General features: G+C 41.4%; 6 protein-coding genes and 1 long non-coding RNA gene across 10 annotated transcripts; 3 read left to right on the top strand and 4 right to left on the bottom strand.

Annotated features, from left to right (window-relative positions):
• Window positions 1–16,609: 16,609 nt before the first annotated feature.
• On the top strand, window positions 16,610–115,308 carry fermt1 (FERM domain containing kindlin 1). The gene is made up of 15 exons (XM_043696578.2): window positions 16,610–16,943; window positions 32,482–32,655; window positions 42,884–43,117; window positions 66,009–66,149; window positions 78,668–78,881; window positions 84,224–84,326; window positions 85,764–85,871; window positions 87,557–87,688; window positions 99,840–99,889; window positions 102,090–102,214; window positions 104,247–104,353; window positions 107,192–107,413; window positions 109,988–110,112; window positions 113,108–113,249; window positions 114,587–115,308. Exons 2-15 carry the CDS (start codon window positions 32,505–32,507, stop codon window positions 114,758–114,760), a joined length of 2,028 nt encoding a protein of 675 aa, XP_043552513.2. The 5' UTR covers window positions 16,610–16,943; window positions 32,482–32,504; the 3' UTR covers window positions 114,761–115,308.
• LOC148149056 (uncharacterized) lies at window positions 102,713–113,097 on the bottom strand. Its single transcript, XR_015758539.1, has 4 exons — window positions 112,440–113,097; window positions 107,547–107,661; window positions 105,976–106,033; window positions 102,713–103,811 (listed from the first exon to the last, which is right to left on the bottom strand). It is a non-coding gene; the product is annotated as an uncharacterized LOC148149056 (long non-coding RNA).
• A 7,148-nt stretch (window positions 115,309–122,456) lies between the features above and the next one.
• On the bottom strand, window positions 122,457–182,542 carry crls1 (cardiolipin synthase 1). Its single transcript, XM_043696577.2, has 7 exons — window positions 182,104–182,542; window positions 175,630–175,767; window positions 143,123–143,252; window positions 129,777–129,862; window positions 128,811–128,879; window positions 125,792–125,883; window positions 122,457–122,716 (listed from the first exon to the last, which is right to left on the bottom strand). Exons 1-7 carry the CDS (start codon window positions 182,422–182,424, stop codon window positions 122,626–122,628), a joined length of 927 nt encoding a protein of 308 aa, XP_043552512.2. The 5' UTR covers window positions 182,425–182,542; the 3' UTR covers window positions 122,457–122,625.
• Window positions 152,568–165,967, top strand: LOC148149055 (uncharacterized). Its single transcript, XM_087990984.1, has 3 exons — window positions 152,568–152,763; window positions 154,065–154,269; window positions 164,881–165,967. The coding sequence occupies exons 1-3, from the start codon at window positions 152,568–152,570 to the stop codon at window positions 165,965–165,967; spliced, it is 1,488 nt and encodes a 495-aa protein (XP_087847110.1).
• A 3,944-nt stretch (window positions 182,543–186,486) lies between the features above and the next one.
• On the bottom strand, window positions 186,487–222,432 carry mcm8 (minichromosome maintenance 8 homologous recombination repair factor). Of its 2 annotated transcripts, XM_087991641.1 has the most exons (18): window positions 222,124–222,432; window positions 215,629–215,721; window positions 211,873–211,955; window positions 211,014–211,163; window positions 210,638–210,735; window positions 208,429–208,627; window positions 208,255–208,340; window positions 204,370–204,521; window positions 203,402–203,600; window positions 203,291–203,321; window positions 203,012–203,156; window positions 201,416–201,553; window positions 198,880–199,075; window positions 198,157–198,376; window positions 195,133–195,342; window positions 193,728–193,804; window positions 189,724–189,913; window positions 186,487–188,895 (listed from the first exon to the last, which is right to left on the bottom strand). In XM_087991641.1, exons 1-18 carry the CDS (start codon window positions 222,245–222,247, stop codon window positions 188,803–188,805), a joined length of 2,484 nt encoding a protein of 827 aa, XP_087847767.1. In that variant the 5' UTR covers window positions 222,248–222,432; the 3' UTR covers window positions 186,487–188,802. The 2 variants fall into 2 exon arrangements, with proteins under 2 accessions (XP_087847767.1, XP_087847768.1); XM_087991642.1 differs by lacking the exon at window positions 211,014–211,163.
• Window positions 222,433–222,989: 557 nt separating this feature from the next.
• trmt6 (tRNA methyltransferase 6 non-catalytic subunit) lies at window positions 222,990–250,186 on the top strand. The gene is made up of 11 exons (XM_043696573.2): window positions 222,990–223,364; window positions 237,842–237,972; window positions 239,053–239,162; window positions 239,400–239,491; window positions 239,887–239,970; window positions 241,739–241,863; window positions 243,888–244,234; window positions 245,872–245,957; window positions 247,651–247,753; window positions 247,846–247,932; window positions 249,367–250,186. Exons 1-11 carry the CDS (start codon window positions 223,237–223,239, stop codon window positions 249,523–249,525), a joined length of 1,452 nt encoding a protein of 483 aa, XP_043552508.2. The 5' UTR covers window positions 222,990–223,236; the 3' UTR covers window positions 249,526–250,186.
• Window positions 250,187–255,357: 5,171 nt separating this feature from the next.
• Window positions 255,358–274,534, bottom strand: chgb (chromogranin B). 3 transcript variants are annotated; one of them, XM_043696570.2, is made up of 5 exons: window positions 274,427–274,534; window positions 273,500–273,546; window positions 273,292–273,382; window positions 269,585–271,242; window positions 255,358–255,778 (listed from the first exon to the last, which is right to left on the bottom strand). In XM_043696570.2, the coding sequence occupies exons 1-5, from the start codon at window positions 274,473–274,475 to the stop codon at window positions 255,695–255,697; spliced, it is 1,929 nt and encodes a 642-aa protein (XP_043552505.2). In that variant the 5' UTR covers window positions 274,476–274,534; the 3' UTR covers window positions 255,358–255,694. The 3 variants fall into 3 exon arrangements, with proteins under 3 accessions (XP_043552505.2, XP_043552504.2, XP_087847765.1); XM_043696569.2 differs by having other exon boundaries at window positions 273,500–273,549; window positions 274,427–274,533; XM_087991639.1 differs by lacking the exon at window positions 255,358–255,778 and adding an exon at window positions 267,969–267,992 and having other exon boundaries at window positions 273,500–273,549; window positions 274,427–274,533.
• Between the last annotated feature and the right edge of the window lie 13,824 nt (window positions 274,535–288,358).

Genomic DNA, 288,358 nt, shown 5'->3' with positions numbered 1-288,358 from the left:
CAGAAACATGCTTCCTGCCTCCAGAGTGTCCAATCTTTTAATAAACGTATACGTCTCAATCAGATCCCCTCTCATCCTTCTAAACTCAAGTGTATACAAGCCCAATCGCTCCAATCTTTCAACATATGATAGTCCCGCCATTCCGGGAATTGACCTTGTGAACCTATGGTGCACTCCCTCAATAGCTAGAAAGTCCTTCCTCAAATTTGGAGACCAAAACAGCACACAATACTCCAGGTGTGGTCTCACCAGGGCCCTGTACAGCTGTAGAAGGACCTCTCTGCTCCTATACTCAATTCCTCTTGTTATGAAGGCCAGCATACCATTAGCTTTCTTCACTGCCTGCTGTACCTGCATGCTTGCTTTCATTGACTGATGTACAAGAATGAGCTGAAAATGTGTTGCTGGAAAAGCGCAGCAGGTCAGGCAGCATTCAGGGAACAGGAGAATCGACGTTTCGGGCATAAGCCCTTCTTCAGGAAGAATACCTAGATCTTGTACTTCCCCTTTACCTAACCTGACTCCATTTAGATAGTAATCTGCCTTCCTGTTCTTGCCACCAAAGTCGATAAACACACATTTATCCACATTAAACTGCATCTGCCATGCATCTGTCCACTCACCTAGCCTGTCCATATCACCCTGTATTCTCATAACATCCTCCTCACATTTCACCCTGCCACCCAGCTTTGTGTCATCAGCAAATTTGCTAATATTACTTTTAATACTTTCATCTCTATCATTAAAGTATATTGCAAACAGCTGCGGTCCCAGCACCGAACCTTGTGGTACCCCACTGGTACCTGCCATTCCGAAAGGGACCCGTTTATCACTATCTTTGCTTCCTGTCAGCCAGCCAATTTTCAATCCAAGTCAGTATTTTGCCCCCTGTACCATGTGCCGTAAATTTGCTCACTAATCTCCTAAGTGGGACTTCATCAAAAGCTTTCTGAAAGTCCAGGTACACGACATCCACTGGATCTCCCTTGTCTATCTTCATAGTTACATCCTCAAAAAAATTAGTCAAGCACGATTTCCCCTTTGTAAATCCATGCTGACTCTGATCTATCCTGTTACTGCTATCCAAACGAGTCATAATTTCATCTTTTATAATTGACTCCAACATCTTTCCCAGCACTGATGTCAGGCTAACTGGTCTATAATTCTCTGTTTTCTCTCTCCCTCCTTTCTTGAAAAGTGGGACATTAGCCACCCTCCAATCTACGGGAACTGATCCTGAATCTTTTGAACATTGGTAAATGATTACCAATGCGTCTATTAGAGTTTTGCTTGCTGAAGAAATGAAACTGTATCTAAGTGTATATAGTAAGTGATTAAAAATGTTTCAGAGAAAACAACGTACCTCAGTGAAATGACTACGTAGCAGCTCAACTGCTCCTGGATATGACATAAGCCAAATAAGGAAGAGCATTTATTTTATTTTAGCATTGGTAAAAGCCCAGGGTTGAATAACACCCGAAGCCAACGTGATTAGCAAAATAATCATCTTTTGTGTATGAATTGATAATAATTCATATCATGAATACAAAATGTTATAAAAGCTCGTGTTTGAAATATGCGGTGACCTTTTTCTCTTGGGAAATAAAGGTGAATCATTATAAGCTGAGAGCTGTGGCAGAGTGGGTCAGCGGATGGCAGTGGTTAACACTGCTGCCTCACATTGTTAGGGTCCCATGTTCAATCTCAGCCTCAGGTGACTGTCTGTATTGAGTTTGCATGTTCTCTCCATTTCTGCTGGCTGCTCTGGTTTCCTCCCACAGTCCAAAGATGTGCAGGCTGGGTGGGTTGGCCATGCTAAATTGCCCATAGCGCCCGGGATGTGCAGGCTATGTGGAGAAGCCAGGGGAAATGCCGGGTTACAGGGAAAGTGGGTGGGTCTGGGTGGGATGCTGCTCGGAGGGGTGGTGTGGACTTGATGGGTTGAATGGCCTGTTTCCACACAGTAGGAATTCTATAATTAAGATTATATGACCTTTGAGCTAAGCAAAATTTCATGGGATATTTTAACTTCTACCTTTCAGCTTATCAGGAGATTTAAGAGATCTTCAAAATTCTGAAAGATTAATATAGTGGATAGGTGGAATGTTCCTCTTGTGGAGAAGAGCTTACCTAGATGTCATCAATATAGGATAGCTTCCAAGAAATCTAGTGGAGAATTCAAAAGAAACTTCTTTTACCTGAACAGTGGAAGGAATTTAGGACTCACCATCACAGATAGTTGTTAAAGCAAATAATATAAAAGTAATTAAAGGGAATCCAGACAAGCTTAAGAGGGCTTGAGTGGAGCACAGGCACCAGCATCTGATGCACATTTTGTCCTCCAACAAGCTATCTTTAGTTGAAGGGATCATGTTTATGTTACTACTCATAACACAAGATGTGGGTAAGATCCAACAGAGATTTACTGCAGCTCACTAATATATAATATTATTATCCGATGCACTTCAGTACCTGAGTTTACATTAGGCTATTGGATTATAAAGAGCAGTATGTTTCCGTCAGCATGTCATGCTTCAAGTGGCTCAAGTTAAGATGCAGTATGTGATCTTTTTATATCATCAGATCACAAGCTATGACACAGAGATAATATAGTGAACATGACTCTTAAAGGTATACTGACACTTATGTCTGTGAGATACACACTAATATACTGATCGTACAGCACAACACATCATCACCATTTTTCCAAACAAAATTATCCCAAACAAATGTACACTGTTGCACACAGCAACTGTTTTCATTTGGACAATTATATAAACAGGAGAAACAGAGATTATAAGACTGGCATTTCAAACATCAATGTAATGTTTTGGAAGTTTGCCAAAAATTCCCAGGATTCAGAAGACTCTGTCCTTCCACATCGAGGGGAGACAGGTAGAGTTGATGGTTTCATATATCAGAAGTTGGAAAATGGCAAGACTTTTATTTCTTGAGTCCAACGTGAAAATCTAGACAGAGTCTTGAATTAATCATGTTTGTATCCAGATAAATGTGGGAAGATTAAATTCCTCATCTTTATCCCTTTGCTGTCTTAACCATGCCTGTAGGCATCTGGCTTAGTGACAATCGCTGATCAAGGAGCAGTTCAGAGAAAGTTCTAACTCCTAATATTTTGTTGTGGCTAGACTTTTGCCAAATCCTTTGGATGCAGTTCACAATTCAAAACATGTTTTGTTTTTCCCACCCCAGCACCATAAAACAATCTGTCTTCGAACCTAATTTTTGAGCCTTCACCCATTGATTATTCTGGCCAAAAAATAATACAACGATGGATTGAAAAGCCAAGTATTTAACCCTAACCTTTTTTTTTACTTTTAATTCCAAAATTTTTTTTTAGAAAGGACTGCTACAGAAAAGGTAAACTATACACTTAAATTCAATGATTATCCAACAATGTTCTGTATTAAGCCTGTGGAATGTCACATCTGTAAAGAGTGAGGGAAACTTCAAATATAGAGAAATTTAAGAAGAGATAATGAAAGGGTTGCACATCCCCCCTTTCAGCAGAAAACCATCTCTTGCAGACATGACTATATCTCATCCAGAAATTTATTTAAAAAGTTAGAAATTCACCACAATATTAGTCTGTTGTTAGCCACATGCCTTATTGTGCGTGGTCAAGAGTGATGTGAGGACCACAGCTCTGAGAACAGCCATTTAAACACACCTGCATTGCAGGTAAAACAAATGGTGCAAACTCTCTCTTTCAGTGAGAGTGCTGGCAAATAGTTCAAAAGGTATCAGTATGAAGAAATTTCAATCAACTTACAAATCTAAGAGCCTTAAGATCGACTGAATAATAGCTGTCACTGAAAAAGCTCCTCAGAGGCTGGCATCCCGTCACCCTTTATTTACAATCATTATTTATGCCTGGAAGGTCCTTGACATTGATCCATCTCCCTCACAGCCAACCCTCAGAGTGAACAGAGCCCCTGAGACTCCTGTTTATATTTAGGCCGAAGTGGGTACTGCAGATGCTGGAGATTAGAGTCCAGATTAGAGTGGTGCTGGAAAAGCACAGCAGATCAGGCAGCATCCAAGCAGATCGACGTTTCGGCCAAAAGCCCTTCATCAGGAACATCAATTTTCCTGCTCCTCGGATACTGCCTCACCTGCTGTGCTTTTCCAGCACTACTCTAATCCTGTTTATATCTGTCAGCCAGGATTCCCTGATTGAGGCTGTTAGTCTAGTCCAATTAGGGAACTCATTCTATGAGTTCCAGCTGTCTGACCTTGTTACAATCACTAAAGTCAGCACTACTGGTGTCATTCTCTAATGACTGCAACATCTTTGTATCTTCCCTTCACCAACAATTAAGAGACTGATATGTATTTTACTGTTACCTTTTTTGGATTGACTTCTTATTTCTAATCTGTGTGCATTTGTGTTCTATTACTGTTTCTTCTTGATGTGGAGGAGCCGGTGTTGGACTGGGGTGGACAAAGTTAAAAATCACACACCACCAGGTTATAGTCCAACAGGGTTAATTGGAAGCACTAGCTTTCGGAGTGCTGCTCCTTCATCAGGTGGTTGTGAAGCAGGACCATAAGACACAGAACTTATAGCCAAAGGTTACAGCATCATGCAGCTGAAATCTAGGTTTATCATTTTATGACACTGTAATATTTTGCTAAAATTTCTGTGTCTTTTGATCCTGCTTCACAACCACTTGATGAAGAAGCAGTGCTTTGAAATCTAGTGCTTCCAAATAAACTTGTTGGACTATAACCTGGTGTTGTGTGATCTTTAACTGTTTCTTTTTGCATCTAGTAACTAATAAACTCACTCCTTTTGCGTATTTAAGGAGACCTGGCTAAATTGACTCCTTTTAAAACTCCAGTTCATTTGTACTTGGGAGGAAGATATTCACAAGGGAAGGGATTCTTTCTAAATTAACCTTGTTGCAAACAAACCAAGGATAGTGAGTTAATCTCTCCTCACCCATGAGCTTAACAAATTAGAGGCTTTCTGTCTGAAACTATAACAAACTGGGGTACATTGCCCGTGGTCTAGTTGTAATACCAAGTGATGGAAGTACTCCCAGGTATACAGCTCTGCAAGCTCAGATGGTTTGTACCTTGCTCCTCAGATAGAGCCACAGGGTATATTTGTTGATGGATTGGAATTTGTTCCACTATAGAGGAGTCATGAGAGTTGTACTAAACCACAAGTGTTTAATATCAAGGTCTTAAACAATTCACAGCTAACCTAAATCATATTGATTTTCCACATACCAAAAGGCTGCACATATTACACAATTTCTCATTTCCCTCTTCTCTTTCTGTTTACCTAATTAACAGGGAAGTAAATTAGCATGAGCTGCCTGCTTAACCACACCACTTGAGGGCATCAGAGGCTCATTTGCAATGACCTTACATTACATTTCACAAACAAGTTCAGCACCCTTCATAAAAAAGCACTTGCAGACTGAAGGCAGTGTGTTTAAAATATGTTTATAGCGATTTGCTCGAAAGTTCATTACACGTTCTAATGCATTTACATTTATTTAGTTGTCAAACTGAATAGGATTTACTGTGGCTGGCTATCTGTTAGATAACAACATAGCAAAAACTTGCTCTTAAAAAAAACTTGTTATTTTTTTCAAATAACATGCTGACACGCAATATGATACTGACTGGGTATGCCAGGTAGAGACAGAAGAATGTGAGGGGGCTGGGACAAAATGCAGATGGGCATCACATCAGGAATTTGGCAAATATTTAGTCTATTGTGTACCTGATCTGTCAATATTCCAGAGTCGATACATTTTAAAATGGGGGGGGGATCTTTGCTAGGGGGAATTGTTTGAGAGTTTCCTATGTTTGCCTATGTATTTGGATTTTGGATATCTGCAGACATGATCTAACTGCTGCTTGCGAGTGTAACTTGGGCTTTACAAATGACTTTCTTTAGTACAAGCTAATCTTATTTTTTTTAACCAAACCTCCAAGATAAACAGAAGACACTGTTTACTGTTGTCACTGACTGCCAATTTTCTAATGCACTAAAAAATGTAGATAAGGTGGAGCAACAACTTGCTCTGGAGCAAGTACTGACGCACTCTTGATTGGAGATACATCAACTTTTGAGCAGGTTCTCTGCATTTCATTTGGGAAGTTACTATAGGCATGGTTCAGAACAAAGAATATGATGCAAGATTTGGTTTTCTTAAAGACCACATGCAAGAAAGGGCAGTCCTATAAAATGATTCCTTAGATTTTCAATTAAAATTGAATTAAAGCATGGGATACGCTAGTATAGTAATTGTATTGATTTCAATCCAGAAGCATGAGTTCAAATCACACTACTACAGCTGGGAAATTTAACTTTAATTAACTACATCTGGAATACAAAGCTAGTGGCAATAAGGGTGACCATGGCATGGTGGCACAGTGGCTTAGTGGTTAGTACTGCTGTCTCACAGCACCAGAGATCTGGGTTCAATTCCACTCACAGGTGTCTGTCTGTTTGGAATTTGCATATTCCTCCTGTGTCTGCATGGGTTTCCTCCCACTGTCAAAAATGTGCAGGTTAGGCGGATTGGCTGTGCTAAGTTGCTCAGAGTGTCCAGGGACGTGCAGTTTAGGCGAACTATCCATGGGAGATGTAGGGTTACGGTGATAGGGCTGTGGGGCAAGTCTTGGTGGGATGGTCTTTGGAGGGTCAGTGTTGATTCGATGTGTCGAATGGCCTGCTCCCACACTATAGGGATTCTAAGAAACAATTACTGATTGCTGTAAAAGTCTAACTGGTTCACTCATATCCTTTAGGGAAGGAAACCTGTCAGCCATACCTGGTCGGGCCTAGATATGGGATTCCAGACTCACAGCAAGATGGTTGTCTCTCAATCGCCTGCTGAAATAGCTGAGCTGGTCACTCAGTCATATCACGAAGTGAGCTCACCTGCACTTCCTCATGGCCAATTAAAGCTGACCAATAAGTGCTGTCCTTGACAAAAAGTCAAGTCCACATCCCAAAAGTAAAAATCATGGTCACTACCCAATGGTGTATAAGGAAAACACGTCATTACATATGATTCAAGAAAACACTGGCTTCTCCCAACTTGGCTCGAGCAGAGTAACAATTCCAAACTTACTAAATGATGTTCTTTTATTAGAGTGTACAAGGGCTTTGAGAGTTCAGAAGCCACGGCTCTGGAAGCTATGTTTGGATAATTCCAGCCAGCGCTTCCAGCAGCAACTATTTGTGGTATTATGAGGAAGTCACAACATACAAATGTGTACAAGAAACAAGATAAGGCCGCTCAGCTGTTATCAGCTTGCTCTGCCATTCAATAGATCATGGTCAATTTGATTTTAACCTCAAGTCTACATTTCTGCATATCCCTGATAATCCTTCATCTTCTTGGGTAGTCAAGAGCATTTTAGAGAACATCTCTGGGATACCCACACCAACCAACCCCATCACCCCGTGGGTGAACATATTAACTCCCCTCCCACTCTACCGAGGACATGCAGGTCCTGGGCCGCCTCCATCCCCACTCCCTCACCACCCGACGCCTGGAGGAAGAATGCCTTATCTTCCACCTCAGGACCCTTCAACCCCAGGGCATCAATGTGGGCTTCACCAGTTTCCTCATTTCCCTTCCTCCCACCTTATCCCAGTTCCAAACTTCCAGTTCAGCACTGCCCTCATGACCTGTCCCACCTGCCAATCTTCCTTCCCACTTATCTCTCCAACCTATCACCTTTACCCCCCACCTCCATCCACCTATTGCACTCTCAGCTACCTTCTCCCCAGCCCCACCCCCCTCCCATTTATCTCTCCACCTCTCAGGCTCCCAGCCTCATTCCTTATGAAGTGCTCTGGCCTGAAATGTTGATTTTCCTGCTCCTCGGATGCTGCCTGACCTGCTGTGCTTTTCCAGCAATACACTCTTGACTCTGATCTCCAGCATCTACAGACCTGACTGTCTCCTAAAGAATCTATCTACCTCCGCCTTTAAACTATTAAAAAAGATTCTGCATTGTATGCCTTTTGAGGAAGGAAATTCCAAAGCATCACAACCCAATAACACAGTCAGGAAGTATCTCAGGACTGACATATCCCTCCACAAGACCCTTCCAGCTACCTACAGCTGCCTCCACAAGAAAACCATTTTCTTCAAAAAAGAAAATGCACTAAACTTTCTTCAGGCATCCAGCTGGATCCTCTGACAAGACATTCTCATGTCTGACTGTGAGGCCAACATGATAATGATGTCTTGTTGGTCCCCAGTATTACACTCAATAGATTAGAAATGCTAATGACCCTGTCGATTCCTCCAATAGCACCTCTCCAGTCTTATAAGTGAAAACCTACATATTCCACCCACTGTGAAGCTAACAAAGAACTCTTGACATTGGAAGAGAATTAATGGAACTTTCACAGAAATTCGGCAGCTTTGTGTTTTAAAAGTGCATGCCTATTTACTGGATTTAAAAACTCATTTGGATTACAGATTGCTTACTCACTGTTCAATGTAACTTTCAGATAAGATAGACTACTTCAAACACAACTGGGAGTAATGTAATGAAATTAACTAATTTGATTTTCCAACACTAATATTTGCCTAACTTGTGCACAATTCCCTAATCACACAGACTGTTATAGCCCATAATTCCAATTCATGCTCAATTTACCTAACTCAGAGCTACATAATAAGATGTTAGATAATGACACTGCTGCAGTTATACGAATATGTGTTTGTTAGAGTAGCTACTGTTTGTGTCATAGACATCTACACAGAGGAGGCGGCCATTTGGCTCATTATGTCCGTTCCGGCTGACAAAGGTCTGACTATACTAGAGTCATAGAGATGTACAGCACGGGAACAGACCTTTGCATCCAACCCGTCCATGTCGACCAGATATCCCAACTCAATCCAGTCCCATTTGTCTGCACCCGCCCCATATCCCTCCAAACCCTTCCTATTCATATACCCACCTTTTAAGTTTTGCAATTGAACTAGCTGCCACCACTTTTTCTGGCACCTCATTCCACACACGTACCATCCTCTGTATGAAAACGTTGCCCCGTAGGTCTCTTTTATATCTTTCCTCTCTTACCCTAAACCTCTAGTTCTGTACTTCGCCACCCCAGGGAAAAGACTTTGTCTATTTATCCTATCCATGCCCTTCATGGTTTTATAAATTTCTATAAGGTCACCCCTTAGCCTCTGACACTCCAGGGAAAATAGCCACAGCTTATTCAAGCTGGGGATCTTGTAAGTCTTTTCCGTAAATCCTTGTAAATCTTTTCTGAACCCTTTCAAGTTTCACAACATCTTTCCAATAGGAAGGAGACCAGAACTGCATGCATTGTTCCAAAAGTGGCCTAACCAATGCCCTGTACAGCTACAACATGACCTCCCATCTCCTGTACTCAATACTCTGACTGATAAAGGAAAGCATACCAAACGCCTTCTTCACTATCCAATCTACCTACGACTCCACTTTCAAGGAGCTATGAACCTGCACTCCAAGGTCTCTTTGTGCAGCAACATTCCCTAGGACCTTACCTTTAAGTGTATAAGTCCTGCTAAGATTTGCTTTCCCAAAATGCAGCACCTTGCATTTATCTAAAATAAACTCCATCTGCCACTCCTCAGCCCAATGGCCCATCAATTCAATTTTCCAGTTTTTGGCCCACAGCGTTGGAGACTATGGCAACACAAGTCAATATCTAAATGTTGTCTCCATGTTACAAGAGTCTCTGATTTCACCACCCTTTCAGGCAGTGAGTTCCAGACTCCCACCTCTCACCGTGTTGGTGATAAAAACATTCCCATCAGTTCTCCACTTAGCCTTCTATCTCTTAATCTGAAAACTACGCACCCTGGTTATTGACCCCTCTAATAATGGAAAGTGCACCTTCCCACCTGCCCTATCTATGTCCTTCAATCTAACACACCTCTATCAAGTCCCCTATCAATTTTCACTGCTCAACAACCCCAGCCTATCCAATCTTTCCTCATAGCTTAGATTGAAAACGATTGCACGGCTGGAGGTTAACGGCTTAACCGATGCAAAATAATTTCCTCCTCTGTCTATCAACAATGAACCACAGCAATACAGGTGTATGGTACAAAGGGACCCCATTGGACCCATTGTGTCTGCACCAGCTATCCAATGAGCATTATACCTTAGTGGCACTCTCCTGCCCTTGCCCAAGTTTTGGTTAAATTCAGCCAAAATGTTCAATTTTGCTGAGTTTCCTGGAGGTCTTCTCTCCATTAGGCCCAGTATGATTTCTCACACCATTTTCACACACTCTTCTCATTGCCTACTGTCATGATTCATTGAAGTAGCATACTTCAATGCCCCATGATTCCCATAGTCATCACAAAATATTAAAGTTTTCAAATGAAATACGCAAAAACCTCAAACTACCTGATTTTCAGACCCTGGGGGTAGGACAAACAGATCACTTGCCTATACTCAACAAGGGTCATTACTTATGGCAGTTTTAGCTACGGGTAAACAAACTAAGTAAACTTTACAGATTAAAACTGTAAAACCTAATAAACTCATTCTTTTATACACTGACAATCATAAAGCAGATAAAAAAACATGTGGTGGACAGAAAACTGGAAAAACAGTTTGATGGTCTTTGTTCCACAGATCCATTTGGGTTAGTTCTCCCTTTTTCTGAAAGCTTCCACTGGTTTGCAAGAGACAGGGGTGGGGAGGAGTGGGGGGAGGGGAGGGGGGAGCTGGCTTACCTGTGAAAGGTCTCTACTTATCCAATTCAAAATCACAACTTGTATCATCTGCTAAAGGAAAGATAGGTTGGTTTTCTCTTGAGTTTAAAGTGGTTTACTGGACAGAACTGAGAGAGAGTGTTTTTGGCTGATACATACCTCTTACTTTCCCTTCTGGTCTGAACTAGCTTCTCTCTGTCTTGCTTTGCAGCCCGAGCTGTTCAGCTAGTTGATGACCAATCATACAGTTGTTGGCTGGCAAAGGACCTCGGTCATTGATAACTGCCCATTAGTCCACACCAATCAGCTTCACTTATAAATGACCTCTTGGTTTCAGTTCACCTGGGAACACCGCAACCTGCAAGTTCCTCTCCAAGCCACCAATGATCCTGACTTGGAAACCTGGTCGCTGGGTCAAATTCTGGAACTCCCTCCTTAACAGTATTGTGGGTTCACCTGCACTACATGGATACAAACTGCAAACTACAAACTGCAGACGGCAGAATTGGACTGGTTGGTGTAGTGGAGACCTCGACATGGAGGTCCTGGGAGGGGAGTTGAAATGTTGGGCCACAGGGCGGTGTGGTTGATTGGTGCGGGTGTCCCAGAGATGTTTCCTAAAGTGCTCTGCTATGAGACGTCCAGTCTCCCCAATGTAGAGGAGACCGCATCTTCCGCCTCGGAACACTTCAACCCCAGGGCATCAACATGTACTTCAACAGTTTCCTCACTTCCCCTTCCCCCCCCCCCCACCTCACTCCAGTTCCAAACTTCTAGCTCAGCACTGTCCCCTTGACTTGCCCTACCTGCCTATCTTCATTTCCACCTATCCACTCCACCCTCCCCCCTAACCTATTACCTTCATCCCCTCCCCCACTCACCTATTGTACCCTATGCTATTTTATGCCCACCCCCACCCTCCTCTCACTTATCTCTCCACCCTTCAGGCTCTCTGCCTGTGTTCCTGATGAAGGGCATTTGCCCGAAACGTCGATTTTACTGCTCCTCGGATGCTGCCTGAACTGCTGTGCTTTTCCAGCACCACTCTAATCTAGACTCTGGTTTCCAGCTTCTGCATTGTTTCTACATAAGGGGAGATCAAGGCAAGTCATGGCCACCCTGGCCTTGAATTGGTGAGGGATGCAGGGCCAGCAAGGTCTTAGGATCCTCAAAAGCATTCAGGGGTAGGGGAAAACCGGACACATTAATAGCAGTGCAAAGGGACTCAACCGAAACAGGGCAAGGGAAGGGTTATTGGAGTCATAGAGATAGTAATGGAAAGAGGAAGATGCTGAACGAGTGTAACATGGGTCACAGGCAGAGCCAATAGGGCACACACGCACCCCCAAAGTTGGAGCCTCAGCATATTGTTCCAGAAATCAACTGCATAGTAAGGTCTGAAATTCAAACAAACCACTTGCAAAGTAGGAAATGTAAGCATTGTGTTTTTCAAAAGGGGTGGGCTGCAATCTGAGCTCTTCTAAGGGACCAATGCATTCATAATTATATAAGTGATTAAACATAGCTACTTGCCTTTCAAATTAGACATCAACATTCTTCAAACAATTTAATGCAGACCTCCAGTCATGAAGAAGTCTTTAATGGAAGTGTGTTGTGCCCCTGACTGACACTTTGTGATCTATCAGTTCAATAGTTCTAAATGTATCAAATCACTTGGCAATACGGCAGCATATTCTCAAAAGGCCAAAGCCACAGAATCCTAAGGATTTGAAGCCTCTACATTACAGCTGCCATTCCCTGACTAATACAGTAAGCCTGCAATGTTTTTACGAGTGAGGTGAACTGCTGGGTGTGGGGCATTTTCAAGAGGGGTGGAGATGGCTCCTGGCAGCTGCATCACATAAAGAGGTAATATATGCAGGGGCTAAACAATGTTATACAGCACTCCACATCCTTTATTAATGCATAACAGTCATTCAGAAGCACTCCCCTCTGTGAGCATAACATTAAACTTTACTGCAAAGGATGTCAGGATCTCAGGGCTCAGGCATGCCTTCAATAACACATTATATACAAAATGTGTCTGACCTTTCTCACAGATCTGCATCTATCTCCCACGAAGTGGCTGAGGCTGACTCTTCTTCTGTGGCACTGCTGCCCAACTGAGACAGTCACCTGAATGCCAGACTCACTTGCCACCCTCTTCACATGCAATTTTTCACTTGGATGGATAACTCATCCATGACCACGGCAGGTACAATGGCATCTAACATGCTTGCTTCCCTTCTTTAACTTCAAATGGGAACATTCCACCTAATGTCATGTGGCCGTGGAACCACGAGCTGTAATGGCCTAGTCGTATTATCACTGGACTGTTAATCCAGAGACTCAGATAATTCTCTGGGGACATGGGTTCAAAACTCACCATGGTAGATGGTGGAATTTGAACTCAATACAAAGAAAATCTGAAATAAGAGTCTAATGATGAATATGAATCCATTGTTGACAGAAAACCTATCATTAATGCCCTTCAGGTAAGGAAATGTGCAATCCTTACCTGTTATGGCCTACTTGTGACTCCAGACCCATAGCAATGTGGTTGACTCTCAACTGCCCCTGTGGGCAATAAATGCTGTGTAGCCAGCGATGTCCTCATCCCGAGAATGAATAAAGAAGATACAAAAATGCAATTTGCTTTGTTTGGGGAGTGAGGCACTCGACAGGAGTGATCATCAAACCGGTCAGCAGCACAGGGTCTACCTATTACTTGGTGACCTGGATCACCAAGGTCACAATGGTCAACAGGAAGCAAGTGAGCAGCAGCTCAAGGTGTGCTCCCATCTCACCACGCACTTGTACATTCCCATTCTCACAGGAATAAGAGTGTTTCATTCAGACCCTCAAGCTCATTCCAGCACTCAACAGCTTGTGGCCTAAATCTATATACTGTAACCCCCTTTAGCTCATTTCCCTGAACCTCTTTGCCAAACAAAGATATTGATATACAGTGATTGGAATGAGGTTGGTCAGGTGGATCTTGCTGAGTATTAGATCCCTGACTGGGACTGTTAACCTGGGCCAATCAGGGAGCCCTGGCTAACAGATATGAACATGTGTTTCATCTTGTGTTTCACTGTGTCTCACATCTGCACACACACAACATGGGTGCTGTGGAAAAAATAAGCACTACCGCAGTTAGGCGGTAGTGTGGGGGTAAAAAAAAGAGAAGGAAAAAAAGAAAAAGGAGAGAGAAAAAAAAATAACCAGGAGTGTCAGGGGAATAAGAACAAAAAGAACATGTGTCTCACCTTTTGTCTTTCACTGTGTCTCACACCTGCACACACACAACACGAGTGCTGGAGAAAAAAAAGAAGAAAAAGAAAAAACAAAACAGGAGTGTGAGAGATCCTGTTCATCCTGAGAGCAGACTCTGAGGAAAAAAAAATGAACATGCATCTCCAGGTCCAGGCAGGGGGCCGTAGAGGGGGTCATTAGGGCCAATTGCCTGCCCCTCCTCCGTGGTTATGTTAGAGCCCAGGTGTCCCTGAAGAAGGAGCACGCGGTGTCCACCAACACCCTTGAGCTGTTCAGGGAGAGGTGGGCACTGTAGGGAGTGAAGAGCATTATTTCCCCCTCCAACTCTATTTTGATTTAATCCCTGCCCTCCCCTTCACTGTTTGATCACACAGCATTGCCCTTTGAGAAGGGCATTGTTTGTAACTGGTTGTTCTTCACTGTGTTCGACACCTGCACACACATGACATGGGAGCTGGGGAAAAATAAGCACTACCTCTGTTAGATGGTAGTGTGGGGAAAGGGGAAAAAAAACGAATTTAAAAAACAGAAACGTCAGAGGTTCTGTCCACTCTGATAGCTGGCTCTGAGGGAGCTGGATCAGTGGTGAGGGACTCTCCATTTTGTGTGTTAGGGAGGGGACTGACCTCTGAACTGCCTGGACCACACAGTCAGTGTATCTTATTACTGCTGTTGGCGTTTCCTACTGAGGAGGAGAGTTTGCTTTGTTCTCTTGCCCTTGTTTCAGGTAGACATTTTTGATTTTTGATTTCCTTTATCGTTTGTTGTGATTATTTTGAAACAAAAAGGAAAAGAAAGAATAAGAAAAGATGAGGAGTCTCGAAGTCCAGGCAGGGGGCCGTGGAGGGGGTCATTATGGCTGATTGCCTGCCCCTCCTCTGAGGTTACATTCAAGCCCAGAATGTCCCTGGAGAAGGAGCACGCAGTGTCCACCAACACACTCAAGATTTTCAGGGAGAGGTGGGCACTTCAGGGAGTGGAGTGTCTTATTTCCTACTCCCACTCTATTTTGATTTAATCCCTGCCCTCCCCTTCACTTTTTTGATCATGCAGCATTGCCCTCTGATGAGAAGGGCTTTGCTTGTCACTCTGGTGTTCCCTTTCTTCCTGCTGGTGGAATATAAATAAAGATTTGCTCCCTTATTCTTCACTGTGTCCTACACCTGCACATACATAACATGGGTGCTGGAAAAAAAATTGAACAGGAGTCTCACCCCTCCAGTTCTATTTTGATTTAATCCCTACCGCCCCGTGCCCCCCTTCACTTTCTCCATGAAAGCATTGCCCTTAACAGGCTTTGCTTGTTGTTGGTTCACTGGCCACATGGGTGTTTGGAAATATTGAAATAAAATTATTTGCACATTGTGTCGTTACTGAATCACTGGACATATACACTTACAACACGGGTGTTGTGGGGAAACATAGGCACTCCTGCTGTACAGTAGCAGTGTGGGAGAAAGGAAAAGAAATGAACAGGTGTATCAGAGAGTCTCCTCAATCCAGGGACTGGCTCTCAGCTGGCTGGTCAGAATACATGTACTGTGCATGTGTAAATACAGGGTGACTTGGTGACAGGATACCAGCCCCAGTGCAGTTGTTTTAATTACCTATCTCAGATTTAAAATTGACAACTGATCTGGCAGTGACTGATCTCTCACCATGGTGTGTTTCCCAACCACCCCCTGTTCTCTATGTTCACCTCTGCTACTAATTATCAGCTCCCCTGCCAAAAATAGGCTCATCTACCTGATATCGTCAGTAAATACTTTAATAAAGCATCTATTTACATGCAACAGTTTCATATGGAGATTGACAATTACTAATCCATTTGGAAAGGTATCCTTCAAACAAAAAAAGTTCTCCCAGAGGGAAAACACAGTAAAACTGGTTAATGAGACATGTTGGTGCAATTCATCACAGGGCAGCCCTGTGGATCAGTGGTTAGCACTGCTGTCTCACAGCACAAGACACCTGGGTTTGATTCCACCCTCAGGGGACTGTGTGGAGTTTGCTCATTGTCTTCAAGGATTTCCTCCAGGTGCTCTGGTTTCCTCCCATCATCCATAGATGTGGAGGTTGGGTGCATTAGTCATGGTAAATAATCCATAGCATCCAGGGATGTGTAGGTTAGGTGGATTAGCCATGTTAAATTGCTCAAAGTGTCCAGGGATGTGTAGGTTAGGTGCATTAGCCATGCTAAATTGCTCAAAGTGTCCAGGGATGTATAGGTTAGGTGCATTAGCCATGCTAAATTGCTCAAAGTGTCCAGGGATGTGTAGGTTAGGTGCATTAGCCATGGGGACTACAGGGTTACAGGGATGGGGTGGATCTGGGTAGAATGCTCTTTAGAGGTTCAGTGTGGACTGGATGGGCCGAATTGCCTGCTTCCACCCTGTAGAGATCTTGTGTGTTCAATCCTATGTCCTGCTGTGTTCTTCTTTCTAAAATAGGGGTTTGAACCGTACCCCGTACAGTTGCATTTACCCTATCGATCTGTGAACTCACTTGATATGTCACACTTGACTTGTAACCGCAGTACTCCCAACTTAACCATCAAGAACACATTGCGGGCGGGTGGGGAAAGATGAAGATTCACTCAACACCACTCCACATTTTGGAGAAGCTGTGTCGTGCAGCTGAGAGGTTCCGGGATTTACAGAAAGCATACCTTTGCTGACAGGAAGTTATTGAAAATCTTCATGCCTTCAGGGGATGGTTTGGAATCTCTCTCACCTTCCACCTCCTCCCAGACTCTCAGCGCCGCGTTTCAGTGACAGGATTGGCTCAGAATGCAAAACGGACTGAGAGAGTTTTAAAACAAGAACTGGACAGCTTTTGATGTTTTGTTTTTTTTTGCACAAGCAGCAGGGATTTATATCGAAGTTGAATGTCGAGTGGGTTTGGTTTTATGACCTCTCTCTTTCCCTGAGTCTCCTGTTCAAGGTGAGTTCACCTTTTCTTTGTTGTTGTGTTTTTGTGACTTGCGAAAAAAAACCCCGTCTCTTGACGACATTTGACAGGGGCGCGGGCGAAAGAGGTTCACGAGGGGACAACACGAGAGAGGGCGGCTGGTGTTGGAAATGTCTTCTAGTTCATCGTTTTCCCCAGAGTTTTATCATCCCTCAAAGACCCCACACCCTTTTGTCAGTTCTTGCTACATTTTGGTCACTCTGTCCACTTCTCAAACTCAACTTGAATTGCAATTTTGAAGGGAACTCCTTTAGTGCAAGCCCTTGTATTTCTCTCAGCCTCTTGACTCGGCTATTTGACCTCTCTCTTTATACATATATTTTTAAGAAAACGATCCTTTGTGTCTTTGATTCCTACCTTCGATTGCCTCCACACCCCCCCTCCCCGACTGCATTGTTCATAAACGTACGCCTTTAATTTTTCTTCCATTTCAATAGAGCCTTTGTTATGCACTTCACTAGTTTCCAAAGGGTTGATAATATTTTCAACAATCTTGTATTTATAGCCCCGAGAATACTTTACACAAGTAACCACTTGCTGAACAGCCGGTGCTATCAAAGTTCAGTTTACATTACATTTTTTTCTCTGTCTGCAAAATTGTCATAAGGAATGTGGGATAACCAGATTTTGAATTTGAACTTTGCCGCTTTCAGTCTCGACAAATTGTTTGAAATCTTTGCTCGGTGTGGCACCATTCTTACATTCTAATTTATTTGTCAATAGAGAGTTAATAATCATTGATTTATCCTCCCTTTGTCTTTACGTACAACAAATAGAATCCCTACAGTGTGGAAGCACGCCATTCAGCCCATCGAGTCCACACCGACCCTCCAAAGCATCCATCCAGACCCACCCCCAGGGCTTGCAAATACCATGGCTAATCCACCTAGATGCAATGGGGTAATTTAGCCTGGCCAATCCACCTAACCTGCACATCTTTGGACTGTGGGAGGAAACCAGAGCACCCGGAGGAAACCTACACAGACATGCAAACTCTATACGTATATCTTTCAAGGTTGGAATTGAACCCTAGTCCCTAGCGCTGTGGGGAAGCAGTGCTAACCACTAAGCCAATGTGCCACCCCAAATGTATTTTACTTTCTCTTTTGACAGATTTATGTGCTGATAATGCCAACTTGCATTTGAATATCACCAAAAAGACCCCAGCAAGATTTAGTCGGATGTAGTCATTTTTTAAAAAGTGAATACTGAGTCAAATAATACAGTATTGGGACAGCTCGCAAAAAGCTGACTGAGGTGTATGTTAAGTAGAGTCTCAAGCAAGATATGTACGAAGGAACACAGTGATTTTAGGAAAACATTTCAGAGCAAAGACCCTGGTAAGATGGCTACCAGTGTCAGAAACAAAGGAGAAGGGTCTGAGATTCCTCAAAAGGCCTAATTACTGGAGCTGGACAGGGAAAGGATGCCAACACAAAGATTCCAATTTTTAATACAATGTTATTGTGGAGAAGAGTGTGTCAGTGAAGATTTGAATATTGGGACTTGGTGTGGAATATGATGTACTTTGAAAGCTAGGTAGAAGTGAGCTGTACTTACAGTATTGGCACCCACACTCTGCCATTGATGAAGGAACAGAGCAAAGAAAAGCAGTTAATCACCAGAGAGAGACAGTCTATTGGTTTTGCTTTCTTGAACCCTGCTACAAAAGAGGACGTTGTTTACTAAATTTGATTCTTGACAATTACTTGGTAAATCCTTGAAACTTAACGATCAGCAGCTTTATTATATCTGATAGGTTTTTAAAAAATATATATCTTTCGGAATGTGCTTTATTGTTTTTGTTATTAATATCAAAAAGGGAGAGAAAATCTAAGTGTGAGAAACCTTGCTAGGTTTTGGTGTAAAATCAATAAATATCAACATTAGTTCCAATGCTATTTTTTTTTGTCAGGGAGTGCTGAATGCGTTTGAACTGACCTGGCTGGTAGGATTGAGTTTCGGCTGTAATTAGCACTAAGTTAAGATTTACCTGGAGATTGATATTTGGATAAATAATAATGGGTGATGGCAGCAGATATTTGGGGAGAACCATTTGAGGGTTCACTACACACCAAAACATTTGCAGTCCTTAAGATTGTTAAGCCTCCCATTCTCGTGCTGCTGCATATTAGGTCCACGTATGTCAATTCAATAACTGATGGTGTGCACATGTCAATGTCTGTTAAATTCTTTCTTTTGTGTCTTCCACCTTGCCTACAGCATCAAACCCAAGACTGAATGAGATCATTGGTGTTGTTATCTGACAAGGTGCATTAAGGTTCCTCATTGCCCTCAGCATTTCATTAAGCCTTTGATGTTGTTCAGAGCGAACTAGACAGTAAATGGAAAAGTCCTGGGGAAAATTGATATACAGAGAGATCTGGGTGTTCAGGTCCATTTTTCCCTGAAGGTGGCAACACAGGTCAGTAAAGTGGTGAAGAAGGGGTATTGAGTACAAGAGTTAGAGTCATAGAGATGTACAGCATGGAAACAGACCCTTCGGTCCAACCCGTCCATGCCGACCAGGTATCCCAACCCAATCTAGCCCCACCTGCCAGCACCCGGCCCATATCCCTCCAAACCCTTCCTATTCATATACCCATCCAAATGCCTCTTAAATGTTGCAATTGTACCAGCCTCCATCACATCCTCTGGCAGCTCATTCCATACACGTATCACCCTCTGCGTGAAAAAGTTGCCCCTTAAGTCTCTTTATATCTTTCCCCTCTCACCCTAAACCTATGCCCTCCAGTTCTGGACTCCCCGACCCCAGGGAAAAGACTTTGCCTATTTATCCTATCCATGCCCCTCATAATTTTGTAAACCTCTATAAGGTCACCCCTCAGCCTCCGACGCTCCAGGGAAAACAGCCCCAGCCTGTTCAGCCTCTCCCTGTAGCTCAGGTCCTCCAACCCTGGCAACATCCTTGTAAATCTTTTCTGAACCCTTTCAAGTTTCACAACATCTTTCCAATAGGAAGGAGACCAGAATGGCACACAATATTCCAACAGTGGCCTAGCCAATGTCCTGTACAGCCGCAACATGACTTCCCAACTCCTGTACTCAATACTCTGACCAATAAAGGAAAGCATACCAAACGCCTTCTTCACTATCCTATCTACCTGCGACTCCACTTTCAAGGAGCTATGAACCTGCACTCCAAGGTCTCTTTGTTCAGCAACACTCCCTAGGAACTTACCATTAAGTGTATAAGTCATGCTAAGTTTTTCTTTCCCAAAATGCAGCACCTCGCATTTATCTGAATTAAACTCCATCTGCCACTTCTCAGCCCATTGGCCCATCTGGTCCAGATCCTGTTGTAATCTGAGGTAACCCTCTTCGCTGTCCACTACACCTCCAATTTTGGTGTCATCTGCAAACTTACTAACTGTACCTCTTATGCTTGCATCCAAATCATTTATGTAAATGACAAAAGTAGAGGGCCCAGCACCGATCCTTGTGGCACTCCACTGGTCACAGTCCTCCAGTCTGAAAAACAACTGTCCACCACCACCCTCTGTCTTCTACCAGGTGAGTTGGCAGGTCATGTTACAGTTGGAAAGGACTTTGGTTTGGCCGCATTTGGAATACTGCATACAGTTCTGGTTGCCACATTACCAAAAGGATGTGGATGCTTTGGAGAGGGTGCAGAGGAGTTTCACCAGGATGTTGCCTGGTATGGAGGGCGCTAACTATGAAGAGAGGTTGAATAGATTAGGATTATTTTCATTAGAAAGGATGACCTGATTGAGATCTCCAAAATCATGACAGGTATAGACAGGGTGGATAGCAAGAAGCTTTTCCCAGAATGGGGGATTCAATTACTAGGGGTCACAAGTTCAAAGTGAGATGGGAAAGGTTTAGGGGAGATATGCGTGGAAAGTTCTTTACACAGAGGATGGTGGGTGACTGGAATGCTTTGCCAGCAAAGGTGATAGAGATGGGCACGATAGCGTCACTTAAGATGTATCTAGACAGATACATGAATGGGCAGGGAGCAAAAGGATACAGATCTTTAGAAAATAGGCGACAGGTTTAGATAGAGGATCTAGATCGGCGCAGGCTTGGAGGGCCGAAGGGCCTATTCTTGTGCAGTAATTTTCTTTGTTCTTTGTTCTTCAATTGTTCATCTTGAAAGAAACCTGAGAGGTGACCTAACAGAAATGTTCATTATTATGAATCGTGTTGATAAATTGGATACAAAAGCAAAAAAAGTTAGATTTTCATTGGAGACAAGTGTCTTTGCTGGTGTTTAAAGATGGCGGGCATGACCCAATTGACACTTCAGTTCAGGGTTTCGACAATTTTCACTGGCCCAGGTTAAAGCCACATGTGGGAAGGGCGCTTTCGTCCTGAATTCCTGACTTGGGGATTGTCCCACTGTGGGGATAGGTACTGCATTTCCCCTTGTCCCCTCCCCTAACCCCAAACCCTTCACATTTTATGGGGAATGACCAGCTTCTCAAGGATTCATGGTTCACAGTCCCTCAGAGAAGCTGTGGGCCATACTCAGGAATTATTTGAAATTACACGTAAACAATCTTACCTATGTATTCTCGGCCAGTACGCAGTATGTTCAGAGCCAACGCGACGTACAAATCTGATGGAAAGACCTTGAAATGCTCATGAAAAATAATTACATGCAGGTAAAATTAAAAATCACACCACACCAGGTTATAGTCCAACAGGTTTATTTGGAAGTACTAGCTTTCAGAGCACTGCACCTTCAGGTAACTAGATGAAGGAGCAGCATTCTGAAAACTAGTCCTTCCATATAAATCTGATGGACTATAACCTGGTGTTGTGTGATTTTTAACTTTTTCCTCCCCAGTTCAACACTTTCACACTAAAATCACTGACAACAGCACTGTACCTTTCACAAAACTCTTCACCAGAAAGCACACAAGCCGACTGATCACATGATGCAGACATCCTATCCTCCTCAAGATTCTCCCCGTGTTTGAAATAAAGTTCATTCTAAATGTAGACTAGATTTCCCAGTTACAAGCTAAGTTTCAAGGCATGCAGAGCTGATTGCTTTCCTGTTTTAGCCGAACACACTGAATTTGCATTTTTCAGACAGAGGTTACTGAGGCTGGGTTTTGCTGTTCAGGTAAGTGCCGGGGATGGAATCACATAACAGTGAGCGGGAGTTCACTTTATTATAAAAAGAAGTCCACACGTCACAAATCACTTTACAGCCAATATGCGTTTTAGGAGAACCATCTGTATTAAGAAATCTGCTTTGATGAAGACTGCTGCTCGTAAGTGTTGATGTTGAAAGCATCAATTAGACAATGCCACAAGTAGTGTCTTTACCTCACTTGGCAACTCTTAATCTTGCCCAAATAAATGTACAAGATATTGAAAAAAAAATTTTTTAAGTTGTAACTTTTTAAGATTTCTATCAATCAAAACCTGGACTCTATTGCAGTCTATGTAAACATATAAACCATTAGTGAGTTCTTGGAACTCAGCCAAGCATTTATATTGAGGCCATCCAGATAACCAGATGTACAGTTTTTGTGGGTGTAATTGCCAGAATTGAGATGCCTCTGCTCCTATTTGTGTTCTGTTAGAGTACAGAAGTAGGCTGATGTCTACTTGGGAGGCATGAGGAAGTGATGTCAGAGTTAGAAAAAAAAATCTTCGATACCATGAGACTGACAGCTCTGTAATAATGCACAAGGCAGCTCTGACTGAGAGGAAGTCAAAACATATTGCAAGATTGTTGCAAACAAGCTGCAGAAAAGCTCAGAGACTCCCCAAATCATTCATCAGAACTCAAATTATTGTGGTGTACTGAGTCTTTCATCTGTTTATAAATTTCCAATAATGCATTGGGTGTAGAAAGAGGTAACTTTATACCCTGTTGATCTGTTGAACAAGGATAAAGCTGCAAAAGTCATAGTTTTCAATAGGTGGAGTTAAAGAGAATTTGCATTTACCTTTTTTTAGCATACAAGTGATGAAGTTCCACTTGCACATTCCGCACTGGAAGCACGTGCTACACCTTTCCATAATTATGGAGAGGAAGATGAGGTTAGCTTGGTTATTATTTTTTCCTAATGTCTTTGTAGCCAGCTCTGCCACAGTGAGCGTTCATTCATTCTCAGAGCTATGGATGACTCTACCTCTGCTTTTTTTAGTGTTTAGATCAGAGTGGTGCTGGAAAAGCACCGCAGGTCAGGCAGCATCTGAGGAGCAGGAAAATCGACGTTTCGGGCAAAAGCCCTTCGTCAGGAATGATGAAGGTCCTGATGAAGGGCTTTTGCCCGAAACGTCGATTCTCCTGCTCCTCGGATGCTGCCTGACCTGCTGTGCTTTTCCAGCACCACTCTGATCTAAACTCTGGTTTCCAGCATCTGTAGTCCTCACTTTTGTCCTCTGCTTTTTGTAGCCTGGTCTGCCAATGCAATGTGATTGCAATGTGATTTCAGAGAATGTTTCACTTTATGTACAATGTAAACAAATGATTGAAGAAAATTTACAGTTACTGCCACTCAATGCCAGTACATTGAATGATACTTTAGCTCATTGCATTCACAGCTTTGCAATTTGTGACTATTTAAAATTGCATTTTCTCTGTGTACCCTCTATAACAACTATTCTTGTCGTGTACTTCAAGATTGGAAGTTTTACCTTTCACTGCAGTGAAAGGTGAGAGTGGAGAAATGTTTTACGCTTGAAGCCATTAAAACTCACCTTCATATTTGTAGACTCCAGCGGCAGCTCAATCTGTGTTCCGGAGTTCTCACTGCATAAGGTTTGAGTTATAAAGGAAGGCTGGGACTTTTTTCACTGGAGCATAGAAGGTTGAGAGGTGTCTTGAAAGAAGTTTGTAAAATGATGAGAGGTATGGATAGACTTGATGGTAGTTGTCTTCTCTAAGTTGGGGAATTTCAAGTCTAAGGGGCACATTTTTAAGGCGAGACGCCAGAGATTTAAAGCGAAGAGTAGAGTGGATTTTATTTGTCATTTCTACCATATACAACTGACGCAATAAAAAAGACAGACATAAGAGGCAAATGTTTTAACAGAGGGTGATTCGCATGTGGAATGAACTTCCTGAGGAAGTGGTGGATGTACACACAGTTACAATGTTTATAAGACATTTGGATAAGTACATGAATAGGAAAGGTGTGGAGGGATATGGGCCAGGAGCAGGCAGGTGGGACTAATTTAGTTTGGGATTATGTTCGGCATGGACTGGTTGGACTGAAGGGTCTGTTTCAGTGCTGTATGACTCTATGAATAATTAGAGTATAGGAAAATCCAGACAGGTTCGCTGGTGATAGGGATTTCTGTTCTTTTGATTATGTTGACCATTCAGAGGTGGCTAACATTTGTCGGACATAAACATTGTGACAATGGAAGTCATCCAAAAATATACCAGAGGATAGCCTTTGTTGTTTTGTGCAGAAGATATCCTCTAGGTCCTCTAGGAGGTGGTGACGGCCTCATGGTGTGATTGCTGGACTATTAAATCAGAGATCCAAGTGATGTTCTGTGAACTCAGGTTCGAATCCTGCAGTAGTGGAATCTGAATTCAATAAAAATCTGGAATTAAGGGTCTGATGATGAACGTGAAATGATTGTCAGGAAAACTCCATCTGGTTCATTAATGCCTCTTAGGGAATGAGTTTGCTATCCTTAACTGATCTGGCCTACATGTAACTCTATTCCACTTCCTGGGTAATTAAGAAATGGCAATAAATGCTGATCTAGCCATATCCTATGAATGAATAAACAAGTCTTCTGCAATCATAAGGGTCCTCAGTGAAGTGAGGTTCAGTAAGACGAAACTCACAAAGGTCAAACTACTTGTGATACAGCATTAGTTGGCAGATTCACCTAGAGGAGATGAGACTGGGTACATGCAGATATGGATGTATGACAATGTTAAAAGAGTAACTGTTCATTTGAAGAGTATTAGTTTGAGCTACAATGGAGGAAAGCTTAGAAGGGATATATGCTGTACTGCGCATGTGTTCATTACACGTAAGTCTTGCTGCTGATGCAGAAAACAGAAACCTTTCTGTGACTGAGTTCTGCATCTTTATCCACCAATTCATCTGCTTAAAATGATATGCGAGAAAGTTAGATGGATCTGCAAATGTAAAGAACTTACATTGATCAATAGTACCAAGGGACAATTAAGTGGGAGTGAATTGATTACCTGCATCATTTTATATCACCGAAAATGTCGTTTTTGTTTGTAGAGATCAGTGCTGGTAAATGGAAAATGAAACTTTGCATCATCTGCCAGCCTTTTCAAAGCAGGGCTAATATAGGAAAAGTTCAGTGTAAAATTAGAACATAGAACATAGAACAATACAGCACAGAACAGGCCCTTCGGCCCACGATGTTGTGCCGAACATTTGTCCTAGCTTAAGCACCCATCCATGTACCTATCCAATTGCTGCTTAAAGGTTGCCAATGATTCTGACTCTGCCACTCCCACAGGCAGCGCATTCCATACCCCACCAGTCTCTGGGTAAAGAACCTAGCCCTGACATCTCCCCTATACCTTCCACCCTTCACCTTAAATTTATGTCCCCTTGTAACACTCTGTTGTACCCGGGGAAAAAGTTTCTGACTGTCTACTCTATCTATTCCTCTGATCATCTTATAAACCACTATCAAGTCACCCCTCATCCTTTGCCGTTCCAATGAGAAAAGGCCTAGCACACTCAACCTATCCTCGTATGACCTATTCTCCATTCCAGGCAACATCCTGGTAAATCTTCTCTGTACCCTCTCCAAAGCTTCCACATCTTTCCTAAAGTGAGGCGACCAGAACTGCACACAGTACTCCAAATGTGGCCTAACCAAAGTCCTGTACAGCTGCAACATCACTTCACGACTCTTGAATTCAATCTGCTAACGAACGCTAATACACCATAGGCCTTCTTACAAGCTCTATCCACCTGAGTGGCAACCCTCAAAGATCTATGAACATAGACCCCAAGATCCCTCTGCTCCTCCACCTTACTAAGAACCCTACCGTTAACCCTGTATTCCGCATTCTTATTTGTCCTTCCAAAATGGACAACCTCACACTTGACAGGGTTGAAATCCATCTGCCACTCCTCAGCCCAGCTCTGCATCATATCTAAGTCTCTTTGCAGCTGACAACAGCCCTCCTCACTATCCACAACTCCACCAATCTTCGTATCATCTGCAAATTTACTGACCCACCCTTCGACTCCCTCTTCCAAGTCATTAATAAAAATTACAAACAGCAGAGGACCAGAACTGATCCCTGCGGAACTCCACTTGTAACTGGGCTCCAGGCTGAATATTTACCATCTACCACCACTCTCTGACTTCGACCGGTTAGCCAGTTTTCTATCCAACTGGCCATATTTCCCTCTATCCCATGCCTCCTGACTTTCCGCATAAGCCTACCATGGGGAACCTTATCAAATGCCTTACTAAAATCCATCTATACTACATCCACTGCTCTACCCTCATCCACATGCTTGGTTACCTCCTCAAAGAATTCAATAAGACTTGTAAGGCAAGACCTACCCTTCACAAATCCGTGCTGGCTGTCCCTAATCAAGCAGTGTCTTTCCAGATACTCATAAATCCTATCCCTCAGTACCCTTTCCATTACTTTGCCTACCACCAAAGTAAGACTAACTGGCCTGTAATTCCCGGGGTTATCCCTATTCCCTTTTTTAAACAGGGGCACAACATTCGCCACTCTCCAGTTCCCTGGTACCACCCCCGTTGACAGCGAAGACGAAAAGATCATTGCCAACGGTTCTGCAATTTCCTCTCTTGCTTCCCACATAATCGTAGGATATATCCCGTCAGGCTGGGGGACTTGTCTATCCTCAAGTTGTCCAAAATGTCCAACACATCTTCCTTCCTAACAAGTATCTCTTCTAGCTTACCAGTCCGTTTCACACTCTCCTCTTCAACAATACGGTCCCTCTCGTTTGTAAATACTGAAGAAAAGTACTCATTCAAGACCTCTCCTATCTCTTCCGACTCAATACACAGTCTCCCACTACTGTCCTTGATTGGACCTACCCTCATTCTCATCATTCTCATGTTTCTCACATACGCATAAAATGCCTTGGGGTTATCCTTGATCCTATCCACCAAAGATTTTTCATGCCCTCTCTTAGCTCTCCTAATCCCTTTCTTCAGCTCCCTTCTGGCTATCCTGTATCCCTCCAATGCTCTGTCTGAACCTTGTTTCCTCAACCTTATGTAAGCCTCGTTCTTCCTCTTTACAAGACAGTCAACCTCCCTCGTCAACCAAGGTTCCCTCACACGACCATCTCTTTCCTGCCTGACAGGTACATACATATCAAGGACACGTCGTATCTGTTCCTTGAAAAAGTTCCACATTTCCACGACATCCTTCCCTGACAGCCTATGCTCCCAACTTATGCTCCTCAGGTCCTGTCTTACAGCATTGTATTTACCCTTCCCCCAATTGTAAAACCTACCCTGTTGCACGCACCTATCTCTCTCCATAACCAAGGTGAAAGTCACAGAATTGTGATCACCATCACCATCACCCACTAACAAGCCCATCACTTGTCCCGGTTCGTTACCAAGTACCAAATCCAATATGGCCTCCCCTCTGGTCGGACAATCTACATACTGAGTTAGAAAAGCTTCCTGGACACACTGCACAAATACCGCCCCATCCAATCTACTTGATCTAAAGAGCTTCCAATCAATATTTGGGAAGTTGAAATCGCCCATGACTACTACCTTGTGGCTTCTGCACCTTTCCAAAATCTGTTTCCCAATCTGTTTCTCCACATCTCTGCTGCTATTGGGGGGCCTATAGTAAACACCCAACAAGGTGACTGCTCCTTTCCTATTTCTGACTTCAGCCCATACTACCTCCAAAGACAGATCCCCCTCGAACTGCCTTTCTGCAGCCGTTATACCATTTCTAATTAGCAACGCCACCCCCCCCCCCTCCTTTTTTACCACCCTCCCTAATCTTGCTGAAACATCTGTAACCAGGAACCTCCAACAACCATTCCTGTCCCTCTTCTATCCACGTTTCCATGATGGCCACAACATCGTAGTCCCAGGTACCGATCCACGCCTTAAGTTCACCCACCTTATTTCTGATACTCCTTGCGTTGAAGTATACACACTTGAGCCCATCTCTGTGTCCGCAAGTATTCCCTGTTAGTGCTACCTTCTCCACAGCCTCCCTACATTCTTGGACATCCTGACAAACAGCTAACCTACTTGCTGGACTACAAGTCCGGATCCCATCCCCCTGCCAAATTAGTTTAAATCCCCCCGAAGAGTGCTAGCAAACCTACCTCCCAGGATATTGGTGCCCTTCTGGTTCAGGTGCAACCCGTCCTGCTTGTACAGGTCCCACCTTCCCCAGACTGCAGTCCAATTGTCCAAAAACCTGAAGCCCTCCCTCCTACACCATCCTTGCAGCCAAGTGTTCAACTGCACTCTCTCCCTATTCCTTGCCTCACTGTCACGTGGCACCGGCAACAACCCAGAGATGACGGCTCTGTCTGTCCTAGCTTTTAGCTTCCAGCCTAACTCTCTGAGCTCCTGAATGACCTCCCCACCCCTCTTCCTACCTATGTCGTTGGTGCCAACGTGCACCACGACTTCTGGCTGCACACTCTCCCCCTTAAGGATTCTGAAGACACGGTCCGAGACATCTCAGACCCTGGCACCCGGGAGGCAACAAACCATCCGAGAGTCTCGCCCATGTCCACAGAACCGCCTGTCCGTCCCTCTAACTATAGAGTCTCCTATAACTAGCGCTCTCCTCCTCTCCCCCTTTCCCTTCTGAGCCTCAGAGCCGGACCTCGTGCCAGAGACCCGGTCACTGCAGTTTATCCCTGCTAGGCCGTCTCCCCCCCCTCCCCCCCCCCCAACAGTATCCAAAGCGGTATACTTATTGTTGAGGGGAACGACCAGAGAGGATCCCTGCACTGCCTGCTTCCTCCCCTTCCCACCTCTAACTGTTACCCAGCTACCTCTGTTCTCTGGCGTAACTATGTCCCTGTAGCTTCTATCTATCACCCTCTCAGCCTCTCAAATAATCCTCAGTTCATCCAACTCCAGTTCCAGTTCCCTAACGCGTTCTGTGAAGAGCAGGAGCTGACTGCATTTCCTGCAGATGAAGTCGGCAGGAGCATCGGTGGTCACCCCTACCTCGAACATCCTGCAGGAGGAACATTCCACAAAATATTATTGTAATATTTTATCAAAACCTGTCAGATTACAGAATTTCCCTTACTTCTGCTGTTAAAAACCATAAACCATGGGAGCAGAAGTAGGCCATTCAGCCCATCAAGTCTGCTCCATTATTCACTGAGCCCGTGATTGATTGGATCATCCTCAACCTCATTTCCATGCCTTTTCCATCATGACCCTTGTTTCCCTTACCTATTAAAGTGCCGGGGTGGCACTGTGGCTCAGTGGTAAGCGCTGCTACCTCACAGCACCAGGGACCCGGGTTTGATTCCCGCCTCAGGCGACTGTCTATGTGGAGTTTGCACATTCTCCCCGTGTCTGTGTGGGTTTCCTCCGGGTGCTCCGGTTTCCTCCCACAATCCAAAGATGTGCAGTTAGGTGAATTGGCCATGCTAAATTGCCCATAGTGTTGAGTACATCAGTCAGGGGTAAAATCTAGGGTAGGGGAATGGGTCTGGGTGGGTTATTCTTTGGAGGGTCGGTGTGAACTTGTTGGGCCGAAGAGCCTGTTTCCATACTGTAGAGAATCGAATCTAATCCAAAAAATCTCTGTCTCAGCCTTGAGCATGTCAAAAGCCCTCTGCAGTAAAGAATTCCACAGATTCATCATAAATTCCTTCTTATCTCTATCTCATGAAGGTGACCCCTTACTCTGAGATTCTGTCCTCTGGTCCTCGATGTTCTCACAAGGGGAAACAACCTTTCAGCATCTACCCTGTCAACTCCCTGAAGAATCCTGTGTGTTTCAATAAGTCTTTGAACCATAACACGGTCCCTGGGGGATTTGAGAGGGTAGATGCAAAGAAATGGTTTCCTCTTGAGGGAGCGTCTTGGACCTATGGCGTAATTTCCGAATAATGGGTCGCACATTTAATCCAGACATGAGGTGGAATTTCTTCGCACAGAACGGAGTGAATTTGTGAAATTCTTTACCGCAAAGGGCTATTGAGCAGATTCACGACTTGAGATGGATTTTTAATCAAGAAGGGAATCAAGGTTATGGGGGGAAAAGGCAGAAGAGTTGAGGATTTGGAGTTGGAATGGAGTCCAAAGATGTGCAGTTTAAGTAGATTGGCGATGCTAAATTGCCCATAGTGTCGAGGAATGTGCAGGCTGGCCATGGAAAATGAAGGGTTACAGGGACAGGGTAGAGAGGTGGGTTTGGGTAGGATGCTCCTCAGAGGGGGGGGGGGGGGCAGCATGGACTCAGTGGGCCGAATGGCCTGCTTCCACACTATAGGGGTTCTATGATTCTACATGTCGCCTCTCATTCTTCTAAATTCCAATGAGTACAAGCCCAATCTACTCAACCTCTTCTCATAAGATAATAGCTCCATTCCTGTTGTCAGCCTGGTGGACCTTGGCTGGACTTGCTCTACTACCAGGATATCTTTCATTAGACAAGAAACTGAAACTGTTCACGGTATTCCTACAATGGCTTGACCAGTGCCGTATATAGTTTTAGCAAAACCTCTCTACTTTTATCTTCCATTTGTTTTCAAATAAAGGCCAACGTTTCATTTGCCTTCCCGATTATGCATTGGACTGGGATGCTGGCTTAGGTGATTCATGGATGAGGGTTCCAAAACCACTCTGTTTTGTAGTTTTCTTCAGTCTTCCTCTATTTTTAAATAATATTTAGCTCCTCTATTCTTCTTTTGTTTGTGTGTGTGTGCATGCTTGTGGAGAAAAGTTCATTCCAATCATGTCCTCTGTTAATTTAATGCCCAATAGTTCACAAGAATTTAATGGATTTTGCTGATGCTTGAAACTTTTGGAAGATCATTATTCCTTTGCTGTCCAGCCTCATTGCGTTCCTCCAGTTGCTGACTAGTTGTTGTTAACTGATTTGATACAGGTGGGAAGCTAACCTGGCTTTGGATGATCCAGCACTACATTGTACCCTGTATTTGCCTCGTGATAATTTGCCTTCTTAATCTGCAATCTTGAGCTACAATTGTATTACACTATGAATTTGATGGATCTATATTTCCACGGTACACTATGAATTTAATCAGATGCTATTTCAAAATTCCTGACTCTGTCTCCTGGAAAATAACATTGGTTAAAATTTGAATTACATGAAAGACAGTGCACCCTTTATCCGGTGTCAGGCTATGTTAGCTCTGATATTTTCCGATGTGGATCTGAGTCGCGGGATGGTTTCAGGTAACCTTTCTTTATTGCAGCTTTATGTTCAGTACAGCTTCATTTCTCCAGAAGGCACACAAGAAGGCGCATACAAATTTCAGAATGTCTTAACTTATACAGTTCAAGAATAGAGTGCGCACGGTGCCTCCTCACCCCTGCTTTGTCTATGATTGGTCAGCAGTGGTGGTTATCCCTTTGTAATTGGCTGTCTGGTACAGTATCTTATACAGTTCAAGCTTGCCTCAGCAATGATTTCCAACTAAGCTAATCATATCACTGAACAACAAGGAGATGGCCAGGCTTGCGGTCCATTAGCAGTCCTTCATGATGTTTCCTGCATACTCTCTTATCTCTGTTCTTGAGGTTTTTCACAATGGATATTGTACTCAAGTAACAGTTGCCAGCTACACAGTGTTAACTGCAAATTAATTGGATACTTGCCTATCACTTCAGGACTTTAAACATTCCTCATAACAGGAAATACAAAAGAATATTTTTTTTGATCAGTTCCAACAAAGTTATATGGTTACACCTAATGTTAGAATTCTTTAGCTAAAAGGTTTCTCTTAATGTGTTCTTTCAGTCCACATTCCAATATTTGTTCATTTCTGTACCTGCTCATTTCTCCCTGTAATGATATGGGTCTGCTTTTACTGTCTGAAACTGGTTTGAATCTTTTCCTCTAATGCTTTTAGTGATTCTTGTGTGCATACGTGGACCTATAACTACTTCAGAATCTATATCTATCATTCGGTGAAGAATCATATCTAAAACTTACTCTTAATATTGTAACAGGTTGATTAAATACTTCAAAAGAAACAGTTAATTAGTGTGAAGTGTTCTTATCTATCTCTTGTGTCTGAGCAACTGCAGCTGCACATTCTATCTCAGTCCAGTAACCTGGAGTCTACAGAGCTACTATTGTTCTACTTGTGAAGACTACATGAAGAAAATATTTTCCGTAGGTCTCTAACTACTGTCAACCATGTTCTGCTGCATTAGTCGTGGGCAGCCGTCGGCCATTTTGTGCTGCTCAATCAAGGGCATCCCTAACAGGCTACACAAAATCTGTTGCTGTGCAAATGATCACGAAGAATTTAAATGTTAATTTTTGTAAATTTTGTACGTTTTTCATTGATAGAGCTGGAATTAGATCCTAATAAGATGTCATCCTCTAATGATTGTGGAGCCTCTTCATGGGAACTGAATGTTCAAGTGGATCAGCCAAATGAAGATTTGCCATTGGAGTTTAATTTGAGAGTAACAGGGGACTTTCATGTTGGAGGAGTCATGCTAAAATTAGTGGAACAAATTCGTAAGTGGAAATTTTTATTTGTCTCCAAATGTGAGTGATATTATGCTTAACAAATCAACTTTCAGAAAATTCTTAATTGTCCGTGGGACTTTATTTGAAATGTTTTTTTTCACTTGTGATGTTATTTTAGCATGATGTTTGAAAGACAGGATGTGAAGGGGTTAGAGCAATGGATCAGACATTTTTGGAACCTGTTGAGATCAACTCCGCTCAATGAGATTTGTTTTACCAAACTTATATGATGTATGAAAATGACTACCAGGTGAACAACAGCTGATCCCTGATTTGATGCAGTAATCACCCTGAGCTCCATTCTCGACACTTGTCTTAACTCTCACATGTTTGGGAAGTCTCAACCCAGCTCCTGTTGAGATACAACCTCTAGGCAGAGAGCCCTTAAGAATTTGAAGCGTTTTGGCTCCATGCTAACAATGTTACTTCCAGAGGTTGTGAGGATAGTGTGAAAAATGGAAAGATCATAGCAGTGCGGTCAGTTCTATTCTTCTCTTAAAATACGAGAATTGAAATGTCTCCAGGATATCTCCCATTCTGCTGCTGTAGCTCTGACCTAGGTTCAATGGGAATCTTGTTTATAGACGTAAAATGTACAGCTATCCTCAAGCAGAATAACATATGAAGTATTTCACCAGCTGCAGAGAATGTATGGAATTCAACAATGCAAAACAACGATATTGTGTTCATTTTGGTCCAAAATTGTAGACGGTGTGAGGCTTGGAAATGGACGAGGTTCTACAGTAGGGATTAGATTCCCTACAGTGCAGAAACAGGCCCTTTGGCCCAACAAGTCCACACCGACCCTTTGAAGAATAACCCACCCAGACCCATTTCTCTCTGACTAATGCACCTAACACTGTGAGCAATTTAGCATGGACAATTCACCTGAACTGCACATCTTTGGATTGTGGGAGGAAACCAGAGCACCCGGAAGAAACCCATGCAGACACGGGGAGAATGTGCAAACTCCAAACAGTCAGTCGCCCGAGGCTGGAATCGATCCTGGGACCCTGGTACTGTGAGGCAGCAGTGCTAACCACTGAGCCACCGTGCTGCTCCCTGCATATTATTATTTATTAAGGAGTCAGTAGCGTGAAATGTCCCGTTTTAGGTTGTAAAGGCTGCAACAGCTCCAGGAGATGACATTCAGCAACTTTGCCAGAAGACCAGGGATAAACAATAAATTAGATTTTTCCTACATCACCGACATAGCAATAACAGTTGTTAAAAATGTTGTAGCTATCTAGATATTAAAGGTGCGGATGTGGGGATAATACAGGAAAGTCGTGTTGGGATTGAAGATCAGCCATGGTCTAGTTGAATGGCAGAGCAAGCATGAGGCGCGGAAAAGCATATTCCTGCTCCTATTTCCTACATTTCTCCAAATTTAAAAGAGAAATATTTAAGAATTCAATTCCACCATTAGCATTTATCTTAGTGAATACAACAGTTAAATCTTGAAAATGTCAAGTAAATGCAAAGAACTGCACCTTTTCCCTCCCCTTTAATGTCACAAACCTACATTATCAGGTTAAATATGTATCTGCAGAACATTGTTACCTGATCAGTTTTCACTTTACCTCTCTGAAGGCTGTGATGGGGAGGGCTGAAGTCATGGAGAAAAAAAGAGTAAGGGAAACTGTTCTATTGGTAATGGAGGGCTGGGAAGAAATAGGAAACAGCAAAACCACGGATGGGTTAAATGCAAGATGTTCAATGTACAGGGATGATGGGTTGATTGGGGTTTGTTGCAAGATAGTATGCAGGCAATAGAGCTAAACTTAAAGAGGATGAAGGATGAGAGGCTGACCGAGAGCATTTAAGAATAGTCGAGTCTGGAGTTGACGAAAGCAAACAGGCCATTGCAAGGACAAGGCTAGCTGATGTTAGAATTCCTACAGTGTGGAAACAGGCCTTTCGGCCCAACAAGTCCACACTAACCCTCCGAAGAGTAACCCACTCGGACCCATTCCACCTCCAAACGGACCCCACCACCAAGGATATATTTCCCTCCCCTCCCCAATCAGCATTCCGTAAAGACTAATCCCTCCGTGACTCCCTCGTCAGATCCACACCCCCCCCCACCAACCCAACCTCCACTCCCGGCACCTTCCCCTGCAACCGCAGGAGGTGCAAGACTTGCGCCCACACCTCCCCCCTCACCTCCCTCCAAGGCCCAAAAGGAAACTTCCATATCCGCCACAGATTCACCTGCATCTCCATACACATCATCTATTGCATCCTCTGCACCCGATGTGGCCTCCTCTATATTGGGGAGACAGGCCGCCTACTTGCGGAGCGTTTCAGAGAACACCTCTGGGACACCCGGACCAACCAACCCAACCACCCTGTGGCTCAACACTTCAACTCCCCCTCCCACTCCACCAAGGATATGCAGGTCTTTGGACTCCTCCATCGCCAGACCACAACAACACGACGGTTGGAGGAAGAGCGCCTCATCTTTCGCCTAGGAACCCTCCAACCACAAGGGATGAACTCGGATTTCACCAGTTTCCTCATTTCCCCGCCCCCCACCTTGTCTCAGTCAAATCCATCAAATTCAGCACCGCCTTCCTAACCTGCAATCTTCTTCCTGACCTCTCCGCCCCCACCCCAGTCTGACCTATCACCCTCACCTTGACCTCTTTCCACCTATCACATTTCCGACGCTCCTCCCCCAAGTCCCTCCTCCCTACCTTTTATCTTAGCCTGCTGGACAAACTTTCCTCATTCCTGAAGAAGGGCTTATGCCCGAAACGTCGATTCTCCTGTTCCCTGGATGCTGCCTGACCTGCTGCGCTTTTCCAGCAACACATTTTCAGCTCTGATCTCCACCATCTGCAGTCCTCACTTTCTCCCCATTCCCCTACTACTCTACTGACTAATGCACCTAATCTATACACCCCTGAACCCTGAGCATGGCCAAATTCACCTGACATGTATATCTTTGGATTGTGGGAGGAAATTGGAGGAAATCCACGCAGACAAGGGGAGAATGTGCAAATTCCATGCAGATAGTCGCCTGAGGCTGGAATCGAATCTGGGTCCCTGGCGCTGTGAGGCAGCAGTGCTAATGAGCCACCATGAAACTCAAAATAGGAGTGTTGGCAACCAAATGTGTGGAGTCAGATGCATAGCTTAGGGTGAAGCTGTAGAGTAAAATTATCCTAAATTCCTCTTGCTTTGATTTTATTTTAACTACTATACTTAAATAAATTGTGTTTTGCTTAACACTGAGTAATTTGACTAGTCACATTGCATCTGGAACAGACACTTTGAAATAAGAAAAAAATTAGGATCTAGGCTACTAAAATATTTTGAGGATGTATGATCTGGTCCATGACAATGTGACATTGAGTCTGTGAATCAATTTGCAGTAATGGCTGGGAGGGAATGAAATTAGTGGTGAGGATGCAAGTCTAAGTAGCAGAGACCAAAGAAGATAGTTTTGGCCATTCCAACATTTAAATCGAACAGTTGGTGGCTTATTCACGACTAAAAACCAGGCAAGCAATTTAACAACACAGGGTTATGTTATAAAGGGAAAATAGAGCTGAGTGCTGTCAGCATGTATTTTTGAAATAATGTCTACACATGATGTCTCTAAGGGGAAATATTTAGATCAGGAACAGTAGAGGGCTGCTTTTGAATTCTTAGTTGAGTGCAACCATGAAATGCAAAAGCGCTTGACAGCATGGAATTCAGACCGCAACTCACTTTGCATTGTAGAGGCTACTATCATTGGAAGGAACAATTTCAACTATCTAAAATCAAGGTGACGGATAATGGTCAGGTTGAACTTGTAAATTTCAATACTACTAAATTAGAGTCATAGAGCTGTACAGCATGGAAATAGACACTTTGGTCCAACTCGTTCATACTGACCATCGAGTCATAATCATAGAGTCATACAGCACAGAAACAGACCCTTCGGTCCAACCAGTCCACGCTGAACATAATCCCAAACTGAACTAGTCCTACTTGCTTGCTCCTGGCCCATATCCCTCCAAACCTTTCCTCTTCATGTACCTATCCTAAATTAACCTAGTCCCAGTTGCCAACACCTGGCCCATATCCCTTTAAACCCTTCCTATTCATGTACCCATCCAGATGCCTTTTAAATGTTGTCATCGTACCAGTCTCTACTACTTCCTCTGGCAGCTCATTACATACACACACTACCCTCTGTGTGAAAAAGTTGCCCCTTATGTTCCTTTTAAATCTCGCCCCTCTCACCTTTAAACCTATGCCCTCTAGTTTTGGACTCCCTCACCCCAGGGAAAAGACCTTGCCTGTTCACCTAATCCATGCCCCCTCATTGACATCCTAAATGAATCTAGTCCTATTTGCCTGCATTTGGCCCATATCCATCTTAACCTTTTCTGTTCATGTACCCATCCAGATGCTTTTTAAATGTTGTCATTGTACCAGCTCCACCACTGAGCTCCTCTGGCAGCTCAATGCTGTTGGAATTTTCAATTGCGTATTGATTATAAATCTGTTCAAACAGCTCTTGCACAAGATCTTATCAATTATGTTGATTGGTACAATAAATCAACAGAAAGTATAAAATGCACATAAGATTCATGGCCAGTGCTGTCAAACCAATGGTGGAGCCACCACTACAGAATCCTAAGGAAACCTTTTGATCTGAAAGAGTCAGGCATTACACAGAATGATTATTGAACTTCTTTTATAAAGCTTGTTTTGAAAATTTGATTTGTTCCTTGAAACTAAAGGGTGCTGCTGCTTAATGTAGCATTGATGAAAAGCTATTTTCTGACACAACATCATCTTTGTCGTGGTTCTGTTTATGTCGACATGATTGCTGGTTTTTCAGTGAAATAAGCAAAATGTCCAGCAATGTTCTTTGAAAAGCAGCAATAAAATAACAATTTCAATGGCCGTTGTAATCATCGTGTTCAGAGAATGTTAGAGGCTGAATAAGGTTTCCTTAAACAATCACAACGCTAGTCTAAAAATGAGAGACCCTTTTATTTGGATAAGTAATCGTCAACAGTTTGAACTGGAAGAGTCCTTATTATGATTCCTGGTTAATTATCAGATTACTTTAGCCTGACTGGGTGTGTTCCCAAGTTTGTTTGTTCACCTAGAGGCAATGAATGCAGAACATTTGAGCAGATCGGAGGGGGACTTGTGCCAAATTGGTAGTGTTCCTGCTTCTGGACCAGGAGGCCTGGGTTCAAGTTCCACCTCCCTCTGAGGTGTGCAGTAGCATCTCTGAACAGGTTGATTCGAAAAAAAAAATATATGGACAGGCTGGCAGACCTCTCATGGAACAGTGGTAGTGTCCATGCATGTGAGCATGTACTTGACCTGGGTTCAAGTCTCACCTTCTCCAGAGGTGTGTTATAACATCTCCGAACCTGTTGATTAGAAAAAAATATCTGGTCAGGTTGGACCGATTGTACTTTGATCCAGATGCAGGAAAAAAAAATGCAAAGGCCACCCATTACTTTTTTTTTAGAAATTTAATCAAAGAATGAGCAACTTTCTATGGCCATGTCAACTTGGTAGCATTTTTGCATCCAACAGAAACTGCCTGACAATCTTAGAACATCTACTCTGATGCAATACCAACATATTGCTGCTTTGTCTAAAGTATTATCTATTGACTGAGATGCTAAACTGAATCTTTCACTGTTTCAGATGGATATTAAAGAAACACTGTGCCTTTTAAATTAAGCAAAGTTATTCTGATATCCTGGTTAACATTTCTGTTTCTACCAGTACCACTCAAGTGAAATGAAAATGCAGAGCGGTTATTCATTTTATGATCATATGTGAGAAATGTTTGTCTTGTTTGTCAATGGAACAACGGCCACTGAATTTCCAAAATTAATTTGCTGTATGAAACATTTTGAAACATTTTGAAACATTCTAGTATCCTCAAGCTCTGTTTAAATGAAATATGGTAATGTTCAATGAGGTTGTATAAATAGTTCATATATCCCTTTAGCCTTAAATGTTTGGTAGATGCAGCTGCTAAAGTGAATTTTCTGAGCTCATGTGTACAGAAATGTTTGGACAAGCGAATATCAAAAAATTGAACATAGAAAGCAAGAGTAGGTTTTTCAGCCTTTTCCACCAATCTAAGGGTTCAAAGCTAAACTTGTATCTTAACTCCATTCACCCACCTTGGATCCATATGCTTTTTTTTATTGTGGGATGTGGGCATCACTGGCTGGGCTCAGCATTTGTTGCCCGTCCCTCGTTGCCCCTTGAGAAGGTGGGGGTGAGCTGTCTTGTTGAACTGTTGCATCCCACCTGCTGTGGGTTGACCCACAATACTATTAGAGAGGGAATTCCAGGATTTTGATCCAGCAACAGTGAAGTTACAGTGATATATTTCCAAACCAGGATGGTGAGTGACTCAGAGGGGAACTTGAAGGTGGTGATGTTCCCATACATCTGCTGCCTTTGTCTGTCTAGATGTAAGTGGTTGTGGTTTTGGAAGCTGGAGTATGAGGATCTTTGGTGAATTTCTGCATTGCATCTTGTAGATATATTGGGCCAGCTCAGTGTGTCAAAGATCTGACAAAGTAAATAACCACTGCTTTTTCATCTGTGTTCCACAGATGCAATGCACTTTGAAAATCTAGCAGATTTGTTTTTTTAACCATCGTCTGGAAATCATATGAAGCTATTTAAGTTAATGACTCTTAAATTTGCAGGTCATTCCACATTAAAGGAGGAATAGAAATATGAAATTCCTATGGACATCCCTTTTTACAATTTGAAATCCAAGCAGATCCAGGGATTCTTTTAGCTAGTTCTTGTAGAATTTGTATTGCATTTTGCAAAACATACAAATCCAGTAGCCTATGTTGATTGTAAAGAGTGGTGTGATACACATTCTAGTTCTTGGCAAGAGCCTGTAGTGCTAATGGATAAGATATTCATACTGATAGGTTCTTCTTAATGATATCCAGGATTATAAATTGAGGTGGATGTAGGTATTAAGTGTTCAATCAGCCATGATCATATTGAATGGGTGGCACTTTTCATCCTCACCAGAATACTTAGAGTAACAGTTCAGCAAAACCTTTAATGAAAATAATTGTTAAAGGACAAACCTCATTGTCTGTTGAAAAATTATATTTAGGTTAGTATAGCTTCGAGCAAACTCATGCAGTTTGTAATTAAAATAGACTTGATTTGAGAAGTTAACATTAGCACTCGTGTGATGAGCTGACTGGGCTTTTCCTCCTCTGCTACTTCTAAGATTCTATACTGCCAATATAAGTCACTGAACCCCATTTATTATTGCTATTTTGTAGGTAGCAAACTTTCAAAACAGTATTCTGAAGTCTAGTTGTAGTTTGATACTCAGGAATTTGTCATGAAGATGCATATATCCCTGGTGAAACCTGGGAAGCTCTTTATGGCTCCAAGGTAGGAGGGTGTTGCAATTTAAATTCTGAGACCCATGTAGCCAGACAGCATGGGAACAGACCTTTCCGTTCCAACTCGTCCATGCCGACCAGATATCCTAAATTAATCTAATCCCATATTCCAGTATTTGGCCATATCCCTCTAATCCCTTCTTATTCATATACCTATCCAAATGTGTTTTAAATGTTATAATTGTACCAGCCTCCACCACATCCTCTGGCAGTTTGTTCCGTACATACACCACCCTCTGTGTGAAAAAGTTGCCCCTTAGGTCCCTTTTAAATCTTGCCCCTCTCACCTTAAACCTATGCCATCTAGTTTTGGACTTCCCTGTCCGAGGTAAATCACCCTATCCATGCCCCTCATGATTCTATGAACCTCTGTAAGGTCACCCCTCAGCAACCAACGCTCCAGGGAAAACAGCCACAGCCTATTCAGCCTCTCTCTATACCTCAAACGCTCCAACCCTGGCAACAACCTTGTAAATCCTTTCTGCACCCTTTCAAGTTTCACAACATCTTTCTTATTGCAGAAAATCCAGAAAAAATAAGAATTGAAAAAGAAAAAAAGTCTAGCATTTTTAATATCTCTGAAAATAACTCACAACCCAAAAGAATGAGACTCCACATAATTTGTAGACACGGAAGTTTACAAGGTAGGAGGTGGCATGTGTCAATGCATAAATAGTTGCAGCAACTGCTTGTTTATAGGCATCAAAATAATGTGAAAAATGCTTAATTCTTTTCCTGATTCAGATAACTCTTGGATTTGACAGTTTAAAAGCAGAACAATTTCTGGCCTGATTATCGCACACAACATGCATTCCCTCTCGATAATATATTATGTTCAGCATTAATTTGTGTGTTTGTAACTTAGGATTTAGCCATCAGCTGCTATTAGCATCATGCAACATGGAACCTCCTGCAATGACTTCTCTTTCCAGCTCTACAGCATTACCATAATGTTATGCATATCTGGACATGAGTGTGCAGGCAATACAATTCTAGAAAATAGCATCAGATGAGGGAGCTTTACAGGTGATATTTAGTGGTGTCTGAACCTGGTGTCTGAACCTTTGACATTAGTATCTTAAAGCAGGTATTTTCAATGATACCAAATATTGAAAGGTAGTTGAAATATTTCTTGGAGTCCCAATTTAAACAGGCTATGTGAGTCTTACAGATCAACAGTGGCTTTTGCTTTACGGATGAATTGCAATACAAGGGGGGTCCCTGATTCTCATACTTACTAATGCAATCCCACGCAGAAGTGTACTAATAACAATTTTAAAGATCCGAACATTTTCTTCTACTTATGAACTACAATTTTACATTGTCCAGAATTGTGTTCCAGCTTGCATATATATCGATTTGCAATTGGACTGAAGAAAGGAACCCATTTTCAACCCATAGACTGCTAATACTGAACGGTATTGCTCTGCCCTTGTAACAGATAAATGTGCTGTTTGTAGCGTAGTTATATCATTTGTGTCTTTTATAAGCAACGCATCATCCAACTTAATGTGATGACTATCAATGAAGGTCCACTTGCAAAGGTTAACTTTTATATTCAATGTATTGCCTGTGTTAGGATTCTGCCTGACAGCAGTACTGGGCAAGTCAGATCCCAGAATGAAACTGGCTTGATAGCTCATATATTTAACTTCTGCAGTTGTTTAATGTGGTGGTTTATCACAAACATGTTCAGACAAGGCTGCAGGTGTTCTTCAAAAACAGATCATTAATTCATCATATAAAACAAACACACGCTTGTAGTTATAAAGGTCATTAAAACAAAGTATCAGCTTATTTCACAATTTACAGAGACTTAGTGCCAGAAAAATACTCCAATTTTAGCTTTTTAAATCTTTAATTAACTGATGCTTTCCAGTTCTTTTATCGCCCTTGGAATGTAGGTAACTTTACTATTCCTTTCAGACTCAGCTGGTGTGAACCTCTCATGGTTCTGATGGCCTGAACATTTGCGGTCTAACAACTTGATTTATATCCAAACATTCTCTGTTCAGGAGCTCTGCACAGTAGAACACATTTTGCTAAGATGACTGGCTCCCATGATTTGAACTTAGTTTCCATGCTACCTTCTGAATTGGGCTTCTGATTCTTCTGAAGTAAAAGTTTGACGCTTCTCTTCTGGTCGAAACTAAACTTAATGCATTAATGTAGGCAGAAGTGGGTACTGCAGATGCTGGAGATTAGAGTCCAGATTAGAGTGGTGCTGGAAAAGCACAGCAGGTCAGGCAGCATCCGAGGAGCAGGAAAATCGAGGTTTCGGGCAAAAGCCCTTCATCAGGAATGGGTGCCATTGCTAAAGGTGACTTGGTGTAGTTGTGAATGTAGTCATTTTGGAATGTTGAAAGGGAAGGTTGCTAGCCATAGAGTTTTAGCAGATAATGAGTCTTTCAAGTTAAAGATTGTGGCCAAAATAGAAATAGAATTATTCAACATTATATCTCCTCAGTGGTTGCTATGCAACTCCTAATTCTGTGCCATTCTGAAGTACAGCTAAACAATGGCTCTGGGTTTCTATGGGTCTGCTCTCAATTTCTGCATGGAGGAAATCAGTGTGCATGGCCATCTTGTATTCATTTGCTATCATCTATTTAACAGTCTCACAAAATCCAGATCTGCCCCCTTCTGCGTTACAATCTAGGATGGCAGTTATGCCTGATTATAGAGATCTTGACGTGTGAAATACTCAACTGTCTGTTCATATTTTTGAGAAGGCTGGAGTTTGACGTCACTTCGTATGTTGACAGGATATTTTATTTCTGTTACAGCAGTACCTCAGGACTGGTCAGACCATGCTCTTTGGTGGGCGAAGAAAAAATGCTGGCTTCTGAAGACACATTGGACTCTGGACAAATATGGAATCCAGGCTGACGCTAAATTGTTGTACACTCCACAACATAAATCATTAAAATTGCAGCTACCCAATATGAAGACAGTGAGGTTAAAAGTTAGTTTCTCATCTGTGGTCTTCAGGGCAGTTATTGATATCTGCAAAACTCTGAGTAAGTCGATAATTTTACCTACTACTGTAAATCCCATAACTAAAGTTTAATGGTGTAGGAACTATTAAAGTGTGGTATCTTGCGTCGAGCACCATGAATTGCATTTTTCTTTTGCCTCCCCCTTCGGGCCATTTTAGGTTTTTTTTCACTTCAAGTTACAGCTCACGCAGAGAGGGCTGTGGATAGTCTGAGAGTATGTGAAGTTTAGGTCCGATGTCTCCTTAAACAATGAGACTTAAAGATGGATGAAGACATAGATGGGGTGACTGAGAAGGAAATAGTTTAATTACAGTTGCGTTCAATAACAAATGTGAAATTGTGAAAAGAGTGATTGTGTTCAGAATGAAAGAAATGAAAAGTAACAAAAAATTGTTCACCCATTTATTCTGTGGGATGATCTCTATACCTCCAGTCGTTTCCTTTCTCCGTATCTTCAAGTTACTTCAAGAGTTGCTGCAGCCACATATCATATCAACAAAATGGTCACCAGTGGCCCTAAATATCTGTGGAGGGATTTGCTCATATTTACAGCGTAAGTCCTATATTTTGGTGATGTCCATGGACAGTTTGACACAAGCTCGTGTTTTTGCGAAGCTGAGGGTGGAGTGATGTAAAACATCCAGAGGATCGGGGCCACATCTTTGGGTCGTGATTCTCTGGAAGGGTTGGGGAGTGAGTTACGTTTGTGCAAACTCAACTGCAGTGGCCAGTGAGAAACATTGGGAGGGAATGCAACAAGGAGAATGCAGTCAAAACCAAAGGGACATTGGATGGAAATAATGGTGACGACAATACAATACATGCAATCTGCAAAACAGAACAAAGTCCAAACCCTAACAGCTAGCACATTCAAATGCAATATCCATCCTAAATGGTTCCGGAATTACTTCACCACATTCCCTGGAATTGAACTTGGGAAATGGACCACCAGATAATTATCAAAACTTCCGAAGTATGAGTCAGGCTATTGCAAGAAAGGTCCACTTGCATTTTTCTGCTGAAAATATGATCTGCCCACAGAAGACAGCCCCGCAGAGGACGGGAAGTATGAGTCATTGAGAACAACAAACACATTGTGCTCAATAAGGTTTTCCTAAGTCATTTTTCTATGAACTTTGAACAGGTTTTCTGTAGAAGAAATCACTTGTGCAGCAGGTTGCTCGTAAATGCATTTCCTTTTGATGCTGATATTCTGTAATCTATGAAGAGTAAAGCATTTACTGGATGGAAGGGCATTGAAAATTTGCAGAACTGAAGACTGATTTATTGAATAATCCATGCAAAGCACAGATTTTTGGAAGAGCATCAATCTTCTATTGGTATGTAAATTAATCACAGCGTAGATGCAATCAGCCAATGATTCGTCTAAAGAACAACAATTTCCTATATACAAAATAAAGATTATTGCTGTCAATTCAGTTTCAGAACCAAGGAGTTGAAACGTATGTCATTTCCAGTGTAACAGATCACAAACTTGAATATATTCGCTAAATACATGCATGAAAGCAGTTTGTTGAAAATGACAGTCAGCACATCTGCAACAGTTGACAAAAGGTCTGCGAAGAGAAAGTGAGGACAACAGATTCTGGAGAGTCTGAGTCGAAACGTGTAGTGCTGGAAAAGCACAGTCGGTCAGGTAGCATCCGAGGAGCAGGAGAATCATCATTTCGGGCATAAGTCCTTCATCAGAATTGGTGTGGTGGAAGGATGTTGGGTTATTCTGCAAGGTGCTCTGAACTTGCAGTCTTTTGTTTAGCTATTTCTGGAACTTATAGCTTTTCACCAAGTTTAAAGAAAAGTCTTACCAGACCTAGCCACCTGATGCAAGGAGGAAGAACACCTCATCTTCCATCTTGATTAGAATACTTAGTGTGGGAACAGGCACTTCAGCCCAACAAGTCCACACCGGCCCTCTGAAGAGCAACCCACCCAGACCCGTTCCCCTACATTTACCCCTTCACCTAACACTACGGGCAATTTAGCATGGCCAATTCACCAATTAACCTGCACATTTTTGGACTGTGGGAGGAAACCGGAGCACCCGGAGGAAACCCACACAGATACTGGGAGAATGTGCAAACTCCACACAGACAGTTGCCTGAGGCGGGAATTGAACCCGGCTCTGTGGCGCTGTGAGACAGCAGTGCTAACCACTGTGCCACCGTGTCGTTTTTTACCGACATAAATAGATTTATTAGTATCTTCTAAAATAGCATCATACTTACAGCAGGAATATTGGGACCTTCCAACCACACAGCATCAATGTCAATTTCACCAGTTTCCTTATCTCCCCTCCAAGTTGGCACCACCCTCTTGAACTATCCTCCCTGTCTATCTTCCTTTCCACCTATCCGCTCCACCCTCCACTCTGACCTATCACCATCACCGCACCCCTGCATCTGCTTATCGCCTTCCTAGCTACCTTCCCCCCAGCCCCACTCCCCCAATTATCTCTCAGCCCCTTCCCATCCTTGTCCCCCACCCCACACACATTTCTGATGAAGGCTTATAACCGAAATGACGACTCTCCTGCTCCTCGGATGCTGCCTGACGTGCTGTGCTTTTCCAGCACCACATTCTCGACTCTGATCTCTAGAATCTGTCGTCCTCACTTTCTCTTCACAGACCTTTTGTCAACTGCTGTAGATGTGCTGACTGTTATTTTCAACAAGCTGTTTTCATGAATGTATTTAGCGAATATACTCAAGTTTGTGATCTGTTACACTGGAAATGACATACATTTGAACTCCTTTGTTCTGTAATTGTATTGGCAGCAATAATCTTTATTTTGTATATAGGAAATTGTTGTTCTTTAGATGAATCATTGGCTGATTGCATCTACGCTGTGATTAATTTACATACAAATAGAAGATTGATGCTCTTCCAAAAATCTGTGCTTTGCATGGATTATTCAATAAATCAATCTTCAGTTCTGCTAATTTTCAATGCCCTCCAGTCCAGTAAATGCTTTACTCTTCATAGATTACAGAATATCAGCACCAAAAGGAAATACATTTATGAGTAATCTGCTGCACAAGTGATTTCTTCTACAGAAAATCTGTTCAAAGTTCATAGAAAAATGGCTTAGCAAAACCTTATTGAGCACAGCGTGACCATCGTTCCTAATGACTTGTACTTCCTGTCCTCTCAAGGATTGTCTTCTGTGGGCAGATCATATTTTCAGCAGAAAAATGCAATTGGACCTTTCTTGAAATAACCTGATTAGTACTTCAGAATGTCTGACAAATATCTGGTGGTCCATTTCCCAAGTTCAATTCCAGGGAATGCAGTGAAGTAATTCCGGAACCATTTAGGATGCATATTGCATTTGAATGTGCAAGCTGTCAGGGTTCATACTTTTGTTCTGTTTTGCAGCGTGCATGTGTTGTATTGTCGCCACCATTATTTCCATCCAATGTCCCTTTGGTTTTGACTGCACTCTCCTTGTTGCATTCTCTCCCAATGTTTCTCACTGGCCACTGCAGTTGAGTTTGCACAAACTTAACTCACTTCCCAAACAAAAACAAAGCTTTTTCCCATCTAAGATGTGTTCACGACCCTCCATTACGTTTTCTCAGGGAACTTCCTCTGTTTCAGGGGAAATAAGTTAAATTTATTCCTCCCATTCTTGTTAGATACATGTCACGGTCAGTGCCTGTCCATGCCGCTTCCAGTTTGAAAAGTGGAGTGCTGGTCTTCTGTTATCTAGCTCTCTTCTTGATGCTGCACACATACTGCGAGTCTGTCAATTCAAGATGGCAGAGTGGTCGGCAATGCTTGACTCCCGATTGTGGGGCTTGGCCACTCGAGGGCCCATGTAGCAGGCCCTGCCGTGTCCACACGGCTTCATCGTTGTCTTTCCAGCTCCGCAGCTCCGTTAATGTTTTTTAATGGTTTTGCGGGTCCTGGGGGCCTCCTCCTGTTGGAGGCCGGGACTCCTTGTATCTCCAACCCCACTCCATCTCGGGTCACGACATCTGAAAACGAGCCAGGACTCCATCGGTCAACTTGGAGCCAGGATCCATTGGTCAGTGTCCAGTGTTGGAGGAGGCTGTGGGTCCCGCGCAGCATTGACTGTCTCCAGTTCAGGGGTGGCAGACGTGGAAGTGACAGCACCGGTGGCAGAAAGGAAAGGGGCAAATCACCAGGACCCCGGGGTGGGGATGCCCGATGATGGTGGCTGGAGGAACAGAGAGGGTTAAGTCTACAGAGAGAGAAAGATGAACATTTGAAGCTGTTTTTGTTTTAGCATCATCAATTTAATATAGTTTATTCAGTATTTTACCATTTATACAATGTATTCTGTCATCCAAGCTGGCGCCGGAACGTGGTGACATTATCCAATTTTCACTGTACCTAGGTACAAGTGACGATATTAAATAAATTAATAAATCTAATTCTGTAGGAGTGGTTGAGAAATGTCACTGAGGGATGTCTAAAGCTGTGACAGGATATATGTTTTTTCCTCTCATGAAGATAATGGGACATTCTGAGAGAATATACACCATAATGGTGTGTACTCTCTCTGAATGCCCTATTATTTTCATGAGGGAAGAAATGCAGAGTTGCTTGAGCTGTGATACAATTTCTCAGCCTGTTCCCGCTGTAGTTTGAAAGTGAGCAAGGGAAACTGCTGTGTGCGTTTTTTAAAATGTTATTAATTTTGTGAGATGTGGGTGTCACTGGCTCGGCCAGCATTTATTCCCCATCCCGACTTGCCCTTGAGAAGATGGTGGTGAGCTGCCTTCTTGAACTGCTGCAGTCCATGTGCTGCAGGTTGGCCCACAATGCTCTTAGGGAGAGATTTTCAGGATTTTGACCCAGCGACAGTGAAGGAATGGCAATATATTTCCAAGTGAGTGGCTTGGAGGGGAAGTTGAAGCTGTTGGTATTCCCATATGTCTGCTGCCCTTGTCCTTCTGGATTGAAGTGGTCATGGGTTTGTAAGATGCTGTCTTAGGATCTTTGGATTTCTGCAATGCACCTTGTAGATAGCACACACTGCTAATGAGCATCAGTGGTGCAGGGTGTGGGTGCTTGTGGATGTGATGCCAGTTTAGAGAATTCATTTTGGAAACTTATCCCAGGCTTCAGACAAATATCATTGGGGTTTCACCCAGATCCACTCTAAAATATTCCACCTTCCATGTATGTTAAAGAGACCCTAAAACCTATTCAGCATTTCGTATACCTTTGCTATAAAAGGATCCAATGCCAGACCTTGTACAAGCTACAGCGGCAATCGTTTGACAACAAAGAAATCCTTAAGTCAACAAAAGTCCAAGTACATGGTGATTACACCCTTGTACTGCTGTGATACCTGGACTGTATACTAGCAATACACAGGAACACTGGAGAAATTTCACTAGCAGCGCCTTCATTTCAATGGGAGGACTGTTGAACAAATGGTAATCCCTTTCTTGAAGCTAGCTGCACAACCATTCAAGAAAACCTCTTGCAAAACTGTCTGTGAAAAACATGACATTGCGACCAATGGCTGAAAAGCATCCACTCGTTAAGTCCTATTTGCTCAATTCTTAGAGTCATAGAGATGTACAGCATGGAAACAGACTCTTCGGCCCAACCCATCCATGCCAACAAGGTATCCCAACCCAATCTAGTCCCACCTGTCAGCACCTGCATTCGGAAGCTCTTGAAGCACTGGCATTAATGACTGGAAGAGGTTTGTTGTCAATCATTTAAAATGCATTGAATCCAAAGGCATAAAAGAAAGGAAAAGGAAGAAAATGCTACAGTCAAGATTCCATGGCCTCTTGGGATATCTTGGCCATGCACCCAAAGAATTGAGGTTTGAGAATTGGCCTAATCATCCTGCAAAGACCCATGGCAGAAACCTATGACTCTGGGTAGATATCAACATTAAAATCAGTGTCATTGGGTTGAAATCCTGGAATTCCTTCCCTAAGGGCATTGTGGGTAAACCTACAGCACATGGACTGCAGCGGTCCGAGAAAGCAGCTCACCCCCACCTTCTCCAGGGGCAACTAGGGATGGGCAGTAAATGCTGGGTTAGCCAGGGACACTCACGTGCTGCAAATTAATTTTTAAAAATTCAGCCTAGGTCATTTGAACCTACTACCATTTATGGAGCTACGTTGTGAAGGAACAGAAACTAACTCAGACCAGCCCCAATGTATGACATGTCAATCATGTACAGAGAGTGACAGAAAAGATTCTGATGATTGGGAAATTATGCTGAGTGACAGCAGCCAGCAGTTTTCAGCTTAGAGCCAATGAGTTGAAGACTTACTTCAATAGAAGGTGTAAACAATTGCAAGATGAGAACGTTATCTTTTTTTTTGAAGAATTCATTCATGTGGATAACTCTGACAGGCCAAACAATTTTATTGCCCATCTGAATACTGTCTCTTTTTCAGAAGGCAGTGAAGAGTTAACCACTTTATCAGTGGGTCTGGAGACAGATACATTTGAGGATATTTAGATTAGATTAGATTAGATTACTTACAGTGTGGAAACAGGCCCTTCGGCCCAACAAGTCCACACCGACCCGCCGAAGCGCAACCCACCCATACCCCTACATTTACCCCTTTTTTTTAACCTAACACTACGGGCAATTTAGCATGGCCAATTCACCTGACCCGCACATCTTTGGACTGTGGGAGGAAACCGGAGCACCCGGAGGAAACCCACGCTGACACGGGGAGAATGTGCAAACTCCACACAGTCGGTCGCCTGAGGCGGGAATTGAATCCGGGTCTCCGGCGCTGTGAGGCAGCAGTGCTAACCACTGTGCCACCGTGCCGCCCTGAGCTCTAAGGTTTCTTTGTTCAGTAACACTCCCTAGGACTTTACCATTAAGTGTATAAGTCCTGCTAAGATTTGCTTTCCGAAAATGCAACACCTTGCATTTATCTGAATTAAACTCCATTTTCCACTTCTCAGCCCATTGGCCCATCTGATCAAGATCCTGTTGGATTCCGAGGTAACCTTCTTCACTGTCCACCCCATCTCTAATTTTGGTGTCATCTGCAAACTTACTAACTGTACCTCTTATGCTCGCATCCAAATCATTACCTCTAATTATGACAAAAGTAGAGGACCCAGCACCTATCTTTGTGGCACTCCACTGGTCATAGACATAGACATAGACATAGAAGAATACAGCGCAGTACAGGCCCTTCGGCCCTCGATGTTGCGCCGATCCAAGCCCACCTAACCTACACTAGCCCACTATCCTCCATATGCCTATCCAATGCCCGCTTAAATGCCCATAATGAGGGAGAGTCCACCACTGCTACTGGCAGGGCATTCCATGAACTCACGACTCGCTGAGTAAAGAACCTACCCCTAACATCTGTCCTATACCTACCCCCCCTTAATTTAAAGCTATGCCCCCTTGTAATAGCTGACTCCATACGAGGAAAAAGATTCTCACTGTCGACCCTATCTAAACCCCTAATCATCTTATACACCTCTATCAAGTCACCCCTAAACCTTCTTTTCTCCAATGAAAACAACCCCAAGTGCCTCAGCCTTTCCTCATACGATCTTTCTACCATACCAGGCAACATCCTGGTAAACCTCCTCTGCACCCGTTCCAGTGCCTCCACATCCTTCCTATAGTATGGCGACCAAAACTGCACACAATACTCCAGATGTGGCCGCACCAGAGTCTTATACAACTGCAACATGACCTCAGTACTCCGGAACTCAATTCCTCTACCAATAAAAGCCAGTACGCCATATGCCTTCTTCACCGCACTATTTACCTGGGTGGCAACTTTCAAAGATTTGTGTACATGGACAACAAGATCCCTCTGCTCATCCACACTACCAAGTATCCGACCATTAGCCCAGTACCCCATCTTTTTATTACTCTTACCAAAGTGAATCACCTCACACTTAGCTACATTGAACTCCATTTGCCACCTTTCTGCCCAGTTCTGCAGCTTATCTATATCCCGCTGTAACCTGCCACATCCTTCCTCACTGTCTACAACTCCTCTGACTTTCGTATCATCCGCAAACTTGCTCACCCAACCTTCTAACCCCTCCTCCAGGTCATTTATAAAAATGACAAACAGCAATGATCCCAAAACAGATCCTTGCGGAACACCACTAGTGACGGCACTCCAAGATGAACCTTTGCCATCAACTACTACCCTCTGTCTTCTTCCAGCCAGCCAACTCCTAATCCAAACCGCCAACTCACCCTCAATGCCATACCTCCGTATTTTTTGCAGTAGTCTACCATGGGGAACCTTATCAAACGCCTTACTAAAATCCATATACACCACATCTACTGCTTTCCCCTCGTCCACCTCCTTAGTCACCTTCTCAAAGAATTCAATAAGGTTTGTGAGGCACGACCTGCCCTTCACAAAACCATGCTGACTATCCTTGATCACATTATCCCTATCCAGATGTTCATAAATCCTATCCCTTACAATTCTCTCTAAGATTTTGCCCACAACAGAAGTGAGACTCACCGGCCTATAGTTACTAGGGTTATCCCTACTCCCCTTCTTGAACAAGGGAACCACATTTGCTAGCCTCCAATCTTCTGGCACTACTCCTGTAGACAACGAGGACATAAAAATCAAGGCCAATGGCTCTGCAATCTCCTCCCTTGCTTCCCAGAGAATCCTAGGATAAATGCCATCAGGCCCAGGGGACTTATCTATTTTCACCCTTTCCAGAATTTCCAACACCTCTTCTCTACATACCTCAAAGCCATCCATTCTACTTAATTGTGACTCAGTACTCACATTGACAACAATGTCCTGTTCCTGATTGAATACTGACGAAAAGTATTCATTCAGTGTCTCCCCAATCTCTTCAGCCTCCACAAGCAACTTCCCACTACTATCCTTGACTGGACCTATTCCTACCCTAGTAATTCTTTTATTCCTGACATACCTATAGAAAGCCTTAGGGTTTTCCCTAATCCTACCAACTAAGGACCTTTCATGTCCCCTCCTTGCTGCTCTTAGCTCTCTCTTCAGGTCCTTCCTGGCTACCTTATAACTCTCAATCGCCCCAATTGAACCTTCACGCCTCATCTTTACATAGGCCGCCCTCTTCCATTTAACAAGGGATTCCAATTCCTTATTAAACCATGGCTCCCTCACACGACCCTTTCCTCCTTGCCTGACGGGCACATACTTATCAAGGACACTCAATAGTTGCTCCTTGAACAAGCTCCACATATCAATTACACCCTTGCCTTGAAGCTTACTTTTCCAGGCCACACATCCTAAGTCATGCCTCACAGCATCATAATTTCCCTGCCCCCATCTATAACTCTTGCCCTGTAGTGCACACTTATCCCTCTCCATCACTAGAGTAAAGGTCACCGAATTGTGGTCACTGTCCCCAAAGTGCTCACCTACCTCTAATTCTAACACCTGACCTGGTTCATTACCCAGAACCAAATCCAGTATGGCCCCACCTCTTGTTGGCCTATCTACATATTGTGTCAGGAAACCCTCCTGCACACATTGGACAAACACTGACCCATCTAACGAACTTGAGCTATAGCTTTCCCAATTAATATCAGGAAAGTTAAAGTCCCCCATAACAACCACCCTATTACTTTCACTCTTCTCTTGAATCATCCTCGCAATCCTTTCTTCTACATTTCTAGGACTATTAGGAGGCCTGTAAAAAACTCCTAACAGGGTGAGCTCACCTTTCCTATTCCTAACCTCAGCCCAAACTACCTCAGATGGCGAGTCTTCATCCATCGTCCTTTTCACAGCTGTAATACTATCTTTTACAAGCAATGCCACACCTCCCCCTCTTTTACCCCCACCTCTGACCCTACTAAAACATTTAAACCCTGGAACCTGCAATAGCCAATCCTGTCCCTGTTCTACCCATGTCTCCATAATAGCCACAACATCGAAGTCCCAGGTACCAACCCACGCTGCAAGTTCACCTACCTTATTTCGTATACTTCTTGCATTGAAGTATACACACTTCAAACCACTTTCCTGTTTACAGGCACCCTCCTTTGAAATTGATGCCATGTTCCTAACCTCCCTACACTCCAGGTCCTGCACCCTAAAGCTACAGTCTGGGTTCCCATGCCCCTGCAGAGTTAGTTTAAACCCCCCCCCCAAGAGCACTAGCAAACCTCCCACCAAGGATACTGGTGCCCCTCAGGTTCAGGTGTAGACCATTCTGTTTATAGAGGTCCCACCTTCCCCAGAAAGAACCCCAGTTATCCAAATACCGGAATCCCTCCCTCCTGCACCATCCCTGTAGCCACGCATTTAACTGTTCTCTCTCCCTATTCCTCGACTTTCTATCACGTGGCACGGGTAACAAACCAGAGACAACAACTCTGTTCGTTCTAACTCTGAGCTTCCAACCTAGCTCCCTGAAAGCCTGCCTAACATCCTCAGCGCTCCTCCTACCTATGTCATTGGTGCCAATGTGGACCACGACTTCGGGCTGCTCCCCCTCCCCCTTAAGGACCCGGAAAACACGATCAGAGACATCACGTACCTTTGCACCTGGGAGGCAACATACCAAACGTGAGTCTCTCTCGTTCCCACAAAACCTCCTATCTGTGCCCCGAACTATCGAGTCCCCAATTAGTATTGCTCTGCTCTTCTCCACCCTTCCCTTCTGAGTAACAGGGACAGGCTCCGTGCCAGAGACCTGAGCCCCGTTACTTGCCCCTGGTAAGTCGTCCCCCCCACAAGTATCCAAAACGGTATACTTGTTCTTGAGGGGAATGGCCGCAGGGGGTCCCTGCACTGGCTGCTTCCTCCCAGTCCCCCTCACTGTCACCCATCTATCTGCCATCTTTGGAGTTACTACTTCCCTAAAGCTCCGATCTATGACCCCCTCTGCCTCCCGAATGATCCTAAGTTCATCCAACTCCAGCTCCAGTTCCCTAACACGGTCTTGGAGGAGCTGGAGATGGGTGCACTTCCTGCAAGTGTTTTCAGCAGGGACGTCCATGGCATCCCTCACCTCAAACATGTTGCAAGAGGAACATTGCACTGCCTTCACTGCCATCCCTCTGAAAGTAACCTTTTGTAAAAAAAAACTGGGTCTAAAGAATACAACAAGCAAAATGCAGCACTTACCTACTTACCACAACGGGTCTTATTATTTAGGTTAGAGGAGGAGGGCGGGTGGGAGACACTACCTCTGTAGTGCCACGGGTTCTTCTCCTGCGCGCTTTTAAAGGGAAAAAAACCTACCCGGCTGCCCCTCCGGTCTTCGTCACTTCCCCCTGCTGCTCCCGCTCTTTCTGTAAAGAGAGAAAAAAACACCGCTGCCCGCTACCGGTAAGTAATTTTAAAACTGGTCACAGGCCTCCAGTGTGAAAAACAACCCTCCACCACTACCATTGAGCCAGTTCTGTATCCAAATGGTCAGTTCTCCCTGTATTCCGTGAGATCTAACCTTGCTAACAAGTCTCCCATGGGGAACCTTGTCGAACACCTTACTGAAGTCCATATAGATCACATCTACTGCTCTGCCCTCTTCAATCCTCTTTGTTACTTCTTCAAAAAACTCAATCAAGTTTGTGAGACATGATTTCCCACGCACAAAGCCATGTTGACTATCCCTAATTAGTCCTTGCCTTTCCAAATACATGTACATCCTGTCCCTCAGGATTCCCTCCAACAACTTACCCACCATCAGGCTCATTGGTCTATAGTTCCCTGGCTTGTCCTTACCACCCTTCTTAAACAGTGGCACCACGTTAGTCAACCTCCAGTCTTCCGGCACCTAACCTGAGACTATCGATGATACAAATATCTCAGCAAGAGGCCCAGCAATCACTTCTGTAGCTTCCCACAGAGGTCCTGGAGATTTATCCACCGTTATGCATTTCAAGACATCCAGCACTTCCTCCTCTGTAATATGGACATTTTTCAAGGTGTCACCATCTATTTCCCCATTCTAGATTTTATTGAATTCTTATTTCTCCTAGGATGGGCTTTGAACCTGTGAATGTGGGGAGTTCTGGATTGTTAGCCTGCTGACATTGCCACTAAACCACCACCTGCCACACGTTGTCAAACAACCAAAATATTAAATCAACATTTGAATCATTCATCTTGTTAACTCTGTATTTTCATGTCTGTACAACTATTGAATTGATAATGTACCTATGTACTGTGGGACTATCTTATAGAAGCATATAAAATTATGAAAGGAATAAATACGATAGAAGCAGGGAGGTTGTTTTCACCTGGGGGGAGGGGTGAAACTAGAACTGGGGGGCATAGCTTCAAACTAAAGGGGTGCAGACTTAGGACTGAGTTGAGGAGGACCCCTGCCCAGTGAAGCAGTTGAGATTACCTTGTTGAAAGTTTTTAAGTTAAAGCTAGATATTTCAATAATGAAGGAACTAAGGGTGATGGTGAGAGGGTGGGTAAGTGGAGCTGAGTCCATGAAAAGATCAGTCGTAACCTTAATAAATGGCGGAGCAGGCTCGAGGGGCCAGATGGCCTACTCCTGCTCCTATTTCTTATGTTCTTATATCTGTTTGAGATTTATTTTCTTTGGAAAAAGATATATGATTTAACTTTAGGGGTCTGGCAGCATAGTGGTTAGCACTGCTGCCTCCCGGTGCTAGGGACCTGGGTTCAATTCCAGCCCTTGGTTGACTTTCTGTGTGAAGCTTTCACATTCATCTTGGATTTTGGAATCCTAATAATGTCATAATCTGAAAGCCAATTTCAAAATGCTCCCTGGTTCACTTGATCCTTAAAGGTACATTGTACAGAAGAAAACACAGGCTTTTCCCAGCACTAGGTCACCACATAGTCAGCGAGCCTTCCTAAATGTCAATTCTGAAACCATTAACTGAGAGAAGAAATGAAAGATAGCTACTTAAATATGCTGCAGTCTGCAAACTCCAGGCAACAGTACATTTTTCTAGATAAAGTCATGTAGCACAGACCATTATTGACTGATAAAAATAATTATAGTTACAGAGCTGAAATAGCAAGTAACAAGTAATAATCTGAACCTAAAATCAGAATTAGCTTAGAAAAAAAGTAACAGTATGGCAATTTGCCTTGTGTCCTTTGGCTAGCCTTCCAATTATGGTTCAGATAATTTGCAGCCACCTCTATCATCATTGCTTGGTGGCATCTAAAATATCCTTATTTATCAACTAAAGAATGTAAAATGGAATTGATTGTATCACTTAGTAATTGCCATCTGTGGATGTCTTATGAGGAAATGCTGGACAGGCTAAGCTAGGTCCATTGGAATTTAGAGTAAGACGGGACTTGAGTGAAGCAGATAAAATCCTGAGGCATCTTGACAAGGTGGATGAGTTGATATTTCTTCTTATGGGAGAATCTAGAATCAGGAAGTCTCTGTTTTAAAGATCATAAGTCATGTTTTTTTTAAATCCAAGATGAGGCATCTGTTTTTCTCAGAGCCTGAGAGTCTTTGGAACTCTTCCTCAAAATGTGATAGAAGCAGAGTTCTTGAATATTGTTCATTCAGAGGGCGGTAGTTAGTATTAAAGAGGTGACAGGTTATGATAGAGGTGAAATGTTATCAGGGTAGGCGGGATTGTAGGATTTGGAGTTACAATGAGATCAACCATGATCTTGCAGGATGGTGGAACAGGCAAATGGGGCTAAATGGCCTGTTCCTCCATGTATGTTAGGGAGGATTAAAGTCAACAAAATGAAAAATGAAGCACTCTATTTCATACTGAATTAATTTTAATTGTTATCCTGTTAAACATATTTTGGTTTTCGAATCTTTTTCTCCCTCTGCTTTGTGCAATATCTAAAGGGGTGGAGCAAATTATCTGCTACTGAAACCCAACTGTTTTGTTGTTGCTTAGCTAAATTCTGAGAAGTGTACTAACCTGGGTCAGTTCTTTAGTTGAGCATCCCTTCACTCATATCAGGAGGCACCTAGCTTTCATCTGACATATTCCCTGATCAAATGATGAGATAGGCAACTCTACATGTGAGGAGCTTGCAAGCATGAATTCTTGTTCAACAGTTTTGGTTTGTGAGTTGTAATCTCAGAACTGATTCTAGCATGTAAGCTGGTATCTTTTATTGCACACTGCTGTTCAGTCGCAATGTTATTACGTGATCACATTTTTCCTGTAGAGTATCTTGCAGTTTCACACATTCGCTTTTACCAGTTATGAATTTACTTAAAATTGCAGTCACATTCCTGTTGATAATGCTCATCAGCACAAAGACATGTAATGACCTGTCCTGTAGCTAGAATCAGGCAGCTTTGTTGGATAAAATGAACAGTTTGGTATTCCATCATTAAATTGTGCAGTCAAATATGATTTAATGCATATTCAGTGACTCTTTCAATATTTCATATGATATTTACAGAATTGTTAATAGTATTTAAAAAGAAATTATGAGCTGTTGTAAATTATCCTAGCTTGGCGGCTAATTTTGTTGATAAGTCTGAAATTAATATGTTTGACTGTTTTAAAGCAAAGTGACATTTCCCCCATGCCAATTTCTCCCAAATTATTTGATTTGATTTTGATTTTATTGTCACTTGTACTCAAGTATAGGAGTGCAGTGAAAAGTGCATTATGTCACCACACAAGGTGCCATCTTAGATACAAGTACCTAGGTACAGAATCTTAACAAGGTAGAAAGAAAGAATGGTTAAAAGTTAAACATTGCAGTAATCATGGTAGAGTGTAAAAGTTACACATTTGCAGACCTTGGATTTAAGTAGGACATAAAGAAATAAAGTTTGTGAGAAGATTTGTAGCTCGGGTGCTCGTTGCTGTGGTTCTGTTCGCCGAGCTGGAAGTTTTTGTTGCAAACGTTTCGTCCCCTGTCTAGGTGACATCATCAGTGCTTGGGAGCCTCCTGTGAAGCGCTTCTGTAGTGTTTCCTCCGGCATTTATAGTGGCCTGTCCCTGCCGCTTCCGGTTGTCAGTTTCAGCTGTCCGCTGTAGTGGCCGGTATATTGGGTCCAGGTCTATGTGTTTGTTGATGGAGTTTGTGGATGAGTGCCATGCTTCTAGGAATTCCCTGGCTGTTCTTTGTTTCGCTTGCCCTATAATGGTAGTGTTGTCCCAGTCAAATTCATGTTGCTTGTCGTCTCTGTGTGTGGCTACTAGGGATAGCTGGTCGTGTCGTTTCGTGGCTAGTTGATGTTCGTGGATGCGGATCGTTAGCTGTCTTCCTGTTTGTCCTATATAATGTTTTGTGCAGTCTTTGCATGGGATTTTGTACACTACATTAGTTTTGCTCATGCTGGGTATTGGGTCCTTCGTTCTGGTGAGTTGTTGTCTGAGAGTGGCTGTTGGTTTGTGTGCTGTTATAAGTCCTAGTGGTCGCAGTAGTCTGGCTGTCATTTCAGAGATGTTCTTGATGTATGGTAGTGTGGCTAGTCCTTTGGGTTGCGGCATGTCCTCGTTCTGTTGTCTTTCCCTTAGGCATCTGTTGATGAAATTGCGAGGATATCCGTTTTTTGCGAATACCTTGTATAGGTGTTCCTCTTCCTCTTTTTGCAGTTCTGGTGTGCTGCAGTGTGTTGTGGCCCTTTTGAATAGTGTCTTGATGCAACTTCGTTTGTGTGTATTGGGGTGGTTGCTTTCATAGTTCAGGACTTGGTCTGTGTGTGTGGCTTTCCTGTATACCTTTGTGGTGAATTCTCCGTTCAGTGTTCTCTGTACCATCACGTCTCGGGATGGGAGTTGGTTGTCCTTTTCTTCCTCTCTAGTGAATCGGATTCCTGTGAGTGTGGCGTTGATGATCCGGTGTGTATTCTCTATTTCTGTGTTTTTAATGATTACAAAGGTGTCATCAACGTATCTGACCCAGAGTTTGGGTTGAATTTGTGGTAAGACTGTTTGTTCTAACCTTTGCATTACTGCTTCTGCTATGAGTCCCGAGATCGGTGAGCCCATGGGTGTTCCTTTGATTTGTTCGTATATCTGGTTGTTGAAACAATAGCCAACCTGCTGAACAGACATAACAGACAACAGGACGTTGAACCCATCAACAAAGACGGCATACTTAAACTACTGGACTTGTGCCTCACAACACACTTCACGTTCAACAACCAGATATACGAACAAATCAACGGAACACCCATGGGCTCACCAATCTCGGGACTCATAGCAGAAGCAGTAATGCAAAGGTTAGAACAAACAGTCTTACCACAAATTCAACCCAAACTCTGGATCAGATATGTGGACGACACCTTTGTAATCATTAAAAACACAGAAATAGAGAATACACACCGGATCATCAACGCCACACTCACAGGAATCCGATTCACTAGAGAGGAAGAAAAGGACAACCAACGCCCATTCCTAGACGTGATGGTACAGAGAACACCAAATGGAGAATTCACCACTAAAGTACACAGGAAAGCCACACACACAGACCAAGTCCTGAACTATGAAAGCAACCACCCCAATACACACAAACGAAGTTGCATCAAGACACTATTCAAAAGGGCCACAACACACTGCAGCACACCAGAACTGCAAAAAGAGGAAGAGGAACACCTATACAAGGTATTCGCAAAAAACGGATATCCTCGCAATTTCATCAACAGATGCCTAAGGGAAAGACAACAGAACGAGGACATGCCGCAACCCAAAGGACTAGCCACACTACCATACATCAAGAACATATCTGAAATGACAGCCAGACTACTGCGACCACTAGGACTTATAACAGCACACAAACCAACAGCCACTCTCAGACAACAACTCACCAGAACGAAGGACCCAATACCCAGCATGAGCAAAACTAATGTAGTGTACAAAATCCCATGCAAGGACTGCACAAAATACTATATAGGACAAACAGGAAGACAGCTAACAATCCGCATCCACGAACATCAACTAGCCACGAAACGACACGACCAGCTATCCCTAGTAGCCACACACGGAGACGACAAGCAACATGAATTTGACTGGGACAACACTACCATTATAGGGCAAGCGAAACAAAGAACAGCCAGGGAATTCCTAGAAGCATGGCACTCATCCACAAACTCCATCAACAAACACATAGACCTGGACCCAATATACCGGCCACTACAGCGGACAGCTGAAACTGACAACCGGAAGCGGCAGGGACAGGCCACTATAAATGCCGGAGGAAACATCACAGAAGCGCTTCACAGGAGGCTTCCAAGCACTGAGGATGTCACCTAGACAGGGGACGAAACGTTTGCAACAAAAACTTCCAGCTCAGCGAACAGAACCACAATAAAGAAATAAAGCTGAAAGTCAAACATTATAGTCTTAAGAGCTTATGTCAAAAGGATCCAAAAACTCTGCTGGGTGTTATTTCAAATTCACTTCTATTGGCGACTTGCTTAAGTCTTTGCTGCTCCTATACTATTTGTTCATGTATGTGTACACTCATTCCTATTAATCATTTATTTTGATCCTTACTGTGTGTTTTCACGGCCTTGTGATGGTGTAATCTGCATAGAACTTGAAATACTGAAAAGTGATGTTACTGCTGTAGAAAGCACTTTCGTTTATATGACCCTTTTTTTATTGATGGCAGAGTTTGAAAGAATTATTTTTATTCTACAAATTAATGAGTGGGTGGGGAAACGGGCTTCTATTGAATGGTTAATGCTGCCTGTCTCTCTCTCGGAAGGTGGTTTGAATCAGACATGGATAGATATTCATACAGATGCCTGCAAGATTCTTTGTGAATTTTCTGGCATTGATATTATTCTCTCCTGTTTCAGCTCTTTCACTGGCTGTCCCTGTAGTTAGATGTCTTTGCAACAACCAAATGCTGGCAACAATATCACAGACAACGACAATACAGGAAACCTTGGCTGGAGAGTAGAGCAAAGTACTCCAAAACGATCGAGACGATGGAAATGTTGCTTTAAGATTCTTATTACGTGGTCCTAATTGTAGTACGGTTGCAGTCTGTTTCCCCGATCCTTCTCGATCCAGATTTTCATAACAGAAAGATCCTGAAGGTTATGAAGAAATGGAGAATGCAAGATGGTAGTAAAATTGTGCACAAATCCAAGATGTGTCACATTGAATTAATGATGTTGGCTGCATATTGTCTCATTATCACCAACAAAATCTTCACCGATCTCTCTGAAACAAGCATGAGTGTTGTCTGCCAAACTTAGGGACATTTCTTGTCCTCTGGTAACTTAGCAGGCCAGTCCTGGAGCTACAGGTCTTTGAGCAGAGTTAATGGGAAGACTATCCATATTCCCATATGTCGGCAGCTACCTTTTCTCTGAAGGCAACCATCAAAGAGGAGATACAGCATAGACATCCAAAAATCAGACAACTGGGTTTTTGACAACACAAAGTTTCATAAGCGGATAAAGGAATATGAGCAACAAGGAGGTAAATTAGAAAACAGATCTTCAAAGTTTATAATCTATGGATTATTAGTTGAGCCGTCATCACATTAGCATGGGTAGATAAGATTAGAGGGATGAATGTGTTGCACAAAGGATGTAATGGGAGAAATGGGTTTTCATTTTTGGGGCTGAGGAAGGGTCAAACCTGAAACGTTAACTCTGATTTCTCTCCACAGATGCTGTCAGACCTGCTGAGTTTTCCCAGTGATTTCTGCTTTTGTGTTTGATTTTTAGGGTACTGGGAAAGTGGGTGTTCTGCTGTTGGGATCAACCTCCACCTGAATTATGCTAAGAACATGTTCTGGTGAGAGATATAACTATGGTGGTAGGGAGTGCTTTAAATTAAAGAGTAGAGGTGAGGAATTGAGTTGGGATGATTTGATGAACTAAAAGGCCAAGAGAACAAGGGTGCGATAGGGGAATGGTGGTCACAGTGTGCACACCTAATTGAGCAGTAATAGTTAGGTTATAGATTACAAAAATACTGTACTAAAGACTACATACTTGAATACATGTAGCATTCATAAAATAACGTGAGTTGAAAAGAGAAATAGAGAGATATATTTGATCTGATGGTGATTAAAAGGACAGCCAGGAGATGACAATGCCTGGGACCTGAATATTTAAGGGTCCATTATATTTAGAAAGGGTTGGAAGTTAATAAATGGTGAAAGGGTAGCTCATTCAATTACGGACAATGTCAGTACAATGGAGGAAGATTACTTTAATTCTGGTGATTGGGAAATAGAATTAGTTTAGGTAGAGATGAGAAATAGTAAAGGTAAGTTGAACTAAATTTAATTTAGGATATCTGGTTGCCGTGGATGAGTTGGACTGAAGGGTCTGCTTCTGTTTTGTGCAACTCTATGACTCTAAGTCACTTGTACAATGGTTTATAGGCCTCCTAAAAGCAGCTGTGAGAGATACAAGAAGAAATAGTGGGAGTCTCCGAGATAAGTGTAGTTATCATTGCAAGTGATTTTAATCCGTATGAACCAGACTGCCCAGGTTTGCCAAATGATGAATTCGTAGTGTCTTCAGGACAGTTTCTTAAGCAGCAAGTTTTAAAGCCAGTCAGAGAGCAGACGAGACTTGGTTTAGTGTTGTGCAGTGAGTCAGGATTAGTTACTGACTTCATAGTAAAGGTGTGCTTAGGTAACAGTGATCATATAATGATTGAATTTTGCTTTCAGTTTGAGGGAGAAAAGAGTGGATTTTAAACTTAAATATGAGCAATCATGAAGATAGAGTAGACTAAAGTGAACTGCAAAACATAGCTAAGTGATAAGTCAGCAGAGGTATACTAACAGGTGATATTTCAGAATATCTCAGAAAAGATGCATTCCAGTATGCAAGAAATACTCTGAAGGAAGAATGCACCATGCATGACTGACTAAGGAAGTTAAAGATAGTATAAGACTTAATGAAAAAGTACAAAATTTCACAAAATTGAGTGGCACGCCAGATTGAATAGAATATAATGAACAGCAAAGAATGACTGAGATGAATAAAGAAGGGGAAATTAGAGTAAAAGAGAACGCAATTAGGAAATATAATCATAATTTGCTTGCAGTAAAGATTGAAGGGGAGAAATCTGGGAATATCTGTTCTATGAACATCCTGCCCCAAATGGGATGATTACCCAGTGCATAAATAGTTGAGGTTTGAGGAGCTGTGGATATGCGTCTCAAGCTTTATTAAACCTGAAGGGTGATCAGCAGTGGGTTCCGTGCAGCTGAGTGCTACGAGTCACCAACTGCTGCTCGTCATTTTGGACCTTTAGGAGGCAGATTAATAACTGTAAAATGAGCATTCTGTGACCCAAAACATTGTAAATGTGTTGACATGACTATGCAACCATTTCTTGTGAAGCAAATTGAACACACAAACATGTGAAATAGGAGAAGAACTTGACCATTTAGCCACTCCAACCTGCTCCACCATTCATCAAGATCATGGCTGATCTGTTTGAGTTTCAAATTCCATATTCCCTGTTAACCCTTGATTCCCTGATCAACAGGATTCTATCCACCTCTGACTAACAAATACTCACTGACCCATCTGCTACCACCCTTCTGTGGTAGAGAATTTCCAAGACATGGAGCCTCCTGAGAGAGAGAAAATCCTGTGGGGTTAAGTATTTCATCTCCTTAATGTTCCTGTAATGAGTTTTGAGTACACTTAACAGTGACATTCTCGTGGTGATTTATTTGTTTCGTGTTCGATTTTTATCTTGCATGCTGTTCACATTCACCTCCAAAATGCAACATCAAATTCAGATAAACTCTCTTACATGCCTACTTTCTCTCCCACTGTCAAAAATTCCAATTGAGAACTAGCACAGCTTCAATAAATCTGTTGCATGTTGGATATCAACTGCACATTCTTGGTAAATGTGCCAACAGACACTGCTCAGCTATTAACCTCAGCTGGATAATGAAGTCTTTGGGTAACTAGACCACATCGATGAATATGTAGATGGGGAGTTTCCGTGAGGGTTCTCCAAGTTGATCCCATACCTTCAGAAGATGATTGATGGAAACTCCAAAAAGACGTGTTAATCAGATACTAGCCAGAGGTACAAAGCCAGCAGCCTGGCCTGAAAACATGGGCAATGGCATTCCTTCTGTGGAGAACTTTACCAAAACGTTGGCAGGTGCACAAAGAAACTTGAGCTTTGCATTTTTACCAACTAAATGTGTTTCACCGGCTTGATTATTTGTCCTTTGCTATGAATTGCGAGAAGAAAATTGTCCCTCTCTGCAGAAATTTGAATAACATTCGTAGTGTGCAACTATGTGGTTGTTTCATGTTATTGCACAGCACAATTTGCGATGGTTTAATATTCTGTTTTTGTTTAAGCAGGTATTATCGGTGCTGCATAACTACATGCGGAATACATAGGGTTTATAATATGAAAATAGATCCATACTGGTGTTAATGCATCACACAAACCTCCTTCACACTTTTACATCTAACCTATTGATTCATATATCTATTTCTTTCTCCCTCGTGTGTTTATCTACTTTTTCGTCGAGTGATAGCATGGAAACAGACCCTTTTGTCCAACCAGTCCATGCTGACCATGTTCCCAAACTAAACTAGTCCCACCTGCCTCAGCTCAGCCCATATTCCTCCGAACATTTCTTATTCATGTACTTATCCAAATGTCCAGCATTTCCTCTGGAAGTTCATTCCACACACGAACCACTCTGTGAAAAAAGTTACGCTTAGACTCCATTTAAAATTTTTCTCTTCTTACCTGAAAAATATGTCCCCCAACAATCTTGAAATCCCCACCCTAGGGAAGAAGACACCTGCCATTCACCTTATGTATACTTCTGATGATTTTGTAAACCTCGATAAGTTCATCCCTCAACCTCCTGTGCTCCAATGAAAAAAGATCCAGCCTCTCCTTATAACTCAAACACTGCATTCCTGGCAACATCCTAGAAACTCTCTTTTGAACCCTCTCCAGCCTAATAATATCCTTCCTATAACAAGGCAATCAGAACTGAACACAGTACTCCACTCAATTGTATATTTTCAAAACGCTGGCCCCCAGGAGAGGATTTACGTACAGTCAGTTCTACTTTCATTAGCCTGAATTAGCTGTAACGCGACTGAGTGAATAGGGAACACTGTTTCTAAAGTGTGAACTTTTAAAGTGTGTGTTGGCTATAACGTGATTAGATCGTCAACACTTTTAAGTGTTAGTTGTACTGCGCAATTTTCGTAGAATCGCACAGGAATGCAACTGTCACCTTCTGGAAGAACTGACTGTACTTGATCATTGAAAACAAACATCTTGTTTTGACATAAGTTATCAAAGTTGTGTTCAAATTTACTTTTACTCATTGACTTTGGAAATTTACTACTGAAGAAGTATGAGAACCATACCTGTCCCCAGAGTTCAACTTGCCACCCTAGAATATCAGAGGGAGGCTGACACAGATATTGAGGTTGAGAGTGTGTTGCTGGAAAAGCATAGCAGGTCAGGCAGCATTCGAAGAGCAGGAAAATCGATGTTTTGGGGCGGAGCCCTTCATCAGGAAGTCTAAAATATAGATGTCCTTCTAAAATATAGCCCTACCGAATGAGGGACTCTGGCCCGAAACATCGATTTTCCTGCTCCTCGGATGCTGCCTGACCTGCTGTGCTTTTCCAGCAACACACTCTCAACTCTGATCTCCAGCATCTGCAGGCTTCACTGTCTCCTGACACAGATATTAGCCAAGGTGTCAGCTGAGGTGAGCAGAGTGCAGGAAGGAAGGGGAGACATTACCGAGAGGGGTTCTGGCAGTTGCCTGTGAATTTTGAGCGGGGCTGGGGGAGTAGCCTTCCAAATCCCTGAGAGTACTGAGCAAACTTGACAAGATTTTGCAGAGGGAAACCTCAAACAGTTGGTAGACCTCATGTTTCTATGAAATACGTCTGGAGACGATGCTTCGTGTTCAAGTTTTAGAAAATGCGTTGTGTTGATATTTTGTAGGAGCTAGTTTTAACTGTCTACACTAAGGTTAATTGTACTTCCAAATGTTTTTAGATATTCGTAGGCCGGAGGAACTTTCCCTGTTGAAACCACGAGGGAACGTTTCAAAAAAGAGGAAAGAGAAGAACAGTAAGCATGCTGTTGATGAAGACATTTTAGACTTGGACCAGGGGCCAGTTTCTCCAGGATCAGTAGGTAATACTTTTGTAAGCGAAGCTAAACCGTCTAAAATGTTGTAAACAATTTGGTTTATTTTCCAAAGATGTGTATGCGCGGGAGTGCCTTCTTTTATGTTGAAATTGTACTCTCAATGTTTGTGCGTCTTCTGTTCACAATACACCTCTCAAAACATGCACTGAACTTTTTAAGTTTCCCTTTGTGCAACCTCTTTCTGATTTTAAAAGTACTGCAGAACTAGAATTAGAGACATACACTGTAAATATTGTCAGGAATAATATTTATTTCTTTATTTATGCAGTTGCCATGTTTGCAAATGATATCTGCAAAGAGCATTTCTAACTTGCCAAATAAATAAAAGACATGGATCTCAAATCAATTTTAAACTAAAATAGCACTTCTGCTTGACCAGTGTATATATAACATGTTTTACAACTAAGAAAATCATCTCTTTTTTTTTACTCCCAACTCACCTTGGTCAGTCACAAATATATTTTTATTTCATTGCAGCATGGAGCTGTTATACTTCATTGAAATGTAATTTTAATTAAATGGAGATGAAGGAGTCAATTGGCAGGGTCATCAGTGGGCGGCACGGTGGCTCAGTGGTTAGCACTGCTGCCTCACAGCGCCAGGGACCCGGGTTCAATTCCCGCCTCGGGCAACTGTCTGTGTGGAGTTTGCACATTCTCCCCGCGTCTGCGTGGGTTTCCTCTGGGTGCTCCCGTTTCCTCCCACAGACACAAACATGTGCGGTTAGGTGAATAGGCCATGCTAAATTGCCCGTAGTATTAGGTGCATTAGTCAGGGGTGAATGTAGGGGAATGAGTCTGGGTGGGTGGCTCTTTGGAGGGTCGGTGTGGACTTGTTGGGCTAAAGGGCCTGTTCCACACTAGGGAATCTGATCTAATTTTGGATGAAAGAAAGAGGAACTTTATCACCTCTAACACAAAGGGAAAAATAATAAAACTGCAACACCACATAAACACTGGCAATAATTTTAAAAGTGTGTGTGTGCCTGATACAGGCAAGGGGAATAAATGGTGCACAGTTAAGAGGTCTTAGAGTCCTTGAGGTGTCAGTTTGTCAACCCTGTGACCACAGTAGTTTAATAGTTGACTCAGCAGTTCTGAAACATATCGTTAAATCCTTGGGTGAATGGTTGTTTTTCCAATGTGCTTTTTCACCGTGTGCTGTACTCCAAGATGATGAGAGGAAGAAGCAGGGAGAGAGAGGATTCCAGCTCTTGTTGTCACAAATTAAACTTTATTCTCTCTCTTCTGCTCAAAACCATCTGTTGGTATGTAGCTCAATTGTCCATTCGAGTTGGCTAACTGGTGGGTGAGCATTCCACCTCCTAATTATATACATGTGAATCAAGATTTAAATTTCTTGGTTTTGATTGTAATTAGATAAAATGATAATTTCAGCACAGGCCGTTTGTTCCACAGGTCTGTGCTGGAGTTTGCCTTGATCTGTGGTCAGGTCTGTACTTCTTCCTCTTTAAAAACCATGAAAGACCTTGGGTATAACTATGAGATGCTGGACATTAAAATTTGATAGTCCATGTATACTATTATCACAGAACTTGATGCATCTGTAAACTGAAGCCATCTCTTAGTGACCAATGATATAAAGATGTACACCATCTCATTTTGCCTCTCCATAAAGGAATATTAGGAGAATTGGGATCAAACAGTTTGGATTGTGAGTGAGACGTTTGATTATTTCTCTTTTTTTGCTCAAGATTAATATTATTTTTGCAAAGATACTTCTGCAGTTTTCTTTTTTTCTCCTTTCGCTGTTTTGAAACCTCTGTGCACTGTAGACATTCCCACTTCAATTAAATCTATTCCTGACCATGCCATGATAGAAAGGGATCAAGAGACAGGGTTATATGACTAGGTGTCTAGTATTCTGTTTCCAGGAGATGAATATATGGCTCTGTAAGATGTCTTTCAGATTTTGTGGTGGTTTGATGATGAGAATTGTCAGCACCTCTGTCATTAGGAGAAAGTGAGGACTGCAGAAGATCAGAGTCAAAATGTGTGGAGCTGGAAAAGCACAGCAGGTCAGGCAGCATCCGAGGCACTGGAGAGTTGACATTTTGAGCATAACGGCTCACACCCGAAATGTCAATTCTCCTGCTTCTCAGATGCTGCCTGACCTGCTGTGCTTTTCCAGCGCCGCCCTTTCTGACCTGCTGCCATTAATCCATTAAAACCGATTGCAACTTATGGAGCCTGTGTATCCAGAATAATACAGAAACCAGAATATTGCTGAGCATGATTCTGCACTTTACCAGAGAATATGCTGTTGAAATCTGCACAGAGTGTGAGCCAACAAAAGTTCCACTTAAATGCTATTAATCTTGCTGTTAAAAAAAACTTTAAGAAGTTCCAGCTGATTGAATGAAATGTTTCTGGATTTATAATGATGAATGTACAAAGTTTTCACGTTCTAATTACTGTTGCACACTTCCACTAGCCCCGAAACCTAATTTTATATTAGAGCCCTTTCCTATTTCTCTTATATGATAAAAGATATTCCACATATTTTCATTTAAGTGTTTTTTTTGATAGTTTAGCTTCTGTCTTAGCTGAATCATCATTTATTTTGCTCTCTGAATGTGTTAAGTGCATTTTGTGACAAGATGAGCCTTTAAGAGTGGCGTTGTAATGCAGAGGTGGCTGCTCCATGGAAAGCAGAGTAAATAGTTTTTTTTAAAATTAGATAAAAGAAGCATGAGTGGGTAGAGTCAAGCTCAAATAGACCGAGGGTTTTAATTTTGTTTTCAATTGTTGAAGTTGGGAGTTTTGAAGTTGAAGCTGCTAGATGCAGCACGCTCTCTGCTGCTGCAAAAGCTGGAGTTTTGATAGAGTCAAATTTATGCCAACTCTTTTTTTTTTGTATTTTAACTGTGGTGTAAGAATGTGGAGATAGAAATAAGAGTTAACGTTTGAATCTGATATGACGCCTCTTCAGTCTTATCATATGCAGGCAGGGAGTTATGGATTGATAGGCAGAGATATGGGAAGCAAGAAATTTGTCTCATGAACTTTAGAGAAGGAATTTTGGGAAGTTAAAGATGGAGTGGTAGTTTGTACGAGGGAAAGAGGGAATGAGGGTGGGCTACTTTGGGACTGTCAAGGTTGAATGGAGGGGAAGGGAGGCCTGAATCTCATGAAGGAGAAAGTGGGGAACACCTATTACATCCCCTCTTCACTGTTTGATCTCCTCAGACTGAGAGATTCAGCCAAGGTGTAATACTAACTTTCTCAGATGGCCGATGGCTGGGCACTTGCTCCTGATCTGAAGAGGAAGGAAACACAGGAGGACAGGTCATGGACCCTTCCCTCCTCACCTCCATGGTTACACCTTATCTGAGTCTATTTGGAGACTCGCAAATGAGAAGGCAATGTTGAGAGCAGAACATGACATAATGGTTTCTCTTTTTTTCTCTCTTTGGTGGGACCTGGAACACTAGTGCTACAGAGAGTAGCATGGGGACTGTCACATTTAATAGCAGTGGCTATCTGTCAGTTTAAAAACTTGGTAATGTGGTAGGTCATGTGTTTATGCCCAGCCCATACGTGCATAATGGCTAGATATACAGCCAGTGATAATGTAACCTGAAAAAAGCAGCCTGCAGAAATTTGGCAATCACTATGAGGTGGATTTTCCCCTCTCCTGAATAGGATCTATTTAGAACAGAATCTCTACAGTGTGGAAGAGCATCCCACCCAGACCCACCCTACTCCTGTAACCCTGCATTTCCCCCATCACTACCTCCCCTAGCCTGCACACTATGGGTAATTTCCCAAGACCAATCCACCTAACCTGCACATCTTTGGACTGTGTGAAGAAACCGAAGCACCTGGAGAAAACTCATGCAGGCACGAGAATGTGGAAACTCTAGACAGACGTTTGCCCAAGGCTGGAATCGAACCTGTGTCCCTGACACTGAGACAACAGTGCTAACCACTGAGCCACTGGCAGCCCACACTGAGCAATGGTGCTGGCAGTTTAATCTAGAATCAAGGCAAGGTTGGTGCTGGAAGCCTGGAAATTATGATGGCAACAAGCATGATCAGCAGCTGATTGCACTGAAGTATTCCCACAGACTCAAGACACTGAATGAGTTATGGACCAGTTCCTTCAAAACATATCAAGGATGTAACCTAGACCCTGGAGAAAGTGAAGTCGCGTGGGGTCCAGGATGTACTAGCTAGATGGATAGAGAACTAGCTGGGCAGAAGGAGACAAGAGTGTAGTAGTGGAAGGGAGCTTCTCAAAATGGAGAACTGTGACCAGTGATGTTCTACAGGGATCTGTGTTGGGACCACTGTTATTTGTGATATACAGGTACATAAATTATCTGAAGGAAGTTTAGGTGGTCTGATTAGCAAGTTTGCGGATGACACTAAGATTGGTGGAGTAGCAGATAGGGAAGGGGACTGTCAAGGGGAATGCAGCAGAATATAGACAGATTGGAGAATTGGGCAGAGAAATGGCAGATGGAGTTCAATCCAAGCAAATGTGAGGTGTTGCATTTTGGAAGATCCACTTCGAGAGCCAACTATACAGTAAACAGAAAAGCCTTGGGGAAAATTGATGTACAGAGAGATCTGAGTGTTCAGGTCCATTGTTCCCTGAGGAGGGCAATGCAGGTCAAGAAGGCATACAGCATACTTTCCTTTATTAGACAGCAGGTCATGTTACAGTTGTATGGAACTTTGGTTCAGCCACGTTTGGAATACTGCGTACAGTTCTGGTTGCCACATTACCAAAAGGATGTGAATGCTTTGGAGGTTCACCAGGATGTTGTCTGGTATGGAGGGCGCTAGCTATGAAGAGAGCTTGAGTAGATTAGGATTATTTTCATGAGAAAGATGGAGGTTAAGGGGCACCCTGATTGAAGTCGAAAAAATCATGAGATGTCTAGACAGGGTGGATAGCAAGAAGCTTTTTTCCCCCAGATTGGGGGATTCAATTACTAGGGATCATGAGTTCAAGATGAGAGGGGAAAGGTTTAAGGGAGAAAGAGTCATAGAGATGTACAGCATGGAAATAGACCCTTCGGTCCAACCGTCCATGCCAACCAGATATCCCAACCCAATCTAGTCCCACCTGCCAGCACCCGGCCCATATCCCTCCAAACCCTTCCTATTCATATACCTATCCAAATGCCTCTTAAATGTTGCAATTGTACCAGCCTCCACCACTTCCTTTGGCAGCTCGTTCCATACACGTACCTCCCTCTGCGTGAAAAGGTTGCCCCTTAGGTCTCTTTTATATCTTTCTCCTCTCACCCTAAACCTATGCCCTCTAGTTCTGGACTCCCCAATCCCAGAGAAAAGAGTTTGTGTATTTATCCTATCCATGCCCCTCATGATTTTATAAACCTCTATAAGGTCACCCCTCAGCCTCCGACGCTTCAGGGAAAACAGCCCCAGCCTGTTCAGCCTCTCCCTGTAGCTCAGATCCTCCAACCCTGGCAACATCCTTGTAAATCTTTTCTGAGCCCTTTCAAGTTTCATAACATCTTTCCGATACGAAGGAGACCAGAATTGCATGCAATATTCCAACAGTGGCCTAACCAATGTCCTGTACAGCCGCAACATGACCTCCCAAATCCTGTACTCAATACTCTGACCAATAAAGGAAAGCATACCAAATGCCTTCTTCACCATCCTATCTAGCTGCGACTCCACTTTCAAGGAGCTATGAACCTGCACTCCAAGGTCTCTTTGTTCAGCAACACTCCCTAGGACCTTACCATTAAGTGTATAAGTCCTGCTAAGATTTGCTTTCCCAAAATGCAGCACCTCACATTTATCTGAATTAAACTCCATCTGCCACTTCTCAGCCCATTGGCCCATCTGGTCAAGATCCTATTGTAATCTGAGGTAACCCTCTTTGCTGTCCACTACACCTCCAATTTTGGTGTCATCTGCAAACTTACTAACTGTACCTCTTATGCTCACATCCAAATCATTTATGTAAATGACAAAAAGAAGAGGGCCCAGCACCGATCCTTGTGGCACTCCACTGGTCAGAGGCCTCCAGTCTGAAAAACAACCCTCTACCCTCACCCTCTGTCTTCTACCTTTGAGCCAGTTTTGTATCCAAATAGCTAGTTCTCCCTGTATTCCATGAGATCTAACCTTGCTAATCAGTCTCCCATGGGGAACCTTGTTGAACGCCTTACTGAAGTCCATATAGATCACATCTACTGTTCTGCCCTCATCAATCTTCTTTGTTATTTCATCAAAAAACTCAATCAAGTTTGTAAGACATGATTTCCCACGCACAAAGCCATGTTGACTACTTCCTCCAGACCAAAGGGGTAGCCATCGGCACACGTATGGGCCCCAGCTATGCCTGTCTCTTTGTTGGCTACGTAGAGCAGTTGATCTTCCGTAATTACACCGGCACCACTCCCCACCTCTTCCTCCACTACATTGATGACTGCATTGGCGTCACCTCGTGCTCCCGCGAGGAGGTTGAGCATTTCATCAACTTCACCAACACATTCCACCCTGACCTTAAATTTACCTGGACCATCTCTGACACCTCCCTCCCCTTCCTGGACCTCTCCATCTCCATCAGTGACGACCGACTTGACACTGACATTTTCTACAAACCCACCGACTCCCACAGCTACCTGGATTACACCTCTTCCCACCCTACCTCTTGCAAAAATGCCATCCCGTATTCCCAATTCCTCCGCCTCTGCCGTATCTGCTCCCAGGAGGACCAGTTCCACCATAGAACACACCAGATGGCCTCCTTCTTTAGAGACCGCAATTTCCCTTCCCGTGTGGTTAAAGATGTCCTCCAACGCATCTCGTCCGCATCCCGCACCTCCGCCCTCAGACCCAAACCCTCCAACTGCAACAAGGACAGAACGCCCCTGGTGCTCACCATCCACCCCACCAACCTTCGCATAAACCAAATCATCCGCCGACATTTCCGCCACCTCCAAACAGACCCCACCACCAGGGATATATTTCCCTCCCCACCCCTCTCCGCCTTCCGCAAAGACCGTTCCCTCCGTGACTACCTGGTCAGGTCCACGCCCCCCCTACGACCACCCTCCCATCCTGGCACTTTCCCCTGCCACCGCAGGAACTGTAAAACCTGTGCCCACACCTCCTCCCTCACCTCCATCTAAGGCCCTAAAGGAGCCTTCCACATCCATCAAAGCTTTACCTGCACATCCACTAATATCATTTATTGTATCCGTTGCTCCCGATACGGTCTCCTCTACATTGGGGAGACTGGGCACCTCCTAGCAGAGCGCTTTAGGGAACATCTCCGAGACACCCGCACCAATCAACCAAACTGCCCCGTGGCTCAACATTTTAACTCCCCCTCCCACTCTGCCGAGGATATGGAGGTGCTGGGCCTCCTCCACCGCTGCTCCCTCACCACCAGACGCATGGAAGAAGAACTCCTCATCTTCCGCCTCGGAACACTTCAACCCCAGGGCATCAATGTGGACTTCAACAGTTTCCTCATTTCCCCTTCCCCCACCTCATCCTAGTTTCTAACCTCCAGCAACACGATCCCCTTGACTTGTCCGGACTTGTCCGACCTGCCCAGCTCCTTTTCCACCTATCGACTCCACCCTCTCCTCCCTGACCTATCACCTTCATCTCCTCCCCCACTGACCTATTGTACTCTATGCTACTCTATCCCCACTCCCACCCTCCTCTAGCTTATCTCTCCACGCTTCAGGCTCTCTGCCTTTATTCCTGATGAAGGGCTTTTGCCCGAAACGTCGATTTTGCCTGTCCTCGGATGCTGCCTGAATTGCTGTGCTCTTCCAGCACCACTGATCCAGAATCTGGTTTCCAGCATCTGCAGTCATTGTTTTTATCCCGAATCGGTCCTTGCCTTTCCAAATACATGTATGTCCTGTCCCTCAGGATTCCCTTCAACAACTTGCCCACCACCGAGGTCAGGCTCACCGGTCTATAGTTCCCTGGCTTGTCTTTACCGCCCTTCTTAAACAGTGGCACCCCGTTTGCCAACCTCCAGTCTTCCAGCACCTCACCTGTAACTATCGATGATACAAATATCTCAGCAAGAGGCCTTGCAATCACTTCTCTAGCTTCTCACAGAGTTCTCAGGTACACCTGATCAGGTCCTGAGGGTTTATCCACTTTTAACCGTTTCAAGACATCCAGCACTTCCTCCTCTGAAATCTGGACATTTTGCAAGGTGTCACCATGTATTTCCCTACAGTCTATATCTTCCATATCCTTTTCCACAGTAAATACTGATGCAAAATATTCATTTAGTATCTCCCCCATTTTCTGTGGCTCCACACAAAGGCCACCTTGATGATCTTTGAGGGGCCCTATTCTCTCCCTAGTTACTCTTTTTTCCTTAATATATTTGTAAAAACCCTTTGGATTCTCCTTAATTCTATTTGCCAAAGCTATCTCATGTCCCCGTTTTGCCCTCCTGATTTCCCTCTTAAGTACACTCCTACTTTCTTTATACTCTTCTAAGGATTCACTCGATCTATCCTGACTATACCTGACATATGCTCCCTTCTTTTTCTTAACCAAACCCTCAATTTCTTTAGTCATCCAGCATTCCCTATACCTACCAGCCTTCCCTTTCACCCTGACAGGAATATACTTTCTCTGGATTCTTGTTATCTCATTTCTGAAGGCTTCCCATTTTCCAGCCGTCCCTTTACCTGCAAACATCTGCATCCAATCAGTTTTCAAAAGCTCTTGCCTAATACCGTCAAAATTGACCTTTCTCCAATTTAGAACTTCAACTTTTAGATCTGGTCTATCCTTTTCCATCACTATTTAAAAACGAATAGAATTATGGTCACTGGCCCCAAAGTGCTCCTCCACTGACACTTCAGTCACCTGCCATGCCTTATTTCCCAAGAGTAGGTCAAGTTTTGCACCTTCCTTAGAAGGTACATCCACATACTGAATCAGAAAATATGCATGTAAATTTCTTTACACAGAGGATGGTGGGTGACTGGAACGCTTTGTCAGCAGAGGTGGTAGAGGCGGGTATGATAGCATCATTTAAGATGTATCTAGACAGATATATGAATGAGCAGGGAGCAAGGGATACAGATCCTTAGAAAATAGGTGACAGGTTTAGACAGAGGATCAGATCGTTGCAGGGAGGGCCGAAGGGCCTGTTCTGTGCTGTAATTTCCTTTGTTCTTTATCTTATTTAGAGGCAAGTATAAGATCTTATGATGTGATTCAATTCCTAGACTTTAAGCAAAAATCACTTATTCATACACCAGAGTTAAAATATAAATTAAAATAAAAATTGGCATAACTTTAACTCTATCAACATATTTAAAATAATATATATCTTAACTACTACTCATCAATGTAGCAGCATCCTAGAAACACACCCTGAGCAAAGGCAAATTCAGCAAAATTCCTTGCTATTTCCCCCCATCCAGGAGAAGGAACACCAATAGAATAAATCTAGCAGCAGCAAGCTGTTGTGTTTTTAAGACTTGTCTTCGGATTTCTTTTATTGTATGTTACATGGGAAAAGCTATGAATTTTATCGAGTTTTACATGCTGCAAGTATTGGAACTATGGGTGGAAATCCGCCCCCCACTGCCAACCACCATTGACGGATAATTTTTTCTGTTCACTATTTGCAGTAAAATTGGACTGAAGATCTAAAATGAATTTTTATCAACTTTACAAGAAATAGCATTTAGAGGACATCTTGCCAATGGCTTTCTGACACCAGTAACACAATGACAGAGTGAAATGTTTTCATGTTATGTTGTTTCTACTTTGTACTTAGATGTGCATTATGGCTACACCATAATGATTAGATTAGATTCCCTACAGTGTGGAGACAGGACCTTTGGCCCAACAAGTCCACACTGACCCAACATTTACCCTTGACAAATGCACCTAACATTAGGGGCAATTTAGCATGGCCAATCCACCTAACCTGCACATCTTTGGATTGTGGGAGGAAACTGGAGCACCCAGAGGAAACCCATACAGACAAGGGGAGAATGTGAAAACTCCACACAGACAGTCGTCCGAGATCGGAATCGAACCTGGGTCCCTGGCACTGTGAGGCAGCAGTGCTAACCATTGAGCCACCGTGCTGCCCTAACTGTCATCAGTCCAAATTAAAGTAATGAACCAGTTTCACCAGTGTAGATATTTTTGAATCAGATTTCCAGACTCTGCAGAATTTTGTCTTTATTTCAACCTCTTTAATGCACTTTCCTCTTACCTCTGCATTGTTGGCTTAGGTCTCTACAAGAGTCAAGTCTAAGTATTGCCCTGGACCTCATTATTCTTTCTTTGACTTCCAAACTGACAATAAGTACCATAATAGAATCATTTAAAGTTTATTGGTTACCTGATGATCAATGTTTTTTTTTCTATCAGTTGGAGATTTTGCTTTTCCCTTAAGTAATCTGCAGAAACAGGTCAAACAAGTCACTGAGATATTGATTGGCAACTGCTGTAGAAAACCATTCTTGAAAGATAAGTTGGGTGCAATTAATTTAAAAATATTTAAAATGGGGATTCTTAAGAGTAGGAATTCAACAGATTTCTGCCTTTTCACATCACAGTCTGATAGATCTACACTCCAGGGCTGAAAATGTGTTGCTGGAAAAGCGCAGCAGGTCAGGCAGCATCCAAGGAGCAGGAGAATCGACGTTTCGGGCATAAGCCCTTCTTCAGGAATGTTCCTTGGTGTCACACATTTACATTCTTGGCTAGTTTGTAGGTGCTATTTCAAAGTGACTTGTTTGACCTGTTTCTGCAGATTACTTAAGGGAAAAGCAAAATCTCCAACTGATAGAAAAAAAAATTGATCATCAGGTCACCAATAAACTTTAAATGATTCTATTATGTTACTTATTGTCAGTTTGGAAGTCAAACTGACTTCCAAGTCCTGTTCCTTGGATGCTGCCTGACCTGCTGCGTTTTTCCAGCAACACATTTTCAGCTCTGATCTCCAGCATCTGCAGTCCTCACTTTCTCCTCAAAGATCTACACTCCAGTCAGATAACTCAATGCGATATACTTGAAAACCTCAAATTGGAGGTGTTTGATTAAGTACAATTCCTTCTCACCCTGGACCATGCTTTATTCGCCCTGCTGTCAGAATGAAGAGCTCTGTCAGATATTTACTGAAATCACTCTTCTTTAGCCACTGGAAGCACACAGGAACAGCATGATAACTTGGTAAGGGGAGGTGTCAATTTAGTTGTAATATCATGGGAGTAGTAATCCAGAGCCTACTAGGGACATGGATTTGAATCCCACTACAACAAATGGTGAAATTTGAGTCAATGAAATCCGAAATTAAAACATATCTCATGGTGACAAAGGAACCATTGTCTATTGTTGTAAATATCCATCTGGTTCACTCATTTTTAGAGAAGGAAATCCTTAAAACTAATGAGGACACTGGTGGAATTTAAAGTCAATTAATAAATCTGGGATCCGTTTCATGGCGGAACTATCATTGGCTTGTCTTGAAAAGCATTTGATTCCGTAATGCCCTTCAGAGAAGGGAATCCACCACCCTTACCTGATGTGACTCCAGGTCCTCGGGAATGTTTCTGACTTTTTTAAAAATTGTTCTCTGGAATGGCCGAGAGACAGCTCAAGAGCAACTGGAGATGGGCAAACAATGCCAACCTTGCCCAGCAATGCCAATATCTCTCACAATGATAAAGGAAAAGTCAAACTAATAATTCAGAGGCACAGGCCAGTGCTCAAGGGGCATGGGTTCAAATCTGACCACAGCAGCTGGTGGCATTTAAATTCAATGACTAAGTCTAGAATTTCCATAAAACCTAGTTTCTACTTTGCCAGAGCATGATTGAGGCGTGACTGCAAAAGTAAATGTTGTGTACATGCGCTTGGTATTGCCATGGTTACTGACTAATTATATTAAGAACACGATGGTAATGTTTGTTTTAATGATCATAACAATTGTTAATGTGGAACAGCACCAATACTGTTTGTTTGTTGTAATCTATTGTGTTCTTAAGATTTGTCTTCAGATTTCTTGCATTTTATTGTATGTTATAATAGGAAGAGCAAGGCAATTTCTCAAGTTTTGCTGCACATATATTGGGACTGTGGGTGGAAATCCCCTCCACCAATATTGAAGGGTGTTTACTATTTATAGTGAAATTCTAAAATGGATGTTTACCAACTTTACAAGAAAAAGCATTCAGAGGACATCTTGCCTTTATGATACCATTAACACAATAACCGAGTGAAATATTTACATATTATGTCGTTTCTGCTTTGTAGTTAGTTAATTATGGTGTAGCCAGTCTTTATAACTTCCTGCAATGCACATCTGTCATCGGTCCAAATTAAAGTAACGAACCAGATTTAGACCTCTATCCTGTGAAGACACCAAACATCAGCACAAAGGTTATTGCTTCATTTTGTATTTGCTCACTTCTAATAAATATCAGAGTGCTTCAGTGTCAATGATATAAACATTTTGTCACTTGTCTCGTTGCACAGCAAGTCCTGGTCTATACAGCAAGACGATGACTCCCATATACGACCCTGTCAATGGAACACCTGTCTCTTCTACAATTACATGGTTCAGTGATAGTCCTCTCGCCGAACGGAACTGTAACATTCTGGCTGTCAGCCAGCCAATCCTTACACCAGAGGCACTGGCCAAAATGTACAGGCCACAGAATCAAGTGGACAAAGCAGAGCTGAATGCTGGGTAGGACTGCTTGACATGATTTATTTACTAATTACCTACTATTTAAATTGCAGTGATGCAAAGGAACAAGTTTATTATATATAACCCTCTTGCCATGATAATGGTGTCAAATTATGAGGTCAGCTTGCAAAGGCTTATAGTCCCTTGAGTTAGAAGCTTAACAGGTGATACACCATTTAACCACAGAAAAGTTCTGGCACATAAAGCAGCCATTCAACCCATCAATCAGATGTTTAAGTAGTTTAAAAGATTCATATCTTCATTCGCTCCACATGATGTATAGGGCAGCATGGTGACACAGCGGTTCACTTTACCGCCTCACAGTGCCAAGGATCCAAGTTCAATTCCAGCCTTGGGCTACTGTCTGCGTGGAGTTTGCATGTTCTCCAAGGGTCTGTGTGGAGTTTGCACCAGGTACTTCAGTTTCAAAATCCAAAGATGTGCAGGTTAGGTGGATCAGTGGATTTACAGTGGGACTGAGTGGGATGCTTTTCAAAGGGTTGATGCTGACTCAATGGACTGAAAGGCTTCTACCTGCACTGGTAGGGATTCTGTGATATGAAGAAACAGCTGAAGGCACTGCACAGTTGTGGGTCCTGGTAATACCTCAGCAGCCCCACCGAACTCATGTGCTCAAGTACAAGCTCCACCCTGAGTCAGCCTATTCCTTTACAGCTCCAATACTGACAAATAGCCAGCCATGGGAAAAATTGCCCAGTACCCCCTGTCCCTGAAAAGCAAGCCAAATCCAACCTGGCTGATTATCACCGCATTAATCTACTGACTGATGGGAAGGTGCCACTGGCTGTGCAATCATGGAACAAATACTTAGCAATAGCCTGCTCACCGATGCTCATTTTGGGTTCCACACGAGCCACGCGGCTCCAGACTTCTTCACAGTCTTGTTCTAAACATAGACAAAAGATCTGAATTCCAGAGAAAGGAGTGAGTGATTGACCCCGATAATAATAATATTATCCCTATCTAATATTGCTTTTTTGAGATTCATCTAAGAGTAAGTGAGCTTTGCTGGCTGGGCTTATACTGATTTTTTATACAGTAAACATTCCTGTATGTAGGGGTCTGTGAAAGTTTTATATCTTGGGAGGAGGGTCTCAGAAGCAAAAGGTTGTTCCAAACCATACCAAATTTCATGCATGCCTTTACGTATGTCTGAATACATACAAATAGCACTTCTTCAGCATTCTGAGGTGCACTGAAGATTCTCAAGTAAGTTCATAAACTGCTTGTTAATTTTGTCAATGCAACTCTGTTTGTATTTTGTCTAACATACGTACATGTGAGCCCTGCCACTGCGCTTGTGACCCTTACCCCCTCCTTCCGTCTATTGCTCCTCATTTGGTATCACCTCTGCTTTCAATGTGGTGCTTAGTAATCTCTTCACAGTGTGATTGAGGTGAATACAGTGATGCATTCAAAACAAGGGTAGATATATGTATCAGGGAAAAAGGAATAGAAGTTAATGTCACTGAAGTTGAACTGGTCAGAATGGGGTGGTGTGGAATTCAAGTGGAGCATTAATGCTAGCGTGGACTGATTGTTTCAGTACTGCATATTCTATATAATATTCCTGCACCCAGCAAACAGCTTCCACTCAAATCTAATCAATAGTCCTTCCAGGAGAAGCCACACTTTCCTACGCTCAATGTTCCCAGCGCACATTAAAATGTATGTTTCCTGGAATCTATCTGGTCAGGGCATATCGGCAAGTGCCAGGAATATGGGTAACTCTTGGTCCAATTTTTCTCTAAAGCAGCCCTCCAGAACACAGCTAACAATGCTCGGTCATTATATATGGACATATTGTAATAAATTTCGTCTCAATTAGTCACAGGAATACTGATGTGTGATGATGCTGCTCCTTTAACACGATTATGTTGCCCTTGATTTCTTTTTCAGGAGGTTATAACAACACTGGTTCTGAATGTTGGGTTTCAAGGGTTTTAGGGCCAGTTTGATTTTAGTTAACAGATACTGTCTCAGGAAAAAGGCTTTCAACTTATTTAAAAAAAAAACTTCTACAAAGAAAGGGGAGTGACTAATACTCCCAGCTCATCTTTTCTCTGGTTTGGTTTGATTTGACAGTCTGACTATTCACTGAGAGCAGTCAGGCAGTTTGAGGCTGCTGATCCAAGAAACAGCTAACATGGAACAAGGTTAAGTTATTTGGTATTCTGTTAGAACATTACAGCGCAGTACAGGCCCTTCAGTCCTCTATGTTGCACCAACCTGTGGAACCAATCTGTGAAGCCCATCAATTCTACACTATTCAGGCAACATCCTGGTAAATCACTTCTGACCCCTTATCAAAGCTTCCACGTCCTTTGTATAATGCGGTGACCAGAACTGTACACAATACTCCAAGTGTAGCCTTACCAGAGTTTTGTACTGCTGCAGCATGATCGCATGACTCTGAAAATCAATCTCTCTACCAATAAAAGCTAACACACTGTATGCCTTCTTAACAACCCTATCAACCTGGGAGGTAACTTTCAAGGATCTATGTACCTGGACACCTAGATCTCTCTGCTCAGCTACACAACCAAGAATCTAACCATTAGCCCAGTACTCTTTATTCTTGTTGCTCCTACCAAAGTGAATGACTTCACACTTTTCTGCATTAAACCCCATTTGCCACCTCTCAGCCTAGCCCTGCAGCTTATCTATGTCCCTCTGTAACCTACAACATGCTTCAGCACTATCCACAAATCCATCGACCTTCGTGTCTTCTGCAAATTTACAAACCCATCCTTCTATGCCCTCATCCAGGTCATTTATAAAAATGACAAACAGCAGTGGCTCCAAAACAGATACTTGCAGTACACCACTAGTAGCTGAACACCAGGATGAACGTTTCCCATCAACCATCACCATCTGTCTTCTTTCAGCTAGCCAATTTCTGATCTAAACCCCGAAATCACCCTCAATCCCGTGCCTTCGTGTTTTGTGCAGTAGCCTACTGTGTGGAACCTTATCAAACACCTTACTGAAATCCATGTACAACACATAAACTGCTTTACCCTCATCCACCTGTTTGGTCACCTTCTCAAAGAACTCAATAAGGTTTGTGAGCCATGACCTACCCTTCGCAAAACAGTGTTGACTATTCCAACTTATTCCTTTGCAGTTGATTATAAATCCTATCTCTTATAACCTTTTTCAACACTTTACCCACAACCGAAGAAAGACTCACTGGTCTATAATTACCAGGGTTGTCTCTACTCCCCTTCTTGAACAAGGGAACAACATTTGCTATCCTCCAGTCTTCTGGCACTATTTTTGTAGACAATAATGACATAAAGATTAAAGCCAAAGGCTCTGCAATCTCCTCCCTGGCTTCCCAGAGAATCCTAAGATAAATACCATCTGGCTAAAGGGGATTTATCTATTTCACACTTTCCAGAATTGCTAACACCTCCTCCTCGTGAACCTCGATCCCATCTAGTCTAATAGCCTGTATATCAGTATTCTCCTCGACCACATTGTCTTTTTCCAGTGTGAATACTGACGAAAAATATTCATTTAGTGTTTCTCCTATTACGTCAGATTCCATGCACAACTTCCCACTACAGTCCTTGACTCGCCCTAATCTTACTCTTGTCATTCTTTTCTTCCTGATATACCTAAAGCAAGCCTTTGTGTTTTCCTTGATTCTATCCACCAACGACTTCTCACATCCCCTCCTGGCTCTTCTTAGCTTTCTCTTTAGGTTTTTCCTGGCTAACTTGTAACTCTCAAGTACCCTGAGACCTTCACGTCTCATCCTTACATAAGCCGCCTCCTTGCTCTTGACAAGAGATTTGACTTCTTTTGCAAACCATGGCTCCCCCGCTCGACCACTTGCTCCCTGCCTGACAGGTACATACTTATCAAGGACACGCAGCAGCTGTTCCTTGAATAAGCTCCACATTTCAATTGTGCCCATCCCCTGCAGTTTCTTTCCCCATCCTATGCACCCTGAATCTTGTCTAATTGCATCGTAATTGCCTTTCCCTCCCCCCCAGCTGTAGCTCTTGCCCATTGGTAAAGTAAACATAACCAAATTGTGGTCACCATCACAAATCTAACACCTGGCCGGGTTCATTACCCAGTACCAAATCCAACAGGCCCTTGCCCCTTGTTGGCCTCTCAACATAGTGTGTTAGGAAACCCTCCTGCACGCATTCAACAAAAACTGATCCATCTAAAGTACTCTAACTATAGTATTTCCAGTCAATATTTGGAAAGTTAAAGTTCCCTATAACTACCTGGTCACACTCGCTCCTATCCAGGATTATCTCTGCAATCCTTTCCTCTGTATCTCTGGAACTATTCCGAGACCTGTCGAAAACTCCCAACAAGGTGACCTCTCCTTTCCTGTTTCTAACCTCAGCCCATATTACCTCAGTAGATGAGTTCTCAAATGTTGTTCCTGCCACTGTAATACTGTCCTTGACTAACAATGCCACACCTCCCCCGCTTTTACCACCTTCTCTGTTCTTACGGAAACATCTAAATCCCAGAAACTGCAACAACCATTCCTGTCTCTGCTCTATCCATGTCTCTGAAATGGCCACAACATCAAAGTCTCAGATACCAACCCATGGTGCAAGCTCACCCACCTTATTCCAGATGCTCCTGGCGTTGAAGTAGACTCACTTCAAACCACTTTTCTGCTTGCCAGTGCGCTCTTGTGACCTTTGAAGCCTTATTTCTGACTTCACTACTCTCAACTTCCTGGACACTGGAACTACAGTTTAGGTTCCCATCCTCCTGCTGAATTAATTTGAGCCGTCTTGTTTGTGTTTCATTTGGTAATCTTGTAAATAAATTCTGTTTTGTTTAAAACTATGTGGTTTGACCAACTGCATCACTCCTGGAATATCCGCAGTATACCTTAAAACAACCAGCAAAGAAAGGGTCTGGGCTACTTTCCTGAAATGTTTTGAGGGTGTCTGGCCTGGTCCCTAACAGATGTGAAAGATGACACTCACTTTTAATTCAAAAATACCCTTAGAATTATAACTAGAATTGAATTGAAGACAATATGTGACAGAAATAATAAACTGTTAAAATGTAAGGTGGAATTCCATGAAATATTGTGGTTAATGTGCCTTGTTGCAACTTTTCGAATGTAGCTTAATAGTTTATGGTATGTTTATTGTAAGGTACAATGGTTGATTTTTAGTAGATAATCGGTTAAGCCAAACAGAGCAAAGGTTGACTATGTGGGTTGCTTTAATGCAGTAAATGTGAAATAATACAAAGGCAAACAGCAAAGATTCCACCTCTGGATCTTTCATCATTTATTTACAGTTTCTTTCATTGCACAATTTCTGCAGATGGCTAGATTCATCACGTTCACTGATGGAACAAGGCATCCAGAAGGAAGATAAGCTGCTGTTACGTTACAAGTACTACAGCTTCTTTGATCTGAACCCAAAAGTAAGACACACAAGTCATAATAATCTTTTGAGCATCCCACCACAGTACTGGGAAGAGACACAGTAGTTGAGGCAAATGGGGGCATACTATTCGAACAGAATAGATTGTCATGTGTATTTTTAAAAAATAAAAGTGAAAAGTTTTCTAAGTTGTCATACTACAGCGCCTGTATTAATGACATAGATAAGGAGAAAAAAGTAAGGCAGAGTTCACCTGAAATTAATTTCATTTCGGAGAAAGTCGATTAAGACAACAAGCGCTGAAATACCTGGAAGCCGCAGCTGAAGATGACGTCCACACCTACAAGACCTCCACGCTTGGACAAAACAATCAAATCTGGAGACTGCCCCTCCAGGTCAAGGCTGTCACCAATGAGATACTGCTGCTCCAGACTGGAATACAGGACCTCCGCAACAGGACGAGACCTCCATGCTACACACCAGGATGATACCTCCGCACTGGGACTGGACGGGATCACTATGCTGGGCCACTGGGACACCTGGAAAGTGCTGCTGAAGAAGGCGTTGATGCTGGGACAAGACTGTCAAACCTGGAGACCACCATGTCAAGCCAAGACCACCCACCCAGGATGAGGCTGCCACAGCAAGAGACTGCTGTATGCAGTCTGTAGTACAAGGGGAAAACATTTATATATATTCAGGATTTGGAGATTTCGGTGTTGGACTGGGGTGTACAAAGTTAAAAATCACACAACACCAGGTTATAGTCCAACAGGTTTAATTGGAAGCACTAGCTTTCGGAGCGCTGCTCCTTCATCAGGTGGTTGTGGAGGACACAATTGTAAGGCACAGAATTTATAGCAAAAGTTGATTACAGCATAACCTGGTGTTGTGTGATATATATTCAGGTGATTCTCCTAACTAAGGTATTTTTGTATTACAACAAAAACACCAAACTTGCTGCAAAACTACAAGCACAAATTTATGAAGAGGTTCACAAACTTCCATGGATAAAGACCATAATGCCATTACCTTAAAATATTCCATGCAGCACTGTTATGCAAAAATTTAATTAATTTGTCTGAAATTTCCATATTTTAGTTGAGCTAGTAATTATTTTAAATGGATTTATAACACCATTGTAATAATGGAGAAAAGAATTTCAGAAGCATGTGTGAAGTATTTGTATGGTAGTAACCCATGGCCTAATTGCAGAGCCTAGCCTTATTGCTTTGGGAAGAGAAGTGGGTGTTGTACATTTTATTCTCCATTCTCTATCCCATTACTGCCTTTTCAGAATAAGGCAGATAGTCCATGCAGATAGTCTATGCTGGAGTTGACGTGATTAATACAGTAGTGGCACATAGCTTTACCTAACCCTGTAGTACTTCTCTTTCCTCTGTAACAGAATATCATTGTGCACTAAAAGTGGTGTCTGTATTACACCCTTAGTGACGTCTCTCTCTCTTACACGCAGTATGATGCAGTCCGGATAAACCAGCTGTATGAGCAAGCACGGTGGGCAATTCTGCTGGAGGAAATTGATTGCACTGAGGAAGAAATGTTAATATTTGCAGCACTGCAGGTAAATGTAATTGTTTAAAGCCAACTGTTGCTACAAAAACCTGTTTCAACAAGGGGGGAAGAACATGTCCCGACAGACGTCTAGATAACAGACAGGTCTCCGGCAGAACATACTTCGATCACATCTGGCATTCTCAGCTCATATTCTAAATTAGAAAAAAAATCTTCAATTGTCTTGGATTTTCAATCCTTATGCATTCATTGCTGATGCAATTCATTAAAAAATGAAGAGCAATAATCAGAAAATGCTGAAAGGACATGGTGGCTGAATTTTGATATGACGCTGCCAGTGAAAACAGAAATAACCATGAAGAATTAAAGAAATACAAGAGGATTCTGGAAATACTCAATGGCTCAGGCAGTGTCTATGGAGCTAATGGGCTAGATTTGCACCACAGGGTGAGGGGGAATCTCAAGTTGATCGAGCAAAACCGTCTCCTTGGCAGTAACCCCACCTCTGCATTATTTTCATTCTGGGGAGGGGTGTGGGTTGGTCATGCTTGGAGTTGGCATGGTTCAATTTTGTCCAGATTAGAGTGGTGTTGGAAAAGCACAACAGATCAGGCAGCATCTGAGGAGCAAGAAAATCGACATTTCGGGCAAAAGCCCATCAACAGTAATGAAGGCTGGGAGCCTCTGGGGTAGAGAGATAAGTGGGAGGGCATGGGGCTGGGGAGAAGGTAGGTGGATGGGGTTGGGGCTGAAGGTGATAGGTCAGAGAGGAGGGTGGAGTGGATAGGTGGAAAGAAAGATAGGCAGATAGGACAGGTCATGAGGATGGTGCTGAGCTGGAAGGAGCCTGCTACCTGCAGAGGTAGTGCAGTAGTTCAGAGATGGCCATGAAGGTGAGAATGCTGAGAAAGGTTCTTGAGATTTTGACCCAGTTTTGTTAAAAGCTATTAGGCACTCTCTCACCCAAACTCACGCCACTCCATAGCCCTCGTTCGTTCCCTACCTCCTCTCATCCCTCATGCCATCTCCGTTGTTATACACTCAATATTGTCTGGTGGGGCTGATGTCAGGAGCCAAACGGAGGTGACAAAAATAAGCTTATAAAACGAGCCTTCATTTATACACACTTGGTACAGAAAGAAACTTTTATTCATTGTGAGATATTGTGTTCTAGGTTATCTTTACCAGCTTGCTATATTCATTGATACAGGTTCCTGTTCATTCATTCATACAATTTCACATGAGCACTGTTTTGACAGTTTTTTTAAAAAGGGATAACGGCCTTGGATTAATGCAACAACACATCTTCGACAGCCCTCTGTTGTGAATTCCACAGATTCACTATCCTCACAGAAGCAAGTCCTCCTCACCTCTCTCTTAAATGTGCAGTCCCTTATTCTGAGATTATGCCCCTCGATCCTAAAATGTCTCTCAATGCGAAACAACCTTTCCACATCTATCCTATCAAGTCCCCTGAGAGTTCTGCATTTTTCAACAAGTTTGTCTGTCATTCTTCTAAATTCCAACGAGTACATATCCATCCTACTCAACCTTTCCTCATAAAGCAGTCTCTCCTTATGTGGTACCACCCTTGTGAACCTTCTCTGAATTGTGTGCAATGCTAGTGTGTCTTTCTTTAGATACCTTAGTGGAGTCCTTTCCAAAAAAAAAACACACTTAATTATGATCAGTTTGGTAAACATCACATCTTAAATGTTTAAAAAATTGTTTCAGTATCATATAAGCAAGCTATCACAATTGTCGGAACCACAAGACTTCACTAATGAGCAAGATGAAGATGAGGTGGAAGCTGCCCTTGCCAGTCTAGAGGTGACACTTGAAGGTGGAAAAATTGACAAAATTTTGGTAAGAAGTCTCATTATTTTGTATAATTTTAATAACCTGTTCAACTGTTTTTGTTTTAAATGGAGGTGTCTTCTCACAATCACTTGCATAACATCTAAATATTTTTGATGGATAGGTACAAACCTTGCTCAGTTGTAGTTTATTTTTTTTAGATTAGATTCTCTACAGTGTGGAAACAGATCCTTCAGCCCAACCAGTCCACACCAACCCTCTGAAGAGTAACCCACCCAGACCCATTTTCCTCTGACTAATGTACCTAACACGACGGGGAATTTAGCATGGCCAATTCACCTGATCTGCACATCTTTGGACCGGAGCACCCAGAGGAAACCCACGCAGACACGGGCAGAATGTGCAAACTCCACACAGACAGTCGCCCAAGGCTGGAATCGAACCCGGGTCCCTAATGCTGTGAGGCAGCAGTGCTAACCACTGAACCACCATGCCGCCCTTATTATGATATTTTATTCAAAATAGACACGATCTGATATCTTGGGGTCAAAATGCACTCTCTGAAAACTGGGAGTATCGAATGAATTAAGGTAACTGAAAATATAATGCTTCTATAAATTTTCTAGATCACTAAAGTTGCCATGCTGCTCTCTGTTTGGTTCATGTGTGTTTGCTTAACTTGACAATGAAGTCCAGACAGTATTATCCTACCTCATAGAAACTGGAGTACTTCGAAAAAGCAGAACCTGCGATTATGTAGGAAAACACAATGAAGAGGAACAAAAACCTGAATGAGATAGATGGTCAGCAACAATGGCTAGGAGGTCAATCCTTACTTCTAGGAGAGATACGGTGGCTCGGTGGTCAGCACTGCTGCCTCACAGCGCCAGGGACCCAAGTTCAATTCCCACCTCAGGCAACTGTCTGTGTGGAGTTTGCACATTCTCCCTGTGTCTGCGTGGGTTTCCTCCAGGTGCTTCGGTTTCCACCCATAATCCAAAGACATGTAGGTTAGGTGAATTGGCCATGCTAAATTGCCTGTAGTGTTAGGTGCATTAGTCAGGGGTAAATGCAGGGGAATGGGTCTGGGTGGGTTGCTCTTCGGAGGGTCGGTGTGGATTTGTTGGGCCAAAGGGCCTGTTTCCACACTGTAGGGAATCTAATCTAAACGTTGATGTTGATAGAATACCAGCTCCATGTCCACCATTTTAAGGTCATCTTTTGCACAATGATAGAAAGGTGACTGAGTAAAATAGATACATTCATCTCAGAAATCTCCGAATCAAAGTTAAAAATGGTCCCTTTACCTCTAATATTCTGTTTCTAGGCCAACAAGTGACCGAAGTGGGGTCTGAATGACATAGGAGTATGTTTTAAAAATCGAATATAAGGCCTACTCTGTAAGAGGTCTGCTGATTAGGGCCAGAATGCAGGTTCTTAATAATTTATAAACAGTCTTTATATCCAGAGATAAATCTCTGACCGGCATGATGATGCTCATCACCAGTGGCCCAAGTAGGGAGGGCAGTGTCACCTATTCATTAAACCTTGCTTTGATATAGTGCAGTCTTGGTATCCTGCTGGAAAGTAGGGACCTCTATGTGGTGACTGTCCAACAATCTGAGTGTGTTAAGATATTTTCTAACCAACCTGTTTAGAGATGTAATTACATGCCTCTTGAGAAGGTGGAACCTGAACAAAGGTCTCCAGCCTCAAAAGTAGGGGCACCACCACTGCACCACAAGAGCCTTTCTGAGTGTGTGGAAATTGTTTAATTAATAACGATCACCCCCGCCCCTAATTAGTGGATATGTGGATGTTTTTTCTTCAAGTTAAAGGAACCGGTTTCCCCTCGGGCTGCCATGAAAAGGGATCCTATCAATAAAAGGGCAGTGTTAATGCCACGGGACTGATAATCCACACCTCAGGTTTGTGTTCTGGGGATGTGGATTCAAATCTCAACATGCAGACGGTGACATTCAAATGCAACAGTTATCTGGAATAAAAAGCTTGCCATTGGCAATTGTTCATTGTCGTTAAAAGCCCGTCTGATTCACTAATACTGGAACCTGCTGTCCTTACCCGGTCTGCTTTACACATGACTCCAGACTCTTAAAACTGCCCTCTGGCCATCAGGACTAGGCACTAAATAGTGGCCTTGCCCCCAGCCATACCCACATCATGTAAACAAATGTAAAAAAAAAACTTTAGTTTGTTAAGTTGCTGTAAATGTCACATACTGGGAATTCCATGTACCATGCTTGGCTCCTATTAAGATGATTAGTGGACACTGGCATGTAGAATGCAGATAGGCTGTCTGGTTTTTGAAACTGACAAGGTACCAGTTGGGTAACCTCAAAGAATAATAATTTGGGATAAAATTAAGTCAAATGGAAAAGTGAAAATTATTAAGGGAGAGCCAACGTGGATTTCTTCAGGGAAAATCAGGTTTCTGGAGTTTGTTTAAAGAGAAACAGTATGGGCTGATCAGGCCAATGCTGTTGTCTGCATGGATAGCTAGAAGGCACTGGGTCCAGTGAAACACAACAGACCTGTGAGCAAAGTTAGAGCTCGCGGAATAAAAGAGATAGTGGCAATAGTGTGATACAAAATTGTCTGAGTGGCAGGGAAGAGAGATTAAAGGTTAATAGGTAGGGGGAGGTTTGTAGCAGAGCTCCCCAGAGGTCAATGCTAGGGAGTCTTGCTTTTTCTGTCATCTACTAATGATCCACAGCTTTGTAATATATTTGCAAAAGCTAGCATAGACACGTCGGTGGGGTGGCAGATAGAGTAATAAAGTCAAGAGTCTGACAGCACAGAAACAAGTCCTTCAGTCCACCATGTCTATGCTGACTAACAAACACTAAACTACATTAATCCCACTGACCCGTCCACAGCCTACGACATGAAGAGAAATGTGATACATTTTGGTGGGAAGATGAAGACAGAATATCAGCTACAACATAGAATTCCGACAGTGTAGAAACAGGCCCTTTGGCCCAACAAGTCCAAACTAACTCTCCGAATAGTTACCCAGCCAGACCCATTCCCCCACCCTATTACTTTACATTTATCCCTGACTAATGCACCTAACCTACACATCCCTGAACACTATGGGCAATTTAGCCTGGCCAATCCACCTAACCTGCACATCTTTGGATTGTGGGAGGAAACCCACGCAGACACAGGGAGAATGTGTAAACTCCATACAGACAGTCGCCCAAGGTTGGAATTGAACCCCAGGTCCCTGGCACTGTGAGGCAGCAGTGCTAACTACTGTAACACCAGAAGTTAGAGGGTACAATTTTAAATGGTGTGCAGGAGTACAGGGCTGATAATGTGTTGCTGGAAAAGCACAGCAGGTCAGGCAGCATCCAAGGAGCAGGAGAATCGACGTTTCGGGCATGAGCCCTTCTTCAGGGAACTGAAGCATGAGACGTTCTTCAGGGAACTGAAGAAGGGCTCATGCCCGAAATGTCGATTCTCCTGCTCCTTGGATGCTGCCTGACCTGCTGCGCTTTTCCAGCAACACATTTTCAGCTCTGATCTACAGCATCTGCAGTCCTCACTTTCTCCTGCAGGAGTACAGGAACTTGGGACCATACATGATGCATTAAAGGTGGCAGACCGGGTGTGAGAGAGCAACTAAAGTATACAGTGCCCTCGTTTTTATTAATAGAGGCATGGAATACAAGCGCAAGGAAGTTATGTTGAAATTGTATCAGACACAAGTTTGGCCTTAGCAAGAGTATAGTGTCCAGTTCTGATACCACATTTCAGGAAGGACATAAAGACATTGGAGAGAGTGCAGAAGAGGTTTATGAGAATTATTCCAGGGATGAGGTGATAACATCACTGGACTAGTAATTCATAAACACAGGCTGATAGCTGACAACATGGGTTCAAATCTTAACATGGCAAATTATGAAATTTGAATTCAGCAAGCATCTGGAATAAAACACATAGTAACCACCAAGAGTTGTTGTGAGAACCCAGGTTACCAATGCCCTTTAGGGGAGAAAATCTGCCTTAATTATCTGGTCTGGCCTACAAGTGACTCCAGACCAACAGCAATGAGATTGACTTTTTACTGCCATCTGGACAACTGGGGATTGGCAGTAAGCATTGACCTAACCTGCAATGTCCCACATCCCATGAACAAATAAAGAAAAAGTTATGTATTCAAAATCAAGAGAGGTCTGCACAGAATAAATAGGGAGCACATTTTCCTAATTGCAAAAGGATCAAGGACTAGAGGCACAAATTAGTAACATTGGGAATTGGTAAAAATAGGAAAAAGTGCTTTGAGGAGAAACAACTTCAAGTGGTTACGAATGCACTGTTAGAGGGTGGGGCAGTGGGAGACTCAATCAAAAAATCCAAAAGGATTTAGACAGTGTGCAGGTTTACAGGCTAACAGCAGGAAATGTGTAGCTCCGGCACAATGATCCAAATCACCTCCTTCTGCACCGTAACAATTGTGTGATTCCATTTACATCATGGAGCATTGTCTCTTCAGTTGAACTGTTAACATATTCTGCGTTGTTATACTGTGTATTTGATTAAAACAGATTTTGCAGATTGGGTGGAACTATGTTTCCATGAATTGCGGAAACAAAGAGTGCACTTTAGACCCATATATTTGACTCATTGTAAGAAAAGATTTCAGCTATTTCTGCAGATAGTTCAGGCAATAATGTCCGAATGCCAGTTTATAAATGTTTCACTGGAATATAACCTAAACTTAAAAGCTGCACCGTGGTAAGTAATTATGTTGTGTCTGTGGAGTTGCAATCATCTTCTGAATTTTTGAAAGAAGTGACAAGTTTGAAAATATGTTTGGTTCAAAACCACATTCTTCTTTGGAATTATAGATAATGCATTTTATGAGTCTTTTCAATGTTATAAACCGCATGAAATAAAATATGAACCTCAGTAAATGTTTGAGTAATTAAATGCTATGCTTGTGGAAGTGAAAACAGTATTTAGGTGGTTTTTCTGATAGAAAACGGAGTGATGAGACTCCAACTTAAATTTCTGGCCAAAGTTCGCAGCTTTTCTGTTTATCACCTGCAGACAGGATTGAAAGAAACTTATAATTAAACTAAGCTTTTTATTCTTGGAAAATATTTCCACACCCCAGTGTTTGAAAGTCATGTCTTGCTTGCTTTGAAACCCAAGTCCATCAATCCCAAATACTGCAGTTGTCTACAATAGTTTCTGCTGCTGTTACATTGTCTTTCCAGAAAGGATAATTTAACCCAATTAATTTTTCTTACTTCAAGTGGCTGTTTCACAGTCTCCCCTTACCCACACTGCAAGTTGAAGTGTAGCAATTATGATTACAAGTCTATTTCCTATTATTTAATTGTGCAATAGATGGAAACTGCAGATTTTCCATTAATTACTGTGTAAGTTTGAAGAGAAATATTACATTAGTAGAAGCGTTTTGCTTTAGAAAGTATACCCATACACCTAGACATGTTTCACGTCTTTGATTCTGGGGTACCTTAAATCTTGCCCCAGGCTAAAGGTCACGCATGCTCTGCTTCACCTTTATGAAGGTTCTTCATAGAGTCACAGAGATGTACAGCATGGAAACAGACCCTTCGGTCCACTTGTCCATGCTGACCAGATATCCCAACCCAATCTAGTCCCACCTCCCAGCACCTGGCCCATATCCCTCCAAACCCTTCCTATTCATATAACCAACCAGATGCCTCTTAAATGTTGCAATTGTACCAGGCTCCACCACATCCTCTGGCAGCTCATTCCATACACATACCACCCTCTGCTTGAAAATGTTGCCCCTTAGGTCTCTTTTATATCTTTCCCCACTCACCCTAAACCTATGCCCTCCAGTTCTAGACTCTCCCACCCGGGGAAGAGACTTTGTCTACTTAACCTATCTGTGCCCCTCCTGATCTTATAAACCTCTATAACATTCAGCCTGCGACCTTCCAGGGAAAACAGCCCCAGCCTGTTCAGCCTCTCCCTATAGCTCAAATCCTTTAACCCTGGCAACATCCTTGTAAATCTTTTCTGAACCCTTTCAACTTTCACAACATCCTTGCAATAGAAAGACCAGAATTGCATGCAATATTCCAACAGTGGCCTAACCAATGTTCTGTACAGCCGCAACATGACCACCCAACTCCTGTACTCAATACTCTGACCAATAAAGGAAGGTATACCAAATGCCTTCTTCACTATCCTATCTACCTGCGACTCCACTTTCAAGGAGCTATGAACCTGTACTCCAAGGTCTCTTTGTTCAGCAACATTCACTGGGACCTTACCATTAAGTGTCCTGCTAAGATTTGCTTTCCCAAATGCAGCACCTCACATTTATTTAAATTAAACTCCATCTGCCACTTCTCAGCCCATTGGCCCATCTGGTCCAGATCCTGTTGTAATCTGAGGTAACCCTCTTCACTGTCCACTACACCTCCAATTTTGGTGTCATCTGCAAACTTACTAACGATACCTCTTATGCTCACATCCAAATCATTCATATAAATGACGAAAAGTAGAGGACCCAGCACCAATCCTTCTGACACTCCACTGGTCAGAGGCCTCCAGTCTGAAAAACAACCCTCCACCACTACTCTCTGTCTTCTACCTTTGAGCCAGTTCTGTATCAAAATGGCTAGTTCTCCCTGCATTCAATGAGATCTAACCTTGCTAATCAGTCTCCCATGGGGAACCTTGTCGAATGCCTTACTACAGTCCATACAGATCACGTCTACCGCTCTGCCCTCATCAATCCTCTTTGTTACTTCTTCAAAAAACTCAGTCAAGTTTGAGATATGATTTCCCATGCACAAAGCCTTGTTGACTATCCTGAATCAGTCTTTGCCTTTCCAAATACATGTACATCCTGTTCCTCAGGATTCCCTCCAACAACTTGCCCACCACCGAGGTCAGGCTCACTGGTCTATAGTTCCCTGGCTTGTCCTTACCACATTTTTAAAACAGTGGCACCACGTTAGCCAACCTCCAGTCTTCTGGCACCCACCTGTAACTAACGATGATACAAATATCTCAGCAAGAAGCCCAGTAATCACTTCTCTAGCTTCCCACAGAGTTCTCGGGTGACCTGATCAGGTCCTGGGGATTTATCCACTTTTTTGCGTTTCAAGACATCCAGCACTTCCTCCTCTGTAATATGGACACTGTTCAAGATGTCACCATCTATTTCCCTCCATTCTATATCTTCCATGACCTTTTCCACTAGAAACACGGATGCAAAATACTCATTTAGTATCTCCCCCCTCTCCTGCAGCTCCACACAAAGGCCACCTTGCTGATCTTTGAGGGGCCCTATTTGCTCCCTAGTTACCCTTTTGTCCTTAATAAAAACCCTTTGGATTCTCCTTAACCCTATTTCCTGAAGCTATCTCATGTCCCTTTTTTGTCCTCCTGATTCCTCTCTTCAGTGTACTCCTACTGCCTTTATACTCTTCTAAGGATTCACTTGATCTATCTATATCTGACATTTGTTTTCTTCTTTTTCTTCACCAAACCTTCAATTGCTTTAGTCATCCAGCATTCCCTACACCTACCAGTCTTTCCTTTCTCACTAACTGGAATGCATTTTCTCTGGACTCTCATTATCTCATTTCTGAAGGCTTCCCATTTTCCAGCCGTCCCTTTACCTGAAAACATCTATCCCCAATCAGCTTTTGAAAGTTCTTGCCTAATACTGTCAAAATTGGCCTTTCTCCAATTTAGAACTTCAACTTTTAAATCTGGTCTATCCTTTTTCCATCACTATTTTAAAACTAATAGAATTATGGTCGCTGGCCCGAAAGTGCTCCCCGACAGATACCTCAGTCACCTGCCCTGCCTTATTTCCCAAGAGTAGGTCACGTTTTGCACCTTCTCGAGTAGGTACATCCACATGCTGAATCAGAAAATTTTCTTGTACACACTTTACAAATTCCTCTCCATCTAAACCTTAACACTATGGCAATACTAGTCTATGTTTGGAAAGTTAAAATCCCCTATCATAATCACCCTATTATTCTGACAGATAACTGAAATCTCCATGCAAATTTGTGTCTCAATTTCCCTCTATTAGGGGGTCTACAATACAATCCCAATAAGGTGATCATCACTTTCATATTTCTCAGTTCCACCCAAATAACTTCCCTGGATGTATTTCCAGGAATATCCTCCCTCAGCACAGCTGTAATGCTGTCCCCCATCAAAAACGCCATTCCCCCTCCTCTCTTGCCTCCTTTTCTGTCCTTCCTGTAGTATTTGTATCCTGGAACATTAAGCTGCCAATCCTGTCTATCCCTGAGCCATGTTTCTATAATTGCTATGATATCCCAGTCCCATGCTCCTAACCATGCCCTGAGTTCATCTGCCTTCCCTGTTAGGCCCCTTGCATTGAAATAAATGCAGTTTAATTTATCAGTCCTACCTTGTTCTCTGCCTGCCCTGACTGTTTGACTCGCTTCTGTTCTCAACTGTATCAGTCTCAGATTGATTTCTTTCCTCACTATCTCCCGGGTCCTACCCTCCACCTTACTAGTTTAAATCCTCCCGAGCAGCTCTAGCAAATTTCCCTGCCAGTATATTAGTCCCCTTCCAATTTAGGTACAATCCGTCCTTCTTGTACAGGTCACTTCTACCCCAAAAGAGATTCCAATGGTCCAAAAATGTGAATCCTTCTCCCATACACCAGCTCCTCAGCCATTCATCTGTTCTATCCTCCTATTCCTGCCCTCACTAGCTAATAGCACCAGGAGTAATCCAGATATTACTACTCTCAAGGACCTCCTTTTTAAATTCCTGCTTAAGTCTCTGTAACCTCCCTTCAGAATTTCAACCTTTTCCCTTCCTATATCGTTGGTTCCAATGTGGACAATGACATCCTGCTGGCCCCTCTCTGAGACATCCTTGATCCTGGCACCAGGGAAGCAACACACCATTCCGTTTTTTTTGCTGCTGGCCACAGAAACATCTGTCTGTACCCCAGACTAGGGAGTCCCCTAACACAATCGACCTCTTGGAACCCGATGTACCCCTCATTGCATTAGAGCCAGTCTCAATACCAGAAACTTGGCTGTTTGTACTACGTTCCCCTGAGAATCCATCTTATCTAAACAATTCTAAATGATGCTTTACCAATTAATAGATTGCTATTGTCTTTTTACCATTATTCCCAATTCTAATCATGTTAATATGCTTTGAACATTGCTTCACAGTAATTCGAGTAATGGTTCAAGGTCAATTCTAGCAAAGCCATGACCATTCAACATAGTTCAGCTTATCTGATAATGATTGTTAGGTTTGAATCTGGGCACCTGAATCAGTTTTGTATTTCGGAGCAAATGACTGCAGATGCTGGAATCTGTACTGAAAACAAGAAGTGCCGGAAAACACAGCGGGTCAGGCAGAATTCTTGGAGAGAAGGAACAAGGTAAAGTTTTGAGTCTAGATGACTCTTCGGAGCAGATGTGAAATGTGGTGGGGGGCAGCATTTATACAACAGGTGGGGTGTGGAGTGCTGAGGAGAAAGGGTATAGATAGTGCCTGTTAAGTGATCGGAATGTGAGAATGGCAGAACAACAGTGTGTCTAACTGCCAGACCGGAAAGAACACCATTCCTGTTGAAGGGCTTATGCCCGGAAGGTCGACTCTCCTGCTCCTCGGATGCTGCCTTCCCTGCTGTGCTTTTCCAGCACCACACTCTTGACTCTGATCTGCAGTCCTCACTTTCTCCTGGAAAGAACAGTCAGTCCCACTGGAGTGGGGAGAGAGGACATGGGGTGACAGAGAATATAACAAATAAACCTCAAAGAAAGGGAAGGAATGGGAGTGAGATCACAATCTGAAGGTGTTGAACTTAATATTTGGTCCAGGTGTATTTCCTCTCAAAGATTTCTCACTCATTTGCAGGTCAGTTTAAATACTCTTATTCTATCAGACTTCTGCTACTCTTGAACCTAACGTCTGATAGCATCGGTGGAGAGAAAGCAGAATTAACGTTTTGAGTTCAGTGACCCTTCTTCAGAACTAGTCTAATGTTGCCCTTGGTATCAAGGCTGCGTTGTGACTCTCAGGGCCTTGCTGCTATTCAGTGTGTTACAGTGGTCTTCAACTGTGACTTTTTCTTACATTTGCTCTTACCCAAGATGAGTAATTGGGGCAGCACGGTGGCTCAGTGGTTAGTACCGCTGCCTCACAGTGCCAGGGAACTGGGTTCGATTCCAGCCTCGGGTGACTGTCCGTGTGGAGTTAGCACATTCTCCCCGTGTCTGCGTGGGTTTCCTCCGGGTGCTCTGGTATCCTCCCACAGTCCAAAGATGTGCAGGTCAGGTCAGGTCGATTGGCAATGCAAAAATTGCCCATACTGTTCAGGAATGTGTACGTTAAGAAAGAGACACTCTCATTTACATAGCACTTTTCACAAGCTTAGAACGTCCCAAAGATGTTTACAATCAATGAGGCAGCTTTTTGAAGTGCGGTCACTTAATGAATGTGTGGTGTTTCCAACAACAGAGCCCACGGCCACGCCCCGCTAAATTCCCTGGAAAATTGCAGCTGTTATTTTACTGAACAATTAAAGAAATTAATCTATCTATATTTGTGGGGCAGCATGGTGGCTCAGTGGTTAGCACATGCTACCCCTCAGTGCCAGGGACCAGGGTTTGATTTCATTCTCAGGCGATGGTCTGCCTGCGTTTGTGTGGATTTCCTCCCGGTGCCCCAGTTTCCTGCCACAATCCAAAGATGCGTAAGGTTAGATGGATTGGCCATGCTAAATTGCCCATTGTCTCCAGGGATGTGCAGAAAAGGTGGAATTGCCATATGGGTTTACAGGAATAGACTGGGGGTCTGAGTCTGAGTGGGATGCTGAGGAGAGCTGATGCAGACTTGTACAGCACTGAAACAGACTCTTCAGTTCAACTTGCTCATGCTGACCAGATATCCTAAATCAATCCAGTCCCATTTGACCAATATCCCTCTAAACCCTTCCTATTTATTTATGCATCCAAATGCCTGTTAAAAACTGTAACTGTACCTGCATCTACCACTTCCTCTGGCAACTCATTCCACACACACACCAACCTCTGCATAAAAACATTAGGCCTTAGGCCTCTTTTAAATCTTTCTCCTCTTACTTTAAACTTACTCCCTCTAGTTTTAGACCCACCTACCCTGGGAAAAGTGCAATTCTGGTCTCCTATTGGAAGGATGTTATGAAACTCGAAAGGGTTCAGAAAAGACGTACAAGGATGGTGCCAGGGTTGGAGGATTTGAGCTATAGAGAGAGGCTGAATAGGTTGGAGCTGTTTACCCTGGAGCATCGGAAGCTGAGGGGCAACCTTATAGAGTTTATAAAATCATAAGGGGCATGGATAGAATAAACAGACAAGGTATTTTTCCTGGGGTGGGGAGACCAGAACTAAATGGCATAGGTTTAGGGTAAGAGGGGAAAGACTTAAAAGGGACAACATTTTCTCACAGGGTGGTGTGTGTCTGAAATGAGTTGTCAGAGGAAGTGGTGGAGGCTGGTATAATTACAGCATTTAAAAGGCATCTGGATGGGTATATGAATAGGAAGGGTTTAGAGGGATATAGGCCAAGTGCTGGTAAATGGAACTAGAATAGGTTAAGATAGCTGGTCGGCGTGGACAAGTTGGACTGAAAGGTCTGTATCCATGCTGTACATCTCTATGACTGTATTCACTATTCCCCCTCATGATTTTATAAACTTCAAGGATAGTCCCAGCCTGTTCAGCCTCTCCCTTTGGCTCAAACCCTCCAGCGCCGGCAACTTCCTTGTAAAGCTTTCACATTTCCCAACATCTTTCCTATAGCTGGGAGACCAGAATTGAATGCATGTTCCAAATAACTCTGTGTTGAATCAAATACAGCCATTGTTAAGGGTTGAACAAGAGATAATGTTTCAGGTCAGTGACCTTTCAACTCTTATGATTGGAAAGACCATCAACCTGAAATGTTTAACTGAGTCTCTCTCTCTCTCTCTCTTTTGAGGTATTAGCTGACCTGCTAGATATTTCCAGCAGCTTCTCTTTTTCGTTCAGACTTCCAGCGTCCATGCTCCTCAGCTTTTTGACAGAACCACTGTTTCTGTTTTTAGCATTTTCTCTTTCTCCAAAAATGTAAAAGCTATTGAGATTAATATTATGATAGATTACTTGCTCTTTTTTTCCTCTAGGAGGACATCACGGACATCCCAAAATTAGCAGATTACCTAAACATCTTCAGGTTAGTAAAGGAATTCTTGAATTATAGTGTCACTGTATTTCTGTAATGTTAGTTCAGCTGTATATTATCTCCAATAAAAATCAGTGTTTTGTATGAATTCCAAATAATTTTAAGGAGTGGTTTAAGACACTTATAGAGGGTTGTTTTCAGGATATAAACATTTAAACTAAGCATTATTAGGTCTTATATTAATATGTAGTTTTCATACATTAAAATAAAACAGAACTGAACGGTGGACATCTAAACCAAAAATAAATTGCTGAAGAAATTCAGCAGGTCCGGCAGTATCCATACAGAGAAAGCAGAGATTACATTTTGAATCTAGTGACCCTTCCTAAGGACTGATAATAGCTAGCAAAAGGTGAAGACATGGGCTGGGTGGTTGGGAAGGAGTGAGCGGATAGACAGGAAGAGAGAGAGAGAGAACGACAGGGAGACAAAGGGATGGTTGAAAGAATGATAGTGCCTTTCATACGTGACTAATGTTGGAAGAACGATGTATGTTTTTAATTTTCCCGGCCCCTGTCTTCCTGCCAGCAATAGAAAGCTTACTGGCATGGCCATTCGGTTGGGGCACCCACCAGTATTTAGATGTGCACATGGGATGCCAAGGCAAACAAGGCTATGGACAAAGTGCTGGAAAATGGGATTGGAATGGCTAGGTGCTCATTCTTCAATGTGCAGACTTAATGGGCTGAAGGGCCTTTTCCTGTGCTGGGAGCTTCTATGTCTGAACCGCTCAAGAACTGAATTCAAGGCCACTGCCCGTTGATATTTTGCTTGCGACATTACAAGGTAAACCCTAGTGGCCATTCCAGGATGGAGCTCACCTTGACAGGCATTCCACGTCCTGTGATACCACTGCCAATGGGTCTGCCTGGCCTCAACCTCAGCATTGAGGTTCTGTTTCTCTCTTGCACTACAGCCTGAGTAGACGTGGTGCAGGCCCACCAAAAATAGAGGGCTGGAAGTTCCTTCATGTGGCAGTATGACCATTTGGCTTTTATTTTCAGAAGCTGATCCCATCTGACAGTACCATCAATTGGAACCGGTCTTGCATACAAGGCTTTCTCTTGTTGTGGACTTTGTTTCCGGTAAACTCAACCTGATGGTTTTCTTGGCAGGGTTTGTTTTCCAGAAGTAAAATTATTTTGGGAAGATAGCAGAGTTAACATTTCTAATCCAGTCACTCTTCATCAGAACAGATAGAGGCATTGAGCTTGAAACCTTAACTCTGCTTTCTTCCCACAGATGCTGCCAGACCTGCTGAGTTTCTTCAGCAATTTCTGTTCTTGGTTCAGATCTCCAGCATCTGCAGTTCTTTGTCTTTCTTAAATTATTTGTATTTACTACCATATAAGAATAGAGATATTTTGAATATCTAAGGAGAAAATGTATCCATGACTATGAGGTCCTACATGCAAGAGGTAGACCCATTTGAATAGATATATTGCAATATTTAACTTGAAATGAATCGATTTCTGAGTTTTGTTTCACAGATGCTGGAGTGGCTATATACCACTCCATCATGTGAAAGCTTGTTTCAGAATTAAACTCACCAAATATGGAGATACAATACAAAAACAGAAATTGCAAGAGAAACTCAGCAGGTCCAGCAGCATCTGTGGAGAGAAATAGAGTTAATGTTTCAAGTTCTTCAGAATGCTCCTAAAGAAGGGTCACTGGACCCTAAAAGTTAAGTCTACTTTCTCTTCATTGCCGGACCTGCTGAGTTTCTCCACAAATTTCTGTTTTTGTTTCAGATCTTCATCATCCACAAATACCACATTATTGTATTAAAGAGGATTAATTGCAAGTAAACTTCCCTCGGGTGGGGAGAGTTCAAAACTAGGTGGCATAGATTTAAGGTGAGTGGAGAAAGATTGAAAATCTGAGGGGCAACTTTTTCACACAGAAAGGGAGTTTTGTATGTGGAATGAATTGCCAGAGGAAGTGGTAGATACAGGTACAGTTACAGCTTTAAAAAAAAACATTTGGATAGCTACATGAATAGGAAAGGTTTAAGAGAGATAGGGGCCAAACAGGCAAATGGGAATAGTTGGGAAACTTGGTCTGCATGGACGAGTTGGACTGAAGGATCGGTTTCCCTGCTATCTGACTGCTTTCAAACTGAACGAAAGACTCTGAGCAATTTAAACTTTTTTTGAATGTAGACCTCAAAATATGTTTCGCATTTCAGACCCAAAAAACTGACGCTGAAAGCCTACAAGCAATACTACTTTATTTTTAAAGATACCTGCTTATCATACTTCAAGAATAAGGAAGCATCTCAAGGAGAACCAATTGAAAAATTAAACCTGAGAGGTAAGAAACAGAGTTTAAGTTTCTGCAGATTAAACATCGCTTAAAAAGCCAGGTAACGTGTTCTAAATTCCAAAACTTAAGTTACAAATCTAATATTTTAACAAGATGATAGTGGCATTGTGGTAGTTGGAATCCCATCATTACAGGTAGTGAAATTTGAAATTTATAAAATTCTGGAGTGAAAAGCTAGCCTAATGGAGACCTTGTAAGTAGTATTAATTATCATTAAAAACCCATCTCGTTCACTAATGCCTTTCAGGGAAGGAAAGATGCTGTCCTTGCCTTGGTCTGGCTGTGACTCCAGACCCACAGCAATGTGATTGACACTGAACCCCCTCAGATGGATAATAAATGATCGCCCTGCCAGTGGCACCAACATCCCATGAACGAATAAAAATAAAATTTACTCTGATTCAATATCAAATTGACGAGGTAATTTATTTTCCATAATAAAAGCTACAATGAAACACAATTAGACCAAATTAAACATTGAACTGAAACAATTGGAGGTTTTCCATCCATTTGGCAATATTTCCACTTTCCATATATAAATTCCTTTAACCCCTCCATCTCCCACTCCGATTTAGACGCCCCCCCCCAGCTTAGAGGGCTGGCATAGATGTAAAAGCAACCTTCCCTTAGGTCTGTATACCATTTCCCACATTTTTTGCATTCAAATTCAAACATAACCGTGACTTTCTACAAAATAATAAATTCCATTATGTAAGAAACAGTCCGCAGTTCTACAAAGTGCATATCTGTATTAGGATCCCTCTGCAAATTGTCACAAGTGCAGGTGTCACTGATTTGCCAGACACTAATAGGTGTCTTCCACCATATTACCCTGTTCTGCTATATGTCATAGGTTACACAACAGTGACGTTATTATGATGCCTCATTTATTAGGTACCTAGAAATTTGACAAAAATATTTAAAACACATACCTCAATATGATCACATTTGTTCGTGGAACTCTCAAATAATATGTTGTTTATCAACAATTTTAATTAAACTTTAGATCGCAGAAGGAAATAACTTTTTGCATAAATGTGAATATTAAATATAATGTCTCTCTGCATATCAACTAAGATTCTGATTTATTAAATAATTGAATTTTAAAGTTGGATGCAAGTAATTCTAAATCGGAAGATGAGAATAGGAATCTATTGGAAAAGTTACAGAAAATTGTGACTTGTATAATATACACTTTGTCTTCCTCTACATTAGCAAATAACATTTGGATGAAACTGAGCTTCTGAGAAGAAAGAAAAAAATTCTAATATTCAACATTGAAAATTATCTTATAAATTTGCCTTAAGATGGCTTCAAAAATGGAGGGAGAGATCCAGAAAACTATGTATTGTGGGGTGGAGGGTCGTGATTTGGCAGAGCACCAAGAGAATTGTTGCATGGTTTATAAGGCTAACTTAGTCTGCTAATCAGGTTTCACTGAAGTAAAGAATATTGCATTTGTATAGCAGTATTCTGGACCTCAGCATTTCCAAAGATGCTTTACATCGTCATTGCTGCTCCCCCACGATCCACCATCTTCTCAGATCTCTTTGGAAGCCTCGTCACCGTGGTTCCCACACAGAATCTTAAAAAAAAAACATTTAGAGCGTGCCAAAAACTAAATTAATTTCCTCTGGAGAAATTGGGGTTAATTTTCTGCTGCAGGCAATACGTGTTGCCCATTGGGAGTTACTGGGATACCCAAAACCGACAATTTTTCATCTGTGGTGGACCAATTTCACACAAAAAAAAACCTCCCTAATAAGAAAGCTGCTTTGTTACCTATATCAGTACCAGTTTGTCTTTAATAAGAGCGGTAATTTACAAAATGTGTAACGCCGCAGTATCTCAGAATGTAAGGGATTAGTCTGGGGTTAAGAGTGAATCCAAGAAACACCACAGGCTTTAATACACATGCTCCCAAAACACACACAAGCATACTTGAAAACCCTTTATTCAATTTATCTGTCACATTTCAAGTCTCACTTAACTATTTTCCTTGAAACTTTGCCTAATACAGGATGTGAAGTTATGCCAGATGTGAACGTAGCAGGACAGAAATTTGGGATCAAGTTGCTAATTCCTGTGGCTGATGGCATGAATGAAGTATACATAAAATGTCACAATGTAAGTCTTCTACTGTAAGTTTTATACATTCACAGGAATTAACATGAGCGAGGTTTTGCTTTGGTGCATGTGAAAACATTTCTCAGCATTCGATGGCAACGACAGGGAATTATCACTCAGATTTTGAGAGGGATTAGGGAATTAGCTGGCCTTGGTTAAGCAAGATTCTAATTTGGAGTGATTAAATGACTTGGCTTATTAGCATACTTCACTGAATATATAACTCTTTGTTTTAATAAGAACCTCACCAAGGGGCAACACGGTGCCTCAGTGGTTAGCACTGATGCCTCACAGCGCCAGGGACCCAGGTTCAATTCCATCCTCGGGCGACAGTCTGTGTGGAGTTTGTACGTTCTCCGCGTGTCTGCGTGGGTTTCCTCCGGGTGCTCCGGTTTCCTCCCACAGTCCAGAGATGTGCAGGTTAGGTGAATTGGCAATACTAAATTGCTCAGAGTATCCAGGGATGTGTAGGTTTGGTGGGTTAGCCATGGGAAATGTCAGGATTACAGGGATAGGGTCAGGAGTGGGTCTGGGTGGGATGCTCTTTAGAAAGTCGGTGTGGACTTGAGGAGCCTGTTTCCACACCTATAGGGATTCTAATGATTTGGGATGACACAAATCTAGAAAGATACTGTTCAGAGATAGGGACATTGCCACTGCACCACAACAACTCTGACCACGTATCCACATACTGTGCATGATAGAATTGAAGTTTCATAAATAGCAAAGGGGCCTCAGAATTACACAAAATACAACTCAGATCAAAACTAATCAAGCCACTTTGTCCTTGTATAAGATTTTAGTTAGGACTGCATTCAGTTTTGTGGGTGGTGACGTAGATGATCTGTGGAAGATTTACGTAAGGTCACTAGATTTAACCCTAGTTTAATAGCCCTTAGCCATCTGACAGTCAGCAAAGTGGGTCTTTGGGAAGACAGGATTGAAGTGATTAATGTTTTGAAGTGATCAAATTAATTCTGCTTGAGCAATTTATATCAGCTAGGGAAAAGGCATTACATAATCTATCCCAGCAGAAAACAAAACTATGTCAGGAAATTTCTCATAAGATGGTTGTGGATAATTGGAGCAATATCCCGAATTGTGTGGCCTGTACAGTTGTTTTAGTCTAATTTAATCCAGAAATGTGTAATAACATTACTGAACAGGGTAATTAGAAAATATCTATGCATGCATAATGTTAGCCCTGTCTAATGTTACATTTATCCATGTCAAGGGACTTTTGCAGGATGCAGACCCATTCTCCTATTATATTTTATTAGATTTAATCTTTACTTCATATTTAGGGTTCCATCCCCAGCATAGGTCTCCCCATTACAAATTTGTTTTGGTCACTAATGCAATTAATGATGAGCAGCATTCCCAACATAGACCCACCAAAGAGCACCATTACTGTTACTGATCTCCCCACACATATCCACTTACTTGCTCAAGGGAACACGACTAATTTGCTGTCCAATTCAGGTTAGCAACAACTTATCAAAACTTTCCTAAAGTCCAAGTAAATACTGTTAGTATTTTACCTCCTTAGCTACTTTCCCAATAATCTCAAGCAAGTTGGTTAGGCACAACTTTCTTTTTCAGAAATGTCTGATGATACTCACTGTATCACAATGTTCATAGCTCAAGTTGTCCTTTTGCGGGGTTCACAATCACAGTTACCTAATATAAGCAGATGACCATTAGTAAGGAATTTTCAGAGGGTTTATCAAAATATGTTCCGAAGCAGTAGTTCAGGTGCAATGCTTTATTTAATTAGACAAAGGATATATGACCTGAGACAGATGCATGTGTCATAACAATCCCGAAGCCATCTGTAGAATGGAGAATCAAAGGTAGTGGACCTTAGGATTTGGAGTAGCAGGATGTTCATTTCAGATTTCACTTAGCCTTTGATGGTACTGGTTTTCTCTCAAGATGACGATGGCTCATTCTCTTGAACTCCATCTCCTTCTGTTCCTCCCTCCCTCACTCCTCTCCTCCTTTCTCTCTCCCTCCCTCCAGTGCTCTGGGCCCAATAAATCTCCAATGACAGTTCAACAGTGGTGATTCGTGTAACCTTTGCTTTGTTTTCATATGCTAGGGATTTGTTTGGAGAAGGCTACTTATTACTGCAACAGCTAAATGAGGTTTCATGCTACCAGGAAACACTTAATATGGAACACTAAAAGAATTCAGCTTCAGAAAACTCCAATTTCCAATAGTCCTTTCTAACAACTTCCAATAACAAACTAACTCGTAGACCTATAGTTTCCTATTTCCAAATCGCTGCCCTGTTAAATAATGGTACTACTTTAACCACTTCGAGTTCACTGGAACAATCCCAATTCCCTATGAGCTATTAAAAAAATGTAAATAAGAGGGTTATTTAACATAGCCCAAATTTAGACAGCATTGGAAGGAATGATATTGTATCATCCATAAAGGAACATTACTTGGGTACTTATTTTTTTTTTAATTATAAAAATCAACAATATCATTGACCTTTCCTTGCTATTTTACTTCGTGTTAGCATGCATTAGGTATGGTACTAATTAGTGCCTTGAATCCAGCTGAAGTCTTGCTAAAAATATTGTAAAAATCAACAGGAGCAGATTCTTCATTTATCAAGGAGCATCTACATATCAGCTTGAGGGACATCAAAATGGATTGAGATACTAATGGACATAGCCCCAAAACAGGGGTCAGATGGATAAACTGAATGGTCTTTTTCAAGTGGTTCCCTGGCTCCGTATTAGATTTGTTAGCCAAGCTGACTTTATGTTTCTAGCTATTTTAAATGGTTTTATATTAACACCAAGCATTGATGGTTGACTGCAGGAAACACAATATGCTAAATGGATGGCTGCTTGCAAACTGGCTTCAAAAGGGAAGACTATGGCTGACAGCTCATACCCCACAGAGGTGCATGACATTCAATCTTTCTTGAAGATGAAGAACGTGAATTCTGTGCCTCAGGTGATACAGGACTCAAATGCCCTGGACGTGAATCCAGAATCATTGGTGTCACGAAAATACTTGAAAAAGTTAAAAACTAAACAGGTATGGGTTTTTGACTGATACAATTATACATTTCACTTTTTCTTCCCCCATGCAAATCAGATTACTAGGGATGAAATGAAAATACTTTGGTCCATAATGTATAAAATTCTACATGAAAAGATTGAATGCTCACATTAGTTTTTATTTCAGAATCAGCCTGCAAATGGGGCGGCACGGTGGGTCAGTGGTTAGCACTGCTGCCTCACAGCACCAGGTTCCTAGGTTCAGTTCCAGCGTCAGGTGACCGTCTGTGTGGAGTATATCATTGTTAGACTTTAACCAATCAGGACATCAATTTCATAATAACAAAAATCTGTCTTGAAAGCTCCAACAGACTACTTGAAGGAGAATCCCATATTTCTGCGACACCTTATGTGAGGAATAAGTATTTATTGATTCTGTTCCTGACTGGCCTAGCTCTCATTTTAAGATTACGTCTCCTTGTTCTGCCCCTATCATATTTTAACATTCCAAACAACGCGATCATTCATTTCCCCCACTCCTCCCCCAAACCCTTGCCAATCTTCTATAGCCAAGAAATGATAAGCTAAGATTTTTTTAACATTGTGCTGTCTTTGTCCTGCACCTCTTCAAGATTATTAATTATATTCTTCCCAAAAAGTGGGTCCGCGTTTGATCAAGAATCCAGATGAGATAATGACTAAGGCTAGACTCCGTTACAATGCAACTCCTCCCTTATTGTTTCTCAGCCCCTTAAGATTAAATGTCAAGTTTCACTTAGTCTTTTTGATTACGTTTGGTTCCCGTCCACTAGTGTTTAATGATTTATGTACTTGTGTGCACCCAAATCCTGTTTCTACTTTGCATTTTGAAATAGTCCATTCAGCCTGGGTTCAAAGTATGCACACACATGCCCACTGTGAATTCTAATTACATAGTTCTTTCAACTCATTTAATCTGACCACGTCTCTTTATAACTTTGCTACACTGATCCACAGTACTTAATGCGCTTCCTACCTTAACAGTCACCTGCAAACTTGGATATGCAATGCTCTGTTCTCTCATCAAAGTCATTAATAAATATACCTGACCAGATTGTTGCAAAACACTACCCATCACCCTCGGCACCTTCAACAGACAGAAGAGGAATAGGCAAGGGGAGAAAAAGATGCAGAAAAAGGATCGAAAGAAGGCATATCTGTAACCTAGCCATGGGAATTTTATTAGTGTCCAGTATATTCCATTATAATGTATAGAATACATTAGATCATTCCTGCTTCTTCTGTGCCAACTAATATTTCCTGTTACCATGGCTGCACTCAGTACTTCCACTAGTGCACTACAGAATTTTTAACTCAGTCAGAATGAATGCTCAGATTTAAAAAGGAAATGTTGTAAAGTCATGGAGGAACAGCATGAAGAGGCTATAGGTGTTACATAGGTCTAACCATTTAGAATGGGTATCAGCCTCTCTGTAGCCTGACACTAATTTCTGATAGTATTGGTTTAAAAAAAAAGGGTACAGAAGTGTGTGCACCTGTCTCTTTTCTCACTCTTGCATTGTTGAATAGATTACCAGGAGCAAAGTTGGCAATGGATCAATAAGAGAACAATCAAAAGATCAAATTGCTGTAACTTATTTTGCTAAATAATTTTATTACCTATGCTCAGATTTATGATCAACTCCTTGCCCATGGTAAATTGTTAAATTATTGCGGGTGGTGAAGTAGGCACTGAAGTGGGAGATGGCATAGAACTGGGTGACACTAGGCACTCGGACACACAAGGTGGGCGCCGGAGCAAACACAGACACTGCCTGGGGCCACCAGAATGCTAGCACAATGCACTCACAACCTAGTTGATTAGTTTAAGGCGGGTGGGGGATGGAATATACATGAGTAGAGTATACTGCCCAAAGTGTCTGGATCCAGCCAACACCTTTGATAGAAATGCTACCTGTTTGATACTGGCTCAATACAAAGTGCAAATAGCCAGGGCTGCAATATTCGTCCTTCTCAGGAAGAACGATTACTGCCCATTACTAGAGCAATGGATTTCCGCACAGACATTGAAACTGACAACGACGGTGCTGAAATTAACAAAGGCTGCGCTGGAACTGATAATGATTGCATCAAAACTATCAACGATTCTATAATGTTTACAACAAACAAAGTATGTTCAGAGACAATAACCTCATCAGTGACTTCTTATATCACTAAATGTATAAAAGTATCTTGACTTGTGCTCCAGGTTGAGAGAAGAATCGTAGCTGACTATTGAGCTGTTGGTGTCTTTCTCTCCCTGGAGCTCCGGTATTTCCTTGTACAATAAACTCTGTGGTTGAACCCCGACTCTGACTCCGAAGCTGGTGATTTTCCCCACAACAGCGCTAACGAGTGACAAAGTGATGACTTGCTCTTCAGTCTGCCCACTGTTCTTCCAAGGTTGTACTCAAGTCTGTACTTCTATACACAAGTGGATTGAGCATCTGTACATATACACACATAATATATATGTGATGCGTCAAAGAAAAAGCTTGGGCACATTGAAGTAATTGTACTTGTCGCAATAGCTGTACTACATTAAATTCTCTCTTGGATATTTGGTTTACAGTTGACAACACGCATCCTGGAAGCGCACCAAAATGTTGCCCAGATGACCCTGGTAGAAGCCAAGATGCGGTTCATCCAAGCCTGGCAGTTACTGCCAGACTTTGGAGTTTCTTATTTTTTGGTCAGGTTAGTGACATCTAAGAATATTGTATTGGTTTGTATTGGCAAGGCAAACTGACATTCACATTAAAACTCAAATATAAATGACTCAAAGGCAAGCTTTCTTATTTTTATACACATACTTTAATCACTAAAATTGTTTTTAAGTTGTATTCCTAGAAATACAATTACCACCGACAGAACTGGTGACTAATCAGTCTGAATTATTCAGGCCCTTCCCAGTGATTCAGTGACTTTTGTTTATTAGTGAAGATATCACTTTTATTAAAGTTTGCATATTTGTACAAAACTACACGTAGGTGAGGCAAAAACATTTTTAAAAAGTTACAAAACCCAAATATAGTTGAAATAAAGTTTGATTTAAATGTTCACAAATTAAATTACTTTCATGCAGGAAAAATGTTAAATCAAACGTAGTTTTCCTACTTCACAATAATTGTTCAATTTAAGAATAAGAAGGTAAATGAATTAAAGATGCAAGCTTTTCAATGAATTAAGCAAAATAATTTCTAAAACAATGGAGATGGATTTAAACATATTTATCAAAATTTCTAGTACGCTGTGGACAATTCACCTCAATCATATATTTTACTCCACATTGTCAAATACTTTAATTGTTCCCCTTCATATACTGCTTATGAATTGTTTGTCTGTCAATAGTCCATCTTCTACGAATGCAGAGATACACAACACAGTCTTAGAGTCAGAGATGCACAGCATGGAAACAGACCATTCGGTCCAACTTGTCCATGCTGACCAGATATCCCAACCTAATCTAGTCCCACCTGCCAGCACCCTGCCCATATCCCTCAAACCCTTCCTATTCATATACCCATCCAGATACCTTTTAGATATTGCAAATATACTAGCCTCCACCACTTCCACTGGCAGCTCATTCCATACACATATCACCCTCAGGCCTCTTTTACATCTTTCTCCTCTCACCCCAAACCTCTGCCCTCTAGTTCTGGACTTCCCCCACCCCAGGGAAGAGACTTTTTCTATTTACCCTATCCATGCCCGTCATGATTTTGTAAACCTCTATAAGGTCACCCCTCAGCCTCTGACGCTCCAGGGAAAACAGCCCCAGCCTATTGAACCTCTCCCTATAGCTCAAATCTTCCAACCATGGCAGCATCCTTGTAAATCTTTTCTGAACCCTTTCATGTTTCACAACATCCTTCCGATCAGAAGGAGACCAGAATTGCACGCAGTATTGCAAAAGTGGCCGAACCAATACCCTGTACAGCCGCAACATGACCTCCCAACTTGTAGACTCAATACTGTGACCAATAACGTATACCAAATCCCAACTCCTATACTCAATGTATCTGTCCGCCGCTATCTTTAGTGACCTTTAAAAGACCCACAAGATTGGAAGAAAGTCTATGGATTCTGCTTATTGCCTCACTATAACAGAGGTGACTGGAAACCCACTACTAGAACAGCTGTAGTCAGAAGTCACATGACATACAAGCTTTCAGAGTACTGCTCCTTCGTCAGGTGAGTGAAGGTGAACTTCATCTGACGAAGGAACAGCACGGCTAAAGCTTGGTGATTTTAAATAAACCTGTTGGACTATAACTGGGCATCTCCACATCGGGAAGAACTGTGGGCACCAACTAATTATGGAGTCCTAACCTCCCTAGAATGAGATACTGGAACTCTACTGTATTACTATATGGGTGTTCAAACATGAAAGTGTACAAAAATCTCTACATAGTTATATTAATATTTCCAAAACCATCTGTGATAAATCTCTATGGTGAAAACATTTGAGTGGTTTTTGTTTTAAAACTTAATTCTCGCAACTGATCTCAAAAATAATCAACAACTCGTGATATACCTGGACCCCTCGAAGCGCTTGAAATGGAAAAATGAGGACACAGTGCGAGGACATCAATTGTAGGATGTTGGACAGTGGAGAGGCAGGAAGAGAAAATAACCATAAGCGGAAAGAACAGGAAGATGATACAAAGAACAAACCTCGGGAGAAACTAAAAGATACAGTCAGAAGTAATTGTTGGGGAACAGAGCAGAAGATTGGTGTGAAACAGGAGGATGAACTGACATGAAGCTTCAAAAACAAAGTCATTGTACTTTTTAAAAATAATGACAAGATAGGTCAGATGAGGAAAATCATTCATCTCTTCATTTCTCATTGATTCAGAAAGACTCTTTTATCACCTTGTTAAAAACTTAGGACCTCCCAATTCCTTATGTGTTGACACAAGCACAGTTTACAAAGCCAGACTTAGACCTAATTTGATAAGAAATTTGAACTGTTAGGTCTGCAGTGAATAGAAGTAGTAATCCAAAGTATTTGCAATTACCTTTTTACTGTCACACTTTGCACCAGACGTTATGTAGACTCTCCAGCAAGCATTCTTTTAGAAGAGAAAAAGCTGGAAAACACAATGCTGTGTGAGCACATAATCAAATTTGTTTGCACGAAACTGTACTTTGTACAGATTATACAGAATACAAAATGTGATTTTTGAATCCACATTTAATTTAGAAGTAGGCAACAAACGTCGAGGATGCACATCTGCTTCAGCCCAATCAGCTTCTGACAAGCTGATGACGTCAAAGTCCAGCAGCAAGCATGCACTTGCCAAAACTGGCAAGAATTCCTTCAGATTTTCCAATGTTGTGCGAAAGGAAATTTCAGCTCATGCGAGACGGATGTTAATCAGAATTCCTTGCGATTCTTTCCATACACAAACAATAATCCCTATCTAAATCTACTCATTTTGGCCTCATTAAATGTTGAACTCCTTCCAGAGTACTATTGTAATGTATCCTCGGTCCACAAATAACAGGGTTATGCCTTAAAACAAAACATCTAGACAGTCTGTTGCCAAGAAAGAGGTTTACTGCGGTGTCTTTATGTTTGTTATTATCTTCCTGCTATTAAAAATGTCACTTATTTTAGAGTTTTAAAACAAAAACTGTGGCCCTTATTTAAATTCAACTGTTTCCCATCATCACCTTTTTACAGATTCAGAGGAACCAAGAAAGATGAACTGTTAGGTGTTTCCTACAACCGATTAATAAGAATAGATATGGCCACGAGAGATCCTATCATAACATGGAGATACAGCAACATTAAACAATGGAAGGTCAACTGGGAAATCAGACAGGCAAGTTACAAGTTACCCTATAATCTCTCAGTTTCAAAAATAAAAGGACACCATTTATTACAGAACAAACCAGTGCAAAGACTACCTATCAATAAGTTATTGATATTCTACTGCTTGGAGACAGAATAGTATGTACAAGAGCTTTGGGAGAACAGGAACTCTTTTTTTCTATTGTTCACTCTATACAAAAACATCTTGAGTTTACAGTCCTCCTCCTCTGTCATCTTTTTGAGCGATCTTTTACAGAGATGTATTTTAAAAGTACATGTTTTCCATATAAATCCAACATACTTTACTGCCTGCCTCTTCATGAATTACATTTTTAAATCTGTCAATGGAAAGAAAAAGTAATGGAGGCAAGGGCAGATTGGATTGGGCAACAAACATTGATCGAGCCATCCTGAAAAAAGATAGTTTTAGGAAGTACTTGAAGCTCAGGGAACGAGAGCATCACACAAGTTGCTATCTCTGCAAATCTGTTTAATTTACATTTGAAAATATAACTCTCACTGCAGCATGACATTTAGGGATAAATCACACTCCCAGATTGTAATTTTTTTTTTTGTAGACATTAAGAAACAGAATTCAGAACTTTTAAGCACTACAGATATTTCTGAAGTTCTACAAAACATGGATGATTTTGAAACAGCATTGGCTCAGTCTGATAATACAGCTGAATAGTTCAAGAAGCCACCAAGATCCTTAAGCAGCAGCATGGTGGCTCAGTGGTTAGCACTGCTGCCTCACAGCACCAGCATCCCAGGTTCGATTCCAACCTCAGGTGACCGTGTAGAGTTTGCACTTTGTCTGCGTGGGTTTCCTCTGGGTGTTTCGGTTTCCTCCCACAGTCCAAAGGTGTGCAGGCAGGTGAATTGGCCATGCTAAATTGCCCATTGTGTTAGATGCATTAGTCAGAGGGAAATGGGTCCGGGTGGGTTACTCTTCGAAGAGTAGGTTTTTGTGTCCTTTCACTTAATGACTATGAGATTCCTAGTTATACAATCTTTACATAACTCAGTTTCCATTCATGTTTTTTGCAGAATATGCTAAATTGCTCATAGTATCTAGGTGGATAGGCCGGGGAAATGCAGGGTTACACGGATAAGGCAGGGAAGAGGTCAGTGTGGGCGGACTAGCCTACTTTCACACCATAGGGAATCTATGATTCTATAACTAGGAGCAGCCACATTTCCTCAGTGATGGCAATTATTGCAAAATTCTTAACGCTAGGAGACAGTGCCATCTGCTGGAGAGCTACAGAACCTACTTATATTCTTAAAATGCATCATTGCAGGGTGATCTCAAGTATGCAAATAATCCGTCATTTTTATTTTCAGGTTGAAATTGAATTTGATCAAAGTGTGGCAATAGCACTCACCTGTCTAAATGCAGACTGCAAGATTGTTCATGAATACATTGGCGGCTATATTTTTCTGTCCACACGTTCCAAGGATCAAAATGAGACCCTGGATGAAGAACTATTCCATAGACTTACAGGTGGTCAAGAGTAACGTAACAACAACAACAGAGAATCTGAACCGTGGAGCATCATTATCTTAGATAGTTATTGCTAACAGCCCAAAAGTAACTATAAAACCAAGCTATTTGCAGCAAGCAGCATTAACTATCTACAATGAAAATTAAATTCTATTCATGCATTATTGTATATTTTTTTAATGTATACACATGTTCCAATTTGTTTTAAGACACCCAACCAGTAACAGTACTCAAGCATACTGCATATTAACATATAGCACTGGCTGGGTAATTTCATTGAACTTATTGAGCTCTGAATATTTGATTTATCTTTAACAAGGAAACAGTCACGATTTAATCATTTCTATGTTAACCTTAGAATGTACTTATCTGCATGGGAAAAGCTACTGAAAAGGTGAAAAATAAATGACCACAGAGAAACCACAGTGTACTCATTCCCATTGATCATCTTTAATAACTGGAAAATATTAACTAAGAAATACATTTTGGATTTTGCAACCTTATAGACCACATTCAATTGTTGACAGATCTACAAGAAAATAAAATTTCCACCTGGTAATTCCCTGCTGGTCCAAACTGTATTTTTGGAAGTATTTGTTTTTGTTAGTCTGGCAGCAAAATGAGAGGGCTGTCTGCTCATTGGTGTTAGCATTGTAGCCATTCTCAAGATCAATGTTCCTTTATCCACCAGATACACTCCTGCCAATCTCTGAAGGCAGGAATCTGGCAATACAGCCTGAGTCCCAAAAGCGTGAATGACAGAAACATTTATTTACCAATCACCCATTCTCACACAGGCTGATACTGTTTGCTCCAAAGGATGATTCCTCACATGCCAGTTTCCTCTGACCTTCCAAGACCTGGAGAGGAGTAGAAGCCTTGGAAAGTATTTTAGGTGGCCCATAAGCTCTGGCAGGAAGCAGGCCGAATGCCAAAATTCTTAACGCAGCAAGTTTGAAATCTTGGAAAAACTCATCCAGAATTCACACCAGAACTGCCCACATTTATCGAGGGAGAAACAAAAGTATTTAAACATTGAGCCATATGGTGTGTGCTATTTTCAGAACTGAAAGATCAATTTGGCTGTCTTGGGTCAGAGAATGTATTGTGATGCAGTGGCAGCTGATCAAGTAGAGGGAGAGAAGTGTAAATATAAAAGTATTAATTACAGCTTTAACCTTTTCCAAGATGAATATAAAAGCAGAAGTCATCTGAGACAGATTCTTGTTCAATAGGGGAATGGAGGGTGATGGGAAAAACACAGGAAAAGTGGGTGTGAATGCTGTGTCAGGCTTGAGGGGCCAAATGACCTACTCCTATTCCTATTTCTATTTCTTCCAATCTTATTGTAGTCTGAGCAATCTCATGGAACTAAAAACCCAATCAGGATTAGCAGAGACCTGAGAGCATTTGGTCTGTTTTGAGACATAACTAGGAATTGGACAGGAGACAGAAAATAGATCATGGGCCAAAACTCACCTCAAATTTCAGAGTCCAATATTTGTTTCAATGTTTTAGACTATGGCCAATTAATACCATCAAGTCACCATACTTTGGTGGGAATATGTATAAATCTTATTAAACCTCCATTCCATATGTTGCTCTCTAGCATTCTTCGGCATTATATTGAAACCAGAGTTGGACACCAAAACCACTTTGTTACAAGTAACTGACATAAACAGAATATTGGAAATACAGCACATTTATCAGATCTGTGGGGAAAGGACTGGTTAATGGAATTAATTATATGTTTCTTTCAAAGAGGTGCTATGTTCTGAACCATATCCTCTAAGATTGGACTTCCTGATTCCCTCCTTAACTAACAGTAGGCAGAGTAGCATCTATAATGACTACTTCTTCCAAGGATCTGTCCTTTGCTTCCTATTTCTCATCATCCTGCAGCCTGTTGGTGAAATTGTCTACTTCAGCACTAAATTTTGATTCCTTCACTGCTAAATTATCAGTCAGCTTATCCACAATGTCATCAGCATAAATTACGTGTAATATTGAGGAGATTGAAGCAATTGCTTTTGGTTCCTGCTCCAACTCCATCCCTCTCTGGCAACAGTCCAAGAGTAAACCAGTCTGCTTGCAACCTCAAGCTTATATTATATCCTGAGAAGAGCCATGAACCTTTTATAGTCCTGCCACAGCTGAGGCTGCCCACTTCGAATTCTGTGACATCACCTGCCTTTGTTCATTGGCTGCCAAGACCCTCAATAATGAACTGGTTATCCCTAGGCTTGAATAGTTCAATGTATTCCAGGCTGGTCTCCTACGTTGCTCCCTCTATAAACCTGGAAGCATTCAAAGCATCACAATCCAGCTCTTACACAAAGGTATTAAAGGAAATGGGCCAACAGCATGTGTGTGGGGTTTGACCACAGATCAGCCACAATCTCATTACATGGTAGCCAGGCTCGAGGGGCTGAATGGCCTGCTCCTGTTCGTATGTTAATTTGCACCATGTCCCTGTCACCTGTGAACCATGTTCGCTCCTGTGTTTGAGTGAGGCAACACCTGGACTTTAAAGCTCCCACCCATCCACAGCCCCACCACTTCCTGTCTCCTTAATCCCCTCTACGCCCACAATCCTCCATGTCTGAAAGACTGTCAAGCAATATATAATTTAAAAAAAGGCAAGGGGTAACCCTCTCAGTTTTGCAGCCAAGTATGGTACTGACCCACAGTTAACACTGGAATTACCTATATTTGTTGCAACTGTTGTTGATTTTCCTATTATATAAAGGGCCCAATTGTACAAGTTATATTTAATGAGTTTGAGGTGCATCAGGAATTAGGAGACAGCCAAATCATGATTTCTCATCCATAATTTAAAATTTACATTATTAGACCCCTCACTGAGACACGAACACAATTAAATCCAACAGGTTATCCTCAACTATAAAAGTGAGCGGCAATCTTTAAAAAAAAAGCTTTTTATACAACAAAGAAAAAAAATTCACGAAGGACACAGCAAAATCTAAATCAATTCTTCATGTCCCTTCCCTTATAAACTGTGTGTGTGTGTGTGTGTATAGAGCAGTGGGGTCAGCTGTAGTGTGACATGAACCCAAGGTCCCGGTTGAGGCCATTCCCATAGGTACCGAACTTGGCTATCAGCCTCCGCTTGACCACTTTGTGTTGTTGCCTGTCCCGAAGTCCGGCTTGGTGGATGGTCACCCAAAGGTCCCAGAGGTCAAATGTCCCGGACCGCTGAAGTGTTCTCCAACTGGGAGGGAACACTCCTGTCTGTTGATTGTTGTGCGGTGTTCATTCATCCATTGCTATAGCCTCTACTCTGTCTCACCAATGTACAATGCCTCTGGGCATCCTTGCCTATACAGTATGAGATAGACAGCATTGGCCAAGTCACGTGAATACCTGCCACGTACATGGTGGGAGGTGTCCCCACGTGTAGTATTAGTATCCTTGTGGACACTCTGACACATCTTGCAGCATCTGCTGTGACAGGGTTATATGGCTTTCCAGGCAGTTTGCTGCAAACATTTGGTCGTTCTGATCACGTTACCAGCTTGCTCTTTTTGTCTGCCCTGCTTTCTCTCCATTTTTGACTTATTTTATGATGCACTCCTTTTCTGCTTTCCTTGCGTCTCACAAGACACAAAGGTTGGAAGAAATCAGGTTTCCTCAAGAAAGGTCCTCAGACACAAAGAGGAAACATTAAGAATACACCCACTCAGCTAACCTACTCAAAAGTTGGAAAGGGTACTGCAGGCGGAAACTGGAAAGGAATCAACTATGCAGTGAGGAAAGGCTTGTGGTGGTTGAGTGAAATTGGAAAGAAGCCAGTCGGGTCTCATCCTTCCTGTACTAGGATCATTCCAACTTCGCTGAGTTTTATTTCAGAAAAAGAATATTCAGCATAGTCTCAAATTTTTAAAAATTGCAAATTCAAAAACAATGTAAAATGATGTCAGGATGCACAGACTGGATAAGGCTCTCTTGAAACAGTAATTCCTCCACCTTGCCCTCTCATTGGTGTTTGGAGGTTAGCAAGGAGCTGCTGGAGAGATGGTGGAAAATCTCCATGCCTTTTGCAAGCAGCTTGTGCTCTGCCACTATCGTATATACGTAACGTTTCACAACTTTGACTCACAAATTATATTTTATTTTATGAAGAAATTCTCTATGTGGTTCTCTTGAGCACTAATGCAAAACACAAGCTGTTCACAGTTCAAGTTACCTTACCCACAATGTACTGGACAAAGAGGAGTCAAAACAGACTTGGTGGAAAGTTTTTTTTTAAAAAAAAAGTACAGGATAAAATAAATAATGACTTTTTAACAACTGTTGACCAGCACTAAAAGAAAAAGGAGCGTAGTCCAAATTTTCCTTTCAGAATGACAAGAGACCACAAATGATCACTCTGGCAGGAAGCCAAACAAAGAAACAACCAGAGGTAAAGGGAGCAGTACACTGGTATTGCTTGTCGTCTGGCAAGTTGTTATTCAACTTGTGAAAAGTTAGAAAGTAACAGGTCCAATTTTCCACCCCAACTACTGACCCATTTTATAATTTCCTTCAAAAATTAGAGCTCTGGTTTAACTAGAGGGGTGATGGTCGAATGATATTATTGCTGAACTGTTAATCCAGAGATTCAGCTAATTTTCCGGGGACCCAGGTTCAAATCCTGCCAGGGAAGATGGGAGAATTTGAATTTAGTGTATATCTAGAATTAAGTGTTGAATGATAACCGTGAATCCAATGCTGAAATTGTTGGAAAAACCAATCTAGTTCACTAATGTCATTTAGGGAAGGAAACTAACATCCTTACCTGGCCTACATTGTGACTCCAGACCCATAGCAATGTGGGTTCACTCTTAACTGCCCTCCGGGTAATTAGGGTTGGGGTACAAATGCTGGCCTGGCCAGTGACACCCAAATAAAAAATTTCTTTTAAAAACTAAGAGCTTGAACAACAAAGACCGGCACGTGGGTTTCAGTGTTCCCAGCTAGTAACACTTCAAAGCTCGCTAATTTAATCAAGATCACTTGATCTCACACAACTTTCGAATCCACCTTTGTAACATATAAATACTACTTAACATCAATTTTGCAGCAAGGGGTTGCTGAGACATCAGAAAACAGCCACAACTGGCCAATACAGTCCTGTCGAAGGGTCATCTGTGAGCGGAACTGTCACTTCTTATTTCTCTCCACAGATGCTGCCTGTCCCATTTCTGGCATTTTCTGATTTTGTTCATTTCTAAGGCTTAAACAATTTATATATCATTGACTCTCATATTTCAAATTGCAATGACACATAAGTAATGTCTATTAACAGGGAGTCGCGTGCCATCTAAAAAATTAAGTGAAAGTGATGACAAGAAAATATCATATGTTCAAATGACAAATGACCTTTGTGAACAAAGATTGAAACCACAGGATACTTACATTTGTCACAAATGCTTAGCAGATATTATAACCAAACTTCGTTATTGCATCGAAAGCTTTCTTTCACTATCAATAGTATAGACAGCCTAGATGCTCCATTTAATTTGCAGTGAATAACGTTATCACCATTTTGATCTTATACATTCTCCAAAAGATCGAAAGAGAAGAAACCAGGTTTTCAAAATTATAATTGCATCAACTAAAAATTCTGGCATGTCAAATTCTCAAAGTGGATTAGTTATGAGCGAGTGGTGAACAAAACACTGGAGTGCCTTCTGTAGCAAATTAGCTTCTCCTCAGATAGCAGGAAGATCATGCCAGTTTTTGACAATAATCATTACTCCTCTAAGGAGAGACACAAAAGAAACACAGACATATAGGGATGCAGCTACTGTCCCAGTTGATACACTAAAAGAATACAGTAGCTACTGGAAACTATGCCGACCAGCTATTACATACCTGCTTTCTTTCACTTACAAAGTACAGCTTTACATTTATGGGGAATAAAAAGTGAAGCTGGAAAAAGCACAGCAGGTCAAGCAGCATCAGAGGAGAAGGGGTGTCAACATTTCAGGTCAGAACCTTTCATCAGGACAGGGGGAAGGGAAGAGGGCTGCAAAGTAAATGGGGGGGGGGGGGGAAAGAGATGGGGCTGGGGGAAAGATGGGTGGGATGGGGACTGATGGATGCAGGCAGGTGGTGGCTGTGATTGGTCAGTGAAGCAGATAGATGGGAAGGGGGTGGGGGATGGAGAGGGAGGGCTGAGCCTGGGATGTGGTGGGGAGGTTTGGAAGCTGATGAGTTCGGTGTTAGGACCACATATTTATCAAACCTGAACCCCTTGTATTTCATTCAAAAAGGTCCCTTTGCTGCAAAGAAAGTCACTCAGTTCTATAGGAGGTTCTTAAGAAGTCATATCGGACACGAAACGTTAATTCACAGATGCTACCAGAGCTGCTGAGTTTATCCAGCATTCTATGCTTATTATAAATATTATTTTTTTTTTAAAAACAAGTAGAGTTTGTAACAAACTAGCCTCAAGTTCCTTTAACATGGGACTGAAAAATTTACAGCTTAACTCCACAATTTGATCTCATCTCCTCTGGCTGTACTCTGTAAAGCTGATGAGTTGTTCTTGATTGTAGCCATCCTGTTCGCCTAACCTCCAACCATATTTCCACTGGCCCTCTGGATCACTCACAAAACTTCCATCTTCTTTGTCCCTGAACATGAGTTGCCACTCAACCCCTTTGTTCTCTACTCACTCCTGTCTATTTAGCACTGCAGCCATCTAACGTAGAGAATGAGCGAGAAGGGGTCATCCTGCCCAGTTTGCCAGTTTGAAAGCACTGTCCAACTGCTGACCTGTCACTTACCCCAAAGAACTGGTATTTTTTCTTCTCCAGTATTTTTTAAAGGACCTTTGGGAAGCTATTAAATCCCTTTTTCAAGTTGTGCAAAACAACTTACTGCATTAAAAAAAAACTTACAGGCTTCTGCTTTTAGGAATGTTTCTTTGCAAATCACAAAAACGAGGACATTTACCAAATCAATGCACCAACAAGTCTGAAAACTTGCCATAGTTCTCAGAGCAAGTTGGAAGCAACAGTACAAAAAGCACCACAGATACAAAACTATCCAAATAACTAAGACATAAAGTGCACCCAGAATAGAGGGAACAGTACTAAGGACAAAATGAAACAAAGTAACTACAACAAACTAAATATGGCATTTATATAAAAGGAAGCAAGCAACAGATAGGAAAAAAAATCTACAGTATACTGAGAAATTCAAGTGCAAGTCCACTCAAACACTCCAACCTCTTTCAATGACAGTGGAGCTTATGACTTAATGTGCAGTATTTAGGCTCTTTCTGGACTTCCAGCATGCTAGGCAAGGATTTTCTAGACTATTAAAACAAATGGGGAAAGCCAGTCTCGTGAATACATAACCAGAAAACCCTGGCCTGCAGCCTTAAAGGTAAAGACCACACGAACAGTACAAAAATCCCTTTGTGCAAAGCGGACTGGAAAGCTCCCATTCATAAAAGAATTCCTGACCTTTGACAAATATGCCATAAGCATCTACTCATTACATTAGCTGTCCCAACCCGTAACTGTTACATTATTTACAAGTATACTGCATAATATAATTAAAAGGAAACAAATGGATCTCAGCATTTAAGTGCTAGACTACATCATTTGGGTGCCATTCAATTGATTATCGCACAGTATGTGGCTGAAACTCAATTATCTAAAGTGCAAATAAAATATTAAAACTAAATGTAAGAAATCTATAATTTTTCACTTTTATTATTAAATTGACAATGTTGTCAGAAAAAAGTCCATGTATCTACATTATTTTAATCAATGTCCTTTTCAGCAGAGAAATCAAGGTCCAGTCCTTCCTTAGCTCATTGCACGGTTTCAAAAAACACTGGACAATTATGAACAGATTTATCTCACTTCATCCGGTTTAAAACTTGCACTGTGCTTTTGCCGTGGAGGTAATAGCTGTACGCAGATGCCATTGTTGTCAATGCAGTAATGTACCTGAAATAACAAAGGTAATACGATAGTCAGATTATCAATAGTCACTAAACGTTGCAGCAGAGTCAAAATTATTAACCTAGAACTCATGCAAGATCTCTTCAATTGTTTAGGAAGAGTCAACGACATGCTACATTTCTATACCACCTTCAATGGTTTGAAAATGCCCCAAGGCACATAAAAAGTGATAACAAGTCGATAGAGGAGACACTAGAACATTAAGCTTGGTCAAACACATGGATCTTAAGGTGTATCCTAAAGCAGGAAAGAGAGAAATAAACAATTGAAGAATGGTGGGGATTAGGGAGGGATACTGAAGGGAAGTAAAAGTGTGAAATAATGTGATGGACACAAGAGAAGTTATATTAGAAGGAATACAGATCCCCGGAAAGCTGTAGGTGGTCACAATGCTTGAGAGAAGAGAGCTGTGGAGGGATTTGATTAGGAGGATATGAATTTTAAAACTGAAACATTATTGCACCAGGAGCTAGTACAGGTCAGTGAAAACAAGGGAATATGGCATAAAAAGGAATGAACCACACTACTTACAGAGTAATAATTCTATAGCAAAGCATCTGTAAACTTGCACATGTATGGACACATGCAGAAGTCACCCTTGAAGTGATGGTTAAATAATGTTTGTATTGAATAAAGACAAGGTCAGCATTTGAGTGAAAGAGAAAACTGTACTCCAAACTTTCTGGCAACTGGATTCTTTTCCTTTAAAAGGTCACTTTCAGCTTTCAGAAAATGCATTATTTAAAAAAAAACATTTAATAATGTAAGCACACTGACAGCTTGATTGTATTTTTGAAGCTGATCTGAAGGTTGCGCAGGTCAGTTTTAGTGACAGGCTGGGCTTTAACTGCAGGAATGTTACTGTGATGGTATGCTGTGCTGGAGACAGACTGCCCTATTGGTCTCCCTCTACCTGCAAAAACAGAGCAGCACTTGGACTTACTTCCAGAGCAATGCAACTCCTTGTTAAAAGGCATTTTGGATTAACCAGCACTACCTGTTCTCCAAGCATTACGGTACTGAGGCAGAGGTCCATGTTCAGAATTACCATCTTTTCAGGTAGAAAGCTAACCTGCAGTCTCATTTACCCTCTTACATGGACATAACAGAATAAAACATCACTGCCTGGTTTTTCATTCTATTTCTCTAGAAATTAATTCCAGTGCTTCATGCACATGTTTTAGAGTCTTATTATCTTATATTCATACTTTCAACAACCGATTTCCCCATGTCCTTTTCCTTCTCAAGCTCATTTAATAAAAACCTACAGGGTAACTTTTTCATGCAGAGGGTGGTATGTGTATGGAATGAGCTGCCAGAGGAAGTGGTGGAGGCTGGTACAATTACAATATTTAAAAGGCAGCTTGAAGGGAACATGATTATGATTAGATTAGATTAGATTCCCTACAGTGTGGAAACAGGCCCTTCAGCCCAACAAATCCACACCGACCCTCCGAAGAGTAACCCACCCAGACCCGTTTCCCTCTGACTAATGCAGCTAACACTATGGGCAATTTAACATGACCAATTCACCTGATCTACACGTCTTTAGACTGTGGGAGGAAACCAGAGCACCCGGAGGAAACCCACACAGACAGTCGTCCAAGGCTGGAATCGAACCAGGGTCCCTGGCACTTTGAGGCAACGATGCTAACCACTGAGCCACTGTGCCGCCCAAACCGTCATCAGTCCAAATTAAAATAATGAACCAGTTTCACCAGTATAGATATTTGTGATTCAGATTTCCAGACTTTACCTTGCACTTATCTGGGCTAAATTCCATCTACCATTGTTCTGCTCAATTTACCAGCTGATCGATATCAGACTGCAGTCTGAAATCATCCTCTTCATTATCAACACCACCACCACCACTAATTCTCATGAAGTCTGCAAACTTACTCGTTATACCTTCTACATTTACATCCAAGTCATTAATGTACACAAAAAACAACAAGAATCCCAGCTCCATTCCCTGTGGTACTCCTGTTTGCACGCCAATTCTGGATCCAGTTTACTAACTCACCTTAGATCCCTTGTCAAAGACTTTAGCAAAGTCATGTAAATCACCTGGACAACCAATCTTGGCTTCGTCAATAATGTCACATCCGTCCACTAAAATCACCATTTTTGCACCTATTATTTACATCATTCTGTATTAATACAGAGCATATGCAGAAGGATCTGCATTGAGTAATCCAGAAATTGGCAGTGGAGACTCGACATCAAGATGATCTGACACCAGCCTATAGTAGGATTTAACTACATTTACTTCGGTTATAAGCTTGGAAGTCTCCTGTGGCAGTGACCAATGTTGCTTGGACGAATCACCAGAAAGATAAATAGCCTATTCAAGATCAACAATTCCAAAGGGACATTTGGTATTTAGAAAAAAGGCATGAAAATACTCATAGGCAAGGGTAGAAGGGGTGGAATGTTTAACTAATAAACACGGCACCACATGCAAGATAGATAATATCTACCTAGATAGAAATCAGTACCTCATCCTGAAAGAGTTCCTCATGGACTAAATATCAAAGCAGAAATCCTAAAAACAAAATTGTCTGATTAAGTGGATGACTAATTGTAATTTATGGAGCAGGCCAATTTTCAAGAGTAATTGTGGTATCAGAATGGATTAATTGCTTGAATCCTATCCAGTAGTAAGTTCTATTCACCAAATTGTTTTGCTACTCTCTAATTATATCAAGATGCTTCTATTTGTTTATAGATCTATCCACATTATCACCACACTTCAACGTGGATCTTGCAGCCTTTGCTGTGTTTTGCCTCCTTTGCTCCTGAGTATGGGCAAGCAAATCCCTAACCTGGCGCTGTTGGCACAGCCTACACCATATTCCCAATCCTGGGCATTTCTGCACCTCCAAATACTCTCCTCATAGATTACTCGGTGTCTAGAACCACAACCACTCCAATCTTCCCCAACTCCTACATGCTATGCAAACAGTTCCTTTTAGTTGAAGTTAAGGGACATTTTACTGCAATGAAAGGTCTATAAATACACATATTCCTTATTTACATAATGTTTCAGGCAAATCTCACCATAAACAGTGAAGGAACACACTGTCCACGTACTGAAAAACTGGGGCTGCCAGTGATGCAGCCACGAGTACAAGTTGAACTGCTGTGTTAACCTGCAACATAAATGAAAGTCAATGGATTAAATTACTGCCAAATAAAATGTTATATTTAATATAGCAACAGTCTGGGGTTCTTTGTTTCAGTTTCACTATATTACGAGTTATGTCGTACAATCAGACCATGGTGCTGACATGCTGGTCAGTACTGGACATTATTCAGTAAAAGCCACACTGAAGGACTCAAATGTGCTGTGTGCAAAAAAAAACTAAAATTGTCTCTCTCAGCACCAGGGTCCCAGGTTCAATTCCAGCCTTGGGCGACTGTCTGTGTGGAGTTTGCACATTCTCGTGTCTGCGTGGGTTTCCTCCCACAGTCCAAAGATGTGCAGGTCAGGTGAATTGGCCATGCTAAAATATCCATAGTGTTAGGTGCGTTAGTCAGAGGGAAATGAGTCTGGTGGGTTACTCTTCGGAGGGTCAGTGTGGACTTGTTGGGCCACACTGTAGGGAATCTAATCTAATCTAAAAACAACACAAAGTGCTGGAGAAATTCTACAGGTCTAGCAGCATCTGTCGAGAGAGAAACAGATTTAACACTAAGTCTGATATGACTCCTCTTCAGATGTGAGAGGGTTGGAAAACTGTTTTATGTTGTGGACAGAGAAGAAACAAGTGGAACAATTGCGATGTGGTTCAAAGCCAAAAACAGAGAGACTGCTAATGGTGATGAAGGGGGAGATAGTGCATAAACAAAGGTGTGAAAAGGAGAAAATGGGTCAATTCTGCTGAAAGCAAAGTTACAGCTGCAAGTGTGCACACGCATTTTTGTGCATGTGCACAGGGCGTAACAAAAATCAAGCACATAGAGGTCATTCTCTAAAATTATGGAATTCAACAATAATACCTAAAGGCTGTAAGATGCCTAAACGAGGTGCTGTTCCTCTAGCTTGCACTGAGTTTTGTTGGACCATTGTTGCAGGTCCAATACAGAAATGTTAGCCTAGGAGCACAGTGGTTTATTGAAATGGCTAGCAAATGGAAGGTCAAGGTCATTCCCACAGACAAAAGCACAGGTGTTCCCAAAAGCAGTCAGCCAATCTCTGTTTGGACTCATCAATTTGAAACAGACTACATTTTGAGCAATGAATACCAAAGATTACATTAAAAGGAGTATAGGCAATACATTGTTTCACCTGGAAGGTACGTTTGAGGCCTTGGACAGTGAGGGAGGGAGGGATGAATGGGCAAATGTTACACCTTCTGCGGTTGCGTGGGAAGGTGCCATTGAAGGGTGAGGGAGTGTTAGGAGTGAAGGAGAAAATGACTCAATGTCACAGAAGGAACAGTCCTTGGTGGAATGCTGACTAAGCATAGGTGGGGAGGATGTGTTTTATGGTGGCATCCTGCTGGAGGTGTCAGAAATGGCAATGGATGATTTTTGAATGCCGGGATGGAGCATGAATTTGAGCAACGTGGTTTGAGAAATTTTTAAGCGGTAAGGTAAATCTGGATTTGTAAAATCAAAACATTCACCTTCCACAAGCAAACACTTAATCTATATTAGTCAATCTAACTAACTGATTGTTTGTCACGATTTAATGATCGTCTAAATATGTCAAGATGTTTGAATGGATTTAATGTTTCTCACATTTTGATGTCCTTCATATAACTACATATCTTATAGAATGAGCTGTAAATGTGATCAGTTTAAATCTTCAAAGAAATATTGTCACACCAGAACTGGAGGATACTAAACAAGAAAGTTAAAATAATCTCTACCTACTAACCTATCTGGGAATGAATGCAAACACTGTTGAGTATTATTTGCTGTTATGATACATAGAGAAATTACTTATGACTAACATCATTAAATCCTCTCTGCGGTAAGATGTCTAAGCTCCCAAGAAAACAGTATACTAGCAATAAATTGTGAAAACTCTAGCTTTCTTCCCCACGCAGTGTTACTGTTTTATTACATCTTGTGCACAGTACTAGCTACACTTGACTTTATACTGCACCATCATTAACAAGCAAAAATACTGGCAGTCCGATAGAGTCTGATAGTTCTGATAGAGTTAAAGGTCTGTTACAACATTTCAACAATTCCATGAAGATCTTATTTTCCCTTACAAGTAACTGTCCAGACACACAACATCAGGAAAGGAACACTGGTCACTCCAAAGAATTGGGAGGATGGTAAATGGGTCAAATTTTGCTGTCAATCCAAGATAAATAATTCATTCCTAAGCTCCACCAAATGCTCAACTCAGAATCAGCAACTGAAAAGACCTGTCTCAAATACTAATAAGATTCCACTTGGATATAAAACAAATAACACTCAGATCACTAGATTCCTTCATTCACCAAAATTCAGGTCAGAATATTAGCCATAATTGCTAAGCAGGAATAAGGCACAAGAAGTTTTTATAATAACTAATCTTCTTTTCACTAGAACCCTGCCAGCCACCATTTTGACTGCTCACTGTAGTTACATTGCTGAGGTTTCAGACAGAAGCTCACAATTATTGCAATTCAATAACCTAGGGCATCAATGGAATTTGATTTGCATGTTATCTTTAAGCATCATTGGATGAGCTGCTGCAGATTACCTACTCTGAAAACTGTTGTCTAATTTCCATCCTCACAACCTGCAACACCTTACTGATAAGCCAGCCCTACAATTCACCTGCTTGCTAGGAAACACTTCCTTTGGTGCCAGCAGGCAGCCTGCACTCTCACTATCAACTTGTAGGTGATAGCAAGCTGTTAGAAGAACAAATCTGTTTTTCAAATATTCCATCTGCTCCAAAACATGCAGGAGTTTAAAAGATACCCCTTAAAGCAAGTAAGTTGGAATAGCGCTTCACAAGCTACATCCACGAGTGACAATAAGACCTGCACGCAGTACATAGAAAACCGCAAGGATCAAACTTCCCTCATTACATGGAAAGGGGATCCAATAATTGAGAAATGCATCTTACCTTGCTGATAAATGTTGGTTTTAATCGTGCTGTGGCATAGCACGGGTTGAAGTATTTGCTGAGAGTCCTCTATGAGAGATGAAAGCAGTTATTTAGTTGTATACAACCGATTTTACAAACTGAAACTAAGTCAAAAGGTTTCACAATGCAATATGGGTAAAGGAAGGGAGAAACAAGGAGAAAGTTTTCTCATTTTTGTCTGCATACAAGTCACAAAGTATGTAACTTTATGGGAGCATGACAGACCAAAGCAAAGTGATTTCATATTGATATCAATGCTAACTTGCTAAAATATACTTTGGGGCAGAGGTTTAGAATCAACTCAGTACAATTATCCCATTCTCCTGCAGTGTAGGGAAAAATCCTAGAAATGCTCCCAGCTGAAACACGCCACAGAGTGATCATGCTCACCTGGGACATCATTTGTAAGGTAGAGTTCAGATCATTCACAGTCACAAAGATTTCTCATTTATCTTTCCCTCTTTGCCACTCTCTCATAATAAGGTATGAAAGACATAATTTCATTTATTAGCTGCCTCCAAAGAATAAACCTAATAAACAACAATAAATTCATCCAAAAGGATGTATCAAATAGGATGAAAAAAAAAGAGGAAAAAAAAGTAAAAGAAAAGACTCAATCAGCACATGACAAAACAGAGCCTTTCAGACACACCTCTGATTTGATGAAAAACCTCAGCACTGAAAATGCAAGCCACCATGAAAGGGGGGGGGGGGGGGGGCAAAAGGGAGGGTGGGTGTGGGTCGGGCAAGTGAATAAGGGCAGCTGGGGAAAGGACAGGCGAGCGCAAGCAGGCAAGTGCGGCACACAAGGGTGCAGGCTTGGGTAGGTGCCAGACAAAGCATGTGCTAGGCAGGCACCAAGCACATGACAGAGATGGTAGACCATCAGAGAGAAAGGGGAGAATAAGAGGGAGAAGTTAAAATGAGATAAACTTTGGTACTTACTGGCGGTGGAACCGTTCGGTATCTAATATAAAACCCAGCTGCAATCAAGGTGATATCTCGCATAAGGACCATAGCAGTTAGAGAAGCTGAAAAACAGAACAAATAAAATGGCTATTAGCTGGGGTTTGGGTCACAGAGGGGAATGCGGACATATTCAACAGTAAGAAGAGAAAATCTTATATACACACATCCTGGAAGGAGCAAACAAACATATTCTATTCTTAGTCCAAATGCTGTTCTGTCCTTAGAAGGAAGATGGTCAGTGTAGTTAATGCCTCAGGCTTCTCCAATTTTAATGGAGAGAGTTTTAAACCGCATATTGTACACTTTAACTTATTTTTTTCCCCTACCAACCAGAAAATAGTTTGCAATAAATGGAGAAAAAGCAAGAGGTGAACTTTGAAATAAACTTTAGAAATTATAAATATACGCAAGAGAGAAACTGAAAGGAACTCAGGTAAAAATGGAAATGTGTGAATAAATGGCATCACAAACTACTGCACATTTGAAGCTATACTGCAGTCACAAAGTTAGTCATTAAAATTGGTCTTGTCAGGAAGCTTTAAGGTGTGACAATTCAAATATTACTCTTTACTGTAAATTCATAAAGAACTTTCAATATGCCTAATACTATACATTTACCATAAATGGGATGCAGACATTTTAATGAACAACAGCTTCTGTGTTACCAGTGAAAAACCTCACCAATACAGCCACAAAGGGTGTAAATTTGCCAAGACATTTGGAAGTATTAATTGATCAGAAGGATAATAAATAGCATCTTCGCATGAGAAATAGAAAGTAAAGCATGCATGGTGCAAGTTAGAATATTAGGTGTTTAAAATGAACAAATGCAAATCCACACAGAACCTTCAAATGGATGCAAAAAGTGCAACTTGATTGTTGTCATGAACAGTAAATAACATATTCTAACCACAGAGAATATGTTAAGAGATATAAAGAGATATTAGGGGAGATGATATTAGGTATTATACATTAGGCTGGCATGGTGGCTCAGTGGTTAGCACTGCTGCCTCACAGTGCCAGGGTCCCAGGTTCAATTCCAGCCTTGGGTGATTTCACCACAAATAACAGAATCACAAAAATGAACCAAAAACATGAGCTAGTGCCCACTATTTTAGTCCCAATTCAATAAAGCCAGAAGCTAAGTGTTAGAAACCATAGAACTGAAGAAAATTCTATTATATTTCCACAAGTATTGAAAGCATTGCTTAAGAAAGAAAAATGCCAATAGAACTGTAATGAAACAAAGGACTGAAAGAACTGCTGATGCTGTAAATCAGAAGCAAAAACAGAAATTACTGGAAAAGCTCAGTTGGTCTGGCAGCATGTGTGGCAAGAAATCAGAGTTAACATTGCAGGTCCAGCAACCTTTCCTCAGAACAGCTTCTGAGGAAGGGCCACTAGATCCAAACCGTTAACTGAGAGTTCTCTCCACAGATGATGAGAGAATGGACAATTCAATCCGTTCAACATGCAGTCTCATCCACTGAAAACGAACAGTCACTTGTATTACTGATCCAAAATGGAGGCCTTTAGTATTTAGAGACTTTATCAGCATCCCACACAACATTTTTAATGGTGCTCTGCGCTGTGATCTCACCCTTGTGGCTTCAATTAAAATAAACTGTTAGAAAAGTAGCAGCATTGACTTAATTTTAGTTTTACACTGCAGGACCAGCAAGTACAATTTCTTGATGAACGTTTGTCTGACCATCAACCAAATCAAAGCAAGTTCTAAATGTGGAAGGAACTTCACAAATAAGGATATGTCTGGTGTTTCCTGGAATTCTTCAACGTAAATGCTCATGGAATAGTTCTTAAAGTGATTGACATTTTTACAAGTTTACATGGAAGCCTGGAAGGATATTAGCAATGGACTGTTCGGGTTTAGTTGTCTTTCTATGGTGAACTTATCATCTTATGATCTTTGTTATCTTTATGCCAAGGCCAAGTTGCAAACAATGATGGTAATCCTGTCCAGAAAATGTCAAGATGTGGTTGTTAAATAATGTGATTAAAGCAAGTGCGGTGGTTAAATAATGTGGTTAAACAAGCTGTGATAAGGACAAAAGCAGTTAGGCATCTGACAAACTTAATCATGGTCTGCCTCACACCTAATGCTGAAACAGCAATTACAGCACATTGTGGTTTATAACATGTGTTAAAGTTTAAGAATCAGATCATTATGTTTTGAGGTTAGTTAATGGTCTAACTATATGCATCAAGCCTTGGGGGGAAAAAAATGTGGTTACAAACCTTATAACATGTTTAGAATTTGTTGAACTAGGAAATGCTAGTCAGAATTATGACCTTTGGACTCTTTTTGCAAGAACTGTTCACTTGAACAGACAAAATCTGCAGAGTTCCACAGGTTGAAATATAGAGAGATTATAATATGAGACTAAACCAATCAGGTGAGAGAGTTTGGAATATGCCATCAATCTCATCCACTGGAAAAGAGAGGAGGATAAATGGTGAGGTGTTTTGAGACATTGAAAGAAAAATCAAAGGTCATCAATCAACAGAACATGGAGAGACAATGCCACAGCTATTGAGGAGGCAAGGGCTGAGTCGTGGAAAACAAAGCTGTATACTACTGATTAGAATCAAAGGTACACAGCACAGAAACTGATCCTTCAGTCCAACTCACCCATATCGACCAGATATCCTAAATTAATCTTGTCCCATGGGCCAAATGCTGACCAATATCCCTCTAAATCTTTCCTGTTCACGTACCCATCCAAAAACCTTTGAAATGTTGTAATTGTACCAACCTCCAACACTTCCTCTGGCAGATCATTCCATACATGCACCACCCTCTGCATGAAAACGTTGCTTCTAAGGTCATTTTTATATCTCCATTATGTACACCATAGTTGATTTAACTTGTGAATAAATTAGTTATTGTTTGTTATGGACCAGACCAGACCAGACCCCCCCTCAAAATATATTAAGAAGTAGCCTAGACCCAATCTTTTTCTTATTGTAAAGGGAAATATCAGATATCTCACAGACTACTCAGCACCTGTCTCCCAATCTCTTTTTAAAAGAAACTAGAAAAACAACACACCTCTTAAAGCCACAGCATCGTCACACGTCACTCACGAACATAGTTTGTGGATGTAGGTTTGCTCGCTGAACTGGAAGGTTCATTTTCAGATGTTTCATCACCATACTAGGTAACATCAGTGAGCTTCTGGATGAAGCACTGGTGTTATGGCCCACTTTCTATTTATGTGCTTAGGTTTCCTTGGGTTGGTGACGTCATTTCCTGTTTTTTTCTCAGAGGGTAGTACAGAGGAACCTCGATTTACCCGAATTTTGGACTATCCAAAGAAGATCTCCAGGTCCCGATAGAAACATTACATCAAAGAGATGTTACCAATACTGATCGCGTCTTTTGTTTACAATGATTTCAAGTAAATTCAGCTTACTGAAATGTTGCTGAGATCAGTCCTGGACATCGATGGGAGCCCAGGCACCGAATCCAAATTACAGACCTCCCACCCTCTCTCTCTCTCCCCACACTTTCCCTGGAGTTCTACACAGGGATGTACCCTAAAGCCCCCTTCCCCAGGTAATCTCTCCAACATTGTCCTGTACAGGGCAAAGGTGGAACCTGTCAAAAAATTGCAGTAAGAAGTTGTGTGTGTGGCTGTGTATATGTGCTATTTTGAGACTCACTCCCCCAAAGGCACCAGCAATCTTGTTGGTGTCTAGTCCAGCTGCCCCAGAAGGAAGGGGGGGCGGGCAGAGGGCACGGTGGCAGGAGCACGCAGAGCGGATGGGTAGGAGTGCAGGTGGACAGGGGTCTGGGGTGCAGATGGTGGGTGGGGATGGACAAGGTGGCAGGGGTGGGGCTCATGCGGGGTGTGCTGCTGCCTAGTCTCCTGAATGGGGAGCGGATGTTGCAAGTGCTCGCTGTGTCAATCCCATTGAATTGATTGCGGGGGGGGGGGGGGGGGGGGAGCTTCAGCAATGCAGCAGGACCCTTACACACAAGTGTGTGTGTCTGCTCAGAAACAAACCCTGAGAGAGAGGGAGGGAGCAAGGCAGGCAGAGCAAGGAAAAAGGAAACTTCAGAAAACTCAGAGCCCATAGAAGAGGTATTGAATCAATGAACCAAATAATCAATTATCCGAACAAAATACTACCCACTCATCCTGTTCAGATAACCGAGGTTCCTCTGTAGTTGTTGTTTTCTCCTTTTTTGTGAACAGGACATGCTTCTAACATGCCACACTTCAATGGATTACCCAAAATTCACATACCAGCAGTCCCCTCAGACCCATACTCTCACTACCTGGAACACCAACGTACAGATTAGCCAAGGAACTACACCAAAGACGAAAACACTTAATACAAGACTCACATCACTCCATCCAAGAATTCCTGAAGACCAAAGCCACCAAGATAGAAGAGGATGAATAATGGTCTCCTTTGACATAACAGCCCTGTTCACATTCATCAACATCAACCTGGCCGAAGAAACACTGACGACACTATTAGAAGAACCAAAGACACATACATCAAACACCACCAACTTCATCAGCATCAACATCGTCAAGGTAGTGGACCTATACCTTACCACCCACTTCACTTTCAATAACAAAACCTACAGACAAACCAGTGGAACACCTATGAATCTCTGACATCAGGGTTCTTAGCAGAGGCAGGAATGCAGAGACTTGAACAAACAACTCTGCCAACCATCCAATCCAAACTTTGGGTCCACTACGTGGATGACACCTTTGTCATCACTAGATTAGATTAGATTACATTACAGTGTGGAACAGGCCCTTCGGCCCAACAAGTCCACACCGACCCGCTGAAGCGTAACCCACCCACCTACATTTACCCCTTACCTAACACTACGGGCAATTTAGCAAGGCCAATTCACCTGATCTGCACATCTTTGGACTGTGGGAGGAAACCGGAGCACCCGGAGGAAGCCCACGCAGACTCCACACAATCAGTTGCCTGAGGTGGGAATTGAACCCGGGTCTCTGGCACTGTGAGGCAGCAGTGCTAACCACTGTGCCACCGTGCCGCCCACCAAACGAAACTAATTAGAGAAAACCTTCAAGACCATCAATAATATCCTTACTGGCATAAAATTCAAAACAGGAGGAAAACAACAACAAATTGCCATTCCTAGATGTCACAGTAGAGCTAACAGCCAGTGGAGAACTTCAAACCAGCGTCTACAGGAAAACAACACACACGGACCAAATACTGAACTACAGAAGCTATCATCCCAACACCCACAAACGAAGCTGCATTGGAACATTATTTCAACGAGCCACCAGACACTGCAGCACAGAACAATTATGAAGAGCAGAGCAAAATCACTTATACAGTGTATTCAAAAAGAACAGGCACCCAATGAACACAGTTTGCTGATTTCTCAGCAACAAACCCAAACAAGCAGACAAAACACGTCCAGAAACCCTAACCACTTTCCTCCTAGATAGATTAGATTAGATTAGATTAGATTACTTACAGTGTGGAAACAGGCCCTTCGGCCCAACAAGTCCTCACCGCCCCGCCGAAGCGCAACCCACCCATACCCCTACATTTACCCCTTACCTAACACTACGGGCAATTTAGCATGGCCAATTCACCTAACCTGCACATCTTTGGATTGTGGGAGGAAACCGGAGCACCCGGAGGAAACCCACGCAGACACGGGGAGAACGTGCAAACTCCACACAGTCAGTCGCCTGAGGCGGGAATTGAACCCGGGTCTCTGGCGCTGTGAGGCAGCAGTGCTAACCACTGTGCCACCGTGTCCTACATTGAAGACATCTCGGAAATGACTGCCAAACTACTCAGACCTTTTGGCATCATGGTAGCCCACAAACTCACCAAAATTCTAAACACAGCAGCTAATTAACTTAATAGACCCTATACAGACAACAAGCAAAATTAATGTAATTTACAAAATGCCTTGCAAGAACTGTAGCAAACACCACATTGGACAAACAGGCAGTAAACTAGCCACCAGGATACATGAACATCAAATAGCCACAAAAAGACATGACCCACTATCGCTAGTATCATTACATACAGATGAGGAAGGACAGCACTTTGACTGGAAACATCCATCCTAGGACAAGCCAAACAGAGACACGCACAAGAAATCCTAGAGGCATGGCATTCCAACCGGAACTCGATCAATAAAACACCGACTTGGACCCCATCTACTACCCGCTGAGAAAAAGAACAGGAAATCTCATCATCAACCCAAGGAAACCTAAACACATAAATAGAAAGTGGGACATAACACGAGCGCTTCACCAGAAGCTCATTGATGATGTTAACTAGTAGGGCGACAAAATGTCTGAACATGAACCTCCCAGCTCAGCAAGCAAACTTACACTCAGAACCTCAACCCGAGCTACAAAACTTGTCAAAACTCGCTATCATAGTCTCTGTCTGTTAAGGTTTCTTGTGCCACAGAGGTGATGTCCCTACGTCTGTGCCAGGAGCCCAGGTTCAAGTCCCACCTAAGAGAGGTGGTGAGCAATATGATCTCTGATTGATTAGAAAATATCTAATCTGTATCTGTGTACTCCTTAAAATAAGTCACGGATGACTCAAATCTAAACCTGTTGAAGCAATTATACTGAAGTGCTTAGTATTAAGGTAGCTGAAGAAGCAGAGACTTCGACTTTTTAAAACAGCAGTATAAATTGGTGGCTCACCAGCTTGTCAAGGGCAATCAAAGATGGGTAACACTGGATTTGCCTTTAATGCTCATGTGCTCAGACTTCTTTCAGAAGTTTTTTTTAGATTACATTACAGTGTGGAAATAGGCCCTTCGGCCCAACAAGTCCACACCGACCCACCGAAGCGCAACCCACCCATGCCTCTACATTTACCCCTTACCTAACACTACGGGCAATTTAGCATGGCCAATTCAACTGACCTGCACATCTTTGGACTGTGGGAGGAAACCGGAGCACCCGGAGGAAACCCACGCAGACACGGGGAGAACATGCAAACTCCACACAGTCAGTCGCCTGAGGCGGGAATTGAACCCGGGTCTCAGGCGCTGTGCCACCGTGCCGCCCATAAATTGTACAGTCAGAGATGTACAGCACAGAAACAGACTTGTCTAACTTGTCCATGCTGACCAGATACCCTAACCTAATCTAGTCCCATTTGCCAGAACCTGGCCCATATCCCTCTAAGCGCAAGTGAGTACTGCTGATGCTGGAGATTAGAGTCAAACGCGTGGTGCTGGAAAAGCATAGCAGGTCAGGCAGCATCCAAGCTGCAGGAAAAATCAATGTTTCGGGCAAAAGCCCTTCATCAGGAATGAGACTGGGAGCCCGGGGGGGTGGTGGAGAGATAAATGGGAGGGACTGGGGCTGGTAAGGTAGCTGAGAGTGCAATAGGTGGACAGAGGTGGGGGTAAAAGTGATAGGTTGGCGGGGTGGCTGGTGCAGACAGGTGGGAAGGAAGATGGACAGATGGTGCAGATCATGAGGGCGGTGCTGAGCTGGAAAGTTGGAATTGGGATAAGGTGGGGGGGGGGGAAATAAAGAAACTGGTTAAATCCACATTGATGCCCTGGGGTTGGAGGGTACCGAGACGGAAGATGAGGAGTTCTTCCTCCAGGCGTCGGGTGGTAAGGGAGTGGCGATAGAGGCGGCCCAGGATCTGCATGCCCGCAGCAGAGTAGGAGGGGGAGTTGAAGTGTTCAGCCATGGGGTGTTGGGGTTGGTTGGTGCAGGTGTCCCAAAGATGTTCTCTGAAGCGCTCTGTGAGTAGGCATCCTGTTTTCTCAATATAGAGATCGCATTGGGAATTGAAGGATCTCAGGGAAAGTACCGGGGAAGGTTGAGTAGACTCCAGTAGGGAGTCCTCCCTTACCCACTGAAGCTCTCTGGGAAACTTCAACACAACTGCAACAAGGACAGACGCTCCCTGCTCCTTACCTTCCTTGAGGATGGGTTACTAAATTTGCGAATGATACTAAGGTAGGCAAGGATGTGGATAGTGCCAAAGGATGTTGTGGGTTACAGAGAGACATATATAAGATGCAGAGCCGGGCTGACAAGTGGCAAATGGAGTTTAATGCGGTCAAGTGTGAGGTAGTTCACTTCGGAAGTAGTAACAGGAATGCAGAGTACTGGGCTAATGGTAAAATTCTTGGCAGTATAGAGAGATAGCGTTGTCCTGGTACATAAATCCATGATAGTTGCCCACCCAGGTTGATAGGGTTGTTAAGGCGGCATATGGTGTTGGTGTTTATTGGTAGGGGGACTGAGTTTTGGAACCACGAGGTCATGCTTCAGCTGGACAAGATACTAAGGCCGCACCTGGTCTATTGCGTGCAGTTCTAGTTACCGCATTACAGGAAGGATGTGGAAACTTTGGAAAGGGTTCAGAGGAGATTTACTAGGATGTTGCCTGGTATTGAAGGAATGTCTTATAAGGAAAGGCTGTTTTTGTTGGAGAGGAGAAGGTCAAGAGGTGACTTAATGGAGACGTATAAGATAATCAGGTGGTTAGACAGGGGGGACAGTGAGAGCCGTTTCCCTCGGATGGTGAAGGCTAACACGAGCGGACATTGCTTTAAATTGAGGGGTGATAGATTTAGGACAGATAGAGTCATAGAGATGTACAGCACAGAAACAGACCCTTCTGTCCAACTCGTCCATGCCGATCAGATATCCCAAACCAATCTAGTCCCACCTGCCAATACTTGTCCCATATCCCTCCAAACCCTTCCTATTCATATACCCATCCAGATGCCTTTTAAATGTTGCAATTATACTAGCCTCCACTACTTCCTCTGGCAGCTCAGTCCATACACGTACCACCCTCTGCGTGAAAAAGTTGCCCCTTAGGTCCCTTTTATATCTTTCCCCTCTCACTCTAAACCTATGCCCTCTAGTTATGGACTCTCCCACCCCAGGGAAAAGACTTTGTCTACTTATCCTATCCATTCCCCCCCATGATTTTATAAGACTATATAAGGTCACCCCTCCCTAGCTCTACCTCGCCACTGTTTCTCTAGATCCTTGATTGTCTTTGTAAAGTTAGGTAGGAAAGTAAGGAGTGAGATGGATGCAAGACGAATATAATAAAGGATGTTTACTGAATGAGCAAGAATATACAAAATAGAATACAATATGATGCCATATAAAAATATTTTCTTAGTAGTAAATATGTTAAAAAAGCAAAACTTTTTTTAATGGTGAGAAACTGAGAAATGCATGCATTCAGATGAACCTGAGTGTCCAATTACATGAATCCTAGATATTCAGGGTAGTTTCTTTCCTCAGTAGTAGGGGCACAGAATGGCCTGCCTTCAACAGTAGTCAACTTGCTAACGCTAGGGGCATTGGACGTACATATGGATAATAATGGAGCGGTGGAGATTAGATGGGCATCAATATTTTCACATCTCGGCGCAACATCGAGGGCTGAAGGGCCTGTACTGCGCTGTAATGTTCTGTGTTCTAAATCCTCCAAAACTGGCAACACCCTTGTAAATCCTTTTCTGAACCCTTTCAAGTTTCACATCATCTTTCCGATAGGAAGAAAACTAGAACTGCACACAATATTCCAACAGTGGCCTAACCAATGTCCTGCACAGCTGCAACATGACCTCGCAACTTCTATACTCAATGCCCTGACCAATAAAGGAAAGCATACCAAATGCCTTTTTCACTATCCTATCTACCTGCGACTCTACTTTCAAGGAACTATGAACATGCACTCCAAGGTCTTTGTTCAGCAACACTCCATAGGACCTTACCATTAAGGTATATTAGTCCTGCTAAGATTTGCTTTAAAAAATGTAGCACCTCGCATTTATTTAAATTAAACTCCATTTGCCACCCCTCAGCCCATTGGCCCATCTGATCAAGATCTTATTGTAGTCTGAGGTAACCTTCTTCGCTGTCCACTACACCTCCAATTTTGGTGCCACCTGCAAACTAACTATACCTATGTTTACATCCAAACCATTTATATAAATGACGAAAAGCAGTGAATCCAGCATCGATCCCCATGGCACACTACTGGTCACAGGCCTCCAGTCTGGAAAAAACAACCCGCCACCATCACCCTCTGTCTTCTACCTTTGAGCCAGTTCTGTATCCAAATGGCTAGTTCTCCCTGTACTCCATGAGATTTAACCTTGCTAACCAGTCTACCATGAGGAACCTTGTCGAATGCCTCACTGAAGTCCATATGGATCACGTCTACTGCTATGCCCTCATCAATCCTCTTTGTTACTCCTTCAAAAAACACAATCAAGTTCGTGAGACATGATTTCCCATGCACAAAGCTATGTTGACTATCCCTAATCAGTCCTTGCCTTTCCAAATACATGTACATCCTGTCCCTCAGGATTCCATTCAACAACTTGCCAACCACCGATGTCAGGTTCACTGGTCTACATATTCCCTGACTTTTCCTGACCACCTTTCTTAAATAGTGACACCACGGTAGCCAACGTTCAGTCTTCTGGCACCTCACCTGTTACTATCAATTACATAACTCTCTCAGCAAGGGACCCAACAATCACTTCCCGAGCATCCCAGAGTTCTAGGGTACACCACACCTGATCAGGTCCTGGAGATTTATCCACTTATATGCATTTCAAGACATCCAGCACTTCCTCCTATGTAATTTTTTAGATGTCACCATCTATTTCCTTACATTCTAGATCTTACATGTCCTTCTCCACAGTAAACATTGATGTAAAATACACGTTTAGTATCTTCCTCATCCCCTGCGGCTCCACACAAAGGCCTCTGCTGATCTTTGAGGGGCCCTATTCTCTCCCTAGTTACCCTTTTGTCCTTAATGTATTTGTAAAATCCCTTTGGATTCTTCTTAACCCTATTTGCTAAAGCTATCTCATGTCCCCTTTTTGCCCTCCTGATTTCCCTCTTAATTATACTCCTACTGCCTTTATATTCTTCTAAGGATTCATTCGATCTCTCCTGCCTATACCTGACATATGCTTCCTTCTTTTTCTTAACCAAAACCTCAATTTCTCCAGTCATCCAGCTTTCCCTACACTTACCAGACTTCCCTTTCACCCTAACAGGAATATACTTGCTCTGGACTCTCATTATCTCATTTCTGAAGGCTTCCCATTTCCCATCCGCCCCTTCACCTGTGAACACCTGCCCCCAATCAGCTTTTGAAAGTTCTTGCCTAATACTGTCAAAATTAGCTTCCCTCCAATTTAGAACTTCAACTTTTAGATCCAGTCTATCTTTTTCTATCACTATTTTAAAACTAAGTTAAAAATCCCACAACACCAGGTTATAGTCCAACAGGTTTATTTGGAGGCACGAGCTTTCAAAGCACTGCTCCTTCATCAGGTGATTCGAAGCAGGGCTTCAAAAGCTCTTGCCTCCAAATAAACCTATTGGACTATAACCTGGTGTTGTGGGATTTTTAACTTTGTCCACCCCAGTCTAACACCACTCCCTCCAAATCATATTTTAAAAATAATAGAATTATGGTCGCTGGCCCCCAAGGTACATCCCACTGACAACTCAGAGTAGGTCAAGTTTTGCACCTCCTCTAGTAGGTACATCCACATAGTGAATAACAAAACTTTCTTGTACACACTTAACTACCTCTCTATCTAAACCCTTAACACTATGGCAGTCCCAGTCTATGTTTGGAAAGTTAAAATCCCCTACCATAATCACCCTATTATTCTTACAGATAACTGAAACTTCCATACAAGTTGGTTTCTCAATTTCCTGCTGACCATTAAAGGGGTCTATAATACCATCCCAAAAAGGTGATCATCCCTTTCTTATTTCTCAGTTCCACCTCAATAATGTCCTTGGACGTATTCCCAGGAATATCCTCCCTATGGATAGGATAAATAGACAAGGTCTTTTCCCTGGGATGTGGGAGACCAGCCCTCAAGGCTATTGGTTTACGATGAGAGGGGAAAGATATAAAAGGGACCTAAGGGACAACTTTTTCATATAGAGGGTGGTGCATATGTGCAGTGGGCTGCCAGAGGAAGTGGTGGAGGCTAGTACAATTGCAACATTTAAAAGGCATCTGGTTTGGGATATGAATAGGAAGATTTGAGGGATATGGGCCAGGTGCTGGCAAATGGGACTAGATTGGGTTAGGATATTTGGTCGGCATGGACAAGTTTGTATATTAGTCCCCTTCCAATTTGGTTCCAATCCATCCTTCTTGCATAGGTTACTTCTACCCAGAAGAGATTCCAATGATCCAAAAATATGAACCCTTCTCCCCTGCACCAACTCCTCTGCTCTATCCTCCTATTCCTTCTTCTCAAGGATCTCCTTTTTTTAATTCCTGCCTAATTTTCTATGTTCTCCCTTCAGAATCTCACCCTTTTGCTGTTGGTTCCAATGTGTACAATGGCCTCCTGCTGGTCCCACTCGCCTTTGAGGACATTCTGTACACTGAGATATCCTTGATCCTGGAACCAGGGAGGCAACACACTATCCTGATTTTTCATTGCTGGCCGCAGAAACGTCTGTCTGTTCCTCTGACTAGACAGTCCCCTATCACAATCGATCGCTTGGTTCAAGGCATCCCCTCATTACATTAAAGCCAGTCTCAATAACAGAAACTTGACTCTCAGTGCTACATTCTCAAGAGTCCATCACCCTCTACATTTTCCAAAACAGCATACTTGTTTGAAATGGGGACATCCACAGAAGGCTCCTGCACTACCTGCCTACCTCTCCTACCTTTCCTGGAGTTAACCCATCTACCTGGCTGTACATCTGTGGCTTTTCTCTCTTCCTATAACTGCCATTCATCACACACCCTGGCTCTTATAAATTCCTTATTGCCTCTAACTACCGCTCCAACCAATCTGATAGGATTCTCAACCAAAGACACTTCCTGCAGACATAATCATCAGCAACATGGAAACTCTCCCTAAACTCCTAGGGCGGTGCTATAAGAATAGCAATTATTTTTCTTATTCATCTACTCCAGGGCCTCCTAAGTGGGGCCATAAGCTCAAGTCAGCAATGAGGGATAACAGTTTTGCTCCCACTGTAATGGATAGAACAGGACCCTCAATGCCTCCACATGTCCCACTGATTGACAAAATGCAGTCACACTGGGAAAAGTGTTTGGCTAAACACTTATCATGTCCTGCAATCTCAAAGCTCATAATGCAAAGGTACACAAGGCATCTACACTGATAGCTATTTTAAGCAAAATAAATTTAAGGCTTTTCATATAGTTGCTCACATTCAGAAACTAAACATGCTATTTCCTTTTCTGAACACTATCCAAGAAAAGTGAGCAAAATGATAACAAAGAGAGAGTACCTGGAATGAGTTCAACACAAGTCAGACTGACATATAGGACACTGATCAGAATCTTATCTGCCAGTGGGTCCAGGGCACTCCCCAAAGCTGATTTCTGATTAGCCCAGTTTCGTGCAATGTACCCATCCAACTGCAAAATGCAAAGAGAAAAAAATGTTAAACAGTCAATCAACAACACTGAATGAAAGCAACAGTTATCAAAAATACCTGTTTAAAAAAAAACTTCATTCACAGCTTGCTTATAACACACAGGATGCTTCCATATCGGTGCAACTCTTCTTTAGCCAACAATTTATTTCTGGTAAATCAAAGTAAATTGTAAAAACATATTGGAAACAATCGCTGCAAGATTGCTTTCAATTTCTACAGGAATGTGTTACTTTTTGAAGATGTACAGATTATGCCATCTAAAATGGAACCTAAGTATGCCTCTTGAAGCCAAGGTGTACCTGCTTCAGAACCTTGAAATGAACTAGGAGCTCACTTCAAGTCAAGTTGCAGTTCGGATCCCTAACTTTGTTAAGGGTGGGGGGAAAGAAGATGTTTTTCACCAACTGATCAATTTGGAATTATAATAAAGGAGAACTGAAAAAGACAGTATTCACAGGTTGATTTGTAATTTTGAGAATTTTGAGAAGTGGAGGAGGTAAAAAAGAAGTTATTCTAATTGTAGCAACTGTCACTTCAACTTTTAAAAAAACTGACATCAGCATAGAGTAATTTAATTCCTTTTAGTCTATTTTTAACTGTCAAACAATTATTTGTGATTTGTTACAAATCTAGAGGTAGTGAAGGTCAGGACTGGGAGTTGATTTGGTTCACTAAATAGCACTCTTATCTCTATATCACTGGATTCAAATGCCACTGCAGGAATTTGTATACAAGATCTAGGCTGACGTTCAACATTACAGAGTGCTGCACTATCCAAGGTGACATCTTTCAGATGAGACATTAAACAGAGCCCAACTACCTTCACAAGATAATGTGAAAAAAAACTATTTTGAAGAGCATGAGAATTCTCCCCAGTCAACGTTTCTCCTCTGAATGAAACCAATAAGTCTCCTTCACAGGTTATCACATTACTATTTACTGTATCTTTGCTGCGTTCACAACAATGACTGTGTTTGCTAAATTAGTCATGACAGTTCAAAGTTAAAAATTACACAACACTACAGTATAGTTCAACAGGTTTATGTGGAAGCATTAGCTTTCAAAGCGCTGTTTCTTCATCAGGTGGCTGTTGATGATAAAGAAGCCTGATGAAGAAGCAGCGCTTCAAAAGCTAATGCTTCCAAATAAACCTGCTGGACTATAGCATGGTGTTGTGCAATTTTTAACTTTGTCCACACCAGTCCAATACTGGCTCCTCCAAATCATGACAGTTCAAATATTCTTCCATGAGGTGTAAAGCGTTGGGACCTCCTGATGTTAAAGATGCTATATAAAGGAAGCAAGTTCTTCTTCAGAGGTCACTAACTCAAATTAGGCGTGACCAATCAAATTCGTCTAGTAAAGGCTTGCAAAGAATAAAATATATGTTTCAAGAGTATAAAAAAGCAAGAAGCATTACTGAATGTGACACAAAGTTAAGGGAATATGTAATGGAAACAGGATTTGCCACCCAGTACCAGTGAATGAATATCTAATATCTTGAAGCAGTGAAAAATCAAGGCTTTTGTTTGAGATATTTTAAAATGCAAGAATTATAAAAAGGGAACCTCGAAGCATTTTTGAAAATTACTTAATTATTTTTGTTTGTATATTTTTAAAACTTTGTTCTTCCAGAAGACCATGAAGTGACAAAGAAACAAGTTTTAGTTAACTTTCCTTTTAAAGTAGTCAACAATCAGATTCAGATTTAATTAAACTTGTAAATGAAGAGAAGTGGAACGGGTTAGAAGAAAATTAAATGCAACATTAAACTTTAGTGTTCCACCCCCATCTCACCTACAAACTGTGAAAACACAATCACAATCCTATGTTGCTATTAAAATGGCGCTACTCCAACACAGCTTTAGTTCAGGCAATATTAATAACCAAAATGCCCATTTTCATTTTTGATCAATCATCCCTCATGAGAAGTTCCAACTATTTAAAACAAAAAACGGTTGGTCAGTTTCTGTCATCACAAACAGCTTGGATACATCTCTCCTTTGTATATTCTATTTTCTGGTGGAATGTGCTTTCTTAGAGCCATCTGTAGTTGGTACAAACTATCACTGCTGCTGTTTCTTTCTTAATGGCAGAAGAATTTCAGATACCCTCCTCCTCCCCCAAAAGCCACACTTACACTGCTATGACAGCAACCTTAACTCCAAACATGTCTGGTTATCATCTCTGCACTGGCTCAAGGAAAGCTACTCCTTTTACTGAGCAGTTTTCCCATTGCCTTTAAGTTACAAGCTCTGCTCAGCATTCCACCCAGCTAAAATGAACAAATAAAATTTCCTCTGTTTCTTTCCACATAAAACATCCAAAACTTGTTTAAGAAAGGGTCACTTGGGTGAGATACTGTTGTGGAAATGTGTTGCTGGAAAAGCGCAGCAGGTCAGGCAGCATCTAGGGAACAGGAGAATCGACGTTTCGGGCATTAGCCCTTCTTCAGGCTAATGCCCGAAACGTCGATTCTCCTGTTCCCTAGATGCTGCCTGACCTGCTGCGCTTTTCCAGCAACACATTTCCATCTCTGATCTCCAGCATCTGCAGACCTCACTTTCTCCCCTGAGATACTGTTGTAGCATGACTCAGTACGTTCAGAGTGGGGAAGGGAAGAAAATTTTTAAAAATCACAAGCTAACCACTTTTCCCACTAGGTTGTATTACTCCAAGCAACTGGCAGGCCACAGCAAGTGGAGGCTCATTTGTAGAGCATGGAACATTAGAGCATTACAGGCCCTTCGGCCCTCGATGTTGCGCTGACCTGTGAAACCAATCTGAAACCCATCTAACCTACACTATTCCATTTTCGTCCTGTCTTTAGTCTAAGAAAAATAACTTTCATGATTTGGAGATGCCGGTGTTGGACTAGGGTGTACAAAGTTACAAATCACACAGCACCAGGTTATAGTCCAACAGGTTTAATTGGAAGCACTAGCTTTCGGAGCGCACCAGCTTCATCAGCTGCGCTCCGAAAGCTAGTGCTTCCAATTAAACCTGTTGGACTATAACCTGGTGTTGTGTAAAAAGTAACTTTGCCTCCTCCAGGACCGAGAAACCTATTCCAAGCAAAACAGGGAAGTTGTATACTTTATTTACTTTATAATACCATTCATGATGCAGTTCTCTACAAGTAGGCCAAACATAAAGTGAACACCTCCTTTCACTACTTGGATGTGACCCTGATCTTCTGGCTGCTTGCTAATTTACTTCTCCATTGAACTCTTATTCTGCCCTCAGCCACCTTGGCTTCAGAATCAGCACAGGTAGGTCAAATTGAAATGGAGATCAGCCATGACTTAAATGGTTGATGGAATTCGTTCAAGGCATTGACTGACCCAGAACTATGCCTATGTACAACGTAAATATGAGGATTTTTATACTATAAGTATACTGTCTGTCAACAATAGACTAAACTTTAGACTGCATGCGAGCTCTACATTGAGATGTTTGACCAGTTAACGCAGGTTTGGGGAACTGGGTTTCAGCCATTTAGGTTTGAGCTGTAGAGAGGAGGCTGTATAGGCTGGAGCTTATTTCCGTGGAGCATCAGTGGCTGAGGGTGACCTTATAGAAGCTTGTAAAATCACTAGGAGCATAGATATGGTGAAGAGCCAAGATCTTTTTTCCAGGACAGGGGAATCCAAAACTAGAGCGCATAGGTTTAAAGTGAGAGGGGAAAGATATAAAAGGGAGCTAAGGAGCAACTTTTTCATACAGAGGGTGATGGGTGTATGGAATGAGCTGTCAGAGGAAATGATGGAGGCTGGTATAATAACAACATTTAAAAGGCATCTGGATGGGTCCATGAATAGGAAGGGTTTACAGGGATATGGGTCAAATGCTGGCAAATGGGACTAGATCAGTTTAAGATAACTGGTCAGCATAGACAAATTGGATTGAAGAAGGGTCTGTTTCCAAGTTGTACAACTCTATTCAGGACTGAGAAAAGAAGTTTCTTCACTCAGGAAGTTGTAACTTAATTCCAGAGAACTGTGGATTCTCAGTTGACAAGCTTGTTGAAGAATGAAACTGATTAAATTTTGTGGAAGAGGAAGATCAAGAACACAACAGCAGGGCAGAAAAGTGAAGTGAAGGTTAAAGATTAGCCATGATCTTACCGAATGTTCTCTCCTTCCAATTTTGCCCTTCACTCCTAAACTTATCACCACTCTTCTCAAAAATCACCCTTGACTGGTCTGTCCTTGGAAACTACCGTTCAATCATCAACTTCCCTTTCCTTTCCTTTCCAAAACCCTTTTCCATCTTCTCAAGAACATGATGATTGTATCTCTCTAGTATCAAAGCAGCTCTTATCAAATTACAATCTGTGTGACAGTGACAAAGGTAAACTTCCTTACCCATGACGCTCGCAAACTTTTTGTGGCCTTTGATCCAGATGACCACATCAACCTTCTTCAATACCTCTCTAATGTTATCCAGCTGATCTCATTTGGTTCCAAAAACTTTTCTATATATTCATAGCCAGAGAATTACTTGCAGTGGCATCCCTTTCTGCTACTGAATTGTGACTTCCAGTTGATTTCTGGTATCACTCAAGAACAAAACCTGGTCCCTTGTTTCTTTATTATCTACATGTTGAGTCAGTACTTAGGCTGATGGCAACCTCATTGACCTCTCCATTGTTGGTAAGTTATCAGATTGTAGTCCAACATACATTACTGGATGAGCCACAATTTCCTCTATTAAATATTGGAAGATTGAAACCACTATTTTTGCAAATCTAAACCCCAGCTACTGATTCCAGCTTTTTTCTGACAACAATCTGAGATCAAATTGAATTGTTAACAATGTTGGGATCATATTGAACTCTGCAACATGTTTCTAATCTTATATTCATACTTTCACTGAAAGTGCTTTTTTCCCCCCAATCTATAATATTCCCACCACACCCTTCTTCTCTCAGCTCACGCACAGCTAAAACCCTCAACTTTATTACCTCTACAGTAAACTATTCCAACATTGGCTGGTCTCCTACATTTATATGCATCATAAACTTGAGGCCATCCAAGACTCTGCTGCCCATGTCTGAACTCTCACATAAAAACCTTTCCCCTATAACACCATGCTCACACTAGCTCCAAGCAATGTCACAATTTTATAAACTTTCATACGGAATTACAAACCACGCCCCCACCCCCACCCCACTGCACGCCCCCCCACCCAGCCCCTAAATCTACTTCAATCCTGAGCTATCTTTACTCCTTGAATTTCTAGCCTTTTATACAACTCCAATTTCAATTGCACTAGTGTAGCAACCAAAGGTAAGGCTTCTGCCCCAGTCTATGGAGTTTCATCACTAGATCACTATCTCAACTTAAAATGCCACTGAAAACCTCTCTCTCTGACTAAGGTTTTGGTTATCTGACCTAACATTTCCGTAGGTGCCTTGGCGTCATACATTAGTTTACAATGCTCATGTGAAGTGCTGTAGGATGTTTCATTGTGTTAAATCCACTCTAAGTTGTTTCGTTGAGTGGTGAAAGAGGCTTGATGGGGCTGCATACCCTTCTTCTATTAAATATTCTTAACTGAAAGTTGGAGGCACTAACTACGATCATCTGCCCTATTTAGTTGATAGCTGAAAATGTGTTGCTGGAAAAGAGCAGCAGGTCAGGCAGCATCCAAGGAACAGGAGAATAGACGTTTCGGGCATAAGCCCTTCCAGATAGTGGCTGAATTATTTAAGGTCGATATCAAACAACCTCCTTCATAAATGTGAAAAGAAATCTGATTTATTAATCTGGATACCATAAATATTTCACTGTGGGTTGACTTAATTGCGTGTCATACATCTGTATTCCTTTTCATAGTATGAAAAGATCAAAGTTGTATGTAATTCACAGTAGTACAGTTCTTGTTAAAAAATGTGGAAAATTCAGCAATGACAAATATCAGAGGAGTACAATGTGTCTTGTCCTATTTCTTATTTGCTCTTTTATAGCAACAGACATATATTAGATATGCTGCACAGAAAGTTAAACTTCTGCTCATGGGACTCCAGTTATAGTCATAAGAGTCACACAGTATGGAAAGAGACCTTTTGCTCCAACTAGTCCACACCAGCAATAATTCCAAAATAAACAGTGTGTGCCACCTGTGTGCACTTGGCCCATATCCCTCCAAACCTTTCCTGTTCACGAACTTATCCAAAAGCTTTTTAAACATTATAAGCAATTTTAGTGCCAAGGGAATGAGAATTGAGAAACCGACTAACAAGAAAAGGGGGTTGGGTGCAGAGAATCACCTCACAGACACTAACCATGTTCATCATTGAAATACACAATTTTCATGTCACGTTTTATCGGCAATAAATTATATGAGGTAATAATAGGGCACTGAGCAGAGGTTATAAACAAAAGCTGGATTGGTAATGAACTGCAAAACAACCCACAAAATAACAGGCGGGATGGATAGAAAATACCAGAGCAGTTACAAGATTCTCTTCAAGAAAGTTATATTTGCAGCATTTTTTGAAGATTTAGATCTTCCCATGGACAGTTCAGATTCAAACCATAAAACCTCAAGATCTATTTGTTGAATACAAAGACAAAAATCAGTAATAACAACACTGGTTTGCAAAGCACACATGAAATGTTTACTCATTATCAATTACTTCGTCAAAACCACTCACCAAGGCTTGTTTGGAATGCAGATTCAAAAACCCTCTGTCTTCACAAATCATAACTAATCACAATGCTGATATCAAAATGTCCTCTCTCCGAAGCAGTCACGTTGTCTTATGAAAAGGGTTCTAGTCTTCTCTATCTTCTTAAAAAAGCAGCTTTACTGATCTGCTAGTAATCTACTAACAAACAATTTCACAGCCATTTGCTTAACTTTTATTTCTTTTTTGTTAAATTCAAAGAGTTATTATTACTCCTGAAAGTACCCATCAAACGTTCCAGCCAGTTACAGTCTGCTAGCCCTCACTTACCCCAACTTTCAACTATCAAAAGCAGGTTACATTCCAAGAGCTCTGCTGAAGGAATGCATATCTTCAACAAAAGAAACAAAGCAGACAGATGAAAGACACAAAGTACATGCCCAAAGTCCACATCAACTTACTAATAGGCGCACTTCTTGCACACATCCACCAGTTTCTCCTTTACATCACATGGAAGTGCTTTTAGAGCGAACAGTAGGGGTTAAAAATCATTTAACTCAGATAATCTGTAAAAGTGGGACAACTATTGTATATAGCAGTCTGAAGGCAACGCACTGAAAATACCCAGATAATGCTCCAATCAGTTCTGGTAAGTGCAACAGTTAGTTATGTTTAAAATGTTTAGTAGACATTTAGTAGAAACTAAAGACAATTCTAATGACTAAATGCATGATTTTGATGATACAGAGGCTTTTTCTATAAAGATTTAAATCACAAATCAAGAAAAGAAATTTAAGCTATTACTCATGATTGTGAATGGTTTCAGGTTTGTGGGAATCATACTTAATCTCCAGTGCATGTGCACAATTTAGTTTAATCCAGATGCACTATAATAACTAAACATACATTAAGTTAAATGTGTACTATTCAACCTGAATTTATGGGAAATATTAAAACTTAGTTTTTCTGTGGTTATTGAGTTACTTATCTGGGAAAAGAATTCAATTCATATTCTGGGAATCATAACAAAATAATGATGCGTGGTAAACTGTTTTTGATATATGCATTTTACTTTTACGAGACTCTTGAAATTAAGGAAAGTAAGTACTAATGGCTACAGACAACTGGCTGACATTGGTGCAGCACAGCAATTCACTGCTCTGCAAATCAATATCAGACCTAAATGCAGCTTGCACCACTTTTAAGGTTAGAAACATGCCTAAACAAATAAACCAACTATAACAATGTTTTAAAAGATATGCAAACTCTAGGTGCCTAGAGTGAAAGTCAACCAATGAACCAATTGCATGCGTATATTCTTAACTAGAAGTTTATTAAAACCTAGCATAACAAAAGTCCAAAATCCAATCTTGACTATTTAAGAGATTAGGCTGTACTAGTGTTGAGAGCATGGTGCTCAATTCTCTAATGCACTGTAAACATCATGAAATTTTTGGCTAGTCCTTTGACAAAAGTTCTTTTCAACTTCAGAAGTAAAATATTTAAGTCAGTGTGCAGTGTTCAGAGTTCTAATTTTAGCCTCTCTCACATTGATACATAGACTGCAACATGTCGCAGATTTGATTTTCAAGTAGACAATTTTATTTGAAGGAAAAGGCAGCAAGGATGGGATAACTTAACAGTGGTTAGGGACATATGTATAATTGCAGTTAAACTGTTGCAGTCTCACAGAATTTCATAACACTTGAGTCTTAAGAATCTGGATCTGATTTCTGGATAAGCGAACCATGTCCTGAAGATGACAATATCGGCTTCAGAACAAGTTAGCATAAGGCAATAGTACAAAATATTTAACAGACATTCTGACAAATAATAATAAATATCAATCAGGCTGGTATTACAGACCACAGATATGGCCCGCAACACAAACTGTCAAATGTTTATTTGGGATGTGCAAATCGTTTTGGAGATTGCATGCTAAATTTGCAGAAACTGCAAATGTACATCAGTTACTAAAACAGAAATTTGGACAGAACAGTGCACTGAAGCTAAGAATGAAGCAAGTTCAAAATATGTTTGGATTTAAAGATAAAATTGCAAGGACGGTCACCCCACCTCAACGTTTAATTGTGATCTGTTTCAGGAACTGTACTTTTTGTAAGAAAAATGAAAATGGTGGTTCTTTCCTTCCTACTGCTGGAGGTGGTGTTATTACTCCCGAGACTTAATGGTATACCGGTTGATCAGCCACATCATTTTCTAATTTACCAAATGAAAATGTACTCTCAAAATGACAGCGAGCTCAACCTGTCCAATCAGAACATCAGCGATATACCGATCAACGCCTTCCAAAATTTCAGTGCCCTGGAAATACTCAACCTGTCAGACAACAATCTGACATATGATGGTCTGCCCTGTGGATCCCTCAGCATAGCAACATTAAGGCATCTAATCATAGCCAGCAATCAACTTATAAATGTCCCATCCTGTCTACCTGCAGCTCTTGAATTTCTGGATTTGAGCAAGAATTTGATCCAGCAGATTAAGTTTTCAGAGTTTACAAGAATTCACAGCTTAAAGCTTCTTACTTTAAGCCACAACAAAATCTCAGAAATTGTTCCTTCAGAGTCAGTGCTCGCACAACTTGCGTCTTTGGACCTAAGCTACAATAACTTCACAAAGTTACAATGGAAATTTCAAATGCCCAATCTCATCATGTTAAAGCTTGAAGGGAACCCTTTGAAGCAGCTCAACCCATATGAATTCTCTCAGTTCCCGAAGCTTCATAGCTTAAACTTGTCCATGACTTCTTTGGAAGTGTGCAAAAACAAAGTATTTGCCTCTGGAATGGAAAATCTCAAAGTACTTGACCTGAGTGCAAACATATTCAAAACCAGTAAGTACCGCTGTGAGCCATTTAGAATTTTTTCAAATTACGAAAAATGTACAAGTTTCTTGCTTCTCCTAAAAAGAAGGCATTCATGTGAAGGTCCTGAACTTCAAGAAACGTAATTAAAATAATACAAACATGTTGATTACCGTAGTTGAGATTTAGGATTTTGTGGTATACTTGCATTGTCCAAACAGTTTCATTAAAAAAAAATGTCAAAGGTTACCAAATAAAGTTGCCAGAAGTTTGAACTACCTAATATTTCTGTAGACACTGACAAATGTTAGAAATGACATAGTTTATTGTGTAGGTATAGGCTTAACCTTATGTTTATTGAAACCACCTGGCTTATACATAAACCAGATTTTAATAGGAAATTAAGTACCAAATTAGTTAAGTACAGAAACACGTGAATTGAAAAATGACTAAATTACACTGAAGTTGTTAAGACGGCAGTCAATGATGATAGAAGTAGACTGAAATAGGAAAACAAAGTGCCTATACTATTGTTAAAATCTTTTCAAATAACAACAGAGATATAATTGGTGAGACTAGTGTGTTAATATCAAAATTCCACGCAAAAAGATTTTTAAATTATATCTTTTAAAAATCATTACACTGGACACATGCCAAATATATTTTTCTATTGTCTCGGAAGCTTGGGAAAAAAAAATCAAAAACAGAGACTTCATAATCTCCCAATTTTTGTATAAATCAAAACCAAAAGGTAATTGCAGATTGAAAACTGAGCTTTTTTGCATCTAAAATGACCATAGATATTTCTATATATTAATGTTTTAAGTACAAGTTTAGCATTTTTCTACTACAACTTCTCCAAATGGTAAAACTCACTTCCACACCTTTTAAAATAATTTTCTCCTGGTCAAAACCAAAGGGTTGCTTGAACCAATTTTGTTATGACAAAATAGGACAGCCAGCAACAATTGCATCTGGACAAGCTTTGTAAAGTCAGAGAAGTGAAAGATCAGCAATTAAGCATTTTAAAGTGTATTACTGTATCTACTATAAATAGCCTTAAAATCTACACTTGCAATGGTTAGCTATTGTGAATGGTAATAAATGAGCCCACAAGAACAACAGTACCGTTCTCTTCAGTTCACATTTAGCGGTCTTCAAATCACTTCACAGAAATATTACAATTTTAAAATATGATTTTCATTACTGATGGCGTTATAATTACTGGTATAATTTATGTATATCATGAACTACAGTTCTGAATATCAGTAGTTCACATACAAAAGAAATCTTCAGAATATATTATCTAACTATTTATTTACAATCTGCAGTTGATCCACAGTGGTTTGAGGGATTAAACAACCTCCAGTTCCTTTGGATGAGGCAAATGCCCTTTCTTCAGTCTCTGCCTGCAGACCTATTTGTCCAAACACCAAACCTTGTTTATGTAAATTTGGAAGGAAATTCCCGGCTACATTTTATGACAAGTAGTATGTTTGAATTCCTCATTCATCTAGAATTTCTTTCCTTGAAAAGGTAATCAATCATTTAACATTACTATTTTACAGAATATTTCATGGTATACTATAGAAGGTCTGAGTTATCGAGAAAGGCTGGATAGGTTGGGACTTTTTCCACTGGACCATAGGAGGATGAGGGGCAACCCTCACAGGTTTATAAAATAATGAGGGGTATAGTTGAGCTAATGGTAGGTATCTTTTCTCTTGCATGAGGGATTTCAAGACTAGGGGGAACATTTTTAAGGTGAAAGGAGAGAGATTTAAGAAAGACATGAGGGGCAAATTTGTTTTTCAGAAGGTGGTTCATGTGTGGATTGAACTTCCTGAGCAAGTGATAGATGCAGGTACAATTACAACATTTAAAATACACAAGGTTTGTAGCTCAGGTTGAGGTTTAGGGTGTAGGTTTGCTCACTGAGCTGTAGGTTTGATATCCAAACATTTCATTACCTGGCTAGGAAACATCATCAGTGGCAACCTCCAAGTGAAGCGAAGCTGTTGTCTCCTGCTTTCTATTTATATCTTTCTCCTGGATGGGGGTTCCTGGGGTTTGTGGTGATGTCACTTCCTGTTCGTTTTCTGAGGGGTTGATAGATGGCATCTAGATCTATGTGCTTGTTTATGGCGTTGTGGTTGGAGTGCCAGGCCTCTAGGAATTCCCTGGCATGTCTTTGCTTAGCCTGTCCCAGGATAGGTGTGTTGTCCCAGTCGAAATGGTGGTTTTTTTCATCCGTGTGTAGGGCTATGAGGGAGAGGGGGTCGTGTTTTTTTTTGTGGCTAGCTGGTGTTCATGTATCCTGGTGGCTAATTTTCTTCCTGTTTGTCCTACGTAGTGTTTGTGGCAGTCCTTGCATGGAATTTTATAGATGACGTTGGTTTTGTCCATGGGTTGTACTGGGTCTTTTAAGTTTGTTAGTTTTTGTTTGAGAGAGTGTTGGTGGGTTTGTGTGCTACTAGGATTCCGAGGGGTCTCAGTAGTCCAGGTGTCATTTCTGAAACTTCTTTGATGTATGGTAAGGTGGTTAGGGTTTCTGGCTGTGTTTGGTCTGCTTGTCGTGGTTTGTTCTTGAGGAATCTGCGGACTGTATTTTTTGAGTATCCGTTCTTCTTGAATACGTCGTATAGGTGGTTCTCCTCTTTTTTTGAAGTTCATCTGTGCTGCAGTGTGTGGTGGCTCTTTGGAATAGTGTTCTGATACAGCTTTGATTGTGTGTGTTGGGATGGTTGCTGGTGTAGTTGAGTATTTGGTCAGTGTTTGTCGGTTTTCTGTATACGCAAGTTTGTAATTCTCCCTTGTCCTTTCTTTCTACTGTGACATCCAGAAATGCGAGTTTGTTGTCAGTTTCTTCCTCCTTGGTGAACTTTATGCCTGTGAGGGTGTTGTTGATGATGTTAAATGTCTCTTCTATCTTGTTTCATTTTGTGATGACAAAGGTGTCATCGACATAGCGAACCCAGATTTTTGGTTTGATGATTGGTAGGGCTGTTTATTCTAGCCCTTTGCATTACCGCTTCTGCTATGAATCCTGATAGCGGAGATCCCACGGGTGTGCCTTTGGTTTGTTTGTAGACTATGGTGTTGAAAGTGAAGTGGGTGGTGAGGCACAGGTCCACTAGCTTCATGATGTTTTCGCTGGTAATGTGATTGATGGTGGTTGGTGTGTGTGTGTGTGTGAGATGGTCTCTTCTAAAAGTGTGGCGAGTGTTTCCTTTGCGAGGTCGATGTTGATGGAGGTGAACAGTGCTGTTACGTCGAATGAGATCATTGCTTCGTCTTCCTCTATTTTGGTGTTTTTGATGATTTTTAGGAATGCCTGGGTGGAGTGGATGGAGTGCTGTGACCCTTCTACTAGGTATTTCAGTCTTGCGTGTAGTTCTTTGGCCAGTCTGTAAGTTGGTGTTCTGGGTCTGAGCGGGGGCTCCTGGTTTATTGATTTTTGGTAGTCCGTAGAATCGTGGGGTGTTGGTCCCGTCGGGTTTCATTTTCTGGAATTCAGTCTTGTTTAATTGTCCGGAATTGTGTAATTTTCTTAGGAGATATGTAATTTTGTTTCCTAGTTGTGGGTCGGGTCTAGCGCCACCTGTTGGTAGATGTTGGTGTCTGCGAGTAGTGCATTGGCTTTCTCTATGTCGTCCCTTCTGTTCAGGATGACTGTGAGCCAACCTTTGTCTGCAGGTAATATAACGATGTTTTTGTCTTTTTTGCGGTTTTCTAGGGCTTTCTTTTCTCGTGTGTTCAGTTTGTTTCCTTCCCTCTTTCGGCTCAGAGTAGGTTTGTCTGATCGTTTGTTGTGTTTCTTCCGTGAGATTGTTGTTCTTCAATGTGGTTTCTAATGCCGCTAGGAAATCCTTCTTGTCAGCGTCTCGGTAAATGAAATTTAATCCTTTGACTTGTACCGCTTCTTCTTTGTCTGATAGGGTCCGGTCTGATAAGTTCTTTATCCATGCCCCTGTGTTATCGGTTTTGTCTTTTTGTGCGAGTTTGTCAAGTTTTTTTCTTCAGGTCCCAATTTTTCTTTATCTGTGTTTGTCGTTGTTTGGTGTTTATGGCTCGTTTTACCACATCCGTCCATTCTTGATTTGTTGCTTGTTTGAATAACGGTTTTTGGTGTGCAAATTCCCGGTTGTATTTTCGGAGTCTGTGGTGGGCGTCATTAATTAGTTCTCGGAGCATTCTGCGGCCGTTTTGTTCTGTTAAAAACACCTCAAGCCAGAAATTTATCAGTGGTTTATATTGGAGACATTAGGCAGTACCTGTTTTCTTAAAAATTCATGCAGGAAGTACAGTTGCTCACGGGTGGGATCTCCGCTATCAGGATTCATAGCAGAAGCGGTAATGCAAAGGGCTAGAACAAACAGCCCTACCAATCATCAAACAAACAATCTGGGTTCGCTACGTAGATGACACCTTTGTCATCACAAAATGAAACAAGATAGAAGAGACATTTAACATCATCAACAATACCCTCACAGGCATAAAAGTTCACCAAGGAGGAAGAAACCGACAACAAACTCGCATTTCTGGACGTCACAGTAGAAAGAAATGACAAGGGAGAATTACAAACTTGCGTATACAGAAAACCGACAAACACTGACCAAATACTTGAGGAGAAAGTGAGGTCTGCAGATGCTGGAGATCAGAGCTGAAAATGTGTTGCTGGAAAAGCACAGCAGGCCAGGCAGCATCCAGGGAACAGGAGAATCGACGTTTCGGGCATAAGCCCTTCTTCCTGAAGAAGGGCTTATGCCCGAAACGTCGATTCTCCTGTTCCCTGGATGCTGCCTGACCTGCTGCACTTTTCCAGCAACACATTTTCAGCACTGACCAAATATTCAACTACACCAGCAACCATCCTAACACACACAAACAAAGCTGTATCAGAATACTATTCCAGAGAGCCACCACACACTGCAGCACACACGAACTTCAAAAAACAGAGGAGAACCACCTATACGACGTATTCAAGAAGAACGGATACTCAAAAAATACAGTCCGCAGATTCTTCAAGAACAAACCATGACAAGCAGACCAAACACAGCCAGAAACCCTAACCACCTTACCATATATCAAAGAAGATTCAGAAATTACAGCCAGACTACTGAGACCCCTCAGAATCCTAGTAGCACACAAACCCACCAACACTCTCTAAAACAAAAACTAACAAACTTAAAAGACCCAGTACAACCCATGGACAAATCCAACGTCATCTATAAAATTCCATGCAAGGACTGCCACAAACACTACGTAGGACAAACAGGAAGAAAGTTAGCCACCAGGATACATGAACACCAGCTAGCCACACAAAAAAAAACAACCCCCTCTCCCTCATAGCCCTATACACGGATGAAAAAAACCACCATTTCGACTGGGACAACACACCTATCCTGGGACAGGCTAAGCAAAGACATGCCAGGGAATTCCTAGAGGCCTGGCACTCCAACCACAACGCCATAAACAAGCACATAGATCTAGATGCCATCTATCAACCCCTCAGAAAACGAACAGGAAATGACATCACCACAAACCCCAGGAACCCCCAAGCAGGAGAAAGATATAAATAGAAAGCAGGAGACAACAGCTTCGCTTCACTTGGAGGTTGCCACTGATGATATTACCAAGCCAGGTAATGAAATGTCTGGATATCAAACCTACAGCTCAGCGAGCAAACCTACACCCTAAATTTAAAATACATTTGGATTAGTACATGAATAGGAAAGGTTTGGAGGGATATGGGCCAGGAACAGGCAGGTAGGACTAGTTTAGTTTGGGATTATGGTCAGCATAGACTGGTTAGACATGCTTCCATGCTGTATGACTCTAAGATAGCAAATGGATGGATTTTTGTCATAGCGATGTCTTACTTTTTTGACATTTCCTTATAATATATTAAATACACTCAATGTTATTTGATATCTTTACTATATTGACATAAATATATGATTTCAAAATTGCATACTTAGGTCCAAATGTTTCTTGCATGCTATCTTAAATCACGTCTTTAACCTGGTCACGTCAGCAGTGGGAAACCTATAGTCATCATTCTCGGCAATCACAATGTATGGAAGAATCAAATCTAAGCTGCATTGATAGACATTTTTACCAATCTTAATTGAGCATAATGCAGAAGTTTTACAGGGTCACCATTCGTCTTTACTAATGAAAATGACCAAATGCATTCTATTTGAAATCTATGCAACACTAAATACACACATATTACCCTCTTAGTTAATAGCACTTAAGTTAGGCCAACAGTCCTGCACTGCAGGAGTGCTAAACAGTCAGGTATATGCAGTTGTGGTATTAACAGAGGCCATCTTCTCTCAAGTGGGCATAAAAGATTTTCATGGTACTGATTTTGGAGAATGAAATAATTATTCCTCAAATAATATCAACAAATCACTGAACTGTTTATATGAGATTTCTATATTCAAATTAAGCTGCCAGGTTTTTACTTTTCAATAGTGACTATACTCAAAAACACGTAATTGGCTGTAAAGTATTTTTAACAGCACTAAGCCTGTGAGAGATGTTACAGAAATGCAACATTTCCTTCCTCAAATTCATTTGTCTTTTGTTGGTAACAGCGCACAAGAAAAAAAAACAAAATCCTATCATTCAGATACTTTAAATGGAATTAAACTTTTCTTTAAAATTATTTATTGAAATTATCTAGTAACTGAAAACAAGCTGTTAGCAGGTTGTGCTGGTTAAAACAGGCAACTCCACAATACTATAGCACCTTACAAACTACATGAAGGACACAATAACAGAGCCATTCCAAACAGGATACATTTAGCCAGCATTGTGACACACAAACAGAATAATCTGTATCACAAATTTAGAAACAACTGTAGAAAGAAACAAGCACATTTCAGCTAGTACAATATATAATGTTCATATGTGAAGAGTCTACTGATGGTAGGAGACCGTAAATAGCAAATAAGTACTTACACACATGCTTCCTTACTAAATGGACAGCAAGGTATTACAGCATCCAGGAAACATTGCAACACAAAACAAAAATATCATTCACAGAACTATAAGTCTTACAACTTTTTTTATTTCAAAAATATGCTTTATTCATAAAAATATCTTTATATGCATCCGTTTAGTGGCCACAAGTTTTCACCGTTGGATCTGCAGGACAAGAAAGCACCTTTTTAGCAAGAACTGTTCACACTAGGTAGCTATTTCTGTCATATTTGGAGTAACCTTCATAAATATTTCCATGGATTTTGCTTGCAGGTTCATGATACTCTGGCAGCTATTCATCAATTCAATACTTAATGCTGTTGTCAAGAAAAGACACCTTTCTCAAAGCTAAATATAACAGTTAAATGTTTTCAATGATTTATACTCACTGATACAAGACTTACGTACGACCTTAGGACCAGGAGTAAATCATTCAGCCCCTCAAGCCTGCTCTACCTATCAGAAAGATCATGGCTGATCTGATTATGACCTCAAATCCGCTTCACCATCTACTCTGATAACCTTTCATCACTTGCTTCTCAAGAATCTCTCTACCTTTGCCTAAAAAATATTTAAGGACTGTGCTTCTATCAACTTTTCAGGAAAATAAATCACACCTCCTGCTTTTAAAATTGGCAACTCCTGGCTTTTAGAACAATGACTCTGAGTTCCAGTGGAAGCATCTTTTCCACATCTACCCTAACAAGATCCCTCAAAGTCTTTCATGCTTCAGTCAAGTCACCACTTAAGTTTGTAAGCACCAAGAGATACAAGCCTAACTGGACCAATTTTTCTTCAGAAGACAACCTCCCCCTTTTGTATTTTCCCCACATCACACTCCATTGGGCACATCTCCACCCATTAGCTTAACTCATATTTTTGTAGCCTCTTTACAAGTTAGATTCCTACCTATGTTAGTGTCATAAGCAAATTTGGCCACCGTACCTTCTATTGCTTCATCCCTCTTTCAATTTATATAAATTTAAAACAGTCGAGGTTGGTCTCAGCCTTCATCTCTGTGGCACACCATACTTTCCATGTCACTAACCTAAAAATCACCCATTAATACAAATTCTCTGTTCCCTTGTAGCCAATTTTCTATCCATACCAAAATGTGACCCTCTAAAGCCCCTAGCTTTTCTCTTTCACAAAGGCTTTGATATGGCACTTTACCAAATATCTTCTGGACATCTAAATACAGTAGATATACCAGCTCCCTTTTATCCATAGCACGTTACCTCCTTAAAGAACTGCAACAGTTTGATCCAACATGATTTCTCTTTCACAAAATGATGGTGACACTGCAGATTGCTTTGAACTTATCCAAGTGCCCAGCTGTAACTTATTTTTAAAAGCTACTAGCATCTTCCTAATGATAAATGGTAAGGTAAATGGCCTGGAGTTTCCTACTTTCTGTATCCCTCCCTTTTTGAGCAAAGGAGTTAAATTTGTTACCTTAAATCTAACTGGATTACCCTCAAACCAAAGAGGTTCTAAAAGATTAAAAGTAAAGCATCAATTATCCCATTAGCCATTTCTTTGAAGAGTCTGGTATCACGTGCATTAAGACCCAGAAACCTGTCAGACCACATCTTCAAAATTCACCTCATTCTGCTTTTTTGGTGATTGACATTTTCCTCGAATTCCTCCATTATCTGATCAAGGCTCTGTCTCTGTGATATTATTGTGTCCTCGTTAGCGGAGACTGATGCAAAATATCTGTCCAATTCAATTGCCACTTCCTTATTTTCTATTTTTAATCCTCCAGTCTTGACTTTCTATGTGACCAACTGTTTTTATATTCCTGGCTAACACTTTAAAATGGTGATCCAAAGCAAAAACAATTATATAATGATTTCTTCGCAACATGTTTAATTTTGAAATAGCACCATGGAAATGTCCTTTCTATCCATGTTATTAATTCAGAATTTCCTACGGAGCGTCATGTTTTCAAGTAATGGGGCACATTTTCTCAATTAAGACACTACTTCCTTCACTCATGTTAGCAAAACAGACTTTATACACACTATAGCCTTGCTGCTTTTACTACTGTCTGAAGAATACATTCAGAAAATATTTATAGTTAAGCCGGACTACTTTAAATTGAGTTGTGAACAAATGACAAGTTGTAGTGGAATTTGTACATAAAATTAACTCCTACCCTCTTGCTCGCGTGAAAATGCATTCACTTATTCCAGAAGAAAGTTTTCAAGGGTCTGGAAGTGACAGTCTATAAAACGGTCTGTTCATAAGAGTCAGTTAGTTTCTTTTTGGTGAACTGAATTCTACCTGCTGCTGTGGTGAGACTCATGCCCACATCCCCACAGCATTAGCCTGGACTTATGAGTTAATGTCACTGGATTGGTAAGCAGGAAAGTGCCTCTGAAATGGCTCCGACAAGCCACATCAGTTCAAGAGGAATTTAGAGATAGGCAATAAATGTCACTGATCCCTATATCCTTTGAAAGACCTTTTGTTTTAAAAGAATTGTCCTGCATTCCTAAATTTGAATTAAACCTGTTCCAATAGGTTGACAACACATTGAATGATTTGCACATTCAGAACTTTTGACTCTCAGGTAAAACATGCAATTTATCTAATAGGATGAATAAAGATTGAACCAGTCAACAAAAACATGTGAAAACGTGTTACTTTCTTCCATTTCAGTTGTAACCTGACAGAATTCAGACCATGGAATTTCTTCACCAATTCAACTGTCAGAGTAATCCTCTCTGAAAATCCCCTAGTTTGTAGCTGTGAGCTCACCTGGCTGTTGACTCAACCAGACAAAGTACTACTAAAAAGGTAAGAATCTTTTTTAGATTCACCAGAAATAGCAGCAACGTTATTTCCAAAACTCAAAGCAAGTCAGTTCACCTGGGTACAAGGCGAAAGTAAGGAAAACCACACACAAAACATTTTTACAAGTAAAATTCAGGCTTTTGACAAAGACGAGTTTAAGGGAGGTAGTGAAAGCAGTCTGCTAGTCATGCTGTTTGAATAACAACAACTGCACCAGCTTAACATTTAATTGTTTAACAAATAGTAATAATCATAAAGGTAGCCATATATAGTGAATATAATAGATTGTTAAAAGCACTATCTATAAATGGAAAATATGTATCTGGTCTGAACAATGACCAACAGAAACCATTGTGCTTTTACTCTACAATTTTGAATATAATTCTACAGTGTTAAAGCATGAGCAACAACACATCTGCATGATTATGTTTTGTTTCAGGTAATTACTTTTAACATAGCTGACTTGCCTTTAACAAATGTGTGCTAGCTGTTTAGCCCACAATTTCAATTAAGGAAAACAGCAGGACCAGAGTGAATAATTCTACCAAGCAATATCAAATCCATGAAAGACATCTGTACTGACTAATGTAACTTTGCTTCAGGCTTTTTAAAAAAAAACACTTAACTATGGAAAAAGATTCCTCAAATGGACTAATTCCCATAGCGGAAGACTGAAGCAATACAAACATTCTACTATGCAACCCAAAAGATATTTTCCATTAGTATATATCAACCAACAATCTATAAATGGTTTTAAACATTGCGGCTACAGTTTAATGCTGTTTCCATTCAAAGTTTTGCCATGTATAAACATATGAAATGACAGAAGATTTTTTTTTAAATTGACAAGGTAAACAACAAGCAAATGTAACAGCTATGAAGAGCACTCTTTATAATAATCACCTTTAGCATAGGTATTACTGTGCTATACAGCACTGACTTAGAACATTTTTAAAACAATAAAGTTGTTCAAATTTCTGTAAAGCACAATATTCAGTTTATAAAATGATCATGCAATCATATCCCATGCTTTTGCTTGTGGCCTTAATACAACATACAAATGGTATAGAGTGTGAGCACTGCACAACTTTCAGGGTTATGAGGAAAAGACAGGAGATTGGCACAAAGCCAAAATGCCTAGAGCAGGCACAGTCAAGATGGGCTGAATGATCTAATTCTGCAATTCTGTGAGCAGAGCATTCTGAGCAACACAAGGTCAAGACAAAGTATTAATAGTTAAAGCTCCAGTGCTAATTACAAAATTGCCAACAGAAAATTTGGGTAGTGAATGACTCTTATAGCTCCTATAGTAAGAGTCATAGAGGCTATACAGCATGGAAATAAACCCTCCGGCCCAACTCATCCATGGTGACCAGATATCCAAATTTAATCTTATCTCATTTGGCCCATATCCCTCCAAATCCTTCCTCTTCATACACCTATCCAGATAACTTGTAAATTGTGTAATTGTATCAGCCTCTGTCACTTTCTCAGGCAGCTCATTCCACATACACACATACAACCTCCTGCGTGAAAATGTTCCCCCTTAGGTCCTTTTTAAATCTTTCCCCTCTCACCTTAAACTTATGTCTGCTAGTTTTGGACTCCCCCACCCTGGGGAAAAGATCACGGCTATTCACCCTATCTACACCTCTCATGATTTTATAAACCTCCAAGAGATCTCCCCTCAGCCTCCAACGCTCCAGGGAAAATAGCCCAAGCCTATTCAGCCTCTCCCTACTGCTCAAAGCCTCCTAACTCTTGGTAACATCCTTGGATTTTTTTTTGCAAGAGTAGTGGGCATTGACTGCTTTTCTATTTCCTGTTGGCATCGACATTCTTCACAAACTCAATAATCTTGACAAGAGTGCTGTGTCCAAGAGTGGCACAACATCAACTCTCCTGCTCCTCGGATGCTGTCTAATCTGCTGTGCTTTTCCAGCACACCACTCTCTACTGTTCTCCAGCATCTGCAGTCCTCACTTTCCCCGGCACAAATTACTGTTCAGTAAATCAATTGCATCATATTTCTGCACAAGTTCAATTGTTGTAAAAAAAGCTGAAACCTAATGTTTTGTACTGTTAATCAATGATCAAATCATTAAGCTTAAGCTTCATTTTTTTGATATTTTAACTTTCTCTCTCCACCCATAACAGGACAAGTGACACCAGATGTCTCAAGAATGGTGCACAGGGAGAAATTTTATTGACAGCTCTCATAAACGAGTGCAATATTAATGGAAATCAAACACAGGAACTGCAGCTTGAAGCAAGTACTGTACAAACTCAACTCCCAAAACTAACAATAGCAGGATTCCACTATTCTTTAGGTGACATAGACACAACAACGAGCGGCAAGTTACCAGACCAATTTAGTATCAGCCCACCATCTCCAAATAGTACTGACCTCTTGAATACATTTGCTTCCCATGGCTTGTATTCCAATTCGAATCCAGGTACATTACAAACTGAAGCACGCAGCAGACAAAATGATCAAAGCTCGGCTAAAAGTAAATCAAGGGTGAAAGCTTCAAAAACAAGGTCAACTACTGCCAAAGATCAAACTGGGATCAAACATGACACAACTTCGAACAAGCATTATCCATACACAACCAAGCATTACCCAACCAGCACAACACACCCATCAGGGGCAAAACATCACGCAACAATAGCATCATTGGCATTCCCAAAATTCCCCTCGATCGCTCCTGTCATTAAAAAGGGACCCATATTTATAATAACTGAAGATGACAATTTGGAGTCTCTAAAAGAAGTGGAGACGACAAGGCTCATGCAGGTTGGTGATTGCAATTATGACCCATGCAGACACTGGCAGGTACCATGCCATGACTTGCAACATTTGACAGGCTGCAGCTGTCCTGGCATATCTGGGCCAGATATCCCACCAGACCCAGTGAAAATACAGAAGGTGATTAAGATTTCAGACAACTCAGCAGAAATCTACTGGTGTGCCCCCAGTTCTACAGTCCTCCATTACTATATTATCTATCAATCAGATGACAACAGACAATTGTACAAGACAGACAACATCAATCCTACATATCGAAGATATACATTACATGATCTTACCTCAGACAGCACATACCACACTTGTGTGGTGGCTGTGAATAAAGCAGGATCCAGTGCTGCAAGCAGTATCTGGCCTTCAAAAGGCCCTTGCTATATTTTCAAGACTAAGCCAAACTACAACAACATATTTTATATAGTTTCCACTGTAATTATCGTCATTCTCTTCATATTGGTGATTATATTATCAGTTTGCCTGTGCAGAATTCGTCAAAAGGGACGATTAACGGACTTTTCTCGTATAAGCTTGGATCCTCTAACTTTGCAAAATCCAGCATTTGACAATCACTTGGAAATGGAAGATCCAAGAACAATTGATACAATAAGTGCAGATTCTGAAGAGATTCCTTGATGCCACAATTTAAAACAAAACACAATTCTATTTAAAATTGATGCCTAAATGTAGCAAAACAACTCTTCAGAGCAATATTTTAGTATTGCTTACATCTCATCAATTTCAATGGTCATTCAAGTCATGTAATTTATAAAAAGACATTTCAAAACGTGTATAAGATACATTGATTTCAAATGAACCATTTAAATAAATTTAAATACTGAAAACTTTTTTTAAAACTCTCGTATTTCCCAAGATAATGGAAACTTTTACTAGTAGAAGCTTTCCTTCTAACTTCTTCAAACAATAGCACTGTTCTGCTCCATATTTACTTCCTAATGTATGAAAGTGCTGTAAATGGTTCGAAAAACTAACTAATGTAGAGGCTAACATAAAAATTTCTGCACAGTAGTAGCTGAGTTGGCAAGTTCAAAGCTTGGTTTTTCACTTGCTGTTGTAACACATCATCTATTACAATTTGAGTTTTGAGATGCCTCTTATTGGAAGCAGAAAATGAAATAATCAGGAGTATTCAAGAAGAGAGATGCCCTTCAGACACTTAAGTGACCAATATTGGTCCTTCGCCAGGACCCCCCCCCCCGCCATATCTCAGAGAGCTGCTGCTCCATCAGAACCCAGAATAGATTCACCAAAAGGGAGTTTACAGGCACTGGTTTCCCTCCTTCCTGATGCCAGTACCCTCGAGTAGAAAGGGTCATATTGATGCAACTGCAATTGGGTCTTAGATTAAGACTGCAGAATGCTGTTTTGGGCAGCTGGAATAAACCTTTATTTTTAACATGGTATCAGACTTGGGATTCACGATGTCTCAGCAGTTGCCTAGAAAACAATCCTACTTCAAATTCTAACAGACTTGGACAGTGGTTGAAAGAGGCGTATTCTTTCACTTGTATAATGAAGTTGTAAGCGTATTCTTCCTTAGTGCATTCATAGATGTTGATGCAAGGTGTAAATAAGACATGGTTTACATAAATTAGCACAAATACATATCAAATTTAAACAAAGGCAAACTTTCCATGGATGATGTCACATCTTAGGGTGAGGTATTCTTTTCGAAAAGGATTGCAAATTCATTGCATCGAAATATCCTGCTTTAAAGAGTGCTTTAAACAAACCTTACAGCCATGTATTAAAATACTGGAGAGGTTATATGTTTCAGCCACTCAGCACATGTTTATGGTATGCTCAGGGTCAATAATAAGAGATAAATAATTTTGCGAGCTCTGTTTAACATGCCTAACAACACACATTATCACTGGGATGATTATTTTTCCTTTTGATCCCAGTATTGACTTTCATCATATTGTGGTGGCATCAATAATAACAAATTAAAAACTATTAGTTTTTGCAAACTATTAATTTAGTAACAAGAAAACTAATCACTTGAGAAACTAAGCAGGTCTGGCATAATCTGAGGGGAGAAAACAGAGTTAACAGTGACCCTTCAGGTACTTATAATGTGTTTCAGCTTTCTGAAGTTCTTTGCATTAATTTAATTATCTGTTCCATGGAATGCCAAAATAACTGTTTACTGAAACTAGGGATTCATTGCAGCATTTGATGCAGAGAAAAGTTCAAGTATTCCAAAGGTCAAACAGAAAACAAGATGGAAAGGACACAAAAATCAGCCAATGGAAAAATAAAGGCTGTTATGGACCAGACCAGACACCCTCAAAACGTTTCAAGAAAGTAGCCCAGACTCTAACTTTGCTGGTTGTTTTAAGCAGGTGTAAAATGGGTATTCCAGTAGTGATGCAGCTGGTCAACCTTCTAAACAAAACAGAATTTATTTTCAAGACTACCTAATGAAACACAGCCAAAACAGAAAAGAATACAGAATAACAGAAATTGCAACTGATTATCCCAGCTTAATGCTGTTCCAAATATTTGTAACAATTTCCATAAACATCCCTTTGTTAAAGAAAGAAAATCTGACAGGGGAGACGTCAGAGAGAGAGAGAGAGAGAGAGAAAAAGAGAGAGAGAGATTAGCACTGCAGCCTCACAGCACCAGGGACCTGGGTTCAAATCCAGCCTCGGGCAACTGTGTGTGTGTGGAGTTTGCATATTCTCCCTCTGTCTGTGTGGGTTTCCTCTGGGTGCTCTGGTTTCCTCCCACAATCCAAAGATGTGTAGGTTAGGTAGATTGGCCATGCTAAATTGCCAATAGCGTTAGGTGCATTAGTCAGGGGAAATGTACAGAAATAAGGAACTTGATCTGGGCGGGTTACTCTTCAGAGGGTCAGTGTGAACTTGTTGGACCAAAGGGCCTGTTCCCACACTGTAGGTATTCTAAGTTTAAGCATGGACCTGCTTCTTTGAATCTAGCAGCTTCACAACAACTATCTGCTTTCGGTGAACAGCCAGATTGCTAAAACCAAACCAGAGTAAAACTGAGCTGGGAGAACTGGCCCCTCCCCTTTAATTGTACAAGTTTTTTTTTAAATTGAAAGCATTCTGAATTAGTTAAACCCATTTTTCGGAATCACTGCTTTTACGATCTCTCTGAAAAAGGAAGCCAAGGACAGCATAACCATGTTAAAAGAACAGCAGCGTCACAAGGCCTAGAGCTCACACTTAAAAGCATGAAACTGCATGATAGCACATACTTTTATTTTTAAATAGATACTCAAATGTTTCATTCCAGATTCATAAGAAAAAACAATGAACAAATAGCATTTGGTGCCTGGGAAACTACATTCATAATCACATGAATTATATTATGCATAATTTATAAGTTGAGGTCTCTGGAAACATCATCAGTTCTTTACAGGGATTGATTGTTATGTATAAACACAAAACAAAGCATGCAGGTTTCAACCTGAAAGCACATTCCACCCTTTATATGAGAGATAAAAGTTGTTACATTTTAAAACAATGTTTTACCATATTAACTCGGCATCCTTGCACTACATCTGTGATTTACAGTAACATTAATAATATCAAGTGGTGATCACTGCAGAGCTTCACTGACTACACTATCGAGGTATGAAGTAGTTAAATACCTGGATCATTTTACAAAATTAAGGAGGCAATTTGATTACAAGTTGTTTGATAGACCAACGTCTATGCTTTAACTTCAGCACATACATCAAGCCTGAAGATGTAATTCAATCACTGATCATTGGACAATGAGACAAAGGATGTCTGGAAAGCAATACTTTTCCAAAGATATTAATTGGAAACCTTGTGTACAAAGATCTAACATTTGTTTATTTAGATTGAACAATATAATCTGCTACTTCAGCTGTTGCTGAGATTACCAATTTTAAACCATTGCCTTGCCAAACTGCTGTCTTTTGGATGATGTGTTAAAAGGTCCTAACTGACCTCTCAGCTGGAGATACGATATCCTTATTTTGAAGAAGAGTAGGTAAGAGTCCTCCAATGACCTGACCATTAAGTAACCCCCAAACAGGGTAAATGAAAACAGATTTACCCTTCCTAAAATACGATACTACCACGTCCTGAGGTTATGAAAGGCACTATATTCATGTACTTTTAAGAAAATATTTACATGCATCTGCCAGTTATGAAGAACAGTTTAAACATTCCAATCAAAATGGTATTTAATAGAACATCATGGTGTATCCAGCCTTACAAGCAAAGTTACAAATCATGCTACTCAATTCTCTGACATTCGTCAAGAATAGAATATACCCACTGATTCAATGGTGAAATATGCATTTTGGGTGAAAAAAGGGCCTGTGAATTTAATATATACTTGAACTGCTTGAATTCCAAAATGCCCCTTTTACAGGCAATAGGTAATTACTGATTTTAAAGTTTTGAAGCACCATCATACATAACGATCTATGAGAATAGAGTGGAAAGTAGCAAATTATCCCAGCTTGTTCCAAGGACCTGAAAACTCACTTCCAGAATAAACTGAGGAATCCATTACTTCCTACTATGCCTGATCCATTGAAATTGAAAACTGATCTATTACTGTTTGTGTACTCCCATTTTGGCTATATACAGGAATGAGAATTTTCATTTTAATCTGAGTTTTTTCAGTTTGCATATCACTGTTAATCAACAAATTACAAGCTCATACTTTATATATAGAAATAGTTCATCTAATGCTATTTTTAAAAACAAAAAACTTAGTAATTAATGGAAGTGCTTTTATAAAGTTTCCATATCATAATAACTAAACTTCTAATGAAATGTAATATAAACAGGTGAAAATTTGATATATATCATCACATTACATAGTAATGTAAACAGTGGAAAAACTGAATTTGTTATTTTAAACTTGGGATGTATATGAAGAAACATTCCACACAGTGAAATACTAGCTACTTAGTGATCATCACTTGTGGCAGAAGCAATTTGATCAGAATTAAACATAAGAAATCAATTTGTGACATCAAATAATTTATTTTTATTTTTGTATGTTTTTTCCGACAGGATATTAGGCAAAAGTGAGGATGGAAGATGCTGGAAATCAGAGTCTAGATTAGAGTGGTGCTGGAAAAGCACAGCAGGTCAGGCAGCATCCGAGGAGCAGGAAAGTCGATGTTTTGGGCAAAAGCCATTCATCAGGACTGAAGGCAGGGAGCCTCCAGGGTGGAGAGATAAATGGGAGGGGTTTGGAGGTGGGGAGAAGGTAGCAAAGAGTACAATGGGTGGATGAGGGTGGGGATGAAGATGATAGGTCAGAGAGGAGGGTGGGAAGGAAGATTGGCATGTAGGACTGGTCATGAGGATGGTGTTGAGCTGGGAGATTGGAACTGGGGTAAGGTGGGAGGACGGGAAATGAGGAAACTGGTGAAGTCCACATTGATGCCCTGGGGTTGAAGTTTCCCGAAGCGGAAGATGAGGTGTTCTTCCTCCAGGCGTCGAGTGGTGAGGGAGCGGCAGTGGAGGAGGCCCAGGACCTGCATGTCCTCCGCAGAGTTGGTGAGGGGGAAGCATAGTTGAAATGTTGGGCCACAGGGCAGTGGGGTTGATTGGTGCGGGTGTCCCGGAGATGTTCCCTAAAGCGCTCTGCAAGAAGGCGTCCAATCTCCCCAATGTAGAGGAGACCACATCAGAAGCAACGAATACAATAAATGACATTGGTGGATGCGCAGGTGAAACTTTGATGGATATGGAAGGCTCCTTTGGGGCCTTAGATGGAGGTGAGGGGGGAGGTGTGGGCGCAGGTTTTGCAATTCCTGCGGTGGTAGGGGAAGGTGCCAGGAAGGGAGGGTGGGTTGTTCAGGGCGTGGACCTGACCAGGTAGTCACAGAGGGAACGGTCTTTGCGGAAAGCGGATGGGGTGGGGAGGGAAATATATCCCTGGTGGTGGGGTCTGCTTGGAGGTGGCGGAAATGTCGGCAGATGATGCGGTTTATGCGAAGGTTGGTAGGGTGGAAGGTGAGGACCGGGGGATTCTGTCCTTGTTACAGTTGGAGGTGTAGTACATTCATGTTGAACAAGCTTGGTGATTAAATAAAAATTACAGAATTACAAAATATGAATGCAAATGTGAATAATTAAAACTTCTACGGGGATGCAAATGGAAAGAAATTACAAAGACAAATGTGGGTTCATTACAGGCTATGAACAGGTTATTAATAATAAAGAAAAAGGAAATAATTAACATGTGTTGGTCTTCACAAAGGAAGACACATCAAATCTGTAATCTCACTTGACATTCTATGCCATTGCTGAATCCCCACTATCAACACCATTGACCAGAAACTAAACTGGAGCAACTATACAAATGCACAAATAAGTGGCCGGTCATCTCTTCCCAAAGCCTGTCCCACCTTTACAAGACACAAGTCAAAAGCCCCATGGCATTCTCTCCAATTGCCTGGACAAGAGAAGCTCCAAAGATTCTCAAGAGGATTGACACCACTGAGGAAAAGCAACCAATTTGATGGGCACCCTCACGACCAATGCATAGTGGCAGCAGTATGCACCATCTACAAGATGCACCAGGGCTCTACCAGCAGCACATTCCAAAATCATTAATCCTATCTTTTGGAAGAACAGGGGCAACAAATACAGAAGAACACCAACACCTGCAAACTCCCCTTCAAGGTACAGGTCATGCTGACTTGGAACTATATTGCTGTTCCCTCACTGATGCTGGATTGAAATCCTGGAACTCTGTCCCGAAAAACACCATAGGTATTTCTACACCCCAAGGATTGCAAGAATGCAGCTCACATCATCCTCCCCAGGGCAGTTACGAATGAGGTGTAAATGTACTCACATCCCAAGAATAAATAAGAGCTCCAAAGGAGTAGCAGTTATGAAGAACTAAAATAAATTAACCCTAGTGAAAAATTAACATTGGAGAAGTTAACTGAATTAAATCTAATTCCTGAGTGTTGAAAGAGCTAGCTGTAGTGATAGTAGATGCATTGGTGGTCATCTTTCAAATTCTAGGTTCTGGAATGTTGCCTGGAAAGCTGCAAATGTAATCCCAATTAAAGAAAGGAGGTAGGGATGAAATGCAAACTAAATGCAACATTTCCAAGTTTGCACACACAGACAACTGGTGGAAAGTTATGTCATCATGATGCTGCAAAGAGGTTTCAAGAACAGGTTACATTAGCAATAACATGGTAGATGGAATATTACATGGTTAATTGGGAGGTTATCCACTTTGATAAGAACTGAGATGCACAGTGCATTTTAAAATCATGAGAGATCAGGAAGTGTTGATGTCCAAAGGGAACTGGTGTTCCTGTTCATTAATTACAGAAAAATAACATGCAGGGGCAGCAGATAAATAGAAAGGCAAATGTATGTTGCCTTTATTGCAAAAAGGTTTGACTACAGGAGTAAAGATTTCTTGTTTTAATCACATAAAATTCAACTTATACATTGTCCAGTTTTGGCCCTCTTACCTAAGGATGGATACACTTCCTATAGAGTAAGTAGAGATTCACCAGACTAATTTCCATAGATGGCAGGGCAGTCCTATGAGATGACATTAAGGAGACTTGGCAAAAACAAAAACTTGGCCTGTATTTTCTACAATTCAGAAGAACATACCTATGGGGCAATGTTTTCATGCAGAGGGTGGTATGTGTATGGAATGAGCTGCCAAGAGTGTTTGTGGAGGCTGGTACAATTGCAACATTTAAGAGGCATCTGGATGGGTATATGAATAAGAAAGTTTAGAGGGATATGGGCCAAATGTTGGCAAATGGCACGAGATTAGGTTGGGATATCTGGTCACCCATGGACGAGTTGGACCGAAGGGTCTGTTTCTGTGCTGTACATCCCTATGACTCTATGACTCTAATTAATGTTCTCACTGAAGCATACAAAAATTTTTCAAGGACTAGATACATAAACTATTTAGGACAGAAGATGAGGAAGAGTTCCTTCACTCAGAGGGTACTGAATACTTAAATTTTCTAACCCAGAGGTCTGTGGAAGCTTAGTAATTGAGTTTGTTCAAGACAGAGTTTGATACATTTTGGAAGATTAATAACATCAAGGGATATAGTGGTAGTCTGGGAAAATGGCATGAGATAAATAATTATATATCATCTACAATAGTGGAGTAAAATCAAACCGAATGGTCCAATACTGCTATGTTTCTATGAATCAAATTCCTCTTTTCAGATGCAAAACTCTTTATGAAGATGAATTTTCTTCAGAATATCTAACATAGAACATAGAAGAATACAGCGCAGTACAGGCCCTTCGGCCCTCGATGTTGCGCCGATCCAAGCCCACCTAACCTACACTAGCCCACTATCCTCCATATGCCTATCCAATGCCCGCTTAAATGCCCATAATGAGGGAGAGTCCACCACTGCTATTGGCAGGGCAATGCATGAACTCATGACTCGCTGAGTAAAGAACCTACCCCTAACATCTGTCCTATACCTACCCCCCCTTAATTTAAAGCTATGCCCCCTTGTAATAGCTGACTCCATACGTGGAAAAAGATTCTCACTGTCAACCCTATCTAAACCCCTAATCATCTTATACACCTCTATCAAGTCACCCCTAAACCTTCTTTTCTCCAATGAAAACAACCCCAAGTGCCTCAGCCTTTCCTCATACGATCTTTCTACCATACCAGGCAACATCCTGGTAAACCTCCTCTGCACCCGTTCTAGTGCCTCCACATCCTTCCTATAGTATGGCGACCAAAACTGCACACAATACTCCAGATGTGGCCGCATTACTTTTCATAAGTTATTTTTGAAGTAATGTACAATGACTTAACTATTATGCCCATGATGATATTTCTATCAATAATGGCTTGACTAGATTTTGTCTTCAGCAACATAGAGACAGCACTTGCACTCAAGGTCAGCTGCTCACAAAGACCTCACAATCATCATGAAGTAACTTTCCCTCGCCTCAACATTAATTAAATCTGCATCAGCTTAACAGGACCACCAGCATCCAACAACTATGTGGGCAGTATGGTAGCGCAGTGGTTAGCACTGCCGCCTGACAGCGCGAGAGACCCAGGCTCGATCGCAGCTTAGAGCAACTGTATGTGAAGTTTGCACATTCTCCCAATGTTCCAGTTTCCTCCCACAGTCCAAAGACATGCAGGTTAGGCGGAATGACCATGGTAAATTACCCCTTGTGTCCAAGGATGTGTGGGCTAGGTGGATTAACTAATGGAAATACAGGGACAGGGTGGGTCTAGATGAGATGCTCTTTGCAGGGTCAGTGTGGGCTGGATGGGTTGAATGGCCTGTTTCCACATTGTAGGGATTCTATAAGCATGTCATGATACAAGCTAAGCAGCCAATCATTTTGATGTAGTCTCACAGACAACACACCAGGGAACAAAAAGCACAGATTACCCTTCACGTTTATAATTATTTTAGAGACAGCAATGAGACTTAGATTAGAAAATGAAATATTCAACTTTAAAAAAAGTTAAAATTGTATAGAATCTAAATTTCTATAGTATGTAGGGTAGCACAGCAGTTATCTTTCTTCCCATGTCTCTATGGGTTTCCTCCCACAGTTCAAAGATATGCAGGTTAGGTGGATTGGCCATGCTAAATTGTCCTATAGTATCCAGTTATGTGAAGGCTCGGTGCATACCCCCCCGCCCCGATTTTATCCCTGGAACTCTGCACTTACCATGCTCTTCAGAAGGTCAGTGCAGACTTAGTGGACCAAACAGTCTAACTGTACTGTAGACATTGTATGATTCAGCTATAATCAAGACACTGGATAAAGGTAAGATTTACTTTTTGATATCAGAGAACTTATTTATCACCAATAATGAATGATTAAACATTCCAGTGAGACCTCATTCAACATGGCAGACATTTTTTTTTACACCAAGATTACCAGCCAAAAAGCTGAAGTTCACGCAACCCTAGTGATTTCTCAAGCACCCTTTGTAAGATATGCAAGAATTCCTGACAACAATTTCCAGAATTGTGTTTAACAGGACAGGTGCAATCATTAGAAGTTGCAACTAGGTTTTATATTTATAGTAAAAGGCAACAGCTGACAAATTAATCATTGCGATCACAAAATCTACACAGCTGAAATAAAAAAAGCTTAAAGGATTTCATTCTCAACAGGTGTGGTGTAACATGCAACACAGAGGCATTTGCTTAAAAGCCAATTGTACACTTTATTAGCAAATGAGAGGTACATTCTTCTTAAACAGTGTAAGTTGGCAAAGGGTGTTCAATTATCATACAGCCAGTTACTCACCAGATCAGTAATTCCTGCCAGAATAAAAAGACCCAGAGCTAGATTGAATTCTTCTTCCACAATCAAATAGCCCAAGTATGGTGATAAGCCAATCCTTGCCACACATAGTAAATTTGGAATTGTCCATGGATTCTCATACTATAAAGAAAGATTGATAATGTATTATTTTTATATAAACATATTCCTGGTTACCAGTTAAGAAAGCCTCATTTTGTTTAGGGGGAAAGGGATGGATATAGTCATGTATCTTTCACATACTTCCACAATAAAATTTAATGATGTAACAAAAACTAGTATTTCACATTTTGCAATAGCATTATTAAACACTCCTACAAAACTGTCCTTTGTACCTTTTAGACAAGCTTCATAAAGACCTTTAATTGACCCCCTCAGTCTCAAAAGACAAGGTTTCAAGATAATAACTGCTCCAGGAATATGACACTGTCATTGCAGGAAGATGCTAATAGCCCTTACATTTATAACACTGACATTAAAACATCAGTGTGTACAGTCTACAGAAATTTCTTTCACATTTTTGCTTTCTCATATTCAATTAAGATTTCTGATTTCTAAACTGTATATGTTGAAACACCATCATTGTCGTATCCTTTCCAAAAGCAACACTACAACTCAAGAACTCTGTCTTCCTCCAATACTGATCTCTTGGACATCCCCAATGCATTAGAGGCTGTGGCATGAGATTGTCTAGGTTTTTAGCTCTCAACTTTGCTCCTTAAATCTCTGTAGCACCTTATTTAAGCTTCTTCTTAAAACATATCTGGTTACAGATTCATTCAGCACAAAAACAGACCCTTCAGTCCAATCAGTCCATGTTGAACATAATCCAAACTAAACTTGTCCCACCTGCCTGCTCCTGGCCCATACCCCTCCAAACCTTTCCTATTCATGTACTTATCCAAAATGTCTTTTAAACGTTGTAATTGTACCCATATCCGCCACTTCCTCTGGTAATTCATTCCACATACCAACCATCCTGAGTGTTACAAATGTGCCCCTCATGTCCTTTTTAAATCTCTCTTCTCTCTCCTTAAAAAATCTCTCTCCTGTCACCCCCTAATCTTGAAATCCCCCATCCTAGGGAAAAGACAACTTCCATTAACTCTATATATTCCACTCAATAAATTTATAAACTTCCATAAGGTCACTTCTCAACCTCCTACACCGCAGTGAAAAACGTCCCAGCCTTTCTTTATAACTCAAACCTTCCATACGCGCAACATCCTGGTAAATCTCTTCTGAACCCTCTCCAGCTTAATAATATCCTTCCTATAATTGGGCGTCTTCACCAAACTTCTGGTCACCTGTCTTGATAATTCACTACCTTCTGCTGCTCAATGTCCAATTTTGTCTGATTATGCTTCTATGAAGCCTTTTCCCACATTAAAGGTGAACATAAATGAACATAATTATATCACTGAAGTTTTTCTTCAGTGATAGCCAGTAAACCAGACAAACATCTGGTCAAATAATATGACCAGAGCCTTCCAACATTCAGATGCAGAAATTCAAAAGGACTGCTATCTCTGTCAAAAGTGCACTTATTTTCTCAATGGAAAAACTCAGCTCTCAGAAAATCTTTAGTTTGTTTTTCCAAATGAAGTCAAACCTAGCCGGAAGATGAATTTGAAATATTTCAGTCAACGGTTCCATTATGTGTCTCCATATGATCTTCCTTTACTTCAAAAGCAGCAAACACCAGACGTTACATCCGGTTTTAAATGTCAACCAAGTTCATATTAACCAAGTGGTTATGGTACAGGGCCAGCAACCCAAAGGTAGCTCAATGTCTCACCATCTAATGTAATGGTCTCAATTTATGTGATAAATGTAGCATCTTGCATTATTGAAACTCAACAGGGTGAAAAATGAGACTGTGATTATGAGACAATCAGTATGTTACAGAATAAGAGTGTATATTTCTGAGCCAGAAGGCCTGGGCTCAAGACCCAGGGGCTCCAGAATTGTGTAATAACATCTCTGAACAGACTGACTAGCAGATATCTATGTTTGAGAATGAGTATGTAAGAGTATGATTGAGTGTATGAATACATGTAAAAGCTAGGGTGCATTTGCACAACAGAGGGGTGTACACGTGTGCTCGATCAAGGGAGGAGGAAGATGTGTGTCCCTTGTCGAGGGGAAATGGATAAAGAGTTTTCAAGAGACAATGTTTTTCTAAATATATGAATTAGAAGCAAGAGGCGGCCACTCAGCTTCACAAGTCTTCAATAAAATCATGGCTGACCTAATTATTCAAGATGAACTCCACCTTTCCACCTAATCCTGATAATCTTTCACCTCACTTCCTTACCAAGGAACCAGCTAATTGTCTATAGAATACTCAGATTGAGTTTCGAACAGCTTTGAACATGACAATTTCGAAGACTCTTAGCACAAAGAAAATAATTCTCACCTCTGCCACAAATCAGCCACCCCTTATTTTTAAAATGATGACCCCAAATTCTAAGATCTCCCAAAAGGGGAAACATGCTCCCCACATCCATTACTGTTACGTGAAAAAGTGAGCAATTGAGATTGCATATGAATGCGAGAATAAGGATGTTTGTGGCCATGTTTGTGAGAAAGTGCTTTTTTTTGGAGCAGAGGAGGTTTAAGGGGGAAACCTGATAGAAGTGTATGAGATTGAGGGGCATGAACAGAGTGAAAAGCAGCTGTTCCCCTGAGTCAGAAGGTCAATAACAAGGGGGTGTAATTTTAAGTAGTAAGGCAGGAGGTTAAGAGAGGATTTGAGGAAATTTTTATATTCATCCAGAGGATGGTGGAAATCGGAAATGAACCGATTGGGAGTGTAGTTGAGATGGGTAACCTCACAACCTTTAAAAAGTACATGGATAAGCATTTAGTATATCATAACATTCAAGGCTATGGGCCTGATGCTGGAGGTGGGACCAGTGGGGACATGAGGTAGCTTTGGAAAATAAGGTAAAGGGAAATCCAAAGAGATCCCACAATTATACGAAGGGCAAAAGACTAACTAGGGCCCCTTAAAGATCAGCAAGATCATCTGTGGCTGAGATCCGAAATAAATATTTCTCATCAGTATTTACCATTAAAAAAGACAGAAACTCAGGAGCTCGAAGCTGTAAATAGTGATGCCCTGAAAAAAAAAGTCCACATTACAGACAAGGAGTTGCTGGAGGTCTTAAAATACATAAAGGTAGATAAAGCTCCAGGACTTAATCAAGTGTATCCCACAACATTACAGGAAGCTTGGAAGAAATTGCAGGGCCCCTGGTGAAGATTTTTTATCATCAACAGCCATAGGTGAGGTGACAGAAGATTGGAGGGTGGCTAAGTTTGCGCCATTATTTAAGACAGGCTGCAATGGAATGCCAGGGAACTACAGACAGGTGAGCCTAATGTCAGTGGTAAGTTGTTGGAGGGGATTCTGACATTCTGACAGGATATTCATGCATTTGGAAATGCAAGGACTGACTAGGGATGGTCTGCATGACTTTATGGAAATTGTATCTCAACTTTGGTTGAGTGTTTTGAAACGGAGACCAAGGCAATAGATGAGGGCAGTGCAGTAGACATCATCTACATATACTTTCGCAAAGATCTTCAACAAGGTATCGCATGGTAGACTGGTTAATGAGGTTAGATCACATGGGAACCAAAACTTAGCTCGACAGTAGGGGAGAGAAGGTGGTAGTAGAGGGTTGTTGTTCAGACTGAAGGCTTATAACCAGCAAGGATTGTTACAGGATCCACTGTGGTTTGTCATTGAGATAAATGATTTGTTGAGAATATAGGAGACATCATTAGTAAGTTTGTAGATGATGGAAAAATTGATGATATAGTGAACAGTTAAGAAGGTTATCCAAGAGTACAATGGTTTCTTGATCAACTAGGACAGTGGGCTGAGGAATGGCAGATGGAATTTAATGCAGATAAATGTGAATTGTTGCATTTTGGCAAGACAAACCAGATATGAACTTAGACAATTAATGGTAGGGCCTTGGGGAGTATTGTCGGGTACACAGTTCTTTGAAAGTGGGATCTCAAGTAGATAGGTTGGTCAAGGAGGCATTTGGCACGCTTGCTTCCAACAGTCAGTGTTGCTGGTTAGAATTGAGTCAAGGTACCTTAATTCAATAAACTAATGACCCTTGCTTTTTGAATAGACCGCATCTGTCGATTCTTTTGACCGATCTCGAACCAAGAGGCCCATCTTGAGGGGTCTTAGGTCTTCACATATAGTACAGGCTTTGGGACATAATGTTACAGCTGTACAAGAAATTGGTGAGACCACATTTGGAGTACTACATACAATTCTGGTCATCCTACAATAGGAAGAAGTTATTAAACTGGAAAGGGTGCAAAAAAGATTTACAAAGGTGTTACTTAGACTGGAAGGTTTGAGTTATAAACAGAGGCTGGTTCAGCTGGGACTTTTTTTTCCTGGAGTATAGGATGCTGAGGGGTGACCTTATAGAGATTTATAAAATCAAGAGGAGCATAAATAAGGTGGATAACCAAGGTCTTCTCCCCAAAGGTAGGAGTCCAAAACTGGAGGGTATAGGTTTAAGGCGAGAGGGGAAAGATTTAACAGGGACAGGAGGACAACTTTTTCACATAGACAGTGGTGTGTATATGGAACAAGCTGCCAGAGGAAGCGGTAGAGGCAAGTACAATTACAACATTTAAAGTAAGTTTGGACAGGTACTTGGATAACAAAGGTTTAAAGAGACCTGGTCAAATGAGTCTAGCTTAGTTTAGGAAACCTTGCTGGCATGGACGAGTTGGGCAGAAGGGCCTATTTCTATGTTACATAGCTCTGTGACACTAGCGTAGATTTAGTTGAGCTTTGGTGGTACAGACTTGATGGACTGAAGAGTCTCTTCCGTGCTGTAGTGTTCTTTGATTCAATGAGTGAGTATGTGCCTAACAGAGAGTAAGGGCTGAGTTTATATAAGTGCACGTGAGAGTGAAAGTAAGGACGTGTTTGAGTTTGTTAGGAGTGTAAGAATGAAGACATTTCTGTTTCAGTTTGTGTGCATCTGTGAAAGAAAAAAGATGCGTGTGTAATTTATGTTTGACAGTGAGGTTGTATATGTGATAGTAATCGAATATTTGATTGATTGTACAAGTGTGAGTACTTGTTTGGTTGATAATTGTGTATGACAACAGGTGAAAGAGAGAATTTGTGAGATTGACTGTGTCTGAATATGAAAGACTAAGCACGTGTATGAGAGAATGCATGAAATAGTTTATGTATGAGCAAGTGAGAGAGTAGGTACGAGTGCAAATGAGCTTTGTATGAAAACGTCAGTGAGTGAGGACTTGTATGATTTGAGTTTGTGTATGAATGTGAGAGAGGATGTGTATGCAAAAACGTAAAGTTACCAAAGTTCTAACAGACCATAGGGCTGCTCTTGCATCAGAGAAAAAGAGACACATGGTGGTGTTATGCAAGGAGAGAGGTGTGGAGGAGAATCCTTCAACTGATCCAGGAATTAATCCCAGTATTGGCATGACTCTGCTTTGCAAACCAGCTGTTAAGGCAATAGACTGAATGGAATTCGAGAGAGAAAGAGAAATGATGTGTGCGACTGAATTTGTGTACAAGTCCACAAAGGTGAGAGTGAGTGAGTGAGTGAGTGAGTGAGTGAAAACGTGTGAAAGAGTTTTTGTCTGCTTCCTTGTGAGAAAGTGTGAGAGATTGAGTTTATGTACAAGTCCACATGAGAGAGTGAGGTTGGTTGAGCATGTGTATATGAGGGAGTAAGAATAAAGTGTTGAGGAGAAGAAAGATGTGCATAAGTTTGTGTAGAAGTGTGTGTGTGAGAGTGAGAGAGAGACAAAGAGAGAGAGAGACAGTAAAGGATGGTTGAGTTTGGGTGTGAGAGAGGAAGAAATGAGAAGGAATGTGAATGAGAGAGAGAGCAGGACAGCAGCATGATTGAACGCTGGTGTGCAACAGCAAGGCCAGTAGTGTGACTGAAATGTGTAAGTGCCTGCATGTATAAGAGCAATGACATCAGAGTGATTGAATTTGTCTTTGAACTCCAGTGTGTATAACAGTAAGGACAACACGACTGAATTTGCATTAAGTGTCTGTGTGTGTAACAACAACAGCATGACTGAAAGTGTGCATAACAACAAGGATAAAAATGTGAGTGAATTTATGTTTGAGTTCTTATGTAAGAGCAAAGACAACAGTGAGAGAGATTGAATTATTGTAAGGTTAAAGACAGAGTGATTGAGTTTGTGTGGATGCATGAAGGTAGGAATAAGTGAGTGGGAGGTGAAGTGTAGTTGAGTTTATGCCTGAGGGAGTGAATGTGATGTACAGGGTGGTGTTAATGGCCGAGCCTGAATGAACATGGGGGAAGGGGGTAATGTAAAGGCAGACAATGTCAGTGAGTGAGTCTCTCTCTCTCTGGGATCACTGAGCCCCAGCCCTGAGGACCCACACTCCCTCCTTACCAGCTCCGGACACGCCGCCCTCTCCTCACCGGCCCCCGAGGACGGATCCGCGGCCTCCCTTTTAGCCGCCGGCCTTGCGGCTCCATAGCGGCGGCTGCAGACGAGCCCGGGGCTCGGTACGGCCTCCCTCCGCCGGACTCGGGCTGGAGGCCACCAGGCGAGGCCGAGGCCCAGGCACCTCCTCCCGGGCCCGGGGTAAGGGAAGGAAAGCGACGGCGGCCGCCGCCGCGGGGCCCACCCGAGAGGCCCCAGCCCCGCCTGCAGTCTCAGCGCCGCCGCCGCCCGCCTGCCGATCGCCCAGCGGCTTCTCCACAGGAACATGGCCCCGGGGGTCACTGCGAACGGCCCCGGCCTCTGCCCTGTGCCCCCCTCCGCAGGTAGGCCTGAGGAGCCATCTCTTGGTGGCGGACTCTCGAGCCGATACCGACAACAACAACAACTGCGGCTTAAAGGGGCAGGCCGCCACGTGCTGTTAGCCGGCCATAAACCAACCTCTTAAAGTCACCGGTGTACTGGCAGCAGGCGGCCACCAGGGTGAGCTTTGGGGAGGGGAGGTGGCATGGGGGGGAGGGGAGGTGGCATGGGGGGGGGGGGAGGGGAGGTGGCATGGGGAGGGGAGGTGGCATGGGGGGGGGGGGAGGGGAGGTGGCATGGGGGGGGGGGAGGGGAGGTGGCATGGGGGGGGGGGTGGCATGGGGGGGGGTGGCATGGGGGGGGGAGGGGAGGTGGCATGGGGGGGGGGGGTGGCATGGGGGGGGGGGTGGCATGGGGGGGGGAGGGGAGGTGGCATGGGGGGGGTGGCATGGGGGGGGGTGGCATGGGGGGGGTGGCATGGGGGGGGGTTTGGCATGGGGGGGAGGTGGCATGGGGGGGGAGGTGGCATGGGGGGGGAGGTGGCATGGGGGGAGGTGGCATGGGGGGGAGGTGGCATGGGGGGGAGGGGAGGTGGCATGGGGGGGAGGGGAGGTGGCATGGGGGGCGAGGGGAGGTGTCATGGGGGGAGGGGAGGTGGCATGAGGGGGAGGGGAGGTGGCATGGGGGGAGGTGGCATGGGGGGGGAGGTGGCATGGGGGGAAGGGGAAGTGGCATGGGGGGGGAAGGGGAAGTGGCATGGGGGGGAAGGGGAAGTGGCATGGGGGGGAGGAGGGGAGGTGGCATGGGGGGGAGGAGGGGAGGTGGCATGGGGGAGAGGAGGGGAGGTGGCATGGGGGGGAGGAGGGGAGGTGGCATGGGGGGGAGGAGGGGAGGTGGCATGGGGGGGGAGGAGGGGAGGTGGCATGGGGGGGGAGGTGGCATGGGGGGGGAGGTGGCATGGGGGGGGAGGTGGCATGGGGGGGAGGTGGCATGGGGGGGAGGGGAGGTGGCATGGGGGGCAAGGGGAGGTGGCATGGGGGGCAAGGGGAGGTGGCATGGGGGGCAAAGGGAGGTGGCATGGGGGGGCAAAGGGAGGTGGCATGGGGGGAGGGGAGGTGGCATGAGGGGGAGGGGAGGTGGCATGGGGGGGAAGAGGAGGTGGCATGGGGGGGGAAGAGGAGGTGGCATGGGGGGGAAGAGGAGGTGGCATGGGGGGGAGGAGGGGAGGTGGCATGGGGGGGAGGAGGGGAGGTGGCATGGGGGGGAGGAGGGGAGGTGGCATGGGGGGAGGAGGGGAGGTGGCATGGGGGGGAGGAGGCATGGGGGGGAGGGGAGGGGAGGTGGCATGGGGGGGAGGGGAGGAGAGGTGGCATGGGGGGGAGGGGAGGGGAGGTGGCATGGGGGGAGGGGAGGGGAGGTGGCATGGGGGAGGGGAGGGGAGGTGGCATGGGGGGGAGGGGGGGGAGGGGAGGGGAGGTGGCATGGGGGGAGGGGAGGGGAGATGGCATGGGGGGGAGGGGAGGGGAGGTGGCAGGGGGGGAGGGGAGGTGGCAGGGGGGGAGGGGAGGGGGCATGGGGGAGGGGAGGGGAGGGGAGGTGGCATGGGGGGGAGGGGAGGGGAGGGGAGGTGGCATGGGGGGAGGGGAGGGGAGGTGGCATGGGGGGGAGGGGAGGGGAGGTGGCATGGGGGGGAGGGGAGGGGAGGTGGCATGGGGGGGAGGGGAGGGGAGGTGGCATGGGGCGGAGGGGAGGTGGCATGGGGGGGAGGGGAGGGGAGGTGGCATGGGGGGGAGGGGAGGGGAGGTGGCATGGGGGGGAGGGGAGGTGGCATGGGGGGGAGGGGAGGTGGCATGGGGGGAGGTGGCATGGGGGGAAGGGGAGGTGGCATGGGGGGGAGGGGGAGGTGGCACGGGGGAGAAGGGGGGAGAAAGAGGGGAGATGGCATGGGGGGGAGAAAGAGGGGATGATGGGGGAAAGAGGGGAGGTGGCATGGGGGGAAAGAGGGGAGGTGGCATGGGGGGAGAAAGAGGGCAGGTGGCATGGGGGGAAGAAGGAAGGTGGCATGGGGGGGAAGAATGGGAGGTGGCATGGGGGGAGAAAGAGGGGAGGTGGCATGGGGGGAAGAAGGGATGGGGCATGGGGGGAAGAAGGGAGGTGGCATGGGGGGGAAGAAGGGAGGTGGCATGGGGGGAGAAAGAGGGGAGGTGGCATGGGGGGAGAAAGAGGGGAGGTGGCATGGGGGGAAGAGGGGAGGTGGCATGGGGGGGAAGAAGGGAGGTGGCATGGGGGAGAAAGAGGGGAGGTGGCATGGGGGGAAGAAGGGAGGTGGCATGGGGGGAAAGAGGGGAGGTGGCATGGGGGGGAAGAAGGGAGGTGGCATGGGGGGGAAGAAGGGAGGTGGCATGGGGGGAGAAAGAGGGGAGGTGGCATGGGGGGGGAAGAAGGGAGGTGGCATGGGGGGAGAAAGAGGGGAGGTGGCATGGGGGGGAAGAAGGGAGGTGGCATGGGGGGAAAGAGGGGAGGTGGCATGGGGGGGAAGAGGGGAGGTGGCATGGGGGGGAAGAGGGGAGGTGGCATGGGGGGAAGAAGGGAGGTGGCATGGGGGAGGAAGAGGGGAGGTGGCATGGGGGGGAAGAAGGGAGGTGGCATGGGGGGAGAAAGAGGGGAGGTGGCATGGGGGGGAAGAAGGGAGGTGGCATGGGGGGAGGAAGAGGGGAGGTGGCATGGGGGGGAAGAAGGGAGGTGGCATGGGGGGGAAGAGGGGAGGTGGCATGGGGGGAGAAAGAGGGGAGGTGGCATGGGGGGGAAGAGGGGAGGTGGCATGGGGGGAAGAGGGGAGGTGGCATAGGGGAGGTGGCATAGCACTTGGGAGGAGAAGTTGCAAAGGGCAGGGATGTGGAAATGGAGCAGGTTAGGGCAAGGATATGGGCGCAGAGGAGATGGGTGCAGGGCAGGGGGAGATGGCGGAGAGCGGGGTGGGAAATGGATGCAGGGTGGAGTGGGTGCAGGGTGGGGAGAGTTGGGTGGGGAGTTGGGGTGACGGAGCAGGGGGAGATGGGATGGGCGTGGGGTGGTGGAGATGACGGAGTTGGGTGCGGGATCATAGAATACCGACAGTATGGAAATAGGTCATTGACCCAACAAGTCCACATCAATCTTCCAAAGAGTATCCCACCCAGACACATTCCCCTATTTTGTTAATCTACATTTCCTGACTAATGCATCTAACCTATACATCACAGAACAATAAGAACAATTTAGCATGGCCAATTCACCTAACCTGCACATCTTTGGACTGGGGAGGAAAGCCACACAGACACGGGGAGAATGTGTAAACTCCATACACTTGCCTGAGGTTGGAATCAAACCCAGGTCCCTGGTGCTGTGAGGCAGCATTGCTAACCAAAGAGCCACAGTGCAGGGGGGAGATGGATGTGGGGGAAATGGGTGTTGGGGTGTGTAGGGGGGAAATTGGTGTGTGTGAAGGAAATGGGTGGCAAAGTAGAAGTTGGGGTTGGTGACAAAGTGGACTGTTGGGGGAAGTGGGTGTTGGAGGAAATTGGATGGGGGTGGCAAGGGGGTTGGCATAATGTGGCAGTTGGGGGAAAAAGGGGGCAATGAGGGGTCGGGTGGCAAAGTGAAAGTTTGTGGAGCTAGCATAAAGTGGGGGTTGGGGGAATGCAGGGGATGAGTGGCAAAGTGACATGGGGGTTGGGGGAAATGGGTGATGGATGACAAAGTTGGGTTTGGGAGTGAAGGTATAAAGTGGGGTTGGGGGACATAAAATGGGAGAAGTGATGAAATGGACGAAGGGAGGACATGGAGGACAGGGCTACTGAGAAGTTGTGGTTTTGGGAGAGATGGGGAAAGAACCGGCGGTGGTGATGGTGGGGGTGGAGGGAAAGCTTCTTTTCCTAAGCACACATTGCCAAAGCTTTCTATCTTGCCTTCAAACAGACAAAACACAAGAATGCCACATTTCAGATTCTCGCAACAATTTGTACAACAGAAGAAAAAGGGTGACACATCACCTTTTTTTAATACGAGCATATAAAGTCCGTTCTGGGATTTACATATTAATGAACCGAAACCTGCAATATACATATCAGTTGCATGACACTATGATCTTGCGCTATAAATTGTCTTATGATCCTACCTCACTGGCTACCCAATGAAGGAGCAGTGCTCCGAAAGTTAGTACTTCCAAATAAACCTGTTGGACTATAACCTGATGTTGTGATTTTTAATTTTACTCATGCATAGTACTGGAAACTGGTCCAGCTTCCTTAGACCATGTTAACAGCTTCAGTTAGGGTACTCATTCTATGATGCCCACCTAGCTGATCTCATTACAATCACTGCCGGCAGCATCCTACCTCTGGGCTGAAAGCAACCCGGTTTATTTTATAATATTTGATTTGCATGTATTGACCAGACATTTTGGATGTTTTCCAGTATTTTATGTCTCCAATGAACTGCATGCTACACAGTTATTCTGGGTCACATATAAAGAAGGGCTACTTGAATACCAAACGTTTCAACGCTCCTTCATTTTTGGACGCAATTCAAAATTTGGGCGATATCCTCTGTACAATTTTCCAGACAAATTCGGACGGGCAACAAATGTTGGCATAACCAACATCATATTCTAGGAACGAATAAAAATAAATACACAAACCATGACAGAATAAAAATGAAGCATAAAATTCTTAATACAGGTATCAGCACAAACAAAATGATATGTACATTACATTTATTCTTTTAATGCTTAAAAATAAAATTTCAATAGTATTTATCATTACAATTTTCAAAGTAGATGTATTACATCAACAGAAATTTCCATACTTTATGTATGACAGAATTACAGATTGTTAGCATAAATTACACTTTTCATGAACATGTGAAGTAAAGTTTCTACAAAGAATTGAGAAAACACTTACTAAATAACGCAAGAACCTACAAAAATAAAAAAAAGACTAATTTAACAGCAATGTTTATAGTCTGAAAAGTTTCTTTCTTCAAAGACTTCTCAGTACACATCTGTGGAGATGGTTTGAGCAGGTCCTTATCCCTACTAATAATGCCTTAAATTCACAGAAATCCAATACTTCCACATTGTATTTTGTGACAAGTACAGATAAAATTCAGATAAGGTAATAAGCACTCTAGGGACCAAGATATTCCTTGAATTTCAGATACCCAACAAAGACACATTAATAGAGCTCTAACAGGTTTTATTCCGATTCATTTCTATGATTATTAAAATTCTTTCATCTTAAACTTAAATCAACGTTCTTCCATTATAAATTCTTAGGTTTGGCTTTTGTGATGTAAACTTATGTAAAATTAACATATATATTCACATCTTGCCAGCAGCAGAGATTCAATAATACTACCACTGGGAGGGTGCAGCTATAAAGTAGCAAGTTTACATAAGACGTTTCCATCATAGAACTTAAGTAAAATAATTTGATAATAGCAAGTAGTAAATAAAGACAGAATTGTACAATTTTAAAATCACAATGACAGTACATCCACACACACTGGTTCAATTAACTCCATTCAACGCATTATACAATTCAACTGTCAGCTTTTTATTCTCCATTTTTCCAAGTGGGATGCAATGCACCAACAAGATGAAAAGTACACAGAAACAATGTACTGCAATTTGTTTCTTCCTTCTGATGTTTCTGAATTGATTTGTATTCTTTCTTCAAAACTACAGCCAACACCAAAACTTGTTATGTGCAATACACAGGCTGTAGGTTCAAGCCCATCTTTCAAAAACACAGCAAAATATCAACATCCTACTCCAGCTCAAATTTAGAATACAACAGTAACTTTTAATTATTTGGTTGGAGAAATAATGAGGACTAACTATTTATATCAACACTTTCTAAACTTTATGAAATTAAGCGAATTTGTGCATCTATTTTGCTAGAATGGGCTAGTTACATTTTTAAAGCCAGAATGAGTATTTTTTTCAAATCTAGCATAATTAAATAAAATAAATAACTGTGCACACTGGATATCTGAAATAAGAACAGAATTTTTTAGATAAACTTAGGTCTAGCAGCATCTGTGGAGAGAAAGCAGAGTTAACATTGCAAATCTTCACATCAGAAAGGTCCCTGAACCTGAAAAGTTAACACTACTTTCTATCCAGAGATTATTATTAAATGGCTCAACAATCTCATACTATTTTACTGACTCGAAACTTGAAACACTTATAACATAATGATAATATCACCAAAGGTAGATATCATTGTAGTTCTCCTTGCCTTTGCTCTCCTTTAAAGGGAGTTAGCATAACTGTACAAAGGTATTTTTGTGATCAATCTGCAATCACACAGTCTGGAGCTGATAAAGTCTTGGCCCCTTTTTTAACAAGTAGCCCTGGTCATTCAAAGAATGGATAAATCCCTCAAAGTCAGACACCTGTATATTTAAACACAGAAATAAAGTTGAATTTAAACATTTTCTGTGGTGTGGTACATTCTTATAACAATGTGCAACTACATAACACCTTTAATGTACAAGGCACTTTATAAAGAAAAACTTACAGAGCCTACAGACAGTTATCTAGAGGTGACTGAAGACTAGGTACAAAAGATTAATTAGATTAGATTACCTACAGTGTGAAAATGGACTATTTGTCCCAACAAGTCTATACTGACCCTCTGAACAGTAACCCACCCAGACCCCATTCCCCTACCCTATATTTCCCCAGACTACTGCACCTAACCTATGGATAATTTAGCATAGCCAATTCACCTAACGGGGAGGAAACCAGAGTACCCGGAGGAAACCCACACAGACATGGGAAGACATGAGACAGTCACCCGAGGTAGGAATCGAACCCTGGTCCCTGGTGCTATGAGGCAACAGTGCTTACCACTGAGCCACCATGCCACCCTTAGAGATGGACTTAGAGATTTTGTTTTAAAGAGGACAAGGGCACTGGGGAAATTTAGTGAGGTCATTCTGGACTTGGACCAAAATTACAAAACCTTTGATATTCAACTTGAGACAAGGCAGCAGGGAAAACACAAGAACCCAAGTTAGGAGATCACAAGTATTGGAGGGTTCTATGGATAGAGGGTGATGGAAGGGGAAATCAAGAGAAAGCAAGAATATTAAAGGGAAGAAAGAAAAATTAGATAAACTTGGAATGACATAAATACCATTCACAATCTCAGAATACTCAAAGTCACTTAATAGCCAATGAAGTACTTCTAAATTAACAATGAAGTAGTTCCAAATTACCTGTATCTGTATTTCTCTTGCTAATTGCTTGAGTTGATGAAATTCAAAAACAGTCCTATAAGTCTGTTCTGCTATCCTGTTCAGAGCAGCCACAAATCTTTTTGCCTGGGACCGTTTGCTCATACCAGAACCATGCTGTGAGCGTTGAAAATCCAATCTTCCAAACTCATCAGAGAACGTATCCAATAAGCTGTTAAAGCAATATATTTATTTTATGAAAGCAATTAAAGGTAAGTTAAAGAAAGAGAAAGAATGAGGTTAAGAAGAAGATTGTTGCTTACTTTTACTTGGCTATGTAATCAACCTCCATTTTCAATTCTGAAGTACTCAAATATTACATTTTACTTATTTTAAAAGAACAGAAATAATCAAAAACATTTAAAGTTTAAATGCAGAGTGTTACTGGATTAGAGATGGAACTAGAAGATGTCAAAAAGCAAGAACATTACCACCTACACTGGAGACCAAATTGAAAATCCAGAAGCAAATAAGTTAAACAAAAGCACATTAGCATAAAGAGTAAGCATGGAAACAAGCTATGTCATTACAACTGCAACAGGAAATGTGTCAGTAGAAATGGATACTAATGAATTAGATTCCATTATTGTAAAAAGATAGCCAGAAAATGCTGAGCAATCCTAACTCTGCCGCAAAAGAAACGTAATGCTTCCATATCTGCTAAACAATGGCATAATGGTGATGACACTGAATTAGTGATCCAGACTTATGCCCTGGAACACTGGTTCAAATTTCACCATGACAGCCGATGCAATTAAAATTCAATTAAAATCTGGAATAGAGAGCTGGTAATGGTTACCATGACAACTATCCATCAACTGTTATAATATTTTATCTGGTTCACTCATGTCATTTAAGGAAGGAAACCTGCCATCCTTACCCAGTCTGGCCTGCATCTAACTCCAGACCCAAAGCAACATGGTTCACTCTTAACTGTTCAAGAGTGATTAGGGATGAACAACAAATTATGGCCCTGCCAGTGACACTCATATCCCATGAAATAATTATTTCTTGAAAAGTGTTCACTATAGAAATGACTCACAAAACTGAAACAATTGAATGATGTTTTCTAATCTTCCAGTCTGACCTTCTCACTGGATTTAATGTGATGATCTGTGCACCATTCATACCGCTCCAGCAACCTTTCAACTTGTCCCTATTATTCAAGGACTCATGAACCTGCACTCCAAGGTCTCTTTGTTTGACAACACTCCTCAAAACATTAAGTGTATAAGTCCTGATCTGATTTGTCTTACCAAAATGTGACATTTCCATTTATCTAAATTAAACTCCATCTGCCACTCCTTGGCCCATCTGATCATTATACTCTGAGGTAACCTTCTTCATTGTCCACTACACCACCAATTTTGGTGTCATCTACAAACATACTAACCGTCCTCCTATGTTCAAACCCGAATCATTTATATAAAAGACAAAAATTTGTGGACCCAGCACTGATCTTGTGGCATACCACTGGTCACGGGTCTCCAGTCTGAAAAGCAACCCTCCACCACCACACTCTGTCTCCTACCTTTGGCAGACCTTGCAGTGTAGTTTCATAGTTCCTTGAAAGTGGAGACGCAGATAGACAAGATAGTGAAGGAGACATTAGGTACACTTGATTTATTAGGAGAAAGTGAGGACTGCAGATGCTGAAGACCAGAATTGAAAAGTGTGGTGCTGGAAAAGCGCAGCAGGCCAGGCAGCATCCGAGGAGCAGGAGAATCACCGTTTTGGGCATAAGCCCTTCTTCAGGAATGAGTTTTAGAGGGAGGAGAAGAGCTTCTTCAAGGTAGGCATCCTTGCAAGAGGATTCGCGGTAGGTTAAGATCAACTAGGAGAAAGTGAGGACTGCAGATGCTGGAGACCAGAGGCAGTTCAAAAAAGATTTACAATAATGTTGCCAAGATTGGAGAGTTTGAATTATATGGAGAGGCTGAATAAGCTAGTGCTATTTTCCCTGGAATTTTGGAGGTTGAGGGGTGTCCTTACAGAAGTTTATAAAATCATTAGGGACATGGATAGAGTGAATAACTAAGGTCTTTCCCCCAGGTTAGGGGAGCTGTAAACTAGACAACATAGGTTTAAGGTGAGGGGGGGATGGGGGAAAGATTTAAAGGGGTTCTAAGGGACAACCTTTTCACACAGAGGGTGGTGCATGTATGGAATGAACTGCCAGAGGAAGTGGTGAGGGGTGGTACAACAATATAACATTTAAAAGGCATCTGGATGGGTATATGAATAGGAAGGGTTTCGAGGGATATGGGCCAAATACTGGCAAATGGGACTAAATTAATTTAGGATATCTAGTCGGCACAGACAAGTTGGACCGAAGGGTCTGTTTCCATGCTATACATCTCTGACTCTATTCAGATAAATCCCATTACTAACAGTGATACAGGCATACACATATAAAACATTTGATGATGATTTGGAACTTGGCTTTTATAGTAGAGGTGAACTAGATCTGTGGTTTCAGTTCTGGTGACTTTTTAAAGAGATTGGATAGTCATTTGGAACAGTGAACTCAAGACATTGTTTCTGAGAAAATATATGATTTCAATTAAGTGCTCAGCAGGATACCTTTGATGTTAATTGGCAAAATGTTTACAAAGTTGAACATTTTTGACAGCCAGAAAGCAGACCAACGATCCCCTGTGATTTGAGTTCAGTTTAGGAGAACAATTCCACCATAGCAAAAGGATTTTAGTTTATTAATTCAGAGATTATACAAAAGTTTTAGAGCTGTCAGAATTGAAAAGAAGTTTAGGTCATCAGAACTGAAAATAAGTGTCAGGTAACCAAAACTACAAAGAGTCAGTTAAGTAATAAATTAAGAGTGAAGCTCAGTGAAAAACTTCACTGGAATTGATTATCTATAAGGGAGATTGCTGGGAAACCAGTCAAAACTTTGTTCTGCTCCTAATGCTGATAAACATGCATTTAAAATTTCTCTTTTTTGGCAATTTAAAAATCTCTTTTTTTTCTGAATAATAAGCTTGCATTCATTTATTAAAGAACACCAGATATGTTGAGTGACTCACCATCACAGTAAGAATTACCAAAATTAAACTTGATTTATTGAATCAGACTTCACTTCGGGATCAGACTTTCCTAGTATTACCATCAACTGGGATTATAATGATCCAGACGGACTTTTCCAAATTGTCATGAAGCTCCAAGCAAGCAGGTTGTAAGTTTGCTCGCTGAGCTGGCAGGTTTGTTATCAGACATTTGGTCACCATGCTAGGTAATGTCATCAGTAAGCCTCTGGTAAAGCACTGGTGTTCTGTCCTGCTTTCTGGAAATGAAATCACCTACCTCAAGAGATCAAGACACATAAACAGAAAGTGGGACAGAATGCCAGTGCTTCACCGGAGGCTCACTGATGATGTTGCCTCGCATGGTGATGAAATGCCTGATAACAAACCTGCCAGCTCAGCAAGTAAACTTACAACCTGAACTTCAACCCGAGCTACAAATTTTGTCAAAAATCGCTCCATGCAAGCTTTTGAATTGAGAATTATGAGCTGGTTTTTGCCAAATACTATTGCTTCAAATATGCAATTTCCTGTTGGACCCATGGCACCAGAAAACATTTTGGCCTATAAAATAGAATAAATTTATGCTTTACTTCATAAAAGTATATACCTCCTTATCTGATAAACTCTTTCAGTAATAATATTGGGGAAAAGTTCCTGAAGTAGATTTTAAGAATGAACTTATTTGCAATAAGTGCTACACAAATAAAATAACTAATCATAATCAAATGAAGATTTGTACCATTTCCCCTCCAAATGATGTGCATGCCACTGAAATGTCTTACTTCCTTGTCAACCCTCCTGTGTTCAGTCAATTAGTCTGTGTTCATTATATACTATTTGTTCTTATGTTGTAGATTTGCAAGTTTTGTTTTTTATGCTTTTTATTTGCCAGTTCTCATTATGCATTAACTAAATTAAGATAATTTTGAAAAACTTCTTTACCTATGTTTCATGATGTCCACAACGTCTTCTGCATCACTTTTTGTTGCATTTTCTCGGAGTTCTAATTTTGCTCTTGCCTTTCAAATTACAGAAAACAGAAATTTTATCTGAATAATTTATATTTCTTTAAATATCAAACTATCCCAGACACTTCACAGAAACATTATGAAACAAAGCTAAGCCATATGAGCAGAGATGACCACAAAAGCCTAGCCAAAGAGTTAGAGGAGTATCTTCAAAGAGGAAAGTGAGACAGAGAAGTGTAGGGAGGGTATTTCTGCTTAGGGACTCATAACTCAGGGATAAAGCCACCAATAGTACAGTGAATATACTTGCAACACCCAAGACACCATAATTAAAGATATGCAGATATTATAGACGATTGTGGGACAGGAGGAGATTATAGAGGAATCGGGGTCAGGGCCAAGGAAGAATTTGAGAACAAGGAAGTGAATTTTAAAATAAAGATGTTATTTGACTAGGAGCTAATATAGGCAGCAAGCACAGTTGTGATATAGGAGGAAAAAAGGACTTGTTCTCAATTAAGCCAATCTCAAGTTTATGGAAGATAGAATACTAAAAGCATTAAAACAGACAAGACGAAAGGTAACAAAAACACAAATGAATGATTCAACAGTAGATATGCTGAGAATCGGCAGTCTTAGTGATGGCACAAATCAGAAGTACATTTCAGATCAAGATATTAAGGTTGCAAACAGACTGACATAATCTCAGACAGTTACCATGGAGTAAAGGTAGAACAAAGGTAGAAATGTGTTGCCTTAGCAATGTTCACAATGTGTGTTTGATATGAGTCTTAAACATCATGCCTAAATTGTTGACACCAGAGGTTCGGCCTGAGGACAGCAAGTTGCTGAACTCTGATCGCTGCAAGACAAAACCCCAAACCTTGTCAGCAACTTCACGGAACAGATCATTTGCTACCTTTTTGGCCACAGAATGCAATTTCCGGGATTACTACAAACTGGACCATCAAGGTCATTTACTCTCCTGAAAAGAGTTACCTCGTTTTCAGTATAAAGGATGACAAACATATTTGATGCCTGTGTGATGAAAGGATGCTACATGATTATTGAATTTATTCAGATAAAATCAGCACACTCACACTCTCTGCTGACAACTTCACTCAAAAGGCTAAAATGATTAAAAAAAAACAGATCTGTGCTCCCCTTGAGCAAGACTTCTAGTCATAAGTGCAAAATATCTGAATTTACTCGAGTTACTAATTCCTACTTTGAACAATGCCCATTAGCATGCAATGTTCTTAAAACAAAAAAAAAATGAAACAATTCTGGCACAAGCTTTATAAATGTTCACTTAAGTCAAGTTTAAATTATATCTCAGCCAATGCTCCAAGTATTTTTAACCATACATTCGTATTTACCTCTGTAAGTCTTATAAGAGACTCCAGCTGTCTTGTAGTAATTGGTGTACTATCTGGACCTTGATTTTGTCTCCTTAGCTCTAGGTAAAAGTCTTGGAGTACTTGAGCTGCTTCAGCAGATAACTTTGGACAAACATATCGACGTGCATAACCTACATATTTTCTTAGTAACTGATGAGGAATAGGATCAAAGTTTTCTCCAGGGTAAACCTTTTAAACACAAAATACTTTGGATTAGAATTAAGATACAGTGGAGAGCACAAACGATTGATGTGTGTTTGTTCGTCTAATCAGTGAAAGCATTATTTTAAATTATCAAGACATCTAGGTATTTGCTTCATGATCAACATTTTTCTCACCTAAAATCTAGTAGTACATTAAAAACACATTACAGATGTTCCTATTCAATTATTTGCATTTCTAATTGTGTATTTCAGACAACTTCGGCATTGTTAGAGTTGTGAAGAGAAACATTTTCACTTACATTTAATGATGGCAGCAAGCAGTCCAGCTGAAGTGAGCCACAGTTAAATACAAACAATCCTTTTACTGATTATCTACCCTCACCTTGATTTTAGAATGCTTAACAAAGTATCAATGAGATTTTTTTCCCATCTCATCCTTGAGGGAAACTGTTAAACTGTGGACCCTCATCCCTTAGTAACTCACTCTGTAGGATCAGGATATGACGGGATGGTTTTAAACCCACACACCAAGACTGAAAAGAAATTCTTAACCAACCTCATACCCGTACCAGAGTTATTCTCAGTTTTCCTCAAAAAGGGCAGATTTTGTCAGAACTTTTTTATATTGATCTCTTCAGGACAATTAGCAAGAATACCAATTCAAGGGGAAAACAACACTTACACTGTATGAGGAAAGTACTGATTGATTGGCATGTGGACTGTGATTGGTAGAAGTTTCCATGGAGATTGTACCAGTCACCTTTAAAATTTTCCCTGATCAGTGCAAGAGGAAAATCTTTGACAAGATGTGTTTTTACCAGTCATGGTCAAGTTATGTACTACAAACAACTATTCCTCAATTCTAAGTTTTGTATTTTTTAACATATTCAATACATTTTTTGTTCAGCTTTTCCACATTAGATCATTTTGGCTCAGTGGATATTCAGCTCCGAATTAAAGACATTTGCCCTCACAAGCAAATGAGCAGATAATTTTAAAAACCATGGAAGCACTACATTGACAGAGACTTTGTAATTTGAGTTTACATAAAATTAACATCTCATCTCTCACCTTTCATACAATAATAGAGATATGATCTACCTCATTGAATTATTCAGAGTTCTAGAGTTTTATAATCAGGTCCAAAGAGTTGGCACATGCAACGAGCCACAACTGTGTGAAGTAGATGTCACTGGCATATATTTTGAACAGAGCCAGTCAGAGGGCCAATTCCTATAGGAGTCTGGAGTTGGCTATGCGTAACTCCAAGGTGCAAACTGAACTGTTGACTGCTAATCAATTAATAAAATAGGTGTAAGTTTTCACAAAACAGATTATTTTATATAGAGTTTCAGCAGAGTGCTTGCATGTTATACAGTGTCAAAAGCACAGAATTAGTCAACAAAAGTGCTTCCTATCTTCAGGTTTTTCTGTGTCAGGACCTGCATGGTGCAATTTTAGAGTATGCAGATTGCAGAAATCTTTTTATTAGGGGAGCATTGCTCTGTCCAAAGTGGGATTCAGTCTGTTTATCAGATAGTATTCCAGCAACATGTATGCTATTGAGAGCAGAGTGATGGGGCACTAGCTGTGTGAAAAGTCGAGGAGTTTCCCTTATGGGACAACGGGTACCATTTTGGATTGGTGTCTGAGTTGATGTGCTATTTCAGTAGTTTCTTCCTTCCCTGTTATCCGTTGTTCTTCAGGAATTTCTCTGGTGCATAAGTGCTTGAGAAGACTGACCACTCTAGGGAAGTCAAGAGATTACATCAGGTCTATTTTTACTGCTGACTGCTCTTGCCGACCAATGGCCACCTTTGTGTTTATGAGCAGTTCTGAAGCACTGGCAGCAGCACTGATTTTAGGTCTTTGGTGTGTTTGTTGCTTGGTTACTTGCAAGCGACCCAAGAGTTTTCATACTTCTCGGCTCAAGTACAGGAAGTCAATCCCCTATGCTGCTTCCTGCCATCCAGGAGGCATCCTTCATCAAGGGACTCAAGAATTCAATTGCTGGTACCACATCAGGGTCTTTCTGCATTCCTCAGGAGAAATTCACATTCTGGAATCCAAAAGGAACCTTCGGGATAAAATTTGGTGACTGCCAGTTTGAGAAGTTGGGCAAAACGGTTGTCACTCTCAGAGTGAGGTGGATCGTTAGTGACAATTCTGAGTATCTGTTACAAGCAAGATAGTTGCTGCTGTGCAGACCCCAGCATCGTTTGGCCTTGCATTTAAGATTAATCTATGTCAGGGTTGGGAGTTTTTAAGTGAGGGAAAAGATGAGCTGCATTTGTCAGGGGCCTATCAATACATCTCTGCTATGAAACAAAGTATAAGTGAGTAGTCCTTTATTCACACAGTAGAATGGAATTTGGCAAGCTGTTTGCACAACTTTTCGATCATACAGAGGTCCAATCCGACAATTGTTCTCCTGCGATGTTGCTGTTGAGCTCTCTCGATATTTGATACCAGCTGTTGAATTTGCCAATGAGGACGGTTTGAAGTGTTGCAGGCTATTTTACAATGCTGCCATTGGTGCATTAGTGAAGCACAGACATCAGAAGAGTTTAAGTGTAACCTTTTCTTTCTCCTCCCCCTTGTAAATGTTGATGTTTTCACTGTATTTGTTGAGAGGAATTTTGGGATTTAGCACAACCAAATGGTGAATCCGTATCACTCATTTGGACAATTGGACAGTCAGAGATTAATACTTTAAGCTTAGCCACTGTCAAGATGCTCCCTTTGTTATAACTATTGTATATTATGAAATACACTAATAATATAATCAAACATACCATTTCTTGTCTCACTATGTCACCATTACTGAACATTACTGTACCTTCAATCTTTCTGATAATGGTTTATCTGAGGCAATTTCAAGGATTGATGTATTAGCGTCTTGTGTGCTTTGACGTAAAGCTGTGGCACTGCTCAAGGTTGCTTTCTTCCCAGCATGCAAAGCCATGACATGCTCTGAAAGAAGGTTGTCATGATCTTCATTTGGAGTATCAAGCAGAATAAATACCAAATCAAATCTTGAAAGTAAGGCACTTCCCATTCTGAAACAGCAAATATAATGAATGCTACCTCAGACATTAATATTTATTGTTACTAAAGGTATTTTTGCATTCATTATACAATCTATAATTCATGCTGATCAGCAATACATTGCTGACTACATCTGAGAAAGACCATTTCCAATAGGTAAATTTGCAAGCAAATATAATGCAGCACTTCAGAGAGATTTGACAATTTTATATTGAACTAATAGTTTAATAGCTTTTATTCTTAATTTTTTAGGATTTACATCAAGTAACTCACATTTACTAGTTTTAACATTCCCTTTCCTTCAAACGCCAGGTGATGTGTTCCTCCAACAGTACAGCCGATATAACACAGTGACTGCAGGTCAAATTGTCGAAACAAATACACATTCTGCTTTTAAATAATGCCAAGCTTTGAAAGTAAATTAACACTAAACCATAAATTTTGGAGTTTTAACATTATTTTCTGCATTGACTTTTCAGGTAATCATAATGTTAATTATAGAATCACAACTTACTTCAAATTCTCAGAGACCGTTTTAGCTTTACTATAATGGCCCCCGACTGGATTAGCAGCTGCAAGAATTGAAGTTCTGGCTGGCAAGTTGCAAACAATTCCAGCTTTAGCTAGACTGATACTCTGTTGTTCCATGGCTTCCAGTAAGGCTTGGTGCTGGTTACCCATTTTATCAAATTCATCAATGCAGCAAATGCCTGAAACCGATCAGAGAATTAAAAAGTATTGTTTCACGATTATAACAGAAACGTCAATTCTACCAAAACAAATCAATAATTTCAGCAGTTTCTGAATAAACCACAACTGCAAAATAATACTGATGCTATTGCTTTGGAATAGCTGAAAAAAGCACTTACTCTAATTACAATTTGGGTAATAATCAAACCCAACCTGATTACCAAGCTCAGTCATTAGCCTGATTAAAAAGCACCCAACTTCTCAGGTTAAGAAGAGATAAGTTTTCACGCCTATACATATACGGTGAGCAGAGATAGAATCTTACAGCACCAAAGAAGCCATTCAGTCTTTAGCACCTGTGCTAAAAAGTTTTTCAATGTGAAATTTCCACATCCAGATATTTCTGGATAAGGATGCAAATTAGTTATCTTAATGTCCAATTTCCTTTTCAAATTTCCTATGGAATTTGATTCTACGTATTCAGGGTTAACACATAACAACTTCAATGTTAGTATAACATCCCAAGATGCTTCACAGGAGCAAGATTTAGTCTTTTAATGGTGGTGGATGACTAAAAGATGATGCCCGAAACATCAACTCTCCTGCTCCTCAGATGCTGCCTGAGCTGCTGTGCTTTTCCCGTGCCACATATCTTGACTCTGACTTTCCAGCATCTTCAGTCCTCATTTTCTAGCAGATGACCAAAAGCCTACATGAAGTTGAAGGTGTTAAAGAGCATCTTAAAATAAGAAAGGGAGGCAAGAAGTACTCTGAGGGGCAAAAAGTGACCTCCAAAGCCTGAGACTTTGACAGCAGATGGTACAGCCAGCAATGGAACAGAACTAAAATCAAGGATGCTTCAAGGCCAGAATTAGCAAAGCTATTATGAAAGAAAATTGTCCTTATTTCTTTTCTCTTTGCTAGTTATTCTAAATTAATGCCCTTTAGTTACCAGCTCACTGGTCAGTGGAAGCAATGTCTCTGTACATCTCTATCAAAATCCCTCAGAATTGTGCATGCCTCCAAGTAGACCTCCCCTGCTCTAAGGACAGCAGACTGAACTCGTGACCTCAATAAAAAACCTTTGCTTGACTTTCTCAATTCGATGCTGTTCCTGAACCACTTTTGAGTCACTGATCTATACAGCACGGAAACAGACTTTTCGGTCCAACTTGGCCATGCCGACCAAGTTTCCCCAAACTAAATTCATCCTGTTTGCCTGCACATGTCCCATATTCCTCTAAACTTCATTAACTTGTCTCACCAGCTTCATGAATTTGCAAACACATAGCACCAGGACTCATTGTTCTTGTACCCCTTTCAATATAGTCCTATTTAGATTACAATGCCTCTCCACATTGTTCTTCCTAAAGTCTGCATTTAACTACATTAACTTGTATCTAGAATATGACTGCCTATTATACGAGTTTATTCCTTTCTGAACTTGCTAATGTCCTACTTGTTACTTACTGCTGTGTCAAATTTTGTTTTATCCACAAGCTTCAAGAACGTATACTTCCAGGTCAAGGTAATTTATTTACAAGAAGTGGAGCAATGGACCAATGCACTGCATACATGTCTTCAGTCCACAATCTCCTGTCTATCATCACACTGCTTCCTATCCCTTGGCCAATTATACTTAAAATTCAGTTTGATATCATATGGCAAGAACAGAAAATACTTTGTTCAATGCATATTCCACAATATAGAGGATTCACTTGATCACAAATTGCAAGTAATTAAATAGCTACAAAAACGTATTATAGATTTACCTTCGAGTTAAAAACAAAGTCAAAGAATAAGAATGAATGCAATGAGAGTACATAGCTTGGTGGTGTTAGGTCTCAGAATCCAACACCAGTGGCTGATTTGAGCAGTTCAATTATGAGAACCTACAATAAATGTAAGCAAGGCTGACTTTGAACCGTTTAAAATCAAAAGGTGCCATAAATTCAAATTAATACCCAATACTTCAACGCACACTTAAAATCTTTCACTGCAAATACAAATACATTTGCTGTAGCGATATACATACCAGTGCTGCAATTTTCTCAGAATGTAAATTGTACCCACTTTCCCTTGGTGACAAACCAACTATGATCAAGAATGCGACATGTTTTGCTACTGAGCCTGCATCTTCATCCTCTACTCCATGCACATTGCATCAATACCTTTCAATAATTGCCACATGATAAACATACTCTTGCACAGACCAATTGATGAGAGTGAATAAATTTGACAATTAATTTCAAAAGCACCTCTAGCCAAGTACTAAAATTAGATATTCTCTTGGTTCTGTACTTTGCAGTTGGATACTGCTAAATAGCAATTGCCATCCCAATATATTCAATGCTAATTACCTTGATCGCCAAGTACAAGAGCCCCTGCTTCCAGTGCAAAATCTCCTGATCCACTGTCCTTTGATAAAGTTACAGTAAGTCCCGAGCTGGTGGTGGTGTTACCACAGACATAAACTCCCCGTGGAGCAACATTACACACTGCCTAAAAACAAAATTGCAAATGGATACTTAAGCGTAAAAGATTTTTTGTTGGAAAATTCAGTACCTCTGAGCACTAATTATAATTTTTACAATGTTATAGCATGTTATCTCTGAACTAACATGCTAAATTAATGGACAACACAACAATTCCAATACAATCACCAGCAATAATTACTTCAAAGAGAAATTTATCCAACAGGAAATATCTGTCAAAAAACGGAATGAGTATAAGGAATTATGTGTAATATACATTTATATATTCCTGTTACCAACAAATCCCATCAGTTTATATTGGGGATAATCCACAAAATTGGTAAATAATTTCTTTTATATTCTCTCTTAAGGACATGGAAGTGGCTGGCCAGCACTTGTTACCCATACCGAGTTGTTCTTGAGGTGGTGGTGGTGAGCTGCCTTCTTAAGCCGCTACAACTCATGTGCTGTAGGTAGAACCACAATGCTGTTAGGGAGGGAATTACAGGATTTTTGACCCAGCAACAATGAAGGAAAAGCAGTGGGATGGAGGGAAACTTGTAGTTGGTGATGTTCCTATATACATCTGCTGCCCTTGTCCTTCTAGATGAAGTGGTCAAGGGTTAGGAAGGTGCTGTCTAAACATCTTGAGCGAATTTCTGTGTTCATCTTGTAGATCATACACACTGCTACTACTGAGCATCTGTGGTGGAGGGTGTGAATGCTTGTAGATGTGATGCCAATCAAAAAATCCATTTATATTCTTTGTTGAAAATATAATTGTCTTTCACCCCGTAGGATAAAATATTTTTTAATCCACAACATATTACTCCCAAATTATGAGCATTTAACCAACTCAAATGTAATATCTTCCTTTATTTCTTTTTGAGTGGTGGAAGTAATTTATATAAAGCATCAAACGGCAGGAATTATTTTATTTCACAGGAAAGATCAATAACTCAGAGGTATAACAAACGAAAAAAAACACTGAGTAAGGATGTGTTCTTTATGTCTTACAGCCTTCGTTTGCCCACCACACCTAACATCAGGATCAGCTTCAGCTGGAAATTGCCTCGCTTGGAAAATGAAACATTGCACTGTTGAACTGGACTAAGTTGATGAGTAGAAAGCACCAAGATTTCCCTCATTTGCCAGAATAAGCACTGTGAGGCAGAGAAGGATCAAGATATTACAATGGGGCACAGGAGGAGACTGGAAGAAATCTGCCACGGTTTCTGCTTCAGATACTGTCTGCTGTAGATACCAATCCCAGGCATTTGAATGGTCAGTCAGATGTCTCCCTTGCTCTAATTATTTGGCTACTTGAACAAAATATTAGAGGCCACTCTTCAACTGTTTCTCATTAACATCCCATATCTTAAGAGGATAAAGCATTTTCTAAACTAAAATAATTATTTATAGGGATTTTTAAAAGCTTTACATCATCCCTATAGAAGGAAACTTTGTTCATGATAACTTTACTTGCCTGTAACATTTGACTCTTTCCAAGTCCAGGATCACCAACTATGAGCACATGAGGATCACCTCTGATTGGAATCCGATTTTTATCATCCACATATTTTTGACAGCCTCCAAAGAGTGCCAATGCCAATCCTGCTTTGACGAGCTACAAAGAAAACAATCCTTTGTTGGAAAGTTTAATTTGACAGACAAAGTAAGCAAATTGTTTGAGCACAAAAGAAAAATCATTATTCACTTACAAACTAAAAAGTGTCTTTCTTATTGTATCATGACACTCACCTCATGACCATATATAGCAGGACACAAGGAGCTGCAAAACAAATGAAGTTCTGTAGTTGTATTTCAGAATGATACCAAACATCAAAATTAAATAATCTAGAAACAACATACTTAACAAATAACTTGAAAAGGTTCTCTTCAGCTTGAATTTCTTGAATTGCGTAAAGCTCTTTAAGTGTAAATTCCATTGAGGCTGTTTCACCAGATACCTCTTCAGAACTCACAATTCTCCGTCCTTTACTGTTACTGATAGAGTTGGCCTCAATGTACAAAAAAAACATGCACTTGTCATCTTTGTTTCTCGTCTTCCCTAAAAAGTCAAGTAGAGCAGAATATTGAATGTATAGAATATAGAAATTCAATACAGCCAAAATGCAGAGAATTACTGAATTCTGAGGGCTTTAATCAGTCAGTGAAAATTTGATATGATCCATTTTCTGATACATAACTGAAGGATGTTGCTAGTGGATGCTTAATTCAAAACTGTCAATAGTTATTGGGTCTTACACCTCATTTTAATCAACTGTTCAGACACGCAATTAATAACTAACCTCTGGAGCAAGTGGATCTTGGACCCAAGCCTTCTGACCCTGAGGCAGGGTCACTCCCACTGCAGCTCAACCTTGAACATCATTTTCATAACTATAGGAAACTATCAGCACCCACTGTGCCTCCAGGTCACATGCCTCAAATTGCTAGCTCTGGGTAACCAGCATTGTTACTTCAGGACACACAAGTAATCACCATCATTAGAAAAATGCCAGGTAAAGCTTAAACTGGCAGTTCTGACAAAAACAGAAATTAGTTCTGAAAAATAACAAATCCCAAATTTTGATAGATTTAAAAGATTTTCATGGATGAGAACATTTACTCCACAATGCATTAATTTAAATTCCTTTAAACTATTTACATATGTTTTATTCTATGGATATCCAAGATGAAATAAGAGACCAAGATCATATAACACAAGGCAAGGGGGTGGTGGATAAACATAGAGTGGTCAGGCATTTGATGGTTAATGGCAATATCTAGGACAACAAACAAAACAGGTTTGTAATTCATGCCAACTTTGGTCATACCTTCACTGCTGTTTGCCACTTTTACAATCCCTACGACAGTTACCATATCACCTGGAACACAACTGTCTACCAAGTCCTGGATAAGCTCACATTCTATAGTGCGAGGGATTCTTCCAGCTTCTCTCTTGTCATCTGATGCAAGCTCCTGCAATCTGGGAAAAAAAAGTATACATACTACTTTACCCAAACAGAGGAATAACTATTTCAACATTAAAACAATTAGCTATTTATGCACAGCAGAAGTAAATTTGAACTTTATTCAAAACAAATATATTCATGGGCACCCATCAGTTCTACAGCACCTCTGCTACAAACTACAATGCTCCAGACATAGGTACCAACACTGATTTTTTACATCACTGAAACAATCATTAAGTAGGAAGATGAATATTTGAACCTACATGTGCCATTAAACTACCGTTTATTAGAAATGGCTCATGGTCACAACATACTTAATGTCTTGCTGGTGATATGAGTACACCATTACATGACATGGCCAACTAAAAAAAGCAATACTCAATACCACCAGCACCCCATTCTCCAAAGCGAATGCTGTCTTCTAAAATACTCATATCTGAAGCGAATTTTGCATTCTACCTCTTTCTTGCTATGAAACAATCAATCCTTCCCCCAACAGTGAGATCACGTCACACCCTCACCTCCACCCCCAAGGAATGAACAAACTCTCCTCGTCTTAGTTTAATTATCTCTACAAACTAACACTTACTGATCTGAAAAGTGCATTTGATCTGGACTGGGAAATGTGCTGAAGGATGCAAGCATCACTCACAGCACCAGCAGCTGTTATCCTTCCCAATTGAAGATAGTGGTGAGACGTTTTTAAACCTCTACAGTCCCTTGGTGTAAGTATTCCAACAGTGCTGTTCAGAAGAGGGTTCTACGTTTTTGACTCAGCAGCAGTGAAGGAATAGAGATAAAGTTCCAAGTCAAGACGTTGTATGATTTGGGGGTGGGGGTGGGGCGCTTTCAGACAGTGGGATTTCCACAAGCCTAGGCCCTTGTCTTTCTAGATGAAGGCTGTCACAGGTTTAGAAGTTGTTGCAGTGCATCTTGTGGATGGTACACATTTCTGATGTTGTGTGCAGAGGCAGAGAAAGTTCACAGTACTGGATGGAGTGCCAATCAAGCAGTTTGCTTTGCCCTAGATGATGGAGAATCGACGTTTCGGGCATAAGCCCTTCTTCAGGAATGAGGAGGGTGTGCCAAGCAGGCTAAGATAAAAGGTAGGGAGGAGGGACTTGGGGGAGGGGCGTAGGGAATGCGATAGGTGGAAGGAGGTTAAGGTGAGGGTGATAGGCCGGAGAGGGGGTTGGGGCGGAGAGGTCGGGAAGAAGATTGCAGGTCAAGAAGGCGGTGCTGAGTCTGAGGGCTGGGACTGAGAAAAGGTGGGGGGTGGGGAAATGAGGAAGCCGGAGAAATCCGCATTCTTCCCCTGTGGCTGGAGGGTTCCTAGGCGGAAGATGAGTCGCTCTTCCTCCAGGCGTCGTGTTGCCATGGTCTGGCGATGGAGGAGGCCAAGGACCTGCATGTCCTTGGTGGAGTGGGAGGGGGAGTTAAAGTGTTCAGCCACTGGGCAGTTGGGTTGGTTGGTGGGGGTGTCCCAGAGGTATTCGCTGAAACGTTCCGCAAGTAGGCGGCCTGTCTCCCCAATGTATAGGAGGCCACATCGGGTGCAGCGATGTGGCCTCCTATACATTGGGGAGACAGGCCGCCTACTTCCGGAACGTTTCAGAGAACACCTCTGGGACACCCGCACCAATCAACCCAACCGCCCCATGGCTGAACACTTTAACTCCCCCTCCCACTCCGCCAAGGACATGCAGGTCCTTGGCCTCCTCCATCGCCAGACCATGGCAACATGACGCCTGGAGGAAGAGCGACTCATCTTCCGCCTAGGAACCCTCCAGGGGATGAATGCGGATTTCTCCAGCTTCCTCATTTCCCCTTCCCCCATCTTTTCTCAGTCCCAGCCCTCAGACTCAGCACCGCCTTCTTGACCTGCAATCTTCTTCCCGACCTCTCCGCCCCCACCCCCTCTCCGGCCTACCTCCCTCACCTTAACCTCCTTCCACCTATTGCATCCCTACGCTCCTCCCCTGTCCCTCCTCCCTATCTTTTATCTTAGCCTGCTTGGCACACCCTCCTCATTCTGAAGAAGGGCTTATGCCCGAAACGTCGATTCTCCTTCTCCTTGGATGCTGCCTGACCTGCTGTGCTTTTCCAGCAACACATTTTTAAGCTCTGATCTCCAGCATCTGCAGTCCTCACTTTCTCCTTGCCCTAGATGATGTTGACCTTGAGTGTTGTTGGAGCTGCACCATCCACGCAGATGGAGAATATCATTCTCCTGACAGGTGCCTTGTGGATGCTGAACAGGCTTTAAGGAATTACAAGGCAAGTCACTATCCACAGAATTCTCAGTCCTGCCTACTCTTGCATTTGTTTGGTTTCAAGTCAGTTCAGAGGTCAACAGTAATCCCAGGATATTTAAAGTGATACAGTCACAATGGTAATGCCATTGAATCTCAAAGGGAGATGGTTAAATTCCCTCTTATTGAAGATAGTCATAACTTGGGAAATGGGTGATATGAATATTACTTGCCACTTAGCAGTCCAAGATTGAATGTAGTCCTGGTCTTGCTACATATGGACATGGAGGAGAAAGTGAAGACTGCAGATGCTGGAGATTAGAGTCGAGAGTGTGGTGCAGGAAAAGCACAGTTGGTCAGGCATCATCCAAGGAGCAGGAGAATCAATGTTTTGGGCATAAGCCCTTCATCAGGAATCAGCCCAATTGGCTGTGCTTTTCCAGTACAACACTCTCGACTCTATATATGGACATGGACTGTTTCAGTAGCTCAGGTGTCACAAATGATACTAGACAGTAGTACAGATACTCTACTACGCATCAACAAACATCCTCACATCTAACCTTATGATGGAAGCAAAGTCATTGATGATGCACCTGAACATGGTCAGGCCTTAGACACTGCCCTGAGGAACACCTAGAATGATGATTTGGGGCTAAGATGATTGACCTCCAATAACAAGCTCTTTGCTGAACGAGATATGACTCCAATCAGTGAAAGATTTTTTCCTGCCTCCTACTGACTGATGGTGTTATGTTCAGGTTCATTGATGCCATACTCAGTCAGGTACATCCTTGATGCCATGTGCAGTTACTCTCACCTCTTGAATTCAGGGCTTTTGTCCATGTTTTGACCAAGGATGTAAATAAGTCAGGAACTGAGTGGCCCTACCAGAAGTTAAAGTGAGCAGGCTACTTCTGCTGGATGGCACTTCCAAGTCACCTTCCATTATTCCCCTGAGGTGTAAGGGTGGATTGATAATACAGTAACTGACTGGATTAAATGTGCCCTGTTTTTGAGGACAGGATTGTCAAGTAGATGCCAGTGTTGTAACTCAAAAGGTTTGATTAGGGACACAAGTTCTGAGGCACAAATCTTCAATACCACTATTGGAATGTTGTTGGGGTCCAGAGCCTTTGTTTTATCAATATAATCAGCAGTTTCTTTGTATCACATGGTGTGAATTGAATTGACTGAAGATAGGTATCTAATGTACACGACCATGGACGAAGCAGAGATGGATGTTGCATTTCATTTGTGTGTCAAATATTTTACTTCTTCTTCTGGACTATGAACTTGCCTGACAACCTCTCCATCAGTTAGTAGCAGAGTGTAAGTGTTAAATAAATACTGTTATATACGGTGCTACTGAAAGTGCCAAAGAGAATCACAATTCCAAGGTCAGGAAATTCTGGTCACTCAAATTGAATAATAATTTATTTATACAAACTAAAAATACAGAAACAAAAGTGTCTTTAATCAAAGATTCACTTACTTGATAGATTGCCAGTCCACAGTAACTGTTAAAGGAGAGCTTCTATTCGGGGTGAATGACCGACTGCGACATTCTGGTGCTAAACACTTTAGAAAGAATTTGAACTTAGTTTCCTAAAATAACTCTGAACACAAGTAATTTTCTTTTCTCAGACATATCAGCACAAAAATATACCTTTGTAGGGAGTGTGAATTTTCCATCAGGAAGAGGAAGGCTCTGAGTATCTCCGCATGTATTACAAATGAAGGCCATTCTAGTGCAGAAAGGCTTGACGTTGCTGACACGGACAACTGTCCCACGCAAGGAAACATATTTTCCATAGCAGTTGGCTCGCAAATATTTCAACGATGTCAAAGGCTCATAGTTAAAAACTCTAAAAATTTACATGCATAACATGGGATTTGAGTATTTATTTTCATCAAGTAAACAAAATTTAAAGAAAAAATGGATATTATCATACTGATATTAGATCTTGCATGCAGATATTTTATTAACATAACCCTGAGTTTGTGACAAATTGGATGTAAATCAATCACCAAGCTGAAAACAAACAAAAAATAAAAACAAAGTTTTCTATATTATAAAAATAGTGAATCTAAAACAGAAATTTGTATCCCACACATTCAAATTTGTGTTGCACCTCAAAATTAATCTGACAAAGGAGTTCAAACATTTGTGTTCTGAATGCCTTGACAAATCACAAAAAAAACTTACCACTTACTCTGTTATAACTTTAAACCCCTTCCAGAGCCATCAGGCTAAAACCTCATTGACAACTCTGCTGTTTTTTCAAAGACTTCACTGCCCCCAGCTACTTGTCCAGGATCCTGATTTGATCTGGCCTATGTGCAACTCCAGGCCCACAGCAGTGTGGCTGGAAATGGCCTAGCATACCATTCAGTTCAAGGGCAAATGGGGACTGGCAGTAAATACTGACTTTACCAATGACATCCCACATCCCATGAAAGAATAAAGAAATTACAAATTATTTACAAAATAGAAATAGATTTTCTCCTTCCTATACAGAATGTCATCCTTTAAACATAGAACTAAACTTCAGACTCTAAATCTACACATCACTGAAGCACTTCAGACCAGTACAGAATTACAACTATAGCTACAATCTTGAGTTAGAGAACAAATATGATGATTCTAGACTTAGAATCATAGAATCCCCACAGTACGGAAACAGGCCCTTTGGCCCAACAAATCCACACCGACCCTCCAAAGAGTAACCCACGCAGGCCCATTCCCCTCCCCCTGTTATCCTATATTTACCGCTGATAATTATACCTAACCTACACATCCACAAACTCTATGGACAATTTACCGAACCTGCACATCTTTGGATTGTGGGAGGAAATCCACACAGACACGGGGAGAAAGTGCAAACTCCACACAGACCTGAGGCTGGAATCAAACATGCATCCCTGGCGCTGTGAGGCAGCAGTGCTAACTACTGTGCCACTGTGCCACCCCAGGTTCATGGCAAATTCTAGCTTAGTTGGAATTCTTGAAAAGAAAACGACAAAACTTTTAAAATCTGGAGCACTGCAGGGAGAGTTGCAATAAAAAGACCAAAGAAAGCCATAATTTCTTAGAATCTACTGACACTTCCATCACTTGTGCATATGACAAAGCAAACTGCACAAGAACCAACAAAACATTTCCAGAACAAAAATGTTTTTAATGCACAATAACATGGTGGAATTGGTAAAGCACTGTCAATATCTGAAATCCAGCACCAACAAGAGGAAAACTGTGATGGATTTCAGATTTTCCCAGATTTTAGACTACCCAACAAAAATAAACATTGTGCAAATTCACAATGTAGGCCTGAATTTAAATCATGCATTGTCAGTGAAAGGTCACATCAATCAGTCCATAAAAGGTTAGATATAAAATGCACAGTCCAGGTAAGATGCTGAATACCAGTACTTAAGGTGCAAGTTATTTGATAAGATGACATACTATTTGTTTTAAAGATCATGAAAAGTAGCATTACATTTATTGCCCATCCCCAGTTCCTCGGGAGGTGGTTGTGAGCCACACTCCTGAACTGCTGTAGTCCATCTTGTGAAGACTCTTGGTGTATTGTTACAGTACATCTTATTGAGTGTACACTCTGTTCCCACTGTCCAAAAATAAACCAGGTAAATTAAATAAATGTTGTAAATGTCAAGCAACATCCACAAAAAATGTCTGCTTTTAAGACAGCTGGATTTCGGATTGTGTACCTGCATCAATATTTGTTCAGTGTCAAATGAATATTCGATGCCAGGAAAAATTATCTTAACAGACAAATAGGCACTCAGATGATTCGGAAATTCTGTTTCGGAAAATATTCCCAAATAGCCAAAAAAACGTCTTTTCTAAAACTTACCTTGCGTGAATGAAAGGGACATTTACAATTGGAACATCTTCATTTGGTAGTCCTTGCTCCAACTGAGCTGCCTGTTTTTCAAGGTCTCTAGTTATTACCTAAATGTGTGCAATATAATTAATATAAATTAAGCCTAAAGTTCAATTCACTTACAATAAAACTGTGTAATAATACTTTATTTTCAAGATGGTACTTTGCAGTAGTGGAAAGCAGTTCATACTGCTGCAAGATAAATAACGAAGAAAGAAATACAACTTTTTACATTTTTTCCAAGTAAGTGAAGCAACACAAAATGTACACTTTGATATTGTAAAAATAAATTCAAGTGTTGCCTGAGATGTATATTTACATAGAAAAGGGTCATGTAATACTTAACCTGATGAACTGCCAATCCCAAGCAATCCAACAGTTTTTCTGGCATTTCCCTCAATTCAGTGGCTAAATTTGGCATCAGAGCTTTCAACTCTTCATCATTTACAAGCTCCTTAAAGTCAATCAGGATACTTCCTTTTCTTTCTATTTCATCCTTTGGGGAGAAATATTTTACATTTTCAATTTAATTGCACGTCCTTTTTTTATTGCTATTTGTGTAACAACTAGCATCAAGATAACTGATTTTCTTTTTCTTAATATGCCTATAGTATCAAAGAGTGCTGTATTTCATTGATGAAACTATGCTGACTGTTGCAGCATTGTTATACATTTCAAGATGCAAAATAGTGAAGTTAATCTCTTCTTCTACTGCTAAACATTTAAACAGTATGGCAAAAGTCAAGTTGAATTCTTAATTCTATCAAATGCTCACCTTCAATTCATTAATTAAAATTAACACATCATAGAAAAAACTTTATTCACAATAAATAGTAACACTTTATAAATGTTATTTCCTTAGCACCAGCCTCCACTAGTTAACCAAACTGATTCTCATACAGTCGTAGATTTGAACTGATTAACTTGATAATTTTAGGTCAATGATGGCCCCTGCCCTATGATGCCAGGTATTTACAAGTGCCATGTAAAATCAGGTAAAGATGGTTCACCTTTCCACTATTGCAGGTGATTGTTATTCAGTATTTGTGGCATTGATGTTACCTGCATTTGTCACTCTTGGCTTGGGTGGCTCAAGTTCTGGAACATACTGTCATTGCCAATGGAATTGATCATCATAATTAAGAAAGGCAATTCACAAACAGTAAATATTGAAATTAGCAAAAACACAGCACCAGGATTCTTACCTTGTCATACAAATCAATATGATTTGTGAAAAATTTTTCAAATGCACTAATCTTCTGTACAAAAGGGGAGCTCCCAACATAGGCTTTAAAAGAAAATGTCAGAGGATCAATTTTTGTTCCAAATCCCTTAATACTTTAACACATAGTTGGTCCAAGCACAAGTAAAACTGCTATGATTACTGAAAGTCGAGCATTTCTGTCTTCAGGAATTCAGTTCATGAAAATGAACCAGTCTGTCTACTATCCAAACCTCGAGATGGGACTCGGAGCTACCTTCTAGGGTATTCTAAACCAGATGTTAGAAATTGCCTAAATCATTCAAAGCTATTCTGTAATTTCCCACAGTGAAGGTGAGAAGATAATGTTACAAGCCTATAAACAAATCAATTCACTTTACAAATATATGGACTATGATCATTATTCGATTTGTAATGCTCTGTCACTTATATGCAATCAGACCAAACTCGACAGGGACAAAGTCACAAATGCATCTGCACTCTCAATATGCGAGAAAGAAACCAATTATCTAACTTTAAAAGTAATTTGCAGGGAGGCTCTAGCCATCAAACAAAATATCTGACTTCAGGTACACCTAGAATATTTGCACCGTAGCTTTTATTACTTCAAATGCTTTACATTCCCAAATAAGAAAGAACTACATATCAACTTTATAAGTAATCAAAAAAATTCTTTCACAAACAAAAGTAAGGAATTTTTAATCTGTTTAAGATCACAAGAACATTATGGTTCCATCGGATAACGCTAAGCAGTTAAGTTCTGAATTATTACAAGATTAAATGCTGTTTTCATAAATTTCCACTTGCACAGCATTTTATTTCTTGATTCCATCATCCCAATTTTCCAAATACACATTTTAAAATGATGTTATGACCTAAAACCTCCTGTGAGGATACCTTTGAAAGAAGTCCCTCTTTTATTGATATTAGAGATACCAGTTTTGCAATTGTTACCTATATTGTACAATTAACCTGCACCTACCCCACTCATTCAGTCATAGTTTTGAAATGATTAGTTGGTAAACGATAGCTTCTGCCCCATGATGCTGGGTAGTTAGAAGTGCCACTTGAAGTCAAGTGAAGGTGGTTCATTTTTCACTTATTGTAGTCATAGCCTAGTATTTGCATCATTTATACCTGGAAGGCTCAGGCTCTGCTCTAAGGCTGCCAAATACATTGTTATTGCTGATGTTGCCAATGAAACTGACCATCATGGAATAACCAGTAAACAGTCCACATTCCCAAACATATAAAAGACGGAAGGTCATTGAAAGAGTTGTCAAAGTTTGCTCACATGATGATACCCTTCCACCCACATCCTGAGATTTCAATGACTGATTTCTGACAATCACCTTCATTTGCATCAGGTACTTCATTTGCTCAGGCGCTACAGCTTTTTATATTAAACCTGAATATGATTTTCATTTTCCCAGAGCTCCTTGATCATCCAAATTATACTGAATTGTTACACAGGGCGACCCCCCCCACCATATTCACAGGTCAGGTTTGCCCAGTTTCAGTTACTCACGGGTCATCGCAGCCCAAACATATTCTAGGGAATGTTCCAGAACCAGGGACCAGGAGGCTGCCAGGAAAGTACGTTTCCCATTTAAATGAATGGGTTCGCACCTATCTGCAGTTTCTGGCTTCTGTGGTAGGTCTTGGAACTTATCCCCTGCGGGTACAGTGGGGGCAGGGGAGTGGGGAGGACTACTGTACTTGGCATTAGTGATTGTTCAAATTTCCCAGTGATTTGGATCAAACAAGGTCACATATTTTGTTTAGATAATTTTTCAGAGCAAGTTGCATTAATAGATGGAGATGCTCATTGCCTGGTGATTAGTTCTGTTGAAATATTAACAGTACTTTCGCATGTTTTAAACTTGTCCAACATTTGACACCAAACATTAATGGTCATTCTTCAAATAAGAGTTTATGGTGTAGGGGGTGACTTAATAAGTTGGAAAGAGGATTGGTTAGCTGATAGAAAACAAACAGTAGGTATAAATGGGTCATTTTCTGATTGGCAAGATGTAACAAATGTTGTGTCACAAGGATCAGTCGAAGGATTAACTTTATACATTTCTGAAAATTATGGGATTGAAATTGAGAATACAAAAATAGGTCAGAAAATAAGTTAGGGAGACAGCAAAAGGAGGTCACAAAGGGATGGAAACAGTTGAAATTAGATAAAGATCTGGTAAATTGAGCATAATGCGGGAGAATATGACTGTCCATTTGAACAGAAGAATTGAAAAAATTCTATTATCTAAATGGATGAGAGTCTGCACAACTCTGAGATGCGGTGGGATTTGGGTGCACTGATGCTTGGATCATAAAAAGTTTATTGTAAAGGTATAGCAAGTAATTAGGAAAGCTAATAGAATGCTATTGTTTATTTGAAGGGAAATTGAAATCAAAACTCATGAGGTTAAATTTGCATTTTACAGGGCATTGGTGAGATCACATCTGGAAGATGGTGTGCAGTATTGATCCCCTTATTTACGGAAGGACATGAGTGTGTTAGAAGCAGTTCAGTAAAGTTTATTGGACTAACACCTGATATGCACAGTATGATCACTGAAGCAGGATTAGACAGGCGAGCCTTAAATCCTTGCTGTTTTGAAGAATAGAAGGTGTCTTGATTGAAACATGTCAGATTCTGAAAGATGCGGGAATGATGCCCTGTTGAGGGAGAAAGTAGAACTGGGGTTCACCATTTCAAAATCAGGGTTATTCATTTAAATAGCAGATGAGGAGAAACTATTTCGCGCAGAGGGGTGCGATTCTTTGGAATTGTCTTCCTCAAAATATAGTGCAGGCAGAATCTTTGAATATTTTTATGGGCGAGTTGGACAGTTTCTTGATAAGCAAGCAGTTAAAGGTTATCAAGGGAGAGACAAAAATGTGGGGTCGAGGTTACAATTCCTCAGCCGTGATCTTATTTGATGGCTGGGCTGGCTCAAGGAGCCAAGGAGCATATACCTGCTTCTAATTCACGTTATTGTGTTTTTACATTTGATTGCAATGGTCAGTTTTGGATTTCATCTGGGGTCAAATCAACCATGCATGATAAGAACAAGGAACAGGAGTAGGCAATTCAGCCCCTCAAGTCTGCTACGCCATTTAATATGATCAAGGTTGATTTCATCTTGGCCTCAAATCCATTTTCCTGTCTGCTCCCCACAACCCTACAATCCAATACTAACTAAAAATCTATCTACTCTGTAAATATACTTTATTTACTGGCATCTACCACACACAGCGGTCGTGAATTCTACAGATTCATGACTCCTTGAAAGAAGGAATTTGTCCTCATCACTATTGCACATCTGCTACTCAATATCCTAAAACTGTGATCTTGCATTCAAGATTGCTCCACAGGGGGAAATAGCCCTCCTGACATCTACTTTGTCAATTCCCATTAGCATCTTATTTACTACAATCAGATCCACTCTCATTCTTATAAACTTCAAAGAATCTAAGCCAAAACTCTCAGTCTTGCTTCAGAAGACAAACCCCTCATCTCTGGAATCAAACTACAGAATCTTCTCTGTACTGCCTCTAACGCAACTACATACCTCCTCATGTTAGGAGACCATACCTCTCAAAGTCAGTGTAAAGGTCAACCTCCTGATTTTTAGCCTGAAATGTTTGTTTGAAAAATTCAACTTTTACATAAGCATATACAGTAATTGAAGTTATTTCCAAAACAAGTAGTTTGAAAGGGAAGGCTCACCTTCTGAAAAGTAAAGCTTCCATCCTTTATATGGTATAAGCTGATCCAAGGTTCTTTGAATTAGGCGTGGATGAGGTGTTATCTGTTGAAAAGCTAGAACAAAATGTGCCAATCAATAGTCAGAATTGCCGAGTAATTCAAATAGCTCATTCACACTTCGCAACCATTTAATCTGCAATTCCTACGGCAAATTACAGCTTTTAAACACTATTAACATCAGTAGCAATTTTAAAATTGACAAGACAGTATGAAACAACGATTCAATTTTACACATACAACTCTATCAGAAGAAAGTTCGGGAATATTTGAAAGCTACAAATGAGCATAAAATTTCTTACACAAAGGTAATTTCAGTCCAAATAACTTTTACCCAATAACAAATGAAAATTTATTTTACCGGTAAGAGCAAGTGAATGTGACCCAAGTCAATTAAACCAGTTTGAATCTGGTTTGACATGGATTTTCCTGATCTCAAAGTCTATGTTGTGGTTCTGTTCGCCGAGCTGGAAGTTTTTGTTGCAAACGTTTCGTCCCCTGGCTAGGCGACATCATCAGTGCTTGGGAGCCTCCTGCGAAGCGCTTCTTTGATGTTTCCTCCGGTGTTTATAGTGGTCTGTCCCTGCCGCTTCCGGTTGTCAGTTTCAGCTGTCCGCTGTAGTGGTTGGTATATTGGGTCCAGGTCGATGTGTTTGTTGATGGAGTTTGTGGATGAATGCTATGCCTCTAGGAATTCCCTGGCTGTTCTCTGTCTGGCTTGCCCTATGATAGTAGTGTTGTCCCAGTCGAATTCATGTTGCTTGTTGTCTGTGTGTGTGGCTACTAAGGATAGCTGGTCGTGTCGTTTCGTGGCTAGTTGATGTTCATGTATGCAGATTGTTAGCTGTCTTCCTGTTTGTCCTATATAGTGTTTTGTGCAGTCCTTGCATGGTATTTTATACACTACATTAGTTTTGCTCATGTTGGGTAACGGGTCCTTCGTTCTGGTGAGTTATTGTCTGAGCGTGGCTGTTGGTTTGTGTGCCGTTATGAGTCCTAGGGGTCGCAGTAGTCTGGCTGTCAGTTATGAGATGCTCCTGATGTATGGTAGTGTGGCTAGTCCTTTTGGTTGTGGTATGTCAAAGTCTAAGAGAACTAAAGTCTTTTTGGGCTCTGACATGCTCTTGAAAAGTCTGTATTGATGTCCAAGTGGGAATGCACAAAACTAATTGCTGCTTTTAGCAATCTAATTTAGAAAGGCCACATTGAGAAATCAAAAAAAAATCTTCTGAGATAAGGGCGAAGGCAGTTTGTTGCAGTAGTATCAAGGTCACAATGGTATTACATGGAACACAGTGAGACAACACCTACAGTATTACATACAGTTCTGGTACTCGAACTAAACTACATACCTGCCACAGAGGGATGGCAGTGGAGGTCACCAGATTGATTCCTGGGCATGTGCAACAACTCTATAAGGAGACTGAGCCAACATTCTCTGAGTTTTAAAATTGGAGGTGATGACACAGAAATGAACATTTTTAAAACAATAGAATGCTGAATAGTTGTTTTCTTTGGCTGAATGGTTTAAAACCATGGGATACAACCTCAGAATAAAACACAAGCCATTTCGGAATGAAATGGGGAATCTCTTTACTCAGTGGGTGATAAATCTTTAGAATTCTCCACCGTAAAGTGCTGTGGAAGTTGAATCACAAAATACTGTTGTACATTTCCACACCCATGGCGATTTCTCCAATCCATATGGGAGAGATGATTCCTCAAATATAATGGTTTTGGTTCAGTTGTCAGAGTTCATGAGTGAATAAACAGTTCAGTGCTAGAATTCAATTATAAGGTTCTAAACTTGTGTTTCTTTTTACAGGTGAGGGGTAAAGCGCATTACTTGAAGAAAGCCTTTGTTTTAAGTTCAGTTTTGCAGAAATCCTGGTTGAAGCTGGATATGTAAAACAGTTACTATCCCACATCAACATGGATAAATCCCCAGGACCTGATCAGGTGTACCCCAGAACTCTGTGGGAAGACAGGGAAGTGATTACACAGTCACCTGCAGAGATATCTATATCATCAATAGCCACAGGTGAGGTGCTGGAAGAACTGAGGTTGGCTAATGTGATGCCATTATTTTAAAAAAATGCTAAGAAAAAGCTAGAGAACTATTGGCCGGTGACCTAGAGATCAGTGATGGACAGGTTGTTGGAGGGGATCCTGAAGGATAGGATTGACATGTATTTGGAAAGGCAAGGACTGATTAGGAATAGTCAGCATGGCTTTGTGTCTCACTAACTTGAGTTGTTAGAATAAGTAACAACAAAGATTGAAGAAGGCAGAACAGTGGTCATGATTGATATGGACTTCAGTAAGTCGTTCAATAAGTAACACATGGTAAACTGGTTAGCAAGGTTAGATCACATGGAATGCAGGGAGAACTTGCCATTTGGATACAGATCTAGCTCGAAGGTAGAAGACAGAGGGTGGTGGCGGAGGGTTGCTTTTCAGATTGGAGGCCTGTGACAAGCAGTGCGCCACTGATCAGTACTGATCCAACTGCTTTTAGTCCAGTGATTTGGATGTGAACATAGGATGTATGGTTAATAAATTTACAGATAACACCAAAATTGGTGGTGCAGTGGAAAGCCAAGAAGGCTACCTCAGAGTGTAATGGGATCTTGATCAGTTGGGCCAATAGGCCCGAGGATTGCCAGAAGGAGCTTAATATAGATAAATGTGATGTGCTGCATTTTGGAAAAGCAAATTACAGCAGGATTTATACATTTAATGGTAAGTGCCTGGCCTGTATTGCTGAACAGAGACCTTGGAGTACACATTCATACTGAAGTCGCTTGAAAGTGAAGTCGCAGGTAGACAGGATAGTGAAAGAGGTGTTTGGTATGCTTGCTTTTATTGATCAGTGCATTGAGTACAGAGTTGGGAAGTTATGTTGTAGCTATACAGGACATCGATTAGGCCACTTTTGGAGTACTGCATTCAATTTTGGTCTCCAGGCTATAGGATGTTGTGAAACTTGGAACGGTTCAGAAAAAGGTTTGTGCTATAGGGAGAAACTGAATAGGCTAGGGCTATTTTCCCTGCAGCGTCGGAGGCAGAAGGGTGGCCTTACAAAGGTTTACAAAATCATGAGAGACACGGACAGGGAAAATAACAAAGTGTGTTTCCCGAGCTGAAAAAGAGTCCAAAACAGAGGGCACAGGTTTAAGGTGAGAGAGGAAAGATAATAAAAAGGGACCCGAGGGACATTTTCATGCAGAAGGTGGTGCGTGTATGAAATGAGCTGCCAGAGGAAATGGTGTAAGCTGGGCCAATTACAACATTTATAAAGCAGCTGGATGGGTATATGAACAGGGAGGACTTAAGAGTGATGTGGGCCAAATGCTGGCAAATGGGACTAAGTTAATTTAGGATACCTGGTCAGCTCAGACGGGTTGGACCAAAGAGTCTGTTTCCATGCTGGATATCTCTACGATTCCATGTTCAAAACAAAGACTGATATACTTCTAATCAATAATAACACCAAGGAGTACAGGATTTAGGCAGATGATCAGCCACCATCTAGAATGGCAGAGCAGGCTCAAGGAGCTAAATGGCCAACTTCTGCTCCTACATCTCTCAGAATAATTTTTGAGAACTGGCACTGTACGGTTCAAATGGAACTCACGCCTCCACTCTCTGAAAAATGTTCCTTGTCTGGATGGGCAGAGGGGGATGAAACAAAAGTCAGTGTAACTTAAAATATAATTGGATCTATATGTTTTCTAATTATCATCAACTTTTCCATGCTTGCCTTTTAAGATGAAATACATTTGCCCATAAATGATAAGTAAAAGAAAAGTAAAAGTAATTTTGCTTGATGGACTTAAAGTGCTGTAAGACATAGTGTGGATCAAAAGCATGAATAACCACAGAAATGTAAGGATAATTGCAACAAAATAGTGCAGAATTTATCAGCGTTTGGCTCAAAGACACACATGCCAACAGAATCAAACAACACCAGAGGAAGAGATCACTTGTCCTAGATCGACATTTTATTAAAAAAATGGTGTAATTAAGCAAGTCACGATTACAATCAAAAACAAAACTGTAAAACGTCACCAATTGTCTGTAGAGAATGTAACAACTTATGGTCTCATTTTCTCTCCTTAGGCAATCTCTCAGGGTGAAGGGTGACTTGTTTCTGCTCTTTATCTACAGTTTCTGAGATGGCTGAAAAGGCCAATGCATGATCTGTCAAAAGTAGGTCAAGTGGTGCTTGGATGATGGGGAAGATGAGCTGTGCAGAGGTTTGTGCGATTTCTCCAATCTCTTGCCTCAAATCTTCCCAAAAGCCTTCAAGGTTTATATGCCTTCCTAAACACCTCCACAGACTCTCGTTAATCAGAAAAGATGTTTTACTTTCAGTGATGCTTTGAGGACATGCACAAAACATGTTTCCTGTCCTGGAGTGGGTTTCTGGCTGTGAGCAATTGCTGAGTGGAAGAACTGCTTCAGGCACCTCCAAGCAGGGCATGTTGGTTTGGGAGAGATTGCTGCTGTTGGATCAACTTTCTTGTCACTGGAATTAGAGCCTTGGGTTCGAGATCCTGGTAAAAACATGAGTTTGCACACTAGAAGCAATGATGAATTGTGTGGTCTATGCCTGTAATCATTGACAGGCAACTCACAAAAATATGGAAAATTATCTACATTTTCCAGGGTCTCATCACTGGTCTTAACAAGGGAGAGTGAAGGGTGAGTGACAGTATAGTGAGTGGTTTGGAAGTCTTTTAATTTTCACTTTATAGAACATAGAACAGTAGAGCACAGAACAGGCCCTTTGGCTCACAATGTTGTGCCAAGATTTAATCCTAATGTAAAATATAGTAACTTAACCTACTCACCCCTCAACTCACTGCTATCCATGTGCATGTTCAGCAGTCGCTTTATCTGTGATATATTATTGTTAGTACTTTTATGAAAAATCTATATCCTTGTTGGTTGCACAGAACAAGTCAACGATTAACTGGAGTTTAGGTTCTGAGCAAACCACACAAACATGCGCATGCACCGACATAGACACACGTCATCTGCCTATTGGAGTTCAATTATTTGGAAGACTTTGTTTTAGATTGAAGGTAGTCTGCCAGAGGAAAGAAATCATTGCAAGTATCCTCCTCAATTTCCTTTGTCCAGTGGCTGGAGTTCCTTAGTCATACTTTTGCCCAGAGAGACACCAGACAAAATGCAAAGAACAGCACCAAGTACTATATATTACCTTGCAGTCTGAAAAATACACTGTTCCTCATTGCAACTTTAGAACTGCACTAAAAATAATTTTAAAGTGACATGTTGACATCTGCCATTTTACACTATGTTCAGTTGTTCCAATTCAATTTTCGATTTTTTGTTTTACTAGCACTCCTCTTGCATTACTATAAAATCCTGTTATTTAATCATCCCTGCCCTCTATCCTATCACAGCTTTGCCATTTTTTCCCCACTGTAAAGTTTTGCTCTTGCTTAACAAGTGTTATATCTCCAATTATTCCCATGTGGTAAGGTTGAATACATTTGGATCAGTTCAACTTCAGATAAGGTATTAGGAAGTTTTTACTGGGGACATAGGACAAGGTCTTTGGTCTTTCCAGTTTTTAAGCTGAAGGACATAAGAATTATATCTGATAATTAGCCTGGCAAGACAGTAGAGAGATCAGAAAATGTAGATAAAAAATATAAAAGAAGCTGGACCCATAGCTTTGGAAGCTATTACCAAAAATGATAACTTACAGATAATGTAAACATATCAGAAAATGCAATTGTGGAGATGCAATGTTGCACAGACATAGTGAGAGACATAGTGTCAAAACTTGAAATAAAAAGTACTAACAATAAAACATCACAGATAAAGTGAAGACATGAAAAATAAAATAAATTGTTGGCAAAACCCAGGAGATCTGGCAGCAGCTATGGGGAGAAAGCAGAGTTAACATTGAGTCAGGTGACTGTTCATCAAAAGTGCCATGAGGTCTCCATAGATATGCAGGCTACGTGAATTAGGGATGCAAAATTAAAATTTACAGGCAGAGTGTAAGAGTGGGTCTGGGTGGGATGCTCTTCGAACGGTTGGTTGGACTTGATGGGCAGAATGGCCTGCTTCTACACTGTAGCGATTCTATGAAGACATGATGTTAGTCAAGGCCATTAAAACCAGAAGCACAGAAACCTGTTCTGAAAAAAAACAACCAGGATGATGTCAGACAGATAACAGAGTACTCCATTTGGGGATGCTGGAATTGAAAGATAGGATAGAAACACGATGGTAGCTCGCAAGGTCAGTGATTAGACTAGCTCTGGGCATGGAGAGACACCAGTGATTTCTAAAGGCTGGGGAAGCAGCACCTGAGGAGATAGAGCAGCACCCAGAGCAAGTTGAGCCAAAACATCAGTGTTGAACCACTTGAGGAATTGGTACGTTGACTCCCAAGGTAACATTCACTGGACTTACTTCCTGCACCTCTTCTGGACTTGTCCCAGTTTCCTCTCCCTCTCCAGGGTCTGCCCCTCCATCCGCCTGCCAGACCCCCTCTGGGCCCTCTCCAGCTCCGGGCACCTCTCCAGTCGGACGACATTGCGGCCGATAGCCCAAGAGGAAAGGGGGGCGAGGGAAGGCTGTCCCTACCCCCGCAGGTACTACTCTCACGGCTACGGCTCTCCAAATCAAATTACAGGCAGCCTTTCTCCACTCTCCAACCTATTGACAGACATTGTGTTTCAAGGCAGTAACCGTTCAGCCAGTACACAACCGCGAAACCGTTTGAAAGTTCCCGCGTCCCAGCGGGGAGTGGGTACCACTAACGCGCGTGCGCTAGAACAAGGTGCTGCGATCGGAAGTACGCATGGGCGGGGAGATAAACGTTCGTGCGTAATAGGGCGTGGTCTGCATCGCGCTAACGCATCGGGTCGGGCCCTATAGGGCGTTTGAACGTGAGGGTGGTCGAATCAGTGGTGCGTGATGTTAACATTAGGGGCGGGGTCTGCGTGATGTTGACGCGTGAGGTATTGGGGTCAAAGGGGAGGGGAGGCATAAAGAGGCGGGGCGTGAGGGACGGACACGCTTGCGCCGGAAAGCGAGCGTTGATTGTTTTGAATGGGTCGGGGCGATGGAACCCAACGGTGACGCGCACGCACGCACGCGCGTGCGTGGTGGGGGCAATACGGGCACTCGGTGACGCGCCTGGATGATGGGAGGCCTGGGTCAAACGCAAGCGTGTGGCGACGCCTGGAACGGAATGTGTGCGTGGGCGTGGGCGCAGAATGGAGTGGGTGGGGTTAAGTGTGCAGGGGCGCATGCGTGCAGCCGTTGACGGAGGTTGGGGTACGGCCAGCACTGGCGCGCATGCCGCCTCCCCATTTCCGGCGTCTCGTGCGTCCGTTTCCAACCGTCAGTCCGAGGAGTACTCGAGCGCCGTGAACGGTCGGGTGGCGGGATCAGTATCTTGTTGTCGTTGCTGTCACTCGAGCACCAGTAGCCCGGCTGCATTAACTTTGGTCCGGGAGGAGGGGAATGGATTGAAGGCGCCTCTCCTGCGTGTGGAGAGTGCGGAAGACGGTGGTTTTGATGTCCGGGCCCGGGGAGGTGCCGGCTCCCGGCGGCGGCGGCGGTGGAGCCCAGCCTGTCAGCGAGGGTGACCATGTGGTGCTCAAGCGGGAGGAGGTGTTTAAGGCCGTGCAAGTGCACAGAGGAAGGTAAGGCACTGGGCCAAACGGCGAGGGGAGAGGAGCGCCCACGTTTGCGGAGAGCTGCACATTGCGCACACACTCACAGCCAAAGTTTCAGCTCGAGTTGCGTTAGATCTTGGACAGTGGGGGTTATTAAAGCACGAAAAAGGTACGGCTGCTGTGCTAATATTTAAGCATTTTAATCATTGGTTTCAGATTTCCCTTCTAATTCTCCAAGGAAGATGACCCAAATTTCTCCAATGTATCTTTGTAACTCAAGTTATTAATCCCTGTCATCACTTTGGCAATACCTGGAATGCTATCACATCCTCCTTGAAGTCTTAGCAGAATGCAGTGCCATCAAAGGTCCACAGATGTAAGGTGCCTGAAGAACCTCTGGTTTGGCTACACTGAGCTGACACCAGGAAGACTAATGTTATTAGTGCTGTGCGATGTGCACCTTCCCCCCCCCCCCCCCCCCACTAACTTATTCAATGTGTATATATCTGGCACTTTGTGCTTGGACCATGACTTGTTTTACAAATCACGTGTGTGCTCAATTTGCTTCTCTTTTATCACGGCTGCAGTTTTTAGATTGGATTCCCTACAGGTTCTTTGGCCCAAGTCCACACTGACCATCCAAAGAGTAACCCACCCAGACCCATTCCCCTGCCCTGCATTTATCCCCCAATAAATGCACCTAACGCGATGGGTGATTTAGAATGGCCTATTCACCTGACCTGCACATCTTTGGGTTGTGGCAGGAAACCGGAGCACCCGGAGGAAACCCACCCAGACACTGGGAGAATGTGCAAACTCCACACAGTCGCCCGAGGCTGGAATCGGACCTGAGTCCCTGTCGCTATGAGGCAGCAGTGCTAACCACTGAGCCACCGTGCAGCCCACTTTTATTACCATAAAAGTAAAGTTAGTTTTTGCATTTGACATGAGGTTTGTTTTAAGTGTCTAGTGGATGTTTGTATTGTGAAACTGATGTCTAGTCTGTCCAATAGCTATTACTGTACCTGTGAGAATGATGGGCGTTAAAAATCTCAAGGTTCAATTCAGAAAAGTGTTCTGGCCTATGTTTATTGCTTGGTCAACATTGCCAAAAAGCAATTTAGTTATTTTATCTGTTACATGTGGGGTTCCTGTCCACAAACTGGCTGTCAGCATTCCAGAAAAGTAGTTAACTGGGTGTCCTAATGTTGCAGAAGACAGAGTGCAAGTTTTTTTAATGAATATGGAAGAAAAAGCTAGCAACTGCAAACCAGTTGCCTATCAGCTGTTGTAGGGAAAATAATGGAATCACTTAAGATATAGTAGGGCACTTGAACATCTTGATGTAACTAAGCAATGTGAAAGAGGAATCCTGTTTCACTAATTTATTCTTTTTAAGGGAGTAGCAATAATATAGATAAAGGGGAGCTGGTAGTTGTATAGTATTTGGCTTTCTAGAAGTCATTTGACAAAGTGCCGTATCTGAATTTACTGCAAGGAGAAGCAGATGTAAGCTTTCATACCTACCACATCTAGCTGTGAATGGTAGTGAATACTCTGGTAATTAAACAAATGAGGATTGAGCCAAGCTGTTCATAATGATTACATATTTCTCCCAGAAATGTGGAAATTTGCCGATAATGTCCTTTTCACAAAAAGCAAAATCAATTCAAGCTGTCTAATTACTGTCTTATTAGTCTATTCTGAATCTTTTGCAGTATGATGGAGGAGGACATGGACAATGCCATCAGTTGGCACTTACTCAGCAAGCACACTGATTACTAACACTTAATTTGGGTTCTAACAGAGCCACTTGGATCCTGACCTCATTTCAGTCTTTGTTTAAACACTGACTAAACAGCTGAGCTCCAGAAGGGAGGTAAAATGAAACCCCTTGACACCAAGGTACCATTTGACCGAATATGGTCAATGAACCCTAAAGATGATGAGGACTGCAGATGCTGGAGATCAGTCGAGAATGTGGCACTGGAAAAGCACAGCTGGTCAGGCAGCATCTGAGGAGAATTGACGTTTTGGGCATAAGCCCTTTGTTAGGAATGAGGCTTGTGGGCCAAAGGGCTGAGAAATAAGTGGGGGGGGGTGAAGGTAGCTGAGAAAACGATAGGTAGATGAAGGTGAGGGAGAAGGTTGGAGGGTGGGGGTGGGGTGGATAGATGGGAAAGGAGATGGACAGGTCAGGTGGGCGATGCAGAGTTGGAGGCTTGGGACTGGGATATTGTGGAGGGAGGGGAAATGACCAAACTGTATAAATCCACATTCATCCCATGTGGTTGCAGGATCCCAAGACAGAATATAAGGTGTTCTTCCTCCAGGCTTTGGGTGGTAACGGTTTGGTAGTGGAGGCGGCCCAGGACTTGCATGTCCTTGACGGAGTGGGAGGGAGTTTGGTGTTCAGCCTCGAGATAGCGGGGTTGGTGGATGCGGGTGTCTCAGAGATGTTCTCTGAAACAATCTGCAAGGAGGCATCCTGTCTCCCCGATGTAGAGGAGACCACATCAGGTGCAACCTCTTAGCCTGGCAAGCCTGCACCGTCTGATTGTACCTCCTACCAAAGATTCACAAACCTGACTTCCCTGGTCGACCCATTGTCTCAACCTGTGCCTGTCCCACTGAAGTCGTCTCTGCCTATCTTGACACTGTCCTGTCCCCCTTAGTCCAGGAACGTCCCACCTATGTTCGGGACACCGCCCATGCCCTTCACCTTCTTCAAGATTTTCATTACCCCTGGCTCCCAATCTCTCCTCTTCACCATGAACATCCACTTCCTGTACACATCAATCCGCCAGGATGAAGGCCACCAAGCACTCCGTTTCTTCCTCTCCTGCCGTCTCACCCAGTACCCTTCCACTGACACCCTCATCCGCATGGCTGAACTGATCTTTCCCAATCCTCCTGCGTCCTCCTTACCAAAGGGGTAACCAAGGGCACCTTGCACGGGACCCAGCTATGCCTGCCTCTTTGTCGGGTACGTGGAACAGTCCATCTTCCGCAGTTACACTAGCGCCACCCTCTCCCACCTGTTTCTACGCTATATTGATGACAGTATTGGCACCACCTCATGTTCCCACGAGAGGTTTGAACAGTTCTTCAACTTTACTAACACTTTCTACCCTGACATCAAATTCACCGGGAGCATCTCAGACAATTTCTTCCCCTTCCTGGATCTCTCCATCACCGTCTCCAGTGACCAACTAACCACTGACATCTACTACAAGCCCACAGCTACCGAGACACCGCTTCCCACCCTACTTCCTGTAAAAATGTCATCCCTTATTCCCAATTCCTCTGCCTCATCTATTCCCAGGATGACCAATTCCACCATAGAAAATCCCAGATGGCTCCTTCCAAGATCTCAATTTCCATTCCCAAATGATTGATGGTGCTCTCCAGTGCATCTCCTCCACTCCCCGCACTAACTGCCCTTGAACCCCACCCCTCCCAATGCAACAAGGAAAGAACTACCCAGTCCTCACCTTCCAACCAACATCTGTATACATTGCATCATCCACCCCCTCCAAACACAGCCTACCACCAGAGGTATATTTCCCTCCCCACCGCTATAAGCGTTTTGGAGAGACCATTCCCTCTGCAACTCCCTCGTCGGGTCTACTTCCCCGGGAACAGCCCATACCTCACTCCTGGCACCTTCCCCTGCCACCATAGGAATTGCAAAACCTGCGCCCACACCAGTCCCTTCATCTCTGTCCAAGGCCCCAAAGGATCCTTCCACATTCGACAGAAATTTGCCTGTATCTCTACCAATGTCATCTACTGTGTCCATTGCACTCTGTGATCCTCTACATCGGGGAGACAGGATGCTTCCTTGCAGAACGTTTCAGAACGTCTCTGCGAAACCTGCACCCACCAACCCCAGCCTTGTGGCTGAAAATTTCAATTCCCCCTTCCACTCTCTCAAGGACATGCAGGTCCTGGGCCGCCGCCTCCACCAAACTGTTACCACCCAACGCCTCCTATTCCGCCTTGGGACCCTGCAACCACACTGAATGAATGTGGATTGCAACAGTTTGGTCATTTCCACCCCACCATTATCCTAGTCCCAAGCCTCCAACTGAGCACTGCCCTCCTGACCTGTCCATCACCTTTCCGATCTATCAGCTCTGACTCAACCCGCTGACCTGTTACCTTGTCCCTCATCTTCATCTACCTATCGTTTTCTCAGCTCGGTCTCTTTCCCCCTCCCCTCCCCTCCCCTCCCCTCCCCAAGCCTCATTCCTGATGAAGGGCCCCTACCCGAAATATCAATTATCCTGCTTCTCAGATGCTGCCTGACTTGTGCTCTTCCAGCACCCCACACTCTACCCTAAAAAAAACTCAAGTCAATAGGTAGCTCTTCACACGAAGTTGTCGAAAGATGTAGGTCAATCATTTCAGTTAGGACATCATTGTGGGAGTTCCTCATGGTAATGCGTTTGGCCCAATCCTCATCAGCTGTGTCCCTAATGAACTTCATTATAAGACTGGAAATAGAAGTGTTTGTTGATTGGTTCAGAACATTATGCATTCACTACTCAGAACTGCAGTAGTCTGTCAATTCGCAGAAAAACTTATCAGCCCAAACCCGGATGCTGTCAAACTGGCATCGTACAACTGCCAGGAAATGACTGACTCCAGCAATCAAGCATTAAACTGTCTCCCACTAGATGTCAATGGCATTACCATTGCTAAATCCCCATCTGTCAACATCCTAGCCAATACTAATTTCCAGTCAACCCTACACATACTATGGCTATAAGAGCAGATCAGAGGCTAGTAATTCTACAGCATTTAAATCACTTCCTGTTTCCTGATGCTTGTTATAGAGTCAGATGTACAGCACCTTCAGTCCAACTTGTCCAATGCGACCAAAAATCCCAACCTAATCTAGTCCCATTTGCCAGCAATTGGCCCATATCCCTCTAAACCCATACTATTCATAGACCCATCTAGATATATTTTAAATGTTGCAATTGTACTAGTCTCCGTCACTTCCTCTGGCAGCTCATTCCATACACGCGCCACTCTCTGTGTAAAAGTTGTCCCTTGAGTCCCTTTTAGATCTTTCCCCTCTCACCCTAAACCTATGCCCTCTAGTTCCAGAGTCTCCCACCCCAGGTCTACTTACCCAATCCACACCCGTCATGATTTTGTACACCTGAGGTCACAGCTCAGCTTTTGACGCTCCAGGGAAAACAGCCCCAGCCTCTGCTGGCTCAAATCCTCCAACCCTGGCAACTTGCTTGTAAATCTTTTCTGAACCCTTTCAAGTAGGAAGGAGATCAGAATTGCATGCAATGTTCCAAAAGTGGCCTAACCGATGTCCTGTACAGGTGCAAAATGACCTGCCAATTCCTGTAGTCAATGCTCTGACCAATAAAGGAAACATACCTTCGCTATCCTATCTACCTGCGACTCTACTTTCAAGGAACTATGAACCTATATTCCAAGGTCTCTGTTCAATAGCACTCCTTAGGATCTTACCATGAAGTGTAGAAGTCCTGTTCTGATTTAGTTTTCCCAAAATGCAGCACCTCTCATTTATCTAAATTAAATTACACCTGCCACTCCTCAGCCCATTGGCCCATCTGATCAAGATTGTGTTATAATCTGAGGTAACCTCCTTCACTGTCCACTACACCACCAATTTTGGTGTCATCTGCAAGCTTACTAACTATACTACTTCTGCTCAGATCCACATCGTTTATATAAATGAAGAAAAGTAGTGGACCCGTCACAAGCCTCCAGTCTGGAAAAAAAACCCTCCATCACTACCATCTGTCTTCTACCTTCAAGCCAGTTCTGTATCCAAATGGGAGGTTCTCCTTTGAGATCTAACCAATCTCCTATGGGGAACCTTGTTGAATGCCTTACTGAAGTCTATCTAGATCACATCCACTGCTCTGCCCTCATCAATCCTCTTTGTTACTACTACAAAAAATCTCAATCAAGTTTGAGACACATGATTTTCCATGCAGCAAGCCATGTTGACTATCCCTAATCAGTCCTTGCCTTTCCAAATATGTGTAAATCCTATCTCTCAGGATTCCCTCCAACAACCTGCCCACCACTGATGTCAGGTACACTGGTCGAAAGTTCCGTGGCTTGTCCTTACCACTTTCTTAAATAATGGTACCACGTTAGCCAACCTCCAGCCTTCTGGCACCTCACCTGTGACTATCGATGATACAAATATCTCAGCAAGGGACCCAGGTACACCTGATCAGGTCCTGGGGATTTATCCACCTATGCCTTTAAAGATATCCAACACCACCTCTGCTGTAGTATGGACATTTATCAAGATGTCGCCATCTATTTCCCCACATACTTATATCTTCCATGTCCTTCTCCACAGTAAACACTGATGCAAAATACTCATAGTATCACTTCCATCTCCTGTGGCTCCACACAAAGGCTGCCTTGCTGATCTTTGAGGGGCCCTATTTGCTCCCTAGTTACCCTTTTGTCCTTCATGTATAAATAAAAACCCTCTGGATTCCCCTTAATCCTGTTTGCCAAAGCTAGCCTACGTCCCCTTTTTGCCCTCCTGATTTTCGTCTTAAGTATACGCCTACTGCATTTATACTCTAAGCATTCACTTGATCTCTCCTGTCTATACCTGACATACGCTTCCTTCTTTTTCTTAATTAAACCCTCAATTTCTCTAGTCATCCAGCATTCCTTCCACCTACCAGACTTTTGTTTCATCCTAACAGGAATATACTCTATGGACACTCATTTGTGAAGGCTTCCCATTTTCCAGTCATCCCTTTACCTGTGAACATCTGCCCCCAATCAGCTTTTGAAAGTTCTTGCCAAATACAATCAAAATTACCCTTCCTCCAATTTAAACTTCAACTTTTAGATCTGGGTCTATCCTTTTCCATCACTATTTTAAAACTAAGAGTTATGGTGACTGGCCCCAAAGTGCGCTCTCACTCACACCTCAGTCACCTGCCCTGCCTTATTACCCAAGAGTAGCTCAAGTTTTGAACCTTCTGTAGTAGGTACATCCCTATATTGAATCAGAACATTTTCTTGGACACTTAAATTCTTCTCCATCTAAATCCTTAACACTATAGCAGTCCCAGTCTATGTTTGGAACGTTAAAATCCCCTGCTATAACCAACCTATTATTCTTACAGATAACTGAAATCTCCTTACAAATTGGCTTCTTAATTTCTCACTGACTATTAGAGGGTCTATAAATACAATCCCACTGGGGTGATCATCCCTTTTTTATTTCTCAGTACCTCCCAAATAACTTCCCTGGATGTATTTCCTGGACTATCCTCCCACAGTACAGATGTAATGCTATCCCTGATCAAAAACGCCACTCCTCCACCCCCACCCACACCCCAACCCCTCCTCTCTTGCCTCCCTTTCTGTCTTTCCTGTACCATTTGTATCCTGGAACATTAAGCTACCAGTCCTGTCCATCCCTGTAATTGCTATGATATCCCAGTCCAATGTTCCTAACCAAGCCATGAGTTCATCTGCCTTCCCTGTTAGCCTCTTGCATTGAAGTAAATGCAGTTTAATTTCAGTCCTTCCTTGTTCTCTGCTTTGTCCCTCACTGTTTGACTCACTTCTTTTGTCAACTGTACTAGTCTCACATTGATCTCTTCAGTATCTCGCTGGGCCCCACCCCCGCTTACTAGTTTAAATCCTCCCAAACAGCTCTAGCAAATCTCCCTGCCAGTATATTAGTCCCCTTCCAACTCTGGTGCAATCTATTCTTGTACAGGTCACTTCTACCCCAGAAGAGATTTCAGTGATTCAAAAATGTGAATCCTTCTCCAATACACCAGCTCCTCAGCCACGTATTCATCTGCTCTATCCTCCTATTCCTCCCCTCATTGGCTTGTAGCACCAGGAGTAATCTAGATAATACTACCATCAAGGCCCTCCTTTTTAAATTTCTGTCTAACTTTCTATATTCTCCCCTCAGAATCTCATCCTTTTCCCTTCCTATGTCATATGTACAATGACCTCCTGCTGGTCCCTCTCCTCTTTGTGAACATTCTGCACCCTCTGAGACGTCCTTGATCTTGGCACCAGGGAGGCAACATGCCATTCTGATTTTTCACCGCTGGCTGCAGGCACGTCTATCTGTGCCTCTGTCTAGAGAGTCCCCTATCACAATTGATCGCTTGGAATCTGATGTTCCCCTCATTAAATTAGAACTTGCCTTGATACCAGAAACTTAGCTGTTCATGCTACATTCCCCTGAAAGTCCATCACCCCCTCCATTTTCCAAAACAGCATACTTGTTTGAAATGGGGATAGCCACAGAAGACTTCTGCACTACTTGCCTACCACCTCCTCTCTCACAGACCATGTTCTCGCTGCCTTTGTCTGTCTTTCTCTCTTTTAAAAAGTGCTGTTGTTTTAATTTTTTTTACCTCCTAAGTTCCAAAACAATGCAACAGCTTATACAACAGTAATTGGTGCTCCTGGAATTCGAGGAAACCACCTCGAACACCTAAAATACCTCAAAAGGGGCAGCTGTTACAGCTACAAATCTTCCCAAACAGATCAGGAGTATGATGGAATAATTTACATTTACCTGGGTGGGTGTAGCACCAACAGCATTTTAAGAAGCTTGACATGATCCTGAACAAAGCAGCCTGCTTGATTAATATCCCATGCACCACCTTCAACATTCACAGGAATTAGGAGAGGTTGCAGGAGGATCAGATGTCTTGGTATGTTAATCGAAGAGTGTTATCGGCTGAAGGAATTGTTTGCAAAGCAGTGTGGTGTCCGGAGCTGAGGTTACCCTGAAGGATTCTCCTTCTCAGCCTCTACCCTCGCTTGAGGCATGGTGATCCTCTGGTTAAATCACCACCAGTCATTGCTCTCTGATGAAAGAGTAGCGCTATGGTTTGGTAAGACTATGGCAACTTGATTGTATAAATACAGCTAGGGATTAGGAAAACAAGCAAAATGATTTGTAATTTATAGTATTGTTCACATTTATTCATGCGGGATTTATTTTGATTGGCTTCGCTATGTGCTGTGTGCTGTTTGACATTTGGTCAGTCAATTGCCCATATTGACCATACGTTCATTCTGGGTACTCAAATACAATCTACAATGCATGAAGAAACTGTATGGCAAAGTTCAAAACAATGGAGTCTTAAGGCTTTATCTGAATAGTATAACCCATAGATCTCTCTCTATGCCTACATTTTTAAAAGAAGGCTATTGATCACTGCATTTGGCACAAATTTGGCATCCTGGTCCAAATCATAACAATATCTGTTATGATTAACAATTACTTACATTCCTGATTAACTTAAATAGCATGAGTACAAGTTATACCATGATCTATAGAAAGTATTACACACAGCTTTTGGGGGGCCAACAGCACTGAAGAGGTTATTGTAATAAACTGAATGTCATTATTTGAGCGAGAATATTGTGATTGGGTACTTATTCAGGAACTGATCAGATGAACATTGTTGGAGAACTGTGGAGGAATTCCCTATCCACCTTGCTACAAATAATGTGTGGCAAAAGACTGGATTAGGTGACAGATAACTTTGTCTCAGGCAGAGATGAACGAAAAAGTTGGAAAGTTTGTTAAAACTTATCAGTTGCTGATGGACCATCAGACTTTTTTTTAACATTACTCTTTGGGTTTGTATTTGAAAATTAAGTGGGAGTTTACAGTTCAAGAATTTTTCAGGTAACATTTATCTCCAGTCGTTAGCTTACATTAGTCATTGTAAGAATCTCAAATTAGAAACTCTGAAGAAATGTTCAGCTAATGTACCTACCTGCAATCAAATGTAATTGTTACTCATTCATATTATTTGACTAGTAATCATAAAGTACCACATTAATTTTACTTCCCAAAAGTGCAGTTACATTAACTTTTGGTATGATTGATTTCATGTACATTCATGGGTATAATGCCTTAAATCACAAATGAGAAAGTGTAATATACATTTCAGTAAGGTCCAATTTAAGAGATTAGCATGTAAAATTAAAGTGCATGGGAGGTAATGTGCTGACATAGACAAAAGAAACTGCTGGCAACAGGAAACAATAGGAATAAACGGGTCTTTGCTAAGTGTCAGCCAGTGGCTTGTGCAGTACCACAGCGATCAGTGCTTCACCCTTGGCAATTCACAATATTAAATGATTTAGGTGAGGGAACTAAAGGTAATATCTCTCAGGTTTTCAGGCAAAAGGCTGGATGGAAGGTTGAACTTAGGAGATTGCAGAGGTGTTTGTGTGATTTGATCCAAGTTGTGGGCATATGCATGGCAGAAAAAGTATAAGATGGATAAATGTAAGGGGTGCCGTTCAGGGAAATCTCTGGTCTGCATGCACCAAACAACTCATGCCCTGTGGTCAACCACTTCGTTTCCCTACCATCCCCAAAGGACATGCAAATCCTGGGCTGCCTCCACTGCCAAATCAAAGCCACCCGCCATCTGGAAGGAGAACAATTAACCTTCTGCCTAGGGATCCTATAACCACACAGCATCAATATTGACTTCACCAGTTTCCAAATCTCCCTACATCCAACCTCCAACTTGGCACTGCTCTCTGGACCTGACCTACCTGTCCATCTTCCTTCCCAATCATCCGCTTCACCCTCCCCTCTGACATATCAAAATCACCTCCTACCTGATCCATCCATAACCATCCCACCAACCTTTCTTAACCCCCTATTTATCTTTTAAGCCCCCCCTTTCCCCTCCAAACTCCCAATGAAGGACTTACGCCCAAAACGTTGACTTTCCTGCTCCTCAGATGCTGCCTGACCAGCTGTGGTTTATCCAGCACTACACTGTTTGACTCTGACTCTCCAGTATCTGTGGTTCTCACTTCCTCCTGTCCACTTCAGTAGCAAAAGCAGGAACACAGATTATAATCTGAATGGCAATGTATTGGGAAGGTGGGTGGTGGAATGAGATCGGAGTGTCCTTGTATACCGCTTGCTAAAAGCAAGTGTGCAAGTCAGCAAATAGTGAGGAAGGCAGATGCTATGTTGGCCTTCATAATGAGCAGATTCCAGCACAGGAACAGGGATGTCTTGGTGCAATTGCACAGGGCTTTGATGAGGCAAAGTCTAGAGTTTTAAGTGTAGCATTTGATCTCCTTATCTGAGGAAAAATGGCCTGGCTATGGAGGGAGTGCAGTGAAGATTTACAAGACTGATTCTTGGGATGGCTGGATCGATGGATAAATCATAGTGATACAGCAGGGAAAGAGATCCTTCAATCCAATTCATCCATGCTGACCAGATATCCTAAACTGATATCGTCCCATTTGGGCCATGTCCCTCTCAACCCTTGCTATTCGTGTATCCATCCAGATGCCTTTTAAATGTAATTGTACTTGGTGCCTCCATCCATATATGCACCACCTCTGCATAAAAATAAATCTGTCTTTCAGGTCCCTTTTAAATCTTGCCCCTCTCAACTTAAAGGGATTGATGGACTCCCCTACTCTGGGGAACAAGACCTTAGCTATTTAACCTATCCATGCCCCTCCTGATTTTATAAACCTAAGAGTCACCCCTCCGCCTTTAATGATCCAGGGGCAAAAACAGCACAAGCTAATCCAGCCTCTTCCAAAGTTCAAGCCCTCTGATCCCAGCAACATCCTTGTAAATCTTTTTTGCACCCTTTCGAGTTTAACAACTTAGAGCAACGAGATCAGAATTGTAAAAGTGACCTAACCAGTGGCCTAAACAGCCACAACATGATGTCCCAATTCCTGTGCTCAGTGCACTGACCAATGAAGACGAGCATGCCCAACACCATCTTCACCACTCTGTCCTCCTATGACTTCATTTTCAAGGAACTAGATCTCTTTGGCAGCACTCTGCAGGGCCCTGCCATTAACTCTTATGTCCTCCCCTGGTTTGCCTGACCAAAATGCAACACTTCACGTTTATCTAAATTAAAATCCACCTGCCACTGCACAATCATTTGAGTGACGAAAAGCAGTGGACACAGCACGGATCCTTGTGGCACATGACTGGTCACAGGCCTCCAATCTGAAAAGCAACCCTTTATCACTACACTGTCTCCTACCTTCAAGGCAATTTTGTCCAGTTGTTCCCCCCATCCCCAAAACGGACTCCACCTGATCTAACCTTAATAAGCAATCTACCATGCAGAACCTTGTCGAATGCTTTGCTGAAGTCCATAGGGACACAGTCTAACACTCTGCCTTCATCAGTCTTCTTTGACTTAACTGAGTCTTGTTTTGGGAGGTGACAGTGAGACACTATTTCCCATGCACAGAACAATGTTGAATATCCCTAATCAGTCTTTGCCTTTCCAAATGCATGTAAATCCTGTCCCTCAGAATCCCCTCCAACAACTTATCCATCATTGATATCATGAAAGGAGACTGGATTGGTTAAGTTTACATTTACTGAAGTTGAGAATGAGGAGCATCTTGTAGAAACCTACAAAATGTTAACAGAACGAGACAAGGTGAATGCAAAAAAGATCTTGCTGTTGACTGGACAGTCCAGAACTAGGGGTCACAATCTTAAGGATACAGGTTCAGCCATTTAGAACTGAGAAGAGGAGAAATGCCTTCACCCAGTCAGTGGTGAGCCTGTGGAATTTTCTGTCACAAACCAGTGAGGCCAGAATATTGGATTTTCTTTCAAGAAGTTAGACATTGCCATGATCATATTGAATGGCGGAGCAGGCTCAATTGGCAGAATGGCAACTCCTGTTTTGTTTCTGCATATCCCTGTAAATATCAGTACAGCTTGACTGAAAAAAAAACTACTTGCTTGTGTGATATAACAAGAAATTTTGTTTAAAGTACAGTTACAAGAGTTTGAGTTATACATGTTTTAAAAAAAACTTTCTTCTGTTCACACACTGAAAATATTTGCTGAAAATATTTGCTTCCTACGGCCACGAAAATTGATAATGGAGCAGTCCAATTATTGCCCCATTCTGACTTTTTCCTGTTATCTCTGCTTTATTTTCACTCTTTAACTCAGAAGTATGAAAGATACTCATTGTGTCCCCACAGCAGTATGGCTGAAATTGGGAACTTGGACTAGAAGGAAAAGTATTATACTTTAGGGCGCTTCATTGTGTTTCAGTTTGTCCTAACCCATAAACATCTTTTATTTACATCTTCAAAATTCATTGCAAATATTTGACTTCCACTGTCTTAAAACTATCATTTTGTTTAACCTGGTGAATTAAACACTTTTTTAGTATGTTGAGTATGGTTACTTTTAAGTGGACCAGAGCCATTCATAAAGTCATGGAGATGTACAGCATGGAAACAGACCCTTTGGTCCAACCTGTCCATGCCGACCAGATATGCCAACCCAATCTAATCCCACCTGCCAGCACCCGGCCCATATCCCTCCAAACCCTTCCTATTCATATACCCATCCAAATGCCTCTTAAATGTTGCAATTGTACCAGCCTCCACCACTTCCGCTGGCAATTCATTCCATACACGTACCACCCTCTGCGTGAATAATTTGCCCCGTAGGTCTCTTTTATATCTTTCCCCTCTCACCCTAAACCTATGCCCTCTAGTTCTGGACTCCCTGACCCCAGGGAAAAGTCTTTGCCTATTTATCCTATCCATGCCCCTCATAATTTTGTAAACCTCTATAAGGTCACCCCTCAGCTCCGACGCTCCAGGGAAAACAGCCCCAGCCTGTTAAGCCTTTCCCTGTAGCTCAGATCCTCCAGCCCTTGCAACATCCTTGTAAATCTTTTCTGAACCCTTTCAAGTTTCACAACATCTTTTCCGATACGAAGGAGACCAGAATTGCACGCAATATTCCAACAGTGGCCTAACCAATGCCCTGTACAACCGGAACATGACTTCCCAATTCCTGTACTCAATACTCGGACCAATAAAGGAAAGCATACCAAACACCACCTTCACTATCCTATTTACCTGCAACTCCACTTTCAAGTAGCTATGAACCTGCACTCCAAGGTCTCTTTGTTCAGCAACACTCCCTAGGACCTTACCATTAAGTGTATAGGTCCTGCTAAGATTTGCTTTCCCAAAATGCAGCACCTCGCATTTATCTGAATTAAACTCTATCTGCCACTTCTCAGCCCATTGGCCCATCTGGTCCAGATCCTGTTGTAATCTGAGGTAACCCTCTTCGCTGTCCGCTACACCTCCAATTTTGCTGTCATCTGTAAACTTACTAACTGTACCTCTTATGTTTGCATCCAAATCATTTATGTAAATGACCGAAAGTAGAGGGCCCAGCACTGATCCTTGTGGCACTCCAGTGGTCACAGGCCTCCAGTCTAAAAAAAAAACTCTCCACCACCACCCTCTGTCTTCTACCTTGAGCCAGTTCTGTATCCAAATGGCTATTCACATGACATCTGTTAAAGATCTGAAATTTTTAAGAATATTTTGTACATATGTCACTGATTTTTGCTATAACTGGGGATGAACTTAATATTCTATTTAGAACTAAATGGATCTCAAACTTTGCTTTCTAGAAAAATCACCTTTGAGAAACAGTGGTTTTACTTGGACAATGCGATTGGACAGCAGTATGGTACCACTTTTGAGGTTTCCAGTGGAGGAGTACTCCAACCACTGAAAGTAAAAACTAAAGAAGTTGCCAAAGGTAATATTGTATTGTAAATTGCATCATGGACATTTTAATATCAGCATTGCTGAAAAATAAAACAATTGTCTGAAGGTAGACATTCCACCAGATAGTGTATACACATGCACACTGTTTGTTCTAATAAATCTTTGTCAGGTTTGACAAATGCCAGGTTTGTAAACCTCTTCAAGGATAATATTCAGTATTCTTATGCTGTGTAAAACTATAATGTCCATAGTGATTGTTCATATGCTTACTCCTTTGTATGGTCCCATCCTCTGCCATAGGATAAAATATGGCCAGGTGATTCAGTCAGGATTTAATTGGATAAAATGCACCTTTTACATTTATAGTTCCAGAACTGACTAAATTATTTCTGACTTGAAATTTAAATCTTGGTTAGTGACTTGGGCTTCCATTTTACGTTTTATCACTTTTAATGGTTGCCTTTATTGAACTGAAAGAGAAGACAAATGTATATTCCCCTTGTTATGTACCAAAGCTAATGAAGCAGTAAAATAAAATTTACTTTCAAAATGAATTGTTATTTGTTGTCCTTTCTGCAAGTTACGATTAAGAATATAGTTTGCATTTAATTTTTTCAGTAAACTGTTTCTTAACTCTGGTGTTTGAAAAGCAGTGATGACTGTGGGTACTAAATTATGGGAGTTGGGTATAATATTGAGGGGAGGGGGTCTAGATTAGTGATGCTGGAAAAGCGCAGCAGGTCAGGCAACATCCGAGGAGCAGGAAAATCGACGCTTCGGGCAAAAGCCCTTCATCAGGAATAGAGGCAGGGTGCCTGCAGTGTGAAGAGAGAAATGAGAAGGGGGTGGGGAGAAAGTAGCATAGAGTATGATAGGTGAAAGGGGGTGGGGATGGAGGTCAGAGAGGAGGGTGGGGGAATATAATATTGAGGGCTCTTCACCACTCAGGTCTGTGTTGAAGCTTGCCATTTATTTCACGTGGAATGATTATATTTTCAACCTAGCACTGTAGCTACATTTGATCTTGGTTAATGCAAGTTAAATGGATTTGTGTGGTTTTTTAGTTTGTTTTAAAGCAGTCCATGATTTGTTTTTCTTTTAATTCTGCCAGAAGTAAATGAAGCTGGTGTTGATAATCGAAACATCATTGATGATGGCAAGTCCCAAAAGCTCAGCAGAGATGACATTGAGGCACTTAAAGAGCAGGGATTAAAAGGTCAGGTAGGGATGACTTTTTGATATTTTTAATCACTGTTCAGTTGTTATTTTAAACCTGGAGCAGGTGGGACTTGAACCCAGGTCTTCTAGGCCAGAGATGAGGGCATTTCCAATGCAACAAAGCCTGAGGAATGACTTTTATACTGGTGACGTCTACTTACTAATAATTTTCTCCACAGAAATTGTTGTTTGTGTCCCCAAATAATTAACTTCTTAAAGCTGAGATTTTATTTTACACAGGATATTGTTCAACATTTGATAGAGAATAGCACAACATTTAGAGACAAAACTGGATTTGCTCAAGAAAAGTACATCAAGAAGAAAAAGAAAAAGTAAGATTCTGTTCTTAGGGTGTTCTAGAGTCTCATGTTGGTTGAAAGAGACTTTTCCTGATTGAGATATCCTGGCATGTCAGTTAAATTGATTTTTTCTCTCTCTAAAAACAATAGTTTACTTAGGCAAATAGTTTATAGTTTTTTTATTGTGAAATCCTAATCGAGTCAGTCTGAGGCACTGCAGTTGCAAAGAAATGTCTAACTGTTAGTGTAACCAAAATTCAGGATCAATGTGCTTAACTAGATTGACTATTTAATATGCACCTTGACATCACAGATTATCAGAAGAAATTCAGTTATGTAACTGTTTAGAATTCAAATAAATGTTAATCTTAGACCTTGCAGAGCAATAAGTCGCAACACCTTCTAATTTAGTTAAATCTTGTTGATAGGTACGAAGCATTTATAACTATCCTAAAGCCTACCACTCGCATAATGGCCATGATGTATCATTCCCGTGAGCCAGGTAAAATTTGGTGAGTAAATAAAGTTGAACTTTCTCTTTTGTTTTTTGATACGAGGCATGATTCAGACTAGTAGCTGTTTTGAATTTTAGCTGAGTCCTTTGGTTTCTGTCTTGACAGGTGGATTTTAACTCCTGCTTTGTTGGAACTGGGCAGGGCATTAAGGTGTCATGGAGAATTATTTACTGTCTACAATGACAATTTAAATCAAGGATGGCTTTTTGAATCTGACCATCTTTTCTAGCTACTTGGATTCTGTTCTGCCAATTATTCCTCCAGTTGCAATATCTTGCTTTTTGACACTACTGAATTTGATCCATTTTTATTAATTTTAAAAATAAAACTTCTTTTGATCTTGGTCGAAAGATCGTTTCTTTTTAATTAAAATAGTTTTTCAGAAAATATTGTTCAGAATGGTCTCTGCATGTATCAAGTTGGTTCTTCATTGTGTCAAGTACCAGTGAAGTAAGTTACGTTGTCGAACCTCCCGAAGCATTATAAATGAAATACAAATCTATGTCACCAGGCCATTAAGCCATAATGTGATGAGGATAGCTAATACATATAGACATGCCCAACAGAATAAGGGGCAAGCCATTTGTGCTGAGATGAGGGCTGTCTTAAATTGGAAGATAGTGAATCTTTGGGATTCGTTAACCAGGAAAGCCATGGTAGCTTGATCATTGAGCCTGCTCAGGACAGACATTGATCACTGTCTAAATTCTAATGACTTTGAGTGTTACAGGGATAGCATGGATAGATATATTTTGAGGTAGATGATCAGTCGTGAGCAACAAGCTTTCTTTGTCACTCTCTTTTCCTGTGTTCTAAAGATATCACTTGTCAGACAACTTTAGTAGTTGTCACATCATTGTGAAGTTCATTATCATTAATCAAGTGAGATTGTAGGTTCAACAGCAAGACCATAGGCTCTGAATATCTGGAATGGTGATGGGTTAGTGGGACTCTCGCTGCACTGTTAATCCAGAGACTCATAATGTTCTGGGGACCCTGGTTTGAATCCTGCCATGGCAGATGGTGAAGTTTGAGTTCAATTTTTCAAAAAATCTGAAATAAGAGTTGTTCACACTAGGTAATGTTAAAATAGCACAGTGGATTATTCAGATAAAAGTTGTAACCATTTGGGATAATTTGAGGTGGATGAAGTTACTTGCTGTGAGGCAATCTTGTTTTAATTCAGTAAGAATTAAGAGACCCATTCTTCTGACCGATTTGCCTGTTTTAAGTCCTTCATTAACTGGTCCAAAGTTTTGTTTTGAATCTGCTTCATTAATAGCTTATGTCTGTGACTAAACAAATGCAATAGCTTGGTTTACTGAAATTAGCTGGTTCGAAATCTGATTTATGAACAGTTGACTTAAAATATGTAAATTTAGAGCCAATAAATGGGTTTATTGAGCACCTGCTGAACACAGTCCCATATTAATTCATATGCATGTTCAACTCTTCGGAGGTGAATAGGCATGTCTGATCCTTTTCTTTTTTGGGCATAAGGAAAGGAATCTCAAGATATTCTATTCAAATCACTTATTATTTTTGTTCTAATTTATGAAACATTACACTTCAATTTTTATCATTAAAACTACTTGCTGAATGTGGTGTTACTTTTTGACTACTTTGTGATGAGGTGAAAAGAGTGGAGGGGGGAGAGAAAGACTGGCTTGCTTGCATAAGCATCTTTAAATGGCATTGTTAATGTTGCTGTATCCCCAACAGATCACCAGAACTAAAACCATTATTAACTAACCATTTTTTTCAGCTACTTAAGGTATGACACACTGGCTCAGATGTTAACTCTTGGGAACATCCATGCAGGCTCCAAAGTAATTGTAGCAGAAACCTGTGCTGGTCTGGTGCTTGGTGCTGTAATGGAGAGATTAGGAGGTAATAAAATCTAAATTTGCACCATATTCGCCTGAGAATTCCTAATGTGTTGTAACTTAATTGAATTGTAGTGAGTTTAGCTGACCTGGTTGATTGCAGAATGTTCACATTTGCATTGACCTTTTAACTGAGTGAAGCTGAATCTATTTGCAGTATATCGTACTGAAGTTCAATTTGAGAAGCTTAGTTGGGAATGATGTTCAAAATTGAATGCTGTACAGGTATACAATCCTTTATCAGAAACCCTTGGGACCAGCTAGTTTTCGGAATTTGGAATTTTTTTAATCTTGGAATAAGTGATGGTTCAACAGTGACACTTTTTTTTTAAAAAAATCTTACCAAACAGCAGACTCACTGAGTAACGGAATTGAGGTCTGCCATGCCCCCTATGTCGCATCTGAATGACGTAGTATCAAGTGGGTGTGAAGTTGGGTTAAGTGTTTGCACGCCAAACAACCTTGTTAGTAAGATTAAAAACTTCACAAAAAAAAAACCTTCAGATTTTGCAGCTTTTCAGATTTCAGGATTTCGGACAAAGAATTGTCTACCTGTACTGTAGAAATGTAAACATGATCTACAATGGATATTTGTGCAAATGAACCTCAAAGTACAAATGTTACGAAGACTTCAGAATATCTTCTTTAATCCGTGCTGTGTTCTTGATTCACTATCATGTCTATTAATCTGCTGATATCACTTCTTTCCTTTTTTAAAAACAAATTCAAATTTTGTGGCACATGTTTAATTGCTGAGTACAGAGTGAACAGTGGATCGGTGAGAGAAATAAGAGTTCACTTCAAAGAATTGCATGTTTGGGTTAGGGATGTTGATGCAATGTTGATTATTTTCGTTAACAAATTAAAAGTTGTAATTTCCTAATTGAATTTCCCTCCCTTATAGCACTTGCTACGTAAGCTTCATGATTTACACATTAGAAATGAATCATTGGCAATGCACTTGGATATCTAAGTGTGCATAAAAACCAAGCAAAAGTATTATTAAGAAAGATCAGACAGTATTAGTTCTGCTAATAAATTTAACACCCGTGTCGAGAAAGCCACAACTTTCCAGTTCTAAATCTCACATTAAATATTATTGGTTTGTTGTGATTTGCAAATTCTAATTATTCTGTCTTCTAATACTTTTTTATTTTGCCCTGTAAGAATATCTTCTGAGTTACTTAGATGTGGATGTAGGTTTGCTCGCTGAGCTGGAAGGTTCATTTTCAGACATTTTGTCACCATACAAGGTAACATCTTCAGTGAGCCTGCAGATGAAGCACTACCGATGATTCCGCTTTCTATTTATATGTTTGGGTTTCTTTGGGTTGGTGATGTCATTTCCTATGGTGATGTCATTTCCTGTTCTTTTTCTCAGGGGGTGGTAAGTCGGGTTCAGGTCAATGTGTTTGTTGATAGAGTTCTGGTTGGAATGCCACAAAATGTTTGAAAATGAACCTTCCAGCTCAGCGAGCAAACCTACATGCAGAACCTCAACCTGAGCTACAATCTTCTCAAAACTCGCTACTTGTATTTGAAAATTCTTCAATTCCACACAATTCCAGCCCAGCCATCAATTTGTTCAGTCAACCTCTTGCCTGCGTTATCCATCTGTCATTCCTGGTATGGTCCCATATTTACTGTAATACAGATGGAAAAGCATTGAGCATGTCTAGTGTTTAACCCCCGTTGAAATCGCCCTTACCAGGTCGGGTGAGACTATTTCAAGCTCAACTCTCATCTTCCTCTGCTATCTACTTCCACCCCACTCCCTGTGGTGGTCCAATCAATCAGTCACCATCCTTATTGTTTGAGGTGCTCATTATCCTCTTTGCCATCATAAGAGCCTCCTGTTTAACTACTAATCTTTACATTACCCACCTTACCAAGCCATCCTTGGTTCAAGAATGACAAATTAGGATTCCAACTGACTATCTTTAATTTGCAAAGTGACCACCTAGCTATCAGTGTTTAAATAATAATAAACTATTTATGCTATGTCTCCTGTTTAACCTTTTTCTGCAGGTTTTGGCTCTGTTATCCACATGTATCCAGGTAGCTTGCCTATCAGGGCAGCGATGGAGAATTTTGGGTTTCCAAAATCCTTCTATAACCATCTATATGATTTCCCTATCAACAAATTGAACAGCCTTCTTTCTGGAGTTTTCTTGGCTGAGAAAGAAACGCTGCAAAAACAAACTGAAGTTATGGTGGAAGAAGGTAATGGGAGCCTGCTGAACATATGCCAGGGTGATGGAATGCCTTGTGGTGAGACCGTGATGGATAACAACAAATCTGAAGAAACTGAGGCCATGGATGTTGCTTGTGAGGAGGCTGAAAATAAAGAAAAAAATTCAGACCGAAAATCCAATGTAAGATTTGTTCCTGTAGGAGGTAATGTGGAATGTTAAATTCGAATGTAACCAATTTCAAGGGCTCAGGTATTTTAAACAGTTACTGTATGTGAGCAGAAATTTTTCCAGATTTTGAGACTTATCTGTTGGTAGCTGGTTCTGTTAATTGATGTAAAGCAACACTAAAATAGTGACAATACTCAATGTTTTAAAGCACATTGATTTTAATGCTTTGCTTTTCTTTTGTGCGGAAAATGGTCATGAACTAAACTGATTCACGAAAGCAGGGTTTATGATATTGTGACCTAGCAAAATGCTAAACAATTGCACTTATTTAAACATTGTGCTGCATAATTTTGCCATTGCGTTTTTTAAATTAAAAAGGTGCTTAAACTTTTGCTTCAGTCACTAGCTGTATTGTAACATTTTTGTGCTAATAACTTGTCCATTTTTAGTTTTAGACACCACTTTTCCAGTTGTTGTCTTATGTTTTGTAAAGTTTGTTTATACTACATTGTTCAACTCATTTTAGGCTCATTTACTGATGCTGCTAGTATGGGAAGTCACTATTTTGTCACTAAGGGTTTCGACATTTTGCTCTGCTTTAATCAAGTACTTCAGTCAAACTAGCAAATTTCTATCTTTCCTAGATATTGTGCTCTATTTAAGATGCTGCTAATTTGCTCAGACCTTGTCAAGCAAAAATAGATCCCAGCAAGTGACCTTCTGACCATAAGAAATAGGAGTGGAAGTAAAGCCACTCAGCCATTCAATCATGTCTGATGGGCATTTCAATGCCACTTACCTGCATTCTCCCCATAGCCTTTAATTACCTGCGAGATTAGGAATTTATCAATCTCTGCCTTGGAGACATTTAATGTCCTGGTCTTCACTGCGCTCGGTGGCAATGAATTCCACAGGCCCACCACTCTCTGGCTGAAGAAATGTCTCCTCATTTCCATTCTAAATTGGCCCCCCCTCTAATTCTAAAGCTGTGCCCATGGGTCCTGGTATCCCTGCCTGATGGAAACAATTTCCCAGCGTCCACCCTTTCTAAGCCATGAATTATCTTGTAAGTTTGTCATCGGATCTCTCTAGGTTATTATGCTTAATGTTTTTAAAGTACATTTATTAAGAAAATGAGCAATTGAAATTTTCTCCCCTCTGTCCAAGATTCATATAAAAATACTGTTGTAAGATCTCAATGTGTAATTTGTTTCAGTTAAACCAAATTGCACAATATCAATATTTAACTTTGAAATAATGTTGCTTTCATAAATTTGGTTAATTTTGAGCTCCACCTGCATCTACATGAGTAGCCAGTAGCTCCTATTATTGTGTATTTTCTAGACCTACAGATACAATTCTTTTCCGATCATGCCCTCCTTTCACTTGGGACTCTATATTTGTAACTGTATTCTGACTGCTTTCTCTCTATGACTTTTTTTTAACATACTTCTGGTAGGAAAACAATTTTTTGTTTTAAAATTCTCAAACTTTAAAGCAACTCTGGATCTGAAACCAAGCCTTTATTTAATTCTCTCCTTTCCCAGTATATTCCAGGTTTCTAACCTAGTTTTATGCTTGTTCTTGTGCAAATTCCAGTCTTCCAAAGTCAAACTGGACTCCATCTTTGGTGACATGTTTTTTCACAGGTTGAAGAGAGGAAGAGTAAACAAGAAGATAGACTAAAGAAATTGCAGGCTGCTGCTGCTGTGCTGCAAGAGAGAAATGCAGATGGGTGAGCTGATGTAACAAATGAACTCCATTATAATTCTGTTGCACATCATTTTTATAAGTGGCAACTGTGATAGTTTGAATGCCCCTGACATTTAAAAATATATGTACGATAGTAATCAACATTTATCCTGCATGAATTAAAATTTGTGGAAATTGCACAAGTAAATAAGCCTTTCAACCCAACCAATCCATTCTACTGTTAATCCTCTGCATAAACTGGAGTCTTATCACCATGTGCCTGACAGTTCCCCTACTCCTGTTATCTTCCTTTGCTTCAAATGCTTATGTCAACCATTCTTAAGCTTTGCGATATGAAGTTTCTGAGGGTGCATTTCACAGTCTCAAAACTTTCTTTGTAATTAAAATAACTTGTTTCTCTGCTTCTACATGCCCACATAATTTTGCATGTATGACCCATTCAAAGTGGACTGCTATCAGATCATTCCTTGTATCGCCTTTTTTAAAATAAGACTCCTTTTCCAAGTCTCTCTCGATTGTCGTATTTCCTCCTAGACAGTGACCTGGTAAATTTGCATGCAGTGTGCATGTTATATTCCCTTTGGTTTGCACCAATTTCTTAATATTTATCTTTCCCCAGAAGTCTCTGTACGTTTCTTTGTTTGCTACCTATGGGCTTAACTATTCCAAATTTGCCCCAGTCAGCTCCTACTCTCCATAAACTAAGTTCTTCTAAAATTCTATCCATATCCTGACTTGCACAAAGTTGCATTCATCCATCATCCTTGTGCTTTTGCTCAACTGTGTTACCTCCTTTTCCTTGGCTGCCACCTTTACTAAAATTCACATCCTTGTGCTCAAATTCCCCTTAACCTTCAGCCCCCTCAGAAATCTGCAATCCTCCAACTTTAGCGTGTCTCACCTCCTTTTACATGTTATCGATCGCCTTGGTCCAAAGTCCTGAAATTCATACCTGAAACTTCTAACTTCTGTGAACTCCTTAAAACCATCTCCTTTGGTCAAGCTTTGGTCACCATCCAAGTGAGCTGAATTTTCTTCACCTTAGTGAGTGACCGGCTTGGAGACAACGTTGCAGGAAAATAGCTGGTAGCCACGACAGGACAGCTGCCCAGCACACTTTCTTGGCCCTTTTGAAGATCCCAAGGCTGAGCAGGAAAACTGATTAGCCACCTGTACCATGGAGATGAACAACCAGTGTACATAAGGCCTCCATGAGGAGTAATATTACCAGCTCACCAGCATTTTGCTGTCTGTAGCACAATCCATTAACATGTGCAGAGGCCGAAATTAATGAGAGGTGGAAACTCTGTGCCATTTTGCACGGTCGTCAGGGTAAAATGCCCCATCCCCTAAAATAGATTTGTGAGCAAGATAATCTGCCTGCAGCCTCTAAAAGACAACTGGATTCTTTGCCCCACTGATCTAAGGGATGTATTACTGACACACCACACTCACGATGTGTTCCTGTGCTGGCTTAGTTATGGGGACCCCATGTGACCCTAAAGTCCACAGGTCTGCCAAGTATTTTTATGTAACACTAGGATTTTTTTATGGTGATAAATGTGCTCTCTAAATCATTTTATTTGTGAATACATCAGCTTTAGTTTTAAATATAATACCATATTTCTGTCCAGCCATTTTATTGGAAATTCAAAGTTAGCTAACGTCAAGTAAATGAAATTGTTTGGAGTTAAATTTGTTTTTATTTCTTCAAGGCTAATTATAGCGAGTCGCCTGTATCCCAGCCCCTTATTACTTTGTCTTTTGGAGTTTGTGGCACCATCTAGACCATTTGTCATCTACTGCCAGTACAAAGAGGTAAAATAAACTACATAAAAGTAGATTGTTGGTTTGATTAAATATTTGAGAACACCGTTCAGTTCATTACCTTGTTCTCTTCCTTCATCTAGCCTTTGCTTGTGTGCTATTCAAATCTACGAGAAAGGGGTGGAGTTGTTAACCTGAGGTTATCTGAAACATGGCTGAGAGGCTATCAGGTAAACTTAAACTAAACTCTGAACAAGTTGACCATTAATGTAGGACTTCAGAGAACAGGTTTTGTGCATCCATGATCTTCTGACTGAGAATAATGTGTCCTATTGAGCTCTGCTGCTGCATGTCCTCTCTTAGGTAGATACATTGTTAATACAGTGGGCATTTTCAGTCGTGTGGTTTCTCTTTAGCTGTGTGTTCCTGAGCCAAGCCATGTTCATTTGTCCAAGATTGTCTTCAGTTTATGCAAATAATTGTTGTTTGGACAGATCCACAAATTTTTCTCCTGTTTTGTTTTGGTGTTATATAACCAATTTTCTTCATGCTAACTCAACTCGCCAGACCTCATCAATTATGTGTTGCATGTGCTCTGTCAATGTAGTTATATTAGATGTTTATTCCATCAAATCTTGTCTGTTTCTCAAAGTCAGATTACCATGGTAACTTTGCTGAAATATTCTTGCATTTTAATTTTAACATAGAAATTCAACAAGTTTGTGGCCATACTACAGAACAGCACAAAATACTTGGTTAATTTTACATGCTGGAACTACTAAGTTTTAGTCCACCCAAATTCAGTTTTTCTGAAGATTGTCTTCAAAGAGAGACCTAATAAACACCACAGAATCACAGCGTTGTTACAATACAGGAGTCGGGAGCGTGGTGCTGGAAAAGCTCTCTGGTACAAACAATCTCCAGAGATTCCCCATAACCCTACACATTGTTCCTTTTCTATATAACTTGCTAATTTCCTTTTTGAATGCTTTGCTTAAACCTGCCTCCACCACACACCTCAGGTTGGCATTCCAGATCCTAACCATCCACTGCATAAATGTTGTTTTCATCTTTTACAGTTTTTTTGCCAATTACTTTAAACGTGTACAATCAGTATTGATCCTCCCATTAACTGTGACATTTTCTCCCTATCTATTCCAGACTGTCCACACTTCTCATGATTTTGAATACCTCTGTCAAAACTATTGTCAGCCCTTTTGTTTTTCCATAGAAAGTAATCCAAACATCTGCAATTAGTCTTTGTAACTGTAATTTCTGCACACATTTCAATGCCTTCACAACCTTAAGGTGTGTCACCCAGAAATGGGCACAGGACTCAAGCTGAAGCCACCTTGTTTCGAACAAGTGCAACATACCCTCCTTTCTCTTGTACTTTGTTTGTATTAACAAAGCCAAGGGCACTGTATGCTTTATTAACCTTGCTCTCAATCTGTCCTGCCTCCTTGAATGACTCGTGTGTGTGTGTGTGTGTGTGTGTGTATATATATATATATATATATATTAAGTCCCTCTGGTCCTGCACTCATTTTACCATTAGCTTTGAATAATTAACTGAAGAAATAGCGTGTTTAAAGAAAAGTATTCTAAACTTCTAGCACTAATTTACAGCAATGTATAAAAATTAATTTATCCAAATATTTCAGGTTTTGCCAAATCGGACTCATCCCAAGCTGACAATGAGTGGAGGTGGTGGCTACATTCTGACTGGTATTACGGTTGCAATGGACAGAACGAAATCAGTTGCCAATATTTCTGAAGAACCTGCAGCCAAAAGACAAAAAGTTGAGGAATCCAAAAGTTAGCTTTCCTCCGAGTACTGTTGCTAAGCCTGAAATTGATTGAGCTTGGAGCTCATTGTAAAGCTCAAATTGCAAATTTCTACAGACTGCTATACATTTATTTTGGTATAATATGGTATGTGTGCCATTTGGAATTTTCTTCGATGTGGAGCAGTAGCAAAAGTGACTTTGCATCTGTGAGGTCGGTGCTGTTAATGCAGAGACAAGTATTGCTATGTACAGTGTACATGTGCAGGATTGGGATATAAAAGAAATGAAACCAAGTATTTTTTTTTTAAATGTGTGCATGCTGCAATTAAATACAAGAAAAGCTTAGGTTCAGAGTTCTAGAAGCCTGCTTGAATAATTGTTTCGGGCAGCCTTAGCCTATTTGACAAACTCTAACTTAACAAAAAGATTATCCAAATTAATTAGGAATTGTGACCACCTGGAACGAACATTGCTTTTTTTTCCACAGTTTCATTCGTATCAAGTTATGGAAACTAACTTCATGCACTGAAGTATTTTTCTTGATGGATTTAGCTATTTTAAATTGATCTTATTTATCATTTGTACAACGGTTTTCATTACTAGTTTATCTGTATTGAAAGTGTCACATCACTGGAATCAACTTTTAAAAATGGAGTTATCTCAAATAAATTCTCAATCAAGATTTTAAACTTGATTAGCTTTTCTAAATAATTATTTAGTCCAACATGCAGTCCTTTTTCATGAACTACATGTATGGAAAATTTGATTCAATGTTCAAAAACACTTGCTGTCCCTCGTTACAGCCATAATTGTTTCTTTCACTCAAACTTGAAAGTTCAGATATGGTAAACATTCAGTGTCTACACTCAGTGTTCAAAAGTGAATTTTTTTAATATAAATTTTGCATGTATTGAGGATGTGCTTTGATTGCAAAGACTTGACAGGCCCTTAAACTGTAACAGAACTATTTATATATTCTAAATATTCTTCAGTTCAAACCACATTGTCTTAAATTTGCCATGGTAAAATAAAAGTTGATTTTTCTTTTGCTTATAACATTAAAATATCAACAATGAAATATAATGAACTCCATTGAAATTTGTACCTCAAACCAACATCCCCAGTCAAACATGCAGCCATACTTTGAACTCTCCTCATGTTTTACTCCATTGTACTCCCCTATTATTTAGATTTTTCCAAATGTTTCCTCACCATCTGTTCTTACTGGTTTGTCCTGCAGTAATACTGAGTTCACCAGATCTTTTAGTTTGTTTGGATTGAGTTGTTCCTGCTAAATGTCCTCTTATTTCCCCAATTTAGTCTTTCTAGAGTGTATTGGGCTTCTTTAATCTTCCCTTGCATTTCATTCCCATTACATTGGGATTTTATTCCTTTCTCATTTAATCTTCTATTCTTTTTTGACTTGTGGTGACCCAAAATTGTATTTTGTAGTTTTCTGACCTGGCTGTGCATTCTATTGATTGAATATTTAATCCTGGACCAGATGAGAAATCTTTGTGATCTTGGAAAAGGTCACCAAATTATACTATGATCTGGTTAACACCATTTCCCTTTATTTTTCAAGCAGACCATGACGACTTCCAAAGAACTTGGATGAAAGCAATAGAACTCCTCAAATTCGAGCAAATAACAATACTGTACAAACTAGAACTACCAATACAATCCACCAGAACCTGTGCCGTTTCTTTCTAACACCCACAGTTAACTTGTATATATGGGTATGTACTATGATAAAACATTCTACAGTGTACACAACTTGATAAATGTAGTCAAAACAGATTCCTTGAATTTCTCAGCAGCTGTCTCCAATTGTTAGTGTCGCTGATCATCAAATGTCATTGACTTTACAAGAGATTGCAATTCCTCATTTTTACTGATTTGGCATTAATTCCATTTCAAGTGCTATTTCATCATGGATTATCTGAACGAATGTTGTTCTTCGAGCTTATCACCCTCCTGTTATAGATCTGCACTGTGAAATTCCAAACATAACTCCTGCTCTTCACCAGCAGCTGGGTACTCGCAACCAGGTATGTCCCTGGTTTCGTCCCTAAGCTCTAATCTGCTCAGTTGTATGAAGCAAATATTGCTTGTCGGCATTTCAACCTTCCTGCGCTCAGCTGCACTGAAGTTCTAATGTTTCCAAGCTCTTCTCAGCTTCTGTGTTGCTGGAAAAGCGCAGCAGGTCAGGCAGCATCCAAGGAACAGGAGAATTGACGTTTCGGGCATAAGCCCTTCTTCAGGAATCCTGTTCTTTGGATGCTGCCTTACCTGCGCTTTTCCAGCAACACATTTTCAGCTCTGATCTCCAGCATCTGCAGTCCTCACTTTCTGCTCTTCTCAGCTTCTCCAACACAGACATCTACTTCAAACCTGCCAATTCCCACTACTACCTGGACTACACCACTGCCATATCTGCTCCCAGGAGGAGCACTTCCACTCCAGGACATCCCAGATGGCCTCCTATTTCAAAGACTGCAATTTCCACTCCCACATAATGAGCAATGCCGTCCCATGCATCTCCACTTCCTGCACCTCTGCCCTTGAACCCCACCCCTCCAACTGCAACAAGACTAGAACTCCCCGGTCCTCACCTTCCACTCCACTAATCTCCAGATACAGTGCATTATCCTCTACCATTTCTACCACCTACAATCAGACCTCACCACCAGAGAGAGATTTCCCTCCCACCCCATCTGCATTCCACAGAGACCATTCCCTATGTGACTCTCCAATTAGGTGCACACCCCACCAGCCCACCCTCCACTCCTGGCACTGTCCCTTATTGCCGCAAGTGATGTAAAACCTGCGCTCACCCCCTCCCCCCCAAAATCTCTGTTCAAGGCCCCAAAGGATCCTTCCACATCCAGCAGAGATTTTCCTGCATATCCATACACCTCATCTACTCTCTGTTGCTCTCAATGTGGTCTTTTCTACATTGAAGAGACAGGATGCCAACTCGTGGAATATTTCAGGGAACATTTCTGGGTCACACGCATCAAACAACCCCACTGCCCTGTGGCTGACCACTCCCCCTCCCACTCTGCCAAGGACATTAAAGTCTTGGGTTGCCACCTCCACCAAATCCATGCCACCCACCAACAGAGGAAGAAAGCCTCATCTTTCGTCTCGGGACCCTCCAACCATGCCGCATCAACGTCGACTTCACCAGTTTTGTTATCTCCCTTCCCCGTACCTCATTCCAAACCCAACCCTCCAAGTCAGTACTGCTCCTTGACCTGTCCCACTTGTCCATCTTCCTTCCCACCTATCTGTTCTGACCTATCACCACCATCCCCCACCTGTATCTACCTTTTTCTCCCACCCTCACCCTCGTATTTATCTATCGGCTCCCCCTTCCTCACATACCTGATGAAGGGCTTATGCCCAAAACATCAACACTCTTATTGGACACTCTCTGACCTGCTGTGCTTTTCCAGTGCCATGCTTTTCGACTCTGATCTGCAGTCCTCACTTTCTCCCTACTTCACAGTTAGGGTTACTGGGAGCTAAATAAATGCTTTTATCATCATCCCTGCACGAGAGTTAACATTTTAAAAAATAAATTAGTACCTTTTTGTAGGTTATACAGTTTGTTCTATTTATATTAACATGTTGCATTTTTGTTTTTTAATATCCATATTAGAACTGAATCTGGTACTGCTCAGTTTACCAACATAATATTATTTACTCTATCTATTGCATGATTGTTATATATTACTACCTATGGTTTTAATCATGTTCATATGTTTGTTGGTATGGATCCCTCAGTGGATTTTTTGGGGGGATAAAAGCCCAACCTGAATTTATCATTGTAATTGACATTGTACATGTAGTACAGAATTTTTAAGGAAGGTTGCATTTCACTCAGTAATATAAGTCACATCCCTGTTGGGGAAGGATGGGAAGTGGTGAGAGGAAGGAGGTGGTCACCCTATTCAGTTGTGTGCACTGATGCTAGAGTAAATGCTGACCTCTGCTGATTTAGCAGGGCCAGCTTGTTTAAATCTATGATCTGTGCAGTAACTTGAGATTTACGCAAAGGTGTAGATTGAGACCATGCAGCTCCTAAAGATGCCATTGCTGCAATTTCAAGTAACGTGACTCCAGTCTTTAGAAATACAGAAAGCAATTTGTGTAATTGCTGTATTTCAGTGAAAGATGAAAAAGATGCCAGGGTTTCTTGGAAGAGGTAAACCTCTGATCCTGTGCATGTAATTGGAAATATGTGATTGTGAGAGGAAGCTTGAGCCAACTGGTCTACAAGATCACCTTCCCTGGAGGAGAGCATTTCATAGTGTGATAGCTAAACTAAGCATTATCTACACTATCTGGAAGTATGGGTGAGTTGAGACTGTACTACAATGTATAAATGATAGCTCTTTAAAGTTCCTCAATTTTCATTATTTCTGTAATGTGGGAACTGAGAACAGTGCACTTTTGAGGTCAGATAAGCAATTACAAAAAGGATTTGCCTATCCAAAATGGATGCTTATAAAATTTGTCACAAGCCTAGAAGATTAAGTATTCAACTGCATCCTTAGATTAAATATGGACCTAAAGTAGCTTTGTGCTTGAAAATGTACATAGGAAGACAATTCCCAAAACAAATTTATGCACAACAATTTCCCAGGTCTCAGCATTTGATCAGTTCAAATGCTGTACTTTACTCAGGACATGAAAAACAGCTCTGCAGTGTATTGAAGTGTTAATTCTATAACAGTGAGAACAGTAGAAAATGAGTGAAAAACATCTGCATCTGAACAGAGGTGATAAATTGAAGTTTGTTCTCTCATCTACAATACCACCACCATCTTTTTTAATTTCTTAAAAACAGGCTGTTCACTACTGCCTAACTATAGAAAGATATGTATTATTGGGATCAATTGAGATTTTAATTATGCATTAAACCCAGATGGGTGGGCAAGTTGTTTGCTGGCCACCTAACTTCTCATTCTCAATGAAAACTTAAGGAGAATGTAACATTTAATTCTATTTTAGAGTGTGTAGTTTTACACCACCCACCAGTATCTCACCTACCTTATTTAGTAAATTATCTGGTCATTAATGGTAAACTAATCGTTTGCACAAATTGCAATATTTCCAACATTAAAGTGATGCCAATTGACACTTTAATTAGTCCTTCAGTTGTTAAAAACCACACACCAGGTTATAGTCCAACAAATTTTTTTGGAAGTGCAAGCTTTCAGAGTGCTGCTCTTTTGTCATGTAGCTAATGGGGCAGGATCGTAGGACACGCAGTTTATAGTAAAAGAAAGCTTGTACTTACAAATACAGAACAACCTCGATTATCTGAATCAAGGTGGGGAGTGTTTTGTTCGGATAACATTTTTATGGGACCTTGAGATCTTGTTTGGATAATCCGAAATTCAGACAATTGACATTCAGATAACAGACTTTGTTCTATAAACCAGTTGGACTTATAACGTAGTGTTGTGTGATTTTTAATTTTATCCACGCCAGTGCAACACCAGCACCTCTATGTCATAGTCCTTTAGTTATAACACAAGCACCATAAGGTCATAAACATACTATGTAAATGCAAGTTTTTATTTACTTAAATTTATTCTTATGAATTTTTTGAAATATCTATCCCAGATTTCCCAATTGTGCGCTGTAAATGGCATCATTTTGTTTACTTAAAAAAAGTGTACAGTTGTAATGTATCCCACCAGAAATGTGTTATACGGTGTAATCTTCTGTTGTAGAATATGCTGTTCAGGCCCTGTGGTTAAGTAATTGTTATTGAATTCAACTGCATTTTGCCATTTCAGTATTGCCTTTTATTTCATAGTTGGCTGAAAGTAGAAGTGACGAAGAGGATTAGAGTCAGTACTTCTGTTTTTATTTATAGCAAATTACAGGCTGAACCACAGTACAATAACGTGAAATAAAAGTGAAGCTAAGTTTCCATGAATAATGAACCCAACCTATTTGTTTTTCATGCCTTTAAATATTCATAACATTTAACACTATAGAAGTGCACAATGGGACATTACCAGCATTCTAAAACATAGCGTCTAGCGAACAACAAAATACTTTGTGATACTGTGCAAGTTGCCTTTCACTTTAAGTGCATGACATAATATATGTGGCTCTTTTATGTTTTTTAAAACATGGTATAGCAGAGGAGCTAAATGACTTTTCTGACAACATTGAATTAATTTCTTTGACTTCCATGTAGCTTCTCTGCCATTTTCTCCAGTTCCAAGTCCATAGCTGCCAAATTCTCCAGTTCCTTCTCCTTTGGGGACAATGGAAAACAATTTATTTATCTCAACTCAATGCAAGAATATGCCAACAGAAATTTTCCAACTGTAGGACAGAATAAATGCTACTCTAATAGAAGTAAATGCTGGAAAGTCTTAGCAGATCTGGCAGCATCTAAGGCAAAAGAAGTAGTTAGCAATTCTGGTCAAAATTCCAGACCTGAAATGTTAACTTTCTCTGTGAATACAAAAGGAAACAAGTGTGGAAATTGTGATGGTACTGACTGACTATAGTCTTCCAATTCTAAAACACTGAAGTGCTGTCAGAGGACTGGAAAATTGTAACTGCTGCATCTTTGCTCAAGAAAGGTATAAGGATAAACTTTAACTTCAGACAAACCTGTTCAAATCTATTGTGGAAAAGCTTTCAGACAATAAATTGGGACAAAGTTAAATCATTTGAGCAACTGCATATTAACAATGGAAAACCAGCAATTATTTTAAAAGGTAATTTGGTTAACTGGAGTTATTTTATTAAGGTAATGCAATTGATAGAGGACATGCCTGTTATGTAGCACATTGATTGCTACCCACCTTTTTATTCCTTAAGCTCAATGGCTATATGGAATTGGCTGAGTGCCAGGAAACAGTAATAGTAAATGATTGAGTTTCCTGGAGAGGGGATGCAGTGGTATTCCAGATGTTGCTGTTTGAACCTGCTGTTCCTGGCAAAAAAACTCTTTGGTGTGTACACAATTTCAAAATCTGTAAATGACACAAACTTTTAAGTATTGTGAACTGTGGAGATCGTAGAGATAAACTTGAGGGCATAGATTGGTGGACAAGTGGCGGATGAAGCTTAATGTAGAGAAATGTGAAGTGATTGATTTTGGTAGTGAGAATATGGAGTGTCGGTATCAAATAAAGGGTACAATTCTAAATGAGATGTAATGTCAGAGACCCAGAGGTATATGTGTACAAAATCACTGACGGTCACAAGGCCCTACACCACCACTTGTGGCCTACAGTTCTTTTCATTATCCAATTTTGTTTTGAAAGCCACAATTAAATCTGTCTCCGCCACACTCTCAGTACACCCATTCCAGCTCTTAACCTCTTGCTGTATTTTTTTAAATTGTAATTGATTCATTTAACATTTATTTAAGTTGGCGTCCTCTGGTTCTCAACTCTATTTCAAAAATAACTGATGGTTAAAATACTTGGCCTTTGTGCAATCGAGGTCATCCTGAAACAGGGATCTGGTTATCTATTTTACTGTAGCAGAATTATCTCTTGAATGCATATTGTCCTTTAGAACATCCTTTTAATCTTTTTCAGTTTTTGGAAGAGCTACATTAAAGAAAAGATGTATTATTTATTCACTTGAATATTATAGCTGTCAATATTGGCATTATATTACCCAGCTCTCAAAGATGCAAGTCAATTACAATCAAAAGTTCTTCCTGTCTACTAGCTTAATTTCAGGCTTAAAAGACAATGTTTCCATTTCTCAGCTCCAGCCATCCCTGTGGAGGGGAACAACTAATTCATATGTAATTTTACCAGTCAGTAGTAGGAGGTAAATTGAGGTTGTCTTTTATTAAGCTCCCTTACAACCTGCAATGCAGCCCATAAGTTGAAGTCACATTCAAGTACTGGATGCACTGGAAGTAAAATAAAGTTATAAATCACTATATTTCCTAATCTCCATTGATTCTTTCAATGTAATATCTTAAAGGTGTATGGAGGTAATGTGCACTTCATGTCCATATGTTGTATTTCCGGATTTCTTTTTAACCAATCCTTGCCATCAACTTTGTAAAGTTCTTTGCCAATCATTCTTCTTCAGTTTTGATGTCTGAATTTCCACAATACAATTGCAAGTTTCAACCATTAGGTGGAGGTATGGAGTGAGTTTCTGGAGTCCCAAATCTGTTTCTACCTTCAGTACAACCAAACATGTATACTTTAACTATGGACCATTTTACTGGGAAAGTTACTTCTCATGTAGTTTTGATGTGTGTTTAATCTTTACAACAATCGCAATAGGAAACACTTCAGTGCCTCAGCCAAAGTGTATGATTTTCAAAGCTTTGCAACAAGAAAGGTAAGAACCAATCAAACACGTTCAATATCTTTTTGTATTAAATATTTTGTATAAATTTTGAAGATAATTCTGGCTATGAAAATTTAAAACTCCACAAACTATTATGATCCCAGCTAATCTTATTACCAAACAGGTCAGATCCGAGACAGGAACCTGGCCTGATGGTTTGAATTTTTTTTGTTTTGGTTTTATCTCTGTGGTCACATAGTGAAACATAAGTAAGTTTGTACCAGCGTGTGCTTAACAAAATAGACTTATATTGCAAAAGAAAATAGAATAATCCAATCTATCTACTTCTGATACAAATGCGAAGATTTCTGAACACTATGTACTGTATCAATGCTGTCACTTTAAAAAGATTATTTTTTTTTAGTTCTTTGAAGAGGGGATGTAAAGGCAAAGGTGCCAAAGAGTTTAGGGTGTTTAACAATGGAAGGGTACTGGCCAGTTCTCCCAGTTCAGGCAATAGTTTCAAGGTTTTCATTCAGAGTATGATAGGAGCCTGGAACACACTACTGGAAGAGGCAGTGGTGGCAGGCACTTTGGCATTTAAGAGGCATCTGGATGGTTACATGAATATGGAGGGAATAGAAGGATGCAGACTGAATAAAGGTAGGTTTGCTTTTTAGTAAGAGAATGATGATCGCTACAAGCTTAGAGGGTCAAAGGGCCTGTTCCTGTGCCGTACTACTTTTTTGTTCAGTAAAGAATTCCTCTGTCTGAAATTGCTCTCTAGATTTTCCCTCCTACCTGTAAGAATCTGTTTTTAAATTTATCTTTTTTCGTAGGGGTGTGTTTATGGGATGTTACTCTGTTGGAACAGTTAATTAATAATAGTTACTATATCAGTTCAGTTAAGTTTTCCAATAGTTATTTTACAATTCATGTTTTTTTGTTCGTCTTTCAATTGTAGTGTTTTAAGTAAATTCTATTTTGCTTAAAGCGGAGTGGTTTGACCAGTTGCATTACCCCTGAAACACCCACTTCACATCTGCCTTTGAAATAAGAAAAAGTTAGCATCATAGGCTACCTTCTTAATATTTTGAGGGTGTCTGGCCTGGTCCATAACAGCACACATTATTCCAACAATCCCAAAACACACTGTCATCGAAAATAAAAGAATTTGTATGTTACCCAAAATACCGTTTACATCAGCAATCCTGCTTCTCACACTTTTGGTAGGTTTACGTCCTTTGCGACTTCAATTTTTAGATAGGAAATGAAAATAGCTTAGCTTTAAGGAATCTCTTCAGCGTTCAATATCTAACTGAGCCTGCCAAAACTGTTTTAAAAGAAATCACCATGGCTACAGATGTGCTTGCAAATTGATTAACATTATACACCAATTGCTAACTCAAAACCACAAACCCAAACTCTCAACAAGTAAACTTAAAATTATACATATAAATCCCATAATTTACATCATCCAACACCACTTGAGCTGACAAGTCAATCCTGATATCTCTGTAGTCCCAGCTAACTTGCTGAAGTATTTCTTTCAATATTTTATTTATTCTCTCGTATCCATAAACCCCAACCCCCGTATATATTTTATTTCTTGTCTTCTATCTGCACTTTTCCAGCAACACATTTTCAGCTCTGATCTCCAACATCTGCAGACCTCACTTTCTCCTTCTATCTGTCATGGTTCTACGTACATTAACAGTATTCATGTTGGAACATAAAACAATGTAGCAACTACCATAAAATGACATTTGTGGTGAAAATTGCAGTGTAATTAAGTACATTTCTCAAAATTGCAATATAGCTTTTCAGTCATAATGAGCACCTCAGGCTTCCCCAGTGTTATGAAGGATGATTTCATTTCTTTAATATAATTGGCAAACCTCCTGTGTTGATGATCATGGTGAATCAGTGTTTTTTTTAATATAATGACGACAAAGCTAATTTTTTTTTCGATCTAGGGGACAATAACTGCCATTGTGCTCTTTCTAAACACTTTTTATTTCCTGACATATTGCAATTTTTTATAATTGGTTTGGCGATCAAATTATTTGACTGTGGCTGTTACTGTGTAAGCTGAAATGATATATTTACTTTTTATGTACTATGTCACCTATTTTCTTTGTGTACACACATTAATTTTCATCTTTAGACCCCATCAGTCAGGAATAGGGCAGGAGGTTGCCTTCCGAATTCCATAAGCACCTTCAGCCCTACTGTCCTTACAGGCCTCCGTACTACTACTAATTCTGATCCCTCACATCAGGGAGAAAGTGTAAACTGCAGCTGCTGGAGATCAGAGTCAAAAGGTGTAGTGGTGGAAAAGCACAGCTAATCAGGCAGCATAAGCCCATCAGGAATTCCTGATGAAGAGCTTATGCTGAAAACGTCAACTCTCCTGCTCCTCAGATGCTGCCTGACTGACTGTGCTTTTCCAGCACCCCACTTCTTGATCCTCTCATGTATCACTCAATTTAATTATTCCACAATTGGCAGAAAACCAACAACTGCCTAGGTTCCAATCTCTCATTCTGTCTCCCAATGCTCTTGCATCTCGACATCTCTCTCTTCCTTCAAATACTCCATTAAACTGCCTAGGTTCCAATCGCCTAGGGTGACTCAGTGGTTAGCACTGCTGCCTCACAGCACTAGGGTCCCGGGTTCAATTCCAGCCTCTGGAGACTGAACTATGGAGTTTGCACATTCTTCCTGTGTCTGCGTGGGTTTCTTGTGGGTGCACCGGTTTGCTCCCACAATCCAAAGATGTGCAGGTCAGGTGAATTGGCCATGATAAATTGCACATAGTGTGAGGTGCATTAGTCAGGGGTAAATATAAGGGAGGGAATGGGTCTGAGTGGGTTACTCTTCAGATGGTCGGTGTGAACTTGTTGGGCCAAAGGGCCTGTTTCCATACTGAAGGGAATCTAATTTTTTTTTAAAAACTTTTTTGAGTAAGCTTTTGGTCATTATCCAAGTATATCCGGAGGTAGGAGTCATTTTAGTTCATGCTAATTGAGATCACCTGTCATCAATGAGACCGTCAAGTTAATTTTGTAATTCCAGAGCCACATGCTTTCTATCCTTTGGTTAAGCAGTGCTGAGTAGCAGTGATCTCTTAAAGATATCATTCCAAAACACACTAAAATGGGAAGCTCTGTAAATATCTTTTGGGGAACATTTCCTGGTCCCAAATATCAACTCCTAATGCTTGACTTACCTGACTCTTCCTTAGCCTTACTCCCCCCACCCTCTAATTATCAGGGCACGCTGGACTTGACAGGACCCCTATAGGAGGTTGATTTAGCAAAATTAAAGTATGTGGTATTGGATGTAATGTTCTGACATAAATAGAGGATTGGTTAATAGTACCTTCAGGGTTGGGCACATGAGCATGTTAGCATGAAAATCAAAAATTACTGTCCAAGATGCACTAATCTGCTACGAGCTTTGCACAAGCACACCCTGCTGTCTGGTTTTCCTTTCAGATGTTTCACTGGGAGGTGTGAAGATCATTCGTTTGCACAGTAGATACAAACTAAACTTGATACAGAATGTAAGGACAAGTCATTTCATGATGAGCTGCCCCAATCAATTAAGTGTTAATTGCTGCTGGTTAACCACTTGAGTAGTTAATTAATTACAACATTTGCACAGTTGCATTTATGGTCTCTTTGTTGAGTACCTACTAAGTTAAAATAAAAAATTCTACTTGATTTTTCTCTAATGTAATCTATAAGTTTCCTCTGTTTTCTATCCTGAATTTCCCCATTCTAGTTAACTGCTTCCTCAGTCTCTGCATTGTCCATTTCACAATAATTCAATCTGGTTAAGGAGATGCACAACTCCATCTCCTTAGGAGAGGGCACCATGTTGTTTCTACTTCACACCTGCATCAATGAATGCTGTAATGTTAGGCTCAAAAATAACATCTTCAAACCAGACCATTAAGGGTTGCTGTCTGACCCTGAGGCCGGATGGGAACCATCCACTTGTGTGATCTACATGGTGAACCTGGATTTTTGTTTTAAGCCTATTTTTCAGGGCTGGAAACCTACTGAAGTTATTATGAAATGGTGTTACAGCATGTAACCAGAATAGTATTAATATCAGTGACTCTCGGAATTACTGCCAATATGTGGTTCATGAGACTGGGGCCATAGACTTTCACCTTTCACAGACTGGTGCCATGGCATTATCCAGGAGACCTGATGAATAGAAGGCAGTGAGAGACCGGAGAAAGTGAGGACTGCACTTCCTGGAGATCAGAGCTGAAAAATGTGTTGCTGGAAAAGCGCAGCAGGTTAGGCAGCATCCAAGGAGCATGAGAATTGACGTTTCGGGCATAAGCCCTTCAGGAATTCCTGAAGAAAGGCTTATGCCCGAAACGTGGATTCTGCTGCCCTTGGATGCTGCCTGACCTGCTGTGCTTTTCCAGCAACACATTTTTCAGCTCATCAGTGAGAGACAGTTGTTGAAAATGTCTAAGTAGGTTAAGCTAAAAGAGTCACCCATTTTGTTTACAAATAGCTAAAGTAGGTTAAGCTAATTTGCTGGAAAAGCGCAGCAGGTCAGGCAGCTTTCAGCTCTGATCTCCAGCATCTGCAGACCTCACTTTCTCCTCTAAGCTAATTTGCTTCATATCAAAACACACATTTCTTTGTGTATTCATTTTGATCTGACTTTAAAGAACCCATTAGGCACTTTCATATAAGAATATGTGGGGTAAAACATTGTGGAAAGTCAGTAAATAAATAATGGCAAGACCAACTACTGCTGCAGGACATCTCTGCAGGAGTTCCTCAGGGTGGGCTGTTCAGTCCAACCTTCTTCAGTTCTTTCATCAATAACCTTCCAAAAAAGGAAAGAAAATTACAGCACAGGAACAGGCCCTTTGGTCCTCCAAGCCTGCGCCAATCCATATCCACTATCTAAATCTGCTGTCTATTATCTAAGGATCTGTATCCCTTTGCTCCCTACCCATTCATGTATCTGTCCAGATACATCTTAAATGACACGATCGTTCCAGCTCCTACCACCTCCATTAGCAAAGCATTCCAGGCACCCACCACTCTGTTTTTTAAAAAAAACTTTCCACGTATATCTCACCTAAACTTCCCCCCCTCACTTTGAACTTGTGGCCCCGAGTGATTGAATTCTCCACTCTGGGAAAAAGTTTCATGCTATCCACCCTGCCTACAAAATCATGTTTCCCCCCCTCAACCGCCACCTTTCCAATGAAAATAATCCTAATCTATTCAGCCTATCCTCATAGCTAGCACTGTCAAAACCACGCAACATCCTGGTGAACCTCCTCTGTACCCTCTCCAAAGCATCCTCATCCTTTTGGTAATGTGGCGACCAGAACTGTACACAGTATTCCAAATATGGCCAAAGCAAAGTTTTATAAAATTGTAATGTGACTTGCCAACTCTTGTATTCAATACCCTGTCTGATGAAGGAAAGCATGCCACACGCTTGCCACCTTCAGGGAACAATGGACCTGAACACCTAGACCTCTCTATCAATTTTCACCAGGACTTTTCCATTTACTATAGAGTTCGCTCTGGAATTGCATTGAACAAAATGCATCACTTCATATTTGTCTAGATTGAACTCCATCTACCATTTTTCTGCCCAACTCTCCAAATTATCTATATTCTGCTGTATTCGCTGAAGGTCCCCTTCACCATCTGCTGCTACTCCACCAATCTTAGTGTCATCTGTAAACTTGCTAATGTGGAAACCTACACCTTCCTCCAAATCATTTATATCTCTCGCAAACAACAGTGATCCCAGTGACACCACTGGTCACAGGTGTCCATTTTGAGAAGCTCCCTTCCACTACTACTTCTGTCTCCTGTTGCCCAAACAGTTCTCTACCCAGAGAGCTAGAACACCCTGGACCCCATGCAAATTCACCTTCTTTATCAGCCTACCATGGGGTGCCTTACTAAATTCCATGTATATGACATCTACATCCCTTCCCTCATAAATCAACTTTGTCACTTCTCAAAGAAATCTATTAGGTTTGTAAGACATGACTTTCCTTGCACAAAACCATGCTGCCTATCACTGATAAGACCATTTTCCTCCAAATGGGTGGATATCCTATTCCCTAGTATCTTCTCCAGTAGCTTCCCTACCACTGATGTCAGGCTCATGGGTCTGTAATTACTTGGATTATCCCTGCTACCCTTCTTAAACAAGGGGACAACATTAGCAATCCTCCAGTCCTCTGGAACCTCTCCCGTTTTCAAGGATGCTGCAAAGATATCTGTTAAAGCCCTAGCTATTTCCTCTCTCGCTCCCGTAACCTGGGATAGATTCCATTCGGTCCTGGGGACTTGTCCACCTTAATGCCTTTCAGAACACACATTTCATCATTCCTTATGCCGACTTGACCTAGCATAATCAAAGATCCATCCCTAACCTCAACATCCACCATGTCCCTCTCCTCGGTGAATACCGATGCAAATAACTCATTAAGAATCTCACCCATTTTCTCTGAGTCCATGCATATCTTTTCTCCTTTGACCTTGAGTGGGCCAATCAATTCCCTCATTACCCTCTTGCTCCTTATGTATGAATAAAAGCCTTTGGGGTTTTCCTTAACCCTGCTCACTAAGGATATCTCATGACTTTTTAGCCCTCTTAATTCCTAGTTTTAGATTGGTCCTGCATTCCCAATATTCTTCCAAAGCTTCGTCTGATTTCAATTGCTTGGACCTTATGTATGTGTGCATCCTTTTTCCTCTTAGCTAGTCTCACAATTTCACCTATCAGTATGGTTCCCTAAACAGGAACATATCTCTCCTGAACTCTAATCAACCTCTCTTTAAATGCCTCCTACATATCGAATGTGGACTTTCCTTCAAACAGCTGCTCCCAATCTGCATTCCCCAGCTCCTGCTGAATTTTCCTTCCCCAATTTAGCACTCTTACTTTACGACCAATCTCGTCTTTGTATGTGAGTATCCTAAAACTTATGGAATTGTGATCACTATTCTCAAAGTAATCCTCCACTGAAACTTCAACCACCTGACCGGGCTCATTTCCTAACCCCAGGTCCAGTATGGCCCCTTCACGAGTTGGATTACTTACTGCTTTAGAAACCCCTCCTGGATGTTCCTTATAAATTCTGCATCATTCAATCCTCTAACACTAAGTGAATCCCAGTCAATGTTGGGAAAATTAAAATCTCCTATCACTACCACCCTGTTGCTCCTATATCTTTCTATGCTCTCTCTACATATTTGTAACTCTATCTCATGTTTGCTGTTTTGGAAACCTGTAGTAAAACCCCAACATTATTACCGCACCCTTCCTATTTCTGAGCTTTGCCCATATTGACTGTTCGAGTCCTCCATAGTGCCCTCCTTTAGCACAGCTGTGATATCTTCTTTGACCTGTAATGCAACTCCTCCACCCCTTTTACTTCCCTCTCTATCCCACCTGAAGCATCGATATCCTGGGACATTTAGTTGCCAATCTTGCCCTTCCCTCAACCAAGTCTCAGTAATAGCAGTAACATCATACTCCCAGGTGCTAATCCAAGCCCTAAGTTCATCTGCTTCACCTATAATTGTTGTATTAAAACAAATGTACTGCCGACCACCAGTCCCTCTGCGTTCGTGTGTTGCTTCCTGCCTACTCTTTTCCCCTTAGTCACGCTGACTTCATTATCTAGTTCCTTACAGGCTTTCATTATTATTGCCTTCCTGTCCATTAACTACCTCGTTTGATTCCTATCCCCCAACCACATTAGTTTAAACCCTCCCCAACAGCATTAGCAAAAGCACCCTCAAGGACATTGGTTCCAGTCCAGCCCAGGTGTCGACCATCCAATTAGTAATAGTCCCACCTCCCCCAGAACCGGTCCCAATATCCCAAAAATCTGAACCCCTCCCTCTAGCACCATCTCTCAGGCATAACGTCAGAGGTGGGAATGTTTGCTGATAAATGCTTTATGTTCAGGACTTCTCTGCTATTGGAGTAGTCTATACCCAAATGGCTTGGGCTGACAAGTGGCAAATAACATTCGTGCCAGACAATGACCATCTTCAACAACACAGAATCTAACCATTGTGTCTTGACATTCAATAGCACTCCTAACTTCCCTACTATGAACATCCTGGAGATATCATTGACTAGAAGCTGGACTAGTGATGTAAGTACTGTGGCTACAAGAGCAGGGTCAAAGGCTCGGAATCTTGTAGCAAGTAACTCACCTTGACTTTCCAAAACTACTTTATCTATAAGGAGATGGGGGAGAAGTCAGGAGTGTGATGGAATACCTCTCAGCCACCTAGATAAGCGTAGCTCCAATAACACTCAAGAAGCTTAAAACCATCCAGGACAAAGCAGCATGCTTGATTGGTACCATATCCACAAAACATTCTCTTCTATCACCATCGCAGCACAGTGTACTGTCTACAAGATGCTCTGCAGAAATTCACTGAGATAGCACCTTCTAACCAACCACTACCAGCTAGAAGGACAATGACAGCTGCTCATGGGAACACCACCACCTGCATGCAATTCATAATCCTGGATTGGAAATATGTCACCGCTCCTTCACTGCTGCAAAACACAAGTTTCCTCCCTAAAAGCACTGTGGGTCCACCTGCATCAAATGGACTGCAGTGGTTAAATATAGCACACCACCACATTCGAGGGCAATTAGAGATGAGCAATGAATGCTTACCAGCTAGTGTTGCTCATTTCATGAATGAATAAAAAGAAAATGATGAAAGCTGTCTGTTGGCCTACCACAGAGGAAGATGCAGTGCAGGAACACAATAGCCTAGAAATGAATTGATGTTGTGCCTATCTTAGAGCCATGAAACAGACTCCCAACATTCTGAACTGGTGAGTGGTGTCAGTCTGTACAAATCTTCACTGGACGTGCGCTGACCGCATCTCAGATTTCAGAAGTCATTATTGACAAGTTTGTTTTGTGAATATACTTTAAAATGTTATTTTATTCACTATTGATAAAATAAAAAACAGAAATTGTTGGTAAAGCTCAGCAGGTCTGGCAGCATCTGTGGACAGAAATCAGAGTTAATGTTTCGGGTCAAGTGACCCTTCCAGTTCTGAGGAAGGGTCACTCAACCTGAAACATTAACTATGATTTCTCTCCACAGATGCTGCCAGACCGGAGTTTTTCCAGCAATTTCTGTTTTTTGTTTCTGATTTATAGCACCTGTTGTTCTTTCGGTTTTTAATGATAAGATAATGTTGCATTAATTATATTTAATGATCTATGACTGAATTGTTTAAACATGCAGACATTACATCCGATCCAATATTGTTTCTCAAAATTGAACTGCCCTGAATGTAGTGAACAGAGGCTCTCCAGGATAACCAAGCCCCTCGTGGACCTACTCAGCAGTCAGTAAAGGCTGGTTGCCATCTAAAAGGTATGCTTTTCCAAAATAACTATCCGAACGTGAAACCAGAACTGATAAGAGTTCTCCACTGAGCTCTAGAGCTAAGAACATAGACAGTTATCCACCCTCAATCCTCCTTTCCCTGTTGATTGCATTCCACAGCCCCATTCTCACTAATACTCTGATCTCCTGATTACAACCTACTCTAAAGGCTGTCCTGACAGTGCAGCAGCCCAAAGTTCAAAATAAAATCCGAGAGTGCTGTAAGTGTTCTGAAGCTGTGGAAGCAACTGGGGAGACAGTAACAGAGTTAGCACTTCAGATCTGTCACCTTTCATCAGGACCAGAAAGATCACGGATTCAAAGTATTAATTCTGCTTGTCTCTCTCCATAGATGCTACCTGACCAGCTGTGCAATTGCTTCATTAGCAGATAAATGCTATCCAATATTACACCAAGTATTCTTACTCTATTTTATCTGTCTTTTGATTCCAAGAACACCGTAGTTTGTGTAAAAACATGTTATTCACACATTTCCGAGTTTTGTACTGATCTTTATACATTTATAAGCTTTGTGCATAATAATTCCTGTCACCAGGATTATTTGTTTTATTCAATTAACAGATAATAGTGTTGTTTGTTTAATAATTCCTACTAACTAATGTGGAAGTTTAAGGTTTTAAAGTTTCAAACAGGGTATTTTTAATGTGTTTAGTTTTTAACGCACCTGGGTATAGAGCTGCTCATGGTTTCACTGATGTTTAACACATTCTCAACTTAAATCATCTGAAGGTGATTCAGAAAGTGAAAATTAATCCAAGGTATTAGTCTTAAATGTAATTATTAAATTATCATTATCTTATCAACAGTGATTAAAAATACTTTAAGATATATTCACAAAACAAGCCTGCAGATAATGACTTATTAAATGTGAAATAAACATATATTCACCACACATAAACAGGAATTAGTACATAAATAACTAGTAATGATAAACATGGTGCACCATCACAGCAGATCTTCTGGTATGCAACAGCACCTGAACTTGATGATATAGAGAACTGCAAGCAGACATTATTTGAAGAGTCACGAATGTGGTGCTGGAAAAGCACAGCAGGTACGAGGAGCTGGAGAATCGATGTTTTGGGCAAAAGCCCTTCCGAAAGTTCAATTCTCCTGCTCCTTGGATGCTGCCTGATCTGCTGTGCTTTTCCAGCGCCACACACTCCAGCATCTGCAGGTCTCACTTTCTCCTATTATCTGAAGGGTGCTGCATTAAATCCTATTTAAATTTTGAAATACTCTTTCGCTTTCAAACATGTTTTGTGAAATCAAAGTCTGCAAGTATATTGTTTTGAAAATTGTAGACTCAAATATATTAAATAGAAAAAGTTTAAATCAATACACATTTAAAAGTGAGCATACCATGACTTTAATTTTAATTCCTATATGTTACAGAAGTTCTAGATATTACGTGTAAAAATTATGTCCTTAGATAAAGTTATAGTATTTAGAAAATTGATATCTATGAACATGCAAATTAGAAACAGGAGGAGATCATTCTGTTCCTCGGGTCTGTTCCAACATTTAGGGACTTGACAGGGTGATGATGATAGGATGACTCTTCATGAGGGAGGAACCAGAACTAGCAGGTACAGTAATTTCATTTCATCCACATCCCTCCCCAACCCATCCTGGGAATCAGTTGAGTTTAACTTCTCTGAACTGTTTCTAATCCCCTTTGCACCCATTGCTTAAATAAGAGAGTATATATAGTACTCCAGACTGTCTGACTCCCTTGAGACTTTATTTCTTTATCTTCCTAATTTACATTATGTGGAACTGTTATGGAGAACTTTTAGCCTTTTTTCTTTATTTTTGTACCCAATTTATTTTAGTACCTAAGCTTTGTAACTAGGTACTTTGTGCTCAAGATTGCACCATGTGTTGCAACATTATACACTTTTTACTATACTCCTATACTTCTGGACTTGAGTATGCATGACAATAAAATTTAATTTGAATTCTAATTCTAATTCAGACTTTCAAAATGCCATGCTTTAAGTGCTTAATGCTAGATTTTTCTATGACAGGTGTTTAGCTAACTCGCCTGTAGTTCCCTTTCTTCTGTCTCCCTCCTTTCTTGAATAGATGATGCCAAAACTTACCTTGAAAATAGCAGGATGCTACTTTTTAATTAATTATCACAATTGTTTTATGTAACAATGTATAATTTTAGTGTCTATCAAATTTTAGATTATTTATCAAATAGCTATGTTGCAAATTCAATAAACTCAGTTTTGCCTTATTTATTGGATCGTCCAAGTAAAGAATAACTCTAGTCCTGTTTATCAAACAAAAAATATGAATTGGCTCACCTCTTCTTTGGTCAGAGTTCTATGGTTCATATTCCTTTTTCTGTCTTCATGGTGTTGCTTTTCATTTTCTTCAAAATCATAAAGTTCTGGGACTTCAAATGATTTTTTCTTGGCTTTCAAATATTGTGCCAGCTTGTCCATTCTATCATACATCATTTTCTCTTGCAAATCATGGGCAAAATGTTGTCTTGAGGCATGCCCTTCACTATCTTCCACTTCCTGCCCCTGGTCTTCATCCTCATATCGTTTCTCATGCCTCTTTTCCAGTTTACCATCATAACCTTCATATTCTGGATAGAAGTAGCTCTTCTCCCTGGGCTTCATTTTTTCTTCCCTGTCAGGGGTTCTGTCCTCCATGCTATGCTTCTTCTGCCACCAAACCTGCTGCATTCTTGGAAAGTGTTTTGTATTTCTCTCTATGTCTTCATCTTCTTCATTGTTGGCAAACTTCTCTTCCACACCTTCGTCAGTTTGGAGCCACTTTTCATTATGAATATGCCTCTTTTCTTCTTCACTATAATGCCTCTTTTCCTGGCCGTGATGCTCGTTTTCTGCATCCTCCCCCGGTTTTTCCTCTTCACTGTGTCTCTTGTTCCCATCATAATGTCTCTTTTCCTCCTCTCTGCTATGATGCTTCTTTTCACTGGACTGTACTTTTTCTTCACTATGGGTTCTTTTGCCATGGTATTGTTCTTCCTCCACTGATTCTTCTGAGTTACTCCTCATGTGTCCATCTACTATATCCTCATAATGATGCTTGCCTTTCTCATATGCTTCCTGGATGTTATTCCCCTTCAGGTAATTCTGAATGCTCTTGATGTGTTCCAGTTCTTTACTGGTTTCTTCAGATTTATCAGCATTCTTCTCACCTTGCTGGGAACTCTTCCTATCCTCATCAGAATGACTGTAGCTGTTTCTTTTGTGGTAATAAATGTGACCATTAAGAAGTTTTACTCTTTTTTCATTATCATTCTCTTCTGACTCTTCAGACTCAGCTTCATGTCCATAGTTGCCATTTCTTTTATCTTGATCATTGAGATCTTCCTCAGACCCATCCATCTCTTGGTCACTGTCCCTTTCTCCAGTACTACGTCTTCTTTTGTCTGACTGTCCACCTAAACCAATCGCCTTATCTTCCTCAAATGACTCCTCACTTCCTTTGTCATATTCATGAGGCCATTTCTCATGGAATCCATGGCTTGCAAGTTCAGAATCATCTGTTTTTGGTGGACTATTTTGTTCTTGCCCACTATCCTCATCACTGTGTCTTCGTTTCCTGTGTTTTTCTTCTTCATCGTCTGCACTTTGACCATCTGCATGTCTTCTTTCTTCATAGCTATGGTACTTTTGGCCAGTATGGTGATTTCTGTGACCTTTCACTTCATAGGGGCTTTTGACTGGTTTGAAGTCTTCCACTCTCCTGCTGTCATCTTCACTGTTTCTTTCTTCTTCATTGGCTTGCTTGAAATGCTTTTGTTCCTCACTTTCATCTTTACCTCGATCGTCTGCTTCAAACTGCTCTCCTCCATGTCTCCCCTCTGCTTCCTGGCTTCCCTTATCTTCGTAGTGATGCTTTTCAGATTCCTGAACATGTCTCTCATCCTCATAGTGTTGGTTTTCTTCGGTATTTTTCTTTCTTGCTACTTCATGTTTCCCACCTGTAATAGGATGTCATGAAGGTTTAAGGATTGTGCATCGAGAACTAAGAATTTCATTAATGTGGACATGGGTTCTCAATTATATTCTTCACTGCATGAAGGCCAAAATCATTTGATGTTACCTCTCATTTGATTAAGATGCCCTTCATATTATGCTGGTTAATGCATGTCACTCATCCACCATCAATCAACACATCAACTGACCAATGTCTCATTGCTGTTAATAGAAAACTGACTGTATATCAAAAGAGTTTATTCAAAAGTCTCAGAAGAGCTTTACATTGATTGACACTCTATGGGACCTGCTGAAGTTTTGAAATTGTAATGTGAAGTATTTTCTTTATAGTACTATAGTCAGCAATGTAAAAGGTCATTGCATTCATCAATCATCCTATAAACATTCTTGGTAAATGCTGCATCTCATATCACAGGGAATATTTTCAGAAAATTTGAGTATTGACAAACCAAGACACAAAAGCAGAGTTGATGCAAAAGACCAGAATGTCAGACATGGCCAATTCTCCCATGTCACTCATTGGAATCCTCCAATCCTCAACATTTTTTGTACAAAATTTCTCATTAAATTAAGGGGCCAAGTGACTACCATGACGTATTGTTCTTCCCTAGTTGTAAGCTACAATGGGCTGTTGTGGTGCAGTGTTAGTGTCCCTGCCTTTGCGGCAGGAGGCCTAGGTTCAAGTCCCACCTGCTGGAGAGGTGTCTAAACAGGTTGATTAAAAATATCTATAAGCCAGTCTGTGGTTCCCAAGTGTGAGGAGGGGATTGAGAGTGATTATCCAACCCATTCTGCACTACAATCTCACTTGCACATGGAGCTCAAAGACAGGAACAGGGTAAGTGGACTGTCAAAATTGGAAATATGATGGCTGAAATTTGAAGTGGATAGAAATGCAAATCTGGCAGATATTTAATAAAGCACACAAATATCCTGAGAGTGTGTACTTCGAGGATGTGATTTGTTGGTTTGCACTCACCCTCCCACCAAAAAAAGTAAGCTTGGCTCAATTCACAGACTTTCCATACCTGTCACTCATTAATGGCCTTAAATCAAATGCTAATGCAAAAAAAACCCTCATTTTAGAATAATGAAGTGCTAACACTCTAGAATTGACTTATTCAAGCATCCATAGGGTCAGAGAGATGTACCGCATGGAAACAGACCCTTTGATCTAACTGTTCCATGCTGACCAGATATCCTAATCTAGTCCCATTTGCCAGCATTTGATCCATATCCCTCTAAACCCTTCCTGTTCATATACCCATCCACATGCCTTTTAAATGCCATAATTGCACCAGTCCCCACCACTTCTTCTGGCAACTCATTCCATACACACATCATCCTCTGTGAGAAAGAGTTGCCCCTTAGGTCCCTTTTACATGTTCCCCTCTCACCTTAAACCTATGCCCTCTACTTGTGGACTCCCCTACTCTGGGGAAAATACTTTGACTATTCACCCTATCTATGCCACTCAAGATTTTATAAACTTCTATAAGGTCACCCTTCAGCCCCAGATGCTCCAGGGAAAACAGCCCTTGTTGGAAATGAGAAGAAAGTGAGGACTGCAGATGCTGTCGATCAGATTCGAGAATGTGGTGCTGGAAAAGCACAGCAGGTCAGGCAGCGTCCTAGGAGCAAGAGTATCGATGTTTCGGGCATAAGCCCATCATAGAAATGAGCTCATTCCTGATGAAGGGTTTATGCCCGAAACGTCGATTCTCCTGCTCCTCAGATGCTGCCTGACCTGCTGTGCTTTTCCAGCACCACATTCTCGACTTTACTAGAAATGAACCGTATCATATCAAGCAAAGACCCTCATACCGACTGGGTTGTTCTCTAACCCCATTTAGTGGATTATAAAGTTCCAGTAACAAGCTTCCTAAAACACTTATTGTACAATATTTCAGTGTCAATTCTCGATAGTAAGGTCACATATATGTACTTGTGCAGCTTGCTCCAGTCGGTTATTTGAGGTACTGGGGAAGTGGGAAACGCTGATGTTTTCAAAATTACAAAAGAAATGCACTTACTGTCGAGGATTGTCCTGCACTCTGAGCTCACCGGAGGGGCGTTAGCTTTGGCAAGAGCCGTGGAAAGTGCTTCGATTATGCAGCGTGTCACCTAAATGTCCAAACAGAAAAAAGCAAGACAAACTCATCGGCCTCAACTTCCTCTTGTTCTGAATCAGAACAGGGAGAATTGCGTGCATGTGTGGAAAAAAAGATCATGCAAACCTACCAATTCATCCTTCTGTGTTCCTCTCTCCACCGGCAGTGATCTGGCTACTGCTAAGTATGAAGGCAAGGACGGGGGGAGGAGACAAACAAATTACAATATCAAACAACTGCACAATGTGTAGTTTTTTTTGCTCTTCAATATACTTTTAGTCCAGCGAGTGGGTGCCAGTTTAAGCTGTTGACGGTTAATTTATAGTTAAGTGAAAGTTGCCCTAACCCCAATTTGCTCTTTCGAATCAGAGACCACCCACACTCTCTCGGGAAACCTGTCTTCTCAGTTCTGATGTGCCTCTGGCCATGTTACAAAGCTGCTGTAGGAGACGTGCCGTTTCCCTTCAGTTTCCTCTTCAGTGTCATTCCCACCTTCGGAGATGACAGAGGGACAACATCAGTGGCTCTGCGTGAACCCTTGACAATCTTTGCCCCTAAGCTCAGCAAAAGAAACAAAACACAGAGACTGCAGGTGAAGTTGAGTATTTGTATAGAGAAAGCAGAGTTAACGTTTCGAATCCAGTTCAGAGCTTAACTCTGCTTTCTCTCCAAAGATGCTGCCAGACCTGTTGAGTTTCTCCAGCAATTTCTGTTGTTGTACCAGAGCTTCAGCGTCGGCAGATTGCGAGACCAAACTATAGAATCCCTACAGTTTCTTAGTCTCAACTGGGCTTTAAGAAAGGAGACGACAGATTTTCCGAATCGCTGCTACCAACGCGCGTTTCACTATCGTAAATAAATGTCAGACTTGGCTTCGATTTCCAGGTAATGAGGTTAAGACACACACAAAAGAAATGCCGAGCAAGGTCCTACAGCTATCACTCACTTGGAGAGGCTGGGACAGGGTCTGAAGTGCAGGTCGCTGGCCAAAGTGCTGAAATGGACAGCTCCCTTTATTGGAATAGGGGCTGAGGAGGTAGGGGATTTTTTTTTTTACCTGTCACAGCAGACAGAACGGACAAGGTTAGGAGAGACGGCAGCTGCATACTCCTGTGGGAGAGGAACACACTGCGGATTTTTCGCTGGCCGCTTGCTCTCTCGCTCTCTTGCTCTTTCTGCTGGTCTCTGAATGGAGCCCAGCCTCACCAGCCCCAATTTAAAGCGCCCTTCGTCAGAGAAGGCGGAGACAGACTTACACAAAAAATACCTATCGTCACCAGTAGGCACCCCAACACTCTAGAAAAAGAAACAGCTGGAACTCGTTCTGTCATTAAACTTTCATCTGCGTCCACCAATGCGGGACTTATCTTTTTTTAAAAAAAACTCCCAACTACCAAACCTGATAATCTGAAATCTATTCATTTATCTAACCCAAATCACTTTTGTGTTAACAAGTCGTTGGCAATCTTCTAATTGGGCAGTAACTCAAAAGTGAGGTTAAAGAAAATGAGTTGGGGGAATATTTTGGCTGCCACTGCTTTTTTTTAATCTGTCGATTTTCGCCCAATATTTATTTTCTCCACGGCACAAGATTCACCAGTACTCAGATCCTTCCAGGAATTATTCGTTTAGTAACAGCCCGGAACTATTGCGGTGGAACTTAATGGGTCATCCCGTTAATTTTTCATAAATGCTTGAAATTCTAGCATCAACAATGGATTGAATTAAACGCTAATTCACAATGATTTAAAATGAAGGGGGATTTGCTCAAATGCTCGTTATCATTGTGTTTTCACAGTCATCATATGTAAATAAGTTGAGAAGGAATGAAAGAGACATTCATTATCTGTAGATGTATTTTAATGATGATTTGGAATACCGAGTATTCTAGCTGATATCTCAATACTCATATTCTTACATACAGTACAGTCAAACATAGGAATATACAACAAGGAACAAGAGTAGGCCACTCGGCCCTTCGAGCCTGCCCTGCCATTCGTTAAGATCATGTGTGATTTGATTATCAACTGTAACATATCAACTCTACATTCTTGCATATTCCCCATAATCTTGCATCCCCTTTGTAATCTATCTAGCTCTACCTTAAAATATTTAAAATGAAAATCAATTCTAGACAATGTAGTAGTGATTAAACAAATGGACTGTAGAATTGTAAAACAATGATTAAAGACTATTCAGAAGTATCCTATTAAAAATTACTTGGATAAGCATTTGCAATGTGAATAACATTCAAGGACATGGACCAAGTGCTGGAAAGTGGGACCAATATAGATTTAGAGTAGTTGTGGAGATGCAGACTTCGATGGGTCAAAGGGCCTCTTCTGCTCTGTGTGACTCTATGATGCTATTCCAGGCCATAACACTGGATTGGGAAGTATTGTAATGACCAAACTATCCTTATCTGCGCCATAGCTGTTACCAAGATTTATGACCATGCTGGAACTGTTCCAGCAATATTATTTACTCAAGTTGTGCTAAGATTTAAGTAGGCCTTATTCTACAGTACTGAAGAGAAAGAAGGACTGATTACATATTTCCAGTATGGTCTGGTCAGTAAGATGTGAGTGAAGGAAACACAGAAGTTGAGAGTTTCAGGAGAAAGAACACTTCTGAATTTTAATAGCCAAGTCAACTATAAATGGATCTTTGATAAATTAACAATCAGGTTGAGGATTTATCATTTCTGAAAATATGTAGTAGTGAGGAACATTGCCAAATCCAGATTGAATGGCTTAAAAATACCATACAATTGAAAATATATTAAATACCATGAAGTCACTTGGAAACATGGAAAATCTAAAAGAGGATGGGAAAGAAAAGAAAACAAGCAAACACAAGTTTTGGCCAGCCCTCAAGAAAATTATAGAATGATATCAGTAACTATCCATCTTCACAACCTCTGGAATAGAAAATTATAGGCACACAATTTGGGTATGGGCCTGAATTCTTGATGTGAGTTCTTGGCATAAAGCAATCTGCATCAGATGCTAATGATGAAACATTACTCACTTAGAAATTATAGCACAAAAGGAAACCATTCAGCTGTTTGCATTTAGTAAGTACTAGCTGGAGAAATCTATGCTGATCTAATTTCTCTCACCTTGCCTTGTATCATTTAATATTCTTCCTTTCAAAGATGCTTCCATTTCATTTTAAATTCAATTATGGTGTTGGCTTGAATAACCACAAGTAGCAAGTAAATCCAGCTTCTCTCTTTGTAAAACAAAATCCTCTTAAAATACCAAGGGCTATTCTTCTATTTATCATACGTGCAGATATCTCATTATTAGTTCACTAACCAGTAAAAGTCATTCACATTTCTCTGTATTGCAATGATTCTACCATCCATCTGTCCACTTGGCAGATTACACAGGTCTGCAATTTGCTGGACTGTTCCTCAACATTTGTCATTCTCAGTATTTTTTGGTGTCATTCTTAGAGCATTTTTACTTACATTTTTATATACAAGGAAATCAAAAAATCCAAACTACTAATCCCTGGAACACCACATCTGACCAATCTGAAAAAAATCTATTTAGTCCTCTTACTTGCTTTCAGTCTCCTTTTGCACGAAACTACATATTTTAATTTTTTTCTGGAAGGCCAAACTGAAATGCAAGTTAGACTAATATAACTGAATAACACTGAAGCATTTGCAACTTGAAAATCAAACGTTGCATTTGTTGAGTTATGAATACAATGTTACTTTTTGAAAGAAGCAGTAAGAGGGTGGTTTCAAGAATGAGTGATACTCAAACTCTTTCAATTTAAGAAAATTCAACAACATCCCTCTGACAGCGATGTATTCAAAAAAACATTTTCTTAAGAAAAGTGGAAGAAACATTTAGATACTACGAATAGAAAGCATCTCTCTCTCTCTCTCTCTCTCTCTCTCTCTCTCTCTGAGGGGAAAAGCAGAAAATAAAACAAGCAAACTTAAAAGAAGTTTTCATATAAGAAAAGGCCTACATTCGTGAATCAACCATCAAATCAAATGATAACCATCATCTGTCAGACAATGTATCATTGTAAAAATCAAAAGGACTGTGAGAAAAATATCATTTTACCTTGTGGTCTGGACTTTATATCTTCAGAATGTTGATTAACCTATCTATTTTCTTTTCAATACATAGGTCTGACTTAATTATGAGTGAGTGAGTGAAATCCTTTCTTTCCTTTATTCTTGTTAAAGTGTGTGTGTTACAATAAATAGTTATTTGTTCCTGTTTTTGAAGAAATCTGACATGAATTGATTTTGTTCTAAATAGTAGCCAGACAGGCAAGTTGGTCATTTTTGGTGGTTCATTAGAATTTCTGCAGTTGGAGCTTTTGCAACAATGAGACATCATTATCGGTGGAAGTTTCCCAATAAAATCATTACACTTTAAAGACCAGTCGTCTCAACAGTGACATGAATGGACAGTGTGGCAGTGTTACATGGTGTTTTCACTTGTACCTCAAAATTGTAACCTTGGTCAAAAATGGTTGCTTGCTTGGAACACATAATGTCTCAGATCAGAATCTTCCCTCAGCAATTAGTGGCCAGACCTGACCTATATCACCTTCGTGATTGAGTGGATATGGGGTTGGATGTTCATCCTATTGCAACCAGTCTCATTCAATCTGAGGCAGTGGCTGATGAAAGGAAAATAAGAACGATCCAGAGGTAACATTAGCAGTCAACAGTAAAGACTTTGCCTATGTTAAAGTGGTGACATTTGATGATAGTACAGCAGCAGAAGTGTTGTGCAAGGTTTCAAGAGAGGTGCCATCAAAGCACACATGGAAGCTGAGCTCATACTTACAGATAATGTTTGCGTGGAGAAATGTAAATAATAGGGGAGGACCACAAATGGATCTGTCGGTCTCTGAAGATATCATTGCAGGGTCAGTCAGAGATAATATTGCTGGAAATGCACTGTCTATGATTGGATAACAGGAAGCAGAATGTAAATGGCACATTGTATTAGAAGTAATGGTATGATCAATAATGTTAAAGGCTGTAGAGAGGTTAAAGAGAACAAGGTTGGATTATGCTTCCTAGATACAGACACAGAAAATGTCAATGTGACTTTGGTGTTATAGTCATTCTGATACAATGACAGAGTGGAAACCTGATGAGCAGAACTCAAATATAGAGCTTCAGCAAAGATCAGTATAGACTTTTAAGGTGATGACACTTTGAATGATATTGGAGAACAAAGGAAGGTTAGCGAGGTGGCCCTAGTTTGCAAGGACAGAGGGCTTGAGGTACAGAGGACAGAGTTAGGACTTTTAAAATATAACAAAGAACTGTGGATGTTGGAAATCTTAAAAAAAAAACTTGATGAAGAAACTCAGCAGGTCTGGCCATAGAAAATAGGAGCAACGGTAAGCCATTTGGCCCCTTGAGCCTGCTCTGCCATTCAATAGGATCATGGATGATCATGATCAATACACTTCCTGGATTTCTTTTTCCTCCAATTTCTTGGAACTTAAAAATTAGGAAACTTCACTCTCTCAAAACAAAAAGATATTTTTTTCCGCCCCAAAGTGTCCATTGAATCCCAAAATTTCTCTCAATGGAGGGTGTTGGAAAGAAGTTGAGGACACTGCTCAGATGAGAACAAGTCAAATGTAGGCCAAAAGCCAGTGAAAGCTCCTTACCTTTATACCAGAAGGCAAGAATTCAGTCCGTATCAGATTGTGGAGAGAAACAGAGTCAACATTTCGAGTCCAGTGACCTTTCTTTAGAACTACGTATATAATATTTACATTACATTGATCCACTTGTTTTAGGAATTGCTTTTACTTTTCAAAATCAGCCCATTTGTTTCCTCCATGATCTCCCTTGACAAACAAATGACGTCAACCAAGGGTATGCTTGGAACTCAGTAGCAGCAGCCCTCTTTTCATTGCTCTGTGCTAATATTGAATAGTCAATAATAATGTTTACCTCAAATTCTTCTTTTACACCCCTCTTCCACAACACCAGCCTCTGAGTGGAATCTCCCCACACAAAGGTAGCACAGATATTTTTCAGCAGTGGTCTGCTGGATGAAAATCTATTATAGAATCTTATTAGCTAAGCCTTATCTTAGTCTTGAAGCAGACACCGAGTTTGTTGTGCCAGTAGATGCAAACAGTAATGTGCAAAGATGCTGTGTGCTGTAATAGTTGGAGATGTATGAGAAATGCAAGGTAAAGTTGAATTTGTGTATAACATATATATTACAGGATATGGGTTGGTCTCATGGTCATATCATTTCATGTTTTCAAAAATAAAACTTTCAGAAAAATGAATACTTCAGGAATGACCAGAACTGATCAGTATTGATCAAGGCACACAAATCAAATATTAAAAATCACACAGGTTATAGCGCAACAGGTTATTTGGAAGCACTAGCTTTCGGAGCGCTGCTCCTTCATCAGGTGGTTGTGCAGGAGCAGTGCTCCGAAAGCTAGTGCTTCCAATTAAACCTGTTGGACTATAACCTGGTGTTGTGTGATTTTTAACTTTGTACACCCCAGTCCAACACCGGCATCTCCAAATCACAGATAAAACATTGACTGTTTTATCTTTGCCCAGATGCTGGGCAAGCCTCATGTACATTTCTGCAATTTTCTACCTTTCATTCACTTCTATTCAACAGGATCTGTCCTTCTGAGGTGTTCATTTAACCTACTATGCCCATGAACAACAATTAAAACTAAAACCAAAAGCTTCCAGTGATCTACTGAGAGAATATTTAACTGACTTCAGCGAACTTATACATGACTGAATTTAATAATTTCTTCTGCACTGGGTACAATAAAGATATTCTCTGAAGATGGAAAGTTGTTTATTCAGTTCCTATTAATCAACCCATCAAAGTTCATTTTAGTATAACGGTGCAGTATAATTTGATCAAAGACATAATTTTCCTCAATTTAGATTATAAACAATTTAAACTACTGCTTCATATTGTCAGCAAATCGAATTAGTTCCTAGGTTGTCTCAACCATAATAAAATATAATCATCATTAAGATAGATATCAGACCCCAAAGTATTGACTCCCCAAAGTGTCCAATCAGAGTACAGAGAATCAGGTTGCTATAGCTACTGTGTGTCCATCCATCTGGTTGCCACAAAAGGCAGCAATGGTTTCTTTCATTATCCATTGGAGGCAAATTAATGAAGACATGCAGCAGAACACTTTCAAAATCATTGTGTAGTTACAAAGTGCTGATTGTGAGTGGGTGAAAATTATAAGGCTTGATTCTGTAAATGCCATCAAGATTTACATTACCTTTGATGCTCAGATCGTGCTTGATTTACAAAAGGACAGCGTTAATTTTTATGCTTTTGGCATTAATTTAATTTTGGGGATAATGAGAGTAATAAATCACAATATCCCAAGTGCTTAAAGAAACTAATTACAACACACACAGTCTTACAGCCTCTCATTAAACTTACTCGCAACAAATTTCTCCTTCCCCACAGTCCCATCGAAAGCTCTACCAAATTACCAAAGAGCTCAGTAAAGCTTCTTTTATATTCCTCCTCAATTTTAGATTAGATTACTTACAGTGTGGAAACAGGCCCTTCGGCCCAACAAGTCCCCACCGACCCGCCGAAGCGCAACCCACCCATTCCCCTACATTTACCCCTTTTACCTAACACTACGGGCAATTTAGCATGGCCAATTCACCTGACCTGCATATCTTTGGACTGTGGGAGGAAACCGGAGCACCCGGAGGAAACCCACGCAGACACGGGGAGAATGTGCAAACTCCACACAGTCAGTCGCCTGAGTCGGGAATTGAACCCAGGTCTCTGGCGCTGTGAGGCAGCAGTGCTAACCACTGCGCCACCGTGCCGCCACAACTTGTGGATGTTTACTGCCCATTCTGAATTATCTTGAGAATGTGGTGATGAACTTGATTATTGAACGATTGGGTACATATTTGGTACAATGCAGTGGCTTGATGAACCACTTCAGAAGGCAGTTAAGGTGCGTCCCACTTTGATGGAATTGCACATATAAGCTGGACTAGAGAGCTTAATGAAAACGCTTCAATCCAGTTTTGTCAAAATGCCTGGATTGACTTTTTAAAAGGTCAATGTAAAGGTATGATGGAAATTCCTTGCAAAAAAAAAACTTTTCTTAGAGACCACAAGATACTAGATGATTGCTGTTCTTGGTTGTTTGTATGGTTGTTCTGTTTGAACAGTATTTTAAAGCTTAGAGTTTGTATTTGAATTTTCAGTTTAGGAAAGCCTGCTTCAGAACAAGCTGCTCAGCTCATGTCTCCAGTTTCTGAAGAGTCTGTGGTGAATTCATAGAGCCATACAGCACGGAAACAGATCCCTCAGTCCAACTCATCCATGCCGACTAGTTTCCCAAGCTAAACTAGTCCCATTTGCCTGCGCTTGGCCCACATCCCTCTAACATTTACTATTCATATACCTATCCAAATGTCTTTAAATGTTTTAACTCTACCTGCATCTCTCACTTTCTCTGGCAGCTCATTCCACATGCAAATCACACTCTGTGAAAAAGATACCCCTCAGGTCCTCTTAAATCTTTCTCCTCCCACCTTAAAATTATGCCCTCTCATTTTGAACTTCTCTACCCTGAGGAAAAGATCTTTGCTAGTTACCTCATCTGCGCCCTTCATGATTTTAAAAAGCTTCCATCAGGTCATCCCTCAACTTCCTATGCTCTAGCGAAAGAAGTCCCAACCTATCCAGCCTCTCCTTATAACCCAAAGTCTTCAGTCCTGGTACCATCATTATAAGTCTATTCCGTATCCTTTTAAATTTAATAATATCTTCCTATAACAGGGTGACAGAACTGTACATAGTAGTCCAAAGTGTGAAATGCATTTTCTTTCTAGAAAAGTGACTGAAAGAACTTTTAATGGTTGTATTTCCTGAATAAACTGTGTCTGACAACAGCACATGATCAGTAACATGACCACACATGCAAGAACACCAGATCTGCAGACTTTGCAATATACTGGGCCTTACCCTCCTTGCCTTTTAGAAGACTGGCAGTGACCAGAAAGTGTTTTTCTTTACAAAGTGAATAACTACAGAGATATATGAGTTTTCTCTTTCCTTTCGTCTGAAGAATGTTTGTGAGTGTGTTTGCATTATTTAGAGGGGTAAACATTTATATTTTCAAGCTACAGGTTATGTCTGTTAGCCTATTCTGCAAGTCTATTGAATGGGTTTTGTTCTACAATTAATCAATAATTTTATGTTTATTAAAGAAAACTAGTTGATGGATCTATTCATTACAGGTCTAATACAGAAAAATCATCCAATTGGATCCAACTGGATTGGGAATAATATTTTTTATTTTATGTTGCAATCTTGGAGTAGTGGGACTAGAGAGCGAGTGGAGTCTTCCCATCTCAGATGTAACAATAAGAGACAAGAATGAGCTAGTTGGGTTTGATTACAATCCAGTATGTCTTCTTTTAGTGCTCCATTATATCTTCTGTTAGTGCCATCTTTTTGTTTTACTGTCCCAATCTCCAACTTATGAAAAAAAAATTGGCATGGAATTTGAGGTCAGCAGTGGATGAACAATGCAAAAGGATTCTGTGCAGATTATTGCTTATGGTGAGGGATTTGTAGAGATCACAAAGAACTTTACACTTATATCATTAAACTGGAGGACATAAAATTACATTTCCTACTTGTGATTGGCCAAGCCAAAACTCTGAGCTTAAAATTTCTGTTTCTAAGTTTAATAATAATGAACCAATTGGCAAACCTTTAAGACCCTGCCCCCAGCCTTGCTGTTCAGGTAAAAGCCGACTGGAAAGGTTTTTAATTAGCTGGTACCTTAGAAAATCACACTGATGCAGAATTAATTTCCATGAATCTTACATACAATCTCGTTCTTCATTCATCAGCAGTATTCAGTCAGATTTGCAGCGCAACAATGAGTTCAATATCCCTGTTCGGCTCTGTTTTGAGATTCAAGGGACTGCACTACTATTTTAATTGGAAACATGTAAAATTTACAGCACAGAAACTGGTCATTCAATTTAATAGTTTAATACTACAATCCACACTGTTTACCCTCACTCTACTTTAACCCCCTCAATGTCTCCATCTATTCTTTGTTTCTATATATACCTTTCAACTTACTTCTTTTATGTTTGACCAACTTATAGGGTAACAGGTTTCACATTTTAATCATTTTCTACAAAGGGGGATTTTCTCCTGAACGTCTATTAGGTATATTACTGATTGTCTAATGCTGTATTTATAGCTCTTACTTCAGAAATTCTGCACATTTTCTCTGTACTATTTCATCAAATGTCTTAGTGAGACGCATTTTATAGTCATAGAGATGTATAGCATGGAAACAGATCCTTCGGTCCAACTCATCCATGCCGACCAGATATCCCAACCCAATCTAGTCCCACTTGCCACCATCTGGCTCATATTCCTCCAAACCCTTCATATTCATATACCCATCCAGATGCATTTAAATGTTGCAACTGTACTAGCCTCCACGACTTCCTCTGGCAGCTCATTCCATACATGCACTACCCTCTCCATGAAAAAGTTGCCCCTTTAGGTCTCTTTATATCTTTCCCCTCTCACCCTAAACCTATGCCCTCTAGTTCTGGACTTCCCCCACCCCAGGGAAAAAGACTTTGTCTATTTATCCTATCTATGCCCCTCAGCATGATTTTATAAACCTCTATAAGGTCGCCCCTCAGCATCCGACATTCCAGGGAAAACAGCCCCAGGCTATTCAACTTCTCCCTATAGCTCAAACCCTCCAACCCTGGCAACATGCCAGTAAATCTTTTCTGAACCCGTTCAAGTTTCACAACATCCTTCTGATAGGAAGGAGACTAGAATTGCATGCAATATTCCAAAAGTGGCCTAACTAATGTCCTGTACAGCTACAACATGACCTCCCAACTCCTGGACTCAGGTCGCTGACCAATAAAGGAAAACATACCAAATGCCCTCTTCACTATCCTATCTACCTGCGACTCCACTTTCAAGTAGCTATGAACCTGCACTCCAAGATCTCTTTGTTCAGCAACACTCCCTAGCACCTTACCATTAAGTGTATAAATCCTGCTAAGATTTGCTTTCCCAAAATGCAGCACCTCATATTTATCTAAATTAAACTCCATTTGCAACTCCTCAGCACATTGGCCCATCTGATCAAGATCCCGTCATAATCTGAGGTAACCTTCTTCGCTGTACACTACTCCTCCAATTTTGGTGTCATCTGCAAACTTACTAACTGTATCTCTTCTGCTCACATCCAAATCATTTATATAAATGATGAAAAATAGTGGACCCAGCTCTGATCTTTGTGGCACTCCACTGGTCACAAGCCTCCAGTCTGAAAAACAACACTCCACCACCACCCTCTGTCTTCTACCTTTGAGCCAGTTCTGTATCCAAATGGCTTGTTCTCCCTGTATTCCATGAGATCTAACCTTGCTAACCAGTCTCCCATGGGGAATCTTGTCGAACGCCTTACTGAAGTCCATATTGATTATGTCTACCACTCTGCCCTCATCAATCCTTTTTGTTACTTCTTCAAAAAACCCAAACAAGTTTGTGAGACATGATTTCCCACGCACAAAGCCATGTTAACTATCTCTAATCAGTCCTTGCCTTTCCAAATGTGTGTAAATCCTGTCCCTCAGGATTCCCTCCAACACCTTCCCATCACCGATGTCAAGCTCACTGGTCTATAGTTCCCTGGCTTGTCCTTTACACTTTTCTTAAATAATGGCACCACGTTAGCCAACGTCCAGTCTTGCGACACCTCACCTGTGACTATTGATGATACAAATATGTCATCTAAGGGCCCAGCAATCAGACAGAGACAGAAACAGGGGAATATATTACGGGGAACAAAGAAATGGCAGAAGAATTGAATTGGTACTTCAGATCTCTGTTCACTGGGGAAGACACAAGCAATCTACCTGTGGCCGAAGGACCTGAACTGAAGGGAATACATATTTGCCAGGAATTGGTGTTGGAGAGACTGTTAGGTTTGAAGGTTGATAAGTCCCCGGGGCCTGATGGTCAACATCCCAGGGTACTGAAAGAGGTGGCTCGAGAAATCGTGGATGCGTTGGTGATTATTTTCCAGAGTTCGATAGATTCGGGATCAGTTCCTGCGGAATGGAGGGTGGCTGATGTTATACCACTTTTTAAGAAAGGTGGGAGAGAGAAGCAGGAAATTATAGACCAGTTAGTCTGACCTCAGTGGTGGGAAAGATGCTGGAGTCTATTATAAAGGATGAAATTACGACACATCTGGATAGAAGTAACAGGATAGGTCAGAGTCAGCATGGATTTATGAAGGGGAAATCATGCTTGACTAATCTTCTGGAATTTGTTGAGGATGTAACTCTGAAAATGGACGAGGGAGATCCAGTAGATGTAGTGTACCTGGACTTTCAGAAAGCTTTTGATAAAATCCCACATAGGAGGTTAGTGAGTAAAATTAGGGCGCATGGTATTGGGGGCAAAGTACTAACTTGGATTGAAAGTTGGTTGGCTGACAGGAAACAAAGAATAGTGATAAACGGCTCAATTTCGGAATGGCAGGCAGTGACCAGTGGGGTACCGCAGGGATCAGTACTGGGACCGCAGCATTTTACAATATATGTTAATGATATAGAAGATAGTATTAATAATAACATTAGCAAATTTGCTGATGATACTAAGCTGGGTGGCAGGGTGAAATGTGATGAGGATGTTAGGAGATTACAGGGTGACCTGGACATGTTAGGTGAGTGGTCAGATGCATGGCCGATGTAGTTTAATGTGGATAAATGTATGGTTATCCACTTTGGTGGCAAGAACAGGAAGGCAGATTACTACCTAAATGGAATCAATTTAGGTAAAGGGGCAGTAAAGAGAGATCTGGGTGTTCTTGTACACCAGTCAATGAAGGTAAGCATGCAGGTATAGCAGGTAGTGAAGAAGGCTAATAGCATGCTGGCCTCATAACAAGAGGGATTGAGTATAGAAGCAAAGAGGTTCTTCTGCAGCTGTACAGGGCCCTGGTGAGACCACACCTGGAGTACTGTGTGCAGTTCTGGTCTCCAAATTTGAGGAAAGACATTCTGGCTATTGAGGGAGTGCAGCGTAGGTTCACGAGGTCAATTCCTGGAATGGCAGGATTACCTTACACTAAAAGACTGGAGCGACTGGGCTTGTATACCCTTGAGTTTAGAAGACTGAGAGGGGATATGATTGAGACATATAAGATTATTAAAGGATTGGACACTCTGGAGGCAGGAAACATGTTTCCGCTGATGGGTGAGTCCCGAACCAGAGGACACAGCTTAAAAATACAGGATAGACCATTTAGGACAGAGATGAGGAGAAACTTCTTCACCCAGAGAGTGGTGGCTGTGTGGAATGCTCTGCCCCAGAGGGCAGTGGAGGCCCAGTTTCTGGATTCATTTAAGAAAGTTGAATAGAGCTCTTAAGGATTGTGGAATCAAAGGTTATGGAGATAAGCAGGAACAGGATACTGATTAAGGATGATCAGCCATGATCATATTGAATGGTGGTGCAGGCTTGAAGGGCAGAATGGCCTACTCCTGCACCTATTGTCTATTCTCTACTTCCCTAGCTTCCCACAGAGTTATAGGGTACACCTGATCAGGTCCTGGGGATTTATCCACTTTTATGCATTTCAAGACATCCAGCACTTCCTCCTCTGTAATATGGACCTTTTCCAAGATGTCACCATCTATTTCCCTACGTTCTATATCTTCCATGTCTTTCTCCACAGTAAACACTGTGCAAAATACCCCCATTTCCTATGGCTCCACACAAAGGCTTCCTTGCTGATCTTTGGGGGCCTTATTCTCTCCCTAGTTACACTTTTGTTCTTAATGTATTTGTAAAAACGGTTTGGATTCTCCTATTTACTGAAGCTATCTCATGTCCCCTTTTTGCCCTCCTGATTTCCCTCTTTAGTATACTCCTACTGCCTTTATACTCTTCTAAGGATTCACTCGATCTATCCTGTCTGTACCTGGCATATGCTTCCTTCTTTTTCTTAAACAAACCCTCAATTTCTTTAGTCATCCAGCATTCGCTACACCTACCAGCCTTTCCTTTCACCCTGACAGGAATATACTGGTTCTGGACTCTCGTTATCTTATTTCTGAAGGCTTCCCATTTTCTAGCCGTCCCTTTACCTGCGAACATCTGCCTCCAATCAGCTTTTGGAAAGTTCTTGCCTAATACCGTCAAAATTAGCCTTCCTCCAATTTAGAACTTCAACTTTTAGATCTGGTCAATCCTTTCCCATCACTATTTTAAAACAAATAGAAATATGGTCACTGGCCCCAAAGTGCTCCCCCACTGACATCTCAGTAACCTGTCCTGCCTTATTTCCCAAGAGTAGGTCAAGTTTTCCAGTAGGTACATCCACATACTGAATCAGAAAATTGTCTTGTACACACTTAACAAATTCCTCTACATCTAAACCTTTAACACTATGGCAGTTCAGCTCTATGTTTGGAGAGTTAAAATCCCCTACCATAACCACCCTATTATTCTTACAGATAACTGAGATCTCCTTACAAATTTGTTTTTCAATTTCCAATTTCTCACTGGCTATTACGGAACATTTGCCCCCAGTCACTTTTGAAAGTTCTTGCCTAATACCGTCAGTGGGGCGGCACGGCGGCTCAGTGGTTAGCACTACTGCCTCACAGCACCAGGGTCCCAGGTTTGATTCCAGCCTTGGGTGACTGTCTGTGTGGAGTTTGCACATTCTCCCCTTGTCTGTGTGGGTATCCTCCGGGGCTCCTGTTTCCTCTCACAGTCCAAAGATGTGCAGATCAAGTGAATTGGCCATGCTAAATTGCTCATAGTGTCAGGTGCATTAGTCAGAGGGAAATGGGTCTGGGTGGGATACCCTTTGGAGGGTCGGTGTGGACTGATTGGGCTGAAGGACCTGTTTCCACACTGTAGGG

The sequence above is a fragment of the Chiloscyllium plagiosum genome, unplaced genomic scaffold (genome assembly GCF_037043375.1).
Source record: "Chiloscyllium plagiosum isolate Xiang-an unplaced genomic scaffold, Cpla_swu_hap1 HiC_scaffold_10, whole genome shotgun sequence".
In the NCBI taxonomy this organism is placed as follows: domain Eukaryota; kingdom Metazoa; phylum Chordata; class Chondrichthyes; order Orectolobiformes; family Hemiscylliidae; genus Chiloscyllium; species Chiloscyllium plagiosum.
The sequence above is the reverse complement of the archived record's forward strand: the minus strand, read 5'-3'. Positions and strand labels throughout refer to the sequence as shown.

What these genes read in the sequence shown, in the direction of transcription:
- fermt1 (XM_043696578.2), top strand. Translation starts at nt 32,505, where the DNA reads ATGTCATCCTCTAATGATTGTGGAGCCTCTTCATGGGAACTGAATGTT. An exon ending in TGAAAAATTAAACCTGAGAG is followed by an intron (nt 102,215 to 104,246) that starts GTAAGAAACAGA and finishes TGCCTAATACAG; the next exon opens with GATGTGAAGTTATGCCAGAT. An exon ending in TCAACTGGGAAATCAGACAG is followed by an intron (nt 113,250 to 114,586) that starts GCAAGTTACAAG and finishes TTTTATTTTCAG; the next exon opens with GTTGAAATTGAATTTGATCA.
- LOC148149055 (XM_087990984.1), top strand. Translation starts at nt 152,568, where the DNA reads ATGCCCAATCTCATCATGTTAAAGCTTGAAGGGAACCCTTTGAAGCAG. An exon ending in TGCAAACATATTCAAAACCA is followed by an intron (nt 152,764 to 154,064) that starts GTAAGTACCGCT and finishes TACAATCTGCAG; the next exon opens with TTGATCCACAGTGGTTTGAG. An exon ending in GAATTTCTTTCCTTGAAAAG is followed by an intron (nt 154,270 to 164,880) that starts GTAATCAATCAT and finishes CACAACAACGAG; the next exon opens with CGGCAAGTTACCAGACCAAT.
- crls1 (XM_043696577.2), bottom strand. Translation starts at nt 182,424, where the DNA reads ATGTTCCTGTGGAGAAGCCGCTGGGCGATCGGCAGGCGGGCGGCGGCG. An exon ending in GGGCGGCGTGTCCGGAGCTG is followed by an intron (nt 175,768 to 182,103) that starts GTAAGGAGGGAG and finishes CTTTCTTTATAG; the next exon opens with TATGAGAATCCATGGACAAT. An exon ending in TGGCAGGAATTACTGATCTG is followed by an intron (nt 143,253 to 175,629) that starts GTGAGTAACTGG and finishes TGCATTTTGCAG; the next exon opens with TTGGATGGGTACATTGCACG.
- mcm8 (XM_087991641.1), bottom strand. Translation starts at nt 222,247, where the DNA reads ATGTCGTCCGACTGGAGAGGTGCCCGGAGCTGGAGAGGGCCCAGAGGG. An exon ending in GTGGACTGGCAATCTATCAA is followed by an intron (nt 204,522 to 208,254) that starts GTAAGTGAATCT and finishes TTTTTTTCCCAG; the next exon opens with ATTGCAGGAGCTTGCATCAG. An exon ending in CTGCTATATATGGTCATGAG is followed by an intron (nt 203,157 to 203,290) that starts GTGAGTGTCATG and finishes TTTTCTTTGTAG; the next exon opens with CTCGTCAAAGCAGGATTGGC.
- trmt6 (XM_043696573.2), top strand. Translation starts at nt 223,237, where the DNA reads ATGTCCGGGCCCGGGGAGGTGCCGGCTCCCGGCGGCGGCGGCGGTGGA. An exon ending in AGCAGGGATTAAAAGGTCAG is followed by an intron (nt 239,163 to 239,399) that starts GTAGGGATGACT and finishes TATTTTACACAG; the next exon opens with GATATTGTTCAACATTTGAT. An exon ending in ATCAAGAAGAAAAAGAAAAA is followed by an intron (nt 239,492 to 239,886) that starts GTAAGATTCTGT and finishes TCTTGTTGATAG; the next exon opens with GTACGAAGCATTTATAACTA.
- chgb (XM_043696569.2), bottom strand. Translation starts at nt 274,475, where the DNA reads ATGCAGCTGCCGTCTCTCCTAACCTTGTCCGTTCTGTCTGCTGTGACA. An exon ending in GAACACAGAAGGATGAATTG is followed by an intron (nt 273,383 to 273,499) that starts GTAGGTTTGCAT and finishes TTGGACATTTAG; the next exon opens with GTGACACGCTGCATAATCGA. An exon ending in GTGCAGGACAATCCTCGACA is followed by an intron (nt 271,243 to 273,291) that starts GTAAGTGCATTT and finishes ATCCTATTACAG; the next exon opens with GTGGGAAACATGAAGTAGCA.